Below are 288,358 nucleotides of genomic sequence, written 5' to 3'. Positions count from 1 at the left end.
TCTGTTTGAAGATCCCGTGTTATGGTTGATCAACTATATTAAACTTGTGTCGTCTTTCTACAATACCAATGTAACTAATACAAGTGTGACTATTATATAACTGTAACGATTGATATAAATGTAACTTTAGTATACATGTCACTGTAAAAATGTCTAACTGTAATATAAATATAACTTTAATATAAGTTTAATCGTTGATATAGGTATAATATAAATGTAACCGAATTAAAAGTGTAACTGTAACAAAGGTGTAACTGTAACAAAGGTGTAACTGTAAAATAAATATTACTCTAATGTAACTGGAATACAAGTGTAAGCATAACATGGGTGTAATTGTTACCAATATCAAAATATAGGTGCAATTGTTACCAATATCAAAATATAGGTGTAATTGTTACCAATATCAAAACATAGGTTTAATTGTTACCAATATCAAAATATAGGTGCAATTGTTACCAATATCAAAATATAGGTTTAATTGTTACCAATATCAAAATATAGGTGTAATTGTTACCAATATCAAAATATAGGTTTAATTGTTACCAATATCAAAATATAGGTGTAATTGTTACCAATATCAAAATATAGGTGTAATTGTTACCAATATCAAAATATAGGTGTAATTGTTACCAATATCAAAATATAGGTTTAATTGTTACCAATATCAAAATATAGGTGTAATTGTTACCAATATCAAAATATAGGTTTAATTGTTACCAATATCAAAATATAGGTTTAATTGTTACCAATATCAAAATATAGGTGTAATTGTTACCAATATCAAAATATAGGTTTAATTGTTACCAATATCAAAATATAGGTGTAATTGTTACCAATATCAAAATATAGGTGTAATTGTTACCAATATCAAAATATAGGTTTAATTGTTACCAATATCAAAATATAGGTGTAATTGTTACCAATATCAAAATATAGGTTTAATTGTTACCAATATCAAAATATAGGTGTAATTGTTACCAATATCAAAATATAGGTGTAATTGTTACCAATATCAAAATATAGGTGTAATTGTTACCAATATCAAAATATAGGTGTAATTATTACCAATATCAAAATATAGGTGTAATTATTACCAATATCAAAATATAGGTGCAATTGTTACCAATATCAAAATATAGGTGTAATTTTAATATAAATGTAAATCTAATATAAGTGTGATTCTAATATAAACGGATTTGTAATATAAGTGTATATGTTAATATTTACATTTCATTTTGATCCTAGAAAAAGAAAAAAAAAGGAATAAATGGTTAGTACTCGTACGATTTGATGCATGGTCTTTAATACGACGAGTCCTTCTTCAAGAATTGATTATAAGAGTAGCTAGCAATTTAATTTATTTCTTTCTGAGTTTATGTCAATAGAAATAAGGAGAGAGAGAGAGAGAGAGAGAGAGAGAGAGAGCATTACCATAACCAATACAATAATTGACTTTTTCTCATACTATGGTGGTGGAATGCGTTTCACGTCCATGTATATACACAATACGTACTTAAAGGATTTAGAGGCGTGACTAAAACGCCGCTTGAGAGTGTATTAGAAGAATTAAACACTACAGTCGTTTGCGAATTTTCAATTGGACAGGCTTGTACTTAAAATCAAGTTGTAGAGTATTGTATTAAATTTCTTCTCGGCAATAAGAAGCCGTACATATACTTTGCCTGACTTTGATTCTCACGATAACTAAAACTTTAAACTAAAATAAATAAACATACATAATGAGGGAATATTCTATAAGCAAAAATGAGAATCAACGTGGGGATATTAGGGTGACGGAGGAAAATCTGACTCATCTACTGCTGAATTTTAATGAGTGTTATGGGAGAATATATATATATATATATATATATATATATATATATATATATATATATATATATATATATATATATATATATAAACAAAGAGAAAAATTTAGCTATGTATTAGTTGTTTACACAGAATAAAATAAAAAATTAAATAAAAAGTCAATTCAAACAGAAAGGAACTCGATCTTGGACAAAGTATAGTCCAACATACAATGATACATTACAATAATGTTTAAACAAAAACCAAAATACTAACTAACAAACAACAAACATAACTATACAAACTATATATATATCTATATATATATATATATATATATATATATATATATATATATATATATATATATATATATATATATATATATATATATATATATATATATCTATATATATATATATATATATATATATATATATATATATATATATATATATATATATATATATCTATATATATATATATATATATATATATATATATATATATATATATATATATATATATATATATATATATACATATATATATATATATATATACTCTGGGAGCGGATAACTTACAAGACCAGGAATGGATTAAGTCAATGCACTGAATCAGCATAAATCATGTTATACTTTTGAGTGAAGAGACATCGATGGCTCCCCTCAACCCACGTGAGCAGATAAAGCGTTAGTGATTTGACTCATGTATTTGCATTCTGTAGGCAGGATAGTTTTTATGCCGGTGGTTGATTGTTTTAAATGAATTATTGATAAAAACGTTGCTCGCCTAATTTGATTTTCAATGTTTGATGTCTATATTCCTGCTGGTTATTCTTCAGGAAACAGATGCTTTCGGATCGATTTCTCTTCGTTATGTCAAGCCTTTATTTCCTAAGTACACAACTTTCGTAGCCTTCTATAGAACAGAGCAATTTAAGTAATATTTTGAAAGATCAAACAAAATAAAAGAAAAGAAATTCAATGCATGTCAATTCAATGTAAACCCTATAAGACAAGGTTATCTTTTGAATCTTCGATGAAGTTTCAGATCCTTTTGATTGTGACTGAGTCCTTGAAACATGTCGAATTCCCAGCGATATAATGATGACCTAACCGCATGCAATGCAAGTTCCAGTCTGTTTCTTAATATTAGTCTAAACGATTTGGTCTTGTCCCTGGGGACTTCTTTGATAATACGCTGTTTTCTTTATCAGTTGAATTATTCTTGTTATTTATGATGCGGTTTATCATGCCAGTTTATTATAGAAATCTTCGGCTGAGGCTCGTATTCCAATGTACATAAATTTCTCGACCAGGTCCTGCTTTCATAAAACGTGTCAGGTTTGAGTAAAACCTAATCTTAAATATTTCATGATAAATATTTCTGAGCTATGAGTAATTTTATAAAATCCACGTTTCTAAACCAACTGAACCTATCTGAGATTTACATGGAACTCCTAACCCTAAATTTCAAAGGGGAACAAGTTTGAATTGTGTACATTAAGTTGAGAATTTATATGAAATGGACCAAGATCGTGTCGTAGGATATCCATATTGTTAGACACCTTATTTCATCACAGTAATGGGGGTTTGTTTTCGTGCCAAACTATCGTATCCTCATTTTTATTACGTTGTCTTTATATATGATGAACTAAAAGCCATTAACAATATCTGTGAAGACAAAGATTCTATGCATTTCACTTGAGTTACAAATCTTGTCTTCAAATTCTGTTGAGATAATAAAATGGCAATAAACTGTTCTCAATGATATCGGAAAGGTGGAATGACGCACGCAAAAGACTAATTGGAACGTTTGCAGATCGGAAAAATGATATTAAAAAAGTTAATACACTATTCGTGTATAGTAATAATTAAAAAGTCACTAATTACAAATTCTGAATCTTGCCCATATTGATTACATTATATTCTTTATCAAAATAAATACCTCTCTCCGAAAAAGGTTCATTTGATCCTTAATGAAGAAACCACAGTATTAACAAATACATGTCACTTCTCGTCCATCTGCCACTACACAATACATATACCTAGATTTAATATTTTAAAAAGAGGCTAAGATGGTTGAAAATATGTTTAGTTTTATTTTTAATTAAAAAAACGTTTCTAATTTTAGCAGCATTTTTTAACACATAATTCGCTATATCATGCTTAGAAAGAAAAACGTTTCCGTTATAGATGGTCGTTGTCTTGCTAATAACACACGACAAGAAGACAATGTGTTAAGTATCACGAGGGTGGTTTTATTTCATTTTAAATTACTGGCAGAGAAGAGTATTGAAGACTTCATTATTATAATCCTGACTGTCCAGTTCCTGAACACAAATATTAGTAGTGTCTGGGGACGATATAGCGTCAATGGGAAAATACATTACAAACCTCCCCCTGGGACGATATGGCGTCAAGACTTTTCAGATCTCCCTGAGACGATACAGCGTCAAGGGGAATTGAACATGGGGAATATTGGGTCTGTATAGCGTCAAGAGAAAGTGGGATTGTTGTATAGCGATAATAGGAATAGAACAGGTTATGTGACGTCACGGTACTGAACATTGGTAATAATGATGCAAATGGCTGACCTGAATACGCGCTACCCTAGGTAGAGACAAATACAGTAGAGACATAGACATATATAACACACAGACATAGATTGATGAACATCAGTCTATCACACAAACAACTATACAACCGATTAAAAATAAATTTAGGCAAGAAAGAAAATCTTTTCGAGGCATATGAGTGGTCTTTAAAAAGAGCCTTTGGATTTCTTCTATTTTCATACAAACCCCAAATAAAATATCCACACACGGGAAAGAGGAAATAAACAGTATATACTATCCACACAATGGTACGCGAAGGCATATAAACACACAAATACACACACACACACACACACACACACACACACACACATACAAACATACACACACACAACAGAGGGAAGAAGAAAAAACAAATATATTATCCACACACGGGAAGAAGAAAAATAACCAAATATACTATCCACACAAACGTATGCGAACGCATTCAAACCCCAAAAATCTACTATCCACACGCGGGAAGAAGAAAAAACAATCACAAATATACTATCCACACATGGAAAGAAGAAAAAAACTATTATATACTATTCACAAACCCCAAAATCTACTATCCACACACGGAAAAGGAAACAACCACAATATCTACTATCCACACAAACGTACGCGAACGTATAAGCACACACACACACATATTAGGAAAGGAGTGAGTGTTTATAATCACACTATTCCACATTCACACCAATTGGCAACTTGAATAGTCTCTTTTCTAGAGATCTGATTAGCCCTGAGAAGAGTTGTTTTTGGAACTCCAAATGCACCCGCTTAATGCTGGCATCTCCCAGGCAGGGCATCACAAACACATCGACGGCACCAATCGTTGTTCCAATTGATTTGAATGGTTGGAAGTGCAAAAGGGGGATGAATGGCCTTATCATCCCAGTTTGCACTTTGTAGAATAGTGAAAACTTCCCCCTTTCCCCTATACCACATCCATGGATGATGAGGTTGTGGTGCTGCTGGTAGTGCCTGCGGTGCTGGTATTGGTTTTAGTGGTTGTTGTGGCTATTGTGGCTGTAGCTGTAGCTGACGTTGTACTGGATGTGGAGCCGTTCTTACTTCAGGCTTTACCTCACACGTAGGCCTTAGCATGAGGCGAGGATAGATTCTTTCTTCCTTCGCTTTCTTCTTTTCCCTCTCCTCCTCTTCCTCTTCAATTCATGCATTTTCCAGGATTGCCTCCATGGCCAGCTCGTCCAGGAGGCGCCTGGCAGACTCCAGGTACATTTGGTTTTCTATGAGTTTTGAAATCCTGCTCATCTTGAATGTTGACGAGTCAACGATAGGTAGCTAGACTGACGTTTGCTTTCCTTTAATATTTGTGAAGCGAGGATATAAAGGAAAACATCCCATGACACCAAAACTGATAAGACCCATATTATCACAACAACATGGAATGCGCAGACCTAAAAGAAACTTTAACTCACTTTTTACTTACAAATTTTAACTACAAACAAAACCAAACAGACTATTTGACAAGATACGGAAACGAAGTGCTTATAGACACACTTCTATTTTTTGACATAAAACAAAGAAATGAAGTGAATATAGACACACTTCTATTTTTTAACTTACTAACATACTTTCGGACCTGACTTTAGTGACGAGAAGAAGAATTATTTGAGATCGTACCTGTCCCTTTACGAAGTCACGGGACAGTTAGGAACCAACACCAGTCACGGCATTACGTACGTGGATTATGCAGAAGGTTACACTTTGTGGGCCTTTTATTTCTCTCCAGACCAAAGCAGAGACGAGGGACATTTCCAAACTATAAAATCCGGCCAAATTCGTGTGGAACTTCAGTTTGCAAAGCCAAACCCGTAAAGAACACGGTTAACATCACCTTGTATGCCAAATTCGACAATACGATAGAAATCGACAGTTTGAGAGAATTCATTCTAGATTATTAGAAATCATGGAAGACACTTATCCCTCTTTCAATGGTGGAGAATCTATGGAAATGGGATGGGAGGATTCTGTAGAAGCAGAACCCCAGGACAAAGACGAAGTGAACGTGGTCATGAGGTAGAGATGGCCTAAACAAAAACAACATTTAGTCTCCTGTTTTGCCAAACACCTGGCAGAAAAATTACGAATGGATCAAGAAAGATTGCTATAGATGTTAAAATGATCATCCCTGTCAATTTCAACACGATAAATGTCTTATGATGAGTCAAGAAGAAAAATTGGACGAGTATCTGGAGGATGCTTGAAGTCCCATCTTGGAAGACGCCGTGTTGCATCAGTGGCATAAAGACTTGCTTGATCATTCCTCCCCTCCACTGATGGCTCTTGAGATCCATCACATCGAAGCTCTCTTGGCAAATAGTAGGGACACGAAACGAAGAAACGATTACTTGTCAGAGATGTTTAAGCAAAATGTCAGGATTGAACTGATGACTTATCATTACCAGTGGGAAAAAAACCCACAAAAAATGGATACCTGGGAGCTTTATTACCTTTTGAACCACAGTTCGTACACTGCTTCTTGGAATCCAGTGGTGTGTGCTAAAGATGAATTGCCTCATCACAAACCTCAAGACGATCAAGTTTATGTCATCCATACGGAAGGCAGTCATCTCCCAAAATCCCACTGGGTAGCCGTCTACTTCGCTAAATAGGGTTGTGTGGAGTATTTTGATTCGTATGGATTGCCACCTTTAGAAGACGACATCATCGACTTTATGAGAAGAAATGCCTAGACGACACGATTCAATAATGTGAAATTATAAGGAACAGATTCCAAAGTATTTGGCCAATATTGTATGTATTTTATTCATCAAAGCAGTCTTGGATATTCTTAAGAACATTTAGTGACTTATTTTGATCGTCAGGTTTCTATAAAAGATGACAAAATAGATCGATGGTTTTGTGATCGTTATGGCTATCACTTGTCTTTAGCTAGGAAACTTATTGTACATCAATGACCCTTGACTTCCATCAGTGGAAATCTCAATTCACTTCACAACGTTGTCAACCTTGCCAAAAATACTTTGATTGTTGGAAATATTGTTTGTTTGTTTGAAGAAAATGTTTTATGGTAATTGTTGGTTGTTGGTTGTTTGAACAAAAATTGTTGTGTCGGTTTTTGTTTTGTGCTGTTTTCATCATTATACATGCTCTTTGAATTCTCTCCATCCCTCACCCTAAAATCAACAATTAGAGCATTCCGACCCGACAAATAATCGTAGGGATGTTTTCTATCACGTCCGCGCTTGAACAAGATAAACGAAGCAGTCACCAGTCTGACCATAGATTTGGCATTTTTTTTTTAAATTGCGTTTTAGGCACATGTTCTCCACACCACACGCACAAGGGTTGCTTTTGCAGGTCTTGCAGAGAAGAACTGGGTAAAGGAGTTGTCACTGCAGTGGTAGCGGTTGATGTTGTGTTCAAGGACATGATGGTCACTTTTTTATAGCCGATGACTTGCGTCGATCCAAGAATCAAAACTTGGAGAATATCCTTTCCAACGAACATTGACTATTTTGACACGGCGTTTTCCCACTTTGCGGGTTCTTCGTTCGAAAATGCTTTCGATGTCGTACACTTCGTCTTCTTTTTTTGGTCACGCGTTGTCACCCGGGCAAGTAAAACGTTCGTTTTAACACTTCCCCGTTCATGTCTACCAATTTATAGACGACAGGATGACGGCCACACACTCGTCCAGTGCCACGAAACAATTCAGTGCTCTAGTTGGGTAAGTAAGCTTTGTCGAAAGTACGTTTGATTTTGCCAATACGCACCCAATCTCATGCTGCAAACAATCCACCTTTCTTGGGGACAGCCGCCGTCGGGGACTTCCCAAACAGGCGCTGAAATACAGTCACTTCGTTGTCAGCAGTCATTTCTTGGGGGGGCACATCCGATGCTCAAAGAGTAAGATTGGATTTACGCTTGAACCAGGTGCGGTAAGACGTCGATGTACTTGAGAGTGTGTTGATGCGTAAAATATTTCCACATGAGTTATTTCAAGGTGCTTTGAAAACGTTCCACGATGCTGGCTTTGGTTTCACGATACTCGGTGGTGAAAAAATGAATGTCTCGTTTCTTTAATTCTTTTGAAAAGCTTGTTTCAGAAACTCTGTGACTTTGTCGGTTTGCCATCGAAGAGGGTGACGACCACTTTGCTCCAACACCATTTTGAGAGCTCGCACTAACTCACTACTCAATTTTGAAGTCAGTGGTTCGACCCAGGCAAATTTGGAAACGACATCGATGACACAAAACAAATACTTGTAGCCACGATTGTAGGTCGCCAAATGAGAGCCATCGGCTAAATCGGTTTGCCATTGATGATCGATACACTCCACTCGGGTGCGACTTCTGGAAAATTTTCGTCGAATGGGTTTGTGTAAAGTGTACGTGGCTTGTTCTTCTAACCATCGTTGAACTTGAGGTAAACGGAGACATTTCAGACGGGTTTTGTCAGCACGATACAATTTCTGAACTCCTCCGTTACCTGCAGGATGGGCTGGATCGTAGTAAATGCTAACACCTTCTCCATTTTTTAGGAAGTCACCCACTCCTCGCTGATGCTACTTTGGATGGGGCGAAATGGTATTTTGGACACGGCTTTACTTGCCCGATGTGACACGGGAGTAGATGTCGAGAGTAGTGGTGGAAGTTGTGACGGTAGTAATGGGGTGGTTTGGGTATTTTGTTCTTTTTTCACTTCTGGTTTCCCTTCTTTCTTTTTGACTTCTTTCGAAGGAGGAGTGGACATCATCTTTTTAACCCAAGCTTTAAGTTCCTCTCGTTGGGGAGTGGGGAAAGGCGTCAGCAAGGACGTTGCAATCTTACTAGAAATGAAAGCTGCTGCCAGTGTTTGAAAGACTTCTCGTACCTTTTCGTCCTCATGCATTCGTGGTAATTTTTATGTCTTGACCGCTGGGAGTATTGATCGACTTTTCATCAGGGTTTTAAAATTTTGCAGCGTTGGTAGAGCTGTTTCGTCTAAAGCTCTCTGGTGAAAGAGTGGCATCTCGCGTTTTAACTGGGACATGTTGGTCAAATGAGACTTGGGATGCAAATGCGGGGTTCGTTGTTCTTTCCATCGATGGAATTCCATCCGTCTTTTGTAAGGCACTAGAACCAGGTTGCGTCCTTCCATCGAATTTCGATGGTCACGTCTGAGATCTTTTGACTCCAGAGGTCCCTTTTATCTTCTTGGTCCTTTTTCTTCTTGCTCCAATGAGTCCTCCCAGCATTTTTCCGAATACTCTTTTCTGCAAGGGTCCTAACAACATGGGCGAAATTCCTCCTCGTTGATTCAACATCTTCTTCTTCTGACGGATGGGTATTTTCTTTCGGACCATTTGGCGAAGAACGTGACGATGCTTGGCTAAGCATTATTTTTGATGTGGGGGAAAAAGGTATCGTGCCTTTCAAGACATTCAGGCAACTTTCACACACGGTATCGACGACGTCTCTGGAGGCTGTTTTCGCCTGGGTGAAGGAACTTTGGACAGGACAGACATCATGTCCCCATGTTTGGCTAAACTATGAGAAAAGTCCTTTCCTTTTCTCCCCTTTTTTAGCCTGAGAGTGGTGTGCACTTCTTTTAGGGGTCATCTGTGGACGTTCAGGATCACAAAAACACTGATCACCATCCTTTACCGCGGGTCGTTTTTTATACTGGAATGCATCGCCACTTATTGTCTTAACGTCGTATTAACTTCATGACAGGCATCGCACTTCGTGGTGGGATTCGCAACGGATTAAATCGGAACAGTTCTTGCTTGGACTTTGCTTTTTGGGGCAGGTACTTTGGGAGTAGCTGCAAAAGAGGAGGAGGGTGTAAGCGCTAAAAGAGAAGTTTTTGGAGACGCGGGTTTCCATTGTTTCATCAAGTGAGGAAGAACGGGTGTCTAATTGGTCTTGGCTGGCATCACTAGCAATGATGAAGTGGAAGAACCTGAGGCTACTGGAGACGCGGTCACCGTCGCTGTATGTCGTAGCCTCTTGCGGAAAGAACTTGTTTTCTATGGTCCTTTCGGGCGGGGAGGGGGGATTTTCTTTTTCTTTCTCTGTACGCTATTTTCTGTTGTTGTAACCTGGTCTTGACACCACTGCTCTTTTTCTTCTTCTGGGTCTGTTTGACTTTCTTGGGAATGACTTTTTCTTGGGAGGACTTTCGAGGCATGGAGATTCTATTTTAAGAGGGAACGAATGATGACATCACCTAGAGAATCGCTACCTTCAGGTTTCAAAATTATTTGCTTTTTGGTTTGAGTGTCGATCCTGGATCGGCCAGTTGCGTCAAGACTACTGTGTTTTTATCTTTAAAGACGTTAGATTTCATGTGGAAAATAAATGATGCCTTGCAGTAATCGACGTAAACTGTCGTAAGACTTCTTTGAGACTGACTTTTAAGACACAAGCACGTATTTGTGGATTTTTTCGCGACTGATACCGTAAAAGGCACGAATCAGCGTGACGGGAAGATGAGACTGAAGGGATGCCATGTTGACACTGTGTAAGACAGACCCAAAGTGTCTGAGGTATTTACAGATTGCTTTTGTTGTTGTTGTTAGGTCGACGACGGGGACGTGTACACGACAGGCCCTCTATCTTGGCACCAGTGGTGAAACAGATGGGTACGAAATCGTAAATAATCGGGGATGGTACGTTTTAACTCCACGTGTAAATAGACGTGTGGGGTTTGAGTGGCATCATCGTATGCATGAGTCATCCAAGGCATTCCTAACTGTTTGGCTAAGACTTGCACGTACGATTTATCTCTAAACAAGTCCACGTAATTAGCATTGAGTATGATGGTGCGATGGGCTTTACTTTGTTGAAACAAATCTTGGGTGATGTAAATGACTGCCATTACGATGATGTCTTTTGCGCGTAAACCACAGTTTAATGTCTCCTTCGTCTTCTCCTAACATGTTGTCGAAGATGACCAAATGAATTTGTCTTGGGTCAGACACGATCTAGTCGTTTTCGCCAGAAATGCCTTCCATAAACACGATGGAATCGCCTTCACATTCTCTCAAGAGACTGTACACCGATGGCCACTCATTGTAACACCACATGATCCGTTGAGGTGTAAGATCGATCAAATGATGTTTATGTTCGATCAAACGTTTGACAATTCGGTTTTGCCAGAACCGCTAAGTCCGGCAATTAACATGTTAAAAGGGATGGCGAAGATACAAGGCCTCACAACTAGCGCGATCTAAGTGTTCGTCGATGACTTTAAAAGTTGATGAAGAGGGAGCAGAGACAGTAGAGTTAGCCATACTTCAAGGAATGTCAATTATGACACGATGACAAACAAAATAAAAGTTTTTGTACTTATTTTCAGGACACGTTTATTTCAACAGATATTTAAAATGGAACAACACGAAAGACAAAAATACGTTAAAGCCAAATGGTTAAGTACAGCGATAAAATATACATCAAAACGATCAAAATGGAATATAAACAAGTGACTGTACAACATGTTTTTGTAACAAATGGATCATAGGGACAGTGTGATAGGTTCTTACGGTCTTTTAGTGTCCTCCCATAATCAGTCTTCGTTTACTTTGGAAAAGAGCATAGTTTAAAAATTAAGAAATGATTCTGAGTTTGCGTTTCACTTGCACTTTGACCAACTCGCGGTAAATGCGTTCTCTCTACTCCACAGGAAAACCATAAATGTTCTCTTGTAAAGTATCCATCCCCTTTGCCCAAGTAGATAAATCCGACTCTGTCTAATTCTTTGGGGGTAGGTCCTCCCAGATATTTTGCCTTTTTCCTTGGAACGTTTGAAATCAACTTTCAAAGTCACAGTATTCAGGCAAACGCACAGGGAACAAATGTTCGTCTTTCACGGGCTTATTTGGATCACGGTACGGTGAAATCCGTAGGTATTTACTTATGGTTGGATGACATCCATAGGGTAGCAGCTGCATGGTTTCACGTGGAGGATGAGATTGACAATGAAAACCAATAAAGTGATAAGGTGTTCTGTAACGAGTGTCATCACTTTCGTAATCGTTAGGTCTGACACGCGCAGCATCACTTTTCATGGTAGGTATGGTAGTAGTAGTAGTAGTCATAGCAAAGTTCCCATGATGTGGTACTGAATCCCTAAGGTCTCAGCATACGACATCCCTGCAATTGCAAGGCTCAGCATCGCACTCCACTTGAGAATTACTGAACTTGAATGATGTCTGTTTAAAAGTATTCATCGTTCTCCGTTGACATTGCTGGTTACAATGAACTTTCGGTCTTGGACGTTTTCCCCTTTATATTCTGACCAATATCGGCGTGTCCGTATGGTAAAGTGAAGTTTTTGTGAAGCCGTACTCCCTTCTGGTACACGATTTGATACATTTTTTCGAAAGGTGGACTGACGATTTAGTGTGTGGATAAACGTAGCATCTCGTGCGGTTCGTAGGGGATTAGTTTAAAGTTTTCATCTTGTCCAGGCTGCAAGGCTTCTTTCAGGACACAAAAGTTCATCACTCGACTGGCACGATGATTGAGAGTCAATTCTTTCATTTTACACTTGGTGTGCACTTCTCCTTGTTTGTCTCGGTATTCGTAGCCGTCATTTTTAGGACCGCACTAGCAAAACTTAGAATCTTGTCGTCGGGGTGCTCGTCCAGGTTCCTTCAATTTTGTGGTAACAGTGACCTAGGCGACCCGTTTCCAAATACAGCACACGATCTCATAACAGTTCTAAAACATCGTGCAATTTTAAGCAAGCATCGAATGTCACGTAAGCCGCAATGATGACATTTCCAAATTCGACGGCTTCTACAAAGTCCAGTTCTTCTTCGTAATTGACTGTGATCAAGTCCTCACGAAGGACGTCCACGTGATTCGTGTATTAATTTTGTCGTGAAACATCTGTCAAATACTCCGTCTTGGGTAAACACGGTCGTTTTGCTATTTTGCCCCGCAAGTAATTAAACATCACTTTGGCAAACGATCGCCTACCTTCGTTTTTCACCACGTGGTCTTAAGTGATGCCTTCCTGCTTCAAGTATTTTTCTTTGAACTGGTTTTGTCCATCGGGAGTGTGGCACCAGGAAGGAAAGCCACTGGCTTCTTGTTTCAGTTTCAAAAAGGCATCCACGAAGTCTGCGAAAATGCCTTTTTGAGTCTCCTTGCCCATGTGGCATTTTTGTGTCACACAAAAGTGGTAAATTTAGTACACTTCTAACAACTGATATATAAGGTCCAGAGCTTTAAACAGTTCCACGCTGACCCATGTTTCCGTCAAGGCGCGTTCTTCCTGCGTGTGCTGACAAGGTCTGTCTTGATTGAACGTGTCGGCACAAGTACGGCACAAGGGAAACATCAGTTTTCCTTGGCAATGGTCAGGTAAAACGTGAGGGTAAAAGTCGGTGGGAGACTAGACCTTGCATTCAATCAATCCTCCGTAATGTCGAATGTTGTCTAGGTCGATGTGTTTCGTCAGGAATTGCGGATGCCCTACGTAAACGTGACAATATTTGCACACGTTAGGATACAGCGAACGCAGGTCAGAGCATTTGATTTCCTCTCCTTTCTCCCCGTCAGTGTGGTACAGCAAACAGGTGGCATTCGTCCGTCCTCCGTGCCAAATATTCCGCGTTTTCAGAGGGTCGAGCAGCTTGTAACTTCTCGCGATGCGTTTAAACTCGTGATCGGTTTTCAAACGGTGATCGTACTCGTGTTCCCACATTTCCACCACTTGATATCCTTGCTGTTCTAAGTTCAAGCGTCGATGACAAGTAGCCTCGAGAACTCTTTCATGGTACGTTGTAAAAACTGATTTTTAGTGTCACGTTGAGGGTAGCAGAGGGCACGTCCGTAAAATAAACATGCCTTAAACTCGTACACGATCTTTGGGTTTTCAAAGTCACAGCGATCAACCAAATATGCTCTGATGGTCATTTCCTCCTTGTCGCACAAATAATATAGTCGGTGTAGGGCTTTGACCGAGTATCGACGTTTGACAAAGTTCGTCGCCTGAGGGCTGATGACAGCCAGTGTGTTTTCGGGCGTGAATCCTTGGCGGTATACTAATGATCACGCTTTGGCAATGGCACAGGCTTCTTTCAAAGGGTCGATCCATCCGTGTTCCATGAATAATTCACGAAATTTTCCACAGCAACGCCGTAAAGTGTTCACGTCTAAACCACAAACCTTTAAATTTCTTCCTGAAAGTAGAAGGGGTCCGAGGCGTGATTCTGGTACCAAGCGTTGAAAGCTTCTCGTTGTTCGGTGCGCATGGTGTCATGGTCGTAGTAGTGATTCTCAGGCAAATGAGGTTGAACGGCGTGTTGATCGATTTCGGTATTGAAAAGGTGTGGAAATAACCTTTAGCCAAACGTTTTAGGCATTCGACTCAAAGGCATGGCCAAGTAACTCATCTAATGTTTAAACTGCACTTGTCCCACTTGCATTTAAATGAGTTTGGCTCCGTTCAAAGTCACTTTATGACGCTCGGTACTTTGCTCCGTATAGAATCTCAAAAGAAACTGTCCCGAAAAATTGTGAGCCATTAACGTGGCATGGTGATGACAATCTCACTACCGTTCGATGTCCTCTTGGCTTCATGTCTCGTCGACGGGGTCTAAGATATATTGGGCGAAATCGCCTAGCGTGTTCGGTCCACGAAAGACTTTTTCACGTCCTCCAGAAATCTTGCTGCTTTGACATGGGCTCTTTGATGCACTTCTCTCACGCTCGATGAACCACACAGAAATTATGAATGTAAATACCGGTCTCTTGCATGCATTTTAAATCGAAAAAGATGAAATTGTCTTTCTTCTGGTAATCGTCTTCATTTTGATGTTTGGAATGGCATTTTTTAATGTAGCGTTCGTGTTCCAATTCCACGATTTGGCAAAAAAATGTGACATCGTTTCTTTCCTGACAAGCATGTGCCTTGGTACTATTGGTATGTATGCCTTGTCCACAAATAGGGCACAGTCTCAGGAGTTAGCAAGCACTTTTCATCTGTGAACCTTGCATCTTCAGATGTTATTGGTAACAGGATGGAATTACTAAAGTTCGCTGACAAGCTGGGCAATGCATTCGTTCTTGTCCTTCAAGAAGACAGGGTTGAGATGCCAAACATCCCGAGTATTTAGATTCACAATGCTTGTGTTGCTATCGATTGTTATAGCCATAGTCACATTTCTCACAATAATAACTGTAAGGATGCAAATTTCTGTCGATCTATGAAGGGCACATTAATTCGGACCAGACAAAAATTAATTAGATTTTTGGGGACAGGTGCTTGTTAAATCGCCGAAAATCTCAGCCGAGAATATTTCCGTGCGCCGGGGCAGACTCAGGGGGCAGAGAAGGATACCACAGGAAGGAAAGGGGGGGAGCTGGTGTGTTATGGCTGCAAAAGACCAGGCCATATCGTTAAGGACTGTAGAAAGTAATGTCCGACAACGATATATTCGGTAACTACGGATACTGTTAAAAAATAGAAAACAGCGGAGTTGACTAACACAGCAGTAGCTACGGTTAATGGTGAGACGGCAACAGTGCTTTATGATACCGGCTATAGTTATCCGGCCTTGGTAGATAGTAGATATGTCAAGCCTGAATATTACAGAGGTGAGACGGTTGAAGTCCAGTTTGCTAACCGGACGAAAGATTCGATACCGGTTGTTAACATTGATCTTGATTCGCCGTACGTAAAGGGACGAATTCAATCAGCGTGTTTGTCGGGACTCTGTCCTGACGTAATATTAGGGTGTAGATATGTGTTGCCACAACCTAACCCTATGACATGTACACCAGTAAACTTGGGGTCCGTTGAGACGAGAGGTATGAAGCAAAGTTCAGGGTCAAACCCGCTAAGACCCACGACTTGACCCATAGACAATTTGCTGCTTGGCGAGTTGAGGAAACTTCAAGGGGAAGATTTGTCTCTCAACAAGGTACGCAGGTACGCAAAAGATGGGTCCATACGGAAATTGCCAGACGGCGAGGTGATGTTCGCGACGAAACGTTGTTGTTGTTGTTGTTGTTGTTCTAGGGTTTAACGCCATTTTTCAGCACAAGATAGGCTATACGTGGCGGCCAGTATAACTGGTGGAGGAAGAACCTTGGAAAACCCAGGGAAGAACCACCGACCCACGAGAAGCTACTGGCAGGCTTTCCCACATACCCACGCTAGCCGAGTCTTGGACTCGAACCCACGCAGACAGAGGTGAGATGGCAGTGATCCGGAACGGTGAGCGCTTTAGACCACTCGGCCACTCGGGGCCCCCGCGACGAAACGTAGTATTTTGTAAAGGTACGCAAGTAAAGAGACCGATAAGTTTAAACACGTTGTTGTGCCCATAGCGAAGCGAGCAGAAGTGCTAAGGCTGGCACATAAGTATTTACCAGGAAGTCACATGGGCATGCGACGACCAGAGATAGGTGTGTACGGGGATGCTCGGAGGTTTTGTTTGTCGTGTGACAAATGTTAGCAGGTGGCACCTAGGACCTCCGATCGTCCGGTGCCACTAGGAACCACCCCAATGATTGAAGAACCTTTCTCGTTGGTGGCGAAGGACCAAGTAGGTCCGATAAAGCCGGCGGCAGAAAGAAACAGGACAAAGGAACGTCACTTCGAGGTGGGTAACAAGGTGTTGTTGTTGCTGCCGTTAGAGCACAGCAAACTTCAAGTCTCATGGAGAAGACCATTCGTGGTAACGTAGGAAAAGGGTGGGCAGAACTACTTTAGCCGGGTAGGAGACAGAGAGAAGCTGTACCATGTAAATCTCCTGAAACTGAGTTCGTGGCTGTTGCAGTTGTGACTGAAGAACCTGACGACAACGGATGAGAGGCAGAAGTACTCCTATGTTATCCTTTGACGATGGAAGAAACCTACGTCGACGTTGTTCTTGACGAGACGTTAACGTCAGAGCAACGTAAGAAAGTGGAGTCGTTACTTTAAGACTACTCAAGCGTCTTGACAGGACGACCTAGCAAGACGGAGTTGGAGGAGTTCATCCTGAAGTTACCTGATGAGAAGCCAGTGAAGTTGAAACCATATCTGCTACCCTATGCGAAATTAGAAACTGTCCAAAATGATATTCAAGCTATGAAAGACTCTGCAGTTATAGAACCAACTAAGTCGGCGTATAGCTCTCATGTTGTGTTGGTGCAGAAAAAAGACGGCACACACAGATTTTGCGTCGATTACAGGAAATTGAAGAGGATCACGGAATTCTAGGTAGAACTGTTACCTGAATCATGAGGCCATGTTTGCCGGGGTAACCAACGCGAAGAATTTTACCGAAAATCGATAAGTTAAAGGGATACTGGCAAATTACAGTTCGAAATGAAGACAGAGCAAAACTTGCCTTCGCAAATCTAGATGGAACCTACCAGGGGGTAGTCATGCCATTCGGGGTCCAGAATGCACCAAGGTCTTCACGCGTTTGAGGCGAAATTTACTTGAACCGTTAAGGGGACTGAAGTTTCAAACTTCATGGACGATTTACTTTTAACGACAGCTACTTGGGACGATCATATCATTTTGCTGAAAAACGTTTTAGAGCGACTTCGACAAACGGGACTGACCGCATGATCATCTAAGTGCCATGTAGGGTTTAAGAAACTAACCTACCTAGGTCACACCCTCAGCAAAGACATGTTAACCCCAGATAGTTCAAAGGTCGACCAATCTAGGGACGTAGTACGACCGACCACTAAGACGGACGTTCGATCTTTCTTGGGACTGTTAGGGTATTATCGTCGACATTATCAGGCGTATTAACAGGGTTGAGCTGTTTAGGTCGGAAAGGTCTTTTTCTCTTTGGTCGGATTAAAGAAGTCTGATACATTTGTTTCAGACTCCTATACTCTGCCAGACTGACTAAGAATACGGTCACCGTTTGACTTTCACTGTCCTCCTTCTCTCCTAGACCTTGTTTCTTTTCTGCTGATGCTTCTTCTTCATGTCGTTTCGTTATTCTTGTCTCTTCTTCTTGCCGTTGCTGCTGAGGGAGAAAAGCTTGTTCTACTTCTTTCTGCTGCTGTAAAAATTTCTCAGATTCTTCTTTCTGTCTGTCTAAAATCATCGACGTGTGGTAAAGAAGGAGAAGGTGGCGAAGGTGCTGGTACCGGAACAAATTCTTGCTGCGAAGAGAGAAAATCAGCTAAATCCCAATTAAAATCGGTCTCTTCAGGAAGTAGGACTGTGTTGACTTTGGTAGCCGCTGCTTTGCCATCGTTTCTCGTCTCTACGGCCGGTGCACCCAAATTCTTAGTTTCCGTCATGTTTGGAAACTCTGTCGCATTGATTTACAGCGCACAGACGCTAGCGCATATATAGAGAATGTGAGGTCACAGTCAGCTCTCTTCGGATTGGAAGATAGAGTCCACACTGTGCTGAATTTTTTAACGCGTGTTAGGATTGGTGAAATAACTCAATCCGTTTTGATCCGTTCGTCCACTATATATAACCTTATTCACTTCATTCCCTTCACCTGTTCTCGTCACAAGATGTGGACTAACGTTGAACCATCTACCCTCGTAACGTCGATGCTGTTCCGTACGGACGTACCCATGTATGTCAGATCATCATGGACAATCATCCGGATCACCGATACGATCGTTCGGAAAAGAAGAATCTATGTGGCGAGACAAGGCTGTCCGAAAAGAGTCCTCGTCTACTGTCCAAAAGTCAGAAGAAGTTTGAGGAAAAGAAGACCTATTCGATGCCCTCTATGTTAACGGAATGATGTGAACAAAAACCCAAAGGCCCTTTTCAGGGCCACTCATATGCCTCGAAAAGATTTGCTTTCTTGCCTAATTTATTTTTTAGTCGGTTATATAGTTGTTTGTGTGATAGATTGATGCTCATCAGTCTATGTCTATGTGTTATATATGTCTATGTCTCTACTGTATTTGTCTCTACCTAGGGTATTCAGGTCAGCCACTTGCAACATTGTTGCCTGTGTTCCGCACAATTGAGGTCAGCTCCTTGCGACATTGTTACCAATGTATAGTACCGTGACGTCACATCGCCTGTTCCATTCCTATTATCGCTATACAACAACCCCACTTTCCCTTGATGCTATACAGGCCCAATATTCCCCATGTCCAATTCCCCTTGACGCTAAATCGTCCCAGGGTGATCTGAAAGGTCTTGACGCTATATAGTTGGGGGGGGGGGGATCTGTGACGTATTTCCATTGACGCTATATCGTCCCCATACTCTACCCACGATGATGATGCGCAGCAGGATTTCTGGATCTGTGAGCCCGTCAAGTCCTAGCGCAGGAATTAAACAATTCAGTCCAGAAGCAATCGTCGGTCTCCGACGAGGCGATTGGAAAAGTGTCACATCCCGCCATTGTTAGGTAGGTGGGTGGGTGGGTGGGTCTTGGTGAGGTGGAATGTGGCTGATGAGTAACAGTCTTCAGAGCCAAAGACTTAATTAACAACGATGGTTTATTGTTTACAAGTAAAATTGCCCATAGATTGAAACGCATTATTCAGAATCGCGGATTCAGTATAAAAGGGTACAATAAATAATTCCCTTAAGAGCTAGTACAGTGCATTCTACAACCCACTGACTTTTCATTGAACGGAATATTGCTGCTGAAGAAATCATCAAACACCCATCAAGACCTATTAGTCTGGTTCACCTTCAGCGTTATTCTAGCATATTTTGTTTGTTTGTTTGTCTGTTGACTTACATATATATTTTCATACCACCGAAAAGGATGCTAATAAGTTCATTGCCATATTCAAGTTTAAAGAAGTCAACTAATGTAATTAATATTTTGACTCTACCTTAAATTAACTCGATGGCAAGTACAGGTTTACAAGATTCCTATTTCTTTAGTCTTTATTCACAAATATGACAAGAAATGCCTTGACTTATACTGGAAAATCAAACTGAGCCAGTGTGCCTATATGTGCATTGGGCTTAACTACAGAAATAAGAGTCTTTTCCAAGATTGTAAAGGGAATGTTTTACAATTTTGCCCAACATAATTTGTTTTTCCTTCGTAGAAAAACATATATTATTCTTACATTTCCCAGAATACTTTCATAATGTGACTCCAGCACTTCCGGCCTGCTAAAATGCAGAGAAATAAACTATATGCACAGTGCAACAAAGTTTAAAGTGCAAGATTTGACATTTACACTGAAACAGTTCAGTTTTCTAAATCAAATGAAGGCAAAAACTAATGAAGCTATCTACCCAGTTTTCGATACCACAGAGAAATAACTGAATTACTGATTTCATATCATATTGGGATAGATGAATATGGCTGATTGCTTTACAGATCTTTATACTAAATCAAAGCACAGCAATTCTGACTTGAACCTTTCGATAGTAAAAAGGAGGACATGAAACAATGACTACTGGACACTATGAATTCCAAACCGCGAAAAGCATTCAATCATTGCCAGGTCTTTGATATATTTAATGCAACAGATTTAAAAAGTATCTTGTTTAACAATTGAGTTCTAAGGTTTTTTTTCTAAACTTTCAATTTCTTACACCTTCAAGAACCAAGCCTTACCCATTTGAATAGCTACTAGCACATAAGACTAAAACAGTTTTAAAATACGGAATGAGATATGGCACAATTCTTTCCTTTGCTATTATTTTACTCAGAAATATAGATTTGTAGTCTTAAATATTCAAAACGCAGAGTGAGATAAGGCACAAATATCTCCTTTCGCTGATACGCTACTCAGAAACATATTATCAATGCCTAATGCTATGGCAGTTTTGTTTATGCCACTACACAGAGAGGTAGAATTGATATGGTATTATTTATAAATGGTTCTGTCACCCACCGGGAGGGATAGGTGGGTGTTAGAAATCACCGAAATGAAAAGAAGATTTTGAAGTTTCATCATGAATCTGATTTGAGCCAAATGGGAAGAAGCAGGAAATCAACAACAAAGAATCAACTGCCACCTTATGGCAATGGTGTGATACACCAGTATTACTAGATCTGTCAAATTTGGTATAGTTATTGTCGATTCAAGCCAGCTGTGTTGGGAAAAATATTCCCAAACAGTAGCGCCATACACGAGAAGTTCGAGACAAGAAAAATATTGATTTCAGAATGGAAGTTTAAATGCACATTTGTCATTAGGAGCTAGTGGATATTTTTCCTTTAAATATAGTAAACTATTGTTTAATGCCGTCGACAAATACACAGATACACAAGTAAGTGGTAAAATAATTGAAATAAGACAAAGTTAATGTGAAAAGTGTGCGGCCATTCATTTTATTTGAAGCCTAAAGGATTCGACATGACAAGGTCATTCAAAATTATATGTACCGATGTTCAGAGCAAATAATTCATCCAGAGTCGAGGTTTTCAATTCCATTTTCGGGTATGGTGAAGTAAAGAATTATGACTACATTCATGTTGTCAAGTCTCTTCGTGGAACTGAGTGAGAACTAATTCCTGCCTTGTATGTGACGTTTTGTAGAGGTATCTTAAATATCTTTTGATGGTGTGAAGAGAACCAGGATAAGCAACTACACTAGCTTCCACGCAGACCCTTACAAAGACAGCTCACTACGAAGGACATAAAATCAAAATTCTTATACGATGGTTGTAATTTCGATCTCCTATGCTATATCGATTGTCCTTATGGAATAGTAATTCAAGCACCAGTAGGTTATGAGAGTTCAGAGCTAGCATTAAAACATTATACGTTCAAAAGGAGAATCCTGCCTCATTAAATGCCCTTAACAATGATAATACATTAAAGGTGGAAGGTATCTAAGTAGTAAAGGTGGGCCACTTTAGCTTCTATGGAAATCGCAGTCGAAAAGGTCGTGGGCCACTTTGTCGTCAAGGGGAATTTAACATGGGGAAATGTAACATGGGGTGAATGGGGAATTGAACATATCGACAAGGGAGTAGGCCACTTTAGCGTCAATGGGACCTTAACATTAAAAATGGGTATGTAATAATTGGCGTCGATGGGAATTTAACACGGGAATGTCACCTGGAGGTCAATGGGAATCGAACATGGGTGACATCTTGGGGTTTATAGGGTCAAAATTATTTATAGGGTGAAATGTACTTGTAGGGACAAAGGGTTGATAGGGACAAACACAGACATAGTGAAACAAAGAAAGCGTCAATGGAAAACCCAATCGAAAAAGTCGTGGGCCACTATAGCGTCAAGGGGAATTTAACATGGGGACATTGAAGGACCCACTATAGCGCCATGGGGAATTGAACATGGCAAAAATGGAATGGGCCACTTTTTGCGTCAAGACGAATTGGACATGGGAATATTGGGGTTGTATAGTCCATATGTGTCAGCTTAAAATGTAAGAGAAGGAGATCAAATCTCACAAAATAGACTAACTCTTTCATTGGCAAAAATACTATTTTCAAAAATGCTAGTATCTATTTATAGTCACCACTGGTAGAAAATTCCTTTGGAAAAACCTAGTATTTATTTTCAGCTACAACTTGCGGGAAATTCCCTTGGAAAACCCCACTATTTTTGTAGCCTCAACTTGTATGACGTTTCTGTTTCAAAACCTTTGTATCTATTTATAGCTACAAACTGTGGTAATCCCCAAGATGGCCGCTATCGCTTAACCGGATTGAAGCAGCTGTTCCGTTTATTAGTGCCGTTTTCATGATATTTATGCTTGTTGCCTGTCTTCATCTACGTTATTGTGTTCATTATGTATTGGCTGTTCAATTCGCATGTGTTTCTTCATTTCCTTGTTCTGGAAATGAGAACAATTAGACTTTCTCTCAGCTGTCTTGCTCCACTGATTTTGAACAAACCGCCATCACGTGATACTCGCCAGTCAACCCGTTTATGCTATGATGGACCCTCATTAATTGCTTTAAATGATCACTCCTTGGCTCTTCACACTACATTGTGCTCTAGGATAAACGAACTGGGACTTCATTCATCATTACCTAAATGTAAACAGAAGCGAAAAAGAAACGTTGTTTCAAAGCTGGCCGGCGTAGAACAGGAAGAAAAATTCCAGTTATCTCCCTTATTTCGGCTCAACAATTTAAAAAAAATTAGACCGTTGATATAGATAATCTAATTCAAATCCCCATTAATTCGTCAACCTTTGTGTCAACTATCCAAGAGATACTTCTGCGTATTGCATTATTCAATGCCCAGTCAGTAGGACCACCGGAAAAGCGCACAGAAATAGTTAATTTTATAAACGACCAGAATATTGACGTCTTTTTCCCGACAGAAACATGGTTAAAAGCATCAGGCGATGAGCCCAAGTGTGCGGATCTAACACCCACTGGTTACTCCATCAAGTCATTCCCCCGTAACTCTTGCGGAGATGGAATTGCTGTCATCACAAAGAACTCCATTATCAAACGTCTTAACCACACCACAAAATTCAATTTCGACCACACATCGTTTGAACTAGTCCAAACCACACTCACACTGGAGCAAAGGTCAGTCCATTTTTTCTGCCTATACCGCCCTCCTCCTAGTAGAAATAAAAGCTGGCTGAATCTCTCTTTCTGGAGCAGTTTCCGAATCTCCAGGAGTATGGACATTCGATAAGTGGCAACCCAATTATTCTTGAAGATTTCAACTTTCACTGCTCCGGAAACTCAAATACATCAAAACTCATAGATTCCATTAATGTTTTCAACTTCAAACAGTCAGTTAACCAACCCACCTATAAACATGGTCACATTTTAGACTGGATTCTTCATAGACCTGATGATAACATTCTACGGTCCTCCCTGGTATCCCATGAACTTGCATCAGATCACCTCTGCATTATATGCCATCTGGACGTATCAGTCCCTAACCCTCCACCTTTATCTGCTACTAAGAGAAACCTCCGTATGATAAACAGAACCAAACTAATGCACGACATCCGAGCAAACCTAACAACTTGCTTACCTCCTACAGCAGAACACCTCGATAACCGCCTGCGTTCATTGCTCGACAAACATGCCACAACTACCAGATGTAGAGTATCAATTCAACCAACACTAGACCATAATGATTTAAAGAACTACCGCCCAGTTTCTAATCTCCCATTCATATAAAAAATCTTAGAAAAGTTTGTTCTATTCTAGCTTGTATTTCATCTGAATTCAAACAGTCTTTTTAGCAATATACAATCTGCATATCGCCCTTGCCACAGTACTGAAACTAATCTTCTAAAAGTAGTTAATAACATTCTCTCTGCGTTGGATAGCGGAAAGATTACAGTCCTCACCCTCCTTGATTTGTCTGCAGCATTTGACACAATAGACCATGATATATAACTTCACCATCTCCAGCATGTATTTGGCATTCATGATACTGCCTTACTGTGGTTCAAGTCCTACTTGGTCAACAGGAACAAATTGTATCTGCAAATGGAATACACTCCAGCCCGGTTGATCTATGTTGTGGTGTTCCACAGGGGTCTGTTCTTGGACCTGTTCTCTTCATTCTATACACTCAGCCGCTCTCAAGTGTCATAGATCATCATCCAGTGTCTCACCAATTGTACGCTGATGACACCCAAATATACAAATCTAGCCACCCAACTGAAGTTGATGCTACCATCCAAGGTGTAGAAAGGTCCATTTCTGATGTGAAATCATGGATGACATGTAACAAGCTGCAGATGAATGATGCTAACACTGAGGCCATTCTGATCACAACATAACGACTTTCTCATTCACATCCTTTACCTCAAACAATAAATATTATCAACACCAACATTAAATTCACACAATCAGTACAAAACCTAGGTGTTACTCTGGACAGTACTCTCACATTGCACCAACATGTCATGAACATATGCAAGGCTGCATATCTTGAGCTGAGACGCATCAGCTCAGTTCGCAAATATCTTTCAGTTGATGCCACTAAAACACTTGTGTGTTCATTAGTACTTTCAAGACTGGACTATTGTAACTCAATTCTGTCTGGTTCATCTCAGTATCTGCTCCAGAAACTTCAAAAAGTTCAAAACACAGCTGCTCGGATAATACTTAGAGTACCACGATCAGAGCACACCTCCCCGCTGCTCTCTGCCCTATACTGGCTATCCATTCGATCCAAAATCAAACACAAAATTTGTTCTCTGTGCTACGTTTCACCGTCGGACTCTAGTCCAATATACCTATCCGACCTCACCCATGTGTACACACCAGCAAGATACTTAAGCTCCTTTTCTGACAATCGTATACTCATTATTCCCAGTATGAAAACAAAGTCATATGGACAGCGTTCTGTTGCATACCAGGGCCCAGCAACGTGGAATGAATTGCCCACTGAAATTAGACACAAAGACACAGTGATCCCATTCAAGAGTGCTCTCAAAACTCACTCATTTCGACTGCAAGAACAAACTTAAAGACCTAATACTGTTTCCTACCTTAAATATTCTCAGCATTTTTTTATGTTTTCTAATTGCACGGTGTTTGTTTTTGTAATCATGTTATTATATGTTTTTTATCCTATATGTGTTGTCTAATGGTGTAAAGCGCTTAGAGCTTCTAAGGATTAGGCACTATACAAAGTCCTTATTATTATTATTATTATTATTATTATTATAGTCTCAAAATTTCCAACTTCAATGACGTCACTGTACTGGGCACTAGGGGAATAATGGCGACAGTGTTGCAAGTGGCTGACCTCAATACGCACTGCTGTAGGTAGGTAGGTAAGTAGGTGAAATGAATTTGATAGAGATAAAGGGAGTTTTAAAGGGACAAACTAGGACCAATATATACAGACACAAAGCACACAAACCAAACGTACGTGTGCACACAAACACATACACACACAAACGTACGAGTGCACACACACACACACACACCACAGAGCGAAGAAGACAAAAACAAACCCAAAATCCACACGGAGGGAAGAATAAAAACAAACCCAAAACCTACTATCCACACAGGGAAGAGGAAAAAGACAAACCACAAATTTACTGACCACACAGAAGGGAGGGAAAACATACCCAAAATATACTATCCACACACGGGAAGAAGAAGAAAGAAAAAATACTATCAACACAGAAAGGAGGGAAAACAATCCCCAAATATGCCATCTACATAGGGGAGGAGAAGAAAGAAAAAACATATATACTGTCCACACAGAGGGAAGAAGAAAAATAACCCAATATACGCTATCCACAAAGAGGGAAAAAGAAGGAAAAAAACATTAAATACTATCCACACCGAGTGAGGAAATAACCCATTATGTATACTATCAAAAAAGAGAGAAGAAAAGAAAAACTTTAGATATTATCCACACAGAGTGAAGAAATAACCCATTATATACTATCCACACAGAGTGAAGAAATAACCCATTATATATACTATCAACACAGGGTGAAGAAATAACCCATTATAGGGTATCAACACATAGTGAGGAAAATAACCCATTATATGGTATCAACACAGAGTGAAGAAAATCACCCATTATATGGTACCAACACAGAGTGAAGAAAATAACCCATTACATGGTATCAACACAGAGTGAAGAAATAACCCATTATAGGGTATCAACACAGAGTGAAGAAATAACCCATTATATGGTATCAACACGGAGTGAAGAAATAACCCATTATATGGTATCAACACAGAGTGAAGAAATATCCCATTATATGGTATCAACACAGAGTGAAGAAAATAACCCATTATATGGTATCAACACAGAGTGAAGAAATTACCCGTTATATGGTATCAACACAGAGTGAAGAAAATAACCCATTATATGGTATCAACACAGAGTAAAGAAAATAACCCATTATATGGTATCAACACGGAGTGAAGAAATAACCCATTATATGGTATCAACACAGAGTGAAGAAATTACCCATTATATGGTATCAACACAGAGTGAAGAAAATAACCCATTATATGGTATCAACACAGAGTGAAGAAAATAACCCATTATATGGTATCAACACAGAGTGAAGAAAATAACCCATTATATGGTATCAACACATAGAAGACAACGTAAGTGAGACTGAATCAACGCTCTCCACTTATGACACAAAACCAAGAGTCCCGATTCACGCCAAATGAAATTAGTTCGGTCCATAAAAATAATACCACACTGAAGATACACAAAACCGAACCTCCAGAAAATTGAGAACGACGGCTTACACATACAATGTGAAATGTTAAGAGTTCAAGTAGTGTGTAAAACTTAGTTAAATTAATTCTTTTTAATCAAGACGAAACGATCTATTTTCCAAGGAGAAAGCAGACACCAAGTGACAGGAGCGATCCTTGTCACACAATATTTATCAAAATGTGTTGGTAGAGGTCTGTGCTAGCGATCTACACGGTTAAATTAAATGGTTTACTTCAACGCTTGCTATTTCTTTGTAATTAAATTTGTGTACAAATGATATGTGTGTAAGCGAAAGCCGCACACACACACGCACGCACGCACACACACAAGTGTTGCTGTATTGGATGACAGTAGAACGGGCAGTACTTTAGTCTGGAGTGTTTTGAGAGATGTGCAGACAGACTTAACATTGCACTGGAGACAGAAAGAAAGAATGGAAAATAAAAAGACCTAGGACACCATTTTGGGTTCTGTTATTTTTGTAGTATTTTAATAGCACAAATATAATTAAGAAAACCATATATTCTATGTGGAATATGTTCACTGTTTTCATTCATTCATCAATTTCATAAAAAGGTAGTGTAATACTTATTGTCGACTGACTGCTTCATGTGTGCTAGAACCTCGGCAGAAACAATGGCTTTTTTTGCAATTTTATCTTGCTTCACTCTGATGTGCTGTAACAAAAGAACACACATTTAAATGTTTTTGTGGATGACAATAAACATACAATCATGTTCATTACGAAGGTTATTTCCCCGACATAAAAAAAATGTTTTGTTATTGGGTAAGCCCCCGCCCACAACACAATTTAAAGCATAATAAATGTGATAGTTTCAAAGTTAAACACAACCCAATACTTAGATGCAATACATTACCATCATTTATATACCTGTATTTACAATGTAAATAATAGAGGGAGGCAACTTGAAACAAGCTTATATTCTAATTTCCTCGACCTATCCATTATAAAAAAAAAAACATATTTAAATGCAATTAATTATACATACTGCACATAAAATGTGTTACATGTATTAGTATTGCGACTTGAGAAATAGTTTTGTACTTGTCCGTGAACGTCATAGAGATCGAATACCGGTGACGCCGATATTCAGCTTTTTCCAAATCCAGCAAGTGGAGCTAATTAAATGATTGAAATTTACATGTAAATTATCCACAGATTTTCAAAAACAAATCTGATAAACTCATATGAAACGCAATTTATTATATGCATAGAAATAGTTTGAACAACTTGCTCTTTGATTGTCAGGATTAAATTTGTTTACTTCGACACCGTTTCCGTACTTACATGTACGTGTCCAGATGTAAACATTTTAAAGCTGCTCTCTCGTGTGGCTTTGAAATCTGCCCTGGTTTCCAGAAAATAAGACAGGATGGTTCCAATATTACATTTCGTCAATATCTGCGGCAGCATCGCTGTTGAATAGGCATTTATCAACTCGATAAACGATGTTGAAGTAGTTAGAGAAGTTGATGCTGATGCTGATGCTGAAGCGTCCGCCATATTTTGCCCACCGCCTATCGAGTGGCTATTACGGTCAACTGACCACCCGCCACGTGATCAAAATTCCGAGCAAATTACGAAGTTCGCCGAAGTCTGCATGAAATGGGCTATTCGAAGCGAACGCGGTAAGAAAATAAGTCTAGCCAATGAAATGGCTTACAACGGGTGATGCGTTGTTTTGTTCTAAGGCAGTGTGGCAAAATAATGCCTACGCTTTTGTGTTGTTACCATTGCAGTGCCGACAGACTGGAATGTGAACTTACAATCCCTCTGTCGGTTATTGTACCATTTCTTCTTATCACATTAAATACTGAGCGGTCACAGTATTGGTTCTCGTTTTCAAGCTGACAACTTTTTGTTTTATCTCACTTAAACATTTTGACATAAACACCCACACTCGCACATCGGTAGAGTCAGAAGCGTTACAATATTGAGTGGCATGTTGTTTGGGTTTTTTTAGGGGGTCTTCAAACAAGTGAATTTGGGGTTTGTATGAAGTAAAGAAGTGAAAGTACAGTGAACCTCAAGGATGATGATCCAAACTGTCTGCCTATTGATGCGTGTATTTACTTTAAAAAAAAATATGACATCTAAACACAAAGGTATACGGCAAGCATGATCTATCTATCTATTATTGGATTAACGAGGTGTGCGCACATTAAGTGTATGTACCTCAGATTTATGACCGCACTGCGGCCTGTTAATTGTTCCTGGGGGAAGGAATCAGTGCTTCATCCTCCAGGCATTTATGTGCTCAAGGGACACTGTTAATTTAGCCTCAGGCCGTGGGTCCATATAGTTCCCTAACGACCTGAATGGAGGGCTGACACACTCTCATGTTTTAGAAATAAAAATTAGTTTCTCTTGATGGGATGAGTGGGAATTGTGCTCACTCACTCATGTGATTATTGGGAAACATTTATGCGCTCATTGCGTCCTGATAATTGGTGTCTGTCCGTGGCAAGGGAGGAAAAGTGCCGGAAGGCAGGCTGCTCTCCGTTGTTTCCAGGTTGATCTAAGGTTCCGCTATGCAGGAATTTTGAAATTTATGTTCTAAATTTTTTAAATTTGGAAACTTATTCTGTGCTGTTTAAGGTTAGTAGAGCATGCAAGTAGAGGATTGTTTTTAAAATTTAAAATTAAATTTAAGTGTAAATTTAAATTTAATTTTTTTAATATTTTGTTAAATAATTAAATAGATATATAGATAAATAAAGATTGAGGGTTATTGCATTTAATTGTTCCTGTATGTGTGGGTTTTAGGTTTGTTTGGTTTATTTTGTCATAGTTTTATTGATGGAGCTATTATTATGTTGTTATTTTATTTCCAGACAAAGTTTTATTTTATAGATAGATATCTTTGCCGAAAAATCTGGTCTCTATGACATGTCAAAGATATCTGATCTTATTTATACCCTAGTTTTTTAGTTTATTAGCCTGTTTACTAATAAGATAGTTGATTATTATTTTTTGTGCTTTATTTATGTATTGTTATTTTATTTCAGGCTAACTCTGTTTTAATAAGACATATATCTTTGCCGAATACTCGGGTCGCTGGGACGTGTCAAGGATATCTGAACATGTTTTTTGGTTTTCCCCCTAATTTTAGGTTTTTTAGCCTGACGGCTACTTATGGTTGTTTTTTTGTTTTTAATTAGAGTAATCTGTGCTTGTATGGGATATAAGTTTAGTGGAGGAGATTATTTAATATTTGTTAATTGGAGACGGGTTTCTTTGCTGAATACTCAGGTCTCGTTAGACATGCCAAAGTCGAACGTCTTTTGTTAAGTTCCTGACAAGGTTGTTTGGGGCTGATTATATCCTATTTTTAAGTTCGTTTTTTTCAAGGAATTTTAATATTTTATGGGATGTTAATTGTATGTTAGGATTTTTCAAGTCTAGGATTGCTGGAAAGGAATAAGGGGATCCAATTGCTTTTTGTGCTTTTTGGAAATTGGTTCTTGCTAGTTGGAATTTAGTGCAATCATTTAATACATGTAGCAGGTCTTCTACGGTGTGACAATGGTAGCAGTTTATGTTTACAGGTTTGGGGCCTATGCGTTTACCAAAACTGCCTGCTAATTTGGTTTTACCTGTCATTATTCGGTTAATTATTTTTTGGTCAACATTGTTACATTTGGGTGGTTTAATGGACCTGTTAACTTTTGTTAGGATGGAGTGAAGTTTTCTACTGTTAGGGGTGGAATCCCAGTGTTCCTGCCATTTTTGATTGATATAGGTTTTTATGAAGCGTTGAGCTTCTGTGATGCTATTTCTAAGTGTGGCTGGGTTGGGTTCTCCTTACTTATTTTGCGACTTTATCAGACTTTGTTCATTTCCAGGGATTGCTATATGTGATGGCACCCACATGAACTCGAATATTTGATCTCTTGTGGATAATTCTTTGAGCATATAGAAGGTGCCGTCAAGGTACAGCTGTCTTGATTTAGTGTTTCGGGTTTTAATTGAATTTATTACACTAAAAGAGACGCTAATAATGACTGCTTTTTTGGATGTTGTTGTTTTTGATCCAATGAAGTGATTAAATAATTGCCCAGAATTCAGTAGTGTGTATAGAGCAATGGTCAGGTAGCCTGGTTCCCATTTGGATGTTAAATTCAGTGATTACTATTGCAGCTGCCGTTCTGGGTGGCTCAGCTGTTTTGAACCCGTCTGTGTATATTTTAATGAAACCAGAGTATTTGTCCTGTATGTCATTTGCGATTATGGATTTTAGTTTATTTTCTTGTTCCAATGTGTTTCGTATTATGTGGCCATGGTGTTTACCCTTGGTTTGGTTTGTGTCCAAGTGGTTTGGTCAGGTGGTTTGGTATATTCTTCCTGTTGTTCACGTATTGGAAGTTATTCCCAAAGTTCTAGGATTACTTTGCCACCTGGTATGTTTGGAACTAGTTTGTGGCTAAAAGTGATAGTACATCTACAAATTGCAATTTTAGTGGATGCGTATTTGGATGGTTAGATAATCGAATGGAGTATATGAGTAATATTTATTGTCGTCTCAGTTTTAGTGGTAGCTCCCCAGCGAGAACTTGGAACTCGTCCGAGGGAAGTGTGCTTGTGCAAACGATTAAAGATTTTCTTTGGATGGCATCTAGTTTGTTTAAGAGTGATTGTTTTGCTGTGTTATATACTTGACTAACGTAGTCTAATTTGGATCTTACAAAGGCTTTATAGATGGTAAGTAAGGTTTCTTGATTGGATCCCCGTGTGGTACCTTTGATTTATTGATTTTTCTTAAGAGGTTTAAGTCTTTATTGCAGCTTTGTATAAGGATATCTATATGGTGTTCCTAGGTTAGGTGGCTGTCGAAATACATTCCTAGGAATCTTACTACCTTAACATATTTGATCAGTTGGTTTCGTAGATAGAGGTTAGGGTAGGGTAGGCTAATTGGTTATTTGGTTTTGGGCTAGATATTGTTGCTACACTTATTTCATGTAATATTTTAAACCCCCATTTATCCGCCCATCTCCTTTGTTATCTAAACTGTTTTGTAGTTCTGTAATGACTGGTTTGCTGGCGGGGTATCCTGCTCTCCAGATGTCGCTGTCGACGGCGAATTGTGAGATATTAACTTCAATGGAGGCTAGATTAAGGTCAAGGTCGTTAATCATAACGTTGAAGAGTGTTGGACTGAGTACGCTCCCTTGTGGTGTTCCATTTTCAAGGGAGAATTCTTTGGAGTGGGTGTTTCCTACTCTGGTTATAATTTTACGACCTGCTAGAAAGTTTGCAATCCAGTTAAACATGCGTCTAGTAATTCCGAAGTTGCTGAGTTTTGCAATCAATCCTTTTGTCCAGACTAGGTCAAAAGCTTTTTCTAGGTCAAGAAAGACCGCTATGAGGTTTCTGTCTGTTTTTCTCATGGAGTTGAATGCTAGGTTATTGTCCGTTTCTAATCGTAGTAATTGGTCGGTGGTGGAACGCTTGTTACGAAAACCACATTGGTTTTCTGATCGCAGATTGTTGCTTTCGAGGTGATGTTTTAATCTGTTTAAGAGTATAGTTTCCATTAGTACAAATATTAGTACCCTTACTCGTAACTCGTGGACAGGGTACTAACATGAGCATATACGTGTTAATGGAGCAAGCCGGGTGTGATTCACACCCGGCACTCTTTTAGCCTAATAATAACACTTTAAACATATTCCTTGCATATAATCCAATAAATTGAGTAGTATTCTTATTTAATACCGGAAATATCGACAATCATTGTAGAAATAGTTGTAAAATCTCGTTTACCTCTTTTAGCCGATATTTTCGTTTAGATCGTCCGCCATATTATTTCAAATAATGATTACTTCCGTTCTCAGCCTCGTTTGTTTGTGTGCCATATAAGGACATTGACGCCTTATTTGGAAATGTAAACAAATCGTAGTAAAAATTTGGCGCCGTTTGGGTCAGAAATTCTGCGCATTAAAAGTAAATACGGTTTATCGGCAACTTTGGAATTCCTCCAAGAAGCGATTATTCGCACTTGATTGACGTGTTATCTGTCATGGCGGACAGGACAAGGGTTAGAGTAACCATCCCAATTTATTGTATCGTGTAAGGGCTTAATAAATTCAAAATAAGCCAAACTTCTTTTACAACATGATTATACTTATGTAGTTGATTTCTACACTGTTTGTTTTTCTGACTTTAGTGATGATTTTTTTTGCTCCATTACATGATATGGGATCAGTTCGTAGCCTCAACCACAACAAACCAAGTTGAGGCTACGACATCGTAGCTAAGTTTCCATATGTTTACAGATATTATTGGTGAGGGAGATGGGTCGATATGATGTTTTGTTTTTAGGGTTTTTGACTGGTTTGGGGATGGGAATATTAATGGCTTGTTTCCAGTTATTTGGTAGTTTTCCATTATTCTAGATCTGGTTGAGTAGCTTAATAATGGTTGTTGTTATATTGCTGGGGATATTTTATATATTATATCCCCGATTTATACTTTTCCAGGTGATGTTTCTTATTTTGACTCTAACGCTGTGTCCCATTCGTATAAGATGACTTTGATGATTAAGTCCGAATCTTGGGTTCCTCTGTCTTGAAAGAGGTGTTGAAGGGTGTTCTCTGCCGTATTTCTTTGGTCTTCGAAACTTTTTGAATGGTTCTTATCGCTGCTCATGTCGGAAAAGTGACTAGCAAGCATATCGGTCTTTTCTTGATTGGTGGTAGCCCCTATTAGTTTGGGGGTTGAGTAGGTTGATTTTCCTCTAATAGATTTTATTTTATCCCAGACTTGTTTGGAATCTGATTTTCGATTTAGTTTAGAGCAAAAGGTTTGCCAGGATTTTTCTTTCTAATTTCATAATGTGTTTTAGATTTTTTCCCTTATTTTTGTAGTGGGTGAAGTCTGTGGAGTTTCCTGTGTGTTTATATTTATTGAGTGCTCTTTTTTCCCCTTAAGTGCTGTGCTGCGTAGGTCACTCCGCCAGGTTATTGATTTTTTAGTTGCGGATCTTACAGTTTTTATTATGCATATACTAGTCTGTATTCTGGATGGATTTAATTATATTATCGTGGAAGATCTTGGTATATGGCTTTTCTAAATCTTTCGTGGCTGTGGTTAACAAGATATTTTTGAATTTATCCCAGTCTGCTGTATCATATTTCCATCTAGGGGTGATTTCAATGGGGATGTGTTGTGTGGGAAAGTAGTCACTGCCTAATGTATTTTCTCGGTCTACACACCAGTTAGTTATTTGTGCAGGTTTGGTTGTGCATATGGTTAGGTCAATAGCTGAGAGGGAGCCATCCTCAGGATTTAATCTGGTTTTTGATCCGTCATTGAGGATGACTCGATTATATTTTGTTATCCAATCTTCGACCAGTTTTCCTCTTTTTTCATTCCTATTTTCTCCCATAATTCATTGTATGCATTGAAGTCACCACAGATGATTAAGTTGTGTGCTCGGTTTTTGGTGATTTGGTGGTAGTTTACTTGATGGTTATTACCTCTAGGGTCATATATGTTTGTAATTTGAATAGTAGTTGTTCCAGTACTTTTTAGGATAGATTGTATTTCAAGGATGTTGTTGGGATCATTGGCAAATAGAACTGGTAAGGTTTCTGAGTTTGTTAACGTTTCTAATAAAACATATTGCCAGGCCTCCTCCCTTTTGTCCATTATTACGATGTTTGAATATGCCTGGTGAGTACCCTGGGATCTTAGGTAAACGTATAAGGTTTTCTGATGGGTATGTTTCTTGGAGGCAAATGATATCTGATTTGTTGATTGATTTATTAATTTTAAAAAGTAGTTCTGTCAGGTTTTTAATAAATCCCCTACAGTTCCATTGCCAGATTATAAGTTCTTTTTTGGTTGTATTATCCATTGTTGTTGCTAGATTTTTTGCTATATTGGCGGTCAGGGGAGTAATTGCAAGTTTGGATTTGAAATGCTTAGTTATTATTGGGTTTATTGTTGTTATTATGGTTGCTAGGTTAGGTATGTTGTTGCTATCTAATTCGGATAGTTTCTTTAGTATGCTTAAGAGTATGGGCCATGTTACTGTGGTTTTACTATCATTATGGGGTGGGTTTATGTTTTGGTTATAGCTAGAGTGGCTATGATGCTGATTTGGTTTTGGTTTTTCCTGTGTTCGATTTGTTTTTGTGGTTGTTGAATATGGGTTAGTGTCACGAAATTGTGTATGATTTATATCAATATGTATATGTGATGAAAAATGTACTCGGGGTTTCGTTGCCGCGTACAGCGTCACCCGAGGGTGTTTTTTTTCCGGCTCTAGTTATTTCGAAATACTGAGCACGACTCAACCCATGCTGCATGTACAAATTGCCTGCAGTGAACACCTAAGTACCTAACTACGCATATCTGTCACAGCTAGTATACGTATAGAGCATATTCTCTATAAACAAATTACACTACGAGGAATCTTGTCAGGAAGCTTACCTCTTTACGGGAACAAATCTCCAGCTGAGAGCTGCCTTATATATGGTTTGGTGATGTGGATCACAGAACTCTGTGTGGTTTCTTGTGACGTGTACACTGTGTCTGGTGACGTTGGTTCGGAAGAGTGTACTGGTGTTCTCGATGCGAGGGACCAAGGCTTCGCGACCATCGGGTCTGTGTTGAATGTGAGGGCTATCGAGGGCTCCTTCAACAAACTGAGAGGGGCAAACCATGCGTGGGCGCTTCTTTGACCATTGACTAAAGCGAGTGGAACCGGAGATACATCTGGGACGTCAAATGGGCGCCATGATAGTTATATATATATATATATATATATATATATATATATATATATATATATATATATATATATATATATATAAGCAAAATTACATGCATTCCCATTTCAATATCGTTATATGGGCGATAGATTCATAATTTAATGCATTCCCATTTCAGTATCGTTATATGAGCGATATATTCATAAGTTCATACATTTCCCTATATCCCTTGGTGTTTAATAAGACCTTGTTTATATTGGGGTGTGGATCATATGCTTTTATTTGTTGATCGGTGATAGGACGAAATTCACGTTTGTTTAAAATTTCATTCGTTAAATTCATGTTTGAGTTTTCTCGTTGAGTTACTTGTTGTTGATAGTTCCATGTTAGGAACTTCATAATTTTCTCTATCATTTTGTTTGTAATGGTGTCAGATTTGTTAATATTTAATCTGCGTTATTAACATCTTATTAACGCAGATGCTTTGGGTGTCTTCACTAATCCAGTCCCAACCTAGCTTCATCTTGTGACAGTTATGATTTTTATGGGGGGGGGGGTGTGATTTGGGGCGGGGTCTGCTTGGTAAAGTTTGATTTTGGATATTTAGTGTTTCGCTAGCCTTTGGTTGTTTGGGGGCATTTTTTTGTTTTGTTTACTATGGTTTTGGCTGCAAGGTATGTAAGATGTTTGGTGTTCATTAGAGTAATGATCATCCTTTCTTTAATTGTGTAGGGACATTCTGCTGCTTTGGGGTGGTGAGGGTCCTTGCAGTTAGGGCATTTTTGGTTATGTGAGTGACATGTGTCCTTGTGTTGGTAACCACAGTGTTGACATCTTTGTTTGTATTGACATTTGAGGGCATAGTGTCACAGGTTTTGCAAAACCTAGGTTTGTCAATAAAGGGTTCGAGTCTGTGTCTCAACCCTTTAGGACCTATCTTGAATAATGGTGCTAGTGGTTCGATAGATTCTAACACAGCTTTTGATGTGTTTTGTCCTTTGTAATTTTTAAGTCTATTGATTTTTTGGACTTTAGTACCATTTTCGTTGAATTTTTTAAATAATATTTCATTGTTTAGGTCTTTGTTGTGACCTTTGAGTGATAATACTCCCTTAAATTTGTTTGTGGGGTTGGTTTGGTAGGTTCATTACTGGAGTTTGCTTTATTTGGTGTTTTTTTAGAGTATTGATTTAGAAGATGCAGGGTTGTGTGGGGGGTTTTTTTTGCATCTTGTAGTGCCTTTCTATTTTAAGTTTAATGTGCTCTTTGTTTTCAATTTGTAGTAGTTTTTCTACTTGACTGAGGGTGCTGCAGTGACTGATTAAGTAGTTAGTTTTTGGCCTTAATAGTCTAAATTGTCCCTGATGTACTCTTAGTAGGTCTGACATGATGCTGTTAGTACTTAAGTTTAACAGTTGGTTGGACTTGCTGCTGATGTATAGTGTGTGTTCTAGTGAGTGATATTTTGGTTTGTTTTGATGGTGTTGTGGGTGGATTGTCCCTGTGTTTTTGGTCCCAATTTGGTTAGGGTTTGGTTGAGTGTTTGGTTTCACGGGGCCCTTTCCTTTTGGTTAAATGTGTTAGGTGTGCTGGTGTTCTGTTTGGGAGGATTTTTACTCCCAGGGTGGGTCCCTGATGGACCTGGGGTTTGGTTGTTGTGTATTACTTGTTATGGTGGTTTTGGGTGGACACTATGTTTATTCGAGTTGGGTTTTTTAATTGGGTTTTTTTTGGGGGGGGGGGGCTGGGGCGGAGTTTTTGGTTTCTTGTGGCTGTTCTTAGTGGGGAGGTTGTCTGATTTAGTAGAGTTATTTGATCTGTGTTGGGATTTAGTTCCCTTTTTGTTTATGATTCCTGATGGGCCAGGTGTTTGGCTATCATGGATTACTTACTTTGGGGTTCTTGTGGTAGATGTTGTGTTTAGAGTTTTTGCTTTAGTTGCCCTATTTTGATTGTCAGTATTTGGAAGTGTTTGGTTTTGTTTTAGTTCAATTGTTTTTTTGTAATCGCTGTGGGGTTATTTTGCGGTCTATGTTTGTTCCTAATTGTGGGGAGCTTGTGGTGATGGAAAAATCTCCGCAAATATTTTCATTTGATGACATGGGGATAGTGTCATCTAGTTCTTCATATTTGTATGATGCATTCTAGGTATTTGAAGTAGACCGGTGAGAGTATGCATTCTGGGTCTTTGAAGTAGACCGGTGATATTATGCATTCTGTGTGTTGGTAAGTTTTGGGTTACTTGTTTTGGGCTAGTGGGGGTCATAATTGTGCTTTTTAGTGTTTTTTCTACTAATTGCTTGATGGACAGGTTGATGTATTGTTTAATATTGCCTATTGTTATTTGGGAGGGGGAGGTGCTAGGCCCTGAGAATGAGGTTGAGGCTGTGTGGTACCCTGGGACTGAGGGTTACATTTGGCCAATTGTTTCGTGATGGTGTTTTGTTTCCTTGTTTTGCCTTTAGTTAAATGCGGCCTTGTTAATTCCAGTTTTTTGAGACATTTTGTTGAGATGGTTGAGTTTTAGGTTTGTTACTATTGTAAAATGATTTTTTTTTAAAAATTAATTAGTTTTATTTTTAGTAGATAGTTTGAGGTTAGGTTAGGTTTGTTAAAAGAGAGCGATATCCTCTAATGGCAGAAAATCTATGCAGAGTTGTGTACGAGTTAACAGACTTTCTAGGATTCTGCCCAGGTGTTTACTAGTGTGTTTCCTAGTACCTGTTTTCGGATTTTAATTCGCATGAGAGGGGTTAGGTTTTAGTACAGAAAGGTTGGGAAAATAGCGGTATTTAAAGGCGTTAGATTATCCGATAACCGGGAATCTGACAGTGGTTTTTCTTTGTGCTTAGAAATATGTAAGGACACGGTCCATGTAAATGCCAGTTAGCGGCCTAGCACCTGTTTTCCGAATAATTCGAAAAGGAAGAATATTGATTTGTTAATATTGATTGATATTTGATAGATTAGTAAATAGCAATATGCGTTATCTAATAAATGAGAATCTTGCAGGGAATTTCTGATGCTTAAAATATGCAAGGACTCGGTCCAGGTGTTCGCTTGTATGGTGCCTAGCATTGTTCTAGGATAATGGCGCCAAAGAAGAGTTTTTATATTATGTAGTAAAGAAGAGTAGAAGTGGAGTGGAGTAGTTAAAGTAATTTGAAAATTAGCATTAGTTTAAAACAGCACAGAATTATTATATACCCGCAGGTTTATTGAATGTTTCAACCTTATTCTTTGTTTGAGGTAATTCCTTTGTTCAAAGTCTTTTGTTCCTTTGTTTCCGCTTAGCGGTCTTCTATTGTTGCTTTGGTCCTCGGTTCCTTTGTTCCGGACTCCTGTTCTTCTTTTTCCCTTCTTGTTCTTCTTTCTTTCTTTATCCGATGACGTATCTCTACAGGCTCCTGCTAAACAAAACACCTCTCTCTGCAACAAGCACACAAACGAACGTCTGTGTGTATCGATAGCCGTGCTTGGAATGGAATGGAATGCAAGCATGATTAGAATGAACAAAACGACAGCTAACTGTAGGAACAAAAAGGGGGGGGGATTCCCTCGCGTCCGTGTAACTTAGAATTTCAATCATCTTTCAAGACAAACTTGGTATCCTTTTGTAGGGCTTGAAATAACTTAAACACTTTGTTATATTTAATTTTAGCAACAGACTAAACGTGATCAATGCTGTTCCAACAATAGAAAGCCTTAAATCTTTTGTCAAACAGAAAGGCATCAAAAAAAAAAATTAAAGATTAACGATGACTAACCAGAAAAACCGAATTTAAGAAAAGCAATGACATGTGTAGATATACTTCTCACTTTGAGAAGGTACGTGGATGTAATTTGTCATGCACCAACAACTTAATAAAAAAAATGTATAAACAGAGAAAAACCGTAATTCAAAATTATTTTTTTCAAAATTGTTCTGTTTCATTTTTCTCTTTTGAAACATACCTAAACACTGACAAAGGGTGGAACAGGGAAAATACACATGAAAGATTTGATATTTCTGAAACATTGAGGGGATATTCCTAACGTTCTCAACCAGCTCTGTATGCTGGGACGGGTCTGTGGGATGTCCACAAATACAAGAAATACATATTTCTACCAAAGTTGCAAGTGCGTGCGTGATTTGAAAAATGGTAACAAATTGGATAGGTATCTTTCTCGTGACACTTGTAAAGCGAAGAGTCTGTGCAAGTGTCAAACGCTCAAGTCATAAAACCTTTGTATGGTTTGTAAACTTAGTATCACAAGTTATTAAACAGAAGTGGGACATAGGGGCTTGACAGTTGTTGTTTAGATACATTCACTAAACTTCACAACTTACTTACTCTGTCTCGTACTTTGGTCTTAGGAAAGATCACCTTTGTAGGTGTTGCAACAGTGATAAGATCAGGAGGAGACGTCGTCGCTGCTGTCAAATACGGTTGTTGTTTTCTTAAATTGGTTTAGTCTTTAAAACTAAAGTATCAAATGAAAAAACACGGGTGTTAAATCAGGGTTGGTAGACATCGTAGTCGACGACAAAGTAGAAGTGACTGAGACAAGGAGACATCGTTGCCGAGTAGCGTGGTTTTCTGGAGTACGTCCGTGTCCTAACGCCACAATACCGTCTCTAGCACTCTTGATGACACCAACTGTCTGTTGTTTTTTTTTCTTGCAACTTTTTTCTTTAGTGGTAGGTTTTGAATCAAAGGGATGTCAACGTCCAAGTTACAGAATAAAGACAGACGCAGAAAAAGACAAATATTTCAAAGAAAGACTCACAGAAAGAGTAGAGACTCCAAAAAGAAAATTATCTTCTATGGGTACAAAATATTTATTAAATTACATACACGAGCTCTACAAGATAATTTCTTTGCTTCGTTCTAGTGGCATATATTGGATTTCATGAGTTGACCCCCTTAGTATGTAATGCCAACTAACCAACAGCGTGTAAAAGCTAGGGGTAAACCGATACACCTGTGCCACGTATCGATGCGATTCACGATACGCAGCCTGCGATACGATACATATCGATACACATATGAACCTGACGCTCTTTCCATCTTTGGAAGATGGGTGCTGCCCTTTCCTGTATGTTGACATTCTTGGTTGTATTTCAAGTATGCAGAGTATAGACAGACATAGTGTTAACATATATATCATTATGCAATTCTCATTGATGAGAAGATGACAACAGTACTTGCAAGCAAACTACCTGTTGGTTGCAGTGAGTTTTATCCAACGTTTTAGGTCAGTTAACTACGTTTGTTTTGTACAACATGAATGATCTGAAAACATATTACTAATTTCGTGTCTCAGTTACACTTGGAAGACATTACGATGATATCTACGAAACAGAAGAAATAAAGCAATTTCCTCGTGCAAAGAAAATCTCATTCAGAACAAATCTGGGCATTGGGAATAAGGTTGAATACTTAAATAAATATATCACATTTTATTTCCTGCAGATGCAAAAGACCGCTGCAGCCACAGATAATTGTATGTGTAAGTAAAGAAGGAAAATTATTGACTACAGCCTTTCCTATTCTACAAATTTTTTTTAACTTACACAAGGTGATAAACTTGAGCAGTTTGAAATCTGCCCCATCGCTCATTCTAATTTCATTTACTCCATCAGCACCTTCATTCACAGGTTAAATATCTCTGCATGAAAAAGAGAAATTCCAAATTTGTTTCTCATGTACAATTTTAGGAGGGATGATGACAGGATTTTATCTTAAAGGAGACCCACTCCTTTATTAAAGAATAACGGAGGGGGGGGGGGGGGAGAAATGGCCATAGGTTAATATTTATCTAAACTTCAGTATCTGTCTCTCTTCCTTCCTGCTCTATTTTCATATAGCTCTACTGAAATGAACATCTTTGACAGATGTCACCTCTAGTTGTATAAACATTAATCTGTTAATTCATTCTGAGTGTACTATGCGCCTTTTCTTTGTTTCAATATTGTTATATGCTTCTTTTTGAGGGGGAATATACGTAGCTAGCTTTGTCAGCTTGAATATGTTGGGAAACAAATCTTTGTAACAAGTTTTGTAGAATCTTTCAGAGATCACATATATTATGTTTTGGATACATCTGTTTCAAAATAGGATTTTTCACCAACGCAAACTTCCTTTGTTAAATCAGTAAGTTACTGAATAATATGCCAAATTTCCTCATGTTCCATAATGCTGCATACGGGCATTTAGTCCATTAATGCTTGTGCAGACAAAGGTATTAAAATAAATATATTTACTTCTTAATTGCATTTTTAACCCTTATTTTATCCAGTATATCTTAACCCTGATACGGATACTTGTATATGGTTTTGTAGCATATGATCCGCAGGGCGAATTTGACTAATTAAAAAATGAAAACTGCATTATACTTTAAAACTGTCTGAATTTTAATTAGGTTCAGTATCCTGTCTTTTGTACATTTAATTTCGAAATATCACTGAAAGGGTCATGTTGTCTTTTTGGGAGGAGAGGTCCATCCAGCATGTATATCTGACCCGTATTTAACACCATTTCGGGCTCAAAATCACGCACTGGTGTCTCCATTAACGATTTCCCAGCTCCAATAATCTGATATATTTCATAACTTTTAAAATTATTGTCATCATCGCTATCATCAGCCGAACGATATCGTAATGAACCACAAATGATATTTCATCCTGTCTTGTATTTGTCGACCTCAGCTCCCATCGAATTTGAAATCAAAGGACAACCCAAAGATTACATCGATCTGAATAGCAGTTAATTGTACCTGAAAGTTAAAGTGATCAAAATGGACGATACCGTTCCAGTTGTCGATGCCAGACTAGCTCCCGTCAACAGTTTCATGCATTCGTTAATCAGAGAAGTGGATTTGTACTTTAATAACGAACTGGTCAGCATCAGCATAGATACTTACCCTTAACCAGTGTACCAAGAAAATCTTATCACGTACGCATAAGAAGCAAAAGCACCTATCTGGATGCTTCCGTTGTATGGTAGCCCGACACGCTGGAGCAGTTCAACAACACAGCCTGACAGAAGATGGCAATCCTCACACTGTGGGAACTGACGACCGTCGAAAGAAAATCTAACAAGGGAGCAGGCTGCAATACAAGTATTTGTTGAACGGAGTGGATGTCCGCCTGATACTGAATCAAAGCCGTTTTCCATTGTATGGACTATGCTACAGAGCACAAAAACCATCATCCAAGAAGTGCGACTCCGCTTGAGCCTGTGGAAGTGTTGTCCAAAGTGGGAAACCACATCAGAGAGCACCAGGTATCCGATACGACGAGTAGAAATGAAAATCTTCATCATTGCGGCAAGTCACCGCATCCAATCAAAATCAAGCTGTTCAGATTTGAACACTGTTCCTACAAGATCGAGACAAGTGGAGCACACAAATGAAATGGACTCATAAATAAGCGATTTTCAAATGCCGGTGGGTGTTTGTACAAATACATCCTTTCCCTCAAATACACATGTAATGCCTTCTCTCTGGTATATGGTCATACGTTTGATGTTAAACTTACAAAGTATCATTTTGAAGTCAATTGACTCGACTATTTTCAGCTGATATACAACGCGCCGCTTTTAATAGGGGTTAAACGATTCATCGATATATCGATGCATCGATACTTTTGCTGAAACTATACACATATCGATACTAGAGACGGAGAATCGATACAAAACGATACTTACCGTATGCATGTCATTTTAGTTTTCAACAGTCATGAATGATTATTATTAGTTACCTTCTTATTCTGTAAAATTATAATATACGTTATGTCTTTATGTTATGTTATATGTTATTTCATTCAAGATAAGGAAATTTTACGTATTTGGTGACAACGATCCTGAGAAGCGAGATCCAATGTTCACTTCGACAACACTGAGTGAAAATTGCAATGTATGGAAGGTACAGTATAAACGATACCGTATATACTCTCGAACAAGTCGGATCCCACTGCAAACAACACAGACCTGATCTGCCGTCGCTACAACAACAAAGTGGATCGACCCTGATCAGTCAATGCACTACACGTTGACAAACAATGATATGTGCTGTTCGAAGTTGTATCTGACCTATATGAGAGGATATACGGTACTAAAACCTTAAATTTCATCGAAAAGCATGTGACTTTTGGATCCAGCCAGAAGATATCCATCGAATATTGGTGCTATTGTAAATGAATTATACTAGCTGTCAATTTGACGTTAGGCATGAAATAAAACAAGCTTTTAAACAAATTCTAAAACACTGCATTTGCTTTAAAATTTATCATGTGTCACTTTTATGTATATCTATATCATGTATATTAGTTTATAATAATAGTTTGTACGAATCATTTAGTTAATGACATTTTTTTTCTAAGATCCAATAAATGGGTTGTGTACTTTTAGGAATGAGTCATATAATGCGTACGTCGATTTCATTCATAATTTGCAAGTTCAATTTCTGCAGTAAACATCACGTGGTTCAAATAGACCATGAATGACGCGAATTGGGGTCAAAATAAAATCATGTTGTTCAACGAGGACATATGTACTCACAGAAAGGTCAGGGCGTTCCAGATCCTAATTGGTTACATGTGAACAGCTGATTTTTAACTGAGTGTTAGTGTTTCGACTTAATATTGATTCACTAAAAGCCTGGAATCACTGTAAACATTGCATATTAAGCTACTGCGTTGTTAAATTGATATAGCTTTCTATATAAGCAAACGCGGAATCATTCAATATTGAAGTATCACTTGTCTTGTAGAGTTCTTCAGGTGAATATTTATTCATTAATTCAGTTACAATCGTTCGCTAGAAATAGATAGTTTGGAACATTCAAAAATATTCGGACATTAATAGCTGAACTGGATTATTGTGAGTTTATTGAAAGGACAGTTGAATATCTACCATAGACTTCAAGGACTGGATTATTGTTAGTTTATTGAAAGGACAGTTGAATATTTACCATAGACTTCAAGGACTGGATTACTGTGAGTTTATTGAAAGGACAGTTGAATATCTACTATAGACTTCAAGGACTGGATTATTGTGAGTTTATTGAAAGGACAGTTGAATATTTACCATAGACTTCAAGGACTGGATTATTGTGAGTTTATTGAAAGGACAGTTGAATATCTACCATAGACTTCAAGGACTGGATTACTGTGAGTTTATTGAAAGGACAGTTGAATATCTACCATAGACTTCAAGGACTGGATTATTGTGAGTTTATTGAAAGGACAGTTGAATATCTACCATAGACATCAAGGAATATTTTTTTTTAATTATTTTACCGTGAATTTACTTAAATGACTGTTTGGATTATTTTGGATTTTACCATGAATTCTCTTAAAAACATTTGGATTTAAAACCAGTTACTTCTTCTGTACTGTTGACACGTTAGTACATCATTGTTATCATTCGGAATACATTTGGGAACGTATTTGGATTACTTTGTATCTATTAGAATTGGTAGAACATTTTAGGAAATAGTTAGTAATACCATAGTGTAGATTATTTTTAATTTTTTCGCTTTGAATTTAGGGAAATAAAATAATATTTTGAATCGTACACAATTTGTTGGATGTCACTCTTGCTTGTTACGTAGTTTAAGCCCCTAGGTTGTAATACGTTATTCTGTGAAAACAACACATCTTATTTCTTACGCCACAGTGGGAAGGAAGGATGATCACTGTCATATGCGTATGTATGTATGTATGTATGTATGTATGTATGTATGTATGTACGTACGTACGTACGTACGTACGTATGTACGTACGTACGTACGCATGCATGCACGTACGTACGTACGTACGTACGTACGTACGTACGTACGTATGTATGTATGTATGTATGTATGTATGTATGTATGTATGTATGCCATGTATGTATGTATGCGTGCGCGCTTATGTTTATATGTACACCGGATTGTACATCTAAAGGTTGATTCGGGTTGGTATCCACATGTTGTGATTAGAGTGGGAGTGGCAATGGAAAGAAAGTGCTAAACAACAAAAAATCTGTCATGAATGTTAGTGAAACATACACAAAAAGATCCATTTAGTTATTCGCAGCATCACAAAGTATTAAACTGCTTTGAATGGAATAAACATTTTACCTTATGTAGATTTTCCCAAGAGCTTGTTTCTTGGGATGGAGATGGAGGTAGACTTAGTTTCTCGCTCCTGAGAAAACATTTTTGGTCTGAGAGATGCTCCTTGGACATAAGCACTAAAGCATACAGCTTACATAAAAGCTGACTTATTATTTTAAACATGTTACCTATTATTTGCCTTAATCTTCATTCATAGGCCTTTTCCTTCGAAACTTACAATGGCTAATTTCAGCCGGCACTATATAGCCAGTGCCGTGCTGATGTGCATTTTAACGTTATACCTACTTACTTATCTGGATGAAAAACAGGATTGTAAGTAAGGTCTGCTTCATACGTTGATATTGCCAGCTTATATCAGTCATTGATGAATATGTCAACTAGTTTATTTCTATATGTGAATTTAAACAGCTACTCTTCTACATATGAATTTACAGGTGAATTTAAAGAGCGACTATTCTGGAGGTGAATTGAAAGAGCGACTATTCTACAGGTGAATTTAAAAAGCGACTATTCTACAGGTGAATTTAAACAGCGACTATTCTGCAGCTGAATTTAAACAGCGACTATTCTACAGGTGAATTTAAACAGCGACTATTCTGCAGCTGAATTTAAACAGCGACTATTCAACAGGTGAATTTAAACAACCTCCAATAGTGCAAAATACCACTTGCTGCTTTATGTCTTGGTAATTGAGTTTTTATGATTCCATTTGCGACTTTTTTATGGTACCATTTGCTATTGGCATTCGTGGTAGACGCTTCTTTTTATGATATCACTGGGACTTGCATTCTCGATAGACTGTGAGCTGTCTTTACTGGTCAGATATTTACAACTCCCTTGATGCAAGTGACAGTTATTTATATAAGCCTTAATGCAACAATTTGTACAGTATACGGACTGAATAGCTTTAACTACGACAAGAGGAACCCTTGACGCCAACACAGTTTTATGGTGAATGTTTTAAATCTTTTCTTATCTAATGTATTAAATGGATTAGAAAATAACATGGAAATTCTCCAGGGAGGAAGAGTTAAGAAACGCAATATGGAAGGTCTCGTATTGTGTAGAAAGACTAAATTCAAATGGATATGATAATTCGGTTTAAACTTATTTGTGGTTTTACTTACGTACTCAAGAAACGATAGAGAATAATTTTGTACTTCTGAGTTGTTGCACACGCACAGACATGCAAACACACACACACACATGCACACAGAGAAATACCGGTGATAACTCCACAACGTGGACAAACACACACACACGGAGAAACAGCAATAAAAATGCACACATTGTACCTGAGATTCTATACTGAATCAACGAAGTATCTGTTTCGATTATTTTGAAGGGTTTAACTTCCCAAATTATTTAGTACCTGTGATAAACCTAAAATATGGACACACACATACACACCCAAATTATTTAGTACCTGTGATAAGCCCAAAATATGGACACACACATACACACACGTAATCAATATTGGGGTCAGATGTCGATTATTTTGAAGGGTTTAACTTCCCAAATTATTTATTACCTGTGATAAACCTAAAATATGGACACACACATACACACCCAAATTATTTAGTACCTGTGATAAACCCAAAATATAGACACACACATACACACCCAAATTATTTAGTACCTGTGATAAACCCAAAATATGGACACGCACATACACACCCAAATTATTTAGTACCTGTGATAAACCCAAAATATAGACACACACACATACACACCCAAATTATTTAGTACCTGTGATAAACCCAAAATATGGACACGCACATATATACACGTGATCAATATTGGGTCAGATGTAATACCAAATAAAACACCAATTCAAGTGAACAAAAATAATTCGAAAGGTTAATGCCAGCAATGATTTTCCATGATAACACATTATTTATACATATATAAATTCATCGATATTTATTTAATGTATAGCAGTGTGTATTTATCTTGTACTATCTACCAATAATCTGATAGTTATTCAAACGAAATCTATATACAATATTACTCATACTATATGATTCTTTAAAATTAAAGTTTATTTTCAAAATTGATACCACAAACAATGCACAAGATGGGTGATGTAGAGGGACCTTAATAAATTAGGTCATGATTTAAGACCAATTGCAGTCTTTCTAGATTAGCAGCATGTTCAAGTATATATTTATCCATCCTCTAAATGAACCCTAACCGTACACTAAATTATTGTAATGTGGAAAATAAATACTACCTGCGTAACCTTTCGGTCTCTGTAAGAGCTAATTGTTAACCATATCCAGTATTCTCAAGATTGTCCATGTACTAAGTGGAGTTATGCTCACGTCACATTCATAACATTTCAATTCTCTAGGTTTGATCCATACCAAGCTCGGGGAGGCTGGGTTGGGGATGGTTCTAAAATATGGGCTCAAGTCATATTCAGAAAGACCACAACCTCGGACGTGTATGATGCAGACCGTCGACCTTGTTCGATTACACTGATGAAATGGGATTGAAAACAAGCTGAACATTTCCTAAAGTGTATGATCAATAATGCAAATAGAAGTAAGAAAGCTTAATCTAAGTCTGGTTGAACGAGAGCAGTTGAATTTCTTCAATACGTACAACGCTTTCTCTCAGGAGAAGGTCCATTTCTAGATCCTGTTTGGGCTTTTTACTCCATTAAAGGCGTTATAAACCAGTTAGAAAATATTATTGAAAAAACTTGAATATCCACTTCACCTATTTAGAAGACTGGAGGATGCTGTAATCGGTAGAATTTATTGCCAGTGTTAGTGGACCATCTCCAAGCGCAGAGAAGCTTCATCCCACAGCAATGGAATGTATTATCTAATGGTGGCTCGATCGCATGACATATGGTATTGCTTATCTGTAATATTGTATTACATGTATATGAATTTTGCTGTGGAAGGATAAATATCCTCCTCAGGAAGCAAAGAAAGTGAAACGTCATTTCCGGCAATTACTAAGCTGTGGGGCTTGGGTGTCGTAGCTCATTGTCGAAATGGACAATTTTAGATGTATCTTCTTGTCCAAGAGGAGAGACAGAGAGAGAGAGAGAGAGAGAGAGAGAGGTGAAAAACAAAAATTAGTTCAGGTTAATCAACAATTACCTGCTAATCTTTACAAATGTTGTATATTTTGTACTTAACGTTGACAATACACATATCCATGTTATGACAATACACATATACATACGTACGACAATACACATATCCATACATACGACAATACTAATCACGATAACTCTGGTCTAAAAAAAATTAAAAGCTCTCTGCTTCAAAGATAAAATGTGCTATTTAGCATGGTTTTTGATGTGATGAATTCAAATATGACAATTTAAACAACTGACTTGCTACTGTTTCCAAGACATTTAAGTTTTTAGATTTTACAAGGAAGTAAGAATCTGAGTTTACGCTGCATTAAAAATCGATTTAATCTTTGATCAGTGCATGCGCGAAATTTTAAGACAGTAATTTACTGAAATCAAGGCACATGTTTAAAAGTAACTAATATCTACATTAGATAATTAATGGTGTAGAAACCGTTCTTTGAGTTTCAACTCAGGAAAAGGGTTTAAATAATTCGCTGCCAAACGCAATAAAATATAAAGGGAATGATTTAGAAAATTCACAAAGGTCTTGGCGATGTACTCACACTTGATGATCCCTATCGATTTATTTACAAATTTAATGCCGCATTCTATGGCCATGTATAAAACAATAAAAAAATACACAAGTCATGTCAAAAAGATCCATATTTTTGAATAGCTATATTAAAACAAGGCATAAGAATATTATTCACTTGACCAGAGAAGTCAATGACAGTTCATAGCAAACGCAGTTTATGTACCCCAATCACAAATGTATACCTGCAATTTTCATATCCGAAGGTCATTTTTGACATCATGTGATGCTCACAGTGGAAGCCCTGTTCCTGGGTGATAATTCTGCAAACCATTGTGTGCTAAACAGGCTGATACAACTGAAAATAGTTGTCATCCAAGCCGTTTTTTTTATAGATATTCTACTGGCCCTGAACCCACGTGTTTGTGGCAATGGGAGGCTAGCTCTTCTTCCTACATATATCTTTAATTAGTAAACACTAATAGCTTAAAAAGTCACACGATAGCCTTAAGTTAAGAATTGTTTATAGGAGCCAATTTACGAAACTATATCCTGCCAACAAAGGTGTTGGTGATCATATTCAGTCTAGATGACCCCTGTCGACTACAAAGGTGTTAGTGATCATATTCAGTCTAGATAGCCCCTGTCGACTATGTACAAAGGTGTTAGTGATCATACTCAGTCTAGATGACCCATGTGGACTACAAGACAAGTAAGACTACTTTCATAGTTTTTATATCTGATATGGGGGCTAATCGCCTCTACCTGTAAATTATATGCGCATTTCGTTTTCAAGAATCTGTTTCGAGGGTGAAGATAGCACAAAGAAGTCAGAAGAAGAAATATAATGTTAAACACCAGGTATAAGTCTGATATATAAGAGCTATTTAAACAGTTCTGACTATTTGTGGGCTGTAGAAAGTAACAAGAAACAGTACGCCAGTGCATCCCCCTCAAAGTACTCCCCATGGATCTCTACACACTTTCTCAGGTTCATTATCCAGTTATTAAATGTCATTTTGTATTCACTGTTTTTTTTTTGTGTTGTTCATACACTTGAAAAAGGCACTTCTAACAGCATGGCTGCTTTCAAAATCTTCTTCCCCTCAGCTAATCTTTGATAACACGACTCGGGCACAACTCTCTTGGATCATGCTGTGCTCTTCCAGGAAGTCTGTCTTTGCGGTTGATTTATGTGACGCTGCGTTGTCATGGAATAGATGGATACCTCGTGTGCCGGTTTTATTAAAGCTCCGCAGCATTTGGCAACACTTTTCTCGGCTTAAAAATATCAAATAATACTAACAGCGTTAGACACATATACCTAGATGGCTAGGCATCTAATTGCAGCAGGTTTGTTAGACACCTGTGAAGACGTTCTTAGTGTAAATAACAACTACAATGCTCCATCCTTTTTATAATTAATCCTGATAGTAATAATCAAACAATCTCAGTCAGCAATGATTGACTTATGTTTTTACATACTGGCATGAACATTTTACTGACAAGTGATTTTATTGGCCCATAATTTAATAAAAACGTACAAAGTCAGAGTTACTACACAGATCCAAGAAAGAAAAATGACCAGCAGTTTCACGAATGCTCTCCGAGTGTCTGCCTGCGAAAAAGGGGATAAAGAGTATGTATGTATGTATGTATGTATGTATGTATGTATGTAAAGTTGTTATATATACCTCTTAAAGTATACTGTCAAAAGTACCTCTATTGTTATATTTGTTTTCCACCTGCACGTACACAGTAGTTGTTCTACATATATTAGTTGTTCTACACATATTAGTGGTTGAGACAATATTCTTTATTGTGATCTGTGTTATCGGAGTTTAGCCATCAGCATTCCATTGGCTACCAGTGTTCCATCGTGTGTATTTAAATCGTTCTAAACTGTTTTAAAATTACAAGAAATCTAAGGCGTGAATAAATAAAGATTGACAGTAACTCGCACTTTATGTGAAGTCTTTTGTAGTCAGATTTTGGTAAATTGGTTTGTAAAAGTAATTATCTTTAAATAAAATTTATAACCTGCATACAATTTTTTTCTGAACATCTTTAACGAAGAGAAATATTTCTATCCGAATTATTGGGTCTCTATGGTCTTAAAATAAGTTTTTATAAAGAGAGTGAAAAGCAATAAGCTTTGTAAAATTCAACAAATAATTTATTTCCATAGACAACGAAGTAAAACTGCAAAAAGGACTTAAGTGTTTCAAATTAAATCCCAAATAATCCTAGAATTACTAACACAAGTCATAATGAATAAAACCCTGAATAAACTTTAGTGGCATTCCAGATAATATCCAACGCTGAAGGTGATGATGTGCCTGCAGTGGCCTGTAGAATTTCTTGTGAAATATTGTACCAATAACCTGAATTGTAATGATGTGCAAATCGGCTACAAAGGTGATAGCGATCATACTCAGTCTAGATGACCCCTGTCGACTACAAAAGTGTTAGCGATCATACTCAGTCTAGATGATCCTGCCGACTACAAAGGTGTTAGCGATCATACTCAGTCTAGATGACCCTGTCGACTACAAAGGTGTTAGCGATCATACTCAGTCTAGATGACCCCTGTCGACTACAAAAGTGTTAGCGATCATACTCAGTCTAGATGAGCCCTGTCGACTACAAAGGTGTTAGCGATCATACTCAGTCTAGATGACCCTGTCGACTACAAAGGTGTTAGCGATCATACTCAGTCTAGATGATCCCTGTCGACTATAAAGGTGTTAGCGATCATACTCAGTCTAGATGATCCCTGTCGACTATAAAGGTGTTAGCGATCATACTCAGTCTAGATGATCCCTGTCGACTGTAAAGGTGTTAGCGATCATACTCAGTCTAGATGATCCCTGTCGACTACAAGAAAAGTAAAACTACTTTCATAGTTTTGAAACCTCATACGGCAGCTAAAATCCTCTACCTGTAAATTATATGACTATTTTTGAATAGCATTTTATACCCATGTACACATTTTAATTATATAATGTCATGACTATGGATGGTTATTACAATTTATAGTCATGAATAAAAACTAGACATAACTTAGACACCATCCTGTACCAAGACTTACAATATATATATATATATATATATATATATATATATATATATATATATATATATATATATATATATATATATATATATATATATATATTAATTTAAGCCATACACAATATAGAGATCAGGCTGTAAATTAGGAACATGTTCGGTTCTAACCTAAAATAGTAATTATCATTACCATGCAGCTAATTACTGACATACATGTCCTTATTATTATATATTTTACGTAAACAAGATTCTTCCCAAAATATTAAGACTCTCTAAAGAGCACTAGACTGTGATAGAACAAACGTTGTTATAAATACTAAATAATGCATAGCAAACGTAGAAATGAACATTGAGCACCAAAGTGGCAGCTATTGCACAGGGCATAGAAACTATAATAACATGGTTCATGGTTTTAAAGATGTTTGAGAGTAAAATACACATGTCGTGAGATACACAATGTTTTATAAGTTTCGTATAGTACACATGTGGTGAGATACATAATGTTGTATAAGGTTCGTATAGTACACATGTAGTTCTTGTTGTTGTAGGGTTTAACGCTATTTTTCAGCACACGATAGGCTATACATGGCGGCCAGTATTAATGGTGGAGGAAGAACTCGGGGAAAACCCTGGAAAGAACCACCGACCCACGAGAAGCTACTGGCAAGCTTTCTCACATACCCACATTAGCCGAATCCGAGATTCGAACCCACGCAGACAGAGGTGAGATGGCAGTGATCCGTAACGAAGAGCGCTTTAGACCACTCGGCCACTCGGGGCCCCTAAACATGTAGTGAGATACATAATGTTTTATATGGTTCGTATAGTGCACATGTAGGATGACAATGTGGTGGTATATACATAATGTTTTATAAGCTTCGTATAGTACACATGTTGTGAAATACAAGATCTTTATAAAATTTTCGTATGCTGCTTTATTTGAAGATGGTGAATTTTGAGACGACAATGTAATAAATGTCTGCGATTAGATGGAGTTAGTCCCAGAAAATATAAATAGATTGGGAGTTTCTAAAGGTATGCTAGTCTCGTATATAGATATTGAATACCCCTACGAGACCGGAATCAATACCCCTACGAGACCGGAATCAATACCCCTACGATACTGGAATCAATACCCCTACGAGACCGGAATAAATACCCCTACGAGACCGGAATCAATACCCCTACGAGACCGGAATCAATACCCCTACGAGACCGGAATCAGTATCCCTACGAGACCGGAATAAATACCCCTACGAGACCAAAATCAATACCCCTACGAGACCGGAATCAATTCCCCTACGAGACCGGAATCAATACCCCTACGAGACTGAAATCATCTCAGACAATCTAGATTATGTTATTGAAAAATCTATCGCAGGGTAATTTTTTATCATGAAATTCGTTAAGTAATTTTGTTGCATATATAGAACATGCAAAAGTTGTAGAAATCTTCCACCTTAAGTCATTAAATACGTTCTGCTTTCTGTTGTTTGCAATTTTAAATATTGTTTTGTCTAAAGATTTATTGCTTACATCCTGGTGCGATTTTAATCAAGTCTTTATTGAATACCAGTAGACTTGAATTAAAATGAATGACGTGTCATGAAACAACAATCAGAGGAGAACTGTGATTGTAACCATATGGATTTGATAAACATCTTCATTGATCAAAATTTGTGCCAGAGAATGGAAAAGCTAACTAATAATCGTGTAGCTAAACGTACAAAAACTTATATGCATATATTTAAGTGCTGTGTTGAGAGATTTTCAATTACATGAAACTGCCTGGATAATAGTTTACAAGTTTTGTACAAGAACTCCATGAACTCTGAAGGAATACAAAATTATGTCGAAACCTTTTTATCAAGTGAAGTCATTTTGACAGGAATCTCTTGCAAATTGATGTGTACATTGTCGCCAACCTGAAGCACATATTTATCCCAAACTTGTAGAAAAAGATAATATCCCGTGGAATTAAGGCCAAACAAGGGGATATGAATGTTGTCACTGGTATTGAGGACGGAGAGATAACAAAATTGTCAAGAAATTCTAAAGGTTCTTTCAGTTTGCAACTACAAATTAACTGCGATAAGTCGCTGTTATGATTCTTTCATTGAGAAGGATATTTCCGTGATGTACCACGTCTTGATTGGAACATTCAGTTATTGTGTATAATAGCCATTACTTGTTTCGCTCGACAAGTGCGATTCCACTATTAGAGCTGACAAACAATTTCCTTGCATAATTTAATAGTAATGAAAACCACAAGTCAATTTCCTTGCATAATTTGATAGTAATGAAAACCACAAGTCAATTTCCCATTTGCTTAAGTAACATGAATTATTGTTACAGACACGGCGTTGCATACTAAGTGGTGCCATGCCGTCGGATGACAGTGTTGTGATGGGAGGACAGTGCTATGATAGGATGACAATGATGTGTACAATGTGGTTGACAAGTTATTGTAGGATGACAATATGGTGGTATGACAATGTTGCGATAGGATGACAATGTTGTTGACAATATGTAGGGTGACAATGTTGTGGTAGGATGACAATGTTGTGGACAATATGGTAGGATATCAAAGTTGTAGTAGGATAACAATGTTTTGATATGATGACAATGTTGTGATAGGAAGACAATGTTGTGATAGGATGGCAATGCTGTGATAGGATGACAATGTTGTGGTAGGATGACAATGTTTTGATATGATGACAATGTTGTGATAGGATGACAATGTTATGATAGGGTGGGAATGTTGTGATAGGATGACAATGTTGTGGTAGGATGGCAATGTTGTGATAGGATGACAATGTTGTGGTAGGATGGCAATGTTGTGATAGGATGACAATGTTGTGACAGAATGGAAATGTTGTGGACAATATGGTAGGATAACAAAGTTGTGGTAGGATGACAATGTTTTGATATGATGATAATGTTGTGATAGGATAACAATGTTGTGTGACAATGTTGTGGTAGGATGGCAATGGTGTGATAGGATGGCAATGTTGTGTGACAATGTTTTGATGGGATGACAATGGTGTGGTAGGATGGCAATGTTGTGATAGGATGGCAATGCTGTGGTAGGATGACAAAGTTTTGGTAGGATGACAATGTTTTGATATGAAGACAATGTTGTGATAGGATGGCAATGTTGTGGACGATATGGTAGGATGACAAGTTGTGGTAGGATGACAATGTTTTGATATGATGACAATGTTGTGATAGGATGGCAATGTTGTAGACAATGTGGTTGACAAGTTATCGTAGGATGAGAATGTGGTGGTATGACAATGTTGTGAGAGGATGACAATGTTGTGGACAATATGGCATGATGACAAAGTTGTGGTAGGATGACAATGTTGTGATAGGATGACAATGTTCTGGAGAACAATGTGGTAGGAAAATCGCGCTTTTATCGTCCAGTCCATAATAATTCAATGTATTTTAATCAAGCTTTTGCTTTGTGACGTTGCTTCATCGGGTGCAAATAATTGGTGGGTAGGTAGGTTGGTACGTAGATAGTATGCATGGATAGATAAATGTATGGATGGAAGGTTGGATAGATAAGTAAAATGAGCACATTTAAAATAAATAAATTTGTGTTTTTCTTGAGTTACATTGCGCATGTATAACTCAGGAAATGGAAATCAACTGATCTTGTCCCTGACATAATTTAACTTGTATCAAAAGAAAATAATTGTACAATTCAGTATTTGTATAAAGACGACGATTTTAAAACAATAAAAATCCGTTTTTAAGCATGAACGGCTTCGGGATTATCGTAGCATGAAGCCGTCTGCATTATTGCTAAACATTTTGACTATTTTCTTTTTATTAGAGTAGATTCCTGCTTGGGGTGGGGTTGGGGGCTAACCACAGGTCTACTTGAATTTTGGAGATAACAGTGTATTTATAACCTTCGTAACAAAATGAGACTTGTTGGTGTTTTCTAAGAATAAACGTATCTAAATTTCTCTCACCTACAGATTAATAATCTGTTCACTTTCGCTTTTGAAATCTGCTTTTTTTTTCCCCAGGAATTCGATTCAAACTTGTCAACTATAATTCTGAAAGGACCAGATTCCTAACCACGTTTTCTGGTATTCAAACGAATATTCCGTATCCTATTGCAACTTGAATACACAAAATTGTATTTTATTGTGTCCTATTTCTTCACCTTTCTAGCTCTAAAAAAAATAAAGTAATGATGATGTAATTGCTACATTAGACCAATTTTCCGTTAGATAAAGGTATCTATCTCGACATCTGTTTCGTTTTAACTTTTGACACTAATAGTGGCTATCTTTTTACTAATGCGTGCATTCAACTCAACCAAATTCATTTAAATTGCAAATAAAAATCTTTTTGGCAAAATTCACTACTTAGAAGTAATGCACAGAGACGAGCATCTGACTAGTTTGAAAGATCGAGGCAGATGTTACAATTACACTCTTCAAACTACCTTCGTTTATGCTTCCTGCACGAAGTACTTGACACCAAGCATGCTTAACATTGCGAAGTGTATAGCCACATTAGGAAAAGATGTCGTGGCGTCATTATCTACCATCCGGGTTTGTGCCAGAGGTGCATGCATTCTACAGCATTAACAACACTGCTAATCTTTGCAATCGCCTGTCTTTCTAGTGGAACAATTCACATCTGTGCTCAAAGTAGGCAGTCCATTCCATGCCCAAGTAGCTTAATGAGGAGAAAATTAACTCCCATCAGCATTGGGGGTAGGGTGCTGGAAGGGGGTGTAGAGGGAGTTAATGTACCATGTTTTCTACTAACTCTGATAGTGTGGAATCTAAATTTTCTGCCTATAAATGAAATGCATCTTTGCCCCAAATATAATTTTCCCTTCTAAATAATATAAAATTATCCTAATTGTTTTAGATATTGCTAATAATAATAATAATAATAATAATAATACCATCGACTTAGAACAGCGCCTAATCTTTAGAAGCTCTAAGCGAATAACAATATTAGATACCACCTAAAAACATACAACGACAAGATTACAAAATCACAAACACCAAGAATTTACAAAACAAAAATATGGTGGCAATAATATTAAGGAAGTAAACACTATTAAGTCTTTAAGTCTGTTCTTGAAGTCGAAATAGGTGAGTTTTAAGAGCACTCTTGAATGAGATCACAGTGTCCTTGTGTCAAACAGGTGGAGGAGGAATGTTGCTAAGTACCGGCAGCCATGGTAAAGGAGTAGAACGTAGTGTTCCAGAGATTATGGGCATTGTTGTGCTGAACTGAACGTCAATTACCTTGGTAAGGTACGATCAAGCCAAGACAGTAGTGCAGTACTCGGCTGTCGAATAACAGAAGGCCAGTGATGATGTCTTAAGTGTCTGAGCACTAGCGCCCCAGATCGAGCCAGCAAGTTTTCGGAGTAGGTTGTTTCGAGTGCTAAGTTTTGCTGCAGTTTGCTTCAGGTAGTTGTAGAATGTCAGTGACCTGACCTGTCCAGAGTCACACCAAGGTATGTTGGTGTAGTGTCGTGCTTTATGTGCTGCCAGTTGAGGATGAAAAGCAAACTGTTCGCATTTGCACTGTTAAAGTGAAAGACGCTGGAGTCTTTTTGCTTGGCTGCAGGGGCCATTTCTTGAAGAAGTCCGTCATCTCATCCACGTCCTTGTTCAGTACCCCCTCAAGCTCAGTAAACGAGCGACTTTGGGTCCCGAGAAAAATATCGTCTACATAAATGAACTTACGCGACTGTGTTTCAGGCACGTCACTGATACACAAACATTGAACAGACCTGACGAAAGAACAGACCGTCAGTAGTCCATTAGTCTGACGTTTCCACTAGCTCCGGCTCTCTTGGATTGCACTCTGAATCGAATGTCGCGAAGGAACAGTTCCATAGTCTCAACTATCCGGCGCGGCAATAAATTTCAAACAACAGCATTGCATATCAGACCGTGTCATATGGCGCTGTTAGATCAAGGACAAAACTTCTAGTTTTAAGGTTCCTCTGAAAACCGTTTTCAACAAACGTACCTAGGGCAAGGACCTGATCGTAAGTGCTGCGACGATGCCTGGAGTCTGCCTGCTCAACAGTTATGGTGTTTCCAAGTTCGGAACGATTCTTTGGAGAATCAGGCGCTCCAGTACCTTGAAACAGACTCTGGGATCGCCATAACCTTCCGTAACAACCTGTGTGTATAAAGCGGCGAGCCATACCTTTGCCTTCGGACCAAGATGCTTCAGAAACTCAGGTAGGATAGTGTCATATCCTGCTGCTTTGCCTGACTTGATCTTGCACAGCACCTTCTCAAGCTCTATTGTTGTAAATGCCTCCGGAGTATTTTGATCTAGTTCATCTGACTTCCGACAGCAGTATTGTCCCCACTCATCGGTGCTGTTTCTCGAGGGGTGCTTTTGCCACTTGTAGTATGTGGCTAGCAGCTGCATTCGGTTTGACAACAGGGTGGACATGAAATGAAGGTTGCTGAGCTGAGAGTTGCCAAGTCGGCGAATCAAGTTTCAGCAGATCCGGCTAGAGGGCATGAAGTTGAGTGCCCCTGTAGTTTCATGTAATAAATTCCTTTACTATGGCTGCCGGTACTCAGCAACATTCCTCTTCCACAATGGGTAATTCGTTCTACGTATCTGGGCCCTGTTACGCAAAAGAACGTTTTCAGTATGACTTAGTTTCAACAGGAGCGTAAATTTCTAGTTGGGGAGTACAGATGGCTGACAAAGTTCCCCGGTGGACTGCAGGCTCTGCACCTTGCTGATGATGACGCTGTTAGATGGCTGATCATGCACTGCACACGATAAATAAATAATGTTACTAAGATCAATGGGCAATTCATTGTATGACTTCGTTTTAACAGTAAGAGCAATGAGAACACGAGTGTCGGAAGAGGTGCGTAAGTTTCTAGATGGGGTGTACACTAGGGTAAGGTCATATATGTACATTGGACTGGAGCCAGTCAACGAAACGTAGCATAGTGAACAGATACTAAGGAACACACAAACGTTTTTTTAGTGGCATCCACCGAAAGGAAATTGCGAATGGGGCTGATGAGTCTCGGCTCCAGATATGTAGCCTTGCAGATGTTCATTATATGTTGGTGTAATGAGTGCTTCCTAATATTTTTGACTAGTTTGGTCTTAGATCATGCCGTTGAGATCAATGAAGAAAGAAGAGAATCATTTCCTTCGTATTATCATAGTTCAACAGTTAGAAACTTGTTAAGTCGTGGAAAACTTAAAGATTTGTAACGATAAGAAAATTATTTATTTGTATCTAGTATTCTAATAAGCACATTAGAAGTAGTTATTTAAGAGAACCCAATACATCGTTAAAAATTTAGTGCAGTATGTCGCAGAATAGACACCGAGTGGGTTTTTGGACTAAATGGACAAGACAAACACAATGTGAGAAAGATGGAAATTTATGAATGAATTAATAAAGATAAATATATGATGTAAAACTACAATGAATCTCTCACGCTCTCAACATACGATTTACTCAAATAAATCACTCTACACAACATTCATACATCGAAAATAAACCAAACATATTAAATCAAAATGAAGTACAGATCCAAGAAACCTCATGGACTGCACATACGCCTCAAACAGTATTTTACACAATAAGAGATTCACATAATCTCGAATATGTATTCTATTAAGATTCAAAATAATCTTAAGAACACAACTAAGATTCAAAATAATCTTATGAACATAATGAAGATTCAAAATAATCTTATGGATATAACGAAGATTCAAAATAATCTTATGGATATAAAAAATGCAATGGAACAACAATTGATCCAAACGTATGCTTCTAGACCCCTTGTACAGTCGCACGATTCCTTTGGTTGGTCCACACTCTTATCGACCGCTCGCACCCTTTATGAATCCACCACGAGTACAGTCATACGTTACACGTACAGACAGCATACAACACTTTTTCTAATTTGCTACGTCTACGTCCGTGGCACAGACATACGTACATACATACATACGTATCGACAGCACGTAACATTAAATGTTCTGGAAACTCCAGATAGCTCTAAGCAACTTTAGACGGCTTCGGACAGCTTCAGACCGCTCTAGTCATATTCACAGACACATTGACAATCACACTTCATAGACACAATCACAGCGACAGTCACAATCAGCTACAATAACAGTCAGCTACAATAACAGTCAGAATCAGCTTCAAACACAGTCAGCTACAAACACAGTCAGCCCTATGGCTGGAGAACAATGGAGAGTGTATACTCCTTGACGTGATCCAAAAACGACCAGTTTGGTTTCTAGAAATTGGTCTTACTTAAATCCATAGGAGAGTGAGTACAAGTCAGGGTAGAATACCCGTGCATATCATGTTAGTCATGATACCTGTCACAAGTAATCTCTGTGGCTAGGTACATGTTAATACAGTCGCTTACCGGGAAAAACACATTCACCCTAGATAACGTTGTACGCATGTACAACGAGAAATAGTCGAATAGTTTTAAGACAAAACCAAGTTATTTCTTTGCCTGATTCTGTGACACTGTATTGAAAAGCGCGCGCGCGTGTGTGTGTGTTTGTGTGTGCGTGAATAGGGTGAGGATTCATCACAAGATTTCAATTCATCTGAACTGACGCGAACGTGTTCACTGCCAAGTTCAAATGCAAAAAAGTAGTATCCTCTACCTGATTACTTTTATTAACAGGAATAGCATGACCTAAAATTGTGTCCATCTGCCAAATCGATTTCGCCATATATTCTTTACCCAATCAACACTCTTTGCAACCTTCGCAAGGTCTCACCATAGATGTCGTTACTGTGCCCTACATAACATCAATTAATAAAAGACTGGACGCAGTAGTCATCAAGTTCAGAAAAGAAAATGTCCCGAGGTAAGTTTGGGAAATGTTATGAATGTCGAAATTTCACAAATACTTTGGATAATTAAATAAATCATTTATAAACAAAAACAATAAACAAATATTTGGAACTGAAAGTAAATTAGTTAAAACAAATATCATAAACTTAAAAAATCTCACTCTAAACTAAAATCGCTGTAATGTAAGATTTTGCGTGGTTTCTGCTAGTAAACATTACAAGAAAACAATGTTGATTAAGACAAATTTGACATCGTTTGTGTGAGTAAAGATTACAAGGAAACATGTGTGGTTGGTCTATCTTTCTTTTTTTGCTGATTGTTGCCGGTGACCAGAGGATTATCGACCATGGTGTCCAGTGAATATTAAGATATGAATGGATTGAATAAATGAAGATCTGAGACGGGATTTAGACTCCAACAACACGAGTTCTCTGTATACAGGGCTGTTTAATCGAACAACACGAGCTCTCTGTATACAGGGATGTTTAATCGAACAACACGAGCTCTCTGTATACAGGGATGTTTAATCGAACAACACGAGATCTCTGTATACAGGGATGTTTAATCGAACAACACGAGCTCTCTGTATGGAGTCAGGTCACAATTAGTACTTCCAGTTCAGTACCCACGAATATAGTTCTAGCCTATTTTTAGAACATTTTTTCCTCTCATTTTGGTGGTGATAGAAGAGCTACATTTATGCATATTTTTGTAGGGATTTAAAGGTAATTGTTTATTCTTGATAATATGAGCTCAGGATGTGGTGTTCCGTGTGTATTTCGGCGACAGTGCACAGTGAGTAATAAGGCCTTGGTGATGATCCGTAAGTGAAATCTGTGTTCTGTTTACATCCTGCTCTGTTGACAGTCCAGCCTCTCAAAACAATGCAGGTCAACCCTTGACAAGAACTTCACCGTGAAGTCATCTTTGAAGGTATTTTAGATTAACATATGATTTGTATTGATTGTCACACAGTGGAAAGGTCAGTATTGAGAAACAAATGTAGAGAACATATAGTAAAAATAATTGTGTTCTGTGTCCGTATACAGCGATGTAGAATCGAACAACACGAACTCTCTGTATACATGGATACCGAATCGAACAACACGAGCTCTCTGTATGCAGTGATGTATAATCGAACAATACGAGCTCTCTGTATACATGGATACCGAATCGAACAACACGAGCTCTCTGTATGCAGTGATGTATAATCGAACAACACGAGCTCTCTGTATACATGGATACCGAATCGAACAACACGAGCTCTCTGTATGCAGTGATGTATAATCGAACAATACGAGTTCTCTGTATACATGGATATAGAATCGAACAACACGAGCTCTCTGTATACAGGGGTATAGAATCGAACAATACGAGCTCTCTGTATACAGGGATATAGAATCGAACAACACGAGCTCTCTGTATACATGGATACCGAATCGAACAACACGAGCTCTCTGTATGCAGTGATGTATAATCGAACAATACGAGCTCTCTGTATACATGAATATAGAATCGAACAACACGAGCTCTCTGTATACAGGGATATAGAATCGAACAATACGAGCTCTCTGTATACAGGGATATAGAATCGAACAACACGAGCTTTCTGTATACAGAATATAACAGTCTAATTAATTACATAAACAAATTAAAAATATATAGGACCAATAGTAGGATGCACCTCTACCAGAAAGATAATTAACTCAAAAATGCAACTAGCCATTCTGTTTTACATAAATACGGCAAATTTCATCACGAAGTGAGTCTTTCGAACTTCAATTGTCATTTATGTCTTCATAACTTTATAGCTGATTGCTGGCCACTCTCCAGAATCAACAGAGCTTTTTTGTAGGGGTCAACCTGCACAGAAACATTATTGCTACTTCTGGCCTACTTATGTGCCACTGTCTTGCAGTGTGAACTATTAATCACCATCAGCTTGAACTAAATGTCTGACATATACATACGTATGGATGATCCATGAATACCATATAACCCAGAATGCAGATCAGATGTTAATACAACCAATACATACGTTAAAAGAATTCACACCTTGGTTAAACAAATAGATCAAACAAATTCACTTCTTAACTTTACTACACCATGCTAACTAACAATTTCTGGGCAGAAAGCATCCGACGAACCTAATGATAATCAATTCCTAATATACATGGTTCATATATAATTTGTGAAACATCAATTCAAACCCTTAGGACTCATACCAACTAAAACTTACGTATGAAATTAAGACAGTAGTTTTTATTTTGCTTTGAGGTTCGCTCTCTTTTCCCTTTAGCAAAACCTTCTCCTTATACCCCTGGTTACGTATCTCTTATAGACTCTCAACTACACGTCCTTTGGACAATCTTTACCAGTGCTTCGTCCACCCTCGGAGCAAGACCAATCGCCATGTGGGGCAACCATACTGCCTGTTTCGGCAATGTAATTAAATTTAAAACACGAACATCGCCTGGGAAACATGCAACAAATCGCTAACTTATCCAGCTAGAACTCTGGATTACCTAACCACCAGTCTTAACAAACACCCCTTCACGATCCCGCTTGATTTAATATACCGATCTCTGCAAAGTTTCAACTTATGACAAATGTTATTAACAAGTATGAACGCTGTTTCTGCAACATTTCAGGCCTTGGCATTCCGATAAATAAAACCCAATGTTTACTCCTTGTCCTGTTTCGCCTGATATAGTTATCAAACGGAACTTCATTAATAATCAGTCAAGTCACGATAAGATGCACTAAGGTACAGTATCCTTTAACATGCTACGAATTTAACACGGTCTCTATTCGCATACAGGAATTTAAAATTGTTTTATGTTACCAGACGTCTACACAATTCACTCTGTTACAACAATCTTTTTTATAGAATATTTGACATGGTTGCTGCTATAAAACATTACAATAACAAACTTACAATTAATAAAAAAAAAACTAATGTAAGATTTGACATGGTTTCTGCAAGTAAACAGTACAAGAAAACAATCACAATTAAAAACATTAGAAAGTACGATTTTATGTAATTCTGCGACGAAACGTTACAAGAAAAGAATCAGATAAAGTTTAATGTTTCATAAAAAGAAAACCTAAAATAACCTAAGATAATTGCAAACACAATATCTAAAACAAAAATATGCACGTCCAAACAATACTGGTCAATAATAAGCACTTGCAAACAATACGGGTCAAAAATAAACACTAGCAGATAATACTGGTCAATAAAAGCACTTGCAAACAATACTGGTAAATAATAAGCACTTCCAAATAATACTTGTCAGTAATAAGCACGCGCAGCTAATACTGGTCAATAAAAAGTACTTGCAGATAATACTGGTCAATAATAAGCACTTTCAGATACTAATGGTCAATAAAAAGCACTTTCAGATACTAATGGTCAGTAACAGACACGTTCAGTTAATACTGGCCAATTATAAGCACTTGGAATCAATGATGGTCAATAATAAGCACTTGCAAAAAATATTGGTCAATAATACGCATTTACAAACAGAACGTTTCAATAATTAGCACTTGCATTTAACACTGGTCAATAATAAGCACTTTCTGTTAATCTGGTCAATAATAAGCACTTGCTGTTGATTCTGGTCAATAAGCACTTGCTGTTGATTCTGGTCAATAAGCACTTGAAAACAATACAGGTCAATAATAAGCACTTGCTGTTGATTCTGGTCAATAAGCACTTGCTGTTGATTCTGGTCAATAAGCACTTGAAAACAATACAGGTCAATAATAAGCACTTGCTGTTGATTCTGGTCAATAAGCACTTGCTGTTGATTCTGGTCAATAAGCACTTGCTGTTGATTCTGGTCAATAAGCACTTGCTGTTAATGTGGTCAATAAGCACTTGAAAACAATACAGGTCAATAATAAGCATATGCAAAGAATAATTGACACAAAATTTCACTATGTAACACAATTTTTGTTCCGGGGTTGCAAGTGTTATTTCGTAATTGCTTATGCCTAAAAAGTATTTAAAAAATGGATATTATTCCCCACAAACTTTGCTTTTGTGTCGAGGACAGTGATATTTTGAAGTTTATCTATTTCCAGTGAGAAAACGGGCGAATTTGTGTCTTTTCGTTCACATAAAGTCATAAGAGAACAACATATGAATCCAAATTAACATGTATTTATACTAAAGTAATACAAAAATGACCACAAAAGATTTAAAAGTGAGTAGTTTTTCGAGATTTACGATTATACTGTAAATTACTTTCACGAGTCAGCCCTTAAATGTAGCCTCCCATTATGTTTTTGTTATGCTGTCATTGGTAACGGCGTTCAAAGTCCAGTATATCCTGGTGGAAGCGCTCGCCTTGCCCCTCCGAGCATGATCCCATGTTCTTCTTGAATTTATCAAGATGAGCATCAAGGATATTGACTTTTTTGAGGGATATCATGCATCCCATTGTGCCGTATTTCTTCACCAGAGTCTCTATCAGCTTCACGTAGTTTTCGACCTTGTGATTGCCTAGGAATCCCCAAACCACTGCGACAAAGCTGTCCCAAGACGCTTTCTCTTTACTAGTGAGCTTCTTGGGGAATTCATTGCACTCCAGGATCTTATTTATGTGTGGTCCAGCGAAGACACTGGCTTTGACCTTTGCCTCAGACAGCTTAGGGAAGAAGCCTTGAAGGTACTTGAAGGCTGCCGACTCCTTATCTAGATCTCTGACAAATTGTTTCATAAGGCTCAATTTTATGTGTAGTGGTGGCATCGGCACCTTCCGGGGGTCCACCAGTGGCTCCCACTTGACGTTGTTACTCCGCACAGAGAACTCGGTTCGCTGTGGCCAGTCCCGCCTGTGGTAATGCGCCTTGGTGTCCCTGCTGTCCCAAAGGCAAAGATAACAGAGAAACGTGGCAAAAGCACATTGGAGACCCATCAGCAATGCCACCATTTTGAAGTCTCCGATAACCTCCAATCCGTACTCATCATACTTCAAGGCGTCCAAAAAGATCATGATGTTGTTGTAATCCTCTTTGAGGTGCACCGAGTGAGCCAGGGCAAGAGATGGGCACTTGTTCCGATTATGGAGCATCACGGCTTTGAGGCTCCTGGATGAACTGTCAATGAAGAGGCGCCACTCAGTCTGGTTACAGGCTATTCTGATTGCCTCGAACAGAATGGTCACATTGTGACAGAAGCAGAGCCCATCTTGACGGGTGAAGGAGCTAGAAAAAGCTTGGTTACGCTTCCTCTGATCTGCGACTTGCACACTTTCATCCAACAAGTTCCACTGCTTGAGCCTATACTTCAAAAGTTCGGCGTTGGCCTTGATAAGAATAAGAGCTCTGATCAAGTCGTTGAGGTCTTTTTGGTTGGGGTAGTATGGGTTTCTCTCCTCAGCTCCACCTCTGAAATTGTCATCTGGGTATACAACGTCTTCCTCGCTCTCTGACTTGCTGCTCTCTTCTAAAGACGGTTGATCTCTCTCCGGAGGAGGAGGAGGAGTGGGTACGGGGAGCTCAAGGCAGTGTGGCACCGGGGCGATGGATGAAGGAAGGTCCGGATACGTGATAGCATTATTGCCAGTCCGACGTTTGGAAGGGTCCACTATACAGAAGTAGCAGTTGATTGAGTGGTAAGTGGGTTCCCGCCAAATTCTCGGGATAGAGAACTTCATGGCTCTCTTTTCCCCTCTGTACCATCCTATAAAAATACATGTATTTCACCCATGACTAATGTGTAAAAAATTCTCGCAACATATATAATTTTAATAACACTGAAAATTTTAAAACATTTTAAAATTAAAAACTATTACAATTGTAACAAATTTTATAACATAAATTTCCAAGCAACAATTGTCCATCTTACCTTCCAGTTTTTTGGGGGGCAGTGCTCGCAGGTGAAATGAGGTCCCCAGGGTTTGTATTGATCCCCGACAGGCATGCCGATACATGCCTTGTAGGCCTCACACATCTTAGCAGATGCTTCCACGGAGTACTTTTTCGCTCTTGTCTTGATAAACTGGCCGCAGACACAGCAAAATGCATCTGCCGGATGCTTGCAGCCTCTGGATGCCATCTCAGAAAAATGCAGATATGTATCCACTTAGGCAGCTAGAACTAAACTGAACTGGTTGGCTTAAGGCCCCTATATTTATACTGCTATTTATATTACAGGAAAGTTCTAGAATGTTCTAGAAGCTACTCCCAGTTTACTCAACACTGAATCTATCTGGAATATTCTGAAAAATAGGTAAATTTCAAAATATCACTCTCCTGGTCACAAAAGCAAAGTTTGTGGAGAATAATACCCATTTTCTATAATTCTGAGGCATAAGCAATTAGGAAATAACAAATACTACCCAGGAACACAAAAATTGTTACACTTATTATAATAAGTAATTTGACTAAAAGTAAATGGCGGCATACATATCCACATTATTACGTTTTCTGACTATTTAGAAATTAAAAACTCATCCCATGAGAATATTGAAGAGGCAGATAAAATCAGCATTAAATATAAAATATTTCACAGTATTAAATGAACCAATCCCTTGAGATAAAATACTCAATTAGCTGAGAAATTTGAAATCTAATACCGGTAAATCACCTGGTGACGATTCCATCTTTAATGAACATTCAAAATGTACAGGTAACGCCTCTCTTCTTATGTACATGAACCTTTCTTTCCACCCTAATTATAAATTGACTCAGAAACGTGAGCTAGAGTATTCAGTCAATAAGGGAGATAAATCAGATCTCACTAATAACGGGCCATTACGTTACGGAACTGTCTAAGCAAGATCTTGATCTCAACTGATTCCCGTTTTCAAGAAGAAAATAATACACTACCTAAGGCATAGGCAGTTTTGCGTAAAAGATATTCCACAACTGATATTGTGTTTGTGTTAAATCCCTTACTAGAATTTTCGAAAGGAGAAATAAAGCATTGTTTTGTAATTTTTTGCAATAAACACGTTTTCCATAAGGTATGAAAAGTTTATTAATTGTGACAATTGATGCACACTTTTATAAATCGGAAAATACTAAAAAGTAATTATGATTATGTATATAGATGTGAAATCGTATATGTTTCCTAATGGAGAGAAATCGGGGTTACTCGCATGTAACCATGGAGGTAGTTATGGTGATAGTCTTTATCATGCTTTATTTACCTTGTATTTCAATGGCATTGTCGTTTGAGTTTAAACTGTAATTTATATATATTTGACTTGCTTTATGTAGGCAGTACCTTTGCATTGTCTAAAACAATACAAAAGATATGCAAACTAATTTTGATGTATTCCATAATTATTGCCAAAATTATAAGCTTGTCATTAACACATCTTTTAGATCAAGGAAACAACAGACACAATGTGAAGTTTATATTAGATGATTCGGAACTTGAAATTTTCAACAACAAAAAACAAATATTTATGATTGACTCATGGGAAGAATGGTTGATATTTGATGTGAATTAAGAACCTAATTAGTCCAGCCAGGAACGGTAACAATCGTCTTAAGAAAAGAATATTAAATCTTAATTTGTCCCCAGGCTGTCAACTTCAGCTTCTTCATATGACAAGAATTCCACTTCTTACGTATACAACTGAAAGTTTGGGTTTTAAAAGTTCCGAATGGAGGACATATTTGCAACGAGACTTTCTAAGAACCTTACTTAAAGGTGAAACATCCACCTCTACATATCTGTCTTATGGTGAGCTTGATAGAACACGTCTACACTTTGAAAAATAAAAAAGAGATTAGTTTGCTATTGGATTAATATCATTAACGACAAACATTCCAAAACTACGATGTCTGGTGTATCTAATTGATATTACAGTATTATAATAATAGATTGAAATAATTCAACATCTTATTGGAAACTGAGTTTTAGTTTGGGTTAGTCAAAATATTTTCAAGTAAGTAGTGGTTTGATACATTATTTAAGGAAAGACTACTTGATCAGTTTGTACAGACTTAGGAATCTTCCACTACTAACTCGACAAAAGCCGAAAATAATTACAATTTGAACATTAGCTTTTAAGGGACTTCTTTTTTTAAAAAAATCAACAAATATATGATAAATATATTTAAAATCAAAACTGAAATCATTGTTTACTATATGGAAAGAACGCTGGGGAACAATTTGCCTGGACGTAAAAGAATGCGCCAACTTTATGTTCAAAACTTTGTGATTGGTGAATTTTATATCTGTATTTTGTCTGAGAATAGAGAAACTTAATATACAAAAACTTCTATATCAGACAAAATATACACACGTTTAAATAATTATTGAGTTGTAAGAAAAATGACATTTTAAAAAATGTCTCTAAATTACGAACTTATTTGATCAAAATTTTGTTTAATTCCTATCATCTTTTTTGAATGTGCATCTTTTCTTTAGAATTTTTGTGAAGAGAAAGGTATCATAGTAAACTCACCAAAAAACTTAGATAAGTCAAATGACATATACTCCTTCATGTTGCTTAGAATTACCCCACCGCCCAAATGATATATTAAAATTAGGGAAATTGGGCTTTAAATCATTTACTGTATCGAAATTATTTTGTAAGTAAGTTCACTTAAAGGATGTTGGATGGTCAGCAAGCAGTCGCCAGGTCACCATGTAGCAGTCGCATCCTACGTCCGCTTATCAGATGTGTGATGGCCAGGTCGCCATGTAGCAGTCGCATCCTACGTCCGCTTATCAGATGTGTGATGGCCAGGTCGCCATGTAGCAGTCTTAGGGCACCATGTAGCAGTCGCTTAGTACGTCCACTTACCAGATATGGGATGGTCAGGTCGCCATGTAGCAGTTACTTAGTAAGTCCACTTACTTGATATGGATGGTCAGATGGCCATGTAGCAGTCTAATGTCGCCACGTAAAAGTCTAAGTTTTAGTTTAACGGATTCTAAGCGGTCAGATATGGTAATGTTAGAAACAAATTCTACCTAGTTCACATCTGATACTGATAAAGATTCTGACCCATTGGAGTTGGAGTCTGCATTTGTCATCACTGTTGTCTTGATAAACTATTGCCCTGGTGTAAAACTAAAGAATTGTTCTCTGTAAAGGGCAGTCGTCTTGAGCCCTAGCTTGGGTGAACATTAAAAATTGGCTGGGAATATACTTTGTGTTGGATGTTATTGTTTGCAACTTTTGTACCCCGTAACAATGAACATATTTACAAATTGACAAAGTTGTTAAGTAAGACTCGAGTCCCAATGATTTAGTACTCTATCATTTTGTCATCGATGCAATTTATGTTGATCGGCTAAAGAAAATCGATAACCATATAATGTTCACAAAACCACTTTTCTATTGTATCATCATTTCAAGAGAAATCACCTCCAAAATAAGTCAGCAGATGTTCTGAGGGGTGTCAAAGATTATGTTTATGTAATCGCACATTTTTGAATAGATTGGATACTATATTGTTTCTCTTAAACTCGATGATTTCGTCTTTAACAAGAGGTAATCCATATGGATCAAATTATCACACGCAGTAGTCGTAGGAAAAGTACACGGCTACTTAATCGATCCCTTATTGATGATTGTCGCCTGTGTTTATGACATTAGCTCGAACGTCTTTAGGTTTTTTATGTGGAAATTCATTGTTTAGACACACCACTGGAACACACAAGAAGCTGTGTAAAGAGTCAGAAGATAATAAGGATCCTTGGTATTCTTCTTAGTTGGTAATTACACGTCACGAGTTCAAGCATTACTTTTGCATTATAAAGATCTGTCAAATAAGTCTATGAACAGGCAATTTCGATACTCTGTTGCAAAAGTTTCGGTGTTTGGGCTCCTAAGAGGTCAATATAAGTAGGGGATGCTCATTGATGTCTATATACCATTATGTCTATATACCATTATGTCTATATACCATTATGTCCATTTTGAGTCCCCTTGAGTCATGCAGAAATTCTTCCAGTCTTTCTTATTTATTTATCGTTAAACCTTTGTCGTGTTGCAGTTGACTAGGATGATCAACTCGACAACCGTAACAATGTTCTTTTTTCAGGTGTATGATTCTTTCAGCTGAGTGGCGAGCAAAACAGGAGTCTTTGTGTTTTACTTGGTCCGGCCATCATAACATTATGAATATATCTTTTTCGTCAGTTGCACTTGTGGCCTGTAACTGTTGTCCTGGCTGTAAAGGCGTCTTTGTTTACTACGCCCATGACTTTGTGTTTCGTGGCTTTCTTTTCTGCTTCTTCTCCACCGATTGCATGTGACTGCTGCTGTTCAAAAACTCACATTTACTTATTAATCTGAGCGGAAAAGCTGTTAAAAGACTCAACAACTCTTGTATTTCCTTACTAGTCTGAGAAGGCACGCTGCAAGTACATTAAAGAGCTGCCACATCTGCCTATCAGTCTACGAGGACAAGCTGCTAGGACACTCAACAGCTGTCATATTTGCTTTCCAATGTGGACAGACAAACTGTTAGAAGAGGCAGTAACTGTCATACGTCTTTACTAAACTGAAACAGTAATCTGCTAGTACATTAAAAAGCTGTCATTCTGGCCTATTAATTTAAAAGGACAAATTGTAAGAACACTCATGCTGTCAGCTTTAAATATACAAAGAAGGGAATCGACCTTATTTCTACAAAGATAAAACCAATTAACAGTTGACCATTTTACTAAACCGTAGTCCTTAGCATTTGTAAGACTACAGCCTATATTAATTCTTTCTAAAACTTTATACTTTTTATCTTAATTGTTTTATACTATATCCTGGTTTTAAAAAAGCCAACTATTTCTAACGGTAAATGCATAATTAGTATGCAGTCTCATGATCGAAATCATCCACGATACTGACCATATAAAACCATATACCAAGTTAAAATGAAAATTACATGACAAATAATAGTCTCTAGATGTAGAGATAACAAAGCTGAGCAAATCAGATGAAAGCTAACTCATTAATATTCGCAGACCTTACTTATTATAGAAGCTGTCTGCGACAATGCCAATGTAAGCTTAATTGGTGGAAAAAATCTCGTTGGAATTCGGATTCCATAGAGTGAAAACAGCTTAGCCAAGAAGATACAAAAAATTACCATATTAATATGGGAGAACTTGCTAATAAAGAAATTCATTAAAAATCTTGTTAAAATATGACTTTTTTAAAAAACCATTTGATCAGAATCTGATAAGAAATATCACTGTTGTGGTGTTGAAAATCTCACAAATTCATATGCACGGTCCTTTATGTGCTTGAAATAAACTTTTCATCATATTGAAATAAACTTGTCATCATACTGAAATCAACTTGTTATCATATTGAAATAAACTTGAAATAAACTTGTCATCATATTGAAATAAACTTGTCATCATATTGAAATAAACTTGTCATCATATTGAAATAAACTTGTCATCATATTGAAATAAACTTGAAATAAACTTGTCATCATATTGAAATAAACTTGTCATCATATTGAAATAAACTTGAAATAAACTTGTTATCATATTGAAATAAACTTGTCATCATATTGAAATAAACTTGAAATAAACTTGTCATCATATTGAAATAAACTTGTCATCATATTGAAATAAACTTGTCATCATATTGAAATAAACTTGTCATCATACTGAAATAAACTTGTCATCATATTGAAATAAACTTGTCATCATATTGAAATAAACTTGTCATAAACTTGTCATCATACTGAAATAAACTTGTCATCATACTGAAATAAACTTGCCATCATATTGAAATAAACTTGAAATAAACTTGTCATCCTATTGAAATAAACTTGTCATCATATTGAAATAAACTTGAAATAAACTTGTCATCATATTGAAATAAACTTGTCATCATACTGAAATAAATTTGTCATCATATTCAACCATGATCTTTGGATATAGATTTATTTACCAGGTTTTATCAAATCCTATTTAAAAAAAGCTTGAGTGGTAGATATCAGTCATACGTAATATCTCATCATAGATATCAGTCATACATAATATCTCATCGTAGATATCAGTCATACGTAATATCTCATCATAGATATCAGTCATACGTAATATCTCCTCATAGTATTCAGGCCTCATAGGCTCACTCGTAATAAAAAGTATCCAACATCTTTTCCATGTCAGTCTATTAACCACGTTTGATTAAAATCAAGAAAAATATACGGTTTCTGGATTGGTAAAAGGCTCAGCCAATCACATGCAAGATAATTTATTTAATGTGTGTGGATCTCGTTCATTATCGAGCTCATCCATGATCTTAATAATACAAGGAAAGAGTTTGGTTAAAATGAATTAGAAATATAGCCTCCAGAAACATAACAAAATCAGCCAATCAAATGCAAAATCCCCGCATTAATACGCATAAATTGCGCTCTTAATCAAACCCATTTCTTTGCTTCATTTAAATATTAGGAGCATCCGACAAAACCTTGATTACTTAGAAAGTACAGAAGAGGAATTTTTAATTTTATGCTTAAGTGAAACACATTTAAATTCTAACAGCCGTATGAACTGTTTAAAACTCGATGCTTTTAAAGAACCCTTTAGGGACTGTAGAGACTGCCACGGAGGCGGCGTCACCACGTACGGTTCTGATAAGCTACTTAGCAAAGGTCTGCAAAACTCGAACTGTGGCTGTCATGCCATTGATTGAACAAAAGTGGATTGAGATAACGTTACCCTCGCTCGCATAAATTAGCCTTAGCGGTAGGGTACAGATCACAGATCAAATTACTCTTCAACCAATTTATGGAAAGTTTTAAAGCTTCAAATTGATACTGTCAGTGACACAAATAAACATATTATTATTATGGGGGACTTAAACACCGATTTACCTGTACTTCTGCAAATGCAGATAATTTAATAGCACGATATGTTCTACAAAATGTGATAATAAATCCTACATCAGTTACTCCTACAACCAAAACGCTGCTTGACTCATTCTTTGTAAGTAGAGGTACAAATGTAATTCATAAAACAATCTTAAAAATCGAAAGATGTTAGCGATCATGATGCACCTAATATAGCAATCAGCGTTAACGTGCACCTCACCGCGGCCTACATGGGCCGTGTTTAGATTTACAGCAAAGCTGATTTTAACAAATTAAGCACTTTGATGACAGGAACTAACTGGGCAGATCAATTGCTAACATCAAGGGATATTGATGGTGTAACTGATATATTTATAACCAAACTATTAGACTTTTCATCCATGCGTATTCCTTGTAAAACTGTAATAGTTCGCCCAGCCAATAAACCGTGATTTCATTGTCAATTAAGAAATATGATAAGGAAAAGAGATAGAGCACGCAGATTTGCCATCAATCCTTGTAGGCCAGTCGACTGGAATAAATTCAAACAAATCGGGAATGAAGTAAACAACATGAAAAAGTGAACTAAAGGGCAATATTGATGCACATCTTTCAGATTCTGAACAAAATGCTACTAAAACATTCTGGAAAGTTCAAAATCCCTTTTAAAAGAGATTAACATTATATTCCACCACTTATAGCTATAAGAAATAATGCTTCGGTTTGCATCTATGATAAAAAAAGAAAAGGCCAATTTATTAAATGATCATTTTATTTCAATTTTAACTATTGAAGATAGTAATGTTCCTCTTCCGATCAAAATAAGATTTTCTTATACCCTAAACGAAATTACTATTACTGAAAAAGAAATTAAAGATATTAATTATATTTCCGTCCATATATCCACTAGGCCAAATGGCGCAAGTCATAAAATGCTTAAAGGCGTCAGTGAAACAATAGCAGCGTGGCTAGCAATGCTTTTTAATCCATAACTGAAGGAAAACAAATTTCCAGATAAATGGAAAATTGCGAACATTCTTCCCATCCCAAAAAAAAGGGATTCACACGAGGTTACGGATTATAGACCAATCTCCCTACTTAGCTTTGTCACAAAAAGCTTTGAAAGATGCATTGCTAAACAAGTGAAAAATCACTTTTATAAAAAAAAAAAAACATCTTTTATAAGTATCAATCAAGATTCCTTCCTGGTCACTCCACTGTTTTTCAAACTTACTGAAATGTATCATATTATATCTCAAAATTATTGCATTGTATTTTGTGATCTATTAAAAGGATTTAATTGGGTCTGGCACAAAGGCTTATTATTGAAATTGAACGAATATGGCGTTTCAGATAATCTGATAAAATGCTGTTAAAGTTATCTAAATCGCACAAAACGGTCCTTTTGCATGATGCTTATTCACGAGAAATCTTGTTGCTACTTTATGTAAATGATATTGCCGATGGTGTGAGCTCTCTCACTCGTCTTTTTGCAGATGACTCATCTCTGCATTATTCATCTCTTATTGTGACCGCTCCGGTGGCCAAGTGGTTAGAGCGCCCGCCTCGGATGCTGGAGGTCGTGGGTTCGATCCCCGGCCGAGTCATACCAAAGACTTACAAAAATAGTACTAACAGCTGCCTCGCTTATCGCTCAACATTAAGAGGTCAGTGTTAGGACTGGGTGGCCTGGTGTCAGGATAATGTGACTGGGTGGGACATCATGCTACATGTCTGCAGCATGATGCCCCAGTGCTAGACATCACTATAAACTGTCACACTATAGACATCGTAGCGATATGACTGACAAATTGTTAACTCTACGTTAAAAATACAAATCACACACATACACACACACACACACACACACACATCTCCTACTGTACTGAAATAGAGCTTGTCACGAGCAGTTATCTAATAAATCAGAACAACTGGTCCATGCAGTGACTCTTAATGTTCAATCCAGTAAAATATTGTCTATCTTTTTCACTAACAGTAACGTTACAAATAATCTTGGACTTGTTTCTGATTATGTCGAACTTTAATATGTGGATTCTCATCGCCATCTAGTACTTTCATCAAATACCAAACGGACTTGTCACATTGATATCATTTTAAAAACAGCATTATCTCGAATAGCCAATCTTCGAAAACTAAAATACAAACTTAGCAGCAAAATTGTATTTAGCTTATATCAAGCCTGTCTTGGAATATGAAGTCTAGGACGGATGCTCGTTGATCGAGTCAAACAAATTGGAAAAGCTAAAGCGGCAAAAATACCTAGTTACACGATTTCCAAAATACACTAGTAGGCAATCTCTCTATTTTGAAACAGGGTGGAAAAGTCTTCATTCTAGAAGAAAAAGACAAAAATTATTAACAATGTACAACATTAGAACGAGTTAAACTGCAGACTATCTCAGTGAATTACTTTCTCCCCCTAAGTCCGAACAAACAAATTATAACCTTCGATGGTCACTTGCAATTACAGGCTAAATCCTACTGAATCATTTGTTATGCCCTCAACAGTATCTTTGTAGAACAATCTCGAACAGGATACTCAGTGTTGCATGTCTTACACTGCTTTGCAAAAGTGTTTATGTCCAAATATCATATCTAGCAAAATGCTAAGTATTATTAATGGAACCCAGTGTATTATCCATACTAGATTAGGACATACTATAAGGTCATTACAAGCGGATCGTTATGCTTTTTGTTACTGTGGTGGGATTGAAACACCATGCATTTCTTCGTGTTCTGTCCCTAGTACAGTGGACAACGAACTGAGTTAACGAGAAAATTGCTCTCAATGCCATATGCAACTATTCGCTTGGACTTCTACTGATTCGGGAGAACGGGCGATGCAAATGAAAAATATAAAATTTTACATAATGTGTATAAATATATCACCAATATCGCACGATTTGCGCATCTCCCTCTGTCTCTCTCTCTCTCTCTTTCTCTCTCCATTATCATTATGTTGTCATGTTGAATATGTTGTAATATATAATACTTGTAAGGAGAAGGCTAATTTAAGTTGTTCAAACTTGTGCTCCATTCTATTGCATCCTATTGTGGAAACAAAATATATTTAAACTAATCAAACCTATGCAAGACCTTGATGATATAAGACTATCGAAATCAGATCCGAATTTTGGACTCCAGAATAGCAACAAACTAGTGTTGACGGAGAGTACAATGACGAACGCAGTGCCATACCAAAAGCTCACCTGCCCATCTGAGCTGGAGAAAAAAATGATTTACAATGGGTAACAGTGTGTTAAGGCCATTGCTATACACACGTTTTTGTATGAATTATAAGGCTGTCAAATCTAGAAATTTACAAGTTATGAAATTAGTTTCAAATCCTCGTTGGTTGTTATATATATATATATATATATATATATATATATATATATATATATATATATATATATATACATACATATATATATATATATATATATATATATATATATATATATATATATATATATATATATATATATATATATATATATATATATGTATATGTGTGTGTGTGTGTGTTCATAACAAAATAACTATCACCTTGTACAAGCTTGTCATATAATACAGATTAAGATGTTAAGGTCGACATTAATCCTCCAAAAGGACAGGTCTGATGTGGCTCAATGATTAGCGTTTCGGCCAAGCAACCGACTGAAAGAGGTTCATATCCTGCCATTGGATCAGCCTAGTTCAGCCATAGTGGGGTGTCCTTCAGGAAGGCCCTTAACTCTAATTGCTTCAGTCCAATAAACAAGCATACTTGTGTTGCTATGGTAACAACCAGAACAAATCTAAATAAAGTTTAATTACATAAGATGCAACTAAGTGCATCCAAAATATGTAGCATGTTTCACCTAAGTCAAGTTTAAAGTTTTATAAATTACATTTCTCAAGGCTAAACGAAGCCCAACTATTGCCATGTACTTTATTCAGTAATGTATATTTAATTAGGTTATATAAATACTAGTTCCACACAAGCAGCTGAAATGAACAACAATAATTAAAGTTTAGCAAAAACAAGTAGACAAGAACAATCTACCAGTAATTATTAGACCAAACTACACTCAACCGGTAATTATTAGACCAAACTACAATCTACCGGTAATTATTAGACCAAACTACACTCTACCGGTAATTATTAGACCAAACAACAATCTACCGGTAATTATTAGACCAAACAACAATCTACCGGTAATTATTAGACCAAACTACAATCCACCGGTAATTATTAGACCAAACTACACTTATCAGTTCACACATACTGTCAAGTTGTCATCAGCAAGTTTCCGTTTCTAAGGAACTGTTGACTTTTGAATTGTAAGTAACTAAATGTCCACAGGACAATTTTAAACATTTTGTGCTAAAGCAAATCTGAAAATCTGACGTTAAGTTTCCTTTTATTCATGTCCGTCTTAAAAATTCCCATACTGAAGTACAAAATCCCAAGACCCACCCCCATTTTGTCACAATTTCCCTGACTTATAATAAAATTCCCTTACTTACCTGAAAACTAAAGCACAAACTTTTCCATTACCTCTGAGAACCGTCTTTATTAATATCTTAAACTTGAACAGCTACTGACAAATTCGTCAACCGATCGATGGTTGTTAGTCCACATCCAAAGAACGTACAATAAATTCACGTTATATATATATATATATATATATATATATATGTGTGTGTGTGTGTGTGTGTATGTGTGTGTATGTGGTCGGACCAATGCTCACTCGTATAAGTCCACTTGGCCTCCTTAATAATGGATTTACTACGGTATTTGCGTAAGGGACTTGCTACAGTCTTTGCATAAGGGACTTGCTACGGTTTTTGCATTAATTGCTCTCTGAATTGCTCATACTCCAGAATCTGTAATTTCACTTTTTATACTGCACAGGCTAAACAATCATAAAGGTAAGTGTGTGTTACTTTCTTATATACACAGCGAGAAAGGTAATGGAAAAACAAAAACAATAAATTACATTTTCTTGCCAAAATCAAAGCGGCGAACTGATGATTTAAAGATGTTGGAATCAACAGTTTATATAAATAGAGCCAGTGCATGGTAATATATGTATGTATGTATGTATGTATGTATGTATGTATGCATACATGCATGTGTGTATTTATGCATGTATGTATGGATATATGTACGTGTGTGTATGTATGTATGTATGTATGTATGTGGATGGATGGAAGAACGAATGTATTACCAGACAAATCAGCAAAACAAGAATAATTAATATTTTTTATTAATAATAAAATCTGTTATAACATTCTTTACACGCCATTCCACAGTCATCGTAAGAACTATCGTACACATACCCTCTAAACAGTCTGTACAAATCAATACTTTCTTCAAGGCATCTTAACTCAATTAGCTATTAAAAACCAATGTTTTGGAAGGCCCATTCCACTGTGAACCCTCAAAAACTACAATTCTTTCCTCGGTAGGGACATTGTCAGAACAATGATGCCAGCTACTATGGACACTCGATATGCCAAGGCAGACTGCATTCATTCAAAGGCTACCTATTTATCTCACAACTTAACAATGTATGCCCAAAACAATTTGGTGTTGTGCTAACCTCCAGGCAAGGGCACTAACAATGATTATGCTAGCCCGCAGGCAAGGGTACTAGCCAATATTAAGACTATTACAAAAACATTTCTGGCATGTCAACACAATGTTTCACAGTTGTGTCAATACAACAAAATTACTAAACAAGTCAATACAGTTTGAATACCCATACCCTTCACATTTAACATTTTCTGCAGTATGACACACATCATGAATTGCCTCATGAATGACATGTAACCTTTAACCTATAACCTCCTAATCACAGCAAGTTCAAGTTGCCATAATCTACTAACAACCACAAGGTTGCAGTGCTTTATTGTGAGCTACCGTATACACCAGCTTTTGATTCCAAATGCAAACAAAAACCCTGAGATGCCCTCGCATAATGATCCAGCTGATTGCAGTCTATATATACTGTTTGTTTTACTGGTTACTCCTAACAAACTGCACAAATCCAGATCTGCCAGCACATTATGTGAAGGCAGATCTGGGTCTATACATTTTGCAGTTGGACTTGTGAGTATATACTATAAGTTATGTAGACCTTAGTTTTTTCTTCATATCCAAGCAAAGAATTAAAAATTTGATTATTTACTCTTGTAGAAAAGAGGCAAATATATAAACATTTTAAAGATAACCAAAAAGTGCAGTCTAGTAATATAATTCCTATTCCATTATTATGTACAGTGTTTTTATATCTTTTCCAATATTAAATTTAATATTAACAGAAGCAATAAAATACAGATACTGCATAATTTATTTAAATACTAATTCCTTTTTTCTTCAATATTCATATTTTGAAAATCGTTGAAAATGTAAACTATGTTAAAAAAATATGATCGTGGCATCTTCCTCATTGTTAGCCGAGATCCCTATTGATTGACAAGTTTTCTTACATTGTAAAGAATTTATCCAAATTTAAAAGAAAAGTTGTTTGACAATTCATCAGGAGAATAAAGTAACAGTTGTCTATAAAATGAATAAACAATATATTGCATTTCCTTTATTAATGGAATGTTCTTTTACAATGTGGAAAACTTCATATTAACAAAATTGTTGATTTTGAATTGAAAATGTATGCCATCCTATGTATGATTGAACAAAAGTAAACTTGCTGTAACATAAAAAGTAGATTTCCTGTAATAAGGTCACATCTTCAAAGGCAGCAAAATGAATTTTCAAAGAAATTTAAAGAAAGTACTAGCGTGTCAATAACCAATAAGATCATTCAATATAATCAAATCATTAAATTTAATTTTATAGAAACCCTGTACATTTCAAACGATACGAGATACCTTCAAACGTTTAGTAGCTAACAGTTGTCACTCAATGTCTTTGATTACAGACTTTATTAAATATTTAATAGGCACAAGTTCCCTTTATAACAGTTGTCACTCAATGTCTTTGATTACAGACTTTATTAAATATTTAATAGGCACAAGTTCCCTTTATAAAAATAAAGTTTGCTTAAATGATGTGTATATCTGCAAAACCTGAACTGTTTGTTCTACCACAGCTCCAATGCCATACATCCATTTCTGAAAACAGTTAATTTTCTCTTAACAAAAGTCAGATATCTAACATTTGGACTGGATAAATAGTTCATGATGTGGACTTGTAATGTCTCCACACATATACCAGGACTGTCCAACCTGCAGCCCATGGGTCACATTTGACAGAGTCCATCAAACTGTGTGGCCCACAGCCACATGGGCAGTCCTCTTAATCAATACTTTTCCATTTTTCTGTAGTGCATTCTGATTAAGCTTTAGGTATCTACCACAATATGTGACTTTCATAATCAACAATATGATATCCATGTAATAAGAAAGTTATTAGCGTCATGTAATAACTGTGATGGATGTTCATATCTTATTACCGTACTAAACTTCTTACTCGTGCAATCTGCACCCATAAGCATATGATCCAGTTTGTATGTCCTGTATACTTGCTTACAAGTGGAGTCCAACTGCAAGACCCTGACCTGCCACTAATTAATGCACAAGAACATCAGGGTCTATGATGTTTGTTGTACTGATTACTACTAATAAACTGCAGAGACCCAGATATGCTGGTGCATTAAGTGGTGGCAGATCTAGGTCTGTGCAATTTGCCATTGCACTCAACTTATAAATGAGCATATTCATTACATTGGTAAGTAAAAAAAAAACGTGCCATTACAAAATATTGATAGGTGATCACATTTTGGAAAAGCTTGCCTGGAAAGTATCACTGCTCCTAGTATCATGTGCAGACTTGTACCTTCTTGAACACAAGACAATCTTTTCTCTTAATCAACTTCACCACCTCAATTTCTTATAAATTCCTGAACAGTAACACTCAATGATGTTATCTCTTTGAAGTTGGTCAGTGACATGTTCAATCTAGTTAAAAACCTACAACCTACCTTTCCTTTTGTTTAATTTTAATATATGAACTGGAGCTGATAAAAAGTTTCTGTATGCCTTGTATATCAAGCACAAAAAAAAAAAAAAAAAAACTACTGTCTTTACTCGCTTATAAGTCTAGTCAAACTGAAAACAACCAAGCTCCTGATCCATGGCAGCATACTGCACCTGATGAACCAGGCTCTGTGTTGCCTGTTCTACTGATAACTCTTAACAAACTGCATGGACCCATTTCTTCCAGAGCATTATGCGATAGCCAATTTGCAGCTCGAACAGACTGACAAGCAGGTAGAGACAGACAATAATGACGTTCATATTTTTATAATTACCATTCACTTACATGTTATCTGCCACAAAAATAGCCTTTAATTTGCCATTTCCAATATCAACAAAAGAAAATACTAGATTTTATTTGCCACAATAAGGTTATACAACCACAAGTAGACAATGTTTCAAAAAGTCAATTGTCAAAATTCTTCAGGGTGTAGTTTATGAAAAAAAAAAAGATTCACTTGTGGCTTTTATTGGTATGTAATCTAGTCACCACACGATTCTTAAAAAAACCAATAAACCTGCTCGAGTTACAATCATATGCAGAACTCCTCATACGTAAAAGCACATTATAATTTGAACATGTCTTTGGTCAACTTCAAAATCCTATATTACACTAATAACAAAAATCATATAACTTTTTTTATGTGCCATGAAATTTGAGAAACAAAATCTTTAGGATTTCATATAAATCGGGTCATTATATTTATCACGTTTACAACAACAAAACTGACACATTGGAAGGGTAGGATATGCGTTTTCACTACGAGTATATATAACATTTTCCTAGTTGGGGTGAGGTCAGGGTAATGTTACAAAAGAAAGTCATATGTCAAATTATGAAAATTCTTTACATGTTATTATATAGACAAGATGAAAACTATTAAAGTGTGGAAAGATGAAAAATGTTTCTAGTCAAAGAAACAAACACTGAATTTAAAACCCCATGAAAAGAACCAGGTTACAAGTGAACAACACCTTTCTTCTTTATTTATATTCATGGTGGATTCATCCCTTCAGATTACTGATAATTGTCTCATTTAAAACTGCTACCTGAAAAGGTGTATCCATTATATATCTCTGTGTGTGTGTGTGAGTGTGTTGTTTCCAAAGAAAATATATTTAAGTCATTGAAGTATACACTAGTAGGTTATCATTGACCTAAATGAATAATACCACAGGGGCTTGTATTGTTGCTTACAAGTTTTAGTATGACTGATGAATAAATTGGGTGCAAAGATACCAGCCTCTGTGAATGACCCAATTTGTAAGCAACGATACAAGCCTCTGTGAATGGCCCAATTATCTGTATCCCCTGAGAAAACATTGTGTTAGTATGTGTATTACTCAACAACATGACATTATGTGATAATCCGATATTTGTTCTCAATACAAGTAAAAAATTTCTGATCTCACTTGATGTCAATTTCAAACTGATCAAGAACAGGACACGAAGTTAGCCATTACTGAATCCAGCTTTCCATTCCATGTTCAGTAGATGCTTAAAATAAGTGGATGTAATAGCAAAATTCATAATAAAAAGGGTTTTAATAATGTTATGTATCAATAAAAAAATTAATTTTGTGCAGGTCACAACATTCAGAAAATCCAGATTTTATTTGTGTGTATTTTTTTTAAAAAAGATTCCTTTGCTAATCAGACAAATGTTTAGGGTAAGCAGGAAAACAGTATGGCTGGTCTGGAAAATGGAAACAATGCTAACTTTCGTTTAGGCCTTATGAATATTTCTAGTTCTTGCAGAAGAAAAATGTCATTAACTAGCAGACCCATTTATTTCTAGGGGCATAGTGGGTTTGAGATCAATGTGAAAACATCAGTAATTCCTGTTTTGATACACATAAAACAATGTCATATATGATACAAAATTTTAACAATGTAATTAAAATCTTCCAAAATGAATGAAATCTCGCAAAACCTGCGTCTCAACGCAGCAGTCAGACCTGTCAACCTGAGGTTGGACATTACAAGACGTCAAAGTGATATCACAGTTGTAACAAATGACCTGAGAAAATGAGTCACATGACTTCTAACACCAATGTCAAAGTATTAGGAACCTGATATACAAAAGGCTTATTTATCAATTCATCAAAGAAAATGTTCAACAGCTATCCAAAAAGTATACAATGCATGATCATGCAAGAATACATACTCCATGTACTTGATGCTAGTATTAAATTGATGAAATGTGAAAATACAAGTCCACAGAACAGGAATTAAGAAAAAGTAACAATTCATAAGACTTGCAACAATTAGCATTATTTTCAAGCAAACAGACAAAATGAGCTATGATGTATATTTACTTAAGAAAAAATGCACACATCAATGAATGCTGACTGATTTGGACATGTCAATGATGATTGATCTGGAGACATATCAATGCTGACTGATTTGGACACCTGTCATGATGACTAATTGGACATATGTCAATGATGACTATCTGGACACCTGTCAATGATGACTCATTGGACACGTGTCAATGATGACTATCTGGACATATGTCAATGATGACTACCTGGACACATAAATGATTGATCTGACACATATCATTGATGATTATATGGACACGTGTCAATGATTACTATCTGGACATGTGTCAATGATTACCACCTGGCCATGTCTTTTGTGGCAACGAATCTGATACATTGCTTAAGTAGAAAAAATGTGCAGCAAACAAACAATTCTACTCGATTCATGACAATATTCAACATTAGGAACAAATGTGGAATTTTGCAAGCTGCATCAACCATTCTCCAACGCTTAATCTGCATAAATCTGATAAAGGATAAAGACTTTTTAAATCCTAAAATGAAAGTGATGCTGCTGAGTGTTCATTTTTTTCTTTAGAGCATTAACAATAATGTATCATTTAGTACAGATCACAAAGACATTTAGAATCAATGAGACAGAGACTGAGAGAGATGGTGACAGAGATTCTGAAAGCAAATACAAATTTTTGGCTATGCGATCTGCGTGCATACTTTCTAAAAACTGCACTACCAAGCTCTAATCATTTTGTGTCAATGCTCAACTTCTGTCAATGCACATGCAGGCTTCTCTTTTTCACATTTTTGTGTAATCTATCATTTATGCATCATACCTCGAAAAATCATAAACTTTCTCCAGAATGGCACAGCAACTGTCTTCCTGGATCTCAAAGGTAACCTGTTCATCCCAAATATTTTTAATGACTTCATTATCAAAGAGGGTTTAATTTAATCTTTTCTAGACTATAACCAAAATTTCCACTGCAAGGGCCTGTGAGAAATCCTTGATGATACTGGATCTATCATTCAGGGATTCTGGTACCATACAGTATGTATGGTCATCTAAACGTCGTACCCAAATGCAAACAACACCAACCCTGATACGCCATCGAATACAACACCAGAAAATCAGGTTCAACTCCATCAACCCAGATCTTCTGGTATGTTTACGTACTTGCACATCTGGGTCTGTGCAGTTGTACAAGATGTATAAGCAACAAACTTCCTGCTAGAATGGTAATGTATGATGCAAGGGTTGCTAGATGTTTTTAATGGACTGCTCTGGACGATGTATGTAAAACACATCAACTTAATTAGATTAGTTTAAGAGTGAAGCCAGCTTACTTGTGGACAGACATTCCAGATCTTTTTAGGCAAAGGTAGCAACTTACATTTTGATTCATGAAATAATGATCATACGTACATGTGGTTTTCAGAACCAATATAAATTACAAGTGTTTTTATAGAATAGGTAAATCAAGTCCAGAGAATGACTCCAAATGTTGGAAGGAATAAAAGACACTCTATTATTAGAATAATAAAGGTCCAAAAAGAGACTCCAGTGGCCAAGGCTCTACTGAAGTAAAAGGACTCCAGCAGCCATGGCTCTAAAAAATCAAAGAGACTCTTATAGTCAGAGACTAATATGTATGTATATTGATTTCTGGTGCCATAAAATAAGTTAGAAGTGCATTATCTCTCACTAAGATTAAAGTGAATCTGGGAATGAAATTTAATGCAGGCAGAAAAAGAATACTGAAGGCTAGAGGGCTCATTCTTGTTAGCAATGACATTCTCTAATTTTGCAGGAAGCCACAACGGCTCCAACTGCCCCAAATTTTCGAACAACATTTTTCAACACTAAGTGGTTATTAAAGCCAAATACAGAAGAAAACAACGAACTGATAGGACACTGGCTCAATCCACCTGATCTACACAAACATCAAATAAAATAATCAGCTGGCTTTACACAACTCTAACCAAAATACGACGACAAAAAGCCAAATCAACGTCCAGGACTTTATGAGGTAGAATGTATAATATCAGCATAATCCCGTACTTCATCTCCTCCTTTCCTCAACAAATGGACGACTTGTTTAAAGTCTCCAACCTGCAACTGGAATGAACAGTGGTGGCTGCTGAAGGAAACAATGGAGGAAGAAGAAACATCAAAACAATCACAAATCAAGCCTATTCATGCTGGTTCCATGAGCTATAGTCTCACATTGTACAAATGTAATTCAAAGACAAAGAAAACCTAGTAGGTCTAAAACTAAAAGCTTCTTCGAGGTAGCAAAGGCTGACTGGTTGATTGTAATTTCAGAAAATCCAAAACACATCAAACAATTTGCTGCAACAGATCCACATTCTGCAGAAAACTGCAAGGCAAACAGCAAGAAAACAACTTCTTTTTAGGATCAACTTGTTTTAAAAAATCTGATACTTTTTTTTACACATTTTATTTACTGATTAACATAGACAAGCATCAAAGATCAATGCACCTCATTCCACTACTTCAACAGCAACAATTATTCTATTTTAACAAATCCCTTTTTATGCTAAAATATCAGCTACAGGAGTACTTAATTCAAGGGTTTCATACCTAACTACAAATGGCTAAAAAGAATTTCCAGAAAACCAAGATAAAACCCCTTCTTTTTAATAGCCGAGTATTGAAACCATCTCTGATAACATGATTTTCAAGCTTGCCACTGTGGTGGGCATATTGGATGCGAGATCAGCACCATTTTTATTTAAGACCAAAGTCTTGGCAGAAAACCCATTTTCAGTCAAGAGTATGCATCATATTTCTAAGAATGGCAACCATGGTGGCCATACTGGATGTCAGATCAGCTTCATTTGAACTAGCTAGACAATATTGAGAAGTCTTCAAGTGAAAACCCCATGACCATACGACTTTCTTTTTAGGAGTAGTAGTACAAATTGGATGTCAGATCAGCATCATTTGGACGAGCTAGACAATATTAAAAAGTCTTTAAGTGAAAACCCCATGACCATATGACTTTCGTTTTAGGAGTACATATCGGATGTCAGATTGGCATGATTTTCATTAAGGACCAACTAGATATCACAAGTCTTGGTGAAAACCCCGTCAATATACTCAGTTCAGAAGAAGTATATATAACAATATTTTCAAGAAAAATACTGTGGCAGTAATACAGGTTGTCCAAGTGGCACCATTTTTGTTCTGAACCAACTAGACCCTGTAAATAATGTGTGCAAAGTTTCTTGGCAATCGTGCAAACAGTTTTGAGGGAATAGTAATGGAGGGATGACAGACAACAGGCCCTCCCAAAAGCTCATCCTGTCTATGATCCCAAAGCTACAATGTCACAAAACAATGAATAATTTATACATACAGCTGACCTATCAAACATTAAGCTGCCCTTAGCTGCCCCTCATCAGTGCTGACTTAGCCTGCACTGAGAAAATCTCACATTTTCTGTTTTACAATACAAAAATGATGGGAAGACCTCATCCAGCTGAAGGATACTGTAGAACATCTTTCAGTTCAGACATATCATTCTTCTCAGATCTCACAGCCCATTTACCCATCCATTTTTAGAATAACGTACATCAGCTCAGACTTTCTCTTTCGTCTCTCCTATCTCTTAATCAACTTACCCATCCATTTTTTTGTAATACTGTAAAACATCTTTCAGTTCAGATGCCTCATACTAATCTCTATATCCCTCAGTCAATGTATCCATCCACTTCTTGAGTACTGAACAACACCTATCAGGTAAGACTATTTCATTCTTCTCTCTGTATCTCTCAGTCAATGTATCCATCCACTTCTTGAGTACTGAACAACACCTATCAGGTAAGACTATTTCATTCTTCTCTCTGTATCTCTCAGTCAATGTATCCATCCACTTCTTGAGTACTGAACAACACCTATCAGGTAAGACTATTTCATTCTTCTCTCTGTATCTCTCAGTCAATGTATCCATCCACTTCTTGAGTACTGAACAACACCTATCAGGTAAGACTATTTCATTCTTCTCTCTGTATCTCTCAGTCAATGTATCCATCCACTTCTTGAGTACTGAACAACACCTATCAGGTAAGACTATTTCATTCTTCTCTCTGTATCTCTCAGTCAATGTATCCATCCACTTCTTGAGTACTGAACAACACCTATCAGGTAAGACTATTTCATTCTTCTCTCTGTATCTCTCAGTCAATGTATCCATCCACTTCTTGAGTACTGAACAACACCTATCAGGTAAGACTATTTCATTCTTCTCTCTGTATCTCTCAGTCAATGTATCCATCCACTTCTTGAGTACTGAACAACACCTATCAGGTAAGACTATTTCATTCTTCTCTCTGTATCTCTCAGTCAATGTATCCATCCACTTCTTGAGTACTGAACAACACCTATCAGGTAAGACTATTTCATTCTTCTCTCTGTATCTCTCAGTCAATGTATCCATCCACTTCTTGAGTACTGAACAACACCTATCAGGTAAGACTATTTCATTCTTCTCTCTGTATCTCTTGGTAAACTTTCTGTGAATTCCTTTAATTTGATGGATATCTATTTTCTTAATACTGCACTAAAAAAAAAGGTTTCCTGCTACAAATTTTAAAAAAGATTACAGACCTTTTCTGGACCAAAAATAAATAAATCCCAGACCTCCAAATCATTATACTAAAACTTCTCTCAAATGCAAAAGAGCCGTCTTGTTACTGGTTTCTGACTAAGAAGGTTGAAGACTTTTTCAAGATTTTTTTTATAGCAATGTTTCATTATTTCCAGACATTTTCAAGACTTAGGCAATTGTCAAATATTTAACCTTTTCCAGAATTTCAGACCTGCATGGGACCCCTGAAACAACAGCTTCATTAGTACTGTATATATTTGTGGACTGGAATTAGGATCCGCAGGTTTTCTTAACTTTATCAATGACTATTCATGGATTGAAAACAGAATCTGTATATTTCCAATTTCATCAGTACCTATTTGTCGAGAGGAGAAAGGACCCACTTTTGTTTTCGTAGTTACATCAACAACTGTTTGCTGAATGGTTTTGGAATCCAATTGTTTCCACAGTTTCATAAACAATCATTTGCAGACTGGGGTTGGAATCAGATTGTTTCCACATAACAATTAGTGAGTCTTCAAAATTTATGATTACAGTATCCATTAAAATTTAAAAAACCCATTCAAAATGGTGAATTCAGTCTACCTTTAAACCAATGAAAGTCACACATCTGTTGGCTTCTACCTGGCATATTCCCTCCTTCCTTCATATCTCTCTCTCTCTCTCTCTCTCTCTCTATATATATATATAATGCAGCTATTTGTGTTATTACTATAAACCATGTACTTTTCTCAGTCCTTTTCTTTGTGTGCCTTGAAATGGCATTTTATGAAGATTAAATATTTTGCATTGTGTAAGTACGTACAGTATGGTATTGTAAGATTCTAACGTATCATATATGTACTCACTTAAAAGTCGATTCAAACTGTGAAAACTAAGATCCTCATCTGCAGTAGAATAATGCCAGTGCAGATCAAGGTCTGTGTTGTTTGTTCTACTGATTACTCCTAGCAAACTACTAGCAGATCTAAATCTATGCAGTTTGCAGATGGACTTATCTTACATGTATAGACAGTATTCATGGACTTATCTTACAAGTATAGACAGTACTCATGGACTTATCTTTCAAGTATAGACAGTATTCATGGACTTATCTTGCAAGTATAGACAGTATTCATGGACTTATCTTGCAAGTATAGACAGTATTCATGGACTTATCTTACAAGTATAGACAGTATTCATGGACTTATCTTTCAAGTATAGACAGTATTCATGGACTTATCTTACAGGTATAGACAGTATTCATGGACTTATCTTACAAGTATAGACAGTATTCATGGACTTATCTTGCAAGTATAGACAGTATTCATAGACTTATCTTACAAGTATAGACAGTATTCATGGACTCGTTTTGGGAGTACAGATAGTATTCACAGACTCGTCTTATGAGTATAGACAGTATTCATGATGCACTCTTAGTCAAAACGTCAATCAAAATGAAAGATTTCCTCTATTTTGTAAACATTCATTTGCCATATGTACTTGCTTACAAGTCTGGTCCAACTTTGAAGAAAACAGACCCTGATTTGCAACTGCATAAAGTGCCAGTTGATCAGGGTCTAGGTTGTTTGTTCGACTTTCTCGTTCAAAAGAACTGCAATGACTCAGCTCTGCTAGTAGATTATGTAGATCAGTTTACATTTGGACTTATAAAAGAGTACATATGGTAGGTTTAAAATGTAAAGAAAAAAAGGATTCCTTCCCTCATGATCCAAGTCCAAAGAATTTTCGGCAGTTACCTGTATTCTTGTAGTGGATCAAATCTATGTCATTATTTCAGGTTATACTGTTATCTTGCTTTTTTCACACATGATGTTCAAGTGCTTTATGCATTTACATTGCCAAAAGATCTGTTTAACTTGGCCAAATTTTCCATCCCCTTTTTTTAAATTGAGCAGCAAGTGTTGATATTATAAACACAGACATAAAAAATTATATCTATTTGGTCCTTAACATTTTTACAACTCATTTCTCACTTTGTTCCAGTTTTTAATTTTCTCATGTAAGCTGATCTTGGGATGCTTTATGGTTCCCATTCTCAATCAGGAAAACAAGTCATTTAAACTGAAAATTGAATATATCACTGGAGAATCAAGTATATAACTTCAAGGTAGAAGGATATATATATAAAATCTTGGTTTTATATACAAACAACGTAGAATTACTTGGTCTTAGTAGTTACTGCCTTCAAAATATTACAATAAATATCAAAAAGAAACAAGGAAATACACGTTAAAGAGTTTTAGAAAAACATCAAGTTTGCTTCATAAAGTGTACTACTGATATCCATACACTCACTGAGGTAAGACATCTACAGCATTAGGACAAAAGACGGGACAGGGAATTCGATAACCGAACAAGTATAAAGCACCGGTAGGTATGGCACTATACAGACACTAAATGTAAAATTTCGCCAGAGGTCACGGAACAGGTTTATTTCTGGGCATGGTCAATCAATTGTACATTACATTTTCACAAGCACTAAATTAAGTAAATTTCACAAGATATGTCATTTAAACAATTGTTTACCATAGATTACTCGTGTGCAAGGTGGGTCCAACCGCAAACAACAGAAGTTCTATCTGCCATCACATAACATGCAGGAAGATCAGGGTCTATGATGTTTATTCTACTGATTACTACTAACAAGCAGCAGAGACCACTGATCTGCTGGTTCATTATGCAACAACAGATCTGGGTCTGTACAGTTTGCAGTTGGATCAAACTGGTAAGTACATGCAGTATAGCACGATCCAAATGCAGAATGTGTATTAATTACCACTGAGAACAGAATAACGAGTTTATGCTCCCCATACGATGCAACTGTCAAGAGGTTAAAACTCGGCAATGTACAGTACTAAAGACATGTTAACAACAGTTCTGATTCTCCTACCCCATCTTACTGGGTTAGGGACTGGCCATTTAAGGAGGGGAGGGGGTTTGCTAAGATTTGTTTTTGCAAAAATTATTTTCCAGCTCTTAGATGGCTTAATAAACATATTCTTGCTATAAAAGAGAAATTGCAAAAATATCCATTACAATACTTGAAAAAAATATTAATTTTCTTGTTGCAAAAGAGAAAGCAAAAAAAAAACGTACTCTGGCCTCCTCCTAAACACTGAATTTTCAGCTGGAATGCAAAGCTGCAGTGTGATGAGGTGCAACCTGGTGCAATGCTGTTAATACTGCTAAACCAATTATTCTGCAAAGCAATGTGGTACATTCAGGTATTTCCATAACAGTAGTACAATTATCAGCCCATATACCAGGGTTTATTGGTACAATAGTACAATTACCTGTCCATTTACCAGGGTTTATTGGTACAATAGTACAATTACCTGTCCATTTACCAGGGTTTAATGGTATTCTAGGTGGACCACAACTGAAAAATTAATGCTTACCATCTATACTCGCTTATAAGTTCAACTGCAAACTGCACAGTCCTAGATCTGCCATCACGTAATGTGCTGGCAGATCAGGGTCAGTGCAGTTTGTTAGGAGTAATTAGTAGAACGAACACGGTCCTGATCTGCAGGAGAATTATATTACAGCAGATCAGGATCTATGTTGCTTGCAGTTTGACCTGACCTATAAGTGAGTACATAAGGTATTACTACAAAATCATGCCAATTCAATAAAAGGTGTGAAAAACTGCATCCAGTATTTGCCAACTCTACCTTTGCCAACTTCAATATATTCCCCATAATTTTCAGTTCTAGAATAACCTTGATCTACACATTTCCAGTAAATGTGGTACATGACAAGCAGAAACTTAAAGCAGCTTGAATTTTGTAATGCTCAATACCTCTTCACACAGGCAATGTATCATGTACCTCTTCACAGTCAATGTATCATGTACCTCTTCACCCAAAGTATATCATGTACCTCTTCACCCAGTGTATCATGTACCTCTTCACAGTCAATGTATCATGTACCTCTTCACCCAATGTATCATGTACTCTCCACACTAAGTGTATCATGTACCTCTTCACACAGTCAATGTATCATGTACCTCTTCACACAAAGTATATCATGTACCTCTTCACCCAGTGTATCATGTACCTCTTCACAGTCAATGTATCATGTACCTCTTCACAATGTATCATGTACTCTCCACACAAAGTGTATCATGTACCTCTTCACACAGTCAATGTATCATGTACCTCTTCACACAAAGTGTATCATGTACCTCTTCACACAAAAAATGTCATCCTCCTCCTTTATGAATAGCTGGGCATATGCTGTTGCCCAATATGAATCAAGATTCAATATATCTAAATACAAGCTACTATTTTATTTCAGGCTGTATAAATGAAGGTGACTTTATAAAGTTGTTTATACATGCATAACTGAATTATTTACTCTAATTTGAGTAACAAAATGTGTCTGATGAATTCATGTGATCACAAACTCACTTTTAATGTCGCTAAGAAGATCAAAAAAATAATCTTAGAAGGGTTTCAAAATAAATACAATAAATAGATAAATAAAATTAAATATAACATGGCACTAACAAAGGATCAGGAAAAATTCCTTCCACAATTTTACAGTTGAAAATTTGAAGTTCACCTTGTAAATTCCCCCTAGCACTGGTGCTCTGACTTGCAAAGAAATAAAGAAAAACACGGCAATTTCTACTTTTAACCATGTTATTACAAAAACAGTGTAAATGGTACCATCTGAATTTAAAATATGTGTATATATACTTTTATTATCATTTTAGTTCTGTAACAATGATTCACATTACTCGGATTTAAAAAAATACGGGATAAATTTGTCCAGACAGGTAATATGGACCTAAATTGATAAAATATATTTTTGATAAAATACACTATTTCAAAGTATGAATAATAAATGTGGTTTAAAGTACATAAAAAATGATTATTATGTAACTGATGCAAACTTTCTTGATTCCAAGAAAGTGACGATGAGCGTGACCCCAAAACTCTATGATGGTGACACGGGTTGCTAATTTTCAGCAAATTCAAAGTAAGCAGCATGCAAATTTCCAGGAATTGATGTCCCTCACTTTTCATTGGCCACAGGGAAGTTGATTTTTGTACAGGAAAGGCAATGGTAATATCGTAAATGAGCTAAGGTACATCTGACACTACTAATGACATTTAATCATGGCAATGGAACATGGGTTGACACTACTAATGACATTGAATCATGACAATGGAACATGGGTAGGACCTCATAAAGCATACAAAATATGGGTCCAATATTTAGCAGCTATAACTCCACTAAATGATATAGTACGATGATAATCAAATTTCACCACTGTATCAATATAAAATCGATTATATAAAACAAATAAATTTTTAAAAAATTATTAAAATCCAACAATTATATTTAAGAGAATTATCCTATAAAAAAGGAGGGAGGGTATCAGAATACCAAGGGATTTATTGCATTAAAGAGACAAACGTCAGACAACTTGGCTAAAAGATGAAGTGCACGGTGAACATCTTTGTAAACAACACTGACAATCAAATTTGGCCAACATCTTGACAATATCAAGTTGCCTGCTTCGTTTAAAATCCAATAAAGGGGTCATTCAAGTGCTAAAGCTAAAGTGGACAAATCTGATAATCAGGGGCCTTAACTCTGCCAAATGATGTTAAATGCTGACGACCGAGCTCCTCAACTTCATTGAAATCCTTTTAAAATTACGTTTCTGTGCAGAAATAGAAGTTAATAGGTCTGATAACAAGGGACTATATACAACTAAATAAAGATATCTAATGCTGACAATAAAACACAGCCCAGTCAATGTCAACTATCAAATTTGGTTCAAACTGAATCATAAATTAAGAATTATGTGGAAATTAAACTCAGTCAAGGGGTCTTACAATCAGGGACCTTAACTCCACTAATGATGACATGGAAAGCAAAAACTCAGTCGATGTCTCATTGTCATTAAGCTGCATACAAAATGTGGTTGAAACCCAATAATAACTATGGAGATGTGGAAAAAATGGGTCAGTGTAGCAATAGAAATTAGCTAAGGTCTCATCAACATCAAAAGTTTGTTAGAATCAAACAATAATTGTGGGATTTATTGTGTAGAAAAGAAAGTGGGTGGGTCTGCTAATCAGAAGTTGCAACTCTGCTAAACAAAGATAAAGAAGGCTGTCATATGAAATCAATCTCCAAACTTGGCTTGAAATCCAACAATAATTACAATAGCGGAATTAAAGTGCAATGGATGGTTGGAAGGTCTGGACCCATTTAATGTCCCCCACCCTATTTCTACAAAAAGCAGGCAGGAATAAACAAATAATAATATAAAGATAGCCTGCAAATATGTCATTGAAGCAATTTCCATTGGTCTGCTAAAATGAAACAATATTACCATGTCTGAAGCAGAAGAACTTGAGTTACACATGTGATGACTGATGATGAAGGTAAAACCAAGAGATCAGCTAAATAACTGACCCAGCCAACATGCCAATGAAACAATGTAAAATGCCAATATGCAGTGAATGATATGGCATGACTTTAAAGACATGAATGAGAAATGAAACCTGTTATCCAATACACCAAGACAAGTAGAGTCAGCATGCAAACCATACAGACCCTGATCTGCTATCCCATAATGCACTTGAAGATCAGGGTATATGTTGCTTGTTCCCTTGATTACTCCTAATAAACTACTTAGATTTGCAGGAGCATTATGTGCCAGCAGATCTGTGTTTCTGCAGTTTGCATTTGGACTGGACTTAGTATATATTGCATGTTAGTCAATATCTTCCTATTTCCCCAAATGAAATTCATTTAACAATCAGCAACATAAATGCCAACTATAAAATTTGATCCCTTTACTACACCCAGGATATGACAAAACTTGCATCCCTTTACTACACCCGGGATATGACAAAACTTGCATCCCTTTAAAACACCCGGGATATGACAAAACTTGCATGTGCATCAACTTGCAGTTGTCATTGCCTACTGCATGGTGTAATGCAACTCCCTGTTACAAGATGGATTGTAAATGTAAATACTTTTCTTATCAATAAAAACCTCAAGTAAATTTGCAATGTCTCTTTTGAGGTACTTGATTTGAATTTTGATACTTCTATGTAACTGTGAAAGCTAGTGAAAAAAAATAATTAAAACAAATTATGTTTAAAAGCATAAATACATCTCTTTCCACACACCCACACCCTTTTTACAATTAATGTTATTCTGTTAAAAAATTACCTGATGAGGGAAAATGATAAAACTATGAAGGTGAATAAAATGAAAGTTTGTTATCAGTGTGATATGTAAAGTGGCTGTATTTTAGTTTTTAGTTTTCACTTCCTTAGACTGAAGACATATAAGTATTGTCCATGCTCACAAGTTGAGTCCAACTGCAAACAACATGGATCATCATATGCCATATGATAGTGCACCTGCAGATTTGGGTCTATGTTGTTTCTGATACTGATTACTCATAACAAACAGCACAGACCCAGATTTACTGGCACATGTGATGAAAGATCTGGTATGGGCTGTTTGCAGTTGGTCTCATCTTATAAGTAAGCAAAAACAAAAACCTGTAAACTGCTACAAAAAAAAACAAAACATCAAATCAGTTCATCCAAATAGTAATACCCTGCCCAACTTAATTTGTCCATCTCACATGTTTTGTTTAATTATGCTTGTTTGTAAAAATACAATATATCAAAGTTGAGAACGGTTTTTAAAATGTGCTTATAGTGGCATACAAATCTATTCAAGCCATTTATTTACTGACAATAATAAATATGTATATTTGTGTAAAATGAGTCATTTTTGCTTAAGCATGTGTATCAGGTTTTTGTAAAATGTTCATAAAGCTGAGAAATTTGTAAAAAGAAACAGAAAAATGGAAAACAAGTCCACAATTACCAGGCTATATAATCAGGTTTTGGGTCAATGTACTGAAATATCAAACTGGTTTGATGTGGCGGCTATGTAGCTGTGGGGATTTCTTGCTTACAAAAAGTGTGATCAAGTGCACAAAACCAGTAGGTCTTCATGATTTTACTTGTGAAAGGGAGTTGGTGTGGGTGAAAGACATGTTGCAAGACTTTTTCTTGTGTATCTCAGGGAAGGCTGGGTGTTGAGCAAGGTTGTGATAACAACTGGTTGTGCATTCAACCAATCTAAACATATTTACTAGTGATAATGTAAAATGCTGCAACAGCACTCAAACGTTCTGTTACCCGTAAGTCATTAGTACTGATCATTAAAAATGACTCAACAATTGGTACCAATCTAACCTATACTCTAGTGTAAACACTATATTCATATTCCCTGGAATTAAGCCAGATTTACAAAGTAGATATCAAGGCTAAATCTTCACAAACTATATTTAGCCTAAACAACATCAACGACTCTTGTACATTCTGGCTGTATCTAGAGTCCATTAAGAACAAGACTAGTTCTAATCTTGTACAGTCTGGCTGTATCTAGAGTCCATTAAAACAAGACTAGTTCTAATCTTGTACAGTCTGGCTGTATCTAGAGTCCATTAAAAACAAGACTAGTTCTAAATGAATAGGTCGATCCAACAGGAAACTGTATGAACAGCTTTAAACCTCCCACAGTTGCTGATGTACTTCAGACCCTGAGAAGCAGTCATACAGTCCTTTCGGTTCCTGGATTGCAGGATCCACACATTCTGTCCAAAGCACAGTCTCCCTATATAGGGAGTGGCAACGAATCAGTATGCACAGGACGGCTCTTCTACAGGTGTAAGGGGATTGTAGGCCATGCTGATCGAGCGGAATGAGAAAATGGAAGGGTCGAACATACTCCTAGGTGTTCTGCTCCCGCCATTCACAGTCTGAAAATACAACAAAATTTAATTATTATTATACTTGATTAATTAAGCATGCATTAATCAGATTCAACAAGCAAAGCTACAATCTGTTGTTTGCAGTCTGACTCGACTTCTAAGCGAGTCAACATTTTTTTAATATAAAGGTGACATTAGCTCAAATATCCCATTTGCTGGTGCCTAACGTACATAGTACTGCAACAGATCTGTCAGGGATCTACAGCTATGTACAGTATATATTCACACAAAATGCGGATCCAACAACAAATAGCACAGACCCTAATCTGTTTCTGCATAATTATCCACAAAGCAGGGTCTGTGTCATGCAAGTAGATTAAAATCCATATCTACTTACAATAAATTGTTATGACAGGCACAGATAAAGGTTCATGTTCCGGAATTCCCCGTCCACTTATATTTAGTAACTTATCAGATAAACTGTAATAGTTCGTGTTGTAAAGATTTATTATTATAAAGGTTATGGTCAACAGTCTTTGTATTGGTGTGAATAATATCTACAATATGTCAATTTTAGTTGGACTGTATGCTACATGTTGTTGTTGCTAAAGGTTTAATGCCATTGTTCAGTACATTCTAGGCTGTACCTGGCAGATGGTACAAATGGTGGAGTATGAAGCCAGGAAAACCCCAGTAAGAACCACTGACCTATGGGAAGCTACAGGTAATGTACTAGCTCAGGATCGATGCTGTCTGCAGTTGGATTCAATTTACACACGACTCATTTGTATCAGCAAATCGGGGTCTATGCTGTTTGCATCCGACTTGTAAGCAAAAACAGTTATGTACCAGCAATTCAGGGTCTATGCTGTTTGCATCTGACTTGTATGCAAAAACAGTTATGTACCAGCAAATCGGGGTGTATGTTGTTTGCATCCGACTTGTATGCAAAAACAGTTATGTACCAGCAAATCGGGGTCTATGTTGTTTGCATCCGACTTGTATTCAAAAACAGTTATGTACCAGCAAATCGGGGTCTATGCTGTTTGCACCTTGATCAGGCCTGTACTCAAAATTCATAAGGTGTACCAGCATATCACGGTAAAGTACCAGCATGTCAGGGTAATGTACCAGCATATCAGGGTAATGTACCAGCATGTCAGGGTTTAAACTCTCTTTAACATTTTTTTAAAATGAGAAGACCTTGACCCGACAATACGTGGCAACAGATCTGTGTCTTTTTCATCAGTTTCAGTCAAATTATCAATGGGTAAAAAATATTTTGTTCTAAGTCACCAGAGAGAATGAGTTTGATACGGTGCTGTGAGTAATCAACAGAACAAGCAACAGACCCTGATATGCAGGTGCATTGTGCTACAGAAGATCAGGATCAACATATAAACGTGTATATATGGTACATATATTGTGGTGGATTAAATCGAGAAAATTGAGGCCAAGTGCAGAAAGTGTTACTTGGGCACTTCAAACAGACTTGAAATTCTGAAACATTCAACACAAACCCCTTTCCAGGCTCCAGGCCATCATATTCAAACCAGAGTTTGGTGTCAACTTGATGTTGTCAACAGTGACTAAAACAACATATGGGACTGGGTGTATTAACTGAGATTACACCCATCATTTGGGAAAGAGTACCTGTAGTAAAGAGTACCTGTAGTAAAGAGTACCTGTAGTAAGTGACACTGATGAACAGTGAATACAGCAACTGAAATTTCTGGTCATCAGTTCAAACATTATAAAACAACTGTCCTCTCATTAAGAACAAAAAGCAGCAAAGAACCATGAGCCCACCCCCACCACTGAATCTGAGACAAAATATTTTCGGAAAAACAAACAGATGTCAACTATCTATAAAGGTGATTTACAACAATTTATGTGCTTTCATTAAATTAAACACCATCTATTGCGAATAAACAACATTAAATATTTGCTACTGTGCTTATTTTTGTGCTATGTGTTGTGACTTGTGCACATCTCAGGTATGTACATTTACGTTACTTTTGATTTACACCTCAGGAATGCATCTAAGGCATAAATTAAGTGTCACCTGTGTTGTAAAAACTAACAGAAAATATAATAGCTGAAATCTGTCTCAATCTGAGAAATATTCAGGTGAAAATCACCAGGTTAGTGATTACTTACTTGCTAAATGTTCCATCGAATGATGGATGTATAGGAAATTTATCTAATTACTTATATTCCTAGGAATTCTAGTTTATAATCAATCACTTTTGGTCATGTTTAAGGTTTTATTTCTCTGGATACCAGAAGTACATGAAGGAAAAAATTCCTTTCTTTTGTATTTATTGTCCAACTATGCATGTAAATTAAAATCACATTTGAAATGCTTCATTGTTGAGACTCATTTTTTAAAGCAAGTGGAGAGATAACAACACCTATAACAAGAAATAAAATTATTTTTGATCACTCAATATTAAACATGCATTTGTATAAAAAAAATACAAAACCCCCCAAAAATCAAAAGCATTGGTGCATCTCTCTCTCTCTCATAAACACACACACACACACACACACATAAAGAACTTGTGATATTTTGAAAGATGGGGCATTGAATGTTACATCAACATGCAGAGATCAAAGAAAAATGGAATATGGTTGAGAAACAATTAGTCATGCTAATATCTTAAGAATCCAACAACTGAATTAATTTGAAAATTAAAAAATGTGTAAATATACTGCAGCAGGAAAATATGAATTACCCATTCCAAGTGTTTCTAACACCCAAACAAATCCACTTGCAATACGTAACTAAATGAATCAGGGGAGCAAACTCTGTGAGGCTTAAATAACCATTGGTGAGAATGCTGGGTTTGTACCCTGCTTTTTTAAATCCTGCCTGAATGCCTATAACTTGGCTAGTCCCATTGCATATCACAAGTGATGTGATGTGATTTGGATTTTTAACGTAGCTTTAACAATTTTTCCGTCATATCGCTATGATGTCTGCAATGTGTCAGTTCATAGTGATGTTTAGCACTGGGGCATCATGCCGCAGACATGTAGCATGATGTCCAACCCAGTCACATTATTCTGACGCCAGGCCAACCAGTCCTAACAATAAACTCTTAATGTTGAGCGGCGCAGCTGTTAGCACCATTTCTTTTTTAAGTCTTTGGTATGACCTGGTCAGGGATTGAACAAACGACCTCCCGCATCCAAGGCAGACGCTCTAACCACTAGGCCACCAGAGCAGTCACAAGTGATTCCATCTATAACGTCCCAAGAGAGGTCCCCGTTAGATGTAAGCAATCATATCCTACATTAAAGCACAGGACTTTGAGATACTATCACTGTAGTAAGAAAATGGCAGAATATGACAGGCACATCATGGCAAGGTTCTCAACTGTCTCTAAGTGGGTAGGGGTGCAATATCATAAAAAAGTTCAACTTTTTCAATGTCATTCAAAATATTATTGTCAAATAAAATGAATGTTCATCATCTGTCTGTCATTGTAGCATGAAGGAAGGTAGTTCAAGTTTCAAGATACCAATTTCCAATGCCAAGAATGCATTTCCAAGGGCAAGGTCACATCATATTTACTGTTGTAACAATATTTGCTACCTGAATTACCTCCGTTTGCTATTTGCTTATGACCAAGTTTACAACAATACCTAAAAAAGTTTCATTTTATTTTTAGGAATAAATTATAGATTAGTAAATATATCTAGACTGCACTGTTTATATTTTTTTTTACAAGACATTTAGAATTTAATTTTCAACGGACAATCCCATGTCACAGAAACTGTAACCTTGACTTTGGAAAAGGAAATATGTGTCATGTTGTATTTACAATGCTTTTTTCTGGAATACATTCAAACTATGGTCCCAATAGTCATGCAAAGATGGCATCGTTTATTCTGTGCTACTTCAATGAATTAACTTTTGTCCATTATAATGATCATTTGTAAACAACATATTAAATAGACAATATTTGTCTTGCTCAGTTATAATATTTAGAAGATTTATTAATTTAAATCAGGCATTGGAATTACAAAGTGCTTCTTGACATTTGGGATAAACATGGTTCCCACGGTTTTCTAAATATAAATTTCCAGGTCTTTTCCAGGATGAAAATATTTTTTTCAAGGTTAACATATGACCTTAACTAAATGGAAGTAAGAACATTTTAGACTATAAAACATGCATTTTTCGAATCTGAAGATGTTTCTCTTTCAAGACTCTCCAAAACATATTTGGAAAAGATGATCATGTACAACACCACAAATGAGTCACACGAAACAAATCTGGCTATACTACTATAAATTGGCATTTAAAGCCATTTCAAATCCTAACTTTACTTTGCTGACCTGCATTATGTTGCTACAAACCTTTAATTCTAAAGAATTCTAGAGTAATATATGTGCATGTTATACAAAATAAACACTTCCTATCACAGTATGAAAAAACCCTCAATAAATGCAAAGTATTAGAATCCCATCTTTTAACGGAAAGAGTTTAACCCTGAATTTATGTGTGCCAATAAAATCTCAAACAAGATTTTTCAACCAACCTAAACTCCTTAAGACGATTTGGTTAAAACTTCCATCATTTAAAGACATTTACAAAAGTGTTGATTTAAATTTTGACAAAAGACCATCAAAAATATATATTGCTGTATAAACAAGGACTGCATTTTTTGTAAAATCGATTTGTCTTCTTGTAGTTTAATATATCAGTCCCAAAACCTGTATTGATACATGGGCTCTTATCATTTCTTAATATATAATAAACGGGATGACAATTTCAAATTTCTCCTGCGTTCTATTTAAGATCTAAAACCAATGCTTCAAGCTACATGTCACTGTGTAATAGTTTCGCACCAATGTTCAGCTCAGAGATTCAAAATTTTTCTAATCTGGGTTTCCTCTGAATATTTAAACCCTTTTTATCACACTTGGACATTTAGGATGGAGTGTGGGTTCAGAGCAATTATGTATAAAATATTTGGAATCTGCTGCCACCGTAAGGTAGCTTACCAGTGGGCCTAGCAAATTTAAATTATGTCATATAGACTTATACCTGCATGAAATCGATAGGAAATTATTTATTTTCTCAAAAATGGCAAGTATTATAATCATTATATCTTTAATCATCTGACAGACTAGACGAAACTCTGCATAGATGACCTGACCCGATACTTGCCATTTGCATTAATAGTCGCATGACTTTGCAAATCTCAAACAATGACAACTTAAGTCCAATAGTCATGTGATATCAAAAACAAACTCCTTTTTAATGTTGTACAAAATTTCAATTATATTAAATGAAAGTCTGATACCTTTTGTAAAAAAAACAACAAGAATATAATTATCAACATATTTATCTCGAAAAATCTATAAGAAACTTGGCCAGTCTGATTCATCAAGAGAGTAGTCTGGTTCCCTGCCTCATATGCTCCCATTGTGAGAGAGCACATGTCAACATGGTAGTCACATGATACAACAAAACTCCGGAAGTTGGTCTGTGAATAAATATAGAGAATTTTGTGCTTTCTTTTTTCTTTTTATTACAAGTTTACAACTTTCATTTTATATTTTTTTCTACAATATTTGAAAATGACGGTTGTGAGATTCTATGTGCTCATGTGACTAGCAATCAAAATCGCTAGTACCAGCTCAAATTTCACCAATGCATTAATTTTACCATCTTTCAGCAAATTAAAGACATAACAATTTTAATACTCGCAATTTCTGAGAAAATAAATAATTTTCATATCGATTTCATGAAGGTATAACTCAATTTACAATGTTTAAGTTTGCTAGCCCATCCGCTAAGTGGCTATGCTTTAACACCACCATGTTGGCCTCTTGTGATACTAGACTGGTTTTCATACCTTTTAATATTCTGGTTAGAACTCGATAATTTAACTCACGATCCGTTCACTTATTACTCAATTACGTAATTGTTTCTAGCATCAATGTGGAGGAAAATTCCTGGATTTTTCCTGACTTTCATCAATATTTGCAAATTTCAAGGACTTTTCATGGTCAGGAAAAAACATACAATTTCTCCCGAACCCTGGATAAAACACTATTTTGAGATTATTGTTAATTTATTCATGGACATTCGGGATTATAGCACTGTAATACATCACAAGTGTTGGCACATCAGCTCATATCCAAGACTAATGGCACATCAGTGCATTCAATACTGGAATTCTTTGCAACACTATGCTTCTGGACTTGCAATAGAACTTCTGGGATTATTAATTCACAATAATGTAAGCTCCTTTTAAATCTGCACCTTGTATTCCTGAAAAAAAAATTGTTGAATTTGACACACTCTGGTTTGCTGCTTCTGTTACTTAATTTAAGACCATAGAGTCATAACAGAAAATCGTCTGTTCAATAAAAATACTGAAATGCAGCACTCCTTTGTGTAACATTATCCATCTATTTGACATTAAAAAATCCCTTTATGGATTTTTATTTCGGGGTTTTTAAATTGGAATTTATTAATAACACTCATAGGAATCTTTTAATGTTCCGAAGATAATATTTGGAGAAATAATTTTTTGTATACATGACTGGGTGAATATCTAAATAATGTTGACCTTGATATGAAATTTTGCATTATAAAACTGAAACAAAAATTTCGACAAGAAAATAAACTGAGTATAGTTTCTTGGTACTAAATAAATCTGAACCTGAAAGAGCACCCTTGTGAAAATCTTGACCACACAGACTACAGTTTGAAGACAAGGCAAGACTGGTCATGCAATCAACTGGACCGTTATGATAAATTGACACTTTTTACTTGCAAAATAATTTTATTTAGTAATTAGAATACAAAATTTAAAAAATAAAAATATAAAAGCAGCCTCTACTATAATGATGCTATTAAAGGGGGGGGGGCTCCAGGTCACCAAGTGGTCTCACCTGTCTACATGGGATTAAGCCTTGGTTGGCCAATGTGTTTTTAAATGGGGCATTGCAAAGTTATTGCATGTGGTTCTTACTGGGGCATTGCAAGATGCATTGTACCACCACCCAAGTAGCAAGGCATAACTATATATGCATGTCACTTCATTTATAGCTGCGTGCATTGTATTTAATGTTTTGATTAACTATGTCCTATCTAGTATACACTAATTATTATAATTTCTAAGGATACCTCATTGTTTAACGTTTTTAACTGGGGCTTCACCAGCTACTGTGGGACAATGCCATCATTCTCTTCATAAACTGCTGGAGTATGTTAAAGTCTTCTGCCGTCTTCATTAGTCTAATCCCTAAATCTGTGAATTTGAATTTGACTTTAAAATGTAATAATTTTGACAATTAAATGTAATAATTTTGACAATTAAAATGGCCAGTCTTACATATTACTTAAATTTCCTTATAAAGTGTAATCATGTGATTTGTAAGAAAATTTTAAACATTTTCTTCCGTCAACCGGAAACATACAAAGCAGATTAAATGTTTTGACAGCTGTAAAACTATATTTTTATAAATAGTTATGAAAATGATGGGTCATTCAACCGTTCTAAATTACTCAAAAGAACCCACCATCTATACTCACTGTAGTCCAACTGCAGATAGCGCCAGCAAATTTAAATGTGTGGTTTCTTTAGGAGTAATCAGTAGAACACCTTGGACCATGAGCTACAGACACATTATACTGCATCAGATCAGGGTCTATGCTGCTTGCCGTTGAACTCTACTAACAAGTCAGTTGAGGCGGTATGTCAATATATCACATGGAAAAAATTTAAACATTAAAACAAACCAAAGAACATCAACCTTTCATCTTAAGTTATTACCAGCAGAAGCGTTTGTCGGCCCCATTTCAAATATTACATCATGTGTAGATTGGACAGCAGCCACATGTTCTTTCTTTAGATGTTTAATCTCGATACTTGATGTCGGTAAGAACTAGGGCTGCAGTCGACAGTGTTATGTTTGCGCTGGTGCCAAGTTTCAAGGTCAGGCATGGGGGGGGGGGGGGATAAGAGCCTGGCATCAGCCAAAAGCAGCACATGGATTGGGAATTATTAGTCGGCAACATTAGAAAGGATAATTAATGTAGATTACACCACTTGGCTCCAACTGAAAGGAAAGCCGTAATATGGGGCTGCTAAAAATAGTAGCATCATTCCAGAGGCGTGGGAAACTCTCCACGTGCCAGTAAATTAATGGCATTAACATTTCCCACCTGGTTCGCAAAAACACAGCTTTCAGTTAGACACAGGAAAACTGAAGGGAAAAAAATTAGTAACTTCCCTCCCTTTTCTTTCATGCGACTTGTACATTGCGCATCGTTCATCTTTCCGACATAATAAAACGTGCACAAAGATCACTTTTAACGAAATTTTCTTTCAAACCAGAATATACGTTTTCTTTAACCTCGGCATAATTTTCCCCCAACTAATAGTATAGACAAAATATTTTGTTTGAGCTCTTTGTACAATTTAGATTAGTTTAAAGCGATCTGAGCCACTTGTTTTTTTTTTTAATTAAAAATCTTAGGTCGAGAAAGGTCAAATTTTGAACCCCAAAAAATCAGACTAAACTAAGACAAACTTGTTTATTCTGTATCAATTATCTCTCAAGACAATAAATGCAAAGACCGGTAAGAATGAGTTTTGATTTTAACAAAAGAAGCATCAAAATGGCATTTTGTTAATTATTTTCAATATTTTAAGGGGCTTACTTTACAGCACAAGGACGTGCCTTCACTTTTTTCCTCCAGAGAACATCTTAATAAAAATGCTCGTTCAAACCTGTGTGCGAACACTCAAAATGAAGAAACTGAAAACAGGCTTTTAATGCGCATGCTGAAGACCATCGGGCCCGAAAGGTCCTGAACACAAGTTCAGACATTATATAGTGGTCGCCACGTTATATATACTGTAGGATTTTTTTTTGGGGGGGGGCCGCGAATATTGTTTGTAACAGATATTTCAACTGATATTTGTAGCCATGTATGCTACTTGCCGCGGAATAATTAAAAATGTAGGAAGTCTTTGCAAATTAAGTGTTCATCTGCAGGGGCTGATCAGCCCCCGCCCATTCAAGAAAGCAATATCGTTCTATATTTTTCACAAAGTGGCAACAAAAGAACAAACAAACAAACAAAAAAAAAAAACAAAGTAGCAGCAAAAAATACCCCAAAACAAGCAAAACAAAACATGTAGCCAAAAGTGCTTCTACCCACTTGCATTGGATTCATATCTGATTTTGTCTGCATGTACATAGTATGGATACAAAATTGCTTCATATTAGAATAAACTAAACTAATGCAATCATTTTGCGTTTTTCACATCAATATTTCTCAATTATTAAAGCTTTATGCTGCAATTACCATTTTTTTAAATCACAAAATTGTCATTTATATCATTTCACACAGTAACAGTAAGACTGGCTGATTGAGTACACTGCTAATGCAGGACTATCACCAAAGGCTGCAAAAGATGAGTGCAAGTGTGGAAAATCAAAATAACCATTCATGTTCTTCAGTGATAAATTCTTGGCAAATCCATCATCAGACTTGTCAAGAATTATGTACTGTATTTCGCATGTTCTTGTCAAAAGGCAATAGTTATTGCTTCATTGCATCTTTGTGTGAATGGTGTTAATGATACACCAACTTTCCCGATAACCTTCTATTATGGTATAGAAAATGTCATATACTAGGGTATTTGCCATGCTTTCAGCTGCAGCGACTGAAGATCACATCCATAATGCCAAATATTGATGTAAACAAGTTGCAGCATGTTTCATTACTTGTGTAACGCACGGGCGCACCTAATTCGGCGCAGGTCCAATATATAATTAATTGTATGCCTAACACAGAACCCACTGAATGTCCTTAAGGCATTTGTGACTAACCATTTCAATTCATCATCTTTTACCTCAAGATAATCCATTTTTCCCAGCAAATATAATGGCTATAGTAGATTCTTTTTATAATCCAAGTAAGAATATTGTTTGAAGCTATATGAGGGGTGGACAATTTTTTTAAATCACATGCTTCTCCCTACCCAAAATTTAATGGCTGGTCCCTTACTTGAACATCTGACACTGAACATTAATGACATCTGACATTACGATTTACCAAGGCTCTCAAAGCACCTGCTTACTTAAAATGTTCAACACGTGCAACATGCTCATAATTTGCTACTTGTTATGTACATTTCATTTAGCTTATATTTGATTTAATTGTTTGTTTGTTAGTTTTAATAGAACTTTGTATCTTTATGCTGACCTAGTTCCTGACCTTGGTCTTGAATCAGTATGGGTTCTTATAAAAAAAAACTTTTTAAAAAAAAATTCTCTCCCAGAGTAGAAAAATCATTGGCTTAGTCATGGCCATACTCGAGTATGTGACAAATAACAAGTATCAATTAGGGTTTCCCAGCTGACTAACCCACATCCGTGCATCTGTTTTGCACAGTAGTCAGGTTCAATCCTGATGTTTTGAGAAATAATATGGGTTGGTCATTTACCTTTGACACTGAAAGGTGTTTTTTCTGTTTTGACGATCTGGAGTTACATTTTAATTTTTCTCAAACTTTTTTGGATTTTAAGAGGTTAATTCTTTTCCATACGAATATAAGGTGCCCATACAGAATTCTTGGACAAAGACATTTATTGAAATTGTTTTGGAAATCAAACACAGGATTATTTTCTGTGGTTCAACAAAGAACTTGACACGTAAGTGCTATACAGGCTACGTTATATGTCATTGCCTTCCATTTTGGATTTTCATCAGGACTTGAACTCAAATTCTTTAGATCATTTTGTTACTAGGACTAATAATTTATTATTCTTGGATTATTTTTGGAATTGATTCTTAAAACCGTAAGTTCTCCTCATTTTTGCCTTGTTTTGGGGAAATAAATTATTTGTTAAATTTACAAAGCTTGTTGTCGTTTCTGATTGCTCCAGTGGCCTAATGGTTAGAGCATCCGCCTCGGAAGTGGGAGGTCGTGGGTTCAAACCCCATCCGGGTCATGCCAAAGACTTTACACAATTGGTACTGACAGCTGCCTCGCTAGGTGCTCAGCATTAAGAGGTTAATGTTTGGGCTGGTCAGCCTGGTGTCTGGATAATATGACTGGGTGGGACATATGCTACATGTCTGCGGCATGATGCCCCAGTGCTAGGCATCACTATAAACTGTCACACTGCATACATCGTAGCGATATTACTGAAAATTTGTTAAAGCTACATCAAAAATCCAAATCACACACACACACACCTAACCAACAATGCTGAACTGCAGTACAGTACCACTAACCAACCATGTTGAACTTCAGTACAGTACTAACCAACCATGTTGAACTGCAGTGCAGTACTACTAACCAACCATGTTGAACTTCAGTACAGTATTACTAACCAACCATGCTGACCTTCAGTACAGTACTACTAACCAACCATGCTGACCTTCAGTACAGTACTACTAAGCAACCATGTTGACCTTCAGTACAGTACTACTAAGCAACCATGTTGACCTTCAGTACAGTACTACTAACCAACCATGCTGACCTTCAGTACAGTACTAACCAACCATGTTGACCTTCAGTACAGTACTACTAACCAACCATGTTGACCTTCAGTACAGTACTAACCAACCATGTTGACCTTCAGTACAGTACTACTAAGCAACCATGTTGACCTTCAGTACAGTACTAACCAACCATGTTGACCTTCAGTACAGTACTACTAACCAACCATGCTGACCTTCAGTACAGTACTAACCAACCATGTTGACCTTCAGTACAGTACTAACCAACCATGCTGACCTTCAGTACAGTACTAACCAACCATGTTGACCTTCAGTACAGTACTACTAACCAACCATGCTGACCTTCAGTACAGTACTAACCAACCATGCTGACCTTCAGTACAGTACTAACCAACCATGTTGACCTTCAGTACAGTACTACTAACCAACCATGCTGACCTTCAGTACAGTACTAACCAACCATGTTGACCTTCAGTACAGTACTACTAACCAACCATGTTGACCTTCAGTACCAAAAGACATTGACTATCATTATCTATAGCAAACCTCTTGATGAAAAGCTGAAAATTGCAAATTATTCTAAATCACTTTTTAATATAAATTTTATTATAATGCTACATGTTTGAATTATTCTAAATCACTTTTTAATATAAATTTTATTATAATGCTACATGTTTGAATTATTCTAAATCGCTTTTTAATATATATTTTATTATAATGCTACATATTAAAGGACTGAATTATTCTAAATCACTTTTTACTATAAATTTTATTATAATGTTACATGTTAAAGGACTGAATTATTCTAAATCACTTTTTACTATAAATTTTATTATAATGCTACATGTTAAAGGACTGAATTATTCTAAATCACTTTTTACTATAAATTTTATTATAATGCTACATGTTAAAGGACTGAATTATTCTAAATCACTTTTTACTATAAATTTTATTATAACGCTACATGTTAAAGGACTGAATTATTCTAAATCACTTTTTACTATAAATTTTATTATAATGCTACATGGTAAAGGACTGAATTATGCTACATCTTCTGTTTACACTACTCTACCCTAATCAGCTTTCTGGCAATGATGCAAATGAATTGAGAAATGGCAGAACTATTAAATTCTTTTGCACCATTCTGCAGTTCTTTGCACACCCTTATGAAAGCATTAAAGTAATTGCTGTTGATGGGTAAGGCAGGTTTACATGTGGATGTTGATTTGCTCTGGAAGAAATATGGGGGAAAGAGCAAAAACTCCAAGCCTGAAAAATTGCATGCGGAAGCAGCTTTCACCATTAACAAAGCAGCAAGATAACAGTTTGGGGGGAAAAAATGAATTGCTTTTCAATCCAGTGTCATACATTATCTTGAAGAATGTTGATAGTTGAGCCACTATGAAAAGATGGTATAAACAAATCCACAGGAAACACTTTATCACCAACCTGTGATGTTGCTAGGCTCAACAATTTAATATGAGCTGAAACAAATATTCAAATATACTTACTGTTGGAAAGATTCAAATATACTTATTGTTGGAAAGATTCAAATATACTTATTGTTGGAAATATTAAAATAGAAAATTGTTATTTTAGGTATTTGTTTGGTCACCAAGCTAGTCAGGCATCACTGTATAAATGGATAGAAATGATAAAATGTACATTATGCAATGATGAATTCGTTTGCAAGGGAACATGCTAAATAACAAGACATTTAAACTCCGACTTGCAAGGTATTCATGGCAAAATTCTGAATAGTTATATCGTTTGTAAAATCCCCGTTTTTAATCCCAATACTCTTGTGGGCAGTGGACGTAGAATGTGGTCAGTTGATGAAGAATATTGTAAATAACTGGTATATCATCACATTGAACCTAGCCTTACGTATCAATCAGCCAGAGCTCAAATTTTTTTATATGATTACCAATAGTCATTCCTGCAAACCATTACCACTCCCTTCCCTCATTTTACTGTGTACAATTAACTCTCAAAATATTTCTGCCTTTCATTTTTCATTCAAGCATTTAAGTAATTACACAGCTGTGGAATTACCAATATGTTTAAAATCTGACACTATCCTTTCCTTTGTTTTCTTAAGTTCAGAAAAGCATCTGTCAATATCATATCAACATGAGACATATGACCAGTTGATATGATATTGGAACAGAACCTTTTAAGTTGTGGGGGTCAAGCCATTTGTTGCTACAATTATGTCTGCTGCCCTTGTGCAAAGGTTTTCATTCATACTCCATTCTGTTTGTATGAAATACCTATTTTCCCATAAAATCGAATTGTTTACTCCCAACTTTGGTAGAGGCAAGGAACCAATTTCAGGGTACAAGGCATTGGTAAAGGTTACCCTATATTACAATGTTCACAGTAGAAAGGTTTTTCATTGGGTTTCAAACGTTGCAGTCCAGGACTCCTTCATCAGAAAAGTTGTAATCCCAACCCTTAAGCTAAAACGTCCCAAAGCTGGCACTCCCCCACCCCCATACAATAATTCAGGACATCAGGTATTTCTGTGTCATCAATGTATATGTTGTCATTCATTGTGAAATATTTTGCATAATAAAGAAAAAAAAAAGTATGGCAGTTGATAACTGTGACTATGATGTTACAGTCACATGTATAACAACTTTCAATGTCTTTACCTTGCCAATATTTAATTTGGTGTGATGCTAGTGTAGAATGAGTCAAGGAAGAAATTGGTTACTTTTTCTATATTAATCAGTTTAATTCCATTTCAAATCCATACATTTTCCATGAAATAGTTGCTTACAATGACAAACATATATATAAAGGCCTTAAAGTGACAAACACAATACAAAGAGGTCTTACAATGACAAACAAAATACATAAAGGCCTTACAATAACAAACAATACAGTACATAAAGGCCTTACAATGACAAACATAATACATAAAGGCTTTACAATGACAAACATAATACATAAAGGCTGTACAATGACAAATCCAATACATAATGTCCTTACAATGACAACATAATACATAAAGACATTACAATGACAAATACAATACATAATGGCCTTACAATGACAAATACAATACATAAAGACACTACAATGACAAATATAATACATAATGGCCTTACAATGACAAATACAATACATAATGGCCTTACAATGACAAATACAATACATAAAGACACTACAATGACAAATATAATACATAATGGCCTTACAATGACAAATACAATACATAATGGCCTTACAATGACAAATACAATACATAATGTCCTTACAATGACACCATAATACATAAAGACATTACAATGACAAATATAATACATAATGGCCTTACAATGACAAATATAATACATAATGGCCTTACAATGACAAATACAATACATAATGGCCTTACAATGACAAATACAATACTTAATGGCCTTACAATGACAAATACAATACAAAATGGCCTTACAATGACAAATACAATACATAATGGCCTTACAATGACAAATACAATACATAATGTCCTTACAATGACACCATAATACATAAAGACATTACAATGACAAATACAATACATAATGGCCTTACAATGACAAATACAATACATAATGGCCTTCATTTCTAGCTTAGACAAGAGTGGGAATAATTTAATCACATGGTATGTCAGTAAAGATTTTGTATTTGATACCTCACTTTGTACTGTAATGTTATTATCAATTAACGGTATACTGATAGGAATCATTAAAATGGGTGAACATTCACAAGATTTTAGGTGTCCTTTTTAGCAATGAAATCTGGATGAAAACACTGGCCAATCCTGTAACATCAAAATAAAGTATTCAGAGAATGATTATTACAAGCATTAGTGCAATTAGTTTTCTCAGTTTCTGACTAACAAAGTCAATGTACAGATACATTATCAAGTGTCTGACTAACAGTCCTGTCATAATATGACCAAGCATGTATACTGATATTTACAGCAATCTGGTTATCCTTTAATTTGGCAAGGGGATGCCAAAGACTGCAAAAGATAAGTGCAAATGTTCCTATTCCTATGGAAAACAAGGTAATTACAGAAGTTCGGATTGAAGTTGTTTGCCCAACTGTGATCAATACCTTCACTTAAGGGTCCAAAGTGATAACTAAAATGATGCAAACAAGGAACCTTAGCACCCTGCATACAGCAGTTGCCACATTCTGCAATAATAATTTTATTATCAATTATGAATGTAGTATACAGGTTGCTCTTTCATTGTGTTTTCAATACATATTTTCTCTGTCAGATCAACAAACATTTGCATTGAATTATAATATGGCCAAAGAAAACAATACATAACTTCAATTACTTCACAGTGCCCCCAAAAGAAACTGTTGATGCACATGGTTCATGGGCAAGTGAACTTCCACGAAACACTTCACCCATGCAAAAAAATCTACTTGCCCTGAAAAGTTTTCATACAGTAACTAATAAAACAATCAACAGGTATCTTGAACAAGTAGCTCTCAGAACTTGAAGGATCCATGTAAGACTAAAGCCGGCCAGGAGTGGGGGGTGGGGTGGCTGTCCTGTTTTTTTTTTTTTTGGGGGGGGGGCAATAATATTTTCACTACATTATTTCACAAAGCGCATTCATACTTCTGATAGTAAACAACAGCTACAGCAGCATCTCAATACAATACACCATTTTCCGTTTGCATTATTAACAGTTTTCAATATATATATATATATATATATATATATATACACACACATACATGAGTATGTGTGTGTGTTTGTGTGCAATTCCTGATACTACATTACTACATGTACTCTGAAAACACAAAATGAAGTACACCAACATAATCCCTAATCTGACTTGAAAATGGAAATGCTCAAATGATGTAGTAACAGAATTTCATATATATATATATATATATATATATATATATATATATCCCTTTTGTATATGTATGTACTTATTTGGATCAGAACTTGCATGGAATTAGTAGATTCCTACTGATGCTTACAATTTGCATATAAATAATACATCTTCTATTTATTTATACTGTTACAACTAAATACATGCCAAGTGACCTATTGTTACAACTACATACATGCCAAGTGACCTACTGTTACAACTAAATGCCAAGTGACCTACTTTTACAACTACATACATGCCAAGTGACCTACTGTTACAACTACATACATGCCAAGTGACATACTGTTACAACTACATACATGCCAGTGGGTTGGTGGTTCTTTCCAAGGTTTTCCCGGGTTCTTAATCCACCATTAATACTGGCCGTCATGTATAGCCTATCGTGTGCTGAAAAGTGGCATTAAACCCTACAACACCAACACCACATACATGCCAAGTGACCGCCTGTGATCAACAGCTAGCACTGAAACATTTAAATGGATACAACACCTGGTCTCTTAAGCTGTGCTGGAATAATTAAATTCTGGAAATGTTTTTAACTATAAACATAAAAAAATTACAAGGCATTAGAATATTATTTTGTCAAATCATTTTTGGTGTCCAAAGAAAAATGGGATTTTAATGCTATCAGGAGATAAAGTAAGCAAATTTTTACTGTCAGAACCTCCTTAGTTTTTTTTATAGATTTTTTCAATATCAAAATTAGCTGGACAATAACAGGTACAAAATCTGTGTATATAAGCTATATGCCATATATATCCATGCTAGAAAGATACATTTAAATGACAACAAGTCCAAGCGAGGTCATAACTCGATAAACTTTTACCAGCGGACAGTAAATGTCATACTGAAACTAGGGATTTTTAATGTAAAGATTTTTTGTATCAATTTTGTTTTCAATGCATTAAGTCCTTCAAAAGTAACCAAGCATACACAAAATTAATGGCAAAGATCAAAGTCATGGAAGGTCACCGTCATTATTCCATTAAATTTTCCCCAAAATGGTGAAAACTTACCTTGACCTTGGTATTGTCAATATAGAGACCCCTATAAAATTTAATTTCAATACATGAAAGTCCTTTAAAAGTTGAAGAGGAGCAATGAACTGAAAAGCAAAGTTTCAAGTCCAAAAGAGCCATAAATGCAAAATATTTAGTAAACGGTAAAAATCAAATCAAATGAATCAAGGTCTTCCTAATTTAAAGCAATTAACATAGTTAATTTAAAGTCAAAAGCAATTAACATAGTTAATTTCAAGTCAGAAATAAGTAACATAGTTAATTTCAAGTCAGAAGTGGGGACCTCAGATGGCAGAGTTGCCTGAAGTGCTTGCCTTCACTGATTACGATCATCTCACTTCTGTTCATGTTGGTTCGAGTCTTAGCCCTAGCCAATGTGGACATGTGAGAGAGCATGTCAGTAGCTTCCCATGCACTAATGGCTCTTCCTGGGGTTTCTAAGTGTTCATCCTCCATCACTTAGACTGGATGCCATGTATAGCATTTCGTGTTCTGCTAAAAAAAAATGGCATTATGCCCACAATAACAGCAATTAAAAGTACTTCAAAAATTACCATGGTGCAAAGAATTGACGAGCAAAGTTTTCAATCAGACAAGGGCCTATCCCAAGTATGTTGCCAGTAAATAGTTACATACACACGCACATAAAAATCTGATTTAGACCCAGAGTCCTTCATAAGTATTTATCTGATATGACATCTGTGATGGATGTAATATTACATATGGAACATGACACAATTCAACGAGACAGGCTGATAGAAGCAACACTATTCATCGATATGGCTGGGCCTTGATAAAATGCTTGCAATAAAATAGCCAATCAGACTTGACAGCTACCGAATTAAGTGCCAACAGTTCAGACCTAGCCTAAAGTGCAAAAAGTTGCTGGGCTCATTTTGTATGTAGTTTTCTTTCCACCACAATATTTTATTGACCGACTGATCCGCGGATCAAAAAATAAAACTCTACCCTGTTTCTCCAGGCGTTTTCATGCAATTCTGTGCTCATTTATTATTAAAGCCTGAAAAAATCTCAAGACAAAACTGTTTATTAAAAAGTTTTAAAATTGCACTGTTCAGGCACAATTTAAATGAGAAATACACATATCTGTAAAAAACAGTCACCTGCAGTGTTTTGATGAATTAAAGATTACATTTTATGGATTAAAAAATAGTGGAACTAATTCTTCTTTCCCATATATGTGCAGTAGTGTAGGTTTCTTTCCTTACTGTCTTAAAGGATTAGTGTGTGGAGGAGACCTGATTAATGACCACCAGTACATTTCAATTGAACCAAGTTGTCATGAAGATTTAAAAAATTGTCTAGCAAGTCTTTCCCTGCAAGAGCTATAATCTGGCATTCACTTCTTCCATCAAAAATACTTCTATTGGCAGACGGACACAACTAAAACTACAGCAGTGTGTGTGTGTGTGTATGTGTGTGAGTGAGAGAGATTCATGAATTTGTCTAGCACATTAATTCATTTTATTTGGTCCCCTCATTGATTACTCAATACAAGCCATAAACACTGCAAGATGATCAAGCATCACATACAAGATGGTGTACGCAAGTGAAAAAAAATGGACTATAGCTGTTAAGTGAATTACATATTGGAAAAATGCGACAGAATTCTGTATTACTCTTTGTCGTCGTCATGACAATCCATGGGCAATAATCTGCTACTTACTTTCATCACCTGTGGCCGTCTGTGCGTATGTCTTTGATTGTCATGAATATGTATAAACCTGATTAACCAATCAGCACAAGCAAACATAATTGTGCGTGCCACTGTGACCAAACAAGCGCTTCCATGCAGTTTCTCTTCCACATATAGTCACTTATCAATCAATAAAATGGGTACTTTAATTTATAAGTACAAGAACATTGCATTATGCTGTTGATGCATACACTTGAAAAATGAGGAAGTCTCAGCAGAGGCAGCCATACTTGATAAAAGACAGTGGATTGATTATCAAATGCAGATTGCCACCATGGTTGGTCTTCAAATCCAGCATGTTCTTAGAACTGGTTATCCAAACCAATTCTTGCTCAAAATCTGTTCAGGTTTCATTTCAATTTACCTCTTTTTCTTGGAGTTTAAGCCAGTGAATGAAATGAATCACACACACCAATTTGAATTTAAAATAAATTTTATCAAGAATCTGCAGAGTCATCATTGTACCAATATGCCGACTTTGAAAGCATGTGTGGTCGCACATTACTTAATGCAAATTTGCCTATGCCTGTCTGTAAGGCAGATGGCTTTTAAATCTGAAACAGCACCTGCCAGACTGTATTGAATACACCAGGACAAAACCCAGACATGATGATGTAAATTGGGAACAACTTTTGTTAGAGGCTGATGGGATGACAAAGGGACAAAACCCAGACATGGAGATGTAAATTGGGAACAACTTTTGTTAGAGGCTGATGGGATCTGAAAATGAATCATGCAAATAGCTGGGCAAAATTCCTGTGACAAATCTGTAATGCCTTGAGGAACATCAAATACAAAAGGCAACAATAATGACCTTCTTTCCATAGAGTACATTACTTCTCCAACACATCAAACATTCGTGTGCATAAACCGCTGAACCAGCATTTTTATTCTACACTGACTGGTGGGACAAGTTTTAATTAGGTAATCAGAAGAAGAAAAAATTTGGCTTAAACACCCAAATCTGGAAATGCGTGAAAATAGGTAACTATTAAAAAAAAATTATGCTCAGCTTACGTGCTTCTGATCCCTGTGATTGTGAGTTAAGTTCGAGTTCCCCATTCTGACGACTGGAATGCAATCCGCCATTAAGAGACATAAATGCTTAAAAGCCTTTGATAACAGTGACAAGTAAGGCTGGAGTTCCGTATTCTGACAACTGGAATGCATTTGCCATGAAGAGACATAAATGCTTAAAAGCCTTTGATAACAATGACAAGTAAGGCTGGAGTTCCCCATTCTGACCACTGGAATGCACTTGCCATGAAGAGACAAAAATGCTTAAAAGCCTTTGATAACAGTGACAAGTAAGGCTGGAGTTCCCCATTCTGACCACTGGAATGTACTCGCCATGAAGAGACATAAATGCTTAAAAGCCTTTGATAACAGTGACAAGTAAGGCTGGAATTCCCCATTCTGACGACTGGAATGCACTCGCCATGAAGAGACATAAATGCTTAAAAGCCTTTGATAACAGTGACAAGGCTGGAGTTCCCCATTCTGACGACTGGAATGCACTTGCCATGAAGAGACATAAATGCTTAAAAGCCTTTGATAACAGTGACAAGTAAGGCTGGAATTCCCCATTCTGACCATTGGAATGCACTCGCCATGAAGAGACATAAATGCTTAAAAGCCTTTGATAACAGTGACAAGTAAGGCTGGAATTCCCCATTCTGACCACTGGAATGCACTCGCCATGAAGAGACATAAATGCTTAAAAGCCTTTGATAACAGTGACAAGTAAGGCTGGAATTCCCCATTCTGACGACTGGAATGCACTTGCCATGAAGAGACATAAATGCTTAAAAGCCTTTGATAACAGTGACAAGTAAGGCTGGAGTTCCCCATTCTGACCACTGGAATGCACTTGCCATGAAGAGACATAAATGCTTAAAAGCCTTTGATAACAGTGACAAGTAAGGCTGGAGTTCCCCATTCTGACCACTGGAATGCACTTGCCATGAAGAGACATAAATGCTTAAAAGCCTTTGATAACAGTGACAAGTAAGGCTGGAGTTCCCCATTCTGACCACTGGAATGCACTTGCCATGAAGAGACATAAATGCTTAAAAGCCTTTGATAACAGTGACAAGTAAGGCTGGAGTTCCCCATTCTGACGACTGGAATGCACTTGCCATGAAGAGACATAAATTCTTAAAAGCCTTTGATAACAGTGACAAGGCTGGAGTTCCCCATTCTGACCACTGGAATGCACTTGCCATGAAGAGGCATAAATGCTTAAAAGCCTTTGATAACAGTGACAAGTAAGGCTGGAGTTCCCCATTCTGACCACTGGATTGCACTTGCCATGAAGAGACATAAATGCTTAAAAGCCTTTGATAACAGTGACAAGTAAGGCTGGAGTTCCCCATTCTGACCACTGGAATGCACTCGCCATGAAGAGACAAATGCTTAAAAGCCTTTGATAACAGTGACAAGTAAGGCTGGAGTTCCCCATTCTGACCACTGGAATGCACTCGCCATGAAGAGGCATAAATGCTTAAAAGCCTTTGATAACAGTGACAAGTAAGGCTGGAGTTCTGACCACTGGAATGCACTTGCCATGAAGAGACATAAATGCTTAAAAGCCTTTGATAACAGTGACAAGTAAGGCTGGAGTTCTGACCACTGGAATGCACTTGCCATGAAGAGACATAAATGCTTAAAAGCCTTTGATAACAGTGACAAGTAAGGCTGGAGTTCTGACCACTGGAATGCACTTGCCATGAAGAGACATAAATGCTTAAAAGCCTTTGATAACAGTGACAAGTAAGGCTGGAGTTCTGACCACTGGAATGCACTTGCCATGAAGAGGCACAGATTCTGGATTAAAATCTTCAAATTAACACCCTTTATCAAATCCACGGTGAATGATAAAACATAGATCTCTACATTGACCTGTACTCTTCCAGTTATTTATAGGTGACAAATGAAATACCATACCATACTTGCTTGCAACTCCAAAATGCACAGACCCGGATCTGCCATTGCATAATGCAACAGAAATCTGGGTCCATGTGGTTTGTGAAGAGTAATTTAAAGAACAAACAACCTAAACCCTCATATGCCAGAGCATTATGTAACAGCAGATTAGGGTCTATGTTTTCTGCAGTTGGAATATACTTGTCAGTGCATGTATATGGTATTTCATATAATAAATAATAATAATAATAACAGAGAATTAAAGGTACATAGTTTAGAGCTTTTAATCTTTCATCTTCTCCAAACTTGTGTTTAAAAAAATGTGAATAACAAGTTAGTTGCAGCATTTCTCAAGAACATTTGTCTTTATAGCTGGATCAGCCAATGACTGCCATACAACAAATATCTTTGACTTTGATGTAATGTGTAATGATACTGTAAATGGGGACATAGATCTCATAGGTTTCAAACTCTACACCATTGAATGCCAAATCCTCCCAACACTGAACTTCAAAGTCTACACAATCTAAACAATAGATCACGCAATTATTTTCATGTTTCCTATCTGTCCATTTACAAGTAGATGGTGCTGCTAAGGTTCCTCTATCTCTGTACAAGCGGATGGTGCTGATAGGGTTCCTTAGCTCTGTCCAAGTAGATGGTGCAGATAAGGTTCCCTCACTCCGTACAAATAGATGGTGCTGATAAGCTTCCCTGTCTCTGTCCATGTACAAGTAGATAGTGCTGACAAGGTTCCCTGTCTCTGTCCATGTACAAATAGATGGTGCTGACAAGGTTCCCTGTCTCTGTCCATGTACAAGTAGATGGTACTGATAAGCTTCCCTGTCTCTGTCCATGTACAAGTAGATGGTGCTGACAAGGTTCCCTGTCTCTGTCCATGTACAAGTAGATGGTACTGACAAGGTTCCCTGTCTCTGTACAAGAAGATGGTGCTGATAAGCTTCCCTATCTCTGTCCATGTACAAGTAAATGGTGCTGACAAGGTTCCCTGTCTCTGTCCATGTACAAGTAGATAGTGCTGACAAGGTTCCCTGTCTCTGTTCACGTACAAATAGATGGTGCTGACAAGGTTCCCTGTCTCTGTCCATGTACAAGTAGATGGTGCAGATAAGGTTCCCTAACTCTGTACAAGTAGATGGTGCTGATAAGCTTCCCTATCTCTGTCCATGTACAAGTAAATGGTGCTGATAAGCTTCCCAATCTCTGTCCATGTACAAGTAAATGGTGCTGACAAGGTTCCCTGTCTTTGTCCATGTACAAGTAGATAGTGCTGACAAGGTTCCCTGTCTCTGTTCATGTACAAATAGATGGTGCTGACAAGGTTCCCTGTCTCTGTCCATGTACAAGTAAATGGTGCTGACAAGGTTCCCTGTCTCTGTCCACATACAAATAGATGGTGCTGACAAGGTTCCCTGTCTCTGTTCATGTACAACTAGATGGTACTGACAAGGTTCCCTGTCTCTGTCCATGTACAAGTAGATGGTACTGACAAGGTTCCCTGTCTCTGTCCATGTACAAGTAGATGGTGCTGACAAGGTTCCCTGTCTCTGTCCATGTACAAATAGATGGTGCTGACAAGGTTCCCTGTCTCTGTCCATGTACAACTAAATGGTGCTGACAAGGTTCCCTGTCTCTGTCCATGTAACAAGTAGATGGTACTGACAAGGTTCCCTGTCTCTGTCCATATACAAGTAGATGGTGCTGATAAGGTTCCCTAGCTCTATATGTTGGCAAGCATTCCTTGTTCATAATACAATTTTTAAAAAAAAACAGAACAACTACATAGATTTTCATTCATGCCACTTGCAGTGTAGGTAGAATAATGGAAGATACAATCAATGTTGTCAAAATCAGTTACCATTCGTGAGCAAATGCATACAATTCATATTAGGTACATTTTACACAATTACTACAGTGTGCATTTTACACATATAGACAATTTCTACTGGGTACATTCTACACACACAGACAATTCCCACAGGGTACATTCTACACATGTAGACAATTCCTACAGGGTACATTCTACACACACAGACAATTCCCACAGGGTACATTCTACACATGTAGACAATTCATACAGGGTACATTCTACACATATAGACAATTCCCACGGGGTATATTCTACACAAACAGACAATTCCTACAGGGTACATTCTACACAGACAGTTCTTACAGGGTACATTCTACACATGTAAACAATTCCTACAGGGTACATTATGTAAAAATACAATTCCTACAGGGTACATTCTACACATGTAGACATAATTCTTATCAAGTACATTCTAAACATGTAGATAATTCCTACAGGGTACGTTCAACACATTAAGACAATAATTACAGGGTACATTCTAGACATGTATACAATTCCTACAGGGTACATTATGTAAAGATACAATTCCTACAGAGTACATTCTGCAAACTTCTACATTCAATCCTCTCTTAATACAAGAAATTGTGTGCCATCTAATACTGTAATGGCCCTTTAAGGGCATATTCTGATACCCCTAATGTTAACTGTTAAGGTCCATAGTGCCTCCTGTAGATGGAATGACCATTAGCATTTTGAAAACAACTTACAAGTCCATTTTAAACAATTCTTACTTCTGCATAAATAAAAATTCTCATTTTCAGAAAGATTAACATTTATATATAGGAACTACATAGTTACATTTGTTAAAATTTTGAAACATGTTTTTCCAAGTACATGAAAAAAATTGTAGGATTGAATGTGGGTAATTTGGCATGATATACTGCATTTTCTACAAAGTACATGGGTAATATTTCAGTCCAAAGATTATTTATCTCTCAGTGAGAGATGGATCTGAACATGTGCCCAAGTGTGAAATTTTCAGTTTCCAGGGGTCTATCCCTTATCTTACTCCAATGTCCACAGATAATTTCACTTCAATACTGCCAATTTGTTTTCTCTTTTTATCACCCTTCTCACAAAATAAATCTTTCTCACTTTGTGGCCACAACATGCCAAGATGATTGTAGTGTAGGCAAAGAACCATGGCCTCATGCAAAGTCTATGAATGGCATCAATAGCTGCAAGAGAACCTTTATCTTGGATATAATGATGCTAGAGATAATACAGCAATTCTGCTGACCAGTTGGATTGTGTCTCTTAGAAATAATAAGACTAGCCTTAGATCCACATTGTTCCTTCCAAACCACTAGTCTGGACAGAGTGCTGATTCCAGTCACTTCTGAGGACACTCCATCTCTATAAGGTGAAGCATTTTAATGAACACCACACATTTGTATTCCAAGTAAACATGGGTACCATGAACTGCAGATTTTTTGCCCACCCTGTAATTCTCTAAGTAGAAACCATTTTTCTTCTTTCTGCCACAGTGACCTTGACTTTTGACCCCAAAATCAATTAGGCTTTTCCTTACCCTAAGTGCAGGCCATCCACAATGTTTAGTAACCAATGAACTGGAGTTAAGTAGAAACCATGTTTCTCCTTCAGTTAAAATAACCTTGTCCTTTGAGCTTTTGAACCTAATATTAAATGGTTTCTTCCTTTGCACAAGCTATCTATAAAGTTTGGTAGCCGTAGATGGTGGACAACGGAGTTACGTGTGAAAAAAAATGAACAGCAGAGCATGGATAGATGTATTGCATCTATTCGCTAAGGGAATGAGCCAAACTGCAAACTACATAGACCTAGATCTGCTGTCACATAATGCACCAGCAGATCTGGGTCTGTACAGTTTGTTAGGAATAATCAAAAGAACATACAGCACAGACCCTGATCTGCAGGTACATTCTGGCATGGCAGATACAGATCTTTCTTACTTGCAATTTGATTGGACGTGTGAGTATATACTGTACACCACGGTTGGCATATAAAATTGAGGTTAATGTTGCTTTCTATCACATGCCATGTATTACAACCTCAGAAAGTTTAAGATGGTGCAGCCCAAAGGAATTGCTGGATATATGAACTTCTAGAGCATCCCCCACCCTACCCCAATAGGGACCAGGTGCAGTGCCCTTCTAAAACAGCTTAAGGGCAACACATAACATTAAGAATACTGTTAATTTCTTAAAATTGCATTCAGAGTAAAAATATTTAAAGTTTTTAAAATGCTATTCCAGAGCTGAAATTATGTATACAACAGTGTATGCATGCCTAGCAACTATATTTATACAACAGTGTATGCATGCCTGGCAACTGCATTATGTATACAGCACCTGTTTATGCATGCCTGGCAACTATATAGACCAGTCTATGCATGCCTGGCAACAAGATTTATAGACCAGTCTATGCATGCCTAGCAACTATATTTATAGACCAGTCTATGCATGCCTGGCAAGTAGATTTATAGACCAGTCTATGCAAGCCTGGCAACAAGATTTATAGACCAGTCTATGCATGCCTGGCAACTGCATTCTACTCCTTGGGAACAGCATCATATTCTGAATATCTTTGATAAATTATAACAAAATATTTAAGTTAGTCAAGCATGTTAATATCATGAAGATATATTGAAAAGTCTATTTTTCTTAAATACTAAGATAAACCAGAAACATGAAACTGTCCTACTGTAAATTTATTCTGATAATTGGCACCAAAACTTGAGTTAAATATTTCTCTTACTTAAAGATAGCATGCAGCCTGCAAAAGTAATATTTGAATCCAAAATACTGATACTTGATGCATTTTCTTGAAACTGGACACTTTATTCTTTTTAGAATCCACATAAAATGTTTACCTTGTAAATCAGTGACCCCTTCAAATTTCTCATTATTTTGAAAGCTCAAAATTTTCTTGTATGTGCCAACAAAATAGGGCCTGGTCTTGACTGCCAATCCACCAAATGTTGCAGATGTTTTCCTTATTTTCTTGTCAGCATCAAAAGTAACCCTCAGAATGGTCCAGAAAAGCTAGGGGTACTAAAACCAATTTGGTAATTGGACATGAAGGCTAATGGACATATAAACTGGCCCCAAGTCCAGCTCTAGCAGACTGTAGCCTGTTGAACCAATTACGTTTGTCATCAGTCATCAGCAAAATCTGAATGACTTGGAAATGGACCTTAGATACAAATTGGTATTCTGAAGGGCAATTTACTGCCAATAAAGGGGCTACTGAATCAAAAGACTGGGGAGTGTTTGGCATGGCTTTATAATGACTACAGACTTTAAAGCCTAGAAATTAGCTAGAGGTCAGCAAACCATATGAAGGGATGGGTTTCTATCAATGATTATGACAGAGTGATTATAGATTATAAATGAACCTGATCAGACAGTGGGCAATGCAATATTGACCAGACAGTGGGCAATACAATACTGACCAGACAGTGGGCAATGCAATACTGACCAGCATGCAATACCATATATTCTCACAAGTCAAGCTGCACAGACCCAGATCTGCCGGTGCATGTTTGTTAGGCCTGATCAGTAGAATAAACAACATACACCCTGGTCTGCAGGTGTATTATCCTAAAGCAGAGTATACATGGTAACTCCCTTTATGAATGTGATACAAGAATCCATGTCAAAGAGAAATAAACTAGGATAAAGCTTTGTAACTCTGTTTGAGAACTTGATTAATTCTCTGTTTGAGAACTTGATTAATTCTCTGTTTGAGAACTTGATTAATTCTCTGTTTGAGAACTTGATTAATTCTGTTTGAGACCTTGATTACTCCACTTGTTAGTATTCATCTCAATTGTTCTAACTCGGTGGTTCCCAAATTTTTTTGGACCACCGCACCACCACCCCGGTTATCCTCAGTGCCTCCCCAACTGTTCCCCGTAACAAGCTTTATTCAGCATTAGTGCCCCCCCCCCCCAGGGTGTAGTATTGCCCATTTTGGGAACCACTGTTCTAAGTCAATGGGTAACTTTTATAGAGCCCAAAGTTACTTGACTTGTGAACTATCAAAACAACTAGAAAATTACTTGAAATCCTTAAATATACATTTTACACAAGGTGAATACTTCATATAAATGCCTGCAAATTTTATATGCATTCTGATAACTTGAAATAATAATATTTAATTTAATAACCTTTTGACACCAGAGGATATTCACCGTGTTTAAAAATAACATGACTAACAATTTAAATGTTGGATTGTGCAAATATTGTATGTCATTTACCCACAAGGCATTGCACCATGAGTCATATTGTTTGCTGACAAATCTAAGATACAGAGTTCAGTAAACCTTATTGCAGTTTCTATCTTTAAATGAAAACTTCTGTATCTTGTTCAGAAAGGGGCTTTTAAATAATGGTTGTGAAACACTATTGTCATTGAAATTGGACCGAGTGTTCCTGCTTCTAAGCACTGTTTTACCCTAAAAACAACAGACAATAATAATAATAATAATAATTGTTTTTATAATTTGATCCATGTACGATTCAGTAGTAAATCTTTAAAAAAATAAAGTACATTTTAATTAAAAAAATTCAACTGTCTCCATCTTGAATAGAGTAAACAAGCTAACCCTTTCTAATTCAATCTTAAACACTCCCACGCTCCTCGGAAAAATCCTGTGATTTTAACTGACAGTAAAAGTATGTTTTCCCTGCGTTAGAGCACAATCAACTTCGTCATTTAAATGCCATTATGTTACAGAAATGATGTAAGGACTCAAAGACTAAGTTCAAATAACCCTTTGTACCATACACATTGCAAAAACCAAAAAAAGATTAAATGACAATATGTTTACTGAAATCAGGTCAGGAGTGGGGGTGGGGGGTCCAACGCAGTGCACACATCATTTTACAACCTGGATGTTTTTTATCCAGCATTTCTACACATGTAATTGTATTTTCCATAAACATTAGTTTAATTTAGTAGAAAAAAAGTTACTTACGTTTATGATTATGCTTTTTTATTAAAAATGAAAAAAGTCAAATTTTAAAACTTGAAAATACAATTTAAACAAAATAAAATCAGAAAATATAGAGATATGAGGTAGTGATTCACATGAAGGCCACTGCTACACAATCTATTGTAACATGGTTAAAATAATCTATTAACATGTAACATGACTAACAATCTATCAGTGTGTACTATATAATACAAACGTGACAATCCGACTTTCATGATGTACTGTAACATGACTTACATTCCAGTATGTCTGATGAATACTAAGAATCCAACTGTCAGTATTTATAATAACAAGACTGTAACAATCTGTGAGTCTGTATTGTAAAGACTAACGATCTATAAAACACATAACATGTATTATAATGCGACTGTAACAATGCAACTATCAGAATTTAGTGTAACATGGCTGTAAGAATCTATTGGTATGAATAGTAATATGACTACCAATCGGACTATCAGTATGTATTGTAACATGACTGTAACAAATCAACTATCATTATGTATCATAACATGACTAACATTCTGTCAGTTGGTATTGTAATATGACTACCAATCCAACTATCAGTATGTATTTTAACTTGACTGTACCAATCCAACTATCAGTATGATATTTAATTGATTTAATTCATGACCCGTGTATAAGCCAACCTACAACTTCGAAACATTTCAAGATGCACAAGGCAAGTTCTAAATGCATTTTTTTAGGCAAACTTATATTTTAAAAAAATACATGTATACTTATCTTGAGGTTGGTGTGCATGATTATTAAAAAGAAATGGTATAAACTTGTTTGAAAAGTAATTTATGTAATTTTCTGTTTTCTTATTGTTTCTGCCTAATTTAGATTTGTGTATAATTTGATCGAACGATGACAATAATTTAGCAATCGATTATTGTTTATTTATGCATTATTGCACTGGACATTTTATATCAATGCACTGGTAATTACCTTTCTACTTTGCTTTGAAATTGTAAATACCTAACTCTTTAAAACGTAATCCCAGTAGGACAACACAACGACCAAACAATACGGTTCGATGCTAATACCGTAAAAGCCGAGTTGTAGTTTGCTTTGATATAAGCGACCTTACACCATAACTTGTCAATTTTCACGCCTGGAGGAGAAAAACAATTCCCAATTTCACAATATCTTCCGATTTTTGCAGAGAACTTCCGATTATTACATTATGTCTTCGATTTTCATTTCTTCTAAAAAAGAAAAACCCTTCATGTTCTGTTGTATCAACTGTGAATTATTGTTGTGACAAAGTAATTACTTTACTATAAAGAATTCGCTTCTTCACTAAATAGAATGTTAAGTTGAAACATTATTCACGTAAATTAATGAATTTTTTTTTACCTCTACAAGAATACAAAAATAAAAAATAAACCAGGACAAAAAGCAAACCACAACAATAAAATAAAATCGTCCACAATTAATTCAATTCCAAGAATGATCACTACGAATGTTGTTAACTCCATATATGCTATAGCGCCATTCCCACGAAAGAAACTTACATAAGTGAACACCTGGTATTTTTATACAGTATATACCAATGTTAATTACCATCGTTAAAGTAAAAGAAGGAATGAAAATACAAACCATGCAGCAAATGTGTCCTCAAAAAACTAATTCAGAATACATGTTTTATGATAAACAATACTAAATGCTGTACGAGTTGACATTAAGGGAATAAGGTCTGCTATAGAAGTGAGGGAAAAATAGTTGCCACATGTACGGTACCACGAAGCTGGCTATTTTGGTACCTTTAGTTCAACAAAATTGGGAATCCTTTATTTGCCAATCAATTGCTGGTGCTTGCGTAACACACAAGTGTTGAACGTGGTTTCTTTGAATCACGGCGGAGGACCAGTCGTGTTCACAACATAGTTGCATCGATAAGGATTAACTTTTAATTAGTCACGTTAGTTTTCTTGCTTGTTTATTTATGACTAATCTTTAGCTATTGTGCAGTTTGACCACAGCTAACCAGAATATGACAATAGAGCACGTTTTGGGGGGAAATGAATAAAGTAAAATCTGCATATAATATGTTTGGGAATAAGTAAGGATTTAAGTGACGCTATGCACACTTTCCACTGTGTATGTCATGCACATTATAGTTCAGCATGGTTTCCCTGGTAAACTCAACCAGCCCTCGAATTAGGAAGTCTGTATTACCTTTATTTAACTTCGAGTTGGAGAAATCAGAAAATATGCATATGCAAAATAATAACAAATATCATAGTACTGTGTAACAGTTTAATAATTGTCGTGTTACAGAAAGGTACTTTTTTTATGCATACCTATGTCTTAGGACACGGACAAAATTATTGTTTCATGTCCCAAAACAGATAAGCCGACCCCCCCCCATCTTCCATGCCTTTTCCCCCTAAATTATTCGGCTTATGCGCGAGTATATACAGTAATCCTAAATCTCTTAAAATTTATTGGCTGATGTGCATTTTCTTGTGTAATCTTAATTTTCTGAACTGAGTACTGAAAATTGGTTAGATATATTCAAGACCACATACTATTCTTACCCAATGCAAAAACAGGTGTAAGCCGGTGAACAAATGTTTTCAATATCATAAAGATATTTAAATCACATTGGTTGTTGTTGTTCTAAGGTTTAACGCCATTTTTTAGCACAAGATAGGCTATACTGGGCGGCCAGTATAACTGGTGGAGGAAGAACCCTGGAAAACCCAGGGAAGAACCACCGACCCACGAGAAGCTACTGGCTGGCTTTCCCACGTACCCACAAAATCACATTGGTCATCTACAAAAGAATGACTGCAATGAATTTACAGCAAGGCATACATTGCATAAGATTTTTTCAGTCTTGTATACTTTTTGATGACTTTATCATTTTCTTTTATGGGTCTATTTTTATGATTATCATAAAACTAAATAAGCCTTTTTTCCTTTCCATAAATTAACAGGTAACAGAGTAGCAAATGCATATTTTTATATCCGATCTACAATACACGAAGGTAATGAGAAACATTGTATCAAGGACATGGCCATTTCGAGTTGTAAATTAGTACGGACTTATTTTACGGATGCATACATCCTTAGGTGACAAAATTATTAGATCACCTTCTAATCTAGAACACTTGAATGCTAGTTCCAAATGTACAAGATCTGGATCTCTTGTCCCTGAATTTCTGAAGCTGCTAAAAGAAACAACTAAAATAGGTCACAGAGATGCATCTTTAAACGATGCCAACCACATATACTCACTTCAAAGTGGAATCCAACAACAAACAGCAAATACCCACATCTGCCACCACATACTGCACCTGCAGATCTGGGTCTGTGAAGTTTGTCAGGAATAATCAGTAAAAAAAATTTTTTTTAAAAAGACCGACGTTTACAAGTGCATTATACGATGGCAGATCAGAGTTTATGCTGTTTGATTGGACTTACAAGCCAGTATGTACACTAATTGCACCAAGGAAGACTACCAGGATTCAATAAGTCGTGATAAAGAACACATTCCCAGCTTCCATCAGATAAAAATCATCTTGAAGCGTGACAAATATTTACAGCATTTACTTGCTTATAAGGAGTCCAACTGCAAACTCAGACTAAGACCTGCCATCGCATGATGCACTTTCAGATCTGGGTCTATGTACTTTGTTAGGAGTAATCAGTAGAACAGCATAGACCCTGATCTGCTGGTGCATCATGCTTCAGCAGATGAGGATCTTTGTTGTTTGCAGTTTTGACGACTTATAAACAAGTACATACGGTAACTGAAAGACCCATCATCAGCTAAGGTGTAACACTGATCAATAAATAAAATACTCAATTCCTTTTTTAAAGATAGATGTAATCAGTATTTTGTGACAGCTGTGTAGAACTTGAGATCCCTCTACATGATTTTCAAGTTCTCACAAGCACCTACTTAACCTCTAATACAAAGTTAATGAGAAAAAACTACAATTCATACGGGTCATGCCTGTTCCCTACAGGCCGTATTTCAGCAATGAGGTTAATTCTGTTAACCCTTTACCTCATAGAGCATAGTGACAAAGTGCAGCACGCTATAAATAGAACACCTGTTACCTAGCAGACCGCATCCGCATAGGCATGCCTGTGAATTGTTAAGCAATGTAATGGTGTTACGTTTAACAGCAGTTTTAACCATTTTACGTTTAAGGTAGACATCTATTATATATGGAAAAATTGAAGAGTAAAGTCCGATTGTTATAGCTGTGTAATTATTTTTCACAGAAGAATATTTAATGTGCTTTAAAATCGAGAGAGAACTCATTCACCATCATGTCAGTGAGGCCGCATGACCGACCGTAGCTGCCATTTCCCATACTCGAAATTTACAAGTTTTTCGTCTGCGTCTACATCACTAAGTCATCTGAATTTGATAATCAATAAAAACTAATTGCTGCTTACATAAATATCATAGCCTTTACCAAAGTTATTGAATCTTTCGTGGTTGAGATTCTACTCGTGAAAACGTCGTAAGTACTGAATGAAATCCTGCCTGTGAACTGTTAAGCAATTTAGTGTATGTTACGTTTAACAACAATTTTAACCATTTTACATTTTTGGTACACATATATTATATGTGGAAAAATTTAAGAGTAATGTCCGATTGTTATAGCTGTGTAATTATTTTCCACAGAAGAATTTTTTTTATGTGCTTCGAAATCTTGAGAGAACTCGTTCACCGTCATGTCAGTGAGGCCGCGTGACCAACCGTAGCTGCCATTTCCGATACTCGAAATTTACAAGGTTTTCGTGTGCGTCTATATCACTAAGTCATCTGAATTTGATAATTTATAAAAACTAATTGCTGCCTACATTAATATCAGAGCCTTTACCTAATTTATTGAATCTTTCGTGGTTGTTATTCTAATCGTGAAAACTTCGTACGTACTGAATGAAATCCGCGGCTGCCATTTTGGAGAGTGGAGATTACGACCCAGTTACTTTAAATAGCAGATATCGACCAGTGCATGAATAGCGACCACGTGATCTGACGTAATTGTCATTCGCAGAAATGAATGTAGTATGTAATAGGGGGGTTTTCCCTGAAGGTGGCGCTACGAAAACTATCTCAAAATGGCTGCTGTTTACAGCAGGCGTCAAAAGGCGCTTCTATGCGAATCTTGCAGAGGCGTCAAAAGGCGCTTCCATGTGAATGGAGTAGAGGCGTCCAAAGACGCTTGTATGAGGTAAAGGGTTAACTACCTTAAAACAGTTATTACTTGTTTATTTTGATTGTCACACATTAATGTCACAATGAAAGCTGCGTGTGTTGGAGATGAAAAAAAAAATCCCGTACTACCCTTGTTTGTTATGATTTTCTTTTCTTGACCCAATTTACTACTACCCCACCACTGTAAAATCTATATTGATCGGTCATTTTCATATGGATGTTTTGATGGCCTTTAATGTGCAGAACATTCAACAACCAGGATTCCAAAAACTTTAGTAAAAATATATTACTACATGTATTGCCCTTTTGAATAATTCTTATTTAAGCTGAGTAGACGCAATTGCATGACTGCATTGATATTGGCTATCAATACTTCCATCTCCTGCCAAGGTCAAACTTTTATTTCTCATCAAATGAAAATGCCTCCTACTAGATGTGTTAAGTAAAATAAAATTATGCATGTTCTCTAAAATAAAATAAAATAAAATGCTTTTAACCTCTCACATAAAGATTAAACGGTGCCTATCGGAGCTCAGGACAAGCAGGGTATATCCGTTTTCTATACACACATCAATAAAAATGGAGATTTTTTTTAATGCATTCAATTGCATGAATCAATTTTAGTCATTCAGTACAAATTCTCACTGTACTTGCTCATGCCATAAGCTATATTCAATCAAAAGAAAGTGTTATGGGTTGATGTACCCAACATTCCATGTACATTTGCCCTTTCTCCGTATGTTTCCACTAATGCATTAAAAAGAAATACGGTATGCAGGTGAGTTTTTTATTTTTAAGTATGCCACATTTATATTAATGGATCATACAATATGACTTTCTTGTGTGTACAGAAATCAATGAAATCTTTGGAGAGTTTTTATTTTTAAATAAATCTAGGGTCGGCTGTTAAAATTAGGGTCACTTGGGCCTTTGAAATGATATCACCTATCTTGGTGACAACAAATAAAACAAACCAATCATTAGCACCCTGACATCTTGATCAGCAAGTCGTATAGTACATTCTAAAATGAATGATTAATTTTCTGACGATTTCAATTTAGTCTGGAAGTACAAGTTTATGTTTTGTGGTTTTAAGAAAATAACCTATAAAATAACTTACTAATAATTTCCAAACCAGTCAGTCAAATAGCCGATTCTTATCAAGAGCTCTGTATACACTTCATTTCTGTTGCATTCCGCTTACATGAATTCTTATTGTTTTAGGCCCTTGTATGAACAATGAGATATGTCAAAAGATGTTCTTTATAATTTTTAACTTAAATACTGGTATAATACCATGAAAATCAGATCAGATCAACAGAGGAATAAAAACGTACAAACTTTCATTGCTGACCTCAAGTGGAAAAAGTGCAACAAAAAAAGATGTCAAAAAATGTTGTTAAACAGCTGCTGTATTGGCCTAAAAGTCGAATCATCTAATATACCACAATACAATCGCTTATAAATCAAAAAAAAAAGGTACTGGTCTGCTGTAGCATAATGTGGCTGCAGATCAGGGTGTATGTTCGTTCAGCTAAGCATTCTGAACAAACTGCACAGACCCAGATCTGCTGGCACATTATGTGATGGTAGAGCTCAGTCTGTACATTTTGCAGCTGGACTTGTGTGTATATACTGCACATGCAAATATCCCTATCAAATTATATTTATGTTGTCTGGTTTTTAGCTCAATCAATAAAACCAAAATTACGAAAAGTATTGAAAGATGCTATAATATGGGCATTCTCTAATTACTGACAGCTGGGTAATTTACCTGCCCAATTCTGCCAGAACAACTGCATTGACAGGGCAGAACTATGGCTGTACATAATGGACAGACTGACAAAAATCAAGAGGACTCTACTGCTACAGTGGGCGCATAAAATCATTGAGGGAAGTTACTGTCTGTATTAATATCTATTGTATATTTGTTTGAATCCTTCCCCTATTATTATGGTTCTCACTTTTACTTCGTGACCTTCTTGCTATATCTATTTGCTTATAAGTAGAGTCAAACTATAAACAACAAAGATCCTGATCAGCTTCAGCACAATGCACCTGGAGATCAGGGTCTATGCTGTTTGTTCTAGTCATTATTCCTAACAAACTGAAAAAATATTGAGCCACCAAGATCTGTCTAGGTATGAATACATAACTAACATTATTGCAACAAAACCGTTTTTCTTCTTTCAGACCCAGTGCCTTGAGCTTTTCAACCCCAAAACTGATAGACTTCTTCCTTGCACCAATCGCAAGCTCGAAAACGAAGCTTGGTCCAAGTCTGTAATGTCAAACTAATGCTATAGTGCAGACACCAATTTTGTCTTTCACAGTAACCTGGACCTTTAACCTTTGACCCAGAAATGCAAATTACTTACAGTCTGGTGGAAAATTGGAGTTATTCTGCAGAAACCAAACTGGAAACAAATGGATATCAGAACATGGTTCACTTCTGGCCATATGGTGGGCATAAATAAAAACAGACTTGACTGAATCCATATTTGCAAGAATAAAAAGGGGACTGCTCTGGTGGCCTAGTGGTTAGAGCATCTGCCTTAGATGCGGGAGGTTGTGGGTTCGATCCCTGGCTTAGTCATAACAAAGACTTACAAAAACGGTACTAACAGCTGCCTTGCTTGGTGCTCAGCATTAAGAGGTTAGTGTTAGGACTGGTCGGCCTGGCGTCAGGATAATGTGACTGTGTGGGACATTATGCTACATGTCTGCAGCATGATGCCCCAGTGCTAGACATCACTATAAACTGCCACACTGCAGACATAATCGCAATATAACTGAAAAATTGTTAAAGCTACAGTAAAAATCCAAATCACAATCACAAATTGCAAGAATAAAAAGAAAAAAATGTAATCAGCTTTCTTTCCAAGGTTTTAAGTTGAAATTATACAGTTAACTGACCCCCCCCCATTACCGCTCCCGTGGCCTAGTGATTACAGCATTTGCCTCGGATGCAGGAGGTCGTGGGTTCTATCCCTGGCCAAGTTATACCAAAGGCTTACAAAAATGGTACTAACAGCTGCCTCGCTTGGCGCTCAGCATTAAGAGGTTAGTGTTAGGACTGGTTGGCCCGGTGTCAGGATAATGTGACTGGGTGGGACATCATGCCACATGTCTGCGGCACGATGCCTCAGTGCTAGACATCACCATAAACTGCCACACTGCAGACATCTTAGTGACATGACTGAAAAATTGTTAAAAGCTACGTTAAAAATACAAATCACACACACACAGATCACCCCACCTTTTACAAGGTTTGCATGGAACATGTGAATCACAAGTTCCTGCCAAAAAATGAAATGAAATAAGGGTATTTAATTAACACAGAAGACATGGGACAGATTTAGGAGTATTAACAGGGCTAATGATAAGCATTCAAGCTGATGAAGGAATAGAAAAACTTTCTCACACACCATGTGAACTGCTCCCTATCTTCTCCTAAGGGGTGGGTAGTGATGAAATTAGGATGTTGCTTGGCGCCACTTCATTACCTATTTCAAGGACAACATACAGTTTTCCCTCTGGGCCTTTAGTACATTCTCCAAAAGCCTGCAATTTAAGGACATAATCAAAAGTAAATAAAATCTAAAAACATGCTCTCCTCCTAAGTGCAGTAGACATCTTGTACTTACATCAAGTACAGTTTTCCTTTTGGAAGTGATCAGATCTGAGGTCATGAAGCCAACTCTCCACAGGAGAAATAAATTATGGTACACTGATAATTACACATATTGTACATAGAGGCACACAAGTCATACCCAACTGCAAGATCTGCCACTGCATCATGTGCTGGCAGATCTGGAATATGGATCTATGTTAGGAGTAATAATTACAACAGATAAAAATAATCTTGATCTGACAGTGCATTATGTGGTGGTAGATCAGGGTTTTTACTGTTTGCAGTTGGACCAAAATGTGAGTATATACAGAAATCTCAGTGATTTCTTTCCCCCTTCCTTCCAGTCAAATAGTCAATAAATCAGAAAACTGAAAAAGCTGATAGTAACTTTGTTGCACATATGGTAGAAAATAATTACTGTAATCTCTGGGTGAAATGGAGGGGAGTACCTCACATGGATGCTGCCATTGGAATATTATCAATCATGTTACATAAAATTTCTTTTACTTTTCTACCGATTTCTACAGGTGTTCATACCCATTTGAAACATGTCCGTTGTAGTTGTTGGTGTTGCAATACGGTTTAACACCATTTTTCAGCACAAGATAGGCTATACATGGTGGCCAGTATTAATGGTGGAGGATGGACCCAGGAATGGGAAAACCCCAGAAAGAACCACTGACCTATGAGAAGCTACCTGCAAGCACCTCTGTTGTAACCTACTTTTATATTTCTATAACAACCCTTGTAAGTCATATCTACCCTTGTTTTTCCTTTTGTGCACTTTAACAATTTTAGTAAGAAAAATGTTGGTACCATCTTTACTTGCATATAAAACTGAATCCAACTGCAAACTGCATAGACCCAGATAGGTTGTGCAGTGACAGATCTGGATTCATGCAATTTGCTAGGCCTGATCAGTAGACCCTGACTATATGTATTAATCATACAACATAGACCCTGATATATGATATGAATTAATTATATAACATGGACCTTGATGTATGGTATGTACTAATCATACAACATACACCCTGACTTAGTTATTATCTTGCTTATTGTGATAAAGTTGCTGTTGACCTCCCAGTAAGTTCATCAGTGTACTGAAAGGTGCCAAGGTGCCAGCAAGTTATGATTAAGTCAGTTGCCTTTATTTACTGAAATGTGTTATGAACATGTTAGTCACCATTAGTGTACTGAAATGCATTGCAAACATGTTAGTCACCATTAGTGTACTGAAATGTGTTATGAACATGTTAGTTACCAACGTGTAATGAAATGTGGGTTATGAACAAGTTAGTCACCATTAGTGTACTGAAATGTGTTATGAACATGTTAGTCACCAATGTGTAATGAAATGTGTTACGAACATGTTAGTCACCAATGTGTAATGAAATGTGTTACGAACATGTTAGTCACCGTGTAATGAAATGTGTTATGAACATGTTAGTCACCATTAGTGTACTGAAATGCATTGCAAACATGTTAGTCACCATTAGTGTACTGAAATGTGTTATGAACATGATAGTCAACAACGTGTAATGAAATGTGGGTTATGAACAAGTTAGTCACCATTAGGGTACTGAAATGTGTTATGAACATGTTAGTCACCAACGTGTAATGAAATGTGTTATGAACATTTTAGTCACCAACATGTAATGAAATGTGTTATGAACATGTTAGTCACCATTAATGTACTGAAATGTGTTATGAACATGTTAGTCACCAACGTGTAATGAAATGTGGGTTATGAACAAGTTAGTCACCATTAGCGTACTGAAATGTGTTATGAACATGTTTGTCACCAAAGTGTAATGAAATATGGGTCATGAACAAGTTAGTCACCATAGTGTACTGAAATGTGTTATGAATGAGTCAGTCATCATAGTACATGTATACTGAAACGTTTGTTATGAAGAGGTTAGTCACCCAAGTGTAATGAACTGTGTTATGAATAAGTTAGTCACCAACATGCATGAAATGGGTGTTATGAACAAGTAAGTCACAAATGTGTATGAAATGTGTTATGAACTTGTTAGTCACCATCATGTAAGACATGGGTGTTATGAACATGTTAGTCACCAATGTGTATAAAATGTGTGTTATGAACAAAAGTGCACTGAAATGTGTTATGAATGTGCTGGTTATCAAAGAACATAAAATGTGGGTTGCGAATAAGTTAGTCATCAGTGTACTGAAATGCGTGTTATGAACAGGTTAGTCACCAAAGTGTACATAAATGTGTGTTATGAACAGGTTAGTCTTCATAGTGTAATAAAAGTGTGTTATGATTTATCTCGGTCATAAGACTAATCCATCTTCCAATGATTAAAATCCACTGTTCATGCATAACTTGAACTGATTACAACTGACTTTAGGCTGACTGATCACACCTAACTTGTATTGGTTGCAATGGACTTCAGGCTGACTGATCACACATAACTTGTATTGGTTACAATGGACTTTAGGCTGACTGATCACACATAACTTGTATTGGTTACCTTAGACCAATGGTTATCAACATTTCCAAGTATAAAGACTCCTTAACTTATAAAAATGTAACTGTACTTTAGGCTCTGTTTCTTTACAAACTACATTCCCCTTGGTACAACTCTGTGCCCCCCTCCCCAGGGTGGGAACTACTGCCATTGACTTTACTGATTGTTCATACATAACTTGAATACCATAGATTTTAGGATGACTTTTCACTGGATACCATCGACTTTAGACTGACTTTTCATTGGTTACCATCGACTTAAGACTGACTTTTTCATTGGTTACCATTGACTTTAGACTGACTTTTTCAATGGTTACCATTAACTTTAGGCTGACTTTTCATTGATTACCATCAACTTAAGACTGACTTTTTATTATTGGTTACCATCGACTTTAGACTGACTTTTCATTGGTTACCATCGACTTAAGACTGACTTTTTCATTGGTTACCATTGACTTTAGACTGACTTTTCATTGGTTACCATCGACTTTAGACTCACTTTTCATTGGTTACTATAGACTGTAAACTCACTTTTTATTGGTTACCATAGACTTTAGACTCACTTTTCATTGGTTACTACAGACTTTAGACTCACTTTTCATTGGTTACCATAGACTTTAGACTCATTTTTCATTGGTTACTATAGACTTCACATTATGAACTGCCAATACCAACTAAAGTCGGTTCTTCTGATAATGGAAACAAAATGGTCTTTTTCATAGTAAAGTTATAAATTCCATGGCAGACAAAATGATCTTTTTAACAGTACAGTAAAACCTGTTAAGAAAGACTGCCCCTTCTGCCAACAAAAAATGGTCTCTCAATACAGGTGGTATTTTGGCACTACAATGGCAATTTGTGACATCAGCCTGGTTTATGGACTCTAGCATCTATCACCGGTAGCCAAAATCATTTTTATTTTTATTATTCTTTTATGTGTTTTTTTATCAGGACAATCATTACTAATCAAGCGGTCACTGTAACTACTGATTAAATATAGGTCAGTAGTATCAATGTTCTTGCAATACTGTCGTTCATAGGGATCTGGGTCCTACTCGTACAAGTGATCTGGGTCCTACTAGTACACATGATCCACGACAAGGCCGGGAAGCAGGATAAAAGCAGCAATAATTAGTCTGGTTCCCTGCTTCTTATGCTCCCTGTGCTGCTCTCCCCTATATGAACAGACTATGGAAAAATATACACTTTAGTCTGGTTGACAATAAAAACTATTTGCATACTTACAAAATTTTAAATATCGGTAGTCGGCCTTTTTCTTTTTTTTTTAAATGATATGAGCAGTCATTGTTACAGGGACTAAATAAAGGTCAGTGAATTATATCCTCATTTTTGTGATGCGGTCATTCATAGCTGTGTCAAAATGCATATTTGCCAAGACATCGTGGTCGCTGGTTGCGTTCAGCAGGTGGTCACTCACGATAGAGTGTTTATATAATAAATTCAATCCATGCATTACAATTGTGGTCGGAAATGAATGACAGGTGGTCGCTCATAGCAGAGGTCACTCATAACAGTTTTTACTGTAGTAATAAAGTTAAGAATTCTGTGGCTGAAAATAGAAAATCCATGTTCTTTCAGATGAGAATTTATGGAATTTATTATGAAAAGAATTGCTTGACAACCTGCATAGGACTGATTTCTCATGTTATTGGACTGTTCTAGATGGAAATGACTTTAGAATTTTTTCTTCTTCTCAAAATCACAAGTTGTGCCAGGAACAAATCTAGCTGTGGCTTGTTTCCAGGTTTGCAGTCATGAAAAGTGAGGGTAGTAAACTTGATTGATATTTATCGAGTAAATACCAGTTTAATCTACGGTCTGGCCTTAATGGTGATGTTAGACATCTACCTAATTTGACTGATAGCAGGTAGTAAATTCTTTTACAAAACCTTCCAAATGCATTGATGGAATCCAATTTTATACAGGAGTCCCTCAAAACCATTTCTCTACTGGATAAAAAGAATTTCCAGGAATTCTGAAAACCTTAAGCATTAAAATGTTCCAATTAGCTGTAGTGGTGGTGGTCAAACTGGATGTTAGATTTACACCATTTTCATTTAGGACCAACAAACCATCATGCCACCTGGTGGAAAATCCCATATTGCAACAACCTTCTATTTTGGAGAATTAAGAATAAGATTTTGAAGATGGCTGCCATGGTGGCCATACTGGGTGTCAGGTTGGCACCATTTCTATTTCATAAGAAAGCTTTTGGAGAAAGCACAATACTGATATGAACATGGGAAGTAGTGACAACATTATTTCAAGATGGCCACTGTATCAGCCATATTGAAAGTCATTTCAGCACCATTTTTAAAGATGAACTAGACATCATAAGAGGCAGAAACGTAATGTTTATATGACCACTGATTCAGAAGGAGTAGTGAAAACAAAATTTTAAAGATGGTTGCTGTAGTGGCCATACTGGATGTCCATTTTCATTAAGAACCAGAAAGACTCCGAGATGAATGTGCCTGAAAAGTTTCATGGCAATACTTCAAATAGCTAACGACTATTTTTGCAAGCCATGGATCATCAACCATTCATTCCACATGAACCCTTGGTATATTTTGCAGATGAAATGGTATCTATTGCTCAGCTCTCTGATTTGATGCAACTAAAATAAACTGATCCAATCAATTCACTTGTAACTTTTTAAATTGGGAGATTGATAGGAATTACCGTAGTAGCCTCTGTGCACAATGTCACATGTAGCAAGCAAGTTTCTCCAATTTAAACAACTTTGAATTGAGTCAATGACAGCAGTCATCGTGGAAATTGCCCCACTGAATGAGGCCATGTAACAGTTCACTTACTGGTCAAGTGAATGTGCCTGTATGGGCAGGGATTCTTTCATCTGCCAGAGGGCACTTGTTCAAACAACTGTTTCAGCTAGTTAAATATACCAAGAGTTGATGTGAGATGACAGCTCTTGATTATCACATCTAAATGAGACAATTCATACAAGACTAGGCAAAGAACATTATGAAATAATATTGCTTCTTGTAACATAATAATACAAACTGTTTGGTAACCATTGAGCCACCATAGCTCTTGGCTCCATTAGTCACCTCTTACATCATACAAGAGGGTGCAGTGAACCTATTCTACATATCTGATCCTATTTTACATCCTTGAACTAATTCTACATCCCTGAACCTATTCTATATCCCTGAACATATTATATATCCCTGAACCTATTCTATATCACAGGACCTATTCTATATCACTGAACCTATTCTATATCACAGGACCTATTCTATATCTCTGAACCTATTATATATCACAGGACCTATTATACATCACCCAGCCCCAAGGACGATACAAACTGAACTGAAATTAAAAATATGTGATATCCAAAAATTTGTATACTGAAAATCACACCCATATCAAGGTAATGGAAATATCCATAATAAGAAGGGCATCAAATATCCATAATAAGAATGGCATCACATATCAATAATAATGGCATCAAAATATTCATAATAAGAATGGCATGGCATCAAATATTAATAATAAGAATGGCATAAAATATCCACAATAATAATGGCATCAAATATCCGTAATAAGAATGGCATAAAATATCCACAATAATAATGGCATCAAATATCCATAATAAGAATGGCATAAAATATCCACAATAATAATGGCATCAAATATCCATAATAAGAATGGCATCAAATATCAATAATAAGGATGGCATGGCATCAAATATTCATAATAAGAATGGCATCAAATATCCACAATAATAATGGCATCAAATATCCATAATAAGATTGGCATCATGCTTAAATTTTTAATACCATGCAAGCTCTCTGACCTTTTAATCAAATCTTCGATACAAGTCGAGATTTCTCATTTTTACGATTACTTCACTTCATTGTCACCTATATGCCTTCTTTGATTCATCAAAAATTCTTTTTTTTATACTGTTTTTTTAATGATAATTTCATCATTAGCCAAGCAATTAAAATGATAAAAAGGTTGTTTGCTAGTGATATTGTAGAAGCGTCATTAAATTTTCATTTTAAAAATAATGAAATATGCTAGTGGCCTTTTTATTGCTAACTGAAGATATTACAACCATCAAACTGCTGCTAGTACCCAAAGAAAGGTAAACTTTGAGCCATGAAAAGTGTTTTAAATTTGTTCTATGGATACTTCATCTGAAATATAATCATAATATTAAATACTGATCATTACAAAATCTGGATTATTTGAAAGCAAGTAATCCAAAACTTTTAAAAGATTTCATTTCATATAAGAGCCAAAGCTCTAGATAATTTTTTTAAATTAAGCTGGCATTTTACTCCCTGGATTGGAACCAATGGCATTTTACTCCCTGGATTGGAACCAATGGCATTTTACTCCCTGGATTGGAACCAATGACATTTTACTCCCTGGACTGGAACCAATGGCACTCTTAAAATTCAATGGAGTATTCTTTCTAACATGACTAAACAAAAACTTGTGATAAAAGATTGGCTCTTAATCATCCAGATATTAACCATGGCTTTTTGAAAGAGTACGATGGTTTAGAAAGAATACGAGGGTTTAGAAAGAATACAATCGTTTGGAAAGAGTACGATGGTTTAGAAAGAGTATAATGGTTTGGAAAGAGTACAATGGTTTAGAAAGAGTACAATGGTTTGGAAAGAGTACGATGGTTTAGAAAGAATATGATGGTTTAGAAAGAGTACGATGGTTTAGATTCAGTACGATGGTTTAGAAAGAGTACAATGATTTAGAAATGGTTTAGAAAGAGTACAATGGTTTAGAAAGAGTACGATGGTTTAGAAAGAGTACGGTGGCTAAGCCACCAAGAACAAGACTAATTCAGGGTGCATTTGATTTTATGGCTCTATCCGAGTCCATGTTCTTACAGTCATCAAGAAATTTCATTTCAAACATGGCTGAAACACCCAGAACTTTTCCAGATATCATAGTTATTGTTGCTCAAATCTGCCATGATAGATCATGTACCATGCTTAAAGTAACCAGCATGCTATCAGCTTTGGAGTCAATCCTTAAAATTAAACTGTGTGTAATCTGAACTGTTTATGGTTTGGTTTTGTCAATGTATTTGTATAAAATACAAAATTATGAAGTTTGTCAACATTTCTGAAGATCTTTGTGATTATGTGTCTAATTTGCCAAAACAAGAACCCAGACTGACCATTATTTTTCAGAATGCAGGGTTTTTAGTCTTCCTCATGAAGTTGTTGTATGTGTGCACAATTAGCTAGCAAATTACAGATGAAACTGGTTTCCTGTTGTTGACAGCCTTTTTTCATATTTTCATATTACCAATCAAAAATATTGACAAAGCCATATAAATCCTTAGACTTCCTTAAAACCTGCTTCTCCCAGAAACACACAAGAGGACTGAAGGCACATTTTTATCCTGGTTTATCTCTTTGGATGTCTGCAGGTCAAGCCTGGGTCAACTCCTGCCACTGATGTCTCTGTATCATTAACAGGACTTTCCTGAGGTGACTGGTATCATAGCAACCCCCCAAAAACAGTACAGACATTTTTTTATCAAGTAAAAACTTGTGTTTGTAATCTGCACAACTTTTAAATGTCATTCTAAAATTAAGGGCACATTTATAATAAAATTGGTGTCATGACTGGCCCCACCCAGGGGACACCCTGAAAATCTCAATCCTATCAAAAGTGCCCCATGCCATTCCAGCACTCAATTCTTAAAATATGTATTCCTTGATAGTCCAGGACTCTATAATGTATGAAATTAATCTTAAGTTTTCATAGTGTGAAAATGTATATGTATGTTGATACAAAGAAAATAATTATGCTTATTTTTTATTGCCTAAAAAGGAACAACACAGATACCAAACTGTCTTTGCTAACTGTGGCATATTTATCAAACACGAAAACTAAAGCAACATGCAATGTAATTAATATACATTAGTGCCTCACTCGATACCAAAGGAATTAAATATTAAAATCTAGATAAATGACATAATTACCACACCATCACACCAAAACAAACAAAATCTTCAGTAAATTGGCACTTTGCTTTCTTACTGTATCCTGGTCTATTTTTGACTCTGACCCTATTAGAATGTATCCACTTGTGGATTAACTGCTGTTGTATTCCCAATTCAAGGCCATATATTCTGACTGGAATATAGTGTACATTTTAGGTATAACTTGTCAAGTTTTGAAGGCAGTTATTGACCAATGTACTGGCGAGGTGAGTAAGAAAGAATCGTTTGGAAATGACACGTCATCCTCCCCCAACCTTAATGTCAAGACACCTTCTAAATGTACACTATGGTCAAGCATTCTCAAATTTCTGCAGGAGATAGTATCATGTGGTGCACTCTTTTCAATTTATACACTACTTATGCTATTCTTTGTTTCCATAGTAACGTAAAAACCTGATTGTGGAAAATTCAGAAAGTACAGTACAGTGGCCCCCCTCATAAATGGACTCGCACGCAGTGACCACCCACTCTTACCAGAATCCCTTGGCACCACGAGTTTGTGTTAAAAAGTACACCTCAAGAAAGGTCACCCCTCTAACGCAACCATCGACCAACATGTTAGTGCACAACTGTAAAATTTATCCCTCACAAGCGGACGCATTTTATTATTAATATATGTCCAAAACGAATATTTAATTACAATTAGGTAAGTAATCCAATTATCTTTCCAGATGTCATGTTTTCATTAATGAAAGAAGTGGTTATTATTGTATCATTAATGCCTACATTTGCAGGAAATGGGATCAGCAATGTTTTGATAGAGCTTTCGGCTTCACACAGCTGATTTTTTTAAAACTGACAATTACAACTGGATGTAATTGTCAAGATCATAACATGGTTAGATAGAAATGGAGTCAGCAATGTTGTAATAATTTGATAGAGCTTTCTTCTTAATGGTTATGATCGACATAATTGTCAAGATCATAACAGGTCAGACAGACCAAAAATAGAATTTGTGGATTAACACATACACACAGAGACAATAAACTTTGAACAAAACAGGGTACCAGACAAAGACCGAAAAATCATGTGATAGTACATATATCACTTCCTTTATAACAAGGATTTTCGTGTACAAAGTTTCATCTGCAAAATTTAATTGCAGTACTGTACAATTAGCAACACAGAAATAAATCATTACAAAACTTTAACATGCAATCACATAAATGAAAAAATAATACTTTAGAAGAAAAAGTAAAAGTTATTTGACTTTACGACAACAGGGAGAGTTCACTTGCCGAAAGATTTTATGTTAGGATGACTCAAATGAACAAGATCGTAAAAGGAGAATATTCTCTAGGAAAATGGAGAGAGAATAATTTTAAATATGACACAACATATGTGAGGGACAAAATTTCAATAACATTTTCAATGGTTTTGTAATGCATATGCCAACAATATATCACTCACATTTCACGCCTAAGAATAAAAACTATTATGTTATTTGAAACAACTGTTTTTAAGACAAGAACATTTTAATAATTAATGCTTCTTTTAAATGAATATATTAACTGCTTGAAGTTATATGCAGCTTTCCTACTATATACACATGTACATCTCACAAATATAGTCCCCCTCTTGAAAGGCCACCCGTCTTAAAAGGCCAATTTCCTGGTGCAGAAAGGGTGGCCATCTAAGAGAGGGACCACTGTATACGACACCTCTGTGCATCTAGTTTGTACCAAGTTTGGCTGAAATATCTCAGTCCAAGAGTTACAGAGCAGAAATGTTTAAAAAGATACAGACGGTCTTAAGAATAGTTATATCCCCACCCCCATATTAAATACCAGGGGTATCCAAACACTGACAAGCTTGAGTCATCTAAGACCTCTGCGAGGGCTATATTGCGGTGTTGTGCTGAATGAAACATTACCATGTACGAGTGTTGCCCTTGGCAACTTCACTGTGTAAAAAAAACCAAAGCAATGTTTCATTTTTATAAATGTATTAATAGTCACAATAATAATAATGTCCATTGAGACATTTCAATGAAAAAGATCTAATTTTATTTTGGTAAAATACAGAATGAAATAACACATTTTACAAAATTCCTCCCCTTCCCCAAAACTAAAGATACGAGACGAACAAATGGCACAACAACACCACTAGTGGAATTTAACATAAATTTCTTCGAGTCACAAGGACTAGTATATTGAAAACTTTGAGTCACAACGACTAGTATATTGAAAACTTCGAGTCACAAGGACTAGTATATTGAAAACTGTGAGTCACAAGGACTAGTATATTGAAAACTTTGAGTCACAACGACTAGTATATTGAAAACTGTGAGTCACAAGGACTAGTATATTGAAAACTTTACATGTCCTGCTGAAACTTCACTACCAGTAGTTCTTTCCCAAAACAAGAATGATTTGAAACACAATGAGATTAACTAGCCATCAGACTTTTGAAATTATAAATACCACTAGTCCAAATGGAAATTATAAAAACCACTAGTCCAAATGGAAATTAAATTGCATCAGGCTAGCTGACTAGTGCTAAGTTTGAGCCCTATAATAAGTGTACCTAAGTTAATAAAAATTTCATGACCAGTGAGTCTTATCCTGGAAATTAATGTGCATAATTGAATGATAAATAAATTGTTGAGGACGTTACAATATTGAAACTGAAGAATTGCAAATAGCAAGAGGTACTCTTATACCACTAATATGATACAAGTACCACATTTCGTAGTGTAATTTAAAATCATTCTGAAATAAAGTGTCGACAACTGGCAGATAAATAAATTGAGAAAAACAAAAATATAATGAAAAGAAAAACCACACATGTACCACTTGAATAATTCATGGTCCAAATTTCATTGCAGTTTCTTGAATGGTTTTGGCACTGTGCTCTGGAAATGAAACTGAATGATGAGTGAACAGATAAAAAGTGACGAATAAAGGAAAGGTACACTGCAAATCTAATACATGTACCAAGATAAAAAGTGATGAATAAAGTGTAGGGAAAGGTACACTGCAAATCTAATACAGGTACCAAGATAAAAAGTGATGAATAAAGGAAAGGTACACTGCAAATCTAATACATGTACCAAGATAAAAAGTGATGAATAAAGTGTAGGGAAAGGTACACTGCAAATCTAATACATGTACCAAGTTTCAGAGAGATATTTTACATGGATTTGGAGTTTTCCCATATAATGAAAGTTTGGACACTGGATAGAAAAACAGACAAAAACATAAAAAATGAAACTGATGAATACTGAAAAGCAAAAGGCACATTTGGATCACTGAGCCAACAAATGTACAATGTTTCACATTTGGAACACTATTCCAATATATGTACCGTGATTCACATTGGAACACTATTCCAATACATGTGCTGTGTTTCACATTTGGAATACTATTCCAATACATGTGCTATGTTTCACATTTGGAACATTATTCCAATACATGTGCTGTATTTCACATTTGGAACACTATTCCAATACATGTACATGTTTCACATTTGAAACACTTTCTTAATACAAGTACCATGTTTCAAAAGAAATACATTGATTATTAGTCTCCAAGTTAAGACTGGAAATAAAGTGAGAATAAAGATGGTTGTATAGATGGATGGATAGATATACAATACAAATGTAAACATAGTGAAACTAGGAAAATGCACCTCTGGACCATGTATTGGAATAGTGTTCCAAATGTGAAACATGGTACACACATTGGAATAGTATTCCAAATGTGACTTCTGCTTTTCATTATTTGTCAGTTTAAAAATTGTAATGTTTTATGAGTTCAGTGTGTCCCAAATTTCAAAGACATACTTCAAATGGTTTGAGATCTAGGGGCTGAAAATATTTTCTGACAGACAGACAGACAGAAGGCCATAGCAATAGCCATATTCCCCCTCCATATTAAGTGGGGGGGGGGGTTTGTAAATTTGGATACAATCCAATCACTTTGTCTTCATTCTCACCATATTATTCCATATCCATGATTATCAGGACTGACTGATGTTTGTGTATGGAAGTGTTTATGGAGTTATTTGACCCATCTGGAGATAGTGACATAGAAATTCCCCTGCTGAGCTAATTGATGCTTTAATTGAAGGGATTAGCACCATCAGTGCCAAGGTATTTCCAACTATACAGTGTTCCATAATTTCAGTTTGAAACTGAGAGCCTGAGCATAACATTTTTATAACCTTTTAGAAATGTACTTTGTAGACTCTCTTCCTGCTCCACAAGATTCCACAATACTTTAAACAATAAATGAACTCTGGTTAAAAAATCAGCAGCCCCAACTTTGAAGCAGTTATTAGTTCATTAATGAGAAATTTTAGGCAAAAAAAACCCCGATATGTTTGTGTTTCCTATTTGACTGGTTATAAACTTAGGGTTGGTAGGTAGGAATTTTTTTTGGTCAAAAACATTATATATGGTAATGATTAGTATATACTGTATAATGTACTAAGTGCTTCTAGTAATGAGCTAAACTGGCTTTATCAGATGCACAAATCAGTTTCGTGAACTTTTAATTTTTACGGGGAGGGGAATGCTAGGGTTTGCAATGAAAAAAACAGGAATGGTCAGATGACAGAAAATATATTGGGGTGGGGAGAGCCTCGTCAATTACAATTCATAAGAACACTGCCTCACTTGTAAATACATTAATGACCTGACGAATTCCACACATGCTAACCAGCACTCTATCTCTTGTAAACCAACAATCTATCCCTTGTAAACCAACACTCTATCCCTTGTAAACCAACACTCCCTCACATGCAAACCAACACTGGATCAGGTGTAAACCAACAATGCCTCATTTATAAACCAATACTGCCTCACATACAATCCAACAATGCCTCATATACAAACCAACTCTGCCTCAACACTGCCTCACCTGCAAATCATAATATACCTCACTCTATTATGTCTGTTATAAAACTGAATACCCAGGGGAATAATTCCACCCTCCATTAGACAAAGAAGTAAGAATTTACTAATTATAGTGGGGATTTAATGATGCAAAAAGTTGAGACTTGAAATTTTGAGCTGTCTTTATGCTTTTGGTTGATATTTGGGCGCATTTTTTCAAAACTAAGGACAAACTGTGAATTCAAGATTCGACCCTGCTAACATCACCACTAAAAATGATACCTAAACGTTATGCTGCATGGCTCAAACAAAACCTGTCCAACACAAACCATTCAGTTCACTTTGGTAAAACAAAATGGCACTCTACTGGTTGTTGGCATTAGAGGGAACAGAAACCAAACAATTTGCATCTATCCACTGTGGTCAGACTTGATAAACAAGGCCACAAAAGAGACTTTGACTGTCACTCTTTAGGACTGTCCATCTCACATCAGGGAGCCTTCCACACTGCTAATTTACTTTTAAATTTTGTTAGCCATGAAACCAGACTGCTCCTTCCCTATGTAAAGTAAACCCATTTACCACTCAAGCATTATAAATCAGCAATTTACCAGTATGAAAGGCAAACCCACTTCATTCAAGCATTATAAAGTAGTAATTTTACCAAAGTGGAAATGCAGAAAGATCATTCATCTTATTCTTAAATGTGACTTTTTTTTACGGATTCTTCCCTAAAATCATGGGTTCTATTTCTTTAACACTTGCTCTTCACCGACCCTTTGTCAAATGGTTGTTGGGTTAACTTGTTATGTTAATGGGCACAGAAAATAAAATAAGGAAACAGCAAAATTAACATCATATATGCACCCGTCCAAATCATGTGCATGATGGATGGAGACAAAATGATAAAATCATTAAAAAAATAATGAAACTCAAGTCCCCCCCCCCCGGTTTTTCTTTGAATTTTATTGCACTTTTAACATTTGGCTGTATCATGCCAAAGAAATATGAACCAACTGCCTTTCCCAAAGATACAACCAACTGCCTTTCCCAAAGATACAAACAGAAAGTTGATCTGAGGAGCTGGTCTGGATGGGTACTAATGGAACCAGTGACCCTTGTACTACAAGTTTGACACAAACAAATGAGATACTGTGCATCCAAAACATGGGGATATAAATAACTAGTAATTGTTCTAGTCAGGAAAATAAAGATAAGGCAATATTAAGAGAAAACCAGACCCTAAAATTGTGAAGAAAAAAAATACAAAACTTTTCAACTTCTATTAAATCAGTGAAGAATCAATGAATAGAAAATAAACACTTCATTCTCAAATTAAAATCAATGACATTCATGTTACCCATGAAATGTAAAAGGAAGGCTTTCAACTTCTAAACTGGCATGTATCATTTGTTGGCAGTTGAGTGTAATAACCTAAGGGAGAACTCAAGAATGTGTCAGAATTACTGTAGATTGGGACAAAACTGCCACAGGCTCATTAGCATTCCTGAGCTAATTGACAGTCATTCACATACCTGCCTGATTGGGGGAGGGGGGCTCTAAACCTTGTCCATAACAACTACTTTTGACCTTAACGCTGCTATACATTCACTATTTAAGTAGCAACAGCAGTAAAAGTGACATTTCTTCAACACAGACTTGTCATCACTTTCAAGCGAGGACACAGACTTGTCATCAAAAATGGCATTGCATGTACACATTAAACAACGTCTTAAAACAAAAAGAATAACAAACACCAGAACTGATCTAGATTATTTTGGTGATACATTTTGGTGTCAAAGACTATCTTTATATTATGAAACATTGTCAATATCAGAAATGGGTCAAGTCTTTAGGAAACAATGTTAATATCAGAAATGGGTCAAATCTTTAGAAAACAATGTCAATTTTAGAAATAGGTCAAGTCTTTAGGAAACAATGTCAAACACTGGGATGGAAATTTAATTTGTGGAAATGCAGTCACTGACAAACAATGGGATGGAAATTTAATTTGGAAATGCAGTCACTGACAAACACTGGGATGATAATTTGATTTGTGGAAATGCAGTTGCTGACAAACACGGATGGAAATATAATTTGTGGAAATGCAGTCGCTGACAAACAATGGGATGGAAATTTAATTTGGAAATGTATTCACTGACAAACACCGAGATAATAATTTGATTTGTGGAAATGCAGTTGCTGACAAACACCGGGATGGAAATTTTATTTGGAAATGCAGTCACTGACAAATACCGGGATGATAATTTGATTTGTGGAAATGCAGTCGCTGACAAACACTGGGATGGAAATTTAATTTGTGGAAATACAGTTGCTGACAAACACTGGGATGGAAATTTAATCTGTGGAAATGCAGATTGGTAGAGATCCTACTGTTTTGTAAAACAACTCATAACAACATGTTATTTTGCAAACTTTTGAAACAATGACACTTCAGTGCTCATTCCAGTGATGGAAAAAAGTAGGCTTATGGGCACCTACAGTTAAAAAGATTATACAGAAGAAAAAATGGGTAACAAATACACTTAACTCATTATTGCTTAGTTAAGAAACTGAATCACATCATGATCACTGGCATTTGTATCATGAATTTAATAATTTCTACAACAAATTCTCCCGTTTTCCTGCAATTATATCCTTAGTCTCCAATGCTGTAAAACCAGACTAGAGCACAGTTGTTTACAATGTCTTTGCCTGCTAAAATTACCATGTCCTCTGTTCAGGTCAGTGTTATTTCAGTACACAAAGAAACTGAAGCAAACCCTGTTCAAGTCTCGCTCAATTGATTCAAAGTATATAGCCTGGAAAAGTGACAATTTATAACAGAAACTGATACATCCTTCAGCAACACAAGTGATCCTATCAGCCTCCCTCCCCTGTGGCAATCCTTTTTTATCAGGATTTCAATTCCGCATGCTTGAGTAACCATTCCAATATAGAACTGATTCAAATCTATATTTTTACCTACCAGTATAGTAAGTTGTAAGGTAATAAAAAGGAGTTTTTGCTTCATATTTAGTCTTCAATTCTTTACATCTTCTATCATTGTTCATCAACCACGGGCTATCAATTGGTGCCAAAGCAAATCAAAATCAGTAAGACATTTTTGTATCCCAAATAAATTTATCATCTTGTATGGTAATAAGTACACTATTCAGTGATGTACATGTACTTACTCCAGAAAGTCCATTTAAAATTAAATGTACTTACTCATGAAAGTCCATTTAAAATTACATGTAATGATTATTATCTCATGTTCTTGGGCCTTTTATTACTGTGCTATGGTGGGAACTTTCATGCATCAAAAATGGAAAATAATAACTGATGGTGCAAAGCGCAGCCTAAAATAAATCCTATAAATATTTCTTCAGAAATGTAATGAACAGCCATCTAACATCTGTAACACATACATATCAGCCTAGATTTCAATTAAATATTTATCTAAAAGCATGTTGTAATGGTGTGGAGGTTTCCGCTAGTCAAAAGGCAGATGCCCCAATCAATTTTATCTGACAGAGCAGCAAGAGATGAACAGCATGTTTGCAATAATTGGCTGTGTGTAGTTATGGTCCAAGTACCTGGTCTGGTTTGTTGATACCTAAGGTAATTGGGCTGTTAACATGTGTCCTGGATAATCAAGCCATGTTACCACAACCATTCTTGTATCTTCCACCTACAAAACTTTGAACTCTAACATAGCTCCTTAGAAATCATCATGTTTACTTGCATCAACTTCACAAGGCATCAACTTTCAATCAAGAATAGACTCCATTCCACTGTTTGACTCGATATCTCTAGAAAGTGCTTCCGGAGCAATTCATCAAGGCCGCGTTTTAATTTAATTAATTACTTGTGCCAATAATCCTAAAGGTTCAAGACTGGTTCCATAAATATTGATTAATATGCTCCCTTAACTTCCCACAATTCATTTATTGTGAATGCAAACCCAACCTGCCTGTCCCTGATGCAGAGATTAATTTCTAAAATGCAGTTCTGGTGTCAAATGAATCACAATCTGCACAGTGAACCCCTACAACACTACCCGCAAAGGGAATACTCATCAAAAGGTAGTGGGTTTACTAAAACAGAAAATGCTGCCAAATCAGTAAACAAATAGCAGCCAATCTTGGGTAGGCAGGTAACTGCAAAATCAAAATTGAAATCCCATTTTTGTCTGTATCATCAAAAATTGATCATAGAGTTTGGACCAATGCCATTTTTGTCAATGAAATGCCAAATTGTCTGATAGCATGGAGAGAAAAACAGAGCTAAAAGTTGTCCCATACATTGTCTTTCAATCAGTATTCTGCCAATTATTCCTTGCAACCCCAAATTTTCTTTCCATTTTCAAAACAGTTAACTTCATCAACTAAAGAGGTAAGGAACCAAAATTCCCTTCCATAAACAAGAGACACCTCATTTTATTAACTTTTGTATGCCTAACTATAAACAGAGTTAGCAAATTTGTTGTGTTGAAGCCAGGTTTATCTTTGCTTTATGTATGTTAATGTCAGAAGAAACCCTGTATAACACAGGTTGTAAGGTTTGTTGACGTACATTAGACTGTATACTAAACACCTGAAGGAGTACTGCTCAATGTTGCACCTGCAGCATGCCCAAAACTCCCACCCCAATCTGCCAGTGTACCAACACATTTAAAAACAAATCCCAACAGCTTCTTATAGGGGAAACTTGTATACAAATCTGCTCCAGACAGCCTTTGGTAGAAATATAACATTGCCTTCTCAAAACTGAAAACCAGCGTTTGCTATTGCTGAATGTTTCATTTTATTTTGTTATAATTACCAAATGAAAAAGAAGTTCAATATTTTGTGACTAGAAACAATGGGCTAATAATCCTCGATCTAAAACACTCTGAAAATTCAAAGTAAAAAAATAACACTGAACAATCTGAAGAAACAAACTTTCATTGTAATGCTGAACACGACTGAATTTTGTGCAGTGTTGTCATATTAAGATAAATGGCTGTTGTGTGCAGGTTCATTGGTTACATGACAAGAGTAGTGAAGTGTGCTTTATAAAGGTGTGTTTTATAAAGGTGTGTACTTTATAAAGTGTGTGCTTAAAACATTACAAGATAAAATGTGAAAAATGCATTTAACAGTAGCATGCCAGCAATCAAATTCACAGGATGTACTAATAAGAATTCTGCCCTACATTGGTATAATCCAAAAACCTTGGATAATTACAAGAGCATGAAAGTATGGCACTGACCTAGTTTTGCCTATAGTGAACAGTACTCTAAAGATGAATACACCCATCAAATTTCAGGACTGTACATTCAATTATGTCAGAGAAACAGGGCTAAAAACGAAAACAAGTGGTACTTATTGGAGCATGAATATATGCCACTGTGGCCTACTTGTGTGATGGTTAGAAGTACCTTTATTAATAAACCTGTTTCATGTCTGTGCATAGAACACTGTTAAATGCAAGTACTTCATGAAATCACTCAAGCATGAAAAATGAGTCCAGTAATGAGTAGCAATTCACCTATCAAGTTTCAGGACCACATAAAACTGAGAAAAAAACAAAGGAAAAACTTCAAGTAATCACTGGAGCGTGGAAAAATAGGCGAGTGTTGACCTGTTTTGACAATGGATTGTAGCATGTATGGTCACAGAAAAATAAAGCCATCAAGTTTCATGACTACATACAACAATGTGTGAAATATGCAAAACATGATGTTGATGCCTACATCAATGATGAATACAACAAAGACAACAACACAAATGTCACCAGAAAAGTTACTCCTGCATCTTGTTCATCACATTTGTGAAGATTTACGGTGTAGACTTTTACTTACCCTTATTTTGACTATCCTGGTCCGGTTCAGGTTGTGAGAACAATGTTTCTTTTGTAATGTTTTCTGAAAGATAATGAAATACAAAGATAGAATACAAAAGGAATATCATCAGCCAAAAATATTTACAAGGTTTTATCGGAATCTTAAATTGCAAACAGTTTCTAAACAATAATGTATCTATTTTTTTGAAAAACAATCATGATTTCTAATATTTAGTCAGTCTCTTTCCACAATCCAATTCAAAGGCCAGTTCAAAATATAAGCTTCAAATTGTTTCCTAAAGGACTTAACTGACACCATTTATATTCAGTGGTGTCAGTGGTTTTATATTTTTTAAAACTCCATGACGTGTAAGCATTTGTACAACTGTGTGTGCATATATATATATATATATCATCACTGATCACTTGGAATGTATCTAATAAGGAAAGTGATGGGGAGGGGTCGTGCATCATGTGTGACTCATTTTTGATTGGGTCTTTAAATCTGTAGTCAAGAACAATCACGAAATCCATAAAAATGTGTACAACATGGCAAAAATGAAACTACAATATGTAACAGAAAGAAGTAGGTAGTGGCTTATAGTAGTACAAGCAACTTGTCACAAAAACCCATAGAGAGATCAGGACTTGTAAACCCACTGAAAGATCAGGACTTGTAAACCCAGAGAGATCAGGACTTGTAAACCCACTGAAAGATCAGGACTTGAAAACCCATAAAGAGATCAGGACTTGTAAACCCACTGAAAGATCAGGACTTGTAAACCCACTGAAAGATCAGGACTTGTAAACCCAAAGAGAGATCAGGACTTGTAAACCCACTGAAAGATCAGGACTTGTAAACCCATAGAGAGATCAGGACTTGTAAACCCACTGAAAGATCGGAAATTATAAAGTCTGGAATTTTCAACAAAGGAAAGTGCAACCAAACATTTAATTTCCATCAAAATCATACTCTGATGAGATAACCGGCAGGGGGTGGGTGAGGTACAAGATATAATTAATCTTTCAAATTTTAGACAGCAACAATTCAAACCCAATATCACTATGAAGGTCTGTCATTATGTGACAAGGCTTTAAAGGCAATGTTTGTACTTGTTCAGCTTTGGTGTTCCCAAAATAGGAGCAGAAATCTACTTTCCTATCTCTGTCAACAATCTTCAGATAGTAATTATATTAAAACAAAACATTTTGATACAAACAATCTGTTTTACAGGAAGAGGTAAGACAATAGATAGTAACAATCTACAGTTTCACAGTAATGGTTAATACCCATGTTTATTTGTTGTACAAGTAACTTTTTTCTTTTCTGTCATCTGCCTTAAAAATGGGATCACTAGATTGCTGCTTTTGGGCTTCTTTCTTTTTAAAGACCTGTTGCACTATATCAATCAATAAATAGATGGACAGATAGTGTAGGAACATTTAGTCAAGGAAAAGATTAACAGAAGCCCTCTTTTTAAAATATTTTTTCTGGTGTAGTTTTACTGAAAAAATACATTAAATACAAATGTGTGTGTGTGTGTGTGTGTGTGTGTGTGTGCACTCAGATATATCTAAAGCACTGTTATTTGCAATGTCTGTTTGTTTGCAATGTCTGTTTATTTGCAATATCTTTGCAATGTCTGTTTATTTGCAATGTTTTGCAATGTCTGTTTATTTGCAAGTCTTTGCAATGTCTGTTTACTTGCAATGTCTGTTTATTTGCAATTTCTGTTTATTTTCCTCTATTACATATCTATTAATATTACCTGCTTAAAATACAAATTTAAGTACACTGACTAAACCATTTTCAAAATTCTGTCAAAATCCAGAATATGTAAAATGCAATATATTTATTCTAATAACAAAAGAATTTACTTCTTAAAAGATAATGCCTCAAAAAAAGGCACCTCTTATGAAAATACCTTCTTATTCATTTCAATTGAAAGCTTTTTGCTTTTTAAATGTCAACCAAATTTAAATTTCATTCTGATAATAGTAAATATTGATGGTTCACATGGAAGTTAATGGTAATTGGTATTCAAAAGGCAGTAATGATATCTGGTGGTGAATGCTGCCCTTGCATCTTGCTGAATTAACTATTGCAATTACTCTAAGACACTTAGATACTCTGATGTATTACAAGACAGCTGGCACCTATTAATCACCAATTTTGACACTTCTAGTCTGGAGTACAGCTGAAGCCTGCTAAGATGACCTTAATGGTGTCATTCGCCAGCAATTTTTAAAACCAATGATTTGGAGAAATCTCTAAAAGTGAGATCAGGTCATTCCTGGCAGACATTTTTTGAGTTCCTTAGGAAAGCAGCACTCCAGCTAATTATTTTAACTGCCACCATTACAACCAGCCAAGGTAATTGTTTGGATAGTGGTAATTCCTACTAATTTTGCCAATATGGATCTCTACAAATGTTACTGGCAAACACCTTTTAGAAATAAAATAAATCCCACCCCCATTTTTCTTCCCATAAGCCAACTTTTTCTGGCCCCAGGTTTCACAAAACATCTCAAGTTTCTGTCTCAAATTGAAAATTATGACTGCCTTTCTTTTTACTTTTTTGGCAACGAAGATTTTTTCCAACAAAAATTCAATCAAATATTTAGAATAAAAATTAAATTGTAATACTCTTAATTAACTGTCAGTCTTGAGAAACGGGAAATTTTGAGAAATCTTCAATGAATTATTAATGAACTTTTCAATATTTGTTTAAAGAGAAAACAGATTTCCACATGGAAAAATTAAAACAAAGCCATTTTTTTAATACTTACTACTACTTTTACCAATGAAATAAAAATATAATCAATATATACCACTTGACAATGATGTATCGGGGAAAATCTTTTTCAGTTGCCGCCGATGCGAAGTCCATGGGACAAAAGCAGTTGGTAGGAAGAGGTGTAAAAAGTGATATCCGTTGATTTTACTGCATCATGCTTGATAATACAAACAGAATTTTGCAAATACGAATAAATAGCATTATCATAAAGGTTAGAGAATTTTTAATTCATACTCTATGGAGATTCGAACCCAAGTCAGTGGGTAAACTGCACTCATCTTACATGCAACTACTGACCCCTATACCATCTCAACCATTCAAGTGGCATGCTGAAGTTGTATATTAATCACATGAACATGTGTGTGGACAAGTTCAAGTAGTCTAAGTGTATTGTAACCAGCAACTGTACAACGTCTGTGAAGTATGAAATACAGATCACACTGATCTTTGTGATGACAGTGTAGTACTCATCAAGACCCATCTCCCCATCAAGTCTGACGATTCCAAATTCAACAGTATTTACAAAGTGTACAACGCATCGTAGCTACAGGCAACAACTTGCAACAAGGATATACAAATTCTGCATATGTATGAATCTAGTTTGCTCCTCAGTACTACCCTCCCCATGGGCTATGAAACCCACTCTAAACTACTGCCTTTAACTTGGGAAAACACAATGGTTGCCATACACTGGAAGTGTACATATGCATATATATGCTTTTAACTAACGGATGCCAAGCACCGATGAGGGGTTAGTACAATAGCTTACCTCTACTTCCTAAACAGGGATTTTTCTGTGCCCATTTTGTTGCTGAAATTTGGCCCCATTCCCAACACCTCAAACTGACCAATTTCCCAATAAGAACTTTCAAACAATCTATGTCCTTTACTATTTTGTCTCTTTCACAGAAATAACTATAAGGAGTGTAGCAACCTCTATGAGTCAAAGCAACGCAGGCCAAATTCAACTGGGTCTATTCGAAAGATCTGAGAGCAATGACTTTCTTCTCTTTCCATCTAGAATATGGCAAAAATAAAAAGGAGAAAGTTAAAAATGTGTAGTTTTCAAAATGGTCCCTTGAAACTTCTATTTTGCAGGTGTCTAGACTGATGACTGAAATACATATGAAATTATTTGGAAACTTTTTTTTTATTGTTTCACTATAGAGGTTGCACAACATAATATGACTTCTCAAAAACAAAGGTTAAACAGTACTGTCAAAAACTGGCATGAGTGTCCATAGCAGATATGCTTTTTATTTGTAGGATGAAATATTTGATAAAATAATTTTTCTTTTTACTGGGGATGGATGCATCCAGGTAGTCAAAATTTGCTTCCAACGTGGCTAAAACATATCCATGTTTCATCCAGTTTTTCAAGGATTATAGGTGAATTTTTGTGGGAGTTCTGAAGATAGCGTGTAATTTCTGGCATTTATGAGCATCAAATTAGCAACTAAAGTGATAGACGTGCGTACTTCCTTGTTCCAACTTTCTACCTTTTTCTATAAAGGAATAATGGGCATCGATGTCGATATTTTTATTATTAACGTACTGCATTGAAATAAATGAGGTTGGAGAAATATTTTGGGACAATTTAGACAAAGTGACAGAATCGAGGGCAACAATTTGGCCTAACTCCATAGCATCAACCTTGGCCACTGAATTATTTCAATATTCAAGAACCTTTTTAGTGAAGTTGTGCATATTAACAGTGTACAAGTATTTCAAAATTGTCCAATTTGACCATTTATATGTAAAAAATTTCAATTCTATGAAAACCAGTACCCCATTTTTAAATGGTAGAAACAAGGTTAAGTTCACAAAATATGTGATCAAAGAAAGTAATAAAAATAATAATAATAATAATCATAATCATCATCATCATCATCAATATCATTGCCCTCATTATCATCATCTTCAAAGCGTGTAACTTCTCATCACCTGGTGTCCTACTTCCAAACTTCATGACCTAATTCAAGTGACAACAGCAGAGGAAAAAAAGGAGTTTAAGATCAAAATACTCTCAATTTATAGTCAGCTGGATAAAAAGTTCATTAAACATTAGAGATGAAGTTAAACTAACCAAATGGTGTATGACATTGACCAGATGGTTCTTCCCAGGGACTTGACCCTGGGGGAAAGAAGAGTACAATCTATAGGGTCAGTGCCTAAGTGTGTTACATTCTAAACATGACTGAACTGTTGATGGTAATATTTAACCTAATTGTAATGCCAATTACCCTAATTGTGTTGCCAGGACCCTGAGTGGCCGAGTGGTCTAAAGCACTCTTCGTTACGGATCATTGCCATCTCACCTCTGTCTGCACTGGTTCGAGTCTCATATTCAGCCAATGTGGGTACGTGAGAAAGCTTGCCAGTAGCTTCTCGTGGGTCAGTGGTTCTTTCCGGGGTTTTCCCGGGTTCTTCCTCCACCATGTATAGCCTATTGTGTGCTGAAAAATGGCATTAAACCCCACAACAACAACAACAACAACTGTGTTGCCAATTTAATTTTTGTGACTCCCCCAACATGGCCCCACCCTGGGACAGGAGTGCTCCTGGGAGATTCCAAATATGAATCAAATTAACAAAAGGGGTTATAAAGAGATAAGTGATGGTGAGAAAATAAGTTTTTAACCTAAATGTGTCCCAAACATAGTTCTCTGCTCCATGGTCTATACAGGGGCAGAACCCTGGAGCAGGAAAGGTGCAGAGAGAAGAGGAGTATGTTCTGATACTGTATTCCAAAATATGAATTGGATAAAGGGTTACTGGACTTCAAGGGCTGGAACAAGTTTTAACCAAAGCTGTCCATGGACACACACACCAAGACCACCCCCACCCCCACAACAGGCAACCCAAATGCTAAATGTGCCATCTTGGAAGAATTGGAGGGGGTGTGGGAGGAGGCAACGTTTTAAAAAAAAGGTGACAAGAAAAACTAGTTTGTTAACAGGCTGATGACATGAGTAGAAATGACCACTGCTCTCCTACAAATATTACCCATGCCCCTGAAAGCCATCTGCAACAGACAATGAATACCATACGTACTCCCTTATAAGCCTACTAAACTGCAAACAACAAAGATCCTGATCTGCCATAGCATAATGCACCTGCAGATCTGTGCAGCTTGCAACTGGTCTCAGCTATAAACAAGTATATACAGTACATTTTATTACATTGTTGAACTGCCACAGGGAATTAGCTATGTAATGAAGGAATAAATGCATCAATTAATGGAAAAAGAGCACTGCTTGATTGTTATCTTGCTCAGAGGAGACGACAAATGGGCCTTGTTTTACCTAGGATTCAGGCCACTGGAATGATAACTGAGTTATTGTCTCTGTATTGAACATACCTTAATAAGCAGTGAGCTTCATTACTCTGTGAGTGTGCATTTGTATGTATTTATGTATGTGCACTACACCATCCTGCATTGTTAAATAAAATCCTTATACACATGTACATGATACCATACCTTCCTACACTATACATGATACCACACCATCCTACACTATATATGACACCACACCATCCTGCACTATACATGACAACACACCATCCTACACTATACACGACACCACACCATCCTACACTATACACGACACCACACCATCCTACACTATACATGAACCTTTTACATGACACTGCAGTGCACCACACCATCCTGCACTGTACTACAATGATCCCATACACGCCAACTCCAAGAAAGGTATAAGCATTATTATTGCTAATGTAAGTGGCCACAAAAATCTGAGCATAAAAATGTGTAATCTATAATACTACATTTACAGGATAATATGAAAAACATACTTTTATTTTTGCTGGATCTGCTGATGGTTCAAATTCCTGTCGTCCATGTGGATTACAACCACAATACAAACAAAACATACTAACAAATTATTTATACACAACACTCACTTTAATTAGTCTACATGAATGACCATAAAATCAAATTCACAAATTCTGCAATAAGCATGACAATGCTCAATCTAAGGATGTCGTCAACGTAATTCTTGTGTTCTTTTGAATAAACTGCTTTTGATCCTTTTTTCTGCTCTGAGATGTTTTCAAATTTAAAAAGTTTCCTATGCTCTAACAATTTTCAATCCTGTAACATCCAGGAGTCACAATGATAAAGCCTGTTGTATTAACATCTGGTGCCATTGTTTTTTGAAAAGTAAAACTGGTGCGCCATCTAAAAATGTTATCAATATAATGAATCTGTGAGGTTAATTTTTAAACTGAAGAAGAAATCTGTCAAGTTTTTTTAAAAATGTGTCATACAGTTGTAATAAATAGAAAATAAGGAAAACACATGTAGCTCTAGGATGGACACGTATTTTTACACTATTCTTCTAAAGCAGTCTTTTTATCTCTCAATGATTTTCAAATTTATATGATGAGTGGGATTCAGGAGATGATAATGCAAATGACAAGCACAACTTTTTATTGCTTTATTTTAGTATTACTTTTTAATGTACTAAAAAAGCATAATCTACATACAGGCAAGCAAAAGATGTAAGTAGATGGAAAAAAAAAGAATAATGATTATGCCACAAATGTAATGGTTGGCATGTATGTGATCTTTAAACATGCTACAATATAATTATCCTTTAACATGACAATGCAATGCACCACACCATGCTACAATATAATTATCCTTGAACATGACAATGCAATGCACCACACCATGCTACAATATAATTATCCTTGAACATGACAATGCAATGCACCACACCATGCTACAATATAATTATCCTTGAACATGACAATGCAATGCACCACACCATGCTACAATATAATTATCCTTGAACATGACAATGCAATGCACCACACCATGCTACAATATAATTATCCTTTAACATGACAATGCAATGCCCCACACCATGCTACAATATAATTATCCTTTAACATGACACCAAAGTGCACCACACCATGCTAAAATATAATTATCCTTTAACATGACACTGCAATGCACAACAATATCACACAGTACTCAGTACTAGTAATTGTTTTACATGACACATCTGTGCACCACATGTTCCTACACTGTACTACAATGATCCTTTAACACATTAACCCCTGGAGATTTTTGTCATTTTTGCCTGAAATTAGAGTAGGAAACACATTTTGAAAGCTATTTCTGAATAAATCCTAATAAATCAACTTCCAGGTGATTTTCCAATAACATAATGCCGAGTTGTGTTAGAAACATCGTTCTCCATTGGTTATTTTGCTTGCGCATGAGCAGAAGTTTGAGTTCTTTTTTTCTTTTTTTTTGCTTTATAGACCCATTATTTTCATATTGAGACCACTCCTTATTCCAAATGCCCAACTTATCCTACTTTTTGCAAAGGTTCATCTGTCTGTTTGTAGTTCATACCAGTCTAACTCAGATCTGAGACCACATGCAAATTTTGGTTGAGAAAAAAAATATGGGTCCCTCTGTATTTTGCAGTGCAACTAGAACTTCCAGATTATTTGGTCTGATCATACAGCTATATCTGTCTGCCTTTCTATAATATCACCCACTTTAGTGTATCATATATGACCTTGACATTACAGAGCACGGCAGTAGGCTACTACCTCCTGCCACGTAAACTCGTCACCAGGAGTTAATGTGTTAATATGACACCACACTATCTTACACTGTACTACAATGATCCTTTTAATGCTACTGCAGTGCACCAAACAATCCTACACTGCACTACAATGATCCTTTAACATGACACCAGTGCACCACACTGTTCTACACTGTACTAACATAATCCTTTTACATGATACCGTGCACCACCCCATCCTAAACTGTACTACAATGATCCTTTAACATGACACCAGTAAACCACACCATACTACACTGCAATACAATGATCCTTTACCATGATAACAAAGTGCACCACACTAACCTACAATGAACTAAAATAATGATCCTTTAAAATTACAACACAGTGAACCACACAAGCATGACTTTCAGGTAATCATAATACATTTTTTAATTGGTACTAGGACTTTCCTTCATTCCTAGTTTAATTAGTGTGTGTATGTGTGATTAGAATTTTTAATGTAGCTTTAAAAAAATTTCAATCATATCGCTATTATGTCTGCAGTGTGACAGTTTTTAGTGATGTCTAGCACTGGGGCATCATGCTGCATACATGTAGCATGATGCTCCACCCAGTCACATTACCCTGACACCAGGCCAACCAGTCCTAACACTAACCTCTTACAGCTTAGCACCTAGCGAGGCAGTTGTAAGTACCATTTTTGTAAGTCTTTGGTATGACTCAGCCGGGGTTCGAACCCATGACCTCCTACTTCCAAAACAAACACGCTAACCACTAAGCCACCAGAGCGGTCCTGGCTTTATTAGTAATTGGCAACAAAGACATGGATGGTCAGTGACCATTATTCTTTATCTACAATAAAAGCATTTAGCAAATTCTCATCTACAAATAGCTTCATCCCTATGATTCTAAAATGGATCCAACCAGTGCACTTGATGCTAAAAAATTTTATGTGCATTGGGCAATTTGTCAAATTTTACTGCAAGTATCCAGCACGACTTATGACACATCATCAGTCACTGAGACAGTGAAATGGAAATGCCAGTTGAATAACAATGAAATCCCTTGCCGTCTTTAGCCAAGAGGATACAATCTTTTATACCTACCACTTCTGTACTGAAATCAAGCTTCTTCTAAAAATAGACCATGATGTAATTGTGCCCCGACTGCTGCCATATTGTTTTTGGACAAATCATGGAGCTACACATGGTAACACATATAATTCAGGACATACATGCATTCAATAAAGTTGTTTTGAGTGTACTTCCCTCACAACAGATTGATTTGATACCATCACCTAACACATATGAGTGTATACAATAATAAGAGTTCTCCCATTTGCACTGTAATATACAAGGAATTACAGGTCCAAAGTACCGTAATGGAATGACATCTTCCATGGTACTGTAATAAATATATATAGATATATATCGGTTACTGCATTTGTATGAGAAAATATGAACAAGTTTTTTTGAATGGAAATACTGCATGACCTTGGGAGTGCAGTATATCCATCCGAGAAAATGAGTTCATATTTTTACATACAAAATGCAGTAACCTTTTTATTATATGCTCATTTTCTTCTACCTAAGGCTTAATTATATAAACAAAACGACACAACAAGAAACAAAGTAAATGAATGTATGCCGTATTCCAAACTAAATACACAACCACCGATTCATCATTACACAACAACATTATTAATATTAATGTGCACATAACTCCGCCCAGATAAATGTGAACTTATGTCATGCGCTAGACATAACGTTCGAAAGAAAATGGCGTTTTGGTCTACTTAAAATAGAAATTTGGAACCATATTGTGAATGAATGTGCATTGCAACAACTTTTCCTTTGACCTGGAATTAACAGATTTTGGTATTTTTGTTGATTCTATGAAATTTCATGATTAAGGACTGGATTTATCTGTGCCATTCATACATGAAATACATCGGACTGAAGCAGCAAGGGAGAAGCATGTTCACATCTGCAAGTGTGTTTCTGTTCTGTGATTGAATGTTTTAAATCATGTGGGAAGATTATGAAGTCTTTCAACTGCAATTATCAAAAGATGCTATGGAATTGAATGTTCATTTCATTTTGAGTGCAATAAAAAGGATGTAATTGCAGTTGGAATATAGTCAAAAATTACAGTACAATTTTGAAATGTGTAATCAAGCTTAAGACTCCATTATATGGCTCATGTAATTCATATTTGCATAAGTAAGAAAGTACATTTTGAGGAAATTCAGTATGTAAAACTCTAAGTATATTTTTTGCCATTCTTATTACCAGCTAAAGAAGACAGTTTATGTCTTGTCACTTGCATGTTATTTGTAAAGACCCTGCCTGGTGTCTATGGCTAGCGTAAATCCAAAACAATGTATAAAAAAAAGTTAATGCGGAATGTGCCAAAGCAGCTGGTATGTGGCAGTCCATGAAACATCGTGTTTAGTTCATTCAGAAACAAATTTAATCAACCAAAACGTAAAGTGTCTACAACAGTATATGTGTTTTGTTTACAAAGTAGTTCCTAGTACACTATTATGCACACACGAGTTCAATATGAAGTTGCACGCAAATGCGATATTGTAAAATACTGAATGATTCTGACAATGTAATGTTAATGGAGTGAAAAATTAAGCATATATATAATGACAGCTTTCATAGTACTGTAATATACTGTAATATACATGTAATATACATGCAAGACACGAGAGGAAACTCAACAGCTTCCACCTGAGATGTCTGTGGCGCATTCTGCACATCCAGTGGCAGGACAAAGTACCCAACACAGAGGTTCTAGAACGCGCCAACATGAACAGCATGTTCTCCATACTCAGCAAGAGGCGCCTTCGCTGGCTCGGCCATGTCAAGAGAATGGACCCAGGTCGCATTCCCAAGGACCTGTTATATGGGGAGTTAGCAGAAGGTGCACGACCAACTGGACGACCACATCTGCGCTACAAAGATGTTTGCAAGAAGGATATGAAGACAACAAACATCAATGTCAACGACTGGGAGAGCTGTGCAAACAACCATTCCAGCTGGCGTCTAGCTGTCAGGCAGGGAGTTCAAAACGCAGAGGAAAAGAGAAGAATAAAGCAAGCTGAAAAGAGAGCTAAAAAGAAGGATAGGCAAAAGCGTACTTTGGAGCTATGCCATCGTCTCTCGTAGACGGACGGATGCCAAGAGAGCAAGAGAATATACATGGAATGACATCTTCCAATGTACCATAATATACACATCGTCCCTAGTACTGTAATATACATGGAATGACATCTTCCAATGTACCATAATATACACATCGTCCCTAGTACTGTAATATACATGGAATGATATCTTCCAATGTACCATAATATACACATCGTCCCTAGTACTGTAATATACATGGAATGACATCTTCCAATGTACCATAATATACACATCATCCCTAGTACTGTAATATACATGGAATGACATCTTCCAATGTACCATAATATACACATCGTCCCTAGTACTGTAATATACATGGAATGACATCTTCCAATGTACCATAATATACACATCGTCCCTAGTACTGTAATATACATGGAATGACATCTTCCAATGTACCATAATATACACATCGTCCCTAGTACTGTAATATACATGGAATGACATCTTCCAATGTACCATAATATACACATTGTCCCTAGTACTGTAATATACTTGGAATGACATCTTCCAATGTACCATAATATACATATCGTCCCTAGTACTGTAATATACATGGAATGACATCTTCCAATGTACCATAATATACACATCGTCCCTAGTACTGTAATATACATGGAATGACATATTCCAATGTACCATAATATACACATCGTCCCTAGTACTGTAATATACATGGAATGACATCTTCCAATGTACCATAATATATACATTGTCCCTAGTACTGTAATATACATGGAATGACATCTTCCAATGTACCATAATATACACATCGTCCCTAGTACTGTAATATACATGGAATGACATCTTCCAATGTACCATAATATATACATTGTCCCTAGTACTGTAATATACATGGAATGACATCTTCCAATGTACCATAATATATACATCGTCCCTAGTACTGTAATAAACATGGAATGGCAACTTCCATAGTAATGTAATGTACATGGAATGGAAACTTCCATAGTAATGTAATGTACATGGAATGACATCTTCCAATGTACTGTAATATACACGGAATGACATCTTCCAATGTACCATAATATACACATCGTCCCTAGTACTGTAATATACATGGAATGACATCTTCCAATGTACCATAATATACACATCATCCCTAGTACTGTAATATACATGGAATGACATCTTCCAATGTACCATAATATACACATCGTCCCTAGTACTGTAATATACATGGAATGACATCTTCCAATGTACCATAATATACACATCGTCCCTAGTACTGTAATATACATGGAATGACATCTTCCAATGTACCATAATATACACATCGTTCCTAGTACTGTAATATACATGGAATGACATCTTCCAATGTACCATAATATACACATCGTCCCTAGTACTGTAATATACATGGAATGGCATCTTCCAATGTACCATAATATACACATCGTCCCTAGTACTGTAATATACATGGAATGACATCTTCCAATGTACCATAATATATACATCGTCCCTAGTACTGTAATAAACATGGAATGGCAACTTCCATAGTAATGTAATGTACATGGAATGGAAACTTCCATAGTAATGTAATGTACATGGAATGACATCTTCCAATGTACTGTAATATACACGGAATGACATCTTCCAATGTACCATAATATACACATCGTCCCTAGTACTGTAATATACATGGAATGACATCTTCCAATGTACCATAATATACACATCATCCCTAGTACTGTAATATACATGGAATGACATCTTCCAATGTACCATAATATACACATCGTCCCTAGTACTGTAATATACATGGAATGACATCTTCCAATGTACCATAATATACACATCGTCCCTAGTACTGTAATATACATGGAATGACATCTTCCAATGTACCATAATATACACATCGTTCCTAGTACTGTTATATACATGGAATGACATCTTCCAATGTACCATAATATACACATCGTCCCTAGTACTGTAATATACATGGAATGGCATCTTCCAATGTACCATAATATACACATCGTCCCTAGTACTGTAATATACATGGAATGACATCTTCCAATGTACCATAATATACACATCGTCCCTAGTACTGTAATATACATGGAATGACATCTTCCAATGTACCATAATATACACATCGTCCCTAGTACTGTAATATACATGGAATGACATCTTCCAATGTACCATAATATACACATCGTCCCTAGTACTGTAATATACATGGAATGACATCTTCCAATGTACCATAATATACACATCGTCCCTAGTACTGTAATAAACATGGAATGGCAACTTCCAATGTACCATAATATACACATCGTCCCTAGTACTGTAATATACATGGAATGACATCTTCCAATGTACCATAATATACACATCGTCCCTAGTACTGTAATATACATGGAATGACATCTTCCAATGTACCATAATATACACATCGTCCCTAGTACTGTAATATACATGGAATGACATCTTCCAATGTACCATAATATATACATCGTCCCTAGTACTGTAATAAACATGGAATGGCAACTTCCATAGTAATGTAATGTACATGGAATGGAAACTTCCATAGTAATGTAATGTACATGGAATGACATCTTCCAATGTACTGTAATATACATGGAATGGCAACTTCCATAGTAATGTAATGTACATGGAATGGCAACTTCCATAGTAATGTAATGTACATGGAATGGAAATTTCCATAGTAATGTAATGTACATGGAATGGCAACTTCCATAGTAATGTAATGTACATGGAATGGCAACTTCCACAGTAATGTAATGTACATGGAATGGCATCTTCCAATGTATTGTAATATACATGGAATGGCAACTTCCATAGTAATGTAATGTACATGGAATGGCATCTTCCATAGTAATGTACATGGAATCGAAACTTCCATAGTAATGTAATGTACATGGAATGGCAACTTCCATAGTAATGTAATGTACATGGAATGGCAACTTCCATAGTAATGTAATGTATATGGAATGGCAACTTCCACAGTAATGTAATGTACATGGAATGGCATCTTCCAATGTATTGTAATATACATGGAATGGCAACTTCCATAGTAATGTAATGTACATGGAATGACAACTTCCATAGTAATGTAATGTACATGCTAAAATAAAAATAAAACCAAATTTTTCCATGAAAGCCTTCTTGGGCATCTTCCAGTTTGCCTCTCTAAATCTGAAAACCCTAAATATACTAAGTAATAACAAGGGACTCCCTAAAAGGACTCCCTAACAGTTCAGGCAGGTACAAGACTGCCAAAGGCATCAACAGTATTCCAGGAAAACACATGTACAAGTAGCAAGTAATGTACAGTAATACCTCGAACATTCGCGAGGTTAGGTTCCAGAACCAGTCGCGGATCAGGAGGAATTGCGAATGTTTGGTACGAGTCACTAAAAATGCTAATAAATGCTTATTTCTAGGGTTTAAACCCTAAATATCACCCAAATGATGCTCCCAAAGCATTTTAATTTCATTTAAAAGTTAGCTTAATACATTACCCTTAAAAAGAGAAATAAATGGTTGACGTAAAAATAGAGTACAGTATTGTCTAATGGGTATTTGCCACACTAGCGCATTTACAGTACGGTACATGTATACTAATATTACCCCTATCCTAATTCATTGGCTGCTGTTTTCTTTTGCACTCACAGTAAGGTAAAACCAAGTAACGAATGGGACTGTAAACTTAATGACCGATGTTTTCTTTGTCATTGTCAGGAAGGTAAAATAGGTAAACTTCATATGTCACAAAAGTCATATAACGAAGGTACAATTCAATAAAATAGAGAAAACATGTACGTAGAGGGTACCAATGAAAATTTCGCGAATCCGTGAATTCGCGAATCCAGAAACGTGAATGCACGAGGTATTACTGTAGTTGGCTGATATAATCCAGCTGTTATCAATAACTCTGGTACTCACTACAATATTATTTTCACATTAACAAAGCCAACAACCTCAAACAATACATATCAACCCATTATTATCTACAACATGCAAAAGCAATACATATCAACCCATTATTATCTACAACATGCAAAGCAATACATTATCAACCCATTATTATCTACAACATGCAAAAGCAATACATATCAACCCATTATTATCTACAACATGCAAAAGCAATACATATCAACCCATTATCTACAACATGCAAAAGCAACACACATCAACCCATTATCTACAACATGCAAAGCAATACATATCAACCCATTATTATCTACAACATGCAAAGCAATACATATCAACCCATTATTATCTACAACATGCAAAGCAATACATATCAACCCATTATTATCTACAACATGCAAAGCAATACATATCAACCCATTATCTGCAACATGCAGAGCAATACACATCAACCCATTATTATCTACAACATGCAGAGCAATACACATCAACCCATTATTATCTACAACATGCAAAGCAATACATATCAACCCATTATTATCTACAACATGCAAAGCAATACATATCAACCCATTATTATCTACAACTGCACTAGGATAAAACTAATGAGCCATTTTCTTGGCAGTTTAATGTTAGCACAAGGTCATGGGAAGAGGTTGGGTAGGGGTGTTAGTGGTCACTGAAGAACCATAGCAGAAACTCCTTGTTGCCAGATCACTTGATACCAGGACCATCAATGGTTTGGAAGTCAAAGACCTCTGGGCATGTTACTGTGGGGTTGCTATCAGGTAAGCATGTGTTACAAATAAAGCCCAATATAATGTTGTAGGTAAGTATGTGATACAAATAAAGCCCAATATAATGTTGTAGGTAAGCATGTGTTACAAATAAAGCCCAATAAAATTTTGTAGGTAATCATGTGATACAAATAAAGCCCAATAAAATGTTGTAGGTAAGCATGTGTTACATATAAAGCCCAATAAAATGTTGCAGGTAAGCATGTGTTACAAATAAAGCCCAATAAAATTTTGTAGGTAAGCATGTGATACAAATAAAGCCCAATAAAATGTTGTAGGTAAGCATGTGTTACAAATAAAACCCAATAAAATGTTGTAGGTAAGCATGTGTTACAAATAAAACCCAATAAAATGTTGTAGGTAAGCATGTGTTACAAATAAAACCCAATAAAATGTTGTAGGTAAGCATGTGATACAAATAAAGCCAATAAAATTTTGTAGGTTAGCATGTGATACAAATAAAGCCCAATAAAATGTTGTAGGTAAGCATGTGTTACAAATGAAGCCCAATAAAATGTTGTAGGTAAGCATGTGTTACAAATAAAACCCAATAAAATGTTGTAGGTAAGCATGTGTTACAAATAAAACCCAATAAAATGTGGTAGGTAAGCCCAATAAAATGTGGTAGGTAAGCATGTGATACAAATAAAGCCCAATAAAATGTTGTAGGTAAGCATGTGTTACAAATAAAGCCCAATAAAATGTTGTAGGTAAGCATGTGTTACAAATAAAACCCAATAAAATGTTGTAGGTAAGCATGTGTTACAAATAAAACCCAATAAAATGTTGTAGGTAAGCATGTGTTACAAATAAAGCCCAATAAAATGTTGTAGGTAAGCATGTATTACAAATAAAACCCAATAAAATGTTGTAGGTAAGCATGTGTTACAAATAAAACCCAATAAAATGTGGTAGGTAAGCCCAATAAAATGTGGTAGGTAAGCATGTGATACAAATAAAGCCCAATAAAATTTTGTAGGTAAGCATGTGATACAAATAAAGCCCAATAAAATGTTGTAGGTAAGCATGTGTTACAAATAAGGCCCAATAAAATGTTGTAGGTAAGCATGTGTTACAAATAAAACCCAATAAAATGTTGCAGCTCCACATTATAGTATAGTCAACAACTAATTTTCATATCAAATAACTACTCAAAATACACAACACATTTTATGTGTACTTTGCCATGGTCAGTGAAGTGGAAGCATATGACAGCCAGAAATATCAAATGCTTTGCCAAAGTTAAGAGGTTAATAAGTCATGCCTGATTTTGTGAAACTCGTCTTTTTTTAAGTCTTGTAAAAAAAAAATTTTTACAGTTGACTTGTGCACAATACGTACCTGATATTTTTTTTCAAGAAACAACAAAGCTGCCATTTCATCACTGTGGTTCCAATGGAGACTGCTTTTCTGTAATTTTGCATCATTACTCCGGTGGTCTAGTGGTTAGAGCATCCGGCTTGGATGCGGGAGATCGTGGGTTCGATTCCCAGCCGAGTCATACCAAAGACTTATAAAAGTGGTACTAACAGCTACCTCGCATGGTGCTCAGCATTAAAAGGTTAGTGTTAGGACTGGCCAGTCTGGTGTCAGAATAATGTGACTGGGTGGGATATCATGCTACATGTCTGCAGCATGATGCCCCAGTGCTAGACATCAATATAAACTGCCACACTGCAAACATTGTAGCAATATGACTGAAAAATTATTAAAGCTATGTTAAAAATCCAATTCACATGCACACATCATTTTTCACAGTAGACTTTTTCAATACAGGATGATATTTTATATGTTTTCATGTTCACAGATGCCTGTGCTTATGTTCTAGGCTTGATACTTTAATTTTTAAAATCACTTTTTTATTTAGTGTCAAGCCAGATTCTTCACATCATGTTGTATATGCTGTATATATCGTACATAACAGATAGAAGGCCTCATGGTAGATTAGTTCTGTAAATAACTGAGTTACCTCCTCTAAACAAAGTCTTTTTTATTATTATTATTATTATTACTGCTGTTACTATTATTATTATTATTACTGCTGCTATTATTTTTATTATTATTACTACTGCTATTATTATTATTACTGCTACTACTATTGTTAGTATTACTGCTACTACTATTATCATTATTACTACTGCTACTATTATTATTATTGCTAGTGCTATTGTTATTCTTACTGCTACTACTATTATTACAGCTACTACTACTATTATTATTGCTACTGCTACTATTATTATTATTACTGCTACTACTATTGCTATTATTATTATTACTACTACTATTATTATCATTGCTAGTGCTATTGTTATTCTTGCTGCTACTACTATTATTACAGCTACTACTACTATTATTATTACTACTGCTATTATTATTATTATTATTATTACAGCTACTACTATTATTATTGCTACTGCTACTATTATTATTATTACTGCTACTACTATTGCTATTATTATTATTACTACTACTATTATTATCATTGCTATTATTATTATTATTATTATTATCCAGATCAGTCAGCACAACAGGCAACAAAAATGCTGGGTCTGTGCAGTCTGCAGTTAGACTTGACTTATAAGTGACTAAATATGGTAAGTCGGCAATGCCAAAAAATCCTTGCATCATATTCATGGCCAGGTTAAATCAATGCCAGCAACTGTTCTTATAAGAAACTCAATAGGAGTACACCAGTATAGTAAATATGACAATATCAAGATAAAATCAATGCTGTCAGTACAGTTCCTGATGCTGATGCTAGATTAAAAATTTCTCAAGAGGTTTTTGTAAGGTGCCAAGTCCGATAATGTTATGCTCAATTCAGCCACAATTGTCAAAAGGAGATAAAAATATTGTGCTACTGGGAACATACATCATCAGGAACATTATTGCTTTTAACAATACATGCCAAGAGAAATAAAATTCTATCAATGAAATGAAATTACTGGTTGGCACTAGTCATTTGAGTTGAATTAGGAACTTCAAGCACTAACAGCCGTAAAACAATCCCAAAGCCTTAGGTTTTCTTCCAAACAGCAAATAAATATCCTCATCAATTTTCAAATAACATTCTTTCGAGTTAAGTGTTTTCCCAAATTAAAAAAAAAATCACAATATACGTCTTAAGGCTGATTTTAATGCAAATTCGTCCCCCGAGACATTGCTTTTTTTTTCAACCCAAAAAGCAGATTGAGCAAAAACAAATTCTTTGGGAAATTGCTTTTTTCGAAATACATTTTTTATTCTACTGTACAAATCAGCAGATCAAGCAAAGACAAATTCTGTTGTAACTATTTTAAAATATTTTTTATTCTACTGTAAAATGCACAACCCCACCAGAAAAAGAGGAAAAATGGCTATAAAAAGTCAGCCCTATATACACAAAAATATGGCCTGTAGTTGTAGCACCCGGCTCTTAACACATTAGCCCCTGGAGGTTTTTGTCGTTTTCGCCTGAAATTCGAGTAGGAAACACATTTTGAAAGCTATTTCTGAATACATCCTAATACATCAACTTTCAGGTGATCTTCCAATAACATAATGCCTAGTGGTGTTAGAAACATCGTTTTTCATTGGCTATTTGGCTTGCACATGAGCAGAAGGGTAAAAATTGGGAGTTCTCTTTTTTGTTGCTTAACAGACCCATTATTTTTGTATCGAGACCACTCTTTATTCCAAATGCCCATCTTATCGTACTTTTTGCAAAGGTTAATCTTTCTGTTTGCAGTTCATTGTGGTCTGCCTTAGATCTGAGACCAAAAAATTTAAAATCCGGACACAAATATGGATTCCGACCACGGGCGAATTTTGGGTGGAAAAAAATCTGGTCCAAAAAATGAGGTTATTCCCTCTGTATTTTGTAGTGCAACAATAAATTCCAGATTATTTGGTACCATTGTAGAGCTACATCTGTCTACCTTTCTATAATACCACCCACTTTAGTGTATCATACATGACCATGACACTACAGAGCTTGGCAGTAGGCTACTACCTCCTGCCACTTAAACTCATCACCAGGGGTTAATGTGTTAACACATTAACCCCCGCTGCCTCGATAACTCGTCATACTTTACCTCCCTCATCTTCCAAATGCCTTGATAACGTGGCTGAGTTTACCAAGTTTGTATAACAGGTGCAGAGTTTGAGTGGCAGTATTTGTCTAGGCCTGTATCCCGCACGACAAGTTGAATTGTCACAAACCATTGGTTGATTTGAAGCCAATTCCTAATTATGCAGGCAGCTTAATCAATAAAATGTTAGCTTACATAAAGTGAACACTGCAGAACAATGGCAAAAAAAATGACTTTGATAGCAGCAGATATAGTGAAAATATATAGATCTGAAAGTGATGCAAACTGACGAGAATCAGCCACTAGGAGCAGACTTTTACTTGACAGACTCTGACGGAGAATTTTCAGGATTTTAATCAGGCGAGATTGATAGTGACATCAAAATAGCTACTGGAGATAACAGCGGTAGTGATGAGAATGAAAATGTTAAAGAGGACGGAGAAGAAGAAGAAGAAAATGAAAGAAGAGCTGATCGATGGATCGTAAATGATAAAACACACATTGACAAGAGGTTATACGCAGGACCAACACCAGGGCTAACAACGGATGCAAATGAATTTAATTTTTTGGAGCTTTTTCTTCTTTTAAAGAATCGTTAAATAAATGTTTGGGAAATAAATGACGTTAGCATGAGTGTTCATAACTCATGGTTTGTTAAGTGTTTTATTAGTTTATAAATTTTCAGCGAGAATTCTAAGGAAGAAAGGCAAGTAAAGAGCAAGGAAAATATGCCCACTTGTGTACAGTATTCACTGGATGTTAAGTTTACAAGAGAGAAGACAACTGGAATTTCTGTGTACATAAAATAGAATTATTTCATGTGCTGATGGTGTTAATAATTCTGTGTGAATTCATAATGGACTTTATGGATTATTCATGGCAAGAGAAGCAAACTGGTATTTACATCACTTGTTTTCACCTTTATGCACGAGTTTTATTTCTGCATGTAGCATGAAATTTATACCATTATGTATGTAATTTTATTGAGAACTGCTGTGCCAAATTTCAGCTTCATTAAACGAATACAAATAAAATAACAAATTTATTGCAAGCAGCCCCCTCTATAAAAATCTGCAAGCCAAGTGCTGTCAGCAAGTCTCAGGGATACAGGCACTGGTACGGCTAACACTGCTCTAGGTGATCTCTGGGAATATGTTGTAGGGGACTGCCTAGCTGTTTGGCTCAGGGGTTAAATTTACATCAAATGACCCCCCACCCTCCTTCACACTAGCCCCACAGACAGAAGCATTATTAAGATTCATAAGTGTTGACACAATATGCACCACAAAAAGCTATCATTTGCCTAGCTTGTCTTCCTTTTGTGGAAAAATGGTGGGATAGCTATCATTTACCTAGCTTGTCTTCCGTTTGTGGAAAAATGGTGGGAAAGCTATTATTTACCTAGCTTGTCTTTCTTCGTTTTGTGAAAAAATGGTGGGAAATATGTGCTACTCAGATATATAAAAAAATACAAATAAAGTTAATCCCAATTAGCAATGTCTACTGGAAATCATCTGAAAATTCTTGACAAAACAATTGCACCTGCAATTCTTTAAAAAAAAATGCAAAGCCTGAAGGTGAGGTGTGAGAATTTCTATTAATTTTTATAACATTCTGCTTGAAAAATTTGGATTTCATTTTTAATACAAAAAATCAAATATTAAACACAAAAACTTTCACATACTTATGATTAGTTCCAGTCTAGATCACAAGCCTCAAAAATGGAATGTCAGTAACCATACTGAGATTTATTAACATCACCAAGTAGCAAACACCAATTTGTCTTTCATTTTAAACATAATTATGTATTAATTAAAATTATAGGGCACTGAGATTACATTTCATAAAATATCACTCTGTTTCCAGCAATAAGCTTTGACCCCTAGGCAAGATCCTTCTGTAAAGCCTTATGAAGAATGAAGAAAAAAAAAACATTTCAAGGATTGTCTATGCAAATGGCGATATGGTGTAGACTGGCACTAAAGTCAAGTAAAACTGCAAACAACACTGACATTGATCTGTTACACAAAGGGACAGCGCATCAGGCTGTTTGTTCTACTGCTTACTGGGAAATTATGTAATGTCAGAACTAGGCACTTTTGCAGCTGGACTCAATTTTAAGTAGATCTAGCATCTCTGATGGGGAGAGAAAATACCAAAACTGTTATGAGGTCAATCTTTTAATTCACAGTAAACACCAATTTTATCAAAAAACTGTTAGAGTCCATGTTGAGTACACAACCAACACAAAAGTTATCAAAAACAACAAACACCACAGGTATAAAAAAAATTTTTTTTAAGTAATGTACTGAGGCTTTCTTATGATTCTGTGGTGGTAAATTTTCTTTTAAAAAATGGGGTGGGGGAGCTGGTGGCCAAGTGGTCTATGATGCTTGCCTTTACTGATGACTCACATCACACCTGCGTCTGTGTGGGTTCAAGTCTTGGCTAGTTGGCTAGGCCAGTGTGAGCATGTGAGAAAGCTTGCAAGTAGCCTCCTGTGTATCAGTGGTTCTTTGTGGGTTCTTCCTGGACCAAATATATTGGCTGCCAGGTATAGGATAGAATGTGCTGAAAAATGGCAGTAAACCCACAAAAAGAGAAACATTAAAACAACGTACATCTCAAATAAAAGGTGCTTCTCTTCATATCTGATTACACTGTATAGGTCCAATACAAAAGTTCTATCATCAACTTTGGCTGTGTTGTTGACTGGATTGAGTTACAAATAGCAACATCTTATGAGCTCAAAAAAATCAATTAGTGAACTGCAAGGTAAACCATCATTAAGATTCAAGTTCTCTGATCATCTCTGTTAATTGTGAAGTGGTTTGTATATACAAGAAAACTTAATACTGACCTTGCTGGTCTCAATCTTTTACTCTAGTGCTTTGTGTACCTTACCATAAGACAAACCAGGACCATAACAGTCAAGACTATTTTATCTCCTCCATTACTGTTGGAGACACATATAATTCTCAGCAGATGGTTGTGACCTGGTTGAGAATGAGTTTCAAACACAAGGTAATGGTGAAATGTTGTTTTAGATGTTTTGTCGTGGCCAGCATGACATGTAACTATTAAGACTGACATATGGACTAGGATCGGAATAATTTCTTCCTATGAAAAATGGGATATGTTCTGTTTGGGCATAACTGGATTTTTGTAAAACCCACTTAGGATTTTGGTCTAAAAGATTTGTTAATGTAGGGTCAAGAGGATGAAATGACAAAGCAGAGACTATCCAGGGACAATTTTTGAATCATTTGAAATTTCATAAAATGAATTTTTCCAAACTAGTTATTAATATAGGCAGAATAGAAAGAATTATTTTGGCCTGGTAAGCAATATGGGAAGGGGTGTTCCCAGACAAAATTCATGGTCAGTCCATGTTTCTGTGGGAAGCCAGAATTTAGCTCCAAGAAATAACATATATTTCTATTAAATTGTCCAAGGAAAGAGGATATGGAAGAATCTGACAGACCTGGAACCAAGAGAGATTCAGGTAATACTAATTCTATGTCAGTAAATTGATAATTAGCAAGCAATGTATTTAAGACAAGACGTGGCATTCATTAATTCACTGTATAATGAAGTTGTGAAATCTCTTAAATGAAGAAATCTGTGCGTGTCAACCAACATCATTCAGCTAATAATTTGCAGCCTACATGTAATAGTTTATCTAAGAGGTCTATATATGTTATCATTCCAGTAAGAAATGCGGTTAGCAAAGACATTAATTTCATGCTAATACAACTGTGTATTAGTATCAGGTTGCGAACTGACCACATTCGCTTAGTTCTGTTGAATAACTATAAGATGATCTTGTTTAATACCATAAGAAAAAACCTGGCAAATGTTTAGGTTGTGTATTATATTTACAATGCTAACCTGTCACCAACAGTGATTGGGTAAGGACTGGAAGCAACCAGATTATGCTGACATTCTGGCAATTTTAGTTTGATCATTCACTTGATTCTATGATAAAAAAAATTTTTATCCATATGACAGAATGTCTAATTGCATTTCACATAAATTTTGCAATTATAATTCTAAATAAAAGGGCATCTTCAAATATTGAGTACAATTTCATTTTTTATTTAATTGATTAAATTGTTATATTTTACATATGGAGGAGGCTCATGTTCTTTTATTCTATATCTCTGCTCAGACTTCTGTTATTCTATCCATTAATTTCATATTTTATGTTTTTAATGACTCAATTCAGGCAATAACAATGTGGTTAATCATCTCCTTGAAAACGATACCCAAAGCACCATAACAGGTTGTGGGAACATATCATTACCACTCCCTCACACACTGTCAGAGGTTATTCTAGGTGACATTTGAGAATGAATGTCAAGTAAGAGAAGTGTGTAGTGGTTTAGTTACATGAGGCCACTTAGAGCCAGTCCAGACCTTGTGTAGTGGTTTAGTTATGTGAGGCCACTTAGAGCCAGTCCAGACCTTGTGTAGTGGTTTATGTATATAAGGCCACTTAGAACCAGTCCAGACCTTGTGTAGTGGTTTAGTTATATGAGGTCACTTAGAGCCAGTCCAGACCTTGTGTAGTGGTTTAGTTATGTGAGGCCACTTAGAGCAAGTCCAGACCTTGTGTAGTGGTTTATGTATATGAGGCCACTTAGAGCCAGTCCAGACCTTGTGTAGTGGTTTATGTATATGAGGCCACTTAGAACCAATCCAGACCTTGTGTAGTGGTTTAGGTATATGAGGCCACTTAGAGCCAGTCCAGACCTTATGTAGTGGTTTAGTTATGTGAGGCCACTTAGAGCCAGTCCAGACTTTGTGTAGTGGTTTAGTTATGTGAGGTCACTTAGAGCCAGTCCAGACCTTGTGTAGTGGTTTAGTTATACGAGGTCACTTAGAGACAGTCCAGACCTTGTGTAGAGGTTTAGTTATATGAGGTAACTTAGAACCAGTCCAGACCTTGTGTAGTGGTTTATGTATACGAGGCCACTTAGAGCCAGTCCAGACCTTGTGTAGTGGTTTAGGTATACGAGGCCACTTAGAGACAGTCCAGACCTTGTGTAGTATACGAGGTCATTTAGAGCCAGTCCGGACCTTGTGTAGTGGTTTAGGTATACGAGGTCACTTAGAGCCAGTCCAGACCTTGTGTAGTGGTTTAGTTACATGAGGCCACTTAGAGCCAGTCCAGACCTTGTGTAGTGGTTTAGGTATAGAAGACCACTTAGAGTCAGTCCAGACCTTGTGTAGTGGTTTAGTTATTTGAGGCCACTTAGAGTCAGTCCAGACCTTGTGTAGTGGTTTAGGTATATGAGGCCACTTAGAGCCAGTCCAGACCTTGTGTAGTGGTTTAGGCTCTGGCATGGTAATATTCACTAGGCTTTGGTATGGTAATATTTGTTACATATAATGACTGTGTTGTGAACATTACCACACCAAAGACATACAATCTGCTGAAGCATTACACCCAACAGATGTAAAACTGGGCAGCTGTAATATCATTCCAAAACGTCTTTGTTTTCTCCCATTTCATGAGAAAATATTTAATACTGGCAATTGCCTTGGAACATACATTTTTACTTCTTAGTTGTAATAGATAGGGTTCAGGGGTCTTAGGATCACTGGAATTTGTGTATATGTATGCAGTGTTTTCGCTTTCACCACAAAACTATAGTAGATATAGTGAAGTAGATGAATAAAATATTTGTCCAGTACTTAATATAATCTGTTTCAAATCAAGGGCTTTTAGAATTTTTTGACAGGCAAGTGATACCCAGCAAGGTAAAACAAAAATGGGGTAATTGACATCCATCTTCTAAAACCCAAGGGCATCCTAAGTACACATGTGTGATCCCTGTTTATTGCCTCAACTGCATCAGAATATACCATACTTGAGTAATTTAGACAGTTAGGATGCTTTCTCATGTACAGGTGTGTTTATATTGTTGCAAGATGACTAGCTCTTTTATCACCTGGGACTGGTTTTAAGTAGGTTATTTATGAGGTAATTAGGGGATTTGGTTTGGTATTTATGACACAGCAATACAAGTAGGTTGTTTAGTGCCAAGGCAATTAGAAAATAGTGCTTTACTTCATGGTAGTAAACATGGACTGATGTGAAGGTATGGTTTGAACTTGTACTCATTTGGTTGCAAAATTGGCATGCTTACCACTGAATTATTAATAGCCCCTGGATCCAGTAGCTGCCTCTTACAACATTCATGAGGGCATATCAGGCCTATTCTACATATCCAAGCCCACGGGAATGTAAATTATGGTGTGTGTGTGTGTGTATATATATATATATATATATATATATATACACCAAGTTTTTTTATATTTGGACATTTATGTTGGGGTGTAAACAAAACATTTAAAGGTTTAATTTCTGTAGAAACAGCCATATAAAGATTCAGGTATGTACAATAGGCCCCATGTTTCCATTTGCACATCACAAGGGGCAACTAATCAAAGAAAATCATGCTGCCCACAGACTCAGAGATGTACAATAGGCCCCATGTTTCCATTTGCATGTCACAAGTGGCAACTAAAAGAGGCAGATCTTTGTGCTGCCTGCAGGCATGGAGATGTAGGAAAGGCCCCATGTGCTTCCTGCATGTCTTAAGAGGCAGCTTGGAAGCAAATCTCCATGTTGCCTGCATATTCAGATGGGCCTCATATGCCCACTGGCATGTCATAAAGGGCAACTAATGGAGGCAAGAGCCAAGGTGGCTTAATGGTTTGTGTGCCAGATTTGTGATGGAAAACAAATCTAAGAATACAGTACAGTGTTACTTACTACAAAAGATAATGCAGTGTTCAGTAATATGAATCTATTTATTGCTAAGGCCAAATAAAAATATGTATGTGGTTCCAGTTACCTGACTGATGCTATTTTTTTTCTGCTGACCCAAAAAAAATTTGTTTTTGAAAGAGGAAAAAGAAATTGGAAAAAAGAAACCCAAAAATTTGATGAGAAAATAATTTTTACAGAGAGATAAAATCTGGGTGTGAGTGACTGTTTTTTTTTTATCTCGCTTTATGCTTGATTTTAATCTGTCTTAAGTAACAAAAAAAAGAAGAATAAAATCCCCCCTCCCCCTTGTACTGAACTACCTACCCTAATCTTTCTCCAATGAAGCTGAGACCACTCCTATTTTGTTGTTGTATGTCTAATCATATACCTCACATTGTTCTGCAGGATCAACAAGTTCCATCAATTTAATATGCAGTTAATTGAGCTACCATGATGTTTCATAGCAAATGAAAGTTAAATGATCGTAAGATCTCTTGTTGAGCAACAGTCTGAACTCTGCATTCATTTGTAAGTGTTAAACATAAGGCAACAGAAGAACCTGATCAGTTGGAAATAGGGGACACTGTGCCCAAGGAGACGCTGTACCCAAGAGGAGACATTGCACCCAAGGAGACACTGCCCAAGAGAGGACACTGTACCCAAGGAGACACTGTGCCCAAGGAGACGCTGCCCAAGAGGGGACACTGTGCCCAAGAAGACACTGTGCCCAAGGAGACTGTGCCTAAGGAGACACTGCCCAAGAGGGGACACTGTGCCCAAGGAGACGCTGCCCAAGAGGGGACACTGTGCCCGAGGAGACACTGCCCAAGAGGGGACACTGTGCCCAAGGAGACGCTGCCCAAGAGGGGACACTGTGCCCAAGGAGACACTGCCCAAGAGGGGACACTGTGCCCAAGGAGACGCTGTACCCAAGAAGAGACACCATGCCCAAGGAGACACTATGCCCAAGACAGGACACTGTGCCCAAGAGAGTTAAAAGCAATGGATTTTCTTGGACATGGAATTCAACATGTAAAGGGTGCATTTTGAGTGCAGATGCTTTTCTAATCTGTAACGTTTTTACATGGTATTTTCTTTCATCATCTCTGATAATGTTATTACATGTTATTATCATTCTTCGTGTCTGATGTTGTTATTTAATAATATTAACATTGTTATTATTAAATAATATTAACATTATTTGTGCCTGATATTAAAACATGATTACCATGAATTGAAATAATTATGATTTATGTCTGGTGCAACTTTTCCAATTAATGCATTGCTTTGTGGAACATTTTAGTGCATTTGTATGTGCCTATTTTATCTGTAATATTATTACAAGATATTCTCTTTTTCCATGCCTTACATTATTGCATTGTTGTGCATCATGTAAAGGGAAATTCACAAAAGAAGTAAAATCTCTATTTTTAACAAGTGTGTCGGTTTTCTTGTCTTGAACAAGCTGGTTAATTTGAAATTCATTGAAAAAGATGTCTTAATTATAATACAAATATTTAATTAGGAACATTTGGTTTTGGTTTAAAACTACTGTTTCATGAGCTGGGACTCCTAACTATGAATCTAGAACTACAGGTTTTAAAATTGTAGTGAGAACCCCAAGGTTTAGTTTTTGCTGTTGTTATGGGGTTTAAAACCATTTTTCAGCACAAGATAGGCTATACATGGCGGCCAGTGTAACTGGTTGAAGAAAAATCCGGGAAAACCCTGGAAAAAACCATCGACCCATGGTAAGCTACTGGCAAACTTTCTCAAGTACCCATACTTGCCAAGCCTGAGACTTAAATTCATGCAGACTAATTGAGTTGAGATGGCAGTGATAATGGTGAGCACTTTAGACCATTCAATTACCTGGCGACTGAGGTTTTTATAGCTCTTGTTCATCACTTAGTAACTGCAAGGAAATGACTACCATTAAACACCAAGTTACTTTTAAGATGTTTAATAAAGGTAGGCAACATATTTTCAGTGACTTATATACATTTATTTCTTGTGATAAGAATACATATATGGTACATACACCGTTGTAAAAAAAGCAAATTCAGATGTATGAAAATATGCCAATTAAAATGTTGTCTCACATGGATGATTATACAGGTAAATCAAAAGGTAAGTTAATGGTAAATTTCACCATATCAAAAATGAGAAATGAAGCATGTAAGAGTGGTCTGTTTTGATCCATTGTCGGGTTTTTACAAACGACGGCTTGACTAAATGCAATGCTGTGTCATGTAATATGCTGATAAATGCATTTAGTCTCGCACAGGTGATTATACAGGTAAATCAAAAGGTAAGTCAATGCTGAATTCCACTGTATTCAATCAAAAATGTTAAATGAAGCATTTAGAGAGTAATATGTGATTTGTTTTTGATCTATTATTGTGTACTTACAAACCATGACTTGAAGAAATGCAGCATTATTTCACATTTCAGGGAAAGCCACATGTGGATAACATTATTTCTACTGGTGTGGATAACAGTATTTATACAGGTGTGGATAACATTATTTCAACAGGTGTTTAAAAATTTAAATATACAAGATTTTATGTTCTTCTTTAAGGAAATAAATACGAATAAAAACATGCTTGGACTTTGATTACACCAGATTAATTTAATGAAAGTCTTAAACAGTTCTTTGTTGAGCAAATCATTTACCTGTATCATTTTACCTGGACAAATCTGTCAAACTGCTCCAGTGGCCTAGTGATCAGAGCATCCACCTTGGATGCGGAAGTCACGGGTTTGAAACCCTGGCTGAGTCACACCAAAGATTTATAAAATGGTAGTAACAGCTGCTAGTCTCTCAGCATTAACTCATTAACACCTGGTGCTCCATTTAAATGTCAGGAGCTAGTACCCTACTTCTGAGCTCTGTTGCATCAAGGTCATTTAAGATACACAACAGTGTGTGGTATTACAGAAACGTTATAAGATGTAGCTCTACAACATAACAAAAAAATCTGGATTTTCCTGTCACACCACAAAATGCAGTGGGAAAAACATATTTTTTACACCCAAAATTTGCTCGTGGTTGGAATCCGATTTTGTGTCTGGTATTGAAGTTTGTATTTTGCTGTGTTCAAAAATACCCCACTAATTTTAAACAAGAGTAGTGCCACATCACACATGCACACCAAGGTTTACCATCTGATTACAACAGCATTCTTCCCACTTCCAAGTGCAAGCTATCCACATTTGGCTGAAATATGCCATGCAGTCAGTACCAATGTTATGTGCAGAAACCATTTTGCTATTCCGTTACAGTGACCTTAAACTTTCCTGGTTTGATCCTCAAATCCATTGGTTTGTTCCTTTTCCCAAAAGCAAGTTATTCACAAAGTTCAGTAATTGTTGATAGTGGAAAACTAGTTATTGTAGGAAACTGTTTTCGTTCTTTCAGTCAGTGACCTTGACCTTTGATAGGGATGCACATTAACCCAAACAGAAGCAATCAACAAAGTTTGGTAACTGTGCATTGTGGATAACTCAAAGTGTTGCAGGGGAAAACTGTTCAGTCTTTCAGTGACCTTGACCTTTGTAACTTGAAATCCTTATCCCAAGTGCAAGCCATTCACAAACTTGTAAACTGTAGATGGTGTTCAACTAATGCTGTTGCATGGAAACCAAATTGGCAACAGAAGGAAAGACAAATAACATTACAACTTGTTACCAATATATGACACCCCATTTAGTTCAAGGAACAAATGACTAATATAAAACAAAGTACCACACTGGAAATGTGAAAAAAAAACCTTCAAATTCAATTCAAAAAGGGACAGATATACAAAAATTATGCAAGGACTGGGTAAAAATAAATACAACATAATTTTTTTTTGAATGACAGATAAAATGTCAAAAGACAACTTATATTATGAAAACAATGAGCACCCAAACAGCTAAAATGATAAAAACACAGGACACCCAAGAGATGACTTAGATTGTAAAAACACTTAACAAGTAAAAATGACTTAGATGATAAAAAAAACACTAAACACCAACAGATGACTTAGACTGTAAAAACACTTAACACGCAGAGATGACTTAGATTGTAAAAACACTTAACACACAGAGATGACTTAGATGATAAAAACACTTATCACCCAGAAATGACTTAGATAATAAAAAGAAATTAAACACCCAGAGATGACTTAGATTGTAAAAACACTTAACACCCAGATATTACTTAGATGATAAAAAGACATTAAACACCCAGAGATGACTTAGATTGTAAAAACACTACACACCCAGAGATGACTTAGATTGTAAAAACACTTAACACCCAGAGATGACTTAGATGATATAAAAACACTTAACACCCAGAAATGACTGAGATTGTAAAATACTTAACACCCAGAGATGACTTAGATGATAAAAAAAAGACTAAACACCCATAGATGACTTAGATTGTAAAATCACTTAACACCCAGAGATGATTTAGATGATAAAAAGACATTAAACACCCAGAGATGACCTAGATTTTAAAAACACTTAACACCCAGAGATGACTTAGATGATAAAAAACTCTACACACCCAAAAGATGAATTAGGTATAAACAATGGGTACCTAAAGTAAGTCCAAGGAAAAGAAGGCTGATATCCAGATTGATGGAAGATGACTAAGGCATCAGACTGGGAGCATGTTGGTTTTTTAAGTTTAACTGTATGGAAAAGGAAAACGGAAAACAGACTAGCACCACAAAATATAAAGCAATGCACAAATATCAGTATAGTATGGCACTACTTCTATTAATATACCCAATTCATTAAAACTTTATGTATATTTATTTGGTCTATACTCCACATAGTAAACTTGACCTCTAATTAACACCTACCGATGTTTCATTACATTGCTGTCAAACAGAACAATGGATGCTTTTACAACTAGTACCATATATACTCCCTTGTAAGTTGACCCCAACTGTAAAATGCACAGACCAAGATCTGGGTCTATGCAGTCTTAGGAATAATCAGTAAAACAAAAGACACAAACCCTGATTTGCACGTGCATTATGCAATGGAATATTTGTTGTTTTTGACAGAACTTATAACTGAATATACACAGCCCATTGTTTGAAAGTATTCTGGAAACTCACTTGTACCAACTGAAGAAATACATTTTCCAAATTTGCTTCCAAAAGTATTTATTGTCATAAGCAATCGATGCTCTAAGCTAATTCTCACCTTCAACAGGTTCACTAGCATTGCATTTATCACCCATCTATCAAACAAAATTCAGGAAACAGACACAAACCAGCCGTGTTGTCATTTGTTATTCAGTCCATACCAGCCGTGTTGTCATTTGTTATTCAGTCCATACCAGCCGTATTGTCAATTGTTATTCAGTCCATACAAATTTACTGACATTCACATCTAGTGTGTATTCTAGACCTAAAAATTTTGGGTGAAACTTTCCCCTTCCATTTAAGAAAAGGGTGACTTAAGAAATTAAAAAATGGCTTCCTTATTGATTCTGGTGTTACAGCAATCTTCCTTGAAAAAATCATGTCCTAGAATAGACCCTGGATATCATAGTTGTTAGAACCGGTTTATTTGGTCATTTTTTTTTTTTAGTTCCTTTATTATGGCACATCATAGCTTTTATCATAAAATACCTCCCCACAAAAAATCCACTGTGAAATGAAGTCAGTAAACTAAAAAATTGCTCTAGATTGTATACCTAATTCCCATGATACATTTCCAAATCTCATTTTAGTTGGACACATGACTTCCTTCTGATTTGCATTTAACTTGGCTCCATGAACAAGGGCTTCATTAATATGTATGCTAGGTTTGAGACAGAATTCCTGACTCCATTTAAAGCATTTCTATGACAACTACATTACATGGATTGTCAGCTTGAAGTGTCAAGGGCTCCTCTTATGCTATGTAGATTGTCAATACCTTCATACACCCTCAGCTCCAAATGGATTTTTTATGTCCCTTCTTCCCATTAGGAAACCCTGCATGTCATCCAAATGTGGCATGTGCCTGCATGGATCCAATAGATCAGGACTGCCATTACACTAAAATCTTGAAGGCTGATAAGACTTTTCAACTGGGACTCCTGCCAAGCTAAATGGGAATATCAGTCGGAATCAAAAGAAAAATTTGATACACCACTTTATGTTCATTTTTTTCACCCTTAAATTTACAGGGTCAGAATCCATACTTTCCCATACTGTATGGTTTCATACTGCATAACACCCAACAATAGTATTGTGTATTAGGAACTACTTTGATTGTAAACAATTTAAGTTCATGTAGCTGTTTTACCGTTTGGTTTATTTATTTATGGATCATCTAAGAGGCATAAATATGTCTTCTGTCTTCTTTAGCTGGTAATAAGAATGGCAAAAATATAACCACATTGTTGCATTTTGAATTTCCTCAAAATGTAATTTCTTAGTTCTGCAAATCTGAATTACATGACTTAAGGCATGGGTTACAAAATTTAATCCACACAATGAAATTGTACTGTAATTTAATATACACCATGAAAATGTACTGTAATTTAATACACACCACGAAAATGTACTGTAATTTAATACACACCACGAAAATGTACTGTAATTTCTACTACATTTCCAGCTCCATTCACATTCTCCTTGCTGCACTCAAAATGAAATGAACATGATATACCATAGCGTCTGGTAATTTCAATTGAAAGAATCGTATTTTCATCACATTATGATTCCAAACAATCAATGACAGAACATAAACATACATTCAGCTGATTCAAGGCAGGTCCACTGCTTAAATCATGTGTGTATTGCATGGAACTGACAGCTAATAAATCCAGCCCCTCACAAGCAGAAAAAAAGAACTGAGTAGAATCAACAGAAAACAAAAATCCATGCAAAAGTTGTTTCAATGCGCAATCATTCACAATATGTCTCTAAATTTAAATTTTAAGTAGACCAAAAACAAGAATATTTTTGGAACTAACGAGTATGCAATCAAGTTCAAAAGTCACTGGGTAGTGCTATGTGTGCATTAATATTGTTACAGTGTATATTGATGAATGTATGGTTGTGCATTTATGATGAAATACAGCATACATTCAAGTACTTTGTTTCTTTAAGTGTTTTTTTTTTTATATTAGGATTTGGGTAGAAAAAAAATACTGTATATAACAAAAAGTTTTTGCAATTATATGGGAAAATATTAACATCCTAGGTCATACAGTATTACCGGTACTCAAAAAAACTTGCTCATATTCTTCCATACAAAGGTAAGAACTTTTAAGTACCATTCATCTATATGATGTATACATGCCCTTGTAAGTCCAGTCCAACTGCTAACAATATAGACCCTGATCTGTGTTATCTGTGATCTGTGTTATCAGTGATCTGTGTTATCAGATCATGGTGTATGTTGCTTGCTCTCCTGATTACATTTAACAAAATGCAGAGGCCCAGACCTGCTGGCACATTATGCAATAGCAGATCAGGTTATGTACAGATTGCAGTTGAACTCGACTTCAAAGTGAATTTATGGGTTTGATGTCTAGCATGCTTTAATAATGATACTATCTAAAGCAGTTGATTGCTCAACAAATAATAACATATTTTGAAGTATTAGACAATAAAACCTGTTTTTCAATCGAAAGTGCTTAACATGCAGTGGTGTGTACAAAAGTATGTACACACTGGCAGGTTAGACAATGTGATGTACAGGAGTCAAGTATTTACACACTGGAAGGTGTGAGAATGTTATATACAAGAACAAGTATATACAAACTGACCAACATTACCATGCAGAGGAATAAGTATATAAGTATACACTGGCAGGTAAGACATTTTTAGTACAAGTATATCCATAATAGCAGGTGAGACAATGTTGTGCACAGTATAGGAGTCACATACATACACACTGGCCAGTAAGACCCTGTCATGTTAAGGACAAAGTATTCACTAACTGCAACTACATAGACCCTTGGATCCAACCTCAAACTACACAGATCCACATCTGCCATTACGTAATGCATCAGCAGATCTGGGTATATGTATTTCATTTAGGATTCAGCAGTAGAACAAACACAGACCTTGATGTGCTGACACATAAAGAACATTTCATTAGAAGAAGTTTTAATACTAAAAGGACTGCCACAACATTAGACGGCTGCAGTGACCTAATTTCTGCAGTAGTTCCTGATTTACATGTCATCAAAAAGAGAATATCTGTCTTTCTTTCTGCTAGTGTATGCACTGATAAAAATAACATTTCCAAAGTGTGGTTAGGGGCTCCAGCAACCGCAAACATTTGCTCCTTGACAAGCTAAATTGCTATTTTTTTTAAAAAGTAAAATAAAAAATAAGACTGCAGGTGTTTTAATGAGCCAATGACATCATAAAGCAATCACTAAGAAATGTTAAAAAAAATGGGAAGAAATGAAGAATTACTTCGCAAATTTTATACAATCTGGAGTGGAGAATTTTCCATCTGAAAAAATGCAGAGAACACTGATTTTCATTTTTATTAGTCCTTGCTCATTTTTCATGTAGAAATTTATTTAACATCTGAATCTCTAGCCTTGGTCCTCACAATAGGATATTTTCAGATAAAAACTGGGAAAATATTGTTTTTGAATTGGGAATGGACCCAAATTTCAGTTCTCGAAAAAGGTCTTGGAAAATCCTATGTATGCATTGCAAATGAAGCAAAATGGAAACATTTAGCAGGAAGATTAGTAAGAAATTACTAAACAAAAAGACATCTGTATGACCTTGTGAATTATCAGAATTGAATTAACAGCAAACACAGGTATCATTAAACAAACTTAAGTACAAACATTTCCTTGCTGATCAAAATATATCTACAACAGGTTTACAAATTGTGTTTGCCAAGGTCTCCATCACTTCTGAACAACCAGATTGGTAACTAGAGGTATTAAAACAGTGATAGGTACAATCACAAACTTCACTTCTACCTACAATTTGCTGGACAAGTCCTGAACAGAAACAACTTCTGCTGGAAATCCCAACCATTTCGGGGGGCGGGGGGGGGGGGGGGGGTAGTGAGATTGGCTTGGGGGTGGGAGGGGGCTATAATGGGTCTAAATGCTGATATGGAATGCTGAAAATCCCATCAAGACCTGGAAACAAAAAAGGTGCATGCCTAATAACTGGGACAGTAGCATCCATCACAAGCCCGCGTGAGACATCACCTGTTTGATTTTAATATGCAAATGAAGTTACCAATGCTGGGTTGAGAAATAGGATCTAAGGCAAAGCAGGTGTGAATTTGAGTCCAGAAACTTTGCTGTGCTTACTTAGCCAAGTCAGCTGTAATAGTGTTACATGTACATTGGAAGGCAATTTAAAAAGCTTGCTGAAATATTTTTAATTTTTTTTACTGATGCACTCAACATCTTTTATATTAAAAGCATACCTTTTATTCCTCGTGTTAAAGATTTACAAAATAATGTACAATGAGATAGCTTCTCTTACCAACTTAACATTTCTAACTTGCAATCTTACAGTTGCACTGATAACCTGACTGCATAACAACTGGGTGCAAGTTACATTTGCTGGGCTAGGTAGGAAGTTTCCAATCTCCCTGAATGTTTGACAATAACTGCCTGAACCTCACCCACCCTTCCTGAGTGTTTGACAATAGCTTTGCCTGAAACCCACCCTTCCTGAGTACAGTTATTCTGCATACAGCAAAGTTGATAGGATGGCCAATTATAGCTCTTTTAAATGATAATGGAGCACTTAAATTATACAGCTAATTGTCATTATTTGTTGAAATACACCAAAAAGATTATTAATGTTGTGCTAAAGAAATATAATTCTGGCGGATGGGATCAGCCATCTAGGGTCATAACTTATAAATATTATTGTAGAATGCTGGAAAACAAACTCACTCAAAGTTTCACCAATCTAAACCCACATTTTGGATGAAAAGCAATAAAGTCAAGAAAAAACTGCAGGAACCAAAGTCAGTAGGTCCAGCAATCAGGGGGCAGCAACTCTTTTAATTAAGAACGAACCTGTAAAAATAGCACTCTTAGGTCTATTAGGCACTGTAAATAGCACTCTTAGGTCTATTAGATACTGTAAATAGCACTCTTAGGTCTATTAGACACTGTAAATAGCACTCTTAGGTCTATTAGACACTGTAAATAGCACTCTTAGGTCTATTAGACACTGTAAATAGCACTCTTAGGTCTATTAGACACTGTAAATAGCACTCTTAGGTCTATTAGATACTGTAAATAGCACTCTTAGGTCTATTAGACACTGTAAATAGCACTCTTAGGTCTATTAGATACTGTAAATAGCACTCTTAGGTCAATTAGACACTGTTCATCTGTTCATATCTAATTTCAACAAAATATCTTGAATGGTTCCTGAGCTAGTATGTCCTGTTTTATACAATACTACATATTGCTAAAAAAAAAAAAAGAACAGCAACTTCTTCAAAATTGTTCCTGAAAAAGCAAAACCTTAACACAATAAGTATTTCACCTAGATGTACCAAATGATATCCAATTATGTGTAAGGCTTGCAGAGCTATGGTGGTTAGTGTGAATAGGCAGAGAGACTGATGGGACAGACTGACAGTCAATTAGATGAAAAAGGTTATTGCAATAGGTTCCCCTATCTGATACTGAGCTCAGATAAATGGCTTTTCTCCAAGGATTGATGGGCCTGTTTGGTGATGCTGTAAATGGCAAAAAGGATGCTGGAAAATATCTTTTTGATACAAGAATACCCTACATTCAATTAATATACATAATGGAACATGCATTGATCACATGAGCAATACCATGAAAGACTACTCCACAATTTTCATCCAGTAATGGGGTTTCCTCTTCCAAATCATTACATCATATCATTCTTTAAAATTTCATCTGCAATCAAACCCTTTGAAAAGTTGAAACTTCTAGCTGTGACACTATCAATGATCGACCCTCTGGTCAGGGTGTACAACGCAACGATCAGGGTCCACAATTTATGTCACAGTTTTTACAGATGTGGATACATAGTGTACACTGATTATGGTCAAGCTTCTGCCAGACCAATGTCCTACAGAACTTTGCCATAACAAATTGATCTGGATTGAGAATAAATCCTGGGATCCAAGCAATCATAAACTTGGGGAATTTATCATTCTTATCAATTCTTCATTGGCTCAATAAAGGGGGTAATAGGTATTAAGTAAATTGGATCTGTAAAGGGGGTAATAGGGATAAGTAAATTGGATCTATACAGGGGGTAATGGGGATAAGTAAATTGGATCTATAAAGGGGGTAATAGGGATAAGTAAACTGGATCTATAAAGGGGGTAATAGGGATAAGTAAATTGGATCTATAAAGGGGGTAATGGGGATAAGTAAATTGGATCCATAAAGGGGGTAATGGGGATAAGTAAATTGGATCTATAAAGGGGGTAATAGAGATAAGTAAATTGGATCTATAAAGGGGGTAATGGGGATAAGTAAATTGGATCTATAAAGGGGGTAATAGGGATAAGTAAACTGGATCTATAAAGGGGGTAATAGGGATAAGTAAATTGGATCTATAAAGGGGGTAATGGGGATAAGTAAATTGGATCTATAAAGGGGGTAATAGGAATAAGTAAATTGGATCTATAAAGGGGGTAATGGGGATAAGTAAATTGGATCTATAAAGGGGGTAATAGGGATAAGTAAACTGGATCTATAAAGGGGGTAACAGGGATAAGAAAATGGATCTATAAAACTGGTTAGCTCTTGTATGCAGAGAAAACTACATTGCTTTACCACAAGAAATACATCAACTTTGATAACTTTCCAAGGAGGCAGAAATAAATTGTCACAAAAAGATATGTTTGCTCAAATACACATCAAAGACAAATAATAGAAAACTATGATACAAATCACACTGAATTTCTATATTAAAACTGTATACATACAAACTGTGCATTGTTCAAAATAAACAAGTAAAAACTTCATTTTGAGAAAGTTACATTTTATACCCAAAATTCCCTTGCCTTGTTTACTAAATTAATTTCATCTGTCAAAAAAAAAAAAAATGCCAGAGGACTTTTGTAACTAAGTGGTGGCCTTACAATGGCTTCCACATAAAGTGAGGAGATGGGGTGTGCTGGGAGTGTATAAAGGGAATTAATAACAATATTTGGGGATATTTTTTTTTTTCCTGATTGCCTGTAGCTAAGAACACCAAAGCAATATGACACAATTATAGTGCAGTCACACAGGGACATCATTGATTATATTATTGTGCTTAATTGGAAGATTGTTAATACATCATCACACATGAAGTTACTGGTACATTAGTACATTCAAGACTACAGGCACACTAATGCCAACAGTACTGGATCTTATTTTGAACACCAATGAAATGTAACTTTATGACTTAGGACTGGTGATTGAACTTTTTGGACTATTTGGTATTTAATTTGCAATACTGTCAGTTCTTATTAAATTTTCACTTTGTCTTCTAAAGAAATAAATTATCTCTTGAATTTTACAAAATGTCTTGAATTTTACTCTCTTCTTTTACTTATTTCAAGACCACAGAGTAATGTTAACTCATCAAAGACTCCCATGTTCTCAAAACACTACAGTGACCCATTTCATAAATGTAAATTCTCACAGATTTTCTGGTATTCTATTGGTTTTAGACACCATCCTTTATTCCACTGAATGAATGTAGAATATATGTGGTAACAGTCTGTCCTAAGTGTCTGTAGCACAGCCAGATTCTTGTGAAGGTTCTTAAACTATTTTTGTTGGATAAGGAAAATAACATAAGAAAGTTAATGAAGCTGAGTAACTATTATTCATTGTAGTTTTATGCTAATCTCCCTGGATTGGACCCAATCTCCCTGATTGTGTACACTGATCTCCCTTATCTGGACCCACAACACTTGGCATGTAAGCATTTCATTGATCTATTTTGACAGTTCTCTAATTTGGAGGTTCATTTAATCTCCAATTATAGTCGTGGCCAATATATAAAAAATGTATGACCTGTTTTAAAGACAGATTTAAACTGCAAGAGTTAAGCAGGGAATTAGACAACAACCATACATTAGTGTTGTTGTTGTAGGATTTAATGCCATTTTGCAGCACACGATAGGCTATACATGGCAGCCAGTAATAATGGTGGAGGAAGAACCCAGGAAAACCTCAGAAAGAACCACCGACCAACGAGAAGCTACTGGCAAGCTTTCTCACATACCCATATTGGCCGAATCCGAGATTCGAACCCATGCAGACAGAGGTGAGATGGCAGTGATCCGTAATGGAAAGCGCTTTAGACCACTCGGGGCCCCTCATACTTTAGTGAGACAACAGCCATGAATAGTGCAACAAAAGCCACCATACATAATGCCATTCAATTTCAATTTTGTATGCATGTTCACTCCCATGAGGCATCAGCACATTTTAAGGCCTGAAAATTATGGAGGTCTGAAATCTGGGACTAACCTTAAGCATTTCTTGGCTGTTCCTGTAACTGAAAATCCTTAAAACATCTAAAAACAGTGTTAGAAGTCGACTGTGTCACAGTACTGGGAGACTGGTACTGATTAACACATTTCTGGAAATTGGTAGATTTAGCATGCAATACATGGAACAGTCAAAGCTTAATCTTTATCAACTGAATGCTGCCTTTCCTCAACCTAAACACAAATTTGGCATCTACTGTATGAAATAATTTTGCCATGGCACAACTTGGTTGTTGGACCAATGAATGGACAATGAAGACCTTTGTAGTGAAGGTCCAATGGTCCTGGATCAATAAGTAGGCACTGACATTTCCAAGCCCTGACATTCTAGGAAACGTTTCACCAAAATGAAGAAATGTGTTTCAATTAGGGATAATAGGGACTATATATCAAATACAATATGTGTTTTTTGTTTCGGTGTCACCATGTCCTAAAAAAATAAAAGGATGCCTTTCTTCACAAGAAAAAAATGTAAAGCCTTCAGCACAACAAGAACTGTACCCTTTAATTTACATAAGGCAGACATACCTTGTACTTGCTCAGCATTTTAAAAACTCCAACCACATGGCATTAAAACTGTATTATGATTACAGTTTCTGTACTACAATAATGGACACCTGATCCCTGAATGACCTTTAAACAGATATATTGACTTAATCTGAAAATAATTTATAAATATCTCAGATATAGCATTTACATATAATCAGGCCTGTAGCAATGAAAGATTGCATAGAAATTATAAATAGACCCTACACCTGTCAAGTGACTGAGCAGTCCTGGCAAGCTTCCAAATTGCAAGCTACATTATTTATACTAATATAAGAATCACTATTTTGTATATTGGCACTGATCATCTTTCTGTCTTCACAAAATTACTAGTACATGTATTCAATGATTACCATAGTCAAACTTTATTTTAGGCCTATTTGCTTTTCCTTAACGAAGTGTACCCTACACAGCAAATTTTGATCCAAACAATTAAAATAGCATTTATCTTATATTCCTTGTATGGGCCATTCATGTCTTGTCTACTTATACCTACTGTATGGCCCATTTTACCTCTTGCTTACTTGCATCCACTGCATGACCCATTGTATGTCTTGCTTACAAAGTACTTAAACCTATCGTATGGTCATTGTATGCCTTACCCACTTAAATAACATCCACTGCATGTCCACTTAACAAACACCCACTGTATGTCCACTTTACTAACATCCACACTAAGTCCACTTAACAAACATCCACTGCATGTCCACTTAACATCCACTACATGTCCACTTAACTAACATCCACTACATGTCCACTTAACTAACATCCACTACATGTCCACTTAACTAACATCCACTGCATGTCCACTTAACCAACATCTACTGCATGTCCACTTAACTAACATCCACACTATGTCCACTTAACAAACATCCACTGCATGTCCACTTAAATAACATCCACTGCATGTCCACTTAACTAACACCCACTGCATGTCCACTTAACTAACATCTACTGCATGTCCACTAAACTAACATCCGCTGCATGTCCACTAAACTAACATCCACTGCATGACCACTTAACTAACATCCACTGCATGTCCACTTAACTAACATCCACTGCATGTCCACTTAACTAACATCCACTGCATGTCCACTTAACTAACATCTACTGCATGTCCACTAAACTAACATCCACTGCATGTCCACTAAACTAACATCCACTACATGTCCACTTAACTAACATCCACTACATGTCCACTTAACTAACATCCACTGCATGTCCACTTAACTAACAACCACTGCATGTCCACTTAACTAACATCTACTGCATGTCCACTAAACTAACATCCACTGAATGTCCACTTAACTAACATCCACACTATGTCCACTTAACTAACACCCACTGCATGTCCACTTAACTAACATCCACACTATGTCCACTTAACTAACACCCACTGCATGTCCACTTAAATAACATCTACTGCATGTCCACTAAACTAACATCCACTGCATGTCCACTTAACAAACATCCACTGCATGTCCACTTAACATCCACTACATGTCCACTTAACTAACATCCACTGCATGTCCACTTAACTAACATCCACTACATGTCCACTTAAATAACATCCACTGCATGTCCACTTAAATAACATCCACTACATGTCCACTTAACTAACATCCACTGCATGTCCACTTAAATAACATCCACTACATGTCCACTTAACTAACATCCACTGCATGTCCACTTAAATAACATCCACTGCATGTCCACTTAAATAACATCCACTACATGTCCACTTAACAAACATCCACTGCATGTCCACTTAACTAACATCCACACTATGTCCACTTAACAAACATCCACTGCATGTCCACTTAACTAACATCCACTGCATGACCACTTAAATAACATCCACTGCATGTCCACTTAACTAACATCCACACTATGTCCACTTAACAAACATCCACTGCATGTCCACTTAACAAACATCCACTGCATGTCCACTTAACATCCACTGCATGTCCACTTAACTAATACCCACTGCATGTCCACTTAACTAACATCCACACTATGTCCACTTAACAAACATCCACTGCATGTCCACTTAACATCCACTACATGTCCACTTAACTAACATCCACACTATGTCCACTTAACAAACATCCACTGCATGTCCACTTAACATCCACTACATGTCCACTTAACAAACATCCACTGCATGTCCACTTAACATCCACTACATGTCCACTAAACTAACATCCACTGCATGTCCACTTAACTAACATCCACTGCATGTCCACTTAACTAACATCCACTACATGTCCACTTAACTAACATCCACTGCATGTCCACTTAACTAACATCCACTGCATGACCACTTAAATAACATCCACTGCATGTCCACTTAACTAACATCCACTGCATGTCCACTTAACATCCACTGCATGTCCCATTTTTGTTGTTGTTTACTTACAGTCATTACATGGCCCATTTTGTCTCGTTTACTTACAGCCACTGTATGGCCCATTTTGTTTTATTTTACCCACTGTATGGCCCATTTTGTCTTGTTTACTTACAGCCATTGTATGACACAATGCATGTCTTGCATCCACTGTATGGCCCATTTTATATCTTGCTTACTTACATCCACTGTATGGCCCATTTTATATCTTGCTTACTTACAACCATTGTATGGCCCATTTTGTCTTGTTTACTTACAGCCATTTTACGGCCCACTGTATGCCTTATTTACATACAACTACTGTATGGCACAGTGTATGACTTGTTTACTTACAGCCATCATGTGGCCCATTATATATCTTGCTTACTTACATCCACTGTATGGCCCATTTTATATCTTGCTTACTTAACATCAGCTGCATGTCCCATTTTTTGTTTTATTTATTTGCATCAATTACCCATGTTATGTCTTCTTTACCCATATCAAATGTGTGGTCAATTTTGTGTTCTATTAATTAGATCCATTGTATGACTCATTTATGTCTGCTTTACTATGATAACGAAAACATGTGCTTCCACATGAAATAACAGACATTAAATTAATATGAACAGTGACCTTGGGACCAAATTTTTTTTTCAGTTTTGTGAGGTTTTTCTAGCAGATGTGAAAAAAATGACTGTTTTAAAAGCACATGTGAAGAAAGAGAATGTAATCATGAGAGATCGTAAGTGTAGGCATGTGCAAGACATTAAGAAGCCTGCTTGGTTCTTTTTAACATTTAATACAGTATACATGTTCCTTCCATAAATCCCATCCCATCACGATGATGAATAAATATACAGGTATTCCACACAGAAATACAGTCCTCATCTCAAGAAAAATGACAAATTAACAACTTTAATACATGTCCATTCCAATTACGAATCATGATCAATTAAATATTAAATTAAATATTAAATTAAGTATGCCATATAATTCACGAGGTTCCTCCTATGCTAAATTCTTCTCATTTCTTGAATTTAGGATTTTGGCACAGATTCATATTGTTTGATCAGCTTAATTTAATCCCGTATGGATACCGTCTATACTTGCTTACAAGTCAAGTCCAACTACAAACTGGACAGACCCGGGTCTGCCGGCACATAATGCGCTGGCAGATCTTGGTCTGTGCAGTTTGTTAGGAGTAATCAGTAGGACAAACAGCATATATCCTGGTCTGCAGGTGCATTCTGCTTTGGCAGATTAGGATCTTTGTCTTCTGGCATGTGGCTCGACTTGTATGCAAGTACCGGTTGTAGTTCAATCCTGCCATGCTAAGCTGGTCATCTTGATATGAAAGTGAAGAAAAATGAGTCCTAGTTACATAAATGTATGCCATGATTTTTCTCTGAAAATCAATGGAGTGAATCTGGCTTGGTACACTCTGTTGTAGGTCTCCATGGACACAGCATCAAACACAAGCCATGGACACAGAATCAAACACAAGGCCACACTGATTAATAAAATCAAACAATTAGAAAATAAGCAGATAAACAATCTTTCTTAAATGGCTTATCTACAAGTATTTAGTTCACCTTAAAAATTGGGGGGGGGGGGGCTTTAAGAAGCCTACTGGTGAATGTAATCTGTGTGGGTGTCTGTATCAAGTATAGTTTTAACCCCATGTGACCTTGTCACTGATAAGCCTACTACAGTATTTGCTAACTGTAAATAATCTGGTACAGTGTGTGTCCGAAATTTAGCAGGTAAAAACATTTTCAAGTTTGAAGTAAATTTTGACTTCATGGAGTTTTATCAAGTGTAAAATTTAAATTTGGAATCAAAGTTTGTTTCAGGTTAAGAGGGGATTCAATTTACTGAGAAGGAAAACAAACTGATGATATTAAAGGCGCAATTCAGGACCACTGAAACATTGGGATCTAAAGAGTATTGTTATAATGCAGGTTTGGTTTTTATGAGGTTTTACTATTTTGCATTAAAAATGAAAGGTTCGCCTGTTGGTTTGACATCATGTTCAATTCTCCTAGCAATTAAGTGTAATGTTCGATGTTAAACACGTGATAGTGCATGTGACTAAATTGATGGCATTTACTGGAAAGGGAAAAAGAATACCGAAATATCTTTTCAATCACTACAGCCAATGACATTGTAATATTATCTTGGGAACAGGCATTTTGTTACTTTATGCCCCATGGTCAAGTTTAGGTTTAATGCTCCAGGCATTTCCTGAAAGTTGCTGGTATTTATTTGCAATAAAAAATGTCCATCAGTGTGATCGTCTTGTTAGATCAGCAGGGGGAGACAATTCCAATTTTAACCAACTTGTCTAGCTAGGATCTAGCTACGATGTTGTAGCCTCAACTTGATTTTTGTGGTTGTTGTTGTTGTTGTTGTTGTTGTGGGGTTTAACGCCATTTTTCAGCACACGATAGGCCATATATGGCGGCCAGTATTAATGGTGGAGGAAGAACCCGGGAAAACCCCAGAAAGAACCACCGACCCACGAGAAGCTACTGGCATGCTTTCTCACATATCTACATTGGCTGAATCTGAGACTCGAACCGGCGCAGACAGAGGTGAGATGGCAGTGATCCGTAACGGCGAACGCTTTAGACCACTCGGCTACTCGGGGCCCCTGATTTTTGTGGTTGAGGCTACGAACTGATCCCATATCATGTAATGGAGCAAAAAAAATCATCGCTAAAGTCAGAAAAACAAACAGTGTAGAAATCAACTACATAAGTATATCATGTTGTGAAAGAAGTTTGGCTTATTTTGAATTTATTAAGCCCTTACACGATAAAATAAATTGGGATGGTTACTCTAACCTTATCCTGTCCGCCACGACAGATAACGCAAGACTCTCGCCATGACCCCTTTTCTACGCAAGACTTGCCAGACCATATTTTGGATATTCTACGCTATATTATTATCAATCAAGTGCGAATAATCGCTTCTTGGTGGAATTTCAAAGTTGCCAATAAACTGTATTTACTTTTAATGCGCAGAATTTCTGACCCAAACAGCGCCAAATTTTTACTACGATCTGTTTACATTTCCAAATAAGGCGTAAATGTCCTTATATGGCACACACACAAACGAGGCTGAGAACGGAAGTAATCATTATTTGAAATAATATGGCGGACGATCTAAACGAAAATATCGGCTAAAAAAGGTAACAAGATTTTACAACTATTTCTACAATGATTTTCGATACTTCCGGTATTAAATAAGAGGACTACTCAATTTATTGGATTATATGCAAGGAATATATTTAAAGTGTTATTATTAGGCTAAAAGAGTGCCGGGTGTGAATCACACCTGGCTTGCTCCATTAACACGTATATGCTCATGTTAGTACCCTGTCCATGAAGTACGAGTAAGGGTACTAATATTAGTACTAGCTAGGATCATGCAGGGGATCCTGGGGCATCAAGTGGTCTAGACATTTGCCCTTACAGATCACTGACATCTCGCCCCCATCTGTGTGGGCTCAAGCCTTGGTTCAGCCAACACCAGTATGTAAGAAAACTTGCCAGTATATGGCTGTGGGTTGATGGTTCTTTTCATGGGAAATCCGGGGTTCTTCCCCCAACAAATATACTGGCTACAATGTATAATCTTGTACTGAAAACAGCATTAAACCAACAAAAGTCCAAATAATAAAATAATTTTAAAAAATAGGATGATATAGCTGGTATAAAAATATAAATACAGTGGTTCCTTGACTTACGAGTTTAATTCGTTCCGTGACGGAGCTCGTAACTCAAATTACTCGTATGTCAAATCAATTTTCCCCATTGAAATGAATTGAAATGCCATTAATCCATTCCGGATCCAAAAAAAAACACCGCAATTTTTTGGTTACATGTTTTTAAATAAGAAAAATGTACTTATAAATAACGAATATTGTATAAAAACACAATACAATAGAATGTACTGCAATAAACTGGTTTTATTAAGTATAATGTACAGCATTTACCTTGGAGATCAGACTACTTGAAGATGCTGATGGAGGTGGAGGAGAAAGGCTGAAGTGAATAACTGAATCTTATTCGCTGATTTCTGCTCCTTTCGCCACGCTTTCCTCACTTTCATCTGCAAGGGTTTTCGATAAAAACCTGTCCAATGAGGTCTGTTTCATCCTCTGTTTCAGAATGTTTCTGAAATGAGTTAGGCAAGTGACATTAAATAGCGCCGTCGCATGCCCAGTTGCAACTTTTTCTGGGTGTTTCTTTTGAATAAAGTCTGAAAGTTTCTCCCACGTTCCCAACATTTCCTTTATCTCACTTGTAGAGATAACCTCCTCCGCCTCGTCCACGTCACCTGTTTCCTGCAAAACCTCTGTGTGCTGCTGCGTCTGTAGCTCCTTTAGCTCCTCCGTTGTCAGTTCCTCAGAGTGCTCCTTGATGAGCTTGTTGATGTCACCTTCATCCATGTCCAGGCTCATGGACTTGCCGAGGGATACAATCTCTTCCACCACTGCCACTTCGGGTTCGAGTCTTTCAAAGTCCGTTTCAGACACAACCTCAGGCCACAGCTTCTTCCACGCAGAGGTCAAGGTCCTCTTTGTAACACCCTGCCAGGCCATATTAATAATTCAGAGGCATATCACGATGTTATAGTGGTCCTTCCAAAACTCTCAAAGGGTGAGGTTTGTGCTCTCCATCACCTCAAAGCAGCGGCGGAACAGGTGCTAGGTGAAGAGCTTCTTGAAATTAGAAATCACCTGCTGGTCCATGGGCTGCAGGATAGGGGTGGTGTTGGGTGGAAGGTAGAGAACCTTTATAAACTTGAACTCTTCGAGGATGTCATCTTCGAGGTTAGGTGGGTGAGCAGGTGCATTGTCCAGGATGAGAAGGGCTTGCAGGGGTAGGTTATTTTCCTGGAGATATTTCTTAACATCAGGACCAAAGACCAAATTCACCCACTCCACAAAGAACTACCTGGTGACCCACGCCCTCGGGTTTGCCCTCCACATAACCTGAAGTTTTTCTTTCAGAATCTTATGTGACTTAAAGGCTCGGGGGTTTTCCGAATGATAAACAAGAAGCGGCTTAATCTTGCAGTCACCGGCTTGTATCTCGAAAAACTCGTTAGTTGGGACACTCGTAAGTCAAGGAACCACTGTACGTTCATTCTTCATCTAATAACTGTGCAACACAAAATAAGTTTTTTCTTTGTTGCTGTGTGGGCCAACAGGGCTGTGGAGTTGCCATCCTCCAAAATTTAGATAAAATATCAACAAAAGCTCTGAATCTGTATTTTCAATTGATTTTTTTTTAACCATACTTCCTTATACTGACATTACACCATGCTTTCCCAGGCGGCCAAGTGGTCTAAAGCACTAGCGAGTTCTTCCTCCGCCAGTTATATTAGCCGTCATGTATCACCTATCATGTACTGAGAAATGAACCCAAAACAATAACAACTACAGCAACAACAAAATGATTTTATGTATTAAGTTGATTTCATCTTTTTCATTGCAAAACAATGAAATTATATCAAGTTGTCGTGGAAAAATACAATACTTGTCATATGAATACTTCAAAAGATTTTTTAAGAGACAATTTATCAGTAGGAAATACAGTTCATACAGATCAAGTGGTAGTTAATTTACTTCAAGCTGGAACTTTTTATTCTAAAATCATTCAAGCTCTTCTACTGTATACACTGTAAGATGGATCCAAGCGTAAACTGCACAGAGCCAGCTTTTCTGCCACACAATGCGCAGTTAGTTCTAGGTCTATTTATTTTGTTAAGACTATAATCTAAACAAAGTCAGACCCTGACCTGACAGCATAATAGCATCTCTGTTGTTTTGCAAGTGGACCCCACATGCAAGCGAGTATCAATGAATACCATTAAAACTTCAGGAATTTTTAATAGAGTGTTAAATTACAGATTTTTCTATAATGTGACTACATGTTTGTATTTTATTTTGTCACAGACTGGTTGGCTTTTGCAAAGCAGTGAAAACATCCAGTTATCACCGAGTATGCCAATTCTATCAGCTGTCAGCAGGACTGAGCAAGAAAATGTAGCACTTTTATTGACCATGTTCTTTTAAAAATTTGATGCTAAGGAAGTCATTGGTGAAAAATTGATGAAAGATTGCTGCTATCTCTAACTTATTCTGTCTGTCCTGTGACAAGTGTGGAGAAGTAAAATATAATCTTTTCCCCCTAAATGAGAAATAAAATTGAATTGTTAGACCTTCAGGGATGAAGAGGAATTTTTTCAGCTCCAGCCACTTAATCATGTCTGATAAATTGGTGTTTTGTAGAGTCCCAAGTTATCAAGTACTGTCATTGTCTTTACATTGACTGATCCAATTGGAGGGTGCAGATGGAGTTGATTGGAGGAAAATCTCTTATTTCAGCTGCTAAGCTGTGGAGTTTGTCATGTCTATGATTGAGAGCCAATTATTAGCACTCAAATAAAGTGCCTGGCTTTTGGAACACTAAGGGTGTGGTGTATTCAGTAAGATAATGCTAATAGACCCTGGTCTTTCATTTCGGACAGGTACAACTGATGAGCAGCCTTATCCAATTGGTACTGGGATGAACAAGTCCAGCTGAATATGGTCAGAATTGAAAGGAAGCCCTAAATTGAACAAGATATGACTTGAGGCACCTTGTCAAGGTTCTGGTTAGGCAAATGATCAGCTGAAAGCAATTTGGATCCAAGCCCTAATTCTGAAGAATTTTCATAAATGATTGGTTGGGTCCTGCTTGGAAAGAATTTGTTCTGGGTTAGAATTTTCATAAATGATTGGTTGGGTCCTGCTTGGAAAGAATTTGTTCTGGGTTAGACAGACTTTGGTGATGCTCCTTTATTAGCCGTCTGTGATAAATTTGGAAATGTGACATGATCCAGTGCAACCAAAATATTACTGTGGTATCTTAACTTTGAAAAGCAAGACCAAATTTGCTGATAGTATGGAATTGCTGTCTAACATGCTTTGAGATAGTATGGAATTGCTGTCTAACATGCTTTGAGATAGTATGGAATTGCTGTCTAACATGCTTCGAGATAGTACCATATGTACTCGTTTATAAGTCCATGTGGAAAAACCTCGTTTAGGAGTCTATGTGGAAACAGTAGAAACCCAGATCTGCCAGTGCATTATCCACAGCATGCAGTATTTTTAGAACTCACTTTCAAAATTTGCTAGAATAGGTATATTTTATGTTTTGATATCTACAATGAATCCAGATAAAAAACCTTGCCTTAGCAACAGTTGGTAACTTGACTACACATCTCAGATGGGAAAGAAAAAGCCTTGGACCTGAACAGACTTGATTCCTGAAATAAGAACCCCAAGTGGTCCTTATATCACTCTATAACAAGAACCCCAATTGGTCCTCATCACTTGTCTGACATATACTGGTCCAAAAGGCAAATGAATAACAGGGCAGGTCACCATGACATGATAATGTCCATATATTTAGTAGAAACTGGTGGCATCTGATTATTTGTACAAATGCAAAATGTGTTGATGCTACAGCTCTACCTAGCAAATTAGTTCTAATACAGTATGACACTTTTAGAGAGATTGCTGTATGACAGGTTTTTCATGTAACAGCAATACTAGCCTCACTTGACAAGATAATTTTCACTGCCAGTTTTTCCCCCTAATTGCAATGGAAGCCACACTGATGGATGAGGAACCACCCAAGAGTGCAGGATGTGCAAAAAAGGGAGGTGGGCTGTTAAGTGCCCCTCTATATACCTAGATGAAGCACCATAACATCACATTGGTTCTGGTATGGACTCCTGGAAAGGCAACAGGTAAGGACCCAGCATTTAGCAGGGCTGGTTGTTGTTGTTGTTGTTGTAGGGATTAACGCCATTTTTCAGCACACGATAGGTTATACATGGCGGCCAGTATTAATGGTGGAGGAAGAACCCGAGAATACCCCGGAAAGAACCACCGACCCTCGAGAAGCTACTGGCAAGTTTTCTCACATACCCACATTGGCCGAATTAGCAGGGCTGGTAATATTGAAAAAAAAATTTTTACTGGCTCATAACTGTGATTTCCATTAAATTGCAAAAACTTTAAATTTCCTATTCTTTTGAAAATTTCATATATAAAGTCCCAAATAATACTTCATGCAAACAGACATATGAGGTTAAATGTACAAGGTCATGTAGCTTTTCTCTGATGACTCAAGGGTCTGATTCTCATAAATTAGGTTTTCAATGATTGTGTCAACATTTATGCCATGTATTTGAAAGAAAATTGTTACATACTCTTTAATTGAGATCCGGAAATAAGCATTAGACTTTCACATTTCACAATGTCTGTCAATTGAGAAGTTCACAAGGATGTCAGGGCCACTTGAAAGGTTTATTGCCCTGAAGCAAGTGATTACTATTTGTACTCACAAGTGATGAGTCAAAATGCAAATTGCACAGATCTGCTGTCACATAATGGGCTGCAAATCTTGATCTGTGCAGTTTTTTGTGAGTAATCGGTAGAACAAAGAGCACAGACCCTGACCTGCAGACACATTATGCTATGTCAGATCAGAATCTTTGTTTTTTGCAGTTTGTCTTGTCTTATGAGCAAGTACATCCAGTATCTTCATACAACCTAGTGATGAAAGTGGTTAATGAACCACATTAATCTTGCCAAGATTAAATCACACAAGCCATTAACCTACTCCACAAAAACAGCTACCATATGTATTTGCTTATAAGTCAAGGAAAACTGCAAACAACAAAGACCCTTATCTGCTGTAACATTATACAATGCAGATCTGAATCTATGTTGTTTGTTCTACTGATTACTCCAAAAAACTGCACAGACCCAGATCTCCCAGCACATTATGTGATGGCAGATCTGGGTCGGTGCAGTTTGCAGCTGGACTGTAAGTGAGTATATATGGTATTATGAGTGAAACAGTTAAGGGCATTTCAAATATACAACACAAAAAGCCAGACTAATAAAACATATTTGGTTAAAATCCCTACTTATAAGGAAAGATGATCTTTATCAACAATCAACTAGATCAAGGGGCTTTACACAGTATAAAAAATCAACAGATGTCCAATTTCCCATCAATTAGTAAGGTCTACATTGACATCAATTTTCTGATAACAGGGTCAATTCCTATTATATGTCTGAAGCCCAAAATATTTTTTTTCTTTCTTTCCTTTAAAACTTCTTCTCATTGCTGAAGACCATTTTCTAACATTTTAGTCTTTGAAAGAATTTTCTAGCACTGGAAAAATGATACTTTTCATTGTCCGTAAAATAATTTACCTTGGGCATGGGGTGGCCTTGTTTTTTTTTCAACACAGTATATGCTATACATGGCAGCCAGTATATTTGGTGGATGAAGAACCTCAAAGAAGTTCCTGGAAGATTCACCAACTCAAGGGAAGCTTCTGCCAAGTTTTCTTACCAGTAGCCAGACTTGATTCTATTAGTTTGGGGGTTGGGGATTATCAAGAATGGTATATAAAGGTTAGTAGCAATCCTCGTTGTTTGGCGATGGCGTCATGCAAAGCAGTTGTTTTATAACAATCTGCACTTTGTCTGCAGACACTACTAAGTGGTTGCGAGAGGCAGCAGACAGGTTACAACAGATTACATAAATGTTAGCAGTGGTCATTTCTTTTTGCAAAATGGTCATACATAGCAGAGTCAAAATGCACTTTTGTCGAGAAAATCATGGTTGCCGGTCAAATTCTGCAGGTAGAAGCTGACAATGGTGCGTTTATAAAGAAAAATTGATCGATGCACAAGGATTGAGGTCATAAATACTAAGTAGTCACTCATAGCTGAGGTCGTTCATGACAGGTTTTAATTTTTTTTCAATGTGGAGTAAATATTTGGATGTGCAATAGACATCCTTAACCCTTCCATCACTATTGGTCAGTTTTCTGGTCTAGGGTAAGTAAGTCTGTCAACCCTATGGACCGCTTTATGCTTTACGGGCCAGGGGCAGTGTTCTTCTTTAGAGTTATAGTACATAAACTTCAGGATACCTCTATTAATGTCTATTACATTTGGATTATCTAGCGAGATAAGCTTGAATACAATTTGAAATCTCGAGGACAGAAAGCACTTTTGAGCATGTTTTCAAAATGGTGAATTTCTATTCAAAATGGCGGCATTCGAAGCAAGATGAGAATGAAGTGTCCGATTATGAATTTTCAAAATATTTAGCAGTTGTGGCCTAATACAGTTGATTGAAAATGAGAGAAAACATCTGGAGATGCAATGGAATGTGCTTGTGGGTGATGACGATGACGATGAAGAGGACTTTGATGGTTATGAACCAGAGGAAGTGTACGCTCCAAGTGTTTTTGTTCTGAATGAGTAGATCCAAAGGGATTTATTTCAGTTTTCCGGGACAGTTGGACCCACCAGTGTTAGATAGCTCCAGAAAAGCTCTGGAATACTTTCAAACCTATTTAAATGATGTTTTTGAAATCCATCTAATGAGGTAAATATATGTTTGCTTGCGCATTTTACCTGTTGTTATCTTTTTGCACCTGTATTTTAAGTTATAATACATATGCAAATTTTAGTGAACTAGTCATGCAATTTTACTTTTAACCTTTATTTTCATACCTAATCCAGCCAGATATCTTTAAAATTGTTAAAGTTATTTCAAAATCCACAAGTCATTTTGCTTTACAAGTTCAAAGTTACTTAGTGCTTAGGGCTCTACGCCTGCACAGTTACTTAGTGATGAGAAGGTTTAGGTCAATGGAGACGGCCCATGTTACATTCCAAATTGAGGAAGAAGTCTAAAACCTGATTTGTTCTTCCATGTGAAACTGGTTTAATGGGTCGAGATCAATTATGATACGAAAATCTCCTGCTTTTCTTCATGATCAGGAATAATCAACAGTAGAATGCATGAGACAGGTCATTCAGAACCATCTTAACACATTAACCCCTAGAGGTTTTTGCCATTTTTGCCTGAAAATTGAGTAGGAAACACATTTTGAAAGCTATTTCTGAATAGACTTGAAAACACCAAATCCCCGGTCATCTTTCAATAACATACTGCCTAGTTGTGTTAGAAACATCGTTTTTCGTTGGATATTTGACTCGCGCATGAGCAGAAGAGTAAAAGTTGGACTTGTTTTTTTTTTTGTTTTTTTTTGGTTTTTTTTGCTAAACAGAGCCATTATTTTTGTATGGAGACCATTCTTTATTCCAAATGCTCATCTTATCCTACTTTTTGCAAAGGCTCATATGTCTGTCTGCAGTTCATACCAGTTTGCCTTAGAACTGAGACCAAAAAGTCTAAAATCTGGACACAAAATGGGATTCCGACCACAGGCAAATTTTGCGTACAAAAAAGTCAGGTCCAAAAAATGAGGTTTTTCTATCTGTATTTTGTAGTATAACTAGATATTCCAGATTATTTGGTATCATTGTAGAGCTACATCTGTCTACCTTTCTATAAAACCATCCACTTTAGTGTATCATGCATGACCATGACACTACAGAGCTCGGCAGCAGGCTACTACCTCCTGCCCCGTAAAGTCATCGCTAGGGGTTATAACTGCCCCTTTCTTTCACCAGACTGGATTGGTGTAAGAACATGGGAGTCCTTTTATGGGAGGTGGGTGTTCCCTAAGCACACGTTAGTCACTTTAGTTCACAACAGAAAGGAGCCACCCATCAAAAAAGAAGCTTAGACAAGCAACTACAAGGATATTTGGAAGAGGAATGCATAGTAGGAGAGGATGAAGGCCATAGGGCTGTCCCCCAACCCCATGGGAAAGGAAGGCAGGTAAGATAACATCCTCCAGGAGGCTTTTTGGCAAGTTCCACGCTGGCCTCAAGATGTATCTGTTTGAAAAATTTAAAAGATGGTGGGTGATTTGTATTAGTATGCTTCCTGGCGGCCTGCGATAGGCCATGAGCAGACACGAAGGACCCAAGTTGATGGTCCTTTAGATTCTTCTTCTACTTATTATTATCATTATTATTGTCATTATTATTATCATTATTATTATCATTATTATTATTACAACTGTCTCCTTATACATACAACATATACTGCTTCATACACTTCTTTTAAATTCCACTCTTGAAAGAATCAGTCTATCCACGGTCACAGGCAACAGCTGGCTATATACTCATTAATCACCCTGTACTGAGATTTCCTCATTTTTCATGAAAATACATACATAAACTTGCATAAATGATTACTGCAACTGCTAGTCAAAATGGCCACCTATGGGTTAGGTAGCCATAGGTCAGGTGAGATGAATGTGCAGCATGACCAAATCAGTAGCAGCTGCACAGTGCTCTATCCATAAATTTCAATCTATCACTATATATATATATATATATATATATATATATATATATATATATATATATATATATATATGGTATGGCAAGCCTTATTTGGAATGTCAAGCACTGCAAGAATCTCCTTATCTGTCATGGTGGTTTAAGTGAAGTTAGTGCAAATAATAAGGCTGTCGAAACTGTTTTCCGAGTCATACATTTCTAACAGTTCATTTCTGGAGAATCAAGATTTATATTTTCTTATGAACTCCGAGAGAATATTTTCAAGTAACCTTGGTATTATTCTAAAATAAGTTTGAATTATGAAGGAAAGTGATCCTGAGAAATAAAATCTAGATTTGTGTCTGACTTGTGTACGGATTTGTGTTGATTCAGCAAGACCATTCTCAATCTGCTACGTCTTCAGACTACAAGGAAAGTTCAATTCTAGGCCTGAAGGTGCAGAGAATTTGAATTAACATACCCACGGCCCTGATCTGAGTTGCACACCTTAGGCTACCTGGAGGAAAGGGCTTAAGTATTTATGACATACTGGAATAGATTGCCAACATCATTCAAGTGCCCAGGGCTATAGTCCTTTTAGCCTATGTAATATTAGCCCTGTACACACCAGCTGTGTTTTTAACTTTGGACATGGCTGGATTATCAACTCAGTGATAAGCCTACTACAATATTTAACAACTATAAATAATATAAATAACCTAGCGCAACATTGCATCAAATGTTTTTCATGACCACTTATTATTTTCTGATCATACACATATATATATATATATATATATATATATATATATATATATATATATATATATATATATATATATATATATATATAATTGGTATTGAGCAGCTAAATTCCAAGCTGAGTTTTGGCATATGGGGTTCTTCGAAATGTAAGATGCAAATCTGGAACAAAAAATTTGTTTTGGTCATCAGAGTTGTGGGGTTTGGGAGTATTGAGGAAAAAAAGAAAGATCAGGACCAAACAAACATTTTGATCTCTTTGGATTTTGGGTATACCACGGCTCAGTGTTCAGATGCATATATATATATATATATATATTATAAAGTAGAAGTGTGTTTTTTAAAACTGATTATGTGTCACAGTTCTCCATTTTCCAGTATATCTATATTATTTTTACCTGATTCTAATGACAAGCTGAAGTGAAAAGAAGAAAATAACTGACAAAACCTCAAACAAAATTATTGGCAAGGTAAATAAAAAATGACAAATGGTACATGTGCACTGAGACAGTGGTACAATGAAGTAATTCAAATACGCTACTACTGATTTGTCAATACAATTACTGGTAACTATGGAAATATTGCGCAAACTGTTCAAGTAAATAGGTCAATTGTTAAGATGGTCTTTAAACCCGCAATTCACATAAAAGAGAATAGTACAAAATGCATCCAAGATATAAATAGTCCAAATTAGTCCCAATGATCTATTCAAATCAAAAACTAAGTTTACTGCAGTCTAACGTATTCCAAGCACTCATTTTCGAGAATCAAGTTTATAATAATTGGCAAAAAGGAAATTATCTGACCATGGAATTATGTCTGAATATGCAAATAAATAAGCCAACTGTAATCCACAATCATCAATGCTAATTAGCTGCTGAGACGTGTATATTAATTTATAAATACCTGGACGATCTACACATGGTTAAATGAAGTAGGGAAATGGCATCTGCTACATGTAGATATATACTCAAACATGAAAATGCCAGATGATAAACAACATCAAGAACAGAACTACTTTGTGAATAAAGCCAAATTTTAAGTGTGAAAGTTTATTATTTTCATCAAATCAAATCCAAGTAAACAAACTAAACAAAACTAACAACATTATCAAACTAACCAAATAAATAAACGAAAAATAAACAGGAAAATGACACCATTAAAGCTAACAAGTGCATGAAAACTGTTATGCTAAGTTAATCAAGTGTATTCAGTCATAAGTAACTTTCGTGCTAGCCATGATCAATTGTTATAAAAGTTTTAACTGATTTTCAATACTAGTTCCAAAGGTAAGTTACATACAGAATGATATGGTAATATTTGACATTTATGTGTGGAGTGTGTATATAATGATATTCTCCTTTCATAAGAAGAAAAAAATTATTATTAACATTCTATACATTATTTGCTTTTCAAGAGAGGTGTTGGAAAAAATTGCAAATACAATTGCTTCACCCTGGGGATCTTCAGTTGGCTCAACACTGATTATTATGCCACATAATCAATAGTTACTCATCCATACCTATGCATTGGGACCTTTTATCATCTTGTTTGTACCTACAGCCCATTATAAATCAACAAACACTTCTGCTCCAACACAGATCTACCATATACAATCATGCTCAAGTCCAATCCAATTGCAAACAACAGACTTGTCTGCTACCACAAAATGCACTGGCAGATCAGGGTCTATGTTGTTTGTTCTTTTGATTAATCCTAACAAACTGCAGAGACTTGGCTCTGCTAGCACATAATGTGCTGGCAGATCTGGGTTCATGAACTTGCAGCTGGGTCAGACTTGTACGTGAGTATATACGGTAAAACATTATTTGGGCACTATCTGGATTTTGTGACAAATGTTGTCAGCAGTACTGTAGCACAAAACAATAATGTCAGCAGTACTGTAACACAAAACAATAATGTTGTCAGCAGTACTGTAGCACAAAACAATAATGTTGTCAGCAGTACTGTAACACAAAACGATAATGTTGTCAGCAGGACTGTAACACAAAACAATAATGTTGTCAGCAGTACTGTAACACAAAACAATAATGCAATAATGTTGTTGGCAGTACTGTAACACAAAACAATAATGTTGTCAGCAGTACTGTAACACAAAACAATAATGCAATAATGTTGTCAGCAGTACTGTAACACAAAACAATAATGCAATAATGTTGTTGGCAGTACTGTAACACAAAACAATAATGCAATAATGTTGTCAGCAGTACTGTAACACAAAACAATAATGTTGTCAGCAGTACTGTAACACAAAACAATAATGAGAATGAGCAGGGCATTATTGCAGTCATAATGGACCAATTATTAACATACAGGAAAACAGCAAAATTCATAACTATTGTACATACAGTAAAACTTTGATTATCCGTCAGGGTGCAGTACCGAGACCATGTCAGATATGAGAATAGATAGATAATATAATATGTACATTAAAAATATAATACAATAGACCACGTCATCAAAAAATTATAATATCCAAATATGTACATGTACCTGTTTTTAAGATTTCGACGGTTAACAGAGACTAATGGTTGATCAAGTGCCGGATAACCGAAGTTCTACTGTACTCAAGTCGAACTGCAAACAACAATGATCCTGACCTGCCATAGCATAATGTGCCTGCATATCAAGGTCTATGTTGCTTGTTCTGCTGATTACTTCTAACAAACTGCACAGATTCACATCTGCTGGTGTATTATGCAATGACAGATCTGGGTCTTTAAGGTTTTGAGTTGGACTCAACTTACAAGTGAGATCATATGGTAAGTGCTCACCAAATGGCTCACAAAATCAGGTCTAAAAGCATTTGATACACAAATGGCAGATGTGTGCTGTCAGGTCTGTGTCTACAACCCAATTTTCATTACAGTAATAGTAGTTACAGATGGGTTCCAATGGAAATGGGAGCTGTGGTGACCATTTGGTCAGCATGCTGTGCCCAACTGCAACCAGAAAAGTGCTGGTTTGGATCCTGACTAGGTCAGGTTCCTTACAATGGGGAGTCTGTGGCAAGTCACTATACTCTAAATGCCTCTGGACAAGACTGACCAGCTTATGTGCTGTTAAATGAAAAACAAAATGGAATGCAGATGTCTAGAGGGCTACCCAAATTGCAATGCTCACAAAAAAATGGGTACATATTGGATGACCAATGTGAAAAGCATTTCAGGGGTCCCATGTGGCAGAGTGGTCAAAGATGCTCGCCTTTACAGATCACCGTCGTCTCATCTTCATCCACATGGGTTCAAGACCCTGCTCAGACATGGTGGGTATGTCAGAAAGCTTGCCAGTAGCTTCCCATGGGTTGGTGGTTCAACCCAGGGTCCTCCAGGGCTCTTCCTCCAACAAATATGTACAGCCCACAATGTGCTGAACCCACACAACCTACCAATCAATCAATTAATTAAGCCTGCAGGACTAAGAAGGCTGATGACCTTCATCCCAAAAGACTGATGGCAAGAAACTATTCATTTCTGGTCCTCATCTTTTTCTATACCCTTACATGCATGTAAAAGTTAATACTAGCAATATATGTATAGGTCACATTATTGTGTGTATACTTCTATACAGTTTGCGAATCAGTATTTATAAAATTCTAGTAATATATGTATAGGTCATAATTGTGTGTATAGTTCTCTACAGTTTGTTAATCAGTATTTAATATCCACAAGGTAAATTTCTTCTTCATGTACTGCAATTAACCTAAAAAGTTTTTGTCATTTGGAAAAAGAATTATAATCAATCAAAATGTCAGCAACTAAAAATTCACTTATTTTATAGCTGACTATACATCATATACCAGTCTGTTAGGAACTTGTGCTTGCTTGTAAACAGACCCACACTGCACTCAAGAAAAGTGTTTGCCAAGGGCAGGGCTGACAGATGATAGATCAGGACTAACACAGTTTGTTTGGTCGAATTTATGCTAATTAATAAAAAAGACCTAGATTTAGAAGTCACTGGTTTCCATGTGTATAAATTCTCACGGATTTACTGGTCATTAAAAAAAAATTCATTGGTCATTCTCAGAAAATAATAGGACTCCTTCCTCAAACCACTTATTATGCCATATATATATTGTCAAGTCAGGGCAATCCACATACACCCAGATCTGCCATCATGTAACGCACTAGCAGTTCAGGGTCCATGTAGTTTACAGTTGGACCTCACTTACAAAGGAGTATGTATGGCAGAACCAATGAAAATGCTATTTTTTATTTATAACAAAATGAATTCTGATACCACACAAAAATAAATGAATTTAGTATGCTTGGGGGACACAGTTTAAATATCCTAAAATTCTTATGTGACAGTGTTCATTTTGATGAGATATTATCAACTACACAAGCTTTTCCCATCAATTCAGTCAGCTGACTTCATATTTACTCAATGATTTTACTTTTATAACTTTTGCATGGCATTAAAATATAAATAAGCTGTTCTAATCAACTTGTATATTAGGTTTAAACAACATTAAGTTTGTAACCCACCTCTTAATTTAGTCATGAAAGGCACTCATAATTCTGTTCTTTTGTGGGAGTGCCCTAAAAGTACTGACATATGCATTTGACAAATTCCAACAGTGACTACTAATCTGACAATGCATTGCAGACAATTTGATTAGAGAGTGAAGAAAGATGCCAGATTCTTAAAGCCGACCTAAGAAGTTTGAAATGAAACAAGTCTGTATATATATTATCAACTATATGCTTGATCTTTTTTCCTTCATTTTATATACAATTTATTTATATTTGGAACAATGTAATCTAGAATAATATCACATTAGTATCACCTGCCATATCTGACATTGCATGGTGATGGCTTCTTTTATCTATAATGATGACATGATCAAATTTGGTGTTCCAGCTTTCAACTGAGATCACTTGACCCACATGTTGCCAATTAACATTGAAATAATTCATACACAAGTGAAAATTGGCCATGTTTTTCTCAGTTCACAGGAAAAATTACATGGCTTATAATGTGTCACATCGTCAATATTATCTACTTTCAAAGGCGCCCAATTATGTTGATAGGACCAATATCTTTCAAGATTCAGAATTATTTAGGTGATCTGGAATATACAACCTTTTTCACCCAACAGCATCATTAAGACTTTAAATAAATCATGCTGTGATTGTAGAACTTGAACCATATCAAATGGCATGAATACACCTGTCAACATAATGCAATTAAAGGACAAAGGTCAACTGGGACCATAACCTGTAAGACTTCCTGATAGTAGCCTTATACCAAGTTTGGTTTCAATCCACTTGGCCCTTCAACAGTTATTCAGTGAAAATATAATGAATGGCAAAGTAATAAGTCAATCAGGAATGTCATAAACGTTTGTTGGAAAATGTTGAAAATCAAACTTGGCCTGCCTAATTTATTCAATTTAGGTACAGCTCCTGAGATGACACCTTCCATACTACACATCACACAATGCATCAGGCTTATTTATCGATAATGTTGTCAAAATATTTTTAAAAAACTTAAAACTAAATAAAATGCCTATAGAAAAGGGTGCTTAGCAACATAACATTCAATGCGAAAATTATATTTAAATACAAATCACTTGTAGGTTTGTAATCAGTGATCCTACAAGAACAGAGTACCTGGTTACAGGATAGTGTAACTAGTTCTGTGACAGCATACCTAGTTACATGACATGACAGCATACCTAGTTACATGACAGTGTACCTAGTTATGTGACAGTCTAAGAAAGATAAAACTGGGTTAATGAAAAAAAGATGTCATTTTTAATCTTATAAAACACAAACCAGACACTGAGTTGATACTTCCTCCTTTTATGTAATACAGGAGCCCTGGGTTACAGACTGGTCTAATATGTTTGCCCTTACAGATCACTAACATGTCACTTCAGTCAGCGTGGGTTCCAGTCTTGGCTCAACCAATGTGGTATGTGAGAAAGCTTGCCAGTAACTTCCTGTGGGTCAGTGGTTTTATCCAGGGTCTTTCCGAATTCTACCTACATCAAGTATACTGGCTGCCATGTATGGCCTATCATGTGCCAAAGAATGGTGATACATTATGAATTATCTGATACTGAGAAATACTGGGATATCAATATAAAAGTGCTCTGTTTTATGCCTTATTCAGAAAGAGGCATGTTAGCACAAGATCCCTCAGTAGTCCATACCAGTGTTTCCAATGACCAGAAATCCCCTCAATATGTTTTCCGTCAAGGTGCCTTGTACATGGAAAGTAGCACCTGAGAGTGATTGACAGTAATGACAAGTGACACTTCAATGACACCAAAGGATCATGCCTTTCCTTGAAATAATGTGGAGGTCATCCTTTGCCAGAGTTATTCAATAGCTATCAGAATAGGTATTTTCCTTATTTTGCATTAACAATGTAGCAAACAGGAAACTAAGATGACAGCTTTAATGACACTGAACACTAAGCGGATGGATAAATGAAAACCACAAAGATTCTGTACAGAATTAAATGATCATGGTTTGGTATTTATCAATATGTCAATTTTACCTAATCACTCACAAAGTTAATAAAGTCCGAAGTTAACTTTCTGAGTGATGGACAACAATTTACACATCTATAAATACCCAACCATGATCATTTAATCCTTGCAATTCCAATTTACTTTCATTCCGTCTTTATCTGCTGATTTCATTAACAAAGCATTGACTTTTATAAAGTTATCTTTCATTAGCCATTTTACCAGAATACAGAATACATAGCCCCATCTTTCATTAGCCTTTTTGCCAAAATACATAGCCCCATCTTCATTAGCCTTTTTACCTGAATACAGAATACATAGCCCCATCTTCATTAGCCTTTGTACCAGAATACAAAATACATAGCCCCATCTTTCATAAGCCTTTTTACCAGAATACAGAATACATAGCCCCATCTTTCATTAGCCTTTCTACCAATACTGAATACATAGCCCCAACTTTCATTAGCCTTTTTACCAGAATACAGAATACATAGCCCCATCTTCATTAGCCTTTTTACCAGAATACAGAATACATAGCCCCATCTTCATTAGCGTTTTTACCAGAATACAGAATACATAGCCCTATCTTTCATTAGCCTTTTTACCAGAATACAGAATACATAGCCCCATCTTTCATTAGCCTTTCTACCAATACAGAATACATAGCCCCAACTTTCATCAGCCTTTTTACCAGAATACAGAATACATAGCCCCATCGTTCATTAGCCTTTTTACCAGAATACAGAATACATAGCCCCATCTTCATTAGCCTTTTTACCAGAATACAGAATACATAGCCCCATCTTTCATTAGCCTTTTTACCAGAATACAGAATACATAGCCCCATCTTTCATTAGCCTTTCTACCAATACAGAATACATAGCCCCAACTTTTATTAGCCTTTTTACCAGAATACAGAATACATAGCCCCATCTTCATTAGCCTTTTTACCAGAATACAGAATACATAGCCCATCTTTCATTAGCCTTTCTACAAGAATACAGAATACATAGCCCTATCTTTCATTAGCCTTTTTACCAGAATACAGAATACATAGCCCCATCTTTCATTAGCCTTTCTACCAATACTGAATACATAGCCCCAACTTTCATTAGCCTTTTTACCAGAATACAGAATACATAGCCCCATCTTCATTAGCCTTTTTACCAGAATACAGAATACATAGCCCCATCTTCATTAGCGTTTTTACCAGAATACAGAATACATAGCCCTATCTTTCATTAGCCTTTTACCTGAATACAGAATACATAGCCCCATCTTTCATTAGCCTTTCTACCAATACAGAATACATAGCCCCAACTTTCATTAGCCTTTTTACCAGAATACAGAATACATAGCCCCATCTTTCATTAGCCTTTTTACCAGAATACAGAATACATAGCCCCATCTTCATTAGCCTTTTTACCAGAATACAGAATACATAGCCCCATCTTTCATTAGCCTTTTTACCAGAATACAGAATACATAGCCCCATCTTTCATTAGCCTTTCTACCAATACAGAATACATAGCCCCAACTTTCATTAGCCTTTTTACCAGAATACAGAATACATAGCCCATCTTTCATTAGCCTTTTTACAAGAATACAGAATACATAGCCCCATCTTTCATTAGCCTTTTTACCAGAATACAGAATACATAGCCCCATCTTTCATTAGCCTTTCTACCAATACAGAATACATAGCCCCAACTTTCATTAGCCTTTTTACCAGAATACAGAATACATAGCCCCATCTTTCATTAGCCTTTTTACCAGAATACAGAATACATAGCCCCATCTTCATTAGCGTTTTTACCAGAATACAGAATACATAGCCCCATCTTTCATAAGCCTTTTTACAAAAATACAGAATACATAGCCCCTTCTTCATTAGCCTTTTAACCATAATAAAGAATACACAGCCCAATCTTTCATTAGCCTTTTTACCAGAATACAGAATACATAGCCCATCTTTCATTAGCCTTTTTACCAGAATACAGAATACATAGCCCCATCTTCATTAGCCTTTTCACCAGAATACAGAATACATAGCCCCCTCTTTATTAGCCTTTTTACCAGAATACAGAATACATAGCCCCATATTCATTAGCCTTTTTACCAGAATACAGAGTACATAGCCCCATCTTCATTAGCCTTTTTACCAGAATACAGAATACATAGACCCATCTTCATTAGCCTTTTTGCCAGAATACAGAATACATAGCCCCATCTTTCATTAGCCTTTTCACCAGAATACAGAATACATAGCCCCATCTTCATTAGCCTTTTTACCAGAATACAGAATACATGGCCCATCTTCATTAGCTAAAAATGGTCAATTTTTTTGTAGTAATTGTAGTGTCAGAGCAGGTCATGCCAGCAATCTAATTAGCTTATATTGATAATTTTTATAATTTAAAAAAAAAGAAAGGTTGATGCTGTCTGAACCACACTATTACTGTTATTAACATTACACTTGCATATGACAAGTGTTGTTATAGCATTCATTGATCTTGCTTTCTGCGCATTTCAATCTTTCAAAAGCAAACTTCTGTCCATTTTTAGTGAGATCCCTTGTTTGTCATATGACCCTTTCTAAAGATAAACTTGTAAAACCTGCCAAATACCATCTTTGGCAAAATGGGCAAGTGTTTGGAGTGCAGGAAGGTCTGCAATTACATTGTTTTAGCTTCTAATGAGCAATTTTTATCTGGGGTTTGTACATTTTGATAAAATATCACAGGGATGGGTGGGAGGGGCCTTGTTATTATTACATTTATGATATTGACTTCACATAAAAATGACATGGAAACAGGGAACCAAGAATAGTACAGACTTTATCGATGTGTAAAAAATTACAGATCCGTATCACATAACTATTTACATCCAACCAAATTGTAGAAAATGCAGTCAATTAATAAAACTTGAAATTATTAACTCGTAAAATGATACTAAGAATCAGTAATGAATATATATATATACATATATACATACATGTGGTTATCATCATTGTTAGCACATCTAAAATAGTACTCATCAATCTCTGCAATTTGTAACCTCCCAAAATAAAAATGACATGGAAACAGGGAACCAAGAATAGTACAAAGACTTTATCGATGTGTAAAAAATTACAGATCAGTATCACATGGCTATTTACATCCAATCAAATTGTAGAAAATGTGGTCAATTGTTGTTGTTGTTGTTGTTGTTGTTGTGGGGTTTAACACCATTTTTCAGCACACGATAGAGAGGAGGGAATGCCTTCAACTATACCATTTCAGCAGAGAGGAGGGAATGCCTCCAACTATACCATTTCAGCAGAGAGGAGGGAATGCCTCCAACTATACCATTTCAGCAGAGAGGAGGGAATGCCTCCAACTATACCATTTCAGCAGAGAGGAGGGAATGCCTTCAACTATACCATTTCAGCAGAGAGGAGGGAATGCCTCCAACTATACCATTTCAGCAGAGAGAGGGAATGCCTTCAACTATACCATTTCAGCAGAGAGGAGGGAATGCCTTCAACTATACCATTTCAGCAGAGAGGAGGGGATGCCTCCAACTATACCATTTCAGCAGAGAGGAGGGAATGCCTCCAACTATACCATTTCAGCAGAGAGGAGGGAATGCCTCCAACTATACCATTTCAGCAGAGAGGAGGGAATGCTTCAACTATACCATTTCAGCAGAGAGGAGGGAATGCCTCCAACTATACCATTTCAGCAGAGAGGAGGGAATGCCTCCAACTATACCATTTCAGCAGAGAGGAGGGAATGCCTCCACATTCTTCATGCAGTTCCTTTTTCTACTTTTAACATAATTGGAAAAGGCAACCCTGGATACCATCCTAATAGATCTCAAATATACCAAGATACCACATTCTGTAAATGGCATGAAACCTAAAACAACACAACAATATTTATGTAGGTGTATATAAACAAACCAACATACACACCCACAAATTATTTATTGATTAGGTTAAATTATATATATATATATATATATATATATATATATATATATATATATATATATATATATATATAGTGTCATCCAATATTTGAAGCTACTTTTATATGAAGATTCTGAACAAGAAAGTTGATCAGTCTGTGAATTGTATAGCAGGGACAGATTACTGCATTAAGGCTCAAAAGCATTTTCTTGTAAAATAAGTCTAGCTGTACCTTAACAACAACATCAACAAATATTAAAAGTTGGCTTGTGATTGGTATGAACTTGTCTGCAAACAAAACTGGCCAAAGTTGTGAAAGTGAAAGACTTCATAGGAAAATTGCAGTAATTTTAGGTCTGTAAAAAAAAGTGGTTTGAGTAACATAATTTCAATGCCCCCCAACCATTTAAGCATTTACACACATTTGCACATACAATCAGTACTGACTGATATGATTTTTACCTTCACCCTGACAACTTTCAATCTGAAAATGTGGCATGAACTAACACAAAACTATATTTAAAAAAATATAAATTAGAACCAACCAACCTACCCTATTTATGTCAACACTATTACTAGAAGCAAGTTTTTTTTTAAATTGCAGGTGGCAAAAAAAATACTCTTTTAATTGATTAGATATTACTGACTTACTGATAACTAAGATCAATGGTCCATATGACATTTTCTTAACAATCAAATTACTGACAGTTGAAAGATCTACTGACCTGCCTGGCTAGCAGGCACAGTGAATACTTCACAGCACATCCATTTCTAGATTTTCCAGATCTAAAAATCCATTTACAACCAGTCTAGCTGTTGATCTGTTAAAACCACAGGCATAACTGACACCCAAAGGTGGGTGATTTTTCATTTTGCATGATTGAGGTTAATAAGGCAGCCCAAGTGATGGATGCTGAGAGTAAAGTGTCCAGGTTCAAGACCTGGTGTCCGCTGATTGATGCAAGGCTTACCTCAGCCTGAACATGAAAAACCTAATTTTCACAGAGCCACAAGGAAACAAATGACCTGTCTGAATGTGGGTTCCCAAATCACTCCCATCTTATTGTACATTCTTCAAATGATACGAACATAAATAAAGTAAGTCCATTTTAACACACTGTTTTCCACTGGCCAGTGGGTCAATGGCCAGTAGGTCAAACTCAGTGTAAATCAACTGGCCCCCCCCCCCCCCCCGAAGAAAATCAACCAGGCCTTCCAATCAAATAAAAATCATTTTGTTAACATATTAAAACTGCAATGTCCTGAGAACATGTTTGACACAATAATGGAATGCACATGGCATCTGAAAATAGTGTCAGATGAAACTACACAAATTAAAAGATTATTTTAAATAATGACTTCAGAAAATGTATCTGGCCCCAAGGGGCCTGCAGCTGTCAGTATTAACTGTCAGTATTAACTGGACATCTTCAAAGCCGCCAGTCCAAACGCTGGCAGGTTATTGGTTAAATCAGCCCCATGAAGCTGAAATTGCTTCATGTACATTTGCAAGTCTTAATAAAAAATAAATTCAAGGACGGTATTTGTATTAACCTGTTCACTAAATCAGCAGTCACATCAAAATCAGCAATCACATCAAAATCAGCAATCACATCACAACATCAAGGATTTATTGTTTATAGTCTAATCCTTAAGTGATTAAGCTAGTCAGGGATTCTTTGCATCACATAAATTATATATGTGTGTGTGTATATATGCAATCAATGAGACCCTAATTAAGCTTATAGAGGCTACATTATAATACAAGAGTGTATATTAAACATATGACTTTCCTATCAATTAATGAAATGGATCTATGACCAAACTTGCCTTATATTGGGATCTATGACCAAACTTGCTTTATAATGGGATCTATGACCAAACATGCCTTATAATGGGATCTATGACCAAACTTGCCTTATAATGGGATCTATGACCAAACTTGCCTTATAATGGGATCCATGACCAAACTTGCCTTATAATATCTATGACCAAACTTGCTGTATAATGGGATGTATGACCAAACTTGCCTTACATTGGGATCTATGACCAAACTTGCTTTATAATGGGATCTATGACCAAACATGCCTTATAATGGGATCTATGACCAAACTTGCCTTATAATGGGATCCATGACCAAACTTGCCTTATAATATCTCTGACCAAACTTGCTGTATAATGGGATGTATGACCAAACTTGCCTTACATTGGGATCTATGACCAAACTTGCTTTATAATGGGATCTATGACCAAACATGCCTTATAATGGGATCTATGACCAAACTTGCCTTATAATGGGATCTATGGCCAAACTTGCCTTATATTGGGATCTATGACCAAACTTGCCTTATATTGGAATCCGTGTTATAACGAAGGGCCTTACGGTAAGTGAGTACTGCCATGACATTAATGTTTAGCAATTAATTAGCTTTTGTGGGTCATCTATTACCATATATACTTGTTCTCGAGTCAGGTCAAAATGTAAACACCAAAGATCCTGATCTGCTTAAGCATAATGCACCTTCAGATCAGGGTCTATGCTGTTTGTTCTACAGATTACTCCTAACAAACTGCACAGACACAGACCAGCAGTGGTCATATTAAGAAAATCCGATCCTAAAAATAGATGCTGATGGCATTTTTGGTTTTGGCTATGTTGCAATTTAGTTGGAAAGAAGGACTTGTTTCATTCCTCTATCAATGTTCTAGTTCATTGCTGATGAATAACTTAAGTAATATTCTACTGGCATCAATGAAATGAAATAGCAGACATTTTAATATCATTTTATCTTGAAAGCTTGAAAATATTCAGATCTGGTGTTGTTATTAATTTTAAAAAATTCTGGCAAAGTACAATCACCATCACACAATCATATTTTCTTTCATTCGCTCACTTCTATGATGAAGTTAGTTTTATCAAGATAGCACAATGGCTAATTGCATTTCACATATATTTTTCAATTCTCTTTCAAAAAGAAAGTGTATCATTCAATTTTCATGTTCAAATTCACTTTGCTAATGTAACTGATTAAAACTGCCATATTTTATGGGGTCTCATGTTGTTTTATTATGTCTTTGCTCAGATCTCTTTTATTCTATCCATTAATTTCATATTTTAATTTACTGTTTGCTTGATCCAGGCAAATAAGAACGTGGTCGATCATCTCCTAGATAATCATAACCAAATCATCGTAACTGGTGGAGGATCACATACCACTCCCTCACAGTATGTACATTTCTTCCTCCTAAATTTTTTGAGTGTGCATTTGCTTTGTGATTTTTTAAAAATAAAGAAATGCATTATTGGTTATTTATTTTTATAAATATCTGAATATACAGAACTTCAATCATCGTTTGATGTTGGCAAGACTCATATGTCTTTCAATGTTAGCCAGAACTTCATCTACTACACGATGTACTTTGTTGTCACGATTTGTGTGTTCAGCAGGAAAATAGTTCAGGTCAAAGTACTATAGTAGTTTTTCAAACTTTCTGCACGACATCTTTAATTCCTTTGTTGGTGAGAAATCTGTGAATTGACCAAAAGAAACTGTAGTCGGAGGCCTGTACTATGTCCATAATGAGCCAAGAAAGGCTGACATCTCGGGTACATTTGTGCCTGACCAGTTTGGATGCCAAGAAAGGCGGACATCTCGGGTACATTTGTGTCTGACCAGTCTGGATGCCAAGAAAGGCTGTCATCTTGGGTACATTTGTGTCTGACCAGTCTGGATGCCAAGAAAGGCTGTCATCTCGGGTACATTTGTGTCTGACCAGTTTGGATGCCTAGAAAGGCTGTCATCTCGGGTACATTTGTGTCTGACCAGTCTGGATGCCAAGAAAGGCTGACATCTTGGGTACATTTGTGTCTGACCAGTTTGGATGCCAAGAAAGTCTGACATCTTGGGTACATTTGTGTCTGACCAGTTTGGATGCCAAGAAAGGCTGACATCTTGGGTACATTTGTGTCTGACCAGTTTGGATGCCAAGAAAGGCTGTCATCTCAGGTACATTTGTGTCTGACCAGTCTGGATGCCAAGAAAGGCTGACATCTCGGGTACATTTGTGTCTGACCAGTTTGGATGCCAAGAAAGGCTGACATCTCGGGTACATTTGTGTCTGACCAGTTTGGATGCCAAGAAAGGCTGACATCTCAGGTACATTTGTGTCTGACCAGTTTGGATCACAAGAAAGGCTGACATCTCGGGTACATTTGTGTCTGACCAATCTGGATGCCAAGAAAGGCTGACATCTTGGGTACATTTGTGTCTGACCAGTCTGGATCACAAGAAAGGCTAACATCTCAGGTACATTTGTGTCTGACCAATCTGGATCACAAGAAAGACTGACATCTTCGGTACATTTGTGTCTGACCTGCTTGGATCACAATTTTCATGATCTTCTTTTACAGATGCAACTTCACTGATTTTGATTAAAATATTTTCAAAAAGAAAATATAAATATAAATACTCTCTGGTTCTGTTTCTGGCAAATTATCTGATGGTCCTAACTTCTGAGTAAATGGACTTTTGTCATCATCCTGCTAACTAATTAGGCTGATCATCATCAATTCACTTGAGTATGACGACATATCAATGTCAATATCAGATACTTCATTATCAGGTAAACCAGATACTTCATTGGAACTGAACCCTGAAAATTGATTATTACATCCTGACAAATGTACTTGAAGACAAGTACAAAACTGCCATGATAAAATCAGGGAACCCTCTATGTAAATGCAATATTTCACTTCTGGTATTGTCTGTAGGTTGGACCTGAATGAAACTTTGAACACTGAACAGATTGGAAAAAATTACCAATACAAACACTCTTAAATTTGTTATTTTGTTTTTTATGTCCATCAATTGTGTCTGATTTTAAACACCTTCAAATGCCATTATACATAATATATGGAAGAAGACTTGCCATATTTGCAATGACAGCATAAAAGTATGCAAACATAAACATGACAATGGCATTATGAATTGCTACTCATAATTTAAAGTGCCACAACAGTGTATCTACATTTATTCAGTTCATTTCTTGGTGAAAGAGATTATATATTCAAAATACGAATGTAAAAAATCCGATTGAAAAATTTTCAGTAATAACTGTGTTGGAGCCTACTTAATATCGCGTTTGCACCCGTTTACGATAATAACCAAATGCAACCGCCGACCACTTTCGGTATTTAGTGAAAACAAGGCATGACATCACATCATGAACACTTGTTGTAAACAAAGACTCAGTTGGTATCGTCACCCATATTAATCCATACCAGTTTGAACCCTGTATTTCCAATACCGAACAATCCGAAGTTGCAGATGAAGATGATGAAGAAGAAAGACAAGATAGACTGACGGACAATTCATGGTAATTGTTTTCTGAATATGTCTACAGTCGAAGTTACGATAAATATGTGTATCCAACGATACTGACAGTCTCCTGTTCCTTTACAAATTTGGATTTTTTCTCACCTGTAATAAAGGCTGCACAAGTGTATAGCATTTCATGGGTAGAGACGTATCTATACGTTCATAAGTAAAAGGTACATCGGATCACAGTTGTGAGCTTTGAAAACCTGTGAACAAGTTGATATGATTTAGAAGTACTTAAGATTTCTAGGAGAGGAGGTCCGTTTTGGCACCAACTATTGAAATAGGCAGGATATTACATTCATGACATTAATATGAATTCATATTCTGTATGCTGTATTATAAATTAAAATTTCGAATTTCTCATATGTATGCTAATAGTTGATTTTGATAAACTATGAAATAAACCTTTTTTGTCTGTGGTAAGCATCTTCTTGCAACTTATATTTTCTTTCATATCTAATTTAATTTTACAGTGCTGTACTAAACGTTTTATCTGTTCCTGACTTTAGTCAGTTTGTGTTATTGTACTGTGCTACTGATGTGTTCATAAATATGAGATTAAATTTGACAAGCACAGCACTATGCATTAAAGAAGAAAACTCTATTTTAGGTGTAATTGTGGACATTGTTTGGTAATGCTTACAGCAAGGGAATGTGTATGTTGTGACATAGAGAAGGTCACAAGTATCCGCAATGAATACCAGGGGATAAAGTGTATAGCACACCATCCAGGGTTCAGTGCAGTTTGTCTCGACATCCATGTTTTAAAAGTTGCATACTACCAGTATAGACAACAATTTGGAGAACATCCAGAGCAAGAAAATGAGTAAGTAAAATGTCTGAGTAATTTTTCACGTTCTTTTGTTTTCATAAATTTTGCTTTCATGATCGTTGCATGACAGCATAGTATTGGGGTTATTAATACAGCAAATAAATAAACCACTTTTTCAAGTCATTTTATGACATCTTGGATTGAACCCATGTTCTGAAGGCCTACACTGTCTAACCTTTATACCAATGATACTGATGAATCATGCCAAAAAACAACACATATACATGTACAGATAGTTTTATTTCATTTTTTTTGTGTTGAAAAATAAGATGGTTATTTATGGAATGATGGAGCAGCAGCATCATTGAGTTTGACTTTCTTTGGTGCCCTACCCATATGCTCAACATCAAATCTATACCTAAATCTAGTAAATGGGAAGCATTCTGGTGTGAAATGAAAGGAGTAGAGGGTGAAAACTCAGTCGGACCATCCCAGTTTGCTCTTTTGATTGTTACAAAATCTGTCCACCTGCGACGAAGTGCTTGGTCTTTCGAAAAGGAATGCATGGAAAACCCATCAGCATTTGAATTCTGTAACACACCTGACCCCGCTGCCCTTGCTTGTACCTCCACGATCTCCTTTTGGCATGACTGTGATGATAAAACTTTTCAAACTAGCTAATATGGAACGGAACAAGTGCTCTGTTTATGTTTCGATAGAAACAGAAGTAATGTGTGTGTTCAAAATATGATGTCAGGTGATCTACACACTCTGGAAATTACCGAGCGATAAAACTGGTCCGATGTGTATTATTTTCGAAAACACACCTGAGCGTATTTCTCAGTTTTTATGGCGAATTTTTTCATCGGTTTTTTTTTATACCGCTTCCAGACTTGATTTTCTATTCAAATAATACTGAATTGTATTTACTTTATCTACACTGGTATGGCACTTTAAGCACAGTAACACATAAACTGATGTAACTGCACTAAAGGGATATAGTCACAAGAGTTGTTGTTTTTACATTTAATTAAACTCTAATGCTTCCAGTTCTACATGCAGACTATTGGGACATTTAATTAAACTCTAATGCTTCCAGTTCTACATGCAGACTATTGGGACATTTAATTAAACTCTAATACTTCCAGTTCTACATGCAGACTATTGGGACATTTAATTAAACTCTAATGCTTCCAGTTCTACATGCAGACTATTGGGACATTTAATTAAACTCTAATGCTTCCAGGTTCTACATGCAGACTATTGGGACATTTAATTAAACTCTAATGCTTCCAGTTCTACATGCAGACTATTGGGACATTTAATTAAACTCTAATGCTTCCAGGTTCTACATGCAGACTATTGGGACATTCAATTAAACTCTAATGCTTCCAGTTCTACATGCAGACTATTGGGACATTTAATTAAACTCTAATGCTTCCAGTTCTACATGCAGACACCTGCACTATCTCTGACCCTGGCTTATAAAGGATATTTGTGGACTTCTCAGAAATCGCTCCCTGAAAACTCTATCTAGAACTAAACTTAGGATGTGATAGTGTGATCTGTAGACCTTTATCTAACCCTAGTCTACATACCAAATTGCACAACATCAACATTCCACAACCTAAAGTATAGTCATATCCACTCTTAATATACACTCCATTGCAACCTTTAAAGTGTATTAGAAATTCCACAAATGTCATATTAAGAAACTACATGTATGTGTAAAATTAATCCTTTTGTGCTATTTAATTCCAAGTTAAACTGTAACTACCCAACTCTATTTTTAAGAACTTTACATCAACAAAGAGAGGTACTAATTTCACAACAAATGGTCACTAATTTAAATATTTGAGTATTATGGGAAAGTTGCTATCATTCATTTATTACAAGTCTACAAACCAGCCAATGTAATGGCACTTCTTGTTTTTACAAGTCTACAAACCAGCCAATGTAATGGCACTTGTTGTTTTCTCAAGTCTACAAACCAGCCAATGTAATGGCACTTGTTGTTTCTCAAGTCTACAAACCAACCAATGTAATGGCACTTCTTGTTTCAGTGGCCTGTCAGACTGAACTGTAACATGATCCTACTTGGGACAGAGAGGCTGAAAATAGCACTATATTTAACTGGAATTACGGCCAGTAAATATAACTGTGAATAAAATGATGTACTACTTTATCACAGACATACAATTATTATATTTATCAAGAAAATATAGAGCATTATATACAAATGAATCTTCTCTCATAAAATTTATATAAATACCATAACAACTTGAAAAACTAAATTTAGCAACGTCATACTATGAAAACTTTACATTGATATTTCATGTACGTGAGTTGCAAAGACCATAAAGCAAAAACTTACGTGTTCTGGTCGGCTGACTGTCCCAGTTTTTCATTGCCAACCACAGTATTCCCCCACCCAGTATATAAAAGAAATTTTTTGAAATTTTGTTTTTTTTTAATTCCCACAAAAGATTTGTGCACCTAAATGAGCCACTTTGTCCAGTGCTTGAAGCACTTAGTACATTTTGTAAAGTTTTGTTTTATAAGAAAAAAATATCTACCTACCCTAATTTTAAAACCAGTGCAATAGGAAACACACATATTTTTTTGCCCAATATTTCCATCAAAATTGGGTATTACCATCGATTAACAATGCCATTCTAAATGTGCCCTGGGAAACCCCATGTAAATGTAACTGCTTAGTTAAATTTAGATTTACATTGCCTACTAGCTGAAAATGCATTATGAAAACTGGATGTAAGTAAACATGCTTTCTAATCAATATTAAATACTATGTTTATCAGCTACCATGTAATACAGGGAAATGCAATGGGGGGGGGGCAGAGGTCAAAGCATAGACAATCATTGTACATGGAGGAGCAAATGGTAAATATCAAAATCTAAATGTAATTCAACTGTAACCACCAAGATTTGATATTCTTAAATTTAGTGTCCTAAATAATACAGTATATAATGAGAATTTCCACAAATTTCAAAATAAACAGGAAACTCAATACAAAAAATGCCAAAAAACTAACCTCTGTTAAATTACTACAATTAGTACATAAAATCTACAATGTCATCTTCAGCCAATGTGGGCATGTGAGAAAGCTTGCCAGTAGCTTCTCGTGGGTCGGTGGTTCTTTCCGGGGTTTTCCGGGTTCTTCCTCCACCATTAATACTGGCCGCCATGTATAGCCTATCGTGCTGAAAAATGGCGTTAAACCCCACAACAACAACAACAACAACAATGTCATCATCCTTTTTCTAACATAAAAAATGATATGGTCAATATGTTTTTCTTCTCAAATTCATTTTTTGCTACAACACAACACTTATCAAACAAACACAGAAGAAAAAAGGATACAAATAACCACAGAAGACACATTCCACCAAAGTCGGAACAGAATTATCAATCGTAACAAGGTAACAAAGCAACTACATAACAGAGATTTAAAAAATCACAACAAGAATTATTTTCTCCTCTAGTAATTTTAATAATAAATCATCAAATGATAGTAAAATGGTTGCCTGTGGTTTGTAGTCTCAAACAATATCACTACCACATATTTATATTTACCGCAAACCATGGGGGTACAATAAAAGCAGTTTACCTGCAGCATTTTTTTGCCATCTTTTTAATAATCCCTTTAAAGTACCTTAATTTAATTTAGCTTCCTAATAACCCTTTACAAGTACATGTATTTATATTAGAATCCCAATAACCCTTTACAAGTACATGTATTTATATTAGAATCCAATTAACCCTTTACAAGTACATGTATTTTTATTAGAATCCCAATAACCCTTTAAAAAAGTACATGTATTTATATTAGAATCCCAATAACCCTTTAAAAAAGTACATGTATTTATATTAGAATCCCAATAACCCTTTAAAAAGTACATGTATTTATATTAGAATCCCAATAACCCTTTAAAAAAGTACATGTATTTATATTAGAATCCCAATAACCCTTTAAAAAAGTACATGTATTTATATTAGAATCCCAATAACCCTTTAAAAAAGTACATGTATTTATATTAGATTCTTAATAACCCTGTAAAAAAGTACATGTGTTTATATTAGAATCCCAATAACCCTTTAAAAAAGTACATGTATTTATATTAGAATCCCAATAACCCTTTAAAAAAGTACATGTATTTATATTAGAATCCCAATAACCCTTTAAAAGAGTACATGTATTTATATTAGATTCTTAATAACCTTGTAAAAAAGTACATGTATTTATATTAGAATCCCAATAACCCTTTCAAAAAGTACATGTATTTATATTAGAATCCCAATAACCCTTTCAAAAAGTACATGTATTTATATTAGAATCCCAATAACCCTTTCAAAAAGTACATGTATTTATATTAGAATCCCAATAACCCTTTAAAAAAGTACATGTATTTATAATATAATCCCAATAACCCTTTAAAAGAGTACATGTATTTATATTAGATTCTTAATAACCTTGTAAAAAAGTACATGTATTTATATTAGAATCCCAATAACCCTTTAAAAAAGTACATGTATTTATATTAGAATCCCAATAACCCTTTAAAAAAGTACATGTATTTATATTAGAATCCCAATAACCCTTTCAAAAAGTACATATATATTTATATTAGATTCTTAATAACCCTTTAAAAAAATACATATATTTATATTAGAATCCTAATAACCCTTTACAAGTACATTTATTTATATTAGATTAAAAAGTATATATATATATATATATATATATATATATATATATATATATATATATATATATATATATATATATTAGATTCCCAATAACCCTTTAAAAAAGTACATGTATTTATATTAGATTCCTAATAACCTTATAGAAATAAATGTATTTATATTCCTAACAACCAATTTAGAAGTACCTGTATTCAAATTCCCAAAAACCTTTTGGAAGTATGTGTATTTATATTAAATATATTCCTGTAATTATTATAAATAAATATTTGTCATAAAGAGAAATTTTTGAATTTTCATTGTTAATCCATTTATGGCAGATACTTTTGGAAACAAATGAAAACATTTGAAAGCGGCGGACTTCTTTATGAAAAGATTTGTACACTAAAAGACTGGAAGAGGAATGCTAGGTTTGGGATGAGGTCTTTTCTCCTGAATGCATAGTTTGGTAGAATAACCACTATATTTTACCTCCATTAAAACTGAAAAAGTGCATAAAAGTCATGAAATCATTATGCCAAAGGCATAACAAAGCCGGAAATATTCGTTAATATACTGAATAAAACTCTGTATGACCATGCAAAGTCCTGACTTGTAAAGACCATAATCAGTGCTTACAAAGCGACCTGCCAATGAGCAAGCATTATAAGATGATCCAATCTAAAATACTTTACCGTAGGTACTTGGTAAAGTTGCATAAGTACCATGTGCTTGGCAAAGTTGCATATGTACCATGTACTTGGCAAAGTTGCATAAGTACCATGTATTTGGCAAAGTTGCATAAGTACCTTGTACTTGGCAAAGTTGCACAAGTACCATGTACTTGGCAAAGTTGCATAATCACTGGCACGTAATATTTTAACTTGGTGGTAATGTCCCTTTTGTTACATGCATTTCTAATACATAGAATGCCGCCTAATTGCCATAACAATAATTGTCACTACCAATAATGAAAATAAACAGCTGGTGTATCTTTATTTATTCAAAGTTATTTATTAACATGTCATTTACTTCAACATACAGTTGCGGGGGTGGGGTATTTAAAGCTAATGTTGTCATATAAAAACATACCCCATGCAAGAATTGAAACACCACCACCCCCCCACCTCATGAAAATCAAGGTTAAATAACTGCTGTCTTTGATGTAAATTCCAAAACAGGTAGATGTTATCACTATGGTAATGACACTGTAGGTATTCAGATATAGATTGGTCCTTATTCATCTCCAAGTTTTATAGTCATTTGACTACGTGATTTTATTTCCACATTTGTGTCAAGTTCTCCACAAAGAACACCCTAATTTCAGATGACACCATATACATTGCATTTCCTCCCCTGAAGGTTTTTATGACAACATGGTTCCTTTCACAAAAGCAGGCATGGACATTGACCCTATTTGATGTAGTAGTAGTAGTAGCAAAATGATATATATTGTGTAGTTCAATTTACAGCTGTCTCCTTACACGGCAATACCCTGACTCAGGCAAACAGTGTTACAGTGAGGGAGTACTGTATTTAAAACATCACTAATTACCAAGTGTTACAGTGAGGGAGTACTGTATTTAGAACATCATTGCTTACCAAGTGTTAAAGTGAGGGAGTACTGTATTAAGAACATCATTGCTTACCAACGGAGTACTGTATTTAGAACATCATTACTTGCAAAGTGTTACAGTGAGGGAGTATAGAACATCATTACTTACCAAGGGAGTACTGTATTTAGAACATCATTACTTACCAAGTGTTACAGTGAAGGAGTACTGTATTTTGAACATCATTACTTACCAAGTTAAACCAGATACGCCAAGTCCAGCAAAATGGAAGCTTTTCATTTGCAGAAAAAAATGTCTTACTTGGGGAGGGGGGGATATAGTGATGTGGGGATATAGTGATGTGTGATTTAGTAAATCATATGCTTAGTAAACACAAAACTTCACATGGTACAACTGAAAAGATTGCTTCCTTGCCCTGGATAATTCTTGATCATTGGTAATTTCCCCATACTCAGAGTATAAATATCATAAGAGTTCAAATTTTTTGGCAATATCATGCTGCCTTCATCAGCAACTATTAATGTTGATCACATGACCCATCTACACCAGACTAATCGAATCATGTGACCTTTATAAGTAATATGATCAACATTAGTCGTTGCTGTTTTCCCCTGGAAGTAAACAGAAGCATATGCAAATTTAAAGAAAGGAACAGAACTGACAACAAAAAACTCTTTTATGAGTCTATTTAAAATTTGTATTGTACTCCATACCAAGAAGAAAGAATATTCTTTACTAGTTCTGTCAGATCACACACAATCGGATTCATAATGTCAGTTTTGGTAACATCGTTATAATCAACAGCTACTGTTTCCATGTTATGTCGGATCAAACATCTTCTCTGCTATTATATTCTCCTTCACCGTGAGCAAATCCACTCTACACACTGTTTAGCGTACTAAAGGTACAAATGGTAATTGACATGAGGGTAACTGATGTTAACTTGTGATAATGTAATGAACTTCAAACTCCTGTCTCCTCCAGAAAAGAGAGCATTGCCAAATATGGACCAATGGCAAATGTCCCGATTAGTTTTTACAGTAAAACCGGTCTTGAAAGACCACTGCTATGTGAGACCACCTGTCTTAAGAGACCACATTCTCAGTGCACAAATTTATTGAAAATACAGCATTGTGACCTGTTATGAAAGACCACCTGCCTTGAAAGACCATACTTTTTTGGCAAAAGAGGTGGTCTTTCAAGGCAGGTTCTACTGTACCTCGACTACATCACTTTTTATTCTTAGTATCCAAATAACAGTATTTCAATTATTTTTACCTTGACTAAATCACTTTTTGTTCTTAGCATCCAAATAACAGTATCTGAATTATTTTTACCTTGACTACATGTTTTTGTTTAGTATCCAAATAACAGGATTTGAATTATTTTTACCTTTACTAGATCACTTTTTGTTTAGTATCCAAATAACAGTATTTCAATTATTTTTCAAGTAAGGTAATAAACAAATACAGAAGAAAAAAAAAATATTACGCTTGTGGAACAATTAAATGGGTCATGTTCCAGTCAGTTAGATTATGATGACAGAATGGTTTCCTTGTTATATCATCAGTGTTTCCCTTTATGCACATTTGTGCGTCAGGGATGCATGCTGGAACATATGCAATAATGAACCAGACTAGCATAGGCAATGTTATGACGGAGTAGCTTCCCCTAATCTCGCAAGCCCTCACGAGATTTCTGTCGAGCTCAGCAAGATGTCATCTTGACGTTTAACCTCAATGCTTGTTGTATTAGAAAGTAATCTCCAGATTAAAACGTCGTGCACTAAGAATCATTAGCAAAGAAAGTGAAAGAAGCAGAACACAAAAGAGTAACTGTGGATCTAACTTTAATGAAAAATGAAGAAAATAATTCCCTAGACTGGAATACGGCACATCCATTAGGATTACCAGTGTGACTTGTGATCGCGTGATTGCGAAGACTGCAAAGGTGAATAATCCTTTCCTGGTAGGGTTTAAGAATTTTAATAAATCTGCCCTTGTTTGCCACAAGATATCTGGAGAAAACATTATAACCCAAGATATTCTATTACAACAAAGAGATCAGTAATCTTGCCGAGACAAATGTGTTTATTTGGATTACACAGTCAGAGGGTCATTGCAGATTTTTTGGGTTTTTAACTTTGCTGCAATAAAAGATCATAAAGTTCAAGTGTAACTTATTAGAAACAAGATGAATCATTTAGCTTCCTTGATTTTTTAGTAAATTTATTCTAGGAAATCGATGATAGTTCACATTTTATTACAGGCAGTAAATTAACTGCCATTTGGTTAAAAAGATTTATTAGGCTTTTTGTATTAGCTTATATGTAATGTGTTGGTCTATAATATTGCTTCAAAAAGATTATAAGAGGACGACCTCAAAAGAAAAATGAACTAATAAATTATTTTTTGAATGGACAATGCATTTGATTGTTAGTTTATTCGTATGTTGAGAGAGAGAGAGTATGTTGTGCAAGTTGCAATATCCTATTTCAAGCTGAAAAAGTAAGAGTCAGATGAAAATTTGTCAGTATATTTTTGACCCCCACATTTTTTATTTGACCCCAAGTTCTGACACCAAGGGGTTTTTTTTACCCTCAGTTTTACAGCCCTGGGGGATACACTGCATCATAATGCAATTATTGCTGCTGTATAAGATTGCCTACAAGTCAAACCAATTGCACACTGCACAGACCTAGATTTGAAATCACACAATGCACTGGCATATCTGGGTGTCTGTGATTTGTTAAGAGTAATCAGTACAACAAATAACACAGATCCTAATCAGCCAGTGCTTTATGCAATTGTAGATTAGGGTCAATGTTGTTCGCAGTTGGACTAGACAAAAAAACAGGTTTATATGCTAAGCATTCAAGTGTTAGGAGAAAGACTTGTTTAAGTTAAAAGGATCACTGTATTCTGCTCTCTACAACCGATAAAGAATACCACAATAAGCTTGCTAATGTTCATACAAGTGCCTCCTATCAACAATTTTTATCCAAATCAAATAACTGCAGATGGACCTCGAACAAAGGAAGATACTCAAGTATGAATTTGGTGCTGGAATGAGTGAACCGGAATGAGTGACCAGAATGAGTGACCGGTACAAGTTTTCACTTTCTATCAGAGGCTACTTTTTCACAAGTACCACTTTCTTTCCTTTGAAAGGAGTTTTGCTGATAAAAATCTCATCATAGGTGAAACACTGATTTCAAGGTTACCCGACTTTTGCCTTTCAGAAAAACTACTGTATGCTTATATGCCATTTAAAAGTTTCACAAAAGGTGTTATCGTCATACAAAAGATCAAAGATTGGTAAAGCTAGTACAAAGATAACATTATCTGCATGTTTAACCTAATGAACTGTCAAGTTGTCTACTTGGAAAAAAAAGGGCACTGCAAGATATGTAACAAAACCTGATCTATAACAAAGTTGTATCTACCATGGTGAGTGGGCTTTTTGAACAATAACATGAGATATGAAGATTTTCTTCATCAGCTTTTTTTTAAAAAAGCACCACAAAGAGGCCATGATCCACCCAGCTCAATACCTTTTCCTAATGGCCTTGATCTTTTTACCAGAGATTTGACTTCTGCAATTTTTTAACCTGGGTGAACTTTCATCCAAATATGGGGGTGGGAACAGCCTGAATAAGGAAACAGGCCAGATGGATTTTCTCTTGTTGTGATCCTAAGGGCCTGACTAAATATGCAAGACTCTGTCTAGTCAAGAGTACATAACAGGCCAGAGGCATCATCTCTTGTTGTGATCCTTAGAGCGTGATCCTTAGGGCCCGACCAAATATGCAAATCTGTCTTGTCAAGAGTACATAACAGGCTAGAGTTTCATTAAAATATGGCCATTGATTCAGTATAGTACCTATACAAGGATAGAGGCTACTGATTTGTATTCTCCTTGCTGATGACCTTGATCTTGAAGCGCAGTGTGTAGCTATGGTACATGACAAAGCACAGTGTGTAGCTATGGTACATGACACATGGCACAATGTGTAGCTATGGTACACTGACACATGGCACAGTGTGTAGCTATGGTACACTGACACATGGCACAGTGTGTAGCTATGGTACATGACACATGGCACAATGTGTAGCTATGGACTGACACATGGCACAGTGTGTAGCTATGGTACATGACACATGGCACAATGTGTAGCTATGGTACACTGACACATGGCACAGTGTGTAGCTATGGTACATGACAAAGCAGTGTGTAGCTATGGTACATGACACATGGCACAATGTGTAGCTATGGTACACTGACACATGGCACAGTGTGTAGCTATGGTACACTGACACATGGCACAGTGTGTAGCTATGGTACATGACAAAGCACAGTGTGTAGCTATGGTACACTGACACATGGCACAGTGTGTAGCTATGGTACACTGACACATGACACAGTGTGTAGCTATGGTACATGACAAAGCAGTGTGTAGTTATGGTACACTGACACATGGCACAGTGTGTAGCTATGGTACATGACAAAGCAGTGTGTAGTTATGGTACACTGACACATGGCACAGTGTGTAGCTATGGTACATGACAAAGCAGTGTGTAGTTATGGTACACTGACACATGGCACAGTGTGTAGCATTGGTACACTGACACAGGAGTGTATCTATGGTACAATGACACATGGCACAGTGTGTAGCTATGGTACATTGACCCATGATCTAGTATTGGTCTCTAACTTGTTCAAATTTCAGTCAAATTCTTCAGAGGTTCCAAAGTTACACTCTTGACAAAGATAAAAGTTTACTTCTCCTTGTATCATGTTCATTTGGGGGGGGTGGGGGGCATGGTTGTGGTATGTGACACACCATTTATATGATATATAGCTGGCTAAAGTTTCAATAATATATCTTCAAAAGTCATACTGGCACATGACACACCATATGGTCAGAATATATACTTGGTCCAGGATATATGATATATACTTGGCCAAAGTTGCAATAAAATATCTTCAGTGGTTCAAAAGAAAACCTTTTGGGCAAGAATTCAAGTCTCAGATCTTACATTCTTTTACTGTAAGACTGACCTTGAGCCAGGGGGTGTGGCTATGGTATGTGACATAAAAAGATGCCAACGTGTACCTGTTGATAATAACCTGGGTAATAAATTTGGCAGCCAGGTACCAGTTACCCCCACCCCAAAAAAAAACACAACATGTTTCCAAGTCCAGATCAAAGACGTCGGGAGCAAGAAAGACACAGAAAGATGATTACAGTTCAAGGGTCATACTGTGGGACTATTGGTTACTTTGCATTTACTCATCATTAGACCTTCTAAAAATTTTATTTTTTTCTATTTATAGTAACTATATATGAATCAGTTCCAAGAAAACAGTTTTTTTAAATGTGAAACCATGTGTCACAGATACTATTTTAATACACACACACACATAGCAAACCGGTCTAAAATGAAGGGGAAAAAATGGTGCCAAATATATTAAGAGGCATGTAATATACAGATTGTTCTTTTTGTGCTCAGATTATGCTTTTTGCCACTTATATTACTAATAATTATGCTTATACGTCTCTTGGGGGTTGCCATGTGTGAACCTACAACAAATCTGTTCTGGTTCATATTTAATAAAATTTCACTTTGATCGGGTACCCAGGTAACTGATAATTAGGAACGACAGGTACCCAGAAGTTTCGTTAAATTTTGACATCTGATCTCTTCTAGTGACACACCATCTAATATCATATGTACTTGGACAAATTTCCAAAAAATCTACCATTCAAAGTTATAAGCAGGGCAAGTTAATAAATGGTTTGGCTTGGTTTGGTGTTTTAAGGCAAATTAATAGATGGTTTGGTGTTTTAAGGCAAGTTAATAGATGGTATGGTGTTTTAAGGCAAGTTAATAGATGGTTTGGTGTTTTAAGGCAAGTTAATTGATGGTTTGACTTGGTTTGGTGTTTTAAGGCAAGTTAATAGATGGTTTGGCTTGGTTTGGTGTTTTAAAGCAAGTTAATAGATGGTTTGGCTTGGTTTGGTGTTTTAAGGCAAGTTAATAGATGGTTTGGTGTTTTAAGGCAAGTTAATATATGGTTTGGCTTGGTTTGGTGTTTTAAGGCAAAAGATAGATAATCCAGTACCGCGGCAACTGGAGCAATGTGATTTGGCCAAGGACATACTTCAGTAGTCAACCTGGGCTGATCCTAAAGTTGGATCTGAACCCAGAACCTTTTAATCAACAGCCTAGCACCCTAACCACTGAGCCACAGTAACTCAATTAGTCACCTCTTACACACCACTGGAGGGCAACTCAGGTCTATGCTATATTCCCAAAACCTGCAGGGATAGACAACACTATAGCATAATAAGGTCAACCTAAGACAGCCATGTAAAATCCTCATGGTCTCTCAAGAAATTGGAAGTGAACCGTAAACCAAATCCTGACAAATTTTGTTGCTGTAGTTGTTGGCTTTGAAAATGTCAAGTTTCTGTACTTCGATTTCTATTTCCCATGATATATACATATTGTACAGACCAAACAAATGAATGATCCAAAGCTGGCAAATGTGAACTACTTTTCATACTGCAATCTCTATTTTAGCTTAATTTCTTACGTCCATATGGACTACACTACTGCCTACACTATACATGAAACTGAACATGCATCAAGACCATCAAAGTATAAAAAAGTACTTTATGGTACCAACAACTTCTGGCTACCTAGATTGCCATTGTACGTCGACATGTGCAACAAGCTCTACTGTCTTTTGGTATGCACAATGGGGGGGGGGGGAGGGTAAGTAAAAGAGTTCTCTGTAGGACCCGCGGTACTAATTCAGTTACCGTAGTAAACCTATGCAAACATCATGATATTAAAAATTCAATAACTTCAAATTTTTGAGTGCTCATGATTAAATCTATATTTATCAGTATATATGAAACCTGGATGTCAGCTTCTATGTAGAGGAAAGGATATGAGCCAAAGACATTTTCTGGACCTGCATGTGTTTGAAACATGTGCTTTCAATTTCCACACCAAAGAGCCAGGTGCTAATTTTAGTAATGAGTGCTCAAAATGCAAGACTGTTAAAGGGCTGAAATTCCATCAATAAAACAATGTCTCTTAAAAAAAAATTCACTTACAACTACGATAAGCTCTCAAAAGATTCTTTTTCCTACAACATAACTTACATTATTAACACATCCTGGTAAGCCTAACCCATATATACACTATTTTAGGTTCACCCAAAAATCACTTACAACTAGGATAAGCTCACAAAAGATTCTTTTTCTTACAACATAACTTACATTATTAACAAATCCTGGTAAGCCTAAACCATATATACACTATTTTAGGTTCACCCATTTCCAGGCTGGTTCCCATTTTTCCATACCATTAGTACCGTGTGTCCTATAAGCATTGTGTATGCATCCTGGACCTTCCATGCTAATACTGAACATTCCTTTTTTTCAAAACAGTGCATACCGTGGATCATTAAAAACTAACCAGAACCAAAAATGTTCTCAGTCACTGAATCTTATTGATTTACATTTTTCAAAAATTAAAATGAAACTTGTATATAATAACATAAAAAAAAGATTTAAGTATAGAACAATTTATTGATTTCCTTACAAAATAATTATTTTCCAACCAATGACAGACTCCCTCTTTTCTCACTCTGACCTCCCCCATTTCTGAATGCAGACGGTCCAGGATTCTGTCTCAAAGGTCTACAAAGAACTCTGACATACATATTCCTACATTTACCTGCTGCATCTTCTCAAAATCCAGACAGGGCCTCTGAGTCGCTGAAGAATCACTCAAAGAATCTGAGGTAGATGTCTGGCGGTGGCGTTTCCGTGGTGAAACAGAACTAACACTGAGTGGTGTCACTCTTGCTAACAGTAATTTGGGGGCAGGGGAGTGAGAATGAACTTTCTTAATGCCCTTGGGTGGGGATGAACTAAGAAGAACTGGCTGGGGATTTAGAAGAAATTCTTTCACCTCATCATCTGATGACCCTGCACTGTCCCCACCACATCCTGAACACTGAGTCTGAGACCACTTGCGCTTTTCCGCAACATTTTCTTTGTTTATTACTGCCAGTTCCTCTTCAGAGCTATGTCTCTCAAAGTCCAAGCTTTGCCGTTCATAGTCTGATGTGCAACTGAGGCTGTCATAGTTCTGATCGCTTATTTCCTGCATGACCCCACTGTCCAGCCCTGAGTGGAGTCTGCCCACAGGACTCGAGGAACTGCAGACAGGTGAGGTACTTCCACTACCAAATGTGTCGTATGGGCCTTTCTCATCAAAACCTGAAAGTAATAACAAGATAATTATATTTTACCCAGTGAATAGTTTAATAAAAGTGGAAGCACACAGATTTCCATGAAAAAGTCAGGGACTGTCTTACTATCAATCATGGGCTTCTCAAGTATTGTTACGTTGTTTCTGTAGGGTTTAACTCATTTTTCAGCACACGAAAGGCTATACATTGTGGCCAGTATTACTGGTGGAGGAAGAACCCGGGAAAGAACCACCAACCCATGAGAAGCTACTGGCAAGCTTTCTCGCATGCCCACATTGGCTGAATCCGAGACTCGAACCCACGCCGACAGAGGTGAGATTTCAGTGATCCATTCTCAAGTATTAGATATGGGATAAGCATCAATAAAAATGTATTTTATTTACATGTACTGCAAAATATGTCTTGTAAGACCCCCTCCATTATGCCAACAAAACAGTCTCTAAGATATGTTGTTTTTGTAATACATTTGTGCAAAATTACCAGTTTTCAAGGTCAAAATGCCACATGATTAGGGAAAATGTCCACACTTGCTGTACATAGATTTTATTCTTTATTCAAAGGTATTATCAAAATATTTCAATTGTTTCATCTTGAAGTAATTCTGTATAGATTATACATGCACAGCTATTATAAAACATTTACAATTATATTTGAAGAAGTCGGTTAGCAATTGAACTGGAAAATTAACAAAGTAACATTTATTCCCCCCACCCCAAGTACTTCCCTATTGCTCTGGTTTTAAAATGAGGGTAGGTAGGTAGGTAGTTTTTTTAAATTAAAAGTAATCTATATATTATAACGATTAGTATATGTAACATACTGAGCTCTTCAACAACTGTGATAAACCAGCTCAATTAGATGCAATAAATCAATTTTGGACAATATTACATTTTGTTGATGCAACAGTAATTTTTGTCAAGTCAATAATAAAATTTGGTTTCCATGGTAAAAATTATGGCAGCATCAACAAAAGTTAATACAACAACAATAAATGGATAATACTGTAATTGCACCAGTACTTCTGACCCTTTACATACTGGACACTGTGCACTGTAGCCACAGCCATCTCTACTGAAACATACAGTGGTAGATGCTATAAAAGGGATAAAGCTTGTTCTACTGTTAATAATGGTGGCTATATTGATGATGGGTCAGGATCAACTGAGCAAATTTCAAAGGCCTTGATGCCAGATTGCTACATTCACAATTGTGTGCAAACTGGTCACATAATTTTTTTAGAAATAAACCACAATTGCGAACAGATGACGCAATGTGCGATGGATCTTATGCCATGTAAGCTAAAACAACATTCAGAAACAAATCTATATAGCACCGAATCTTATTTTGTTGTTGTTTTTCACTTCCCCGAGGTAGCTGCTTACGGTAGGTTTGCCTGTACATTATGTTTTGTGTGCTACAGCTAATGATTTACTGCAAACAAGCAATGTCGACAGCAATAATGTTATCACATCATTGACTGGTGACTGTTGTTCCTATGGTGTACAAATAAAGATGTCTAAAATGCACATATGACTGGCTCCAACTGGCTCCAATTTATGATAAAAGACATGCACAACATGCATTTATGCAGATTTACAAATGGATATGATGCATGTACAAATGATGGTGAGTCCCTATCGATTGTGCCAAATGGTTATATATTTTTTCTGAACAGTTTTTTTGGACCAAACTCAAAATTTCTTGCTTGAAATTTTCAGGCATCATTTCAAAAGAATTATTTATGTTGGTGTTGTGGGTTTGACACCATTTCTCAGAACAAGATAGGCTACACTTGGTGGCAAGTATAACTGGTCGAGGAAGAACAGGGCAAAGAAGCCATGTCAAACCATCAAACCACAGGAAGCTACTGTACTGAAAAGCTTTCTAATATATCAATGTTGGCTGAGCCTGAGACTTGAACCCACATGGATAAAAGTGAGATGGTAAGCGCTTTAAACCACTCTGCTACCCAGGGCCCCAATTTTATTTATGTATCTACATTTTCACACACTAATTCAGTTCAATAGTGAAAAAGACATGAGTGAAATATTCATTTCAGAAAGTGGAGGAATGGCTTGCTTGTATTAAAGCCTTGACAAGTTACAAATATTATCTAAATTGTCAAAAACTGTGAAAATCACATTTCACTATTCATTAGCTAACTGACACTGATGTAACAAATAGCATCATTTTCAAACTAACTTAATCACTTGTGGATAGAAAACCTCAATCAGAAAGACATTATAAGACCAAGTCACTCTCTATTAAATGAGGTAAAAACAAAAGTTTTCATCTCCAAGAATTTCTTTAATACGTCCATTATGGACAATACTAAGACTTGACCCATTTTCTAGTTGCACAAACACAAACTGGTTTCAATGGCTAACAACACATGCAAATGTAAAAATAAAAAGAAATAGCAAATAATGAGATCTTTCTTCTCATCTTTTTTTATGTATTATTAATTTTTAGTATTCAAAAATGTAAATTTTGTTTCCTATTTAATAAATGTTTTGGTACTGGATAGCACAAACTGGAATAAGTGGGGCTATGTTTTAGTCTTATCCAAAATGGAGGTGTTAAAACAAAATTTTCCAGGGAATAGCTATCACTCTGAAAACTTCCTCCTTTAATAAAGAATGGCACATTCTTCTTCTGTTGTTTACCAATAAAATTTTCTTATCTACGAGTGAGCAATATTGTTTGAACAGATATCTATTACATCAGTGTCAGCTAATTAACAGTTGAATGTGGTTCTTCCAATTTTTGACAATATAAATAAAACTTGTAACGTGTTGTTCCTTTGTTTTCAGTCATATAATTTATTTTTTGTTTTCTTATGGAGAAAAAAACAATAGCCAAACATTTAGATCAAATACTTTTTCACAAACATTTGAACAAAAAATCTGTATTCAAGTATCCATTTTGTTTATGACACATACAACCGACTCTGCAGAAAGTTATGCCAATACTGGATCATCACAATGCTGTTTGCCATCATTTTGTAAACAAAACAAGGCAAAATGTAAACTAAAGAATGTTCAAGCAGTTTACAACCTGCCAAACTTGAAACACCCACTCACACAGTAATCATAATGTGACATTTCTTGCTGGACCAAGGTTGAACCATTTCAACTACCTCTGTCTCCCATTAATGATTTGTTAAATAATTTTAGTGGGACAAAGGCAAACGTCTCCCTGGCCTGCTCAAGGTTCAACACTCATATTCGTCACATTGCTCACACCTATACCATTTTCATTCAGTCATTCTGGTGCTCTTGAATTAACATGTAGTATGATGTGTGATGTGATTTGGATTTTTATCATAGCTTTAACAATCTTTCAGTCATATGATGTCTGCAATGTGGCAGTTTATAGTGCTGTCTAGCACTGGGGCATCATGCCGCAGACATGTAGCATGATGTCCCACCCAGTCACATTATCCTGACACCAGGCCGACCAGACCTAACATTCTTAATGCTGAATGCCCAGCGAGGCAGCTGTAAGTCTCTGGTATTATTCAGCCGGGGTTCGAACCCACGAACTCCTGTATCCAAGGCAGACGCTCTTTTAGCATGACAAGTTGATAAAGAGCATGTTGATGAACAGAGTTCATATCAAATTCAACAAAACCTTTCTTGAAGTATCCAAATTTAATTCCTGTATTTTCAGCACATTAATTGGGTCAACGACTGTGTGTACCAGTTGCCTTTTTCTTTTTCACTCTGTAGAAGTAACATTAAAGTAGATCTGACCAATTTACGTTGTGAATAAATCAAATCCAATAGATATTTCAAAACTGATCCCCCGATTGAAATGAAACAGTAATCAAGAGTTACTGCCCTTCTTTACCTATAATCCATCTTCACACTAAAAAAATGTTTTTGATCATACTTTGAAGATAAACAAAGAAAAGAAAATCTATATTTATTTTATTGTTTAGTCTCAATCACTGCAAAAAATAATTTGAACCCCTTAAAATGGTATTTGATTAAAAAGACTGAATTCAAAATGTTTTCAGTGCCGCTTGACAGTAGAGAACTAGTAAACACTAAAGTAGACCAGATAAAAATACAAGAAAAAAGATTAATATTGAAGAATATTTTAATTCTATCCAAATGCATTCAATAAGTATTCTAACAGAAAAATTTAGTATTTGTTTCAGTTGCAATTGTTAGAAATGATCTACATATGGCTTGCAAATGGATATCAGTCAACGTTTCTAGAGTTTGGAATTGTGGCAAATCTAAAACAATCCCTCTATGTGAAATTGCATGTCAAGATCAATTTCAACTTGTCATATGAAAACATTGCTAGCAAGTTTTAAGCAACATGATATCATATATGTATGTCCATGTCTGTATATATCATTATGACAAGGATGCAAAAAATGATCTTACAAAAACGTCAACAGCCTGTGTCTCAATACTGTGATTACTTAAATACATTTTGCAGCAAATTGATAATGTATGTCTGACTTTCTCTTGATCAAGCATCACTTTATTTGTTGTTGATAATGCACTAAATGTTAGGCCACAGTATACAATGACCAACAAAAAAAGGGCTTCCTTAAAGCTCCCTAAAAGGTTTGGGAAAGTATAACATGCCCAACATGATCCTGCATGTCATAAAAGACAATTAATAGAAGCAGTGGTAATTTGATGGTTAGCATGCCAGACCAAAATGGTGCAGGTTTGAATACTACTTTGGATTCAGCCTGGATCAGCTACAATGCTGTGCCCTTGGACATGACACTTTATTCCAAATGCATCAGCACTAAATGACCTACTTACATTCTGTGTGCCATAACTGTGTGGATGATAATACTGACCTGTTATTGGCACTATCTATTGTTAGATAAACCTTGGTCATTTGCCATAGCCTGTCCTTGGGCAAATCAATTTACTCTGTGTCAGCACTAAATAACTATTGTACTTGTGTTACTGAGCCATAAAACCCCCCAAAAACCCAATCTGCTTCCTCAAGACAGCCAATTCCTCATCCTAATATTCTACCTGATACCACAAATGATGGTTTAGTAAGTGATCGAGAACCTCCACTGCAAAGTGTCCAAAACTAGATACATGGCAACCATTGATCAATATCATCATTTGAGGAAACATTTTGGACCCTAATCATGTGGCACAGTAAGCACACATACAAATAGCCTGTGGAGATGTGGCACAGTAAGCACAAGACAAACAGCCTGTGGAGATGTGGCACAGTAAGCACAATACAAATAGCCTGTGGAGATGTGGCACAGCAAGCACACATAGAGCCTGTGGAGATGTGGCACAGTAAGCACACATACAGCCTGTGGATATGTGGCACAGTAAGCACACATACAAATAGCCTATGGAGATGTTGCACAGTAAGCACAATACAAACAGCCTGTGGAGATGTGGCACAGTAAGCACACATACAAAATAGCCTGTGGAAATGTGGCATACAGAGGCCACTGCACCTGCTGAATTTCCAATGCTTTGAGATTTAAGCTGTAATATGTTTGTAAAAAGATAGGTCTCACAAGGCCTTTGTCAAATGAATACATGATATACTTGCTTATTTCACAAGTCCAAATGCAAACTGCACAGACCCAGATCTGCTCTTGCATTATGCTACGGCATATCAGGATCTTTGTTGTGTGCAGTTTTAATCATCTTGTAAGAGGGCATATGCTGTTTTAAAATTTGGTTGCAGATGAGTTTCAGTAAGAACTGATGTTCAACACGGCAAGAACAATTTCCTGAAATTGAAGACAGGACCATTTCTTCCCTTTTCCTGCTGAGTGTTGAAGCTATCTTTGATAATTAAGGCAATTCAAGGCTTTTCAAAATTAGCTTCTGTACTGCAAATACTGGATGTCAGATTTGCAGTGTTTTTATTTAGGGCAAAGTAGAAACCATCAGAAGTCTGAAAACCCGATGTCATCCATTCAAGGGGAGTAGTGTCAATAACATTTTGAAGCAGTCATGGCTACCATATTGGATATTCAACTGACCAACCAAGTATCATAACAAGTCTACTAGTGATGTACCATCCATTTGGAAGGAGTCTACATAAGATTTTCAAAGTTAGCCACCATGGTGGCTGAAGTCATTTTTATCAAGGACTAACCAGACACCACAGAAAACTCTTCTGACAAAAATGCCATGTCAAAATGCCTTTCTGTTTGAGTAGTAAAAACAAGATTTTCAAGAAGGCCATATATTGTACTTCACATCTGCTCAACATTATTCCAGATCTACAAAACATTACACGAAGTCTTTTAGTGAAAACCCCATGATGATTCGAACAGCCATTCAGTCAGTAGTATTTTGGCAGCCATATTGGACGTGTAAGAAGCACAGTTTTTTATTTAGGTCCGACTAGACCATGGGATGGACGTGTCTAAAGTTTCAGGCAATCCTCCCTGTAGTTAAGACGGACAGGCAATCCTCCATGTAGTTAAGACGGAGTAACATTAACAATGCTGTGCTAACATATAGAAAGGTGGATGAGACAATTTTAAAGCCTGATGAAAGGCCTGCTTTAAACTGAATTAAATTAACAGAATGTTTATTGACTACTTACCCTGACTATTCTTAGATTAACAATTATAGAGTTCACACTAATGTCTCAAAGCTGAGCAACAAACTTTTAATAGAATGCTCGATGATTTACATATTTTTTTACAAGCCCAAAGTATTTCTTTGTTTAATCCCTCCTATATTTAGAAAATTACCCCTTTTTTACTCACGGAGCACGTGAATCCACCAGCCATTTTCAATTCTGGAATAGATCATGCTTATAGATTTGTAGAATACATCTTCCACTTTTACCTCCAATATAATTATATTCACACAATGCCATCTGCTGGCAATTTCCTTAGAACAGCCCCATCAAAATGCAACATGATTTCCAAGTGCAAAGCTTTTCATAGTTTTCTTAACTGTTATGGGTATGTGGAATCTCTTTTTACAATGTCCACCTTTACTGTTATAAAATTAAATGAATATAAAGAATTTGTGATTTCAATTCTATGCCATAATGATGTGTTTCAAAAGGTGCAAATTTTATGGCAGTAATTTTGTTTTCTTTTTAATTTCAATTTATAAAATGTAACTGTTTCATTTTCATGCCATTTCTTCCTTTCTCTTGATGAAACAGAAAATAACTCACACAAGCTGGCAGAGCTTACAAGTTTTGGTACCAAAAACCTACGAATACTTTATAATGAAGGAACAGAATATACAATGTACATTAACTTAAAATAATGTAGGATGAAAAATTAACTTAAAGTTAAATAAAACTGCATACATGTCATAAACAAAGCATACATTTTAGTGCATATTTGCATCAATGTCTGCCTTCATCAAAATGAAACCTGGATGTATGGGTTAGCATGAATGTAATTTCAGCCTCTGGCAAGGGGGGTGGGGGAGGGCATGGATGCAAAACACACCAACTGTATAACTGCTACTGGGTAAGGGTTTATTGTTGCCTGACCCCATCTGTCAAAATTTATGGCAATAAAATGTGCTCATGTAACTAAATGCTACTGGTTATTCAACAAATTTAACAGGTTCCAGCTGGTGCCAAATTATTTATCAATTTTGACCTCAATAGATATCAAATAGGCAATACTGATTACCTTTGGGTCTCACAAGTAGAATGGAATATTTAAGTTATCCCATTAATACTGACTGAAATTAATAGTTGCAAGTGTGGGAACAGACTTGAACAATAAAATCAGGAGTATTTCATGCTTTTCTATGTGATTCAAATCATGAAACAAATCCTATTCCAAAAGACTGCCTATCACTACAGCAATTATTGAATTTCTTAAGCACTGGTATGTTTACTGTATATACTCATTAATAAGTGGAGCCCAACTGCAAAGAACCAGGTCTGCCATGCATAATGCATTGGTAGATCTGGGTCTATGCAGCTTGTTATGAATAATCAGTGGAACAAACAGCATAGATCCTGATCTGCAGACAAATTATGCTACGACAGATCAAGATCTTTGTTGTTTGCATTTTAACTTGATCTGTAAGCAAGTACAGATAATACCAAATACACTCAATTTGAAGACAAGTCCAATAGTAAATTGCACAGATCCAGATCTGTTGCATTAAGTCTTCAGATCAAGGTATCAAGGTCTATGTTGTTTCCAGTAGCTTCCTGCAGGTCGGTGGTTCTTTCTGTGGTTTTTAGAAGGGTTTCCTCCACCAGTTAAAACTGGACACCAGGTATAGCCTATCATGTGCTGAAATATAGCGTTAAACCCGCAACAACAACTTTTCAGCTTGTACAGTTTACAGCAAATTGCATAAGATGGGAAAAATTTACCACATATACTTGCTTGTAAGATAAGTCAAACTTCAAACTGCACAGACACAGATCTGCTGTTTCATAATGTGCCGGCAGATCTGTTAGGAGTGATCAGTAGAACAAACAAAATAGACCCTGATCTGCAAGCACATTATACTATGGCAGATGAGGATTGTTGTTTGGAATCTGACTGGAATCAGAAGTGAGTATATAGTGAAAGTTTTATGTAATACTGTCTATACTTTCTTGTTCAACTGCACACACCCAGATATGTCGCACGATGTGCCAGCAGATCTGGGTCTACAAAATTTGTGGAATAATCAGTAAAGCCAACATAGACCCTGATCTCCAGTACATTATGTGACATCAGATCAGGGTCCATGCTGTCTGCAGTTGTTCTATGTTATGAGTTTGTATCTGTCACTGTACTATTTCAATCTGATTAAAGCAAATGCCCAGTGAGTGCAGAAACTAGCTGACAATGGTGATTATTCAACAAGTAGTTAACTAGTGGAAAATAGTCAATATCCAACAGGTAGTTAATTAGTAGAAATGGTCACTGTCCACAACATAGAGACCTAGTGGAAAAGTCATTATCCTCTTGGTAGTTAACTAGTGGAAAATGTCATTATCCAGCAAGTAGTTCACTGTAAAAGTAAGAAGCCTTTCACAAATCTGTATACACTTGACAGCTCCCATGGCAAACTGCAAATCAGAGTCTTTCCCAAATCTGTCTACATTTGACAGTTCCCATGGCAAACTGCAAATCCAGGCCTTTCACAAATCTGTATACATTTGACAGCTCCCATGGCAAACTGCAAATCCAGGCCTAACAAGACCTCAGTAAAGCATTTAATTTTTTCCCACAAATTGGGCCAGTTTTCAGTTCAGTAATGTGTAAAAAGAAATATTATGTACCGGCACTGTCAAGCTGGAAAACATGCACTTAAAAATCCAAAGCGTGATTCAAGTCTGATGCAGCAGTGTTTCCCTTTACACACATTTGTGCATCAGGGATGCACGCTGGAGAAAATTGACGCACACCTTTTGTTACCGTGCATTTTTTGACACAAAGGATTTTCATAACATGATCATGATTGATTTAATACCCAATGCATTGGACGATGGATGGCATCGTATATACTTCACGTATAGGCATTGACTGGTTCCCCGCTTTGTTTCCTCCCTGCCTTGCGTTCGTCTATTCGTATAGCAAAGTGCAACGCAGGGAACATATAAAACAATGAACCAGACTAGCATAGTCAACGTTATGACAGAGTGGCTTCCCCTAATCTCGTGAGCTCTCACACGATTTCCATTGAGCTCAGCAAGCTGTCATCTAGATGTTTAACCTCAATACATGTTGCACTAGAAAGTGATCTCCAGATTAAAACGTCATGCACTAAAAACATTAGCGAAGAAAGTGAAAGAAGCAGAACACAAAAGAGTAACTCTGAATCTAACTTTAATGAAAAATGGAGAAAATTATTCCCTTGACTGGAATATTCATTATGATTACCGTTGTGACTTCTGATCGCGTGAATGCAAAGACTGCAAAAGTGAATAATCCTTTCGTGACAGGATTTTAGAATTTTTAAAAATAGGCCCTCGTTCGCCATAAGATATCTGGAGAACACATTGTAACCTAAGACATTATTGCACAACATATAAATCAGTAAACTTGCAGAGACAAATGTGTTATTTGGATTACAAAGTCAGCGGGTCATTGCAGATTTTGTTGGTTTTTAACTTTTACTGCAATAAAAGAAAGATCTTAAAGTTCAAGTGTAACTTATTAGAAAGAAGATGAATCAGTATCCTCCTTGATATTTGGATAAATGTGTTCTAGGACGAAATACGATGAAACCTATGATAGTACACATTTGATGAAAGGCAGTAAATTAACTCCCATTTGGTTAAAAAGATTTATTTGGCTTTTTGTATTGGCTTATATGTAATGTGTTGGGCTATAATATTGTTGAGGAGACTGTTAAAAGTACGACTTTAAAAGAAAAATGAACTAATAAAATTATTCTTTGAATGGACAACGCATTTGTTTGTTAATTGTGCATGTTGGTGTATTTGTATGTTCAGAGAAAGAGAGAGAGACAGAGTATGTTGTGCAAGTTGCATTATCCTATTTCAAGCTGAAAAAGTATGAGTCGTATAAAAATTTGTCAGTACATTTTTGACCCCCACATTTTTTATTTGACCCCCAGTTTTGACACCTAGGTTTTTTTGTACCCCCAATTTTACACCCCTGGGGGATACACTGGATGCAGAGATGGTAAACCTTGTGTTCAATTCAAAAGCATTTAAAGTTTACTTAAACTTTAATTAACCTCCTGTACAATTTTTAACTGCAATTCCAAAACCATTAGAGCTCATTTGCTTCTTGATATCTCTCCACTTGACAAAAATCATTTAATAAAAATTCATCTGGGCCAGCCACAGTGATGGCAATCATCTTTCCCACCATGTGAAACTCGAAGTGAACACGTGATGTCCACTAAACGTAAGTGTAGCCCTTCCTGACTTTTCCCCACGAATCTAAATATTCCCTTTTGCTCTTCTTTCTATTTATACTTTTAAAAAGGTTTATTGTCCCTTTCATCATGACACATTTCTTGTTGGACACCATTTTAAAAAAAACAATAATTTGATCATGCAGACATTTTACATCACAAAGTATCCGCAGTTTCATGCATCTGAGGTATCGGGAAAAGTTAGTCTCGTTTCCTGACAAATTCATCTGAGGTATCGGGAAAAGTTAGTCTCGTTTCCTGACAAATTCTTCTAAATATAATACACAGACAAGCGAGTGTACAGATTTTATCGCAAAAAATTCACATTTATGTAATTTGTGCCTTATTCGATAAGCCATTATTTTAAAGGTTATTTTTGTAAGATTTATGGCAAAATCATAAGAGTTAACAGGTGTCCTTGTGTAGCATCTCCTTGCAAAGTGATTTAGGTCCTATTTCCTTCTATATGATATTATTGGTAATAAAAAATGTTTTACACTGTCATTCATCAACAATCAACTGATCATCTGTGACAGCAGTCATGACAGGGAAAGACTAAAATACCAAGATCTGCGTTTATTTTCCATAGCAGTCATGATAGGGAAAGACTAAAATACCAAGATATGGGTTTATTTCTCACAGCAGTCATGATAGGGAAAGACTAAAATACCAAGATATGGGTTTATTTCTCACAGCAGTCATGATAGGGAAAGACTAAAATACCAAGATATGGGTTTATTTCTCACAGCAGTCATGATAGGGAAAAACTAAAATACCAAGATATGGGTTTATTTCTCACAGCAGTCATGATAGGGAAAGACTAAAATACCAAGATCTGCGTTTATTTCCCATAGCAGTCATGGTAGGGAAAGACTAAAATACCAAGATCTGGCTTTATTTCTCACAGCAGTCATGATAGGGAAAGACTAAAATACCAATATATGGGTTTATTTCTCATAGCAGTCATGATAGGGAAAGACTAAAATACCAAGATATGGGTTTATTTCTCACAGCAGTCATGATAGGGAAAGACTAAAATACCAAGATATGGGTTTATTTCTCTCAGCAGTCATGATAGGGAAAGACTAAAATACCAAGATATGGGTTTATTTCTCACAGCAGTCATGATAAGGAAAGACTAAAATACCAAGATCTGTGGTTATTTCTCCCATCCTGTATATTTATCTGCTCTGTATAAGCTCTTTATGTTTGACTCCTGTCAATTATCTGCATACCATAAAGATTCATTAAGTCCAACAACAAACAATATAGACCTTGATCAGCCTTCCCATAATGCACCAGGGTCTATGTTGTCCTGCTGATTATTCCAAACAAAATGCATAGACCCATATTTGCCTGTACATTGTGTGACAGCAGATCTTGGTCTGTGCTGTCTGCAGTTGGATTTCTGAGAAAGTAAACATAAATTCCGCTAATTTTTTCTTCTTAATTGAACTGGAATTTTCAGTAACAAAATGAACGGTCATAAAAAAAAAATGCAAGACAATATCTGAGCTTTAAGCATATGCAATTTAATTCAATGTTTTCTAAATACTTTAATTCCATCAACAAGCAATGTGTCAATTACAGGACTCCAATCACAATAAGACCCATATTTCACAGTGCAAACTGCTTATTGATTTCCTTTCTTCCTATTCAAGCTTGGCAATCTTCCAAACTGTCCTGTTTTTAATGGCACTTGTATTTTCTTTCAACAAAGTTTTCCCCTGAAGGAGTTTCCACTGAATCACTTTAATCAATGAAGCCTTAGCCCTGTATATGCTTGTAAATTGTGCAATTCCAAGTGAAATGAATTCTCAGCTTGGTGTCATCTTATATGTTACAATTTAGAAGAAATTTCCATGTCGATGATTAACAGTCAATACAGCCAACACTTTCAAGACCCTTTTATAAATCTTCTTGTGCAGGTAGTTTGATGTTATTTTCTGAATGTTGTCAAACAGTTGTTATCGATTTTCATTTAAGGCAGACCATCCTTAAAAATGTTCATTTAAGCATCAACAGCAGTGTTAAATACAGAGAACTTGTATAACACCACAGCTTCTTGTGCACCAGTCAGCATCTCCAAAGCAGTGATCAATAAACCCTAAGAAGCAGGTCACAGTGACCTAAAGTTATTGCATGACACACTTTCAGCCATTAGGTGAAATATCACTGCAACAAGAGCCTAGGCATAATAAATGTTTGATGACCCTGGAATTAAATGCTCATCTTTGGAGGCTGGATATAATTATCATGCTTCCACTAATGAAGAGTCAATGGATGACAATTCTGAAATTCTATCCAAAATTCAGACTGGAACCAATGGCAGCATCATGTTTCATGCCTGATTCTTACACGAGGTATGACTGCATCTGTATCAGCAGTATTGTCCTAGTCTGTAAAATGCAGCCATATTATGCTGTATTTAATAAAACGTACAAATCCGATACATGATATAAGTATCAAATGGGAGGGGTATTTTTTTCCCATTAGTCATTGCAAACATAAACTTAGTAAAGGCTGATGTTCATGTCTAAGTGTATTTACCATCGAAATATTGACTAAACTTTGTCTTTTTCAAGTCACTGTATGATGTTCGCCTGCATATTAAGTACCCGTCGTCTGACAATTTTCTCATTCTTATTTCTCGTGTTCTTGTTGCAACATCAAGTATGCGGGTATAATTTATGTTGTATTTAGACATTATTTGAGAGGAAAGACATTTGTTAAGATTATTCTGTGGACTATGCCAAGATATTTTTTTGACTTCAATGCAATTATTGTACATTTGGTACAGATTTTAATTTTTGAAAGTCTTAAACATTTTGTTCATCAAATGATATTTTAGCAAATGTACTCATAATATCTTAACATGTCAAAGTTTCAATACTCCAAGTGCACTCAAGTCCTGTTGTTAGTCCAATCTCTACAAGTTTTCAGTGTGCAAGATTCTCACTCAGAAGGTTCTGGGTTAAAATACTGCACTGACCAGCACGAGTCTGCCCCTATGGTGAGCCATAGCTACATTAATAAAATGAAAAAACTTTTTTGTGAGAATATGATGATGTCAAAAGGAAATTAATTTTATCTGATAATATGAAAACCACCCAAAATTCAACGGCAAACTTTACAATTAATTTATTTACTCTGCACTGCTGGTTCTACTTCTGTAATGTTGGTTCACGGTCCTATGCGAGCTTTATGCAGGTCAGTGTGGTGTGCATAAATCTACAATCAACCAACCAAACAACTAAATACAGGTCTATAAACTGTGTGCAAATGTACAAAGTCGCTAAAGTAATACTCAAGTCTAACGGCTTTACGAGGTCAAGTGTTGCATGACATTACCCATGTACACTCAGCACATCTCCGACAACAAGCCCAGGGGCCCTGTATAAACATGATGAAAAGTAGGTGTGGGCTAATCAATGGAAAACCATTTGATACTGTTTGGGGATAGGATGATCAGCAGTCATGAACACAATGAGGTCACAAGGTCCTATTTTTTCTCTGAAAAGTAAGCATGTTGAGGTGGTGGTGGAATGGATGTGTTAAAACGAGGATATACTGTGGTGTTGAAAAAGACCATGGCAGAAGATAGTGCAATACTGTATTATCTGTGCTGCAAACATTACAAATTCTAAATAAATCACAGATTTGTTTCAAAAAGTACTAAAGTAACCTTTCCTGCAAGGCAAACATATGCGTCATACACATGTTGGCATAGTAACTTATTGAAAAATCATACATTTTGTTTGCCAGGAAACTCTTTGCAAAGAAAACTCAGTCTATTCAAATCATCTTGATTACTGAACCAACCGAGTAGTTATGACAGTTCAATACATTTGAAATCTTAAATCCTTGTTTTGTAAACAGCCAAAATGATATCAGCATATATTCAAGGTATGTTCTGAAGGATTGACCTCGAAGTTGTGAATGGTGCTTTTATCTGTTGTGTTTAGGTCAAACTATAAACAATATTTTACATGTCAATCATCACTTGTATCAAAGATATGTCCATAGATGGTCTGTGCCAAATCCTATTATTAGCTCCTGATGATCAACTGAGGAAGGAAAAAACCCAAATATTTAAGGTTCTGTTTGACACAGACTGAATTTTGTATCAGACAAGCGCTTTCAATGTCGAATTAGAAAAAGCAGGTAACTTTATTTTTAGACCAATCTGCATAGAAGTTGCTAATTCTAAGTCGATGAACCATCTCCGACGGCATAGGTGATGTACTAACTTTTTTCTAAATTAAAACATTGGAGACAGTGATTCCTTACAAACAGCAAAAACTTACCAGCCAATGGCTTCTCTCTTAACACCTGTCTTCAGGGTTAGAAGAAAAAAATCGATAACAATCTACCAGTCACTTAAGTACTACAAATCTGCAATAACCTAGAATGAGCTCCTACAAGTCCATCATTTAACGAAATATAAAAGCTGATAAATTACCAAAATTTTATTGCATGAAAGGTTGTTTCCCACAAGTGGTAAGTAATTACAAGCTGAGATGACGGCCCTGATGGCCTACGATGCAGGTCATGGGTTTGAACCCTGTCCAAGTCATACCAAAGACTTGTAACAACAGTACTAACAGCTGCCTCACTTGGCGTTCAGCATTACGAGGTTAGTGTTGGGATGGTCGGCCTGGTGTCAGGATAATGTGACTGGGACAAGATGCTATATATAGACATCACTATAACTGACAGTGTCAGCATCACAGCAATATGACTGAAATATTTTTAAATCTACGTTAAAAATCCAATCACACACACACACACACTGAGACCAGCCTACGTTCCACTTGATGCATACTGATTAATACTAAGCAGCAAGGGCAATGTGACTGTACAAGGGCAATGTGACTGTACAAGCATGATCAAAACAAAGGGAAAACAAAACTATGGAAAGAAAGAAAGCATGGGCTTTCAATGAATAAGGTTGTCACTGTTGTAAAAATAAAATCCTTTTCATTAATGTTAAACAACAATCTACACTGAATCAGCACTTGATCAGGCATGTGACTGGAAAATTCAACTGAATGCTGAAAAATTTTGTTTGTTATTTCAGGTCAGGTCTGTTGTTTCAACCAGATTTATTTTGTAGAATCAGAAAAGATACATTTTTCTCATTTTTGTCTCTGAAGTAAATTTTACACTCAACTTTCATTCTTTCAATAGCAAAAGTTCAAAATTTTCATACAAAAGCTACAAGAATTCATAATCACAATGTATGAACAATGGTGGGTCCACAAGGTAGAACAAAATTTGCCAGCACAAATTGATGACATATATCAGGGTCTACAGAGTTTATTTGTGACAGTATATGCAAGAGATATGTTATAAATAATCATTAATGCTCACGGACATTACGATTACATACCACATACTCACAAAGTCAAACATCACCTACACTGATCAGCATAAAGTGTAAGCAGGTCATGGTCAATTCTGGGATTTGTGTTACTGAGTATTCCTAAAAAAAGAACTGGATTAGACATAGATCTGCCAGCACAGCATCTTGGTCTGTGTGGTTTGCAGTTGGACTAAAGTTATAAGTAAGTATACAGTTATCTAGCTCTGATTGACATAAATGATGTACACTGCACACATGTCTGAATTGTGAATTGAGAATCATCTCAGACTTGAGAGCTACATCAACGTAATGAATGGTTAAGGAAGACTGTATTCCCCTGGTGTTAATGCTACAACACTGCACTGCAAATAAATTAGTCATGCAGCTTAGCATGACCTAAACGCAAATACGTTTCCGACTACAATTATTGTATATATTCACAAGACGAATCAAACTACAAACAAGAAAGATCATGATCTGCAGTAGCATAATGCGCCTGCAGATCAGGTTCTATGTTGTTCTACTAATTATTCCTAACAAACTGCAGACCCAGATCTGTTGACACATTATGCAATGGCAGATCTGGGTATGTGCAGTTTGCCATTGGACTAGACTTGTAAGCGAGTGCATATGGTAATAATCATACTATGCAGCCATAATGTTACCTGCACCATCCATAAGTGACAGCCATTATGTTACAGTATTACAAATTTAAAAACTAAACAGCCCAGTGGCTGGTATTCCAGACATGCAACAGGAAGAGTGTAGGTGCAAATCCTACCATAGGAGTAGTGTGGGTCAGTAACAGTAGTATGGCATTTTACTCCGATTGCCTCAGCATTAAATAACCTATCTGTGATGCTATGCCATACAACAGCAAACCAAACGATGTCATTTTGTGAAACTACATTGTAATTTGTTCTGTTTAAAACTCAATGAAATAAATAAGGTCATAACAAACAAGGCAGGTAGCATTAACAAGGATTTTGGAAAAAAATTTATAAATTGTCTAGGAATGGCTAAATTTGTAATTTATGTGCAATGTTGATGCACAAGTGATTAAATACACAAGGAATATTCAAATTTGGTGGCGTCATCAAAATGCACACATTAACTCATTAACCCCTGGAGGTTCAAGTCATTTTCACATGAAATCCGAGTTGGAAACATTTTGTGAGCTATTTCTGAACACATCCCAATAGACTTCCAAATGATTTCGCATTAACCTAATGCCTAGTTGTATTAGATACATCATTTTTCATTGGCTTTTTTGCTCGCGCATAAGCAGAAGGGTAAAAGTTCTTCATTTTTTTGCTTAACTGACCCATCATTTTAGTATCAAGACCAATCAATTCCAAATGCCCCTCTTATCCTCCTTTTTGCAAAGGTTCATCTGTCTGTGCACAGTTCATACTGGTCTGCCTCAGAGCCAAGGCCAAAAAGTATAAAATCCAAACGCAAAATCGAATTTTGACCAGGGGCAAATTTTGGGTGGAAAAAAATTGGGTCCAAAAAATTAAGTTTTTCCCTCTGTATTTTGTAGTGCAACTAAAACATCCAGATTATTTGGTATCATTGTAGAGCTATATCTGTCTGCCTTTCTATAATACCACCCACTTTAGTGTCTCATACATAACCTTGACGCTACAGAGCTCGGTAGTAGGCTACTATCTCCTGCCATGTAAACACGGTGGCAGGGGTTAACGAGTTAATAGAAAAGAACAAAAATTGATTCAGAACAAAACCATACTTGTGTAACCAGAGCGGCAGTGGTGAACTGAAGATCATTATAGCAGAAGCAACTTTACATATGTGGCACATGGATCTAAATTGAAAATCACATTTCATGTCGGATTAAAAAGGATAAAAAGTTGTGATGATACAGAGTTTTGATAAGGATCACAGTCAGAACTTTTCTAAATGATATTTCTTTCTGCAGTTTCCCTCTTACGATTAGACAGGTGGTTTTTTTTCTTTATATACATTACCTGAGCGTGAGGAATAGAAAATGACAGATGACGGTCTATTACGGATGTAATCAAAGATGCACTGGAACTTACCAGTCCTCTATACAAAAACACTGCGTATTATCTTTGGTTTCTTCCATACAAAAACCACAAATGTATAGCCAAGGTGGCTATTTTTTAATTAATAAATAGCCAAGGTGGCCATTTTTTAATTAATAAATATGAATCTATCATGTGATGGGGTGAAATGACGCTGCTTTGTGTCATCTGACCCACTCAATTTAATACCATTTTATTTATCTGTTATTTTTGGGAAAATACATAGGAAACAAAAATTCTTAATCAAGTCAAACATTTTATTAATTTTTTAATGTTCTGAATACCCAGATAAATTCAAGCAGTTTTACTAAAGAATCATAAATTTTCCTTAAATTCAAAATCTATTTTGATGATAAAACCAAACTTTTTCTCAAAATCAAGGATTTGTTCAAGTTGTACAAACTGCGTATATAAAACCTGAAGTATATCTACCAATTAATTTGAAGAAAAAAATCAAAAACTACTTTCAGTTAGCAATATATTTCTTAGCTTGAAAAGTTAAAAGGCTACATACAACTTTATTGTGAAAGAACTGTGCTGTTTTGTTTGCTTTTTTAAACCCAAAATAGGGAAATCACTCTGCTGTTGACATCCAAATTTTCTTGCTTGGCAGTAAAGGCCAAGGTTTCTCCAATTGTGTACTGGCAGTTTTAAGATGGCCTTACGTGATCAGCAGGTTCTAGACATGCAGTGGCACTACAGAACAGAAAAAAATCTTTAATGCTGTTATTGATTATTCCAAATCCAGCCATAATGCCCCTGATCTAGCTACTCCTGAAGAATCTACTGAACAGGAAGCATAACCCATTTGTCAATGACAATTTGGGTGACAAATAAAGAAAATTGGCACCATTACTTTTCTCTCAAACTATTCAATGCAAGACAGCGCCTGGTGTTAATGCAATTTCAAGAGTCTAGGGAAGCTACTCAAGGAGTCCTTCATTTCACTAACAATATTAGTGTCATGGATGGGCAATCCCTAAAATAAAGATTTCTGACCAAACAAAAGTACTCTCTTACATATCCAGTCCAAACAACATAGCTCCCGATTTGTCGTAGTATAATGCACAAGTAGATCAAGATCTACACTGTTTATTCTACTGGTTACTCGTAACAAACTACACTAACCCAGATCTACCAGCACATTATGTGACTGCATATTTGGGTGAATGAAGTTTGCAGCTGAACTGACCTATAAGCAAGTGTTATTTCAAGTTCCATTCATGTTGAGTATTTTAAGCTGGTTGAAACACCTGAATGCAAGACCTGTCACTAACAAATACAACTAGGGAGATCTAAACCTGTCTGGCATTTTGTCTTGCTCATGGTGTGAAGCTTATCACAAGGTCCAAGTTCTAACTGAATTGCCAGTGTTAACACATAATCTGGGCTTTTGTCCTGGTTAAGTGTTCGATTATGATTTTAAATGACTGACAATAAATAATCATGAGTTTTCTTCATTTAACTATACAACAATCTTCATGAATACATTTGATTGACAGCTTCCAGTTAATATAGGTTTCTGTTCTTTAATACAAGCCAAAAAATATGACTGGTGACAAATGTACAAGCTTTGCTCCACTTTACAGGTTACAAGCAATTCAACTGATACCACGTAAATGCAAATGACATTGTCAATGTAAAAATATAGAAATATTTCCAGCCATAGTTCAGCATTGGAGTTGCCCAACTGATCAAGGCAAATAAAAATATGTTCCAGGCAAGTGAAAGCTATAACAGTTTATCCATCCAGCCAAATCACTATTCAGGTGCTATCGATAAGTATATTAAATGGGGAAAGTATATAAAAACTGTATCTCAATTTATATTCCAAACAATTTTACCTTCAATTACTTCATACTAATTAGAAGATTTCTGTAAATTAAAAATTAACGTAAATCCCTGCTATGATCGGTAGGTTAGTGTTTTTATTCCAATCACACATTTGCCGTTCAAACATGTGGCATAATAAATATTTCTTTACTGTCAGTATTTAATATGAAAAAATTCTCAGGAAACCTAAAACTGCTCCTTGTACTATTCATTCTCCATCAGCCTAATGGCAAAATGTAAAGACTGATTACTGCTCTTCAAAACCAAATTAAACCAATCAATCTTTTACTGACTGTTTGTGGTATTGCTGAATGTATATTACTGTCCTAGTGTTTATTCATCAGCTTTCCATGAAAAGAGGCCCAATGGACACTCCCAGACTCGGGGTTAAATTTCTAGGCAGTCGTCTATGGCAGTACCCCATCCCCGTTACAAAGAAAAATGTTATTTGTTTGCAAAACCATGAAAATCTACTGGCAATGCAGAATGGAAAACTTACCCTGATTAATATCTTTATTCTCTGGATTTTCATCATCAGACTCTGTACCCGAGTCGTGGTCATCATCATTCTGTAGGAAGAAAATGACAGTATCATCTACATGTCCACTGCATAAAATAAAATTCTTTAAACAAATTTTATTGCTGTAAAGAAAAATAACAGGAAACTGAGCAAAAAATAAGTCTGAATGTTAAAATCCCAGGTCAACTGAAACAAGATAAACTACTGGTCATTATTTTTCTGGACATCACAGAATGGCAGTGGCTCACTGATAATCAGATTCGTAACCAGAAAGTGTGGATTCAATTCAAACGGACAGTCGGCTACTGTGGCGTAACCTTCAAAATGTTTATGTGCGGTACAACTGCAAAACTACGACCCATTCTCAAAATTTTACCACCCAAAAATATCTTGACTAATGAAGTTTTAAATGACGACATTCCAATTCTTTTAAACTAATAGTCTGCTCGTGTCTTTTCATTGCTTTCCAAATGTGAATACCCTTTTTGACTGCGAAAAATGGCATTACTCCCCTCCCACAACTCTTTTTCACTGCTTTCATTCCAAATGTGAATACCCTTTTTGACTGTGAAAAATGGCATTACTCCCCTCCCACAACTCTTTTCATTGCTTTCATTCCAAATGTGAATACCCTTTTTGACTGTGAAAAATGGCATTACTCCCCTCCCACAACTCTTTTCACTGCTTTCATTCCAAATGTGAATACCCTTTTTGACTGTGAAAAATGGCGTCAGTCCCCTCCCACAACTATGTGTAATGTTGCTTTCCAAATGTGAATACCCTTATTGACTGTGAAAAATGGTGTCAGTCCCCTCCCACAACTATGTGTAATGTTGCTTTCCAAATGTGAATACCTTTTGACTGTGAAAAATGGCATTACTCCCCTCCCACAACTGTTTTCAGTGCTTTCATTCCAAATGCAAATACCCTTTTTGACTGTGAAAAATGGCATCACACCCCTATCACAACTACGTGTAATGTTACTTGGAAGTGACAAAATGTTGCCAACAAACAGATACCACTTTGTTATCAGCAAAATTCATGGTTTAATAACATGAAATAATCGCAGCTTTAACTGATTGTATACTGTGTATACTCGCTTTACATGTCTGGTTCGACTCAAAACAACGCAGACCCTGATCTGAAAATGTTTAATGTTCTGGCAGATCATATTCCAAGTTATCTGATCTAGTGATTACTCTTACCAAATACCAGAGACCCAGATCTGCTGGCATATTATACACAGAAGAAGATCTTGTTCTGTAGACCTTGCATTTGGACTCTACTTGTAAGTGTATACAGTAGTTGGTAAACGTTTATCTCTTAGTCTAGAAAAAAGACAATGAACTGTTTGTTTGCATGAACATTCAATGATAACAACAGTGTGTAGTTCTTATCCTGAAACACCTGAATTGGTAAACAGACAGCAGGTAGCAACAGCTGATATTTACCAATACACATGAGTACTGTGCAGTATACAAACAACATAAACGACAAGATGTTAAAGTTAAAATTGTCATATTCTCTCCTTACATAAAATAGAAAAAGGATATGATCAGATATTTTGCAGCATGAATGTGTAGCACATCATTGTATACCCTGTCCACTTGATATTCAAAATAACAATGTTAACCCTGATCTGTCAGTGTATAATGTAATGCACAATCTGGGTATATGCTACTTGAAACTGTACACATATTATGCACAATGAAACAAGGTGCATGAAGTAGACAGGAAATAACATCTGATCAATTATACCAGAGCAGTGAAAAGATCAGAGCGGTGATACCATTTCCTACATTTTACAGGGACAAGTAGCATAAAAGCATTTCCTACATTTGACAAGGATTAGTAGCTATGATATCATTTCCTACATTTGACAGGGATTAGTAGCTATGATATCATTTCCTACATTTGACAGGGATTAGTAGCTATGATATCATTTCCTACATTTGACAGGGAGTAGTAGCTATGATATCATTTCCTACATTTGACAGGGAGTAGTAGCTATGATATCATTTCATACATTTGACAGGGATTAGTAGCTATGATATCATTTCCTACATTTGACAGGGACTAGTAGCTATGATACCATTTCATACACTTGACAGGGAGTAGTAGCTATGATACCATTTCCTACATTTGACAGGGAGTAGTAGCTATGATATCATTTCCTACATTTGACAGGGAGAAGTAGCTATGATATCATTTCATACATTTGACAGGGATTAGTAGCTATGATACCATTTCCTACATTTGACAGGGAGTAGTAGCTATGATACCATTTGATACATTTGACAGGGAGTAGTAGCTATGATACCATTTCCTACATTTGACAGGGAGTAGTAGCTATGATATCATTTCCTACATTTGACAGGGAGTAGTAGCTATGATATCATTTCCTACATTTGACAGGGAGTAGTAGCTATGATACCATTTCCTACATTTGACAGGGAGTAGTAGCTATGATATCATTTCCTACATTTGATAGGGAGTAGTAGCTATGATATCATTTCCTACATCTGATAGGGAGTAGTAGCTATGATACCATTTCCTACATTTGACAGGGAGTAGTAGCTATGATACCATTTCCTACATTTGACAGGGAGTAGTAGCTATGATACCATTTCCTACATTTGACAGGGAGTAGTAGCTATGATACCATTTCCTAAATTTGACAGGGACTAGTAGCTATGATATCATTTCCTACATTTGACAGGGAGAAGTAGCTATGATATCATTTCATACATTTGACATGAACAAGTTGCCATAAAACTTGTTTCGAACCTTAATTGATATATCTCTAACCAATTCAACTTTTCATACCTACAAATAAAATAACATACACAAGTAAGTTAAGTTTCTAAATAAACAACAATAAACAATACTATATTTTCGCACGTTTTTCAATGGCAAAAACATATTCCCTAAACATACAGAAATATTCCATTCAGTGTTCCAAAACATGCAAACACACGAAAACTCCAAGCCAAGGCAACTAAATATTAAATAGCTCATCTCTACGTTCCACGGCAAAGCAATCACACTGTACATGTACATTAATTTATGAAAACCACATTACTTGCCAAGTTTGTTTCAGTCCACAAGAAAATGCAAACATACTGATAAATACAACTTCACACATGAAGCAAAAGAATCGGCCTAGTTTTTATACCTTACCATGATCTACCGCACATGAAAATCTGCCTAAATAAATTCATACTCGTCACAGAGTCTGTTAATAAATAAAAACAAACAATAATAAATATGATAGACAGATCTAGGTTGTAATTTTCCACATCAATGTAGCATTTTGGTTTAACTATCATGCAAACATTGTACGTACATGTACCTCTGTCCCCCTATAATGATCAGAAATCAGGATTCGTCAAGTTTTTGGGACTTTGAGATGCAAAGACTGCAGATAGTAAAGGTTGTAATGTATATTGTCTGAAGGTGGTTGAGTTGAAGTTCTGTCCTAAAATTACAAGCACAACCAATTAATCGATCCCTGTATATAAAATGATTAAGTCGCAGGCATAATGTTTCAAACAATAGGTAACAAATATAAATATGGTGACCAAATTATTCCATAAACACTTTCAATATACAAGTCATTAATTGTTTTATTATTGCGTGAAAAATGAAAAAGATTATAATTATGAGAATGTTAAATTATTAACGACTTCAAAATGACAAGTGGCACATGTCCTGCAGTATAACAGCTACCGCTGTGATACCACTACCTGCACCATGACCCCCGATCATCTTGGGTAGGGCTCTGGAACAGAAAACTTGTTTGCTATTTGGACAGGTCTTGCATTGACCAAGCCAAAAGATAAAGGGTGAAGTGTAAGTGTTCATAAACTAGGTATAACAGTAAAAGAGCCAAAAAAAGGAAAGAGACAAAACTGAAATGTAAATGACCAGTCCACACCCTGCCTACATGAAAAACCAGTTCAACTTAAGGCACCCAACTCCAGTCACCAGCTTGAAATGTTGATAATAGTGAAAGGCACCCTCCCCTGGGCAGCAATGCAATAGATTCAACTCAAGGCTACATCAGCAAAAGTACTTTTCACCACCAAAAACAACTTGATTAACACATGTCGATAAAGACAACAAACATTGCTCCAAAAATGAAGACATCTGAAGAGAGCTATGAGAGAACCTCAAGGATGAAAACCATGATCCTGATTTTCAATGATTGGAGACAATGGGGCTAAACTGGACAGGAAGAAGCACAAATACAGAAGTTGGAAGTTGCTAAGGGTATGACTGCCATTTTTGAAATAATGGCGTTCTGAACTCCATATCCTTAAGCAGTACTACAACAAAACTTATGAATAATACCCCATATCAAGTCTGACTGAAGTAGTGGTGCTCATGGCAATTTAGCACAACCTTCACCAGTTCACAATTAAACAAACAGGTCATATAAAGTGCTTTGAACAGCCTGCTTGGTTTTGTATGAAATAGCGTTTTGTTTCAGTATGGACTTTGCTTATGACAGGAACAATATGCTAATAACTTTAGACTACACTTCAAATCTATATTTCTTGTGCATTATTAGTCAAATTTTCAACAACTTCTTAAAGTTTTCAATAAGTACCTTTATGACTAAAATTTAACTTTCTCCAAATTACTCTGTTCATCACTGCATAAACAGGGAAACAAGTACAAGAAAAACCATTAATTCAGTGCACCACTATCTGGTATCCACCTGTGTCACATATCATTTGATGCACCCAACTACACCACTATCTGGTATCTATCTGTGTCACATATCATTTCATTTGATGCACCCAACTACACCATATATCTGGTATCTATCTGTGTCACATATCATTTGATGCACCCAACTACATCACATATTGTTTTATTTATTCATTTCTGGTTTTTCAAAGTACACAATTAAAAGAAATCAATTTAATAAAAATGATATTATTTTGTATGTTTTAACAGTTTTTTTTAATCCCTCGAAAAAATTTAATAAGCTTTGGGGACAATTTAAGTTCAATAACATACTCAAAAAATTTCATTAGATAAATCCAACTTTCTCCAAATTGAAGTGGATTTTAAGGCAAACGTTAAATTCAAGAAATTTTAAAGGTCTGATGAACCATATGGTTACCACAAGCTTGGACTAATAATAAATCTAAATAATGAAGTTTAATCTGCACCACTATAACCTTTGACCTTCAAGTGCTTCAAAAAAAAAGTAGGTAAACCTTTGTTTCCATGGCTATACATTCAAATGCAGAAAGTGTGGGTTCCCACCCAGCAACATTCAAATGCAGTAAGTGCGGGTTCCCACCTAGCATTTGTAAAAAAAAATACACTTGCCAACAATACTTGTGTACAAGATCATATTGCAAAAAGCATCTGCCAATGCAATAATGTGGCAACAGATCTGGAGCTATACAGTTAATTAGGACTGTTGTGTTGTTTGTTGTTGTTTGTCTGTTGAGTCGACGTGGACCACTCTAGTCATCTGAAGGTTGGAGGGTCTGGTTCTGTTCTGTGCGTGCGCAGGTGGCTGATGAGGCCAATCCTTGCAAGGAATGTTCATTTGCATACGGGATAAGGGGTAAGTAGGACATCTCCAGGAGGGTTGATGGCATGCACTTTTCTGGCTTGCCTCTTCAGCTCTGCAGCTGCTGTCCTGCTAGATTCACACAACTTAGAGCCTTTGTGCATGGAGGAACGCCAAGTGACTAGATTGCTTGCTGTCTGCTCCCAGGAATCAGGGTTTATGTTGAACACTTTCAATGCAGCTTTCAGATTGTCTTTGCAGCATTTCTTCTGACCTCTGAAAGATCAATGTCCTTGCTGAACTTGCCACAGAAGAGTCCCTCAGGCAGCCAGTGGTCTGGCATGCATACAATATTTCCCGCCCAGCATAGCTAGGGCTGCATACAGAATGGTGTAGATGCTGGAAAGACCTGAAGTACCTCAGTGTCTAGAACTTTGTCACTTGATGTTGAGGATTTTCCTGACACTAGTGGTGTAAAAGTGGTTCAGCTTCCTGAAGTGTGGCATAGGTACACTGTCCACATTTCACATGCGTAAAGTAGTGTGGGGAGCACAACTGCCCTGTAGACCTTTAGTTTGGTCTCGATGCTGATGCCTCATCTATTCCTGACATTGGTATAGTCTGCTGAACATTGCACTGGTTCTGAAAATGTGGAGGTTAACCTCGTCATCAATAGTGACGTTCTGTGACAATGTGCTGCCAAGGTAGATGAAGTGGTTCACTATGTTGAGTTGACGGTGATGTTCGGCTCAAGATTGGGCTTTCCAGGGCCAGTTGATGCAGGACTAGTCTTCTTGGTACTGATGGTGAGACCAAAGCTTGTATAGGAGCTCAAAAACTTGTGAACACTGTGTTGCAGGTCGGCTTCTGAGCCAGCATTGAGAGCACATCAGTGGAACACAAAGACCATGATCCGCTGGCACTTTATGCACTGACAGATCTGGGAACATGCAGTCAGTTAGAACTAAACAGCAGAAACATGGAGCAGAATTTTATGAACTGCTGTACAAGTCTAACTTTTTTCTTCAGTTGGGTCGATCTACTTGCACATGAGCAGATGTAGTATCTATCGTATATAGTTGCTTCTGAGGCAAATTGCACAGACCCAGAACTGCCATCACATAATAAGCCATCAGATCTGGGTCTGTGCAGTTTGTTTGGAGTGATCAGTAGAACAAACAACATAACCATGATCTGCATGATCTGTTACAGCAGATCAGTCTTTGCTGTTCTCAGTTTGATTTGACTTATAAGCAAGTATACACAGTACTTCCAGGTTTCTTTTTATAGAATCATCTTCTGAGTAGCTGCATGTTTTTACTTAAGCAGAGGAATAGTAACGGACATAAAATATACAAAAATCTGAAAAATATATTAATTTCAACCTAAAGTATAAAAAAGGACAACAAACATGAAATATTATTGTTAATATACTGAAATTAACTCTTGCTAAGTAAAAATGATTTTCTTTGAATATAAAGTGGCCTTTCATACATTGTAATAAAAACTGAAGAAAAGGGAATTCAAGCAACCTCAGAAGTTCTAGACAGAAATTCATACCAACACACTGTAGTAGCTTTTCGATCTTCTGATAAATGTCTTGCCAGAAAACTCTCTGACCAGAGCGTCAATTTTTCTTTCAAATAAGGAAAATACCATATATATATATGTATTGCTCCTAACAAGCTCCACAGAACCAAATCTGCAGGTGCATTATGCAACAGCAGATCTGGATCTGTGCAATTTGCAGTTATTACTTACAAGTGACTAAATATGGTATTCATAATTTTGAAAATTAACGAGTACTAAGCAATTATACCACACATAGCTGTTTTAAACTTGTTGAGCCAAATGTACTTGTTTGCTGTTGTCAACACGTACTTTGGAAGGTACTGATAGGTGATTATAACTTGTCTTTTTTTTATCTTAGTAAAAGTGTCACCAAATATTTTACCGTAGCTTAAACCTTTAGACTATGCTTTGTGTTTGCTTCACACAGGACTTGCGAAACGGTGGTAGAAAACAATCAAAGCGTTGAAGATTTAATATCTGCCCAGGACATGTAGGCTGACTGTCTTTGGGAAAGGCACTTAGTTCCTATTTTCTTCACATGCTATAGCCAACAAAATACAAAATCATACTGGAATTGTTTTTTTCTACTTTACTAGACAATAAATGTATATATACCACAACTACTGAAATCTTTGCATGTTCTTTACTTGTCAACTTGTGTTAAAAGGCAAAGTGCACCGCTTGATCCTGTATCGACCTCTGTTGTATACTTCTGTAACATTTCAGCAAGCTCAGCTATGTAATAAAATAGGCATGGATCACTAAACAGGCTCTACCAGTGAACTATGATGTAACCTGAGAGTTCCAGCACCTGCCAGGTAAAATCACACGCATTTTTTTTGTTAAATTTTTTATATTCTTCAATCAAAGAGCCTGAATGAACAAAAGGTCACTAACACCATAGTTTGATAAATAAAAACATTGTTTAAATCCCTTTCTTTAAATTGAACCACTCTGCCAACCAAAAGCATCATTATCAAGAGAAATGTACAATACTCTGATACAAGTCAAGTAAATCATTCATTTGATATGTGTAGGTTTTTATTTTTATCCCATTTTACTTATTTTGCATCTTGGCAAACATGATTATTTTAAACATTTCACATCTTTTAAGATGAAAATGTCCGTTCATGTATCGTGCTAACAGCGAGCGTTATGCATAATACTGCTATCTTACCTCCTGTATGGCAGGTCGTACTTCGTTCAGAGTTTGCGACTTGAGCTTATTTGTGAGAAATCTGAGCATATTTCCCCTTGAAGTCATCCACACGCATCCACGGTAAATCCGACACGTACTGCACTTCTGTGTTATCTACTGTTACCGCAACTACATAACACACCCCGGGTAGAAATTAAGCCGGTCAGAGCCTTTGTACTCCCAATCAACCGTGACTTGCAGTGGGCCGAAGCCTTAGCCCTGTGGTAGCTTGGCATTCGATACCGGAGTGGAAAAATTCACTCTTATGTCCTTGCGCCCTGAATAAATTTCAGGAATCCACCCCTAATGTTTATCATCAAATGACAGAACGTCCGCTTCCTTTCATTTTCACTTACACAATGTGTACATTCCTACCACATGCACTGTCATTCCAGCGTATCGCGTATTTCTAGTAGTGGGCGATTACATTATTACAGGGGTTGAAGGCTAGTAGAATTCGGTCAAGTTCCTGCTACATCTTAAAACAAAATCATTTTCATGTCATATATGTTTTGAAAACTACTCTCTTCCTACTAGAAATTGCACAAATTAGAAGCAGGCTATGATTATAGTTAAAGATACAAATATTACCAGTCCGTTCTACAATAGCGTGATCCTGATCTATCGCTAAAAATGATACCAACCCAGCAAACACAAACCTGATTGGTTAATCGTAACGGCTCATAATAGAGGCTGTGGGTTTGGCAACTTGCCAGTTTAGGAGTCCAATACTCGTGAAAACTAACGGATTCAGCATTATTTTATACAACGTGTGAGATAGACGAACTGGAAACATCACTAATGCTTCTCTTCAATCCATTTATAGATGTTATTCAGTGTTTTGTCATTCAACCAAGGCCGGATTAAGGTAGCAGTAGGCTTGGAGCAATTTCAAAAGCAGATAACTGCATTACGATGCCTGCTGCGAATAAAGGGGGTCCTGGGGCAACCTCTACGTTTGCTGTCTTTAATCCGGACATGCATTCATCTAACAATTCACTCACCAATGCAGTGAACTGTATCTGATCCAGCCCAAAACTGAAAATACCAGCAACTGTAGCTGCAATAATAATAATAATAATAATAATACGGGTAAAATGAAATGCAGAAAAAAAGCAGTAAGAACGACGAAACCGTAATATATGACATATATTATTATTCTAAGTATTATTATTCTATATTATTATTATTATTGTTTTTGTTTGACCAGTCTTATCATCATCATCATCATCATCATCATCATCATCACCATCATCGATGTTGTTAGATTTTTGGTAAATTATGAAGTAAAAGAACTTGTTACGTTTCAGGTTGACCGTGACCAAAATCACACAGACATATGGAATAGTTGTTGGTCAAATAATTACTTTGTAGACCACGAAAAGATTTATGCATTAAGCAACTCCTTTTAATAGTGAATACGACATGACAGTTACTAAATGGCGGAAATCTTCCTATTTTGAGAACAAATATATGTGCATGCTTTGCAGCCATTTAGGGCACATCCATATGTGGGAATTTTTAAAATATTCCAAGTTTACAACTCTCACTAGGCTAATGGAAAAGTATTTAGCTTTTAAGATGCAGTTGTGATTTCATTTTTGCAAGAGCGGAGCAAAATACGTGTGTACTGGGAGCAAAAAGTTATTTTGGCATGCACGCACATACATATTCGAAGCGACACGTTTATAATGTTCACACATGCATATAGTAACAGATGCGTTTAACATGCACCCACATACATGCTCTAAGAGATAAATTTAGCATGCACACACATACATACTCTGAGATACATTTAAGAGTTTAACGTTGTTTTTTTTCTGAGTTGATCGTGGTATAAACTGTCAGTTGCCGACTCACACAGCAAATGACGCCCGAAGGGCGTTATGTAAGCTGTGTGACTCGGCAACTGACAGTTTATACCACGATCAACTCAGAAAAAAAAACTTTAAACTCTCATGATTGAAATTTCAATTATTCATTATGTTATTTTGTTTACATCATTAAAAAAAACAGAACTCTTAATTGAGTGTAGTAATACATGTTTGGGGTTTTCTGTTACGTAGCTATTTATAGCACTTGCGATTGTCGTGCTTAGTCATAATAAGGTCATCATTATACTAGTCCTTCAACCAATGAAAGCCAAATTTATTCAATTATTTTTTTATAAAAATTGTTAGAATGTTCTTTTCCTTAATGTTTACTTCGCGTCTGCCTTCACTGGCAGTGTTTATCTTATGCTGTACACGTGACTCTATTTATAGAAGTGGGTATTCTTTGAAAAGTAGTTCTTCTTACAGTATACAGAAATAAACTCATTCATTTTGATCACGTGGTAACATTCTGACCAATGGAAATGTTACTTTGTCTTTACCAGCTACTGACATTGCAATTATTTAGCATTGACGCACAAACATTCTAAAAGATTGATATGACTAATACAGATTACTTCTCACGTCAGGTTGAAAAACAAAAAGAATTTTAATCGAAACGCCAGGTCATTTTCTACCCCGGCCAAAGACTTATAAAAATGGTAATAATAGCTGCCTCGCTTGGCGCTCATCATTAAGAGGTTAGTGTTAGGACTGGTCGGCCTGGTGTCAGGATAATGTGACTGGGTGGGACATCATGCTTCATGTCTGCGGTATGATGCCCCAGTGCTAGACATCACTATAAGCTGCCACACCGCAGACATCGTAGCGATATGACTGACAAATTGTTAAAGCTACATTACAAAATCCAAATCACACACACACACACACACCAGGTAATTTTCTTATTCAGCAGGTCTTACAGGTCATAGTTTGTAAAATTATCGACACTGGCTTAGCTTACACACACACACACACACACACACACACACACACACAGAGGGGTTGGGATCGGGTCAGGTCGGGTGGGTGTTGTGGGAAATGTAATTTCTAATCGTCATGACACAAAAATCCTTTCCACAATCGGCTTCATAAATGAACATCGCATACATTATTAGATCATTGCAAATCACTAGTATCGGTAATTTTTCCCGGTTACTCTTTCAAAAAGTTGAGATATCGATCCAACTGTTTATTTTACGTAGGATAACTTGAAGCAACGTACTTTAAGGATTGTACGAATTTAAAAAATTATCCGTTCACCTTAAAAATTTTGTTTATATCCGCATAATGAAAACCTTTTTCATTCAGAAACCGTTCTTAGCTATGAAGTCTATTAATTGTAATTTTACATTAATAAAAAGTACCTTCACCCACCCCTGTATGTTAGCCATGCATATTCATATTTTTACTATGAATTCACGTTACGGATCACTGCCATCTCACCTCTGTCTGCGTAGGTTCAAGTCTCGGATTCGGCCAATGTGGGTATGTGAGAAAGCTTGCCAGTAGCTTCTCGAGGGTCGGTGATTCTTTCTGGGGATTTCCTGGTTTCTTCCTCCACCATTAATACTGGCCACGATGTATAGCCTATCTTGTGCTGAAAAATGGCGTTAAACCCTACAACAACAAGAACAACAACAACAACTATGAATTCAAGATAATAAATACTACTTGGAAGAGATATACCGTATATACTAGATTATAATACTAGTCCAGCTGCAAACTGCACAGACTCAGATCTATCCGTAATGCACCGGCCGATTTGTGTCTGTACAGTTGTTGGGAGTAATTGATAGAAGAAAGAAAACAGATCCTCATCTGCAGGCAAATTATGCTACGGCAAATCAGGATCTTTGTTGTTAGCAGTTTGACTCAACTTATAAGCGAGAATAAACAGTATGTGTCCAGTCACACATACATCATCAGTTATATTTTAAAGAGTGAGAAAGACTGAGAGGGGAGGGGCATATTGAGGCTTTACATGGCCTGGATCACTTATACTTTTTAGGTCTCTAAGCACTTAATACATAGAGGCCAGGCCCTAGGGCAAGGCGAACGAGACAACCGCCTTGGGCCCCGCGCTTTCAGGAAATCAACTCCGCAATGCATTTTTTTTTCTTCTTGGGGCGCCGCGCACATCGTTTGCTACCTTGGGCCCCGCACATTCTAGGGTCGGGCCTGAATATATATAATTACAAATTTCACAATGAAAACCATCCTTAAACTGACCAATATACGTCTATAATTATTATAGCTATATCAGGCTAAGTATTCCACTGTTCTTACTTGTATAATGTTTATTTAAATACATGTAACTTTATCCACGGCAACCAGAACCACGCCCCGCACCCCTCCCCCAACGGGGGTGAGGACGAAGCAAGTTCCTTCTACGTCCTCACCTTAATCGAGCACTGGAGAGATCAATTCTTTCACGTCGATTCTATACTAGCTTTTGTTTGCGAGCTGGTATAGGCCATTCATTTCTAAATCGAATGGAATAATACGGGGTTTATAAATAGTAAATATTATTGATACGCTCGACTCGGGACCGTTTATGGTTTTAACGGTATTAGCTTTACATAGCTGATGCCGTACATTGTGCGTGTTTACATCCCACATTGGGTTCGCCCGGATCGTTATTGACATTATTTTATCTGTATGGACATTTACTGTTGGAAAGCAAAATACCTTTATTGTTTTCTTCAGATTTGTAAAGAAGATTTTTCCAACAGTTGGGTCGTTCAAGTTTTCTGGGCCGGCTAGTAAGCGGCTACCCCATGCCGACACCAAATGGTGTCGGCGAATTCTAACTTTTTGATAGGGAATGGACTCTGACCCTGCACCCCAACATAAATATCCAAATATCAAAAATGGGGTGGCAAAGGTCGGAGGAAACTCTGACTAACTTACTGTTTACTGTACAGCGACAGATTTCTGACCCGTATCAGGGGCGCCCGCACAATTATGGGGGGGGGGGGGGAGCATGTAGTGGTCTGATGTAGGCCAACACATATTTAGAAGTGAATTGACAGGGAGGGGACACGCTGCGGCAAGTTTCCCCTCCCAACTGCCCTATGTGAGGGTTCCCATGGCCAATATATTCAAAATGTGGATGGAAGTACATATATACGAATGTATATGTCACAAGTGATACGCCAAGATATCCACTCAGGCTTCCGTACATCTAAATGATTATTACCTGGGGCGAACATTAATTTTGTACAGAAGTCCCAATTATTTTGCAGATATATGAAAGGGACTTAGGAAGTCTTCTTTAAATGGCTATATATATATATATATATATATATATATATATATATATATATATATATATATATATATATATATATATATGGAATAGGCCGAGATTCCATAATAATCAATGTAAAATCTTGTGCAAATTGGTCAAGAGGTTTTTGAGAAGTTGTAAATAATATCTGTAAACGGACGATTCATAAAGGAGGAAGCACAATACCGTACCACTTGGTCTTGTGAAAAAGAAAAGTACATTAGCAGTAGTTCAGGTGGCTGAGTTGACTCGTGATTAGCGTGGGAAACTGACACCTGTCCGATGCCACCCAATTTCACGGTGGACTGGGGCCAAAAATGAGTAGCCGGTTGTCCTGGCCTACCGGATTTTTAGTGATATCGAGTGAATTTAATGTTCTAATTTTATATTATTATGCTGTTAAAAGAAATATCGACAACCAAGTGAAATATGAATAATTGTGAATTGTTTCTTATGACCACAAATGGATTTGGATGATATGAGAAAATAAGTAACTCGCGTTTAATCTGCATACACTAGATGCTTGCAACTCAAAACAAAGATTATTCTGCGATATGAGATAACTAATGCCACACACACGCTAGTTCCGATTCCAAAAGCCAACAAGAGGAGTATTCTTTTTAACGCCTGGCGGCCACAGGGAAAAATATTCAAAAGGAATACGACACGATAAAAAAAGAGATATTTGGGTTAAAAAATTCAACTAGTATATGGAAACAAGATCCATGTTAAAACCATGAAACTGATAATTTTGACATACGCGCTACAACAAACTTTACGCCCAGTTACATAGGGGAAAACGTTTGGTTTACTCAGGTCCTATCCTTTATCTTGCCTTAAAGGTGTTTAACTTCGTCATCAAAGAATTTCTCAAAATGTATCCGGGAAACTATTAGGATTACATTTCAGCATGCTATTCGTTTTAAAAATTTAGTTTAAAAAAATAGCAGCGAAAGAGAACTGTCTTCGCTATCAAAGATAAAGGTCTAAATGGATAAAAACTGAGTCAAGCGCATACTCGAATGAGTCAGATAGCGATGTTTGATTGCTTAAATGCCATGGATGATGTTATGTCGAAATTCGACGTTAAGCTCAGCATCCGAGATTAGCTCGGTGAATTTTCACCCACGTCTCTCATAATGTAGCCAATTTACAGAATGCGTTTCGCGCACAGATGATTTCAACGTCATTTGTATCAAAATTCAGTGCAACACTTTCGTTCGATATATCATGAAACAGAGTGCTCTGTTTATCCCGAACTCCTGGATTGACAATGTTAAGCACACACTTTCACCTTTTTAGAAATATAATCCTTTCACAGTGATATCTGTTATTACTTTAACATATTATTTCGTTTAGCTAAAGATGGATAAACAAATGGCAATGCTCTATTCCCTCTTTTTAGCATGCTTTCAAACTGACGATGCCCTTGTCATAAATATCATGCATTACGTCACCCATTTTGACGTACCACACAGAAGTTTATGTCTTCCTGCGACACCCTCGTTGTGAAAATGATAACTATGCAGAGCAAGATTAATGGCACACAGAAACCCAAGTTTTATATGAAAAAAATTTGCTTAGGAAGTTTAACTAAGCATTAGTAAAGATTTTCTTATATTTATCATAATCTTCATTTTGGAACAGATTTCGTCCCAAAAGCTAAAAGAATTAAATTGGGGGAAATTGTGTTGATATTATGATAACATTATTTATTTTTGAAAACATTTTTTTTCTTCAGATTTAGCGGAGGATTTTTGCCAGTACTAAATAGGCATTGTGAATACATATAACCTCAATCATTGAATGTACTATTTTTGGAACTTTTAAAACTGTTTTGCTTCATTCATAATTTAAAGCTCGAAAAGGGCAGATAATTAGTGATAGGAGACATAACGCTACAGGAGAAAGTTTAATTTTCATTTTTTGTAATTCTTACGGGTATCGAATTAATTCCTTAAAACATATTGGTAAAAATAAGTATAATACCTTCTCTTAAAGGCTGATGGAAAATTTACTATTAAAGTAAAATTGTTTATTTATCAGATTAAAAATCCTACCTTTGTTTTATAAAGCGAAAATGAAGAATACGCTGATTTAATTATGAAACATATCATAAAGTTATTTTGATGTAAATTTCCACAAATTATGGTAACAAAGAAGCACCCAAGAATACCAGCAACGACGGATCTACATAAAACTTTCTAAACTTTGTTACTGTTTTGTATGTCGATATTGTGTGCTTACCTTTTGCCCATGATTGTAGATTGTAAGGGACATTTGTAAAACAACATATTAAATAGCTAACTTGTGTCCATGACTGTAGATTATAATTTAAGATATAGATCAAATGTAAACAACATGTTGGAGTTAGAGAACATCGGTTTTTTTCCTTAAATTTTTTTTATCTCCCTGATCTTTGTTAGGTAGTTTTGTAATATTTAAGTAAACAGACCTGATCGTATTTACACATTTGATGATGACTTTAATCCGTGGCATTTTGTTGCATAATGAGTAAGATGACAGTCTGTAAATACGTTTGAAGCGCCAGCAAACAAAATCATAGTTTCTACTTTAAGTTCCATCTCTAAACTAATCGTTAGAGTTTAAATATAATTGGAGAAGAATCATTTATTTTTAAGAATTGTTGATTGGAATTAGAAAGTGCTTGTTGACTTTTGGGGGATTATTGTGAATTATTTCAAGGACATTCTGGATTATATCATTGTGATTCATCAGCTGGCACATCATTCCATCCAAGACTATTGGTATATCAGCACATTCAATACTGGAATTCATTCTGTACACTGTATACTTTTGTTTTGTGATATAACTTTCAAGACTGTTTGGAAGGGCTCCGAGTGGCCGAGTGGTCTAAAGCGCTCTCCGTTACGGATCATTGCCATATCACCTCTGTCTTCATGGGTTCGAGTCTCAGATTCAGCCAATGTGGGTATGTGAGAAAGCTTACCAGTAGCTTCTCGTGGGTCGGCGGTTCTTTCCAGGGTTTTCCCGTGTTCTTCCTCCACCATTAATACTGGCCGCCATGTATAGCCTATCGTGTGCTGAAAAATGGCGTTAAACCCTACAACAACAACAACAAAAATCAAGACTGTTTGGGATGTAATTCACAATATTGTATAGTTCTGTTAAATTTTCGCTTTGCATTTAAATCAAAATAAGTTATTTGTTGAATTTTATTAAATTGGATGTTTTGCCTTTTCTGTTACATAGTTTAAGATCACAGAGTTACAAACATTACTGGCGCAGACTAGATATTTATTATGGCAGGAAGTTGATTTGCTACGTCAAAATATCTGAAAAGGATTTATATGAAGAGAATTAGTGAGAAACAACATTTCACGGTATGTATCATTGTTCCTTTTCATAGCTAATAATGATACTATTTTTGATAAATGGTTTTGTCTTTATGGCTCGACGTTGGTCAGTGTAAATAGATGTTATGGTTGTGTTGTCATTGAGGGACGCATTCTGTTGAGAAATGCGAGTTTATGGCTACGTAAGAAATAGGGTGTAGGACAATACATATAAAACATGTAATCAACCATGTCGCCTGTGGACTTTTGGAATAGTTCATTTGTGAAATACAGGGCAAAGCAGTTATGGGAGCCGTCGCTTGCCACATGTAAACAAACACTGTCTACTAAATTAAATCACAAGCATAGAATAAGTACAAATGTAAACTAGTTTCAAGAAAACTATATGATGTATTAGTTAGGCAAATTTACCTACAGTGAGGACGCTGAGGTGAAAATTCAATGAGCTGCAGACACGGGTATCTTTCACGACGCATCGGTTACTATTCAGCTGCATTCTGCTGATGTGGATGCATTTTATAAAGTTCCAACATTTTACTGATGGAACTCGTCTTTCTGCAGACCTAATTTCATGAGCAGCTGTACATTAGATACAACAGACGCATCTTTGGAGTATGGATCTAGTCCTGATGAAAGTCGATCCTGATTCTTATCCAGACTCTTATTCAGATACCTGGCTTCTGGAGGAGTTATGTTTGGATCGGATCAGTAGGACATTGAGCATCAGTAAGTAGTGGCCATGATATGCTGAATTTGATAAAATTCTATAAAATTGATATGTGATATAAATATATTAATCTGTGTTTGTGTTTGTCTTTCTTCTGTGTTTGACTTTATGCACCGCGTTTCATTTTATAAATCGCCTTACTTAGGGATGGTATTCATTTCAAACTTAATGTACCTTTCTGCCAGTGACTAAATTTTGTCTTCTTTCATGACGCAATGTAGGAACAGTTGGTTATGGACAGGACCAGTAGTATTTACAGGTCGCTGGTCCTGTAGGCTTGCGGGAATTTTTTTGTGGGTGGGGTGCGGTGGGGGTGGGGTGAGGGGTTAGTAGGTTTGATACCTACCCAGGCCAGGCAGCTTTGGCTGCCTTGGAGTGTTTTTGAGAAAAGCAGTTAAATCCCATTTCGTCGGCATGATAAAGCCAACAATGTGCAATTAAAGCAGGCATGGGTAACTTCCTCCAGGGCGCGGACGGGATAAGTGACTTTGAAAGCCACACCCAGTGATGTAAATTAAGGGGTACAACCAGGTCACGGGCCGTATTTTGTCCAACCATGCATTGAAACCAACCATTCGTTCATCCATTGCTAATACAATCCAGACATATATCTTCAATAAATCGGTGAGAGAGAGAGAGAGAGAGAGAGAGAGAACTTTATTTTGAAAACATAAGTTGGTATGAAAGTCTTAATAATCGCTCGGAATTATATCTGTGGGTCCTTTTTCAATCGGTGAGCTCCAGGATCGCGGAAGAAAATTCAGATGAAAGTGTGACGGTACAGACGGAATTCTGGTCGATAACACAAGTGGATTCTCGATCACTAATGTAAGATAACAGATGTACAAAGCTTGTGTACCACCTACGAATGTGACAGCGAATGGAACTCTCTCGATCGATCGAATTTTTAACTGTGCTCAAAATTTGTATGGAACGGTTTTGTTTTTGTTCATTTATCTTTCCTGGGACCCGACTTAACCAAAAATGAATTGCATTAAAGTTTGTTATTTTATTTAATTTTTGGGGATGTTGTTGTCGGAACAGTATTTTCTACCCGAGTTTCAGGAAAATAAAGACTTTGATATTCATAGTGGGCTCTCATTCTAGTACTTTGGTCGAAACAGTTATGTATATTAAAGTGAATTCCAGTAAAACAAAAATTGTATATTCTACAGGATCATTCATTCTAGTATTTTGGCCGATTATGGACTGTCAACACGAGTTCCATTTTAAAACATTTATCTTCAGAGGAGACCTTCCATTCTAGTATTTTTGCGGTATAGTATTTACAAGGCAATGTAGAAGGTTGTATAGCCTTCCCATTCTATGATTTGAATGAACAGTATTGTGATGGGGAAGTGAAGGAGTTGTAAGCTCGTCTATTTTTGCATTCTTCATGGATTTTGTGTCGTTATGGCGAGCTTAAGCGTCATTTCCTTGGCTTGAAAATGTGTTCAAAGTGCTGTTAAAACCAACATAAAGAAAAAAGAAACATTTAGTATTTTTTGCAAGAGCAGTGCTGTATTGATCAAACGAAAAGGTTTTCGCGCTTCCATTCTGATAGTTTTGTCAGAACATTGTTGTCTCTGTGAGGTGATAGTGTTTACAGCCATCCCATTTTAGTGTTATTGCCAGAACAGTATTATCAAAATGAGGAGAAAGAGTATATAGCCCTACCGCCACCCCATTTTAGTGTTCTTGCCAGAAGAGTATTGTCAAAATGAGGAGAAAGGGTATATAGCCCTATCATTATTATATCTTTGGAGGAACAACATCGTGGCAGTATACGTAGACTCCATTTTCATGGCATGGTATTGCCTATAATGAGTTTGTAGTATCGGTCCTATTACCCAAAAAATAGTACAATGAGACTTGCAGTATTGTCCGCGTGATTTCAAAGCGTCTGTAGCCCCACCTACACCTACCCCCACCCAAGTACTTTTGCTGGGGCACTTTTATCAAAACGAGATGGAGGGTGTCACAAACCTTCCACTTTATTATATTTACCTAACATTATTGGAAAGGTGATGTAAAAGACTGTAGCCGTTTCATTAGAGTATATTTGCCGCGTCAGTATTATATTAGTAGTGAAGGGGGTAAGATTAGCGTCAATGGGAATTAGCATTAAAAACACCCCTGGGTCAGATTAGCGTCAAGGGAAATTTAACATGGAGAAAAATCGTGGGTCGGTTTAGCGTCAAGGGAATTTAAACAGGGTGGGACTTTATAGCGTCAAGGGAAATTGAACATGGGATTTTTTTTTTAAATTTTTTTTTTTAAAAAAAGGGGTAGGCAATTGAAAGGCTATCTCTTTTCGAGAAATATGGCTGGCCCTGAACAAGGCCTTTGGGTTTCTTCTTCTAACTCCTTAACTTCTTCCACCAAGTCCTCACTTTTTCCATTATTCCTTTCTTCTTCTTCTTTTTCTCCTCTGGCATCCAGTCTGGATGGCCCAAGGCTCTGAACTTTTCCTGGACTTTGATCCAATTCTGATTTAGCCTATCAAAATCAGCCTGTTTCTTTTTGTTTTCCTGATCTTTTCTTTCTTTATACCATCTCTCTTTAATCTTCTTTACCTCTACCTCCATCACTTTTCTCATCAACTCCTCTCCTTTCCTAAGTCTTTCCTGACCTCTCTCCACATAAGAGCACTCTGTCCCATGTGACATTTTTTCAAGAAAGCACCTGACTTTGCTTGCATTGTCAAGTGCTTCCTTTAGGCTTCCCACTCTGACATAGGTGGGATTTATCATACCTCTCAATCTCTTTTCCTCCTCTTCTATCATTCCTGCTATCAGTTCTTTGGCTATGTTTAGACATTTAGCGTACTCCAGGTACTCTGCTATCTTCCATTCTTTTTCTAGTCTCTCCACTACATAGATACCATCTATTATCCAGTTGTATATATGTACCAAATTGTTGAACAAGTCACTTGCAACCACCATCTTCGTTTTTTATTATTCCGTAGAATGGTTCCAACGACGAACGTGGTGGGTTCTTATACTGAAAGCGCGGACGTGAAGGAAAACATCCCCCTAAAACATAAAATTGATCTAACCTAGATCATGACCCAACAACGCGCGGAAGTGAAGGAAAACATCCCCTACTTTCTCATTTCATATAATAGAACCCTAACTATACTCTTCACATACGCTAAGAAACCCATAATCTACTATTCACTCAAACATACCTGAGCTCTTACAAACACAAACACACAAACACACAAACACATACCCTCACATTTTTTAAAAGAGTTAGTGTTTATATTCACACTACTCTACCTACACACATTGGCAAATTAATAGTTATTTCTTTTCTAGAGTATTGGGTAGCCCTGAAAAGTGCTGTTTTTTTGAACTCCAGATGCAACTATCTAATGATTGCACCTTCCTGGCCTGGCGCCGCACACGCATCTTCTTCCCCAGTCTCCTTTCACCTTTCTTCTGGGGAGCGAAGAGGGAGGATGATTCGCTTCAGCACCCCAATCCTCTGTCTCGGGAATATTGAACGACATCATCTCTTCTCTTTTCTTTTCCTCCTCTTCCCTCTGTCTTCTCTCCTCCTCTTCCTTCTTTATTCTTTCTTCTTCTATTATAGCCTCCGCAGCCAGTTCATTTACCAGGCGCCTGACATATTCCAGATGTATCTGGAGTTCAAGAAGTTTGCTTATTCTGCTACTATTCATTCTTGTGTTGATCAATCAACAAGGGTAGCTAGACTGCCGAGCGAGTTTCAATTTATACTGAAAGCGCGGACGTGATGGAAAACATCCCCCTAAAAACATAAAATTGATCTTACCTAGATCATAACCAAAAACCTAAAAGAAACACTCACTCACTTTTTTATGCTACCCATCACTATTTTAAAATTTTTTATAAATCACTTCAATAGACTATCCACATACGCAAAGCAATCCAATCTAACCTCAAATATACACCTCAAACACCAAAAAAGACATCATTTTAATCTACTATCCATACCAACGTACTTGATCACTTACAAACACAAACGCACAAACATATACCCTCACATTTTTTTTAAGAAAGAGTTAGTGTTTATATTCACACTACTCTACTTACACACATCGGCAAATCAATCGTTATTTCTTTTCTAGAGTATTGGGTAGCCCTGACAAGGGCTGTTTTTTTTGTTTGCTATGGCATTCTTTTTTAGTTTCTAAGAATGCGATGTCCTCTGAGGATAGACTTTCTGGCGATAGGTCTGCTTCTTCGGAAAGAGAAGAAGAACTCTTTGGTGTCGATACGACAATCAACAAAGCCTCTGTCAGCTTCAGGTTGCTGCTGTTGTTGTTGCTGCTGTTGCTGCTGTCTCTGAAGTCTGTACTTCTCTGTCCATTCTTCTTTTTCCCGGTTAATTTCTTCTCTGAAGAGCTCTTCTATCAGGTCTTCAGTGATTTTTAACATTCTCAAATTCTCTATTTCTTCTGGCTTCGGTATCAGACTGTGTCTGACCCTATGCAAATTCACGTAGGCTTCGTTGAGTTTAGCTAGTTTGGAGCACATCTTCGTAGGAGGATGAGTCGACAGTGGATGGTTAGACTGGAAACAACCCCCGGTTCTTAAAGTCAAAGCGCGGACGTGAAGGAAAACATCCCCCACACGGTTTTTCGAGCCGCAACGTTCAGTGAGTGTCATGAGAGGGATAGTAAGAAATGAAAGAGCATCAATCCAACATTCTTATAGCTAAACAAACCACAAAGGCATTTTTTTCAAAACACAACATTTTTTATTCAAAAATCACTTAACACTAAACAACAACTCTAACATTTTTAACAATAATAATAACATCAAACAATTTTCTTCAAAACATCAAACATTTTTCTTCAAATACAATCTACTTTAAACAGGGCTGACAACGTTGTGAATGAAATTGTGATTTCCACTGTTGGAAATCATTAGGCCATTGATGGACACTACGTTTCCTAGCTTGAGACAAAAGATAAGCATAATGGTCACAAAACCATCGATCTACTTTCACATCATTTCTAGAAGAAGAACGAGGATCAAAATGAGTCACTAAATGTTCTAAGGAATAGCCCAGGCTGCGATGATGCAGAAAATACACACAGTACTGTCCACACACCAAGGAATCTGTGCCTTGTAATTTCACATTATTGAATCGGGTGGTTTGAGCATTTCTTCTCATAAAGTCGATGATATCGTCTTCCAAAGAGGGCAATCCATACGAATCGAAATATTCCACACATCCTTCTTGAGGAAAGTAGACGGCTACCCAGTGGGTTCCTGGGAGATGACTGTCGTCCGTGTTGATCACGTAAGCTTGATGGTCTTGAGGTTTGCGATGAGGGAGTTCATCTTTAGCACAGACGACAGGATTCCAAGAAGCCGTATACGAACTGTGGTTTAAAAGGTAATAAAGTTCCCAGGTATCCATTGATTTGTGTGTGCTTTTTTCTTCTTCTTCACAGGTAATAATAAGTCGTCAATTCGATCCTGACTTTTTGCTTGAAAATGTCTGACGAATAAACGGTTATTCGTTCTGTTTCCTCACTCTGATTCAGGAGAGCTTCGATACGGTGGATCTCTTGAGTGGTTAATGGTGGACAGGAATGTTCACGCAAGTCTTTATACCACTGATGCAACACGTCTTTGTTCGAGATGAGACTCCAAGCTTCGTCCAGATATTCGTCCAATTTTTCTTCTTGACTTAACATCAGGCATTTATCGTGTTGAATTTGACTGGGATGATCGTTTTGACATCCATAGCAATTTTTTTTTATCAATTCCGTCATTTTTTCGACCAAGTGTTTGGCAAAACAGCAGACTAAATGGGTTTCTTGTTCTGGCCATCTTGACTTCATTATGACATCTTCTTCGTCTTTGTCTTGAGATTCTTCTCCTTCCACGGTCTCCTCAATTCCATGTCCAAAGTTTCTCCACTAGGTAAAGAGGGATAACAGTCTTCCATGGCTTCTAATAATCTAGAATGACTTCTCTCAAACTGTTGATTTCTATGGTATTATCGAATTCTGCATACAGGATGACGTTCACTGTCTGTTTCAGTGGTTCTGCAAACTGAAGTTCCACACGAATCTGGCCTGATTTTATAGGGTGGAAATGTCCCTCGTCGCTGCCTTGGTCTGGAGTGAAATCAAAAGCCCACAAAGCATAGCCTCCTGCATAATCTTTGTACGTAATGCCGTGACTGGTGTTGGTTCCTAACTGGCCGGTGGCTTCGTACAGGGACAAGTACGATCTCAAGTAATTGTTCTTGGAAAAGTTAGGTTCGAAAGGTCGGGTACACAAGGTCTTGCCATCACGACTGACTTCGACTTTCTTCACGTTGCAGTGTTGAAAGTTGAAAGGATTTTCACCGAAGGCTCCGTTGAAGGCTGAATTCAGGACCGTACCAAGGATTAAACGTTTGGGTAACTGTCCTTGAAACAGATGATCTTCGATCATGGAATGCTGTCCAGCAGGAATGGTGAATGTTTTCACTTCCACGCTTCGTATGGGATACTTGGCGGTCGTTCTGCTCAACGTTTGACTGATGTCGTTTCCCACTTTAGGTAACACTTCTACGCGTCGTACGTAGAGTTTGGCCTCTTCGATTTTGCTTTTAGGAGCCTTAGCAGCATCAGCCTGCAAATGGAAAGCGGTACTGCTGCGATTCAGTCTCAAGCGGACATTGACCCCGTTCAGCAAATATTTCTTTTGCAACCACATGTCCAAATGCAAACGATCCATCAGTTCTAAACTCTTCTTTTCTAAGATTTTGATTTCTCTTTGCTCAAAGCCGGGATTGGTTCCATCCACTTTGTCGAACTTGCCCGCTTCGTCAGATTCCCACAGAACACAGACATTGAGATGAGTATCCTTGGCATCTATTCCGTACGTCAAGAGATTTTCCAGGTAGGCACGGTAAGGGTAAGTATCCATGCTGCTGCTGACCAGTTTGTTATTCAAGTACAAATCCACTGAGCTGAACAAGGAATGCATGAAATTGTTGACGGGAGCTATATTATCATCGTCTTCTACTGGACTATC

The 288,358-nt window shown here is 36.4% G+C and overlaps 1 protein-coding gene across 2 annotated transcripts; it reads right to left on the bottom strand.

Moving 5' to 3' along the window:
• Positions 1–52,203: 52,203 nt before the first annotated feature.
• On the bottom strand, positions 52,204–272,478 carry LOC149772990 (uncharacterized). Of its 2 annotated transcripts, none has more exons than XM_089946958.1 (5): positions 272,082–272,478; positions 263,776–263,845; positions 242,631–243,178; positions 155,405–155,467; positions 52,204–52,818 (listed from the first exon to the last, which is right to left on the bottom strand). In XM_089946958.1, the coding sequence occupies exons 1-5, from the start codon at positions 272,166–272,168 to the stop codon at positions 52,801–52,803; spliced, it is 786 nt and encodes a 261-aa protein (XP_089803084.1). In that variant the 5' UTR covers positions 272,169–272,478; the 3' UTR covers positions 52,204–52,800. The 2 variants fall into 2 exon arrangements, with proteins under 2 accessions (XP_089803084.1, XP_089803083.1); XM_089946957.1 differs by lacking the exon at positions 52,204–52,818 and adding an exon at positions 79,939–98,479.
• Positions 272,479–288,358: the final 15,880 nt, after the last annotated feature.

This window comes from Sinohyriopsis cumingii, unplaced genomic scaffold (genome assembly GCF_028554795.1).
Source record: "Sinohyriopsis cumingii isolate HCF-2022 unplaced genomic scaffold, ASM2855479v2 utg000938l, whole genome shotgun sequence".
Taxonomy (NCBI): Eukaryota; Metazoa; Mollusca; class Bivalvia; order Unionida; family Unionidae; genus Sinohyriopsis; species Sinohyriopsis cumingii.
This window is presented reverse-complemented; position numbering and strand designations above follow the sequence as displayed.

What these genes read in the sequence shown, in the direction of transcription:
- LOC149772990 (XM_089946957.1), bottom strand. Translation starts at nt 272,168, where the DNA reads ATGACTTCAAGGGGAAATATGCTCAGATTTCTCACAAATAAGCTCAAG. An exon ending in GAATAAAGATATTAATCAGG is followed by an intron (nt 243,179 to 263,775) that starts GTAAGTTTTCCA and finishes TATTACTTTCAG; the next exon opens with GTTTTGATGAGAAAGGCCCA. An exon ending in CCAGGATAGTCAAAATAAGG is followed by an intron (nt 98,480 to 155,404) that starts GTAAGTAAAAGT and finishes TTGTATTTTCAG; the next exon opens with ACTGTGAATGGCGGGAGCAG.